At 41.1% G+C, this 288,358-nt stretch overlaps 1 pseudogene; it reads left to right on the forward strand.

The window, feature by feature from the left end:
- The first annotated feature begins 10,905 nt into the window (after nucleotides 1-10,905).
- LOC105706755 (nucleolar protein 56-like) lies at nucleotides 10,906-140,661 on the forward strand (annotated as a pseudogene).
- Nucleotides 140,662-288,358: the final 147,697 nt, after the last annotated feature.

Raw genomic sequence — 288,358 nt, forward strand, 5'->3', positions numbered from 1 at the left:
AATCATTTGTGGTAGGGGCTATCATCCTATGCATTATAAACATAGGATGTTTAGCAGCATCTCTGGCCTCTACTCCACTAAATGCCAGTAGCAGCCCCTAAAGTGCAACAAAAGGTTGTGAGATTTTGAAACGTTTCCTGGTGGGTAAAATTCCCCCAGGTGAGAACCTGGATAAATAGTACAGATTCCCAGTCCTATTTTGTGACTTTTTCTTTTTTTTTTTTTTTGAGTGCCCATTTTCTTGAGAGACCAGAGGTCTTTTCTTGAATCTAATGTAAGTGGTTTATCCTCCACTGATTTTACAGCTCTTCTCCCATACCCCAGTAAATCTTTGCTCTCTGTGGATTCAAGCCCTCCATGATTGGATACAGAAACTGCAACTTATTTCTTAACATAGTTCTAGACCTAGAAGATCAAAACTTGCAGTTCCATTCATTTGTAGATGACAGGGTCCAGTCTTTTTTTTAGGGCTGATAAACACTTGCAAAGCCATAAGTTCTGGGATGATTTTATACATAGTTTTCCAGGAACTAGCCCTGCAATATGTATAAATTGTCTCTAGATGGTGACAGAGAATCATGAGCCCATGGTCCAGGCTTGGAGTTGTAAACTGCAAAGTAGCTTTTAAGTTTTTTGGGAATGTCAGTCTGACCTGACTTAAAAATGGTAAATCTAAGACACTATAATGGCTATCTGAAATTTGTAAGAAACCAATGGAGATATGGTGGGCAGAGCTCATCGCTGATGTGTTGTATTCTGTCAGACCTAGCCCAGAATCTGTCATGTAACACATTCATAAATGTTTGTAAGGGGAGCAGACCGAGGGAGGGAGGGAGGAATGGAGGGAAAATTTGAGATAGAGAGATCACACTGTTTCAATCTTAACCACTGTAAATATTTCCCCCTTTCTCTTCCTTTAAAATCAATGGTACAGTTCTAGAAATTGATTTTCTTTCTTTTTTTTTTTTGAGACGGAGTTTCGCTCTTTTTACCCAGGCTGGAGTGCAATGGCGCAATCTCGGCTCACCGCAACCTCCGCCTCCTGGTCAGGCAATTCTCCTGCCTCAGCCTCCTGAGTAGCTGGGATTACAGGCACGCACCACCATGCCCAGCTAATTTTTGTATTTTTACTAGAGACGGAGTTTCACCATGTTGACCAGGATGGTCTCGATCTCTTGACCTCGTGATCCATCTGCCTTGGCCTCCCAAAGTGCTGGGATTACAGGATTTTCTTTCTTTTTCTACTGACATAAGCTTATTTATTTATTTATTTATTTTTTTGCAAAATAATATTAAGATATGTGCCTCCTCCTGAACAGATCAAAAAATAAATGGTTAACCATGTTGCTTACTCACTTTCTTTTGTCCCTGGATTCATGAAGATGCAAACATCCCTTCCACAGAAAATAAGAAACATTTACTGCCTCTCCCGGTACAGTTGACTTTCTGTGCTATGACCAACTCCTTATTTGCTCCCCTCTTTTTCTGTCAGTGAGTAGAGGGAGACTCTTCCTCCTCTAGCTGTTAAAGCTGCATCAAACAGTGGGGTGGGTTTTACTGAATGAGTGTTCAGTATTTTCCTGTAGGAAGCATTTTGATATCCAAAGAGATAGACATCCAAAGTCATGCATCTGAACCTAGAAGAGGGTAAAATAGAAACAGAACACAAGGCTTAACTTATTTCAACACAGTAGCCAAAAGGAAAAAGAGAGAGATGGAAATGGATTTACCTCCTTGAAGGTCTAAGACCTAAGGACTACTTTCTGGTCAATGTCTCAGAAATGAAGTCCAGTTAGCAACCCAGACCTCAAAAACAGTGGGGAGAAAGAGAGAGAGGAGGTGAAAAAGAACAGAGCATCAGGTTCTTTTTCCCTCTAGAGATAATCATCTAGAAAGATAAAGGCTTCATTTGCCACACAAAATAAAGAATGAAATTCAAACAAGTGACAGGCAACAACCTTCTATTTACTTACTAGCAACAATACAGGAAAAAGAACCCCTTAGTTTAAATAGTTTTGTAAATAGATCCATCATCACACACAATTTAACAATTACCAACTGTTCTCCTTCACCTGCTATTTATTCTTCTACTTTACTTTCTGAGGACATTGGCATCAATTTCTTCCCTTTAAAACCTGTGCTTGTCTGACTTACCTATATGATAAGGTTCTCTCTCCTCATCTCATTTCCTCTGTTGTTTGTACTCTGGCTGCAGGGGCTTGCGGTCCTTGTTCTATTTTTAGTCCTTTCCCAAGCCCTACTATTAAAAGTAGCAGGCTTGCCAGAGGCTGAAGAGGTAGTATTAGAACTAGACTACTAATTTCCCCATCGAACTCGAGGCCAAGGTCTGAGCTCTCTGCACAGTGAAGAGTGGAATATATACTTTGAAAAAGCTCTGGAAAATATCAGGCTGCCTAAAAAGGGCAAGTAACTTTGGTTTACATGGAGTATTTTCACTTTCTTTTCCACTATCATGAGCCCATCATGGATAAGCTTAGATTCTCAAACTCTCATCTCAAATACCATCTTGACCCCACTAAGCCTTTGTCCTGGAATAGCCAGGATTGGGAGCTACTGCTAATCAAGAATATGGTTAGAAATATACATTCTTGGGCATCTCTATAAGTATTCCAATCAAGTTGGTCAGGATTTCTGATGTAACTAAATATTATCAAAAACCAATAATGATGACCCATAGTACTTGCAGTTGAATGCCAGCAACAGCTACTAGTCGATAGAACTTAAAGATTGTGGGATGCTTTTGACTTACTTCTTATTCATGGAGGAAGCAAAATATAGCAGAAGAATAAAAGGATTTAAGACTGGAGTTGTTGGCTGTTCTCCTAAGCTGCAAAAAGAAAATACAAATAAAAGTAGAAAAGAAATAGGAAAATGCACAAGTTCCAGTCTGAGGCCAATATTTCTGTCCCTTTTCCTTTAATCCTTGAAATCACCACCAGTTAAGCCAAGAAATCTTTCTGCAATCTTATTTCCCCCTTTATATTAGTCTGTGTTGCATTTGTATTACTTTCGGTGAAAGTTGTCCTAGTACTTTTACTATGTGATGTTAAACACTAAGTCCAAGCATCCCATCTCTAACACAGAGGAGCAATCCCTACCTCACATCTTATTTTCATGAGGATTGAATGAGGTAACACACATGAAGTGTCTAATGCAAATCCTCTACCACTAGTGCTCAATGAATGGTAGCGTTCTTCCTCTTTCTTAACTTTCCTTTGATTCTTATTCCTGTAGCCAATCCCTTCCTAAGGCTGTGAACTCTTTTGTAGAGGTGAATGCTTCAGTCTAATCCTTAATATTTCCCATCTGATTTCAGAATTGCAATTCCCAGAAACAGTGACTGGGTGACCATTACAAAATGGTGTTCCCTTTTGCATAGGCACAAAAAAAGTGACCAAAAGTTGGAAGCTATGAAAATTAGGAGAAGAGTAGCCCTCTGGCTAATAAAGTCTTGTGGGGACAGCATGCAGAAGCCTGAGACCTACTGGATTTCATTTTAACTCACTCCAAGGCAGGGCACAGCCATTCATCATGCCCAGGGTGGGTTGCAATCTCCTCTTAGACCCCCCGCTTTTTTTTTTTGAGACAGAGTTTCGCTTTGTCGCCCAGGCTGGAGTGCAGTAGCACCATTTTGGCTCACTGCAACCTCTGCCTCCCAGGTTCAAGCAATTCTCGTGCCTCAGCCTCCTGAGTAGCTGGGATTACAGGTGCCCACCACCAGGCCCGGCTGATTTCTTTGTATTTTAGTAGAGATGGGGTTTCACCATACTGCCCAGGCTGGTCTCAAACTCCTGAGCTTAGGCAATCTGCCCATCTTGGCCTCCCAAAGTGCTAGGATTACAGGCATGAGCCACTGTGCCCAGCCATGCCTTTTCTTATGTTGGATTGGGGAACTAAATAGGAGCTTGTGCCTGCTCTGCACTGTTGGGTGTTTTAATGTGTACTACATTAAGAGCTTCCATCTCTCTCATTCCACCTACTTCTGTGAACTGCATTACAATTTCTACGTTACCAATTCTGCTATTTTCTTCCATTTACTGAGCATCCTTTCCATGTACTCACACTGTCTCTGGGTGCTCTTTCAAAAGGCTTGGCTGTGAGGGTGAAGATGAGTACATTATATCTTAGTCAATTAACTTTCACATCTCAACAAACTGCAATCTGGCTTCTGCCCCCAGTCACCTGTTCCTCTAAATAAATGTGCAATTAAGTTTAGGAATAAATGAACAGAAATAAAAAGATGTAGACCTTTCTCCTTTCACTCAGAAAGAACCATTAAAAATGCTAGAGAAAGAGAACCCATGCTAATCTTTGAATAGTTGTAGCATTTGAAACTAACGACCGCTGCCTCTTTTTTGAAACCCTCTTACTTCACAGCTTCCAGGTCATTACTTTGTCCTGGTTTTCTGAATTCTCCCCCCTTTTTGTTTAATTTTTACGAATCAATATATATAGATAGTTAGATGTATTTGCCCTTTTTGTTTCTTATATATTGGGGCTTCAGACTTTGGTCCTTGTCCTTCATTTCTTCTCATGAGATAATCTCTATTCCTGAGCAATCAGGGCCTGTCTGATCTGCTGATGAGTCCCAGATCTATTATTCCAGCCGAATTCCTGTCCCAAGCTGTAGACACTATTTTATTTCCAACAACTTACAGGGCATTTTTAACTAAATGCATTGAAGGTACCTTAAACTCAACAAGGCACCAAGCATCGATCCTTGGCTATTCTTCGTATGCCCTGAATCCCAAACCCGGAAGTTTAGAAGTCAACTTTGGATATGGGAGGTGTAAGGGATCACCCAATCTTGCTTTCTCAATGACTCAGTTCCTCTCCATATGCATTGCAATTGCCTTATTTCAGGCCATTAGCATCTGCCACCCTTAAAGACTCAAAAGAGGAAGTGTCTCATCCAGGCAGACTTCCCCGACTGCCCTGGCTGAGCTAGGTTGGATGAAGCACACCTCCAAGTGTATCCATAATAAGCCACCACTCCCCCATGGTCTGTCATAAAAGTGAGACAGTACAATCGAGGCCATGACCCCCAACCCAACCAATGCTGCTGCATCAGCTGTTTAGAGCAGGGAGGATGTCATTGTCATCTTTGTTTCTAATACTAAGAACAGGGCCAGCACGTACGTGCTTGATAATATGTTACATTGAAACGTCATCGCTCAAAACGAAAACAATCCAGGCTGTTGAAACAGGCACTTCGAACCACCCCCTAAGTCATCCCCAACTATGGAAACTTACTACTACTCCTGCACCCCGTTAAAGGACAACTTCCATGATCGAGTAGGTTCCACACTTGCCTGTCAACTATGTCCAGAGGTTTTCTTTGTTTTTATTCCTTCCCTCATTGCCCGGTTTTTCCTCATTTTTATTCCATCTCTCATTCTCCAACACACAGTGGCTTCTTTTTCTCCTTCCCTTTTAAACTAAACTGTACATTATAGTTGTTGTTGAAATAGGTCTAAATGTCTTGAGACTTACCCTGACCTATTTAGCCATACAATTTCCCACCTCAGCAGATATTCTCAACGTTGGTGCTCATTGGCCAAGTCCTGCCCCGGGAGATACTGAGTTAATGGGTCTGGATGCACACATTGAAATTCCTTTTAAAGTCCTCTGGCTCCAGGTGAATATAAGAGTCAGCCACTTGAGAACCAACCATCATCCAGCCTCTCTGTGATCACTGTGTAGTCCCCGGACCAGCAACATTAGCATCTCCTGAAAGCACATTAGATGCAAAGTCTCAGGTGACCTACTGCATCCTGCATTGAAGCCAGACCCCCAGGTGAGTGTGTGCTGTTGTAGAGTCACACAGAACCTTGACACTAACAGGGTGCACTTTGAGAGTCCTCCGCCCTCAGTAACCTTCAGTTTCCCTGTCTACATGATGGTGAAAATAATAGTACCGTCTCACATGGATGTGGGGATCATGATCATCCACTGAAATGCCACATTAAGCATTTGTTAAGTAGTAGTGCTGTTACCATTCTCTCTTGTCACCCTTATCCCTCCACCTGATATGAAAAGGGTGGAGCAGAGCAAGTACACTCTTTACTCCTAGGATGCTGGCTATGGGATTTCATGAAACAAAGCTCATAGGAGGCTTACAGATGCTGCATTCACACCCTAATTAAACATTTCCCATTAAAAGCACACAAAGAGGTTGCAGCTCCCTTGACTTTCTGCATCACCCAAAACACCCACCATGATCTGCCCTCCGGACACCCTGTCTACCCAGTTACACAGTCAGCATCCTGCTGAGAGTGCTGTGTGAGGCTGCACCCTGTTACGCAGGGAATTTGTTTCCAAGAGCTGCATAGTGACTTGGCCCCCATCACACATGAGACTGGCGTTTCCACAAGACAGCAAAGCACAATTTCAAGAGGCAGATCATTTAAAACCAATTATTGGAACTCAACTGGCTTTTACAAGGAATTAATTTAAGGAATCCAAGGTGCCAGAGGCAGAATAGTAGGAGAGATGGGGTGGGGAGAGGTGTGGTTTTTATTTTTAAAGCAGTCTGGGATCTATTTAGAGAGGTTGCAAGCATAAGGATTGCGTCCAGAGAGTAACCTAATACTTTATATTGCTCTCTTTCTGCAGAGTCCTATCGTCCCCTGTGATTGGATGGAGTGTCTCACATTTTACATTGTTCCTGAGAGGAGAGGGGTCCTTTGGAAAAGTCTGAAAAACTAACATTGAACTAGGACATAACAGTAGCCTTGGGACACCAGAGCCTGCTTGTGCCTGCTTTGCAGTACTGGATGTTTTTATGTGCACTACATTAAGAGCTTCCATCTCTCTGGACAAAGGGGAGAAGCGCTTCCATGGTGGGTGGCCCCAATTAAACCCTGTGCCTAGTGAGTTTCCGCCCAGGCTGACTGGAAGTGAGCCAGGGCTGATTAGAGAGCAGGTACCTCAAATGGCCCAGTACGGCTATAATGAAATGGCCCTGGAAAATTGCTAAATGACACAGAGGAAAATCATTACAATTGAAATGCCTCCCTCCTCCTTATCCTCTCTAAAAAAAAAAGAAACACTTCAGAATTGCCTAAATATTGCTTTGCTCAGTGAGTTAACTGTACAGTAAATGAAAGATCTCTCACAAACACACAGCTTTGAGCACACTGCTTTAATTATGAAATGTTTATTTTGTTTAAAAGCACATAAAGACAAAAGCAGAATAAAGAGAAAACAAAAGCAACTTTCGCCGACTCTTCCCATAAAAAACAAATAAATTGTCATATACACTATAGAACCGACCAATAGGCTTAATATGGAAGGTTTTCAGATATTTTTTTCACTTAAAATTGTAATAAATATTTACTTTTTATGACAAAATCAATATAAGCTTTTCTTGAACCTTGAAAAACACAGAAAAACATAATGAGATAATAAGAATGGCTCAGGTGCTTGGCTCATGCCTGTAATCCTACCACTGCGGGAGACCAAGGCAGGAGAATCCCCTGAACCCAGGAGTTTGAGACCAGCCTGGGCAACATAGTGAGACCCCATCTCTAAAAGAAAAAAAAGGGAACTTAGCATCCATTCATCAATCCCTCAAAAATAACCAGAGTGAACATGATGTGGTATATTGTCCTTCTGTAAGCACTATTTTACATTGTTGGAAATGCATTGTATACACTTTTGTGTTCTACCTTGTCTAGTACTATATACGGAGTATGTTGCAGATATTAAGATTCCATGAACCATTATCATTAATGGCCGGGACATAATCCATTAAAGGAGTGTAACGTAATGCACTTAGCAAAAATGTGGATGTCCCTTTGTCATGGGGCTACTAAGCTATGATAAATAACAGCAGTAGCAACATCTGCACCATATACTGAGTAAGGGAAAAAGGGAAATGCAGACTCATGTTCCATAGGGTACCTCCTTCAATCTTCCACCAACACCATGAGGGAGTTATTACTCATCCCCTTTAACAGATAAGTAAACTGAGGCTCATTGATAGGTGAGATCACTGGCTGAGGTGACAGAGCTAGGAGGCAGGGCCAGGATGATGACCTACATCTGTCAGATTACTCCTTCATCTTTATTCCTCATCCATCCATAGACACCAAGCAGTGTAGTCAAAAGAGCATGGTTTTGGAGTCCAAGTATTATTTGACTTATACTTTGCAATGTTAGGTGCCCAATAAATACCTGTTGCCTACGTGCTTTTTCTTCTAATTAAAATTTTATGCATGTTATCACTCACAGACCTGGTGATTGCACCTGCTAAATGTTAGATTTGGAAGGCCATATCTTATCACAAGTACTACAGTTTAGAATTCAGCTTTCCATATGAAGGGTACCTTAGGTTTCATTGATAATGTAGAACCCAGAAAATAGAAGAAAGACAAGGCATGACTCTATCTCAGAAAGTTCCATTGCAGGAGACAGAAACCCTAGTTTGGTTTAGAAATGAAGAGTAATGGTAACGATGATTAAGCATACTCTCATTAATTGATTGCTTCCCTGGAATGGGGCCAAACACTTTTAGCATTTAAGGAAAATAAGCATCAAATAGTTCTCTAATGAAAATGAAAGCAAGACTGTCTAATGTGCAAATAAGTTAGTAATTACCAGCTGACATAATTCGGATAAGAGGCAGTGGTAGAATTTGAAACGGGGTCTGAATCTGTTGTATTCTAGAAACACCTTCTAGGTTCATCTCCTTATTCTTTATTGGGTAGCCTGAGGCATTGGACCAGTGGGTATGAACATATCACACAGGTGGAAACCAACTTGAAGTGAGTATCAGATATCCCATTTCTTACAAGTCAACTGGCTGGCCACCCACCATGTTTCTTGAGTCTCTGTACTCCCTGGAGACTCCCCTTCCTCTCCCTTTCCCTTATTTTATGTACAAAACAATTTAGCCTCCACCCCATTCAGTTCCAGACCTATCTGAGCATATCGAATAACTCATTAATGTGCTCCGAAGAAATAAAAGATTGTTTATTCCTTGCTTCATTCCTCAGTAGAACAGAATAATGACAGAGGGCGTCTCAGCACCCCCCATTCTGCTTGCCCAGTTCCCCCAAGTGAACAGCAGCTGAGAAAAGATGAATTACTTCATGGCTATGAAGGGCATCATTTCCCTCAGAAGGCAGAAATGTTAATCATCAGCTTCAGCTTAACACAAAAAATTGCTGCTGTTGTCAATTTCTAAAATGTGAAAGCTGGAATGCATTCTCTGCACCATGGAGCTGGAGTGAAACCAAGCCCAGTCTTCTCATCACAGGTTCAGATTGACCCAGTGGGTCTATTTATAAATATAACCAATGAAAGGTCAATTCTATAGGTCATAATTGGAGGAGCACTCAATTTGGCATCAGCCTGAGCTCAGATTTCTTTGTGGGAAGCCTTCCAAACCATCCCTAACTTCTCTAGTATGGATTTATATCCCTTCCATATGCTCTTTGAACATCCATAAAGCTATTTGAACTCTGTCACAGGACATAGAAAATTAAATCAAAAATTAAAATAAAGCAGAATGGCTTCTCTATTGGACTTTGAGACTCTGAGATCCAGGGGCTATGTACACACTGTCTGTAACAGTGGTTCTTTATTGGAGACATTCTCCAACCAGGGAACATATGGCAATGTCTGGAGACATTACTGATTATCACAGCTAGGCTGGGGGTTGTTACTGGGATATCGTGTGCAGAGGTCAAGGACACTGCTTAACTTTCTGCACTTCTCAGGACAGAACCCCCAAAAGAAAAAGTTATTTGGTCCAAAGTATCAATAATGCCAAGATTGAGAAACCTTAATATTTAAGTTTACTAATTTAGCAAGTATTTATTAAGTACTATCTATGTGTCACACTTTCTTCTAAGGGATGGAAATACCTTGTGCCTGTTTCCTCCTGCCCCAAGACATTTGAGCATGTTCAACTCTTGCTCTGTTGTCCAGGCTGAAATGCAGTGGTGTGATACCAGTTCACTGCAACCTCCACCTCCTGAGTTCAAGCAATTCTTGTGCCTCAGCCTCCCAAAGTGCTGGGATTACAGGCATGCATCCTATCACCCAGCTAATCTTTGTGTTTTTGGTAGAGACAGGGTTTCACCATGTTGGCCATGCTGGTCTCGAACTCCTGAGTGCTCGGCCTGCCTCGGCCTCCCAAAGTGCTGGGATTACAGGCATGAACCACCATGCCCACCCATGTTTTCTTACTGTAATTTTAATTTTTGTGATAATTAAAGTAAATGCCTGGTAACCACTAAAAGATCTAGCCTCCTACATGAACTCTGCATATACGGTATTAATTTATATAATCTTCACAATCGCTCTACAGTGTTACTCTCTGCTTTCCCCTTCACTCTTCCTTTTTAAACAAATGATAGAGAGTAAGCTCAGAATGGTTGGGTAACTTTCCCAAGGCAACGTAACATTTGATTTATGTTTCCTGATTCATAACCATTACACACAATTGCCAGCCAGCCTAAAAGCAACTGGGGGGCCGGGCGCGGTGGCTCACGCCTGTAATCCCAGCACTCTGGGAGGCCGAGGTGGGCGGATCACGAGGTCAAGAGATCGAGACCATCCTGGTCAACATGGTGAAACCCCGTCTCTACTAATACAAAAAATTAGCTGGGCATGGTGGCGCATGCCTGTAATCCCAGCTACCCAGGAGGCTGAGGCAGGAGAATTGCCTGAACCCAGGAGGCGGAGGTTGCAGTGAGCCGAGATCACTCCATTGCACTCCAGCCTGGGTAACAAGAGCGAAACTCTGTCTCAAAAAAAAAAAAAAAAAAAAAAGCAACTGGGAATCATAGTATCTAAGTCAGAGGGCTGTTAAAAAGATCATTTATGCTATCTTGTTTGGTGTATTAATGACCCAACAATGTAGTAGATTTAGAGATGCTCGACTGTCACTTCAGGTGAGTGAGAAGGAAGTTTAAAAAGCAGCCATGATTGCAGGGAATCTGGAAGCCAAATTATTCTGCAGGGATCATTAAACTTTCTTTTTTAAAAAATGTATGTATTATACTTTAACTTCTGGGGCACATGTACAGAATGTACAGGTTACGTAGGTATACATGTGTCACGGTGGCTTGCTGAATCCATCAGTTCAACATCTATATTAGGTATTTCTCCATGAAAATTTTCTTGAAGACCCTCTGCAAGAGAGTGAGCATGTGTACATTGAACAGAGGCAAACCTGATGAATGGAAGAAAACAGAGCGAGAATCCTGGTAGGTGATGTTGATGAGACCCTGCACCAAGTGACAAAAGAATTTCTTAGAGTCTCTATCCACCTCTTTTCAGTAAATGTTCCTATATCTTCACACAAGTAAAGAATGTTCTGTGCCTCTCATATTACCAGGATTAAACATGGAAGGATCTTAGGGGAAATGTCTACAAGAAGAAGTGGGGAAGGAGCTGGAAAGACTGGGAAACTCATCAGATCATAATGTGGGTGGTCATGACCCCAAGTGAAAGAGAGGGAAAAAATGGGTACACTGAGCCATAGACTTAGACTCAACTCACACTTACCGACTTCTAACTCAACTTAGAAGTAGAGTTCTTACAGTCCGTGCAGTAGAAGGAAGGTTCTAGAAGCCACAGAAGAGGGCTAAAGCCACAGCCAGCCATTAGAGGAGTCCCGTGTCTCCTAGAAATGGGTCTGCCTGGCTGGGTGCAGTAGCTCATTCCTGTAATCCCAGCACTTTGGAAGGCAGAGGCGGGCAGCTCACTCAAGGTCAGGAGTTTGAGACCAGCGTGGCCAATGTGGTGAAAGCCAGTCTTTACTGAAAATACAAAAAATTAGCTAACCGTGGTGACAGCCACCTGTAATACCAGGTACTCAAGTGGCTGGGGCAGGAGAATCGCTTTAACGCAGGAGGCAGAGGTTGCAGTGAACCGAGATTGGGACATGGTACTCCAGCCTAGGCAACAGAGCAAGACTCGATTTCAAAAGAAGAAAGAAAAGAAAGAAAGGAAGGAAGGAAGGAAGGAAGGAAGGAAAAGAAAGAAAGAAAGAAAAAAGGAAAGAAGGAAGGGAAGGAGGGAGGGAGGGAAGGAAGGAAGGAAAGAAAGAGAGAGAAAAAGAAAGAGAAAGAAGGGAGGGAGGGAAGGAAGGAAAGAAAGAAGAGAGAAAGAAAGAAAGAAAAGGAAAGAAGGAATGGAGGGAAGGAGGGAGAGAGGGAGGGAGGATGGGAAGGAAGAGGTTTGCCTTAGTAACTCTGCTACACATACTCACTTTGTAGGGACCACCCACTAGAAGTGAGGCCTGGGCCCTTGGTCAATTACCCACCATGTAGTTGAATGTTTATGAGGCACATCTTCATGGCCACCACACCAGGCACTTCTAAATGTTGCATAAAACAAGCACAAATCCTCTGCCTTCAATTCAACTAGACATGCATGTACTCAAACACATGCCCTTTGGGCAAACAGCACATCAGCTGCCTGCTCTCTGAGTTGCACTTGAGCCCCACTTTGGAATTAGCTTGAAACCAGTGAGCTCATCAGCTTTCAGGACATGTTATAAACACCCCTCTCTGTACAGTTGATCTTCCATTCCACACCACCTCCCCCTGCCAAAATGTCCTATTATTTTGTTTTGTTTGATATTAAAATCTGGATCTCAGTGTTGATTGTCTGGCCCTCCTGTTTCTTTCTGCAGCCACTCGTCCTGAGATAATAAGCTATAAACACTGTAATCATGTGTAAACAATACCTCTGTGAGGTGAGTCCCAAGCAAACAAGGCAGTCCCATAGTCTCCCCTTGTCCTGATGGTCCTGCCTGTCCTCCTTACAGCAGCACAGATGATGGGAGGAGCCAGCCTGAGCTGCTGGACCCTGGCCAGCCAGCTGGGAGTCCTCTGGCGGGACCTGAAATAGCGATCGAGCAGGCAGCTGGAGGTGAGGGACTTTCAGGATCCTACCTGAGTGCTTCATAGGTGGCCGCAGGGCACTTGACTCAGATCCAAGAGAGGCACCTGGCTCCACGCTGGTCCCGTGCCAGTTTCGGAGGGTAAACCTTGCCCTGAATGATGGTGTCTGGACTCAGTTCATGTTTTATTGTTCTGTGTCTCTTCAAAATTAATTCCTTAGCGAAAGATGTTTGAAACCTAAGCCTCCTCATTCTCCCTCTCCATTTTATTTTCAGTTGCAAGCACTTGTCCCTGTTGAAAATCAGGAGAGTTACTGTTAAGCAAATTGCTGCTGGAAATTGGATTTCTGAGCAATGCCAGGCACAGCTATTGAAATACTGAAGCTTCTCGTAGGTCTAGAAACTACTAAGGAAAGGGCAAACCTGTCCATTTCCTGAAGCTGTGCCTAGTGTAGTGAGGAGGAAGGGATGATTTCTCAAAAATGTTGGAACACAGAGATGTAGGAACCGACTTTCAAAAATGCGTATGGACCAGTACAGTCGTTCTCAAAGTGTGCCTCCCAGCCAGCAGCATCAGCATTACCAGGAAACTTGTTAAACATGCAGAGTTTTGATAAATCGATTCCACACCTACTGAATCAGGAACTCTAGGGGTAGGACACAGCTCTCCATTTTAACAAGTTCAGCAGGGGTTTCTGATCGCCACTAAACTTTGAGAATTCCTGCTCTAGAGACAGAGGTGGTGCTTCTTTTTCTTCACAAATAAGTAAAACACAAAAGTTCACTTAGTTATATAATAATCCTGTTATGCTGCTATAGTTGGGATGTTTGTCCCCCAAACCTCACGTTGAAAATTGATACCCAATGTTGGAGATAGGGCCTATTGGGAGGTGTGTTGTCATGGGGGCGGATCCCTTGTGACTGTCCTCCTTATGGTAATGAGTGAGTTCTAACTCTCTTAGTTCCTGCAAGAGCTGATTATTAAAAAGACTATTCCCTCGCTCATCTTTGTCTCCTCTCTCTTTATAAGATCTCTGCACATTCCAGTCCCCCTTCCCCTTCCACTGTGAGTGGAAGTAGCCTGAAGCCCTCACCAGAAGCAGATGCTGGTGCTACACTGCTTGTACAGCCTGCAGAATCTGAGCCAAATGAACTTCTCTTCTTTATAAAGCAGCAGCCTCCAACCTTTTTGGCACCAGGGACCAATTTCATGAAAGACAATTTTTCTGCACACCAGGGGCGGGTTGAGGGTTTTGGGATGATTCAAGTGCATTACATTTATTGCGCACTTTATTTCTATTACTATTACATTGTAACGTATGATGAAATAATTACACAATTCGCCATAATGTAGACTCACTGGGAGCCCTGAGCTCCTTTTCTTGCAACTAGACGGTCCCATCTGGGGATGATAGGAGACAGTGACAGATCATCAGGCATTAGATTATCATAAGGAGCATGCAACCTAGATCCTTTGCATACACAGTTCACAATATGGTTTGCACTCCTATCAGAATCTAATGCTGCTGCTGATCTGACAGGAGGCGGAGCTCAGGTGGTAACAGGAGCAATGAGGAACGATTGTAAATACAGCTGAAGCTTCACTCACCCACTGCTCACCTCCTACTGTGTGGCCCAGTTCCTAACAGGCCACAGGTACTGATCCATGGCCCGGGGGTTAGGGGCCCTGTTATAAAGTACCCAGCCTTGGTACTTTATCAGAGTATCTTCATAGCAACAGGAAAAGGCTTCTTTATAGCAGCACAAACAGACTAAGACACATGCCTCATCACAATGTATTTGTCCAAATACTTACTGAACTACTACTTTGTACTAGGCTCTATGTTAGGCACGGGGATGTAATTGTAAATAAAAACAGAAGTGGTTCTTGTTCTCATGAGTTTATCTTTTAGTCAAGAGAACTGATATTAAATAAATACACAAATAAGTCCCTAAGCACTAATTATTTAAAGTGATTGGAATGAAATAAAATTTCTTTTTTTTTTCCTTTTTTTTTTTTTTTTTTGAGACAGAGTCTCACTCTGTCAACCAGGCTGGAATGCAGTGGCATGATCTCGCCTCACTGAAACCTCCATCTCCTAGGCTCAAGCAATTTTTTCATGCCTCAGCCTCCCAAGTAGCTGGGATTACAGGTGTGTGCCATCTTGTCCAGCTAATTTTTGTATTTCTAGTACAGATGGGGTTTCACCACGTTGGCCAGGCTGCTCTTGAACTCCCGACCTCAAGCGATCTGCCTGCCTTAGCCTTCCAAAGTGCCAAAATTACAGGCGTGAGCCACCATGACAAGCCTAAAATAAAGTTTCTTAAATAACAATACCAAAAGACCTGATCTAGTATGGGAGGTTAAGGAAAGCTTAAGTGAGGAAATTATACTTCAGTTGACATAGAGAGGAAGCATAGAAATTACAATCCTAAAATCTGGAATGAAGGTGGGTTTTTCAAGCAAAGAGAACAGCACATGCTAAGACCCTGCATCTGGGTGAAAACGTCTCACTCAACTGACAAGATCAAGATGGCCAAAGTACAGGAATCAAAGGGCACAGAATTATGAGACAGGATGTGTAAAAGATACCTGGAGTTGGCTAGGCACGGTGGCTCACGCCTGTAATCCCAGCACTTTGGGAGGCTGAGGCAGGCAGATCATAAGTTCAAAAGATTGAGACCACCCTGGCCAACATGGTGAAAACTCGTCTCTACTAAAAATACAAAAATTAGCTGGGCATAGTGGTACATGCCTGTAGTCCCAGCTACTCAGCTACTTGGGAGGCTGAGGCAGGAGAGAATCACTTGAACCAGGGAGTGGGAGATTGCAGTGAGCCGAGATGGTGCCACTGCACTCCAGCCTGGCAACAGAGCAAAACTCTGTCTCAAAAAAAAAAAAAAAAGATATTTGGAGTCATGTTAAAAACGCTGATCTTTATTATAAGATCCACAGGCAACCACTGGAGAGTTTGAAGATGGAAAAGAGGTAATGGCAACAAATGGCCTTTGGAAGAATCTCCTTCTGGCTGATGCATGGAGAATGGAGTGCAAGAGGACTCTTAGGCGGGCACTGCAGTTGTTCAAGCCAGAGACGAGATAGGGGAGACCAGTGTAGGTGAGGGGAGATTCAAGACATGGAAGGAATTATGAGATCTTGGGAAGAGTCTATCACCGGTCCCGGGTGAGAGTGCCAAAGGTGTCAAGGATGGGTCTTGTTTCTGGCTTGCACGTCTGAAGGAATGGGGAAACTATTCAATGAGGTAACATCTCTGAAAAGCATCGGGTTTGGGACAGGGTGGGTGATGAGACACACAGTTTTAGCGGCCCTTGAGATTTAAAGATGTAAGCCTAGAATAGGACCTCAGAGAAAAGGTTTGGACTGAAGATATTAAATGCGGCGTGACTCACACAGCTAAGTCTCAGAGTTGAAACTTACAGACGAGTCTAGAGTGAGAAGACAACAGGTCTCAAGATCAGCCTGGAGGGACTCCAGTACCTGGACTCATGTGTAGCAAGAGCTCAGTAAAGTTTTTTTATAACCACATGAAGAAGAAGGAAGAGAAGGAGGGAAAGGGATGAAAAAATAAGAGCGAAGCAGACTGTATTGGATTCAAGGTCTGGTCCTGCCATCTGAACAAGTTTCTTATTCTCCAAGCCTCACTTCCACCATCTGTAAAACGGAGGGAAGGTGGTTCATATCCTATGCATGTATCATGTGGATTAAATAATGTAATATTTGTCACATAGCAAATGCTCAGTGACATTATCAATTATTACTCTGTGCATAGGACGGGGCAGGCTCTTAATGTTATTTATGAGAGTGGTGAATGAATAAATCATTGGTTGAATAAATGATATCTATCTCCCTTCTCATAGAATTATTTGTTTTGAAATCCCATTTGTATTAATAGTAACGGAGGGAGGATGCTTGAGTTACGCATTTCACACAGCAACCTGGGACATTCATTTTAAGCCTCTATCTCATTGGAGAAATGGGAAACATTGAGGTGTGATTTTTTAAAAGACAGATGGGACAATCTATGTTGTGTTGCTTTTCTCTAGGGAAGCAAAAGCAGCCCTGTATTATCGTGTGTTATGTATCGCAGGATGGATTTTGCAATTGCTCCACTCATCTTTGTCACCCTGCCTACACTTACCGGTTTTAAAAGTCCATACTACTTTGAAAGACCTCATTCTCAGAGCTATCAACTCCTATGCACTTTTACAATGCAATTAAAAAGGCAAAAAAAGAATCAGAAGTTGTAAGAGACACCAACATGACTGGACAAACAATGAGTGTTTCTAGGAGGCTGGAAGTAACCTCGAACTCATACATCCTGGTTTATGTGAAACCAGCAAAAGTAAGATGGACCTCTCATTGCAGATTCTTGGGTACATCAGCCTAACCACTTTTCTCTTTATACTAACATTTTAATTAGCATCAGACATATGCTTGGATTAAAAAAGAAAGAGTAATGAGAGTGACCTGAGAGCTATTGTCACTGTATTTTACTGAGTGCCTATCCATTTAATGGTTGAAATGTAACAATCTTAAAATCCAGGGTTTTTACTAGAAACCAAACAAAAAATGATTGATGGCGCTATTGCATCTTTGGATAGAAATAAATATTTTCTTAGGACTGATTCAAGGAATTTCACTTTCTCTTTCCTTGACCCTCTGAGAGCATGGGAGTGGCATGCCATAAATGTCATATTTTAAACAATGATTTGAAGGTTAACACCATGTTGTCCTTAGTCAACAGTCATGAGTTGGTTCTACGTTGGAGGAAGTCACGAAACCAAGGATATTGTCTGGAATCTCATAAATTACAAAAGGATAATACTAACAAATAATGCAATCTGACAGTATTTATAACAACTCCAAAATCTCAGTATAGAGATATGATGCACCATCATCCTGAAACATGCTTTTTTTGACATGTTAACCACTGTGAAAAAGAATGTGTTGTGCGTTTAATAGCATCTTAGAAACACGATGATAATGAGAACAATAACTAGAATTTATTGGTGCTTACATTGTGCTGGGAACCATGCTACACATTTTTTATGCATTAACCATCTAATTCTTTCAGTAATCCTACAAGGAAGATACTGTTGTTCTCCTCATTTTATGGAGAAAGACTGAGGTACAAAAAAGATCAGATAATCCAAGGCCACTTATCTAAGGCCAATAGACTAGTGAATGACGAAGCTGAGATTAATAAAAAGGCTTATATGACTCCAGACTAATCTCTTTTAACATGAACTGGGAGGCAGTTTTATAAGTCTCTTCCTCTAGCCAACAAATAATAACTCTTCCTCCTTGTTAAAAAAAATAGTCATGGAAGATCATATAGTTAGATATATACATATTTTGTGAATTTGAAAGAGAACAGTAATAGCATTGAATCTATACACTGCTTTGGGCAGTATGGCCCTTTTCATGATACTGATTCTTCCTATCCATGAGTATGGAATATTATTCCATCTGTTTGTGTCCTCTCTGATTCCTTGAGCAGTGGTTTATAGTTCTTTTTGAAGAGGTCCTTCACTTCCCTTGTTAGCTGTATTCCTAGGTATTTGTTGCAATTGTTAATGGGAGTTCATTCATGATTTGGCTGTCTGTTTGTCTGTTGTTGGTGTATAGGAATGCCTGTGATTTCTGCACATTGATTTAGTATCCTAATACTTTGCTGAAGTTGCTTATCAGCTTAAGAAGCTTTTAATAACTACATGGAAATAGAACAACTTGCTCCTGAATGCCTAAAAAAAAAGAAGCTTTTAGTGTTAGGTATCACTATCGTTGTTAAGAAATAAGAAAAGCAATGTGAATTTTCAAAAAAGAAAAAAAAAACTAGAATGACAGAAGTTTTGGAAACTGAGTCTAATGGCTTTATGTGCTAACCTCAGTTTTGTTTGTTTTGCCAAATCTACATACTACCTGAACTACTTATATTTATTTAACTTATTTATATTTATGATTCACTTTATAAACTTTAAAATTATTTGATCTAACATGACTATATGAACAGTCTAAAGCATCAAGCTATTACAGTTTTTAAAAATTCTATGTGCCCCCAAGAACCTTCTGGAGTACCAGAAATGGAATATATTCCCCACATTGGAGACTCCAGTCAGAATCACCATAGGGAATGCAGGGGAAAAGACAAAATAAAGCAAACAATGGCTAGGAGACGTGGTGGCTCCAGACCTCTCATCTCCAACATCTTTTATCAACTTCCCAAGGAATCCCCATAGGGCAAGACTCGGTTGCCTGGGAAACTCCCGTCTGTATAACCTGACCACATGTCATCTTGTGACAGATGGAAGAGCCTGTTAGCCACACTGGGGACCTGTCATAGACGTCACCCTAGGTCTGCGCATTTCATGTACAATGAGCTCTGAATTTAAAATTAAACAGTTACTCATCAGGAAGGAAAGACATCACAAAATAAAACATGAAATGTTCTAAATTCAACAGTGGATTTAAGAGCATATAACACTGTGCTCTCATGTATACAGGCAAAAAAATGCATTGGAACCCAAATGTTTAGTTTAAAAAAAATGGAAACATCTAGTCAGTTCTACTCCCGTGTCTTCTCTGTGGTCCAATTAATCAAATCAGAACGAAGTCAAAACTGGTAGCCACTTGCCAAGCATGCAAAAAATGTCTGATTCTGATTATTAAATAAACAACTCCTAAAAAAGGAAGTGTTTTGAAGAAAGACAAGCATTTTCTTCCCTCTGAATTGCAGTGTATTGAACTCCTCCCACGAGCTGGTGGTAGAAAAAGACTAAACTAACGAGAAGTTCAGAATTTATCAAATCATGCTTCATTCCAAACATAAGATATCAAAATGTTGAAATTGCCTCTTAAAAATTTAGTAGTGTTATTGCTTTGTCTTCCATTTTAAAGAAAATATATATGACACACTTTTGGATGGTAAAGGGTTTGGTTATATATTTCTTCACACAGTTTTATAAGATTAGTTTTCTCTTAAATGTTGAAGCTTCGATGGCCAATACTAATGAATTCAATTTTAATTTCACACATTCTTTTTTATGATTTTTTAATATCGTCATTTAGAAGGCTAGTTTTCACAACCCCAAGTGTCAAGGTAAAAATCCACTGATTTATACAGCAAGGCCAGAGTTTCAACCCTGACTGCTACATACAGCCTACAGAGGTAGTATACCACTCACTCTACCTTTATGATATTGATATTCATCATAAAGAAAGTGATAACACTTCACATGGTTGTTGAGGATATAAATGAAAAATGAAGTGGATACTCTTTGTGGTTAGACAGACAAGAATGTACATCAAATTATCAACCACATTCTCCTTTAGGATATTGGGGATTTGTGAAGGTATGTCTTGAGGAGGGGACTGAGTACACAGGGTGATGAAGGACTCCTATTTTGTATTTCACATACTTTCAAACTCTTTGAATGAACTGTTGAAAGGAACATACCTCATGTATAGATATGAAAGATTAACAAGACATTTAAGAATAAAAATGGCAAAAAGACAAAAAGAAGGGGTTCATAGTTCTTGATTTGTTTGCTGAACTAAGTGAAACTAAGTGGATTTTCATGCCTGTGTTCCTTCTTTCCCCAGAACCATGGGTGCTCTTTCAGAGCTGTCTTGATTCTAAGGTCAGCTGTGCAGGGGAGTCATAGAAAGGGCAGCACCCCAAATATCCTGGTCCACTCCAAGTCCAAACTATCTCATTAAACAGCCTGAAATCCTTGAAGCATTAGGGGTGTGCAGGGGCGCGAGCGAGCATGAAGACAAAGAAAATGAAGATGTAAAGCCCAGGCAAACTTCTGTAGTCACTCTCTTTATCATAACTATAGTCCTAACACTATTACTATCAATCATTAACAGTTATTGTAATTTTGCTGTGGTCTCGGGATTATGCTTAGTATTTTTTAATGAATGTTTCATGCAATGTTTGCACAATATTTGAAGAAGACATTATTATCATCCCCATTTTGCACACACAAAAACTCATGCTGGAGAGTTCTGGTAACTGAGCTGTACTCACAGGGTTAGCAAGTTATGAAGCTGCAAACCAAATTCCAGCAACCTGGAATGCTACGTGGGATTGGGCAGCAGAAGCTTCACAGTACTAAAGCAGAGAGGTTGGCAAATTGGTTCTTTCTGAATACAGCTGAATTTCTTTTGGGCTCGGCTTATAGACTCAACATTATTAGTGTTATAAGGGATGGTACAGGTCTTTGAGTTCAACCTCTCTGTCAATAAGAGAATAATCTTTTCCACATATCTATGATAGATGATCTTCTATCTCTGCTTAAACAGCTCTAGTAAAAGAAAATTTAAGATGTATGTGAACAAATCTTAGCACTGTTGAATAACTTCATTCATTAAAACCTCTTCATTACATTAAGCAGAAACTGGTGGCCCCATGAAATTGCACCAAAGACCTTGGTTCTTGTATCTGGAGTGCCACATAGGTACCTGTTGCCTCTTCCATAGGATAATGTGATAATGTGTGAAAGATATGAATGCAATGCTTGTGTCCACAATAAATTTGGAGGCTTTCTCTAAAAGAGAAAGTAGAGTCTGGGCTTAGGCAATTTACAGTCCTGAACTCAAGCCTCAGTTTGGCCCTTTGCTAGCCATTAATCTTGGAGCAAGTTCCTTAAATTTTGAGTCTTTATCTCTTTGAATCTACAAATTGAGGAATATAGTATCCATGCTGTAGGACTTTGAGAAGAAATATAAAGTTCCCAGAGCAGGATAGTGCCAGACACAGAATAAGTATCTAGGGCATGTTGGTTTTCTCTTCTTTCACTGTTTTGTTTATCTTTCTCTGATTTCTCTCTGCTGTTTTTATGAACTTTTTGAAATGTGAGACTCTCACATAGACACAGTCCTCCAGATGTACCCTAATGCAAAGGAAGGTAAAGGAAAGTTGGACTGTAGCTCTCATGACATAAACGCTGATTTTCTATTTAAATGTCTTCGTGATTCCAAAGATTCATATATAGCCTAAAAATAGGTGAAAAAAAAATCAAACCCCTTTTCCCTGCTTCCTAACCAAATCTGATGTCTCCCATATTAAACTTACTGATTTTCCTACTAGCCCCAAAAGTCTATCTTTTCTCCCTATTCAATTCTGTTTTCTAGCTCTTAGTCCATTGCTCCTACCTGTTGATACTGTGTTTTGGTTCTGTCATCTATACTATTAGCAATCTCTCCCCCACTTGGCTGTGGCTGAAAATGTGATAAGTATACTTTCAACCCAAGGAACTGATTTTAAAAAGGACAAACAGGACAGGGCCCGGGAGTGCTCCCATGTCACACTGCTGCAGACCTCCCACCAAGCTGACAAGAAGTCATTAATCAACCCTGGCTGGATGGAGCTCCTTTATCATTGATGATTGTGTCCAGCGGTCCTACCATGTAGTTCCCATGTCATAATTCTATACGTGGCTATCAGGGAGACTTTATAAAATGCTTCTCTGAAAACAAGACACATTCAGCCCCTATACCACCAGCCTTCTAATAAAACCATCAACATAGGATGTGGAGTTATTTTGGCACAAAATTACAGACTGCATTAGTCTCAATACTCTTTTACATATGCTCATCAATATTATCATTGATGCTGGGCTCTTTAGAAAATACTACTTTTTCTTAAAAACATGAAGTTACTTCTTTGTTTTCCAGAAGTGAATAACATGGATATCCTCTAGCTTAGAGCATTCGATTATATATTCGATTCTATAGAATAGAATCATTCCTATTCTCTAATAAAATTCAAAAGTTACAGAAAATTACTCTAATGGATCTCCAGAACTTTGAATTGTTTTTACAATCCCTGAAGAAAGATGTCTGCTTTTATGCATGTGATCATTATCTTCTTCCTTCATAGGATAACAGTTTCCACTTTTCAACAATATGTCTGATCTTCTCCTAGCTGGTAGAAAATAGAGCCAAGCAGCTTCAATTCAGATCAGAGGAGGAAGAAAAATGAACATCGCACAAGGTGAACTTTATTATTCTTTCAAACAAGACTTAGCTCTTATTCACACATCTTCCTTATGTCATTTCCAGTTTATTTGTTATATTTTAAATTACAAAAATAGTTTGGAAAACTTTTAAAAATCTCATTTTAACAAGTTTCTTGAATGCAGTCACCTCAGCACAAAACTAAAAGATACTAGTTTTTGTTCATATGTATTCATATTTTACCTATTTGCAGTTATATTTTTATTTTTAAACTAGAATCAAAATATACCTTCATTTTTGCTGTTATAGATTCTTATGATAAGATTTAAGCCTACTTTGACATAGCAGTTGCCTGAGCTATAATGTAGACCCTAAAACATTGAAAGTCTAATAACTACATAACTTTTTAATTTAATTTTTATGTAAATATTTTTAAATTCTATCTATATTAGTAAAGAATTGCCTTGTGTGGTTTCTCATGCAATGATATTGAATATTCTCCCAAATCCTTAAATAACTGACCCCTTCTCACCAATATTTTATGTATTTATTTATGTATTTATTTATTATAGCACCAGTGTCTCACTATCTTGTCCAGGATGGTCTCAAACTCCTGGGCTCAAGTGATCCTCCAGTGTTGGCCTCCCAAAGTTCTGGGATTATAGGCATGAGCCACCATTCCTGGCCTTGAATTATTTTCTTAACATTAATTCACCTGAGAGAAAGAATTGGATCAAAATAAACAAGTATTTTATTCTTTTTTTCTTTTCACTAAAGACTTGCCATCCCTGCATTTTTATTCTTATTAATATCTATTGACATACTTGCAATAAGATATTGCTTAAACTGTTAATTTTCTAAGCACTCTGTTTTAATGGAGACTTTATTTTTTCATATTTGTTCTACCCAGTACTATATTTGTGGCTTTTAGGTATTTAGAGAGTATACAAATTTGTTACATTAATTTTCTCAATGATAAATTGAAAAGAAAATTATTTTATTTAGTTTTATCCATCTCCTTATGAAATAATACAATTAGATTTTGAGATGTGACAACCTTACATCATTTTTTTCCTAAAATATGTAACTGGTATTTGCATCAGAGAGTTGGTTGTAATGCAAACATTATTATAGCTATGAGTAAACCAACAATGACCACTTCAAGTCTTGTAAAATCACACATGTAAAATATGAGATTACTTTCCAAAATTCACCAGATTCATCTGTCATAGAAAAAAACTATTGAAAACTCATTTGAGCCAAACAAGCAGGTGCTATGGAGAAGCAAAGATGAATAAGACATGGCTGTTATATTCAGAGACATATCATTGGTGAGGGATAATAACGGAAATCTTGAAAAAATAAAACAAAATGAAAAGGCCACACAGAAATAGAGGCAGAATGCGGAAAATGTCCTAAATTGAATGAAATGTGTGTTTTGGCATTTAGAGATTGGAGAAACGAATTTGGGGTTTATAGCTCCCTGTTTGGGGCAGGAATGGGTGGTGGAGTTTATGGTGATGAAGATTTATCAAAGCCGAGGGAGGATCCAAGATGGCTGAATAGGAACAGCTCTAGAGTGCAGTTCCTAGCAAGAACAATGCAGAGGGTGAGTGCCCACCACATTTCCAAACAAATTTTCACTGCTCACAGACCAGGAGATTCTCGGCCAAAAAGCACCACAAGTTTTCAGCACAGTGGTTTCAGCCAGTGCCGGATTGGCACACAGAAACTCACATAAATCCGGGCGGACGATTCAGCTGGCACCTGGAACACCTGGGAGACAGAGCTGCCCATTCAACTGAAAGGGAGGGGGCAGAGACAGGGAACCAGGCAATCTGGCTTGGTGGGTACCACCCCACAAAACAAGCAATCTGAAATGCTCTGGATTGAAGTTTCGCAGCAAGTGCAGCTGGACCCAGGAGGGTCCAGCTCAGTGGGGGGAAGGGCGACCACCATTACCGAGGCAGTCCGCCACTATCAAGGCAGTTCATGCAGCAGCTGGGCAGAGCCTGAGGCAGCTCAGCAACGCCTCTGCTGGCAGACTGTGACTAGACTACTCTGTGCAGGGCAGGGCATCTATGAAAAAAGGCAGCAGCACAACAGGAACTTATAAATAAAGCTGACCTTCCTAGGATAGAGCACCTGGGAAAAGAGACAGTTATGAGTTCCACTGCAGCAGACTTAAAAGTACCTGCCTAGCATCTCTGCATGGAACAATGGAGCTCCCAGCACAGCACTTGAGCTCCTATAAGGGACAGACTGTCTCCTCAAGCAGCTCCCCAAACCCTGTATACCCAAAGAGACACCTCATAAAGGAGAGCTCAGGCTGACATCTGGCAGGTACCCTTCTGGGACGAAGATAACAGAAGAAGAAACCAGCAGCAACCCTTACTGTTCTGCAGCCCCCGCGGGTGATCCCAGGCAAGCAGGGTCTGGAGTGGACCTCCAGCAGTCCTGCAGCAGAGGGGCCTGACTGTTGAAAGGAAAACTAAGAAACAGAAAGAAATAACTTCACCATCAACAAAAAGGACGTCCACTCAGAGACCCCAGCTGAAAGTCACCAACTACAAAGACCACAGGTAGATAAAGCCATTAAGATGGGAAGAAACCAGTGCAAAAAGGATGAAAACACCAAAAACCAGAATGCCTCTCCTCCTCCAAGGGATCACAACTCCTCGCCAGCTACAGATCGAAGATGGATGGAGAATGAATCTGATGAATTGACAGAAACAGGCTTCAGAAGGTGGGTAACGACAAACTACTCAGAGCTAAAAGAACATGTGCTAAACCAATGCAAAGAAACTAAGAACCTAGAAAAAAGGTTAGATGAGATGCTAACTAGAATAAACAGCTTAGGGAAGAATAGAAACAACTTGATGGAGCTAAAAAACACAGCACAAGAACTTTACAAAGCATACACAAGTTTCAATAGCCGAATCAACCAAGCAGAAGAAAGGATATCAGAGATCGAAGATCAACTCAATGGAATAAAATGAGAAGGCAAGAATAGAGAAAAAAGAATGAAAAGAAATGAACAAAGCCTCCAAGAAATATGGGATTATGTGAAAAGACCTAATCTACGTTTGAAAGGTGTACCTGAATGTGACGGAGAGAATGAATTCAAGCTGGAAAACACTATTCAGGATATTATTGAGGAGAACTTTCCCAACCTAGCAAGCCAGGCCACCATTCAAGTCCAGGAAATACATAGAACACCACAAAGATATTCCTCAAGAAAAGCAACCCCAAGGCACATAATCGTCAGATTCACCAGGGTTGAAATGAAAGAAAAAATGCTAAGAGCAGCCAGAGAGAAAGGTCGGGTTACCCACAAAGGGAAGAACATCAGACTCACAGTGGATCTCTCTGCAGAAACCCTACAAGCCAGAAGAGAGTGGGGGTCAATCTTCAACATCCTTAAAGACAAGAACTTTCAACCTAGAATTTCATATCCAGCCAAACTAAGCTTCATAAGCAAAGGAGAAAGAAAATCCTTTATGGACAAGCAATTGCTGAGTGATCTCATCACCACCAGGCCTGCCTTATGAGAGCTCCTGAAAGAAGCACCAAACAAGGAGAGGAACAGCCAGCAGCAGCCACTCCAAAAATGTAATAAATGGTAAAGACTATCGACACAATGAAAAAAATGCATCACCTAATTGCATTTTTTTCAACCAAAAAAAGTCCAGATCCAGATGGGTTCACAGCTGAATTCTACCAGACATACAAAGAGGAGCTGGAACCACTCCTTCTGAAACTATATCAAACAATACAAAAGGAGGAAATCCTTCCCAAATCATTTTATGAGACCAACATCATCCTGATACCAAAACTCGGCAGAGACAAAAGAAGAAAACTTCACGCCAATATCCATGATGAACATAGATGCAAAAATCTTCAATAAAATACGGGCAAACCAATTGCAACAGCACATCAAAAAGCTTATCCATCACAATCAAGTAGGCTTCATTCTGGGGATGCAAGGCTGGTTCAACATACACAAATCTATAAACGTAATCCACCACATAAAAAGAACCAAAGACAAAAACCACATGATTATCTCAATAGATGCAGAGAAGGCCTTTGACAAAATTCAGCAGCCCTTTATGCTAAAAACTCTCAATAAACTAGGTATTGAAGAAACATATCTCAAAACAATAAAAGCTATTTACAATAAACCTACAGCCAATATCATACTGAATGGGTAAAAACTGGAAGCATTCCCTATGTTATCCGGCACTAGACAAGGATGCCCTGTCTCACCACTCCCATTCAGTATAGTAATGGAAGTTCTAGCCAGAGTAATTAGGTAAGAAAAAAAAAAAAGGTATTCAACTGAGAAAAGAGGAAGTCAAATTGTCTCTATTTGCAGATGACATGATTGTATATTTAGAAGACCCTAACATCTCAGCCCAAAATTTCCTTAAACTGATAAGCAGCTTCAGCAAAGTATCAGAATACAAAATCAATGTGCAGAAATCACAAGCATTTCTAAACACCAATAACAGACTAACAGCCAAATCATGAGCAAAATCCCATTTACAATTGCTACAAAGAAAATGAAATTCCTAGGAATAAAACTAAGAAAGGATGAAAAGGACCTCTTCAAGGAGAACTATAAACCACTGCTCAGCGAAATAAGAGAGGACACAAACAGACGGAGAAACATTCCATGTTCATGGTTAGGAAGAATCAATATCATGAAAATGGCCATACTGCCCAAAGTAATTTATAGATTCAACACTATCCCCATCAAGCTACTAATAACCTTCTTAACAGAATTGGAAAAAACCACCTTAAATTTCAAATGGAACCAAAAGAGAGGCTGCATAGCCAAGACAATCCTAAGCAAAAAGAACAAAGCCGGAGGCATCATGTTACCTGATTTCAAACTGTACTGCAAGGCTACAGTAATCAAAACAGCATGGTACTGGTACCAAAACAGAGATATAGACCAGTGGAACAGAACAGAGGCCCTGGAGGCAACGCCACACATCTACAACCATCTGATCTTTGACAACCCTCACGAAAACAAGCAATGGGGAAAGATTCCCTGTTTAATAAATGGTGTTGGGAAAACTGGCTAGCTGTGTGCAGAAAGCAGAAACTGGACCCCTTCCTGACACCTTATGCTAAAATTAACTCCAGATGGATTAAAGACTTAAACATAAGACTTAACACCATAAAAACCCTAGAAGAAAACCTAGGCAAAACCATTCAGGACATAGGCAAAGGCAAGGACTTCATGACCAAAACACCAAAAGCATTGGCGACAAAAGCCGAAATAGACAAATGGGACCTAATTAAACTCCAGAGCTTCTGTACAGCAAAAGAAACAATCATTAGAGTGAACTGGCAACCAATAGAATGGGGAAAAATTTTTTGCAACTCATCTGACAAAGGGCTAATAACCAGAATCTACAAAGAGCTAAAACAGATTTACAAGAAAAAAACAAACAAACCCATCCAAAAGTGGGCAAAGCATATGAACAGACACTTTTCAAAAGAAGACATATATGAGGCCAACAAACATTTGAAAAAATGCTCATCGTCACTGGTCATTAGAGAAATGCAAATCAAAACCACATTGAGATATCACCTCACACCAGTTAGAATGGTGATCATTAAAAAATCTGCAGACAGCAGATGCTGGAGAGGATGTGGAGAAATAGGAACACTTTGACACTGTTGGCGGGAGTGTAAACTAGTTCAACCATTGTGGAAGACAGTGTGGTGTTTCCTCAAGGACCTAGAAATAAAAATTCCATTTGACCCAGCAATCCCATTACTGGGTATATACCCAAAGGATTACAGACCATTCTATTATAAAGACACATGCACACGTATGTTCATAGCGGCACTGTTTACAATAGCAAAGAGCTGGAACCAACCCAAATGCCCATAGATGATAGACTGGACAAGGAAAATATGGCACATATACACCATGGAATACTATGCAGCCATAAAAAAGGATGAGTTTGTGTCCTTTGTAGGGACATGGATGAATCTGGAAACCATATTCTCAGCAAACTGACACAAGAACAGAAAATCAAACACCACATGTTCTCACTCGTAGGCGGGTGATGAACAATGAGAACACATGGACACAGGGAGGGGAGCATCACACACTGGGGTCTATTGGAGGGGCCCAAGGGAAGGACAGTAGGGGGTTGGGGAGGTTGGGGAGGGATAACATGGGGAGAAATGCCAAATGTAGGTGACGGGGGGATGAAGGCAGCAAACCACATTGCCATGTGTGTACCTATGCAACAATCCTGCATGATCTGCACATGTAACCCAGAACCTAAAGTACAATAAAGGAGGAGGGAACAAAAAAAAAAAAAAAAAAGATTTATCAAAGCCCAAAAAAAGACTTTTTTTTTTCTGTCTCTCAAGTTAGAAAATAGTGCCAAATAGGCTAATTCCTGGGGAATCAGAAATAAACTCTTCTCCCTAGAGAAGGGTCTTCTCTTAGTCTTTGTTTTTTAAAAGTTGCAATTGTGCTGAGAAATGCAACTCTTTGGGAATTGTGCTGTGGAAGAAGGCAGTGTGTTTGGGGTGTGTTTGCTTTTGGGTGGTGCTTTCCCAAGGAGTAGAGTTTGGTCTGGGGTCCAGAAAATCTCTGGAAACTGGGCTTGGCTTCCCATCATCCTGCAAGAGTGGAATGTGCCTTGAACACTGAGTCACCAGCATGGTTTGCCATCTAACACTAGGGACTGCAAAAGACAATTTGTCATTCCAGTATTTATCAGCAAGTCCTACCAAAGACCAAATGTTTGTGTCTTCTTGTTTTTCCTCTGTCACCCAGAAATCCCACTGTAGCTAGTCCTGCGTCTGGAGAACGGAATGTATGCACTGCATTCCTTTCCAGGATAGCTGATCAGGGTGCCTGCCGCCTTACCCTGTGAGAAATGTTGTTTATTGATCTTGAGTAAATCTGCAAGCCAACATTCCAGGACAGCTTGTTAAAATACTGGTCAAGTTAATATGTTATTTGATTAGTCCCTCATGGCTACCAAGGATTCCACAAATTTTATACATAAAAAATATAAATTACATCCTCTTTTTCTCCCACTACTGTTAAACTATTAAGTCATTCAAATTTGCTGATTAATCTTAAAATTTTTACTACAATTTGTTTTAAAAGAAAGCTGGGAGGCATGGCTACAAAGCTTGGCTCTGCCACCATGATCAAGTGGGCTGGATTTAAGTGTGTGGTTTCTCATGCAATGATATTAAATATTCTCCCAAATCCTTAAATAACTGGCCCCTTCTCAGCATTCAAGTGTCAGTTAAACTAGCAACACCTCAGAAAGGGCTTCCCTGACCAATTTAGGTACCTTCTTTTCCCCATTTTCCTATTGCTCTCCATCCCATTATATCCTGATATTGCATTATAACTTAATTTTGTATTTATTTTATTTTCATCATAGAACTTGTCGCTCTCTGATGTTGTCCCATTTATTATTATTATTATTATTATTATTGGTCTCCTTTAACAAGAGGAATATATACTTCTTGAGATTTTTTGTTGTTGTTGTTTGTTTTTCTTTTTGAGACAGTCTTGCTCTATCCCCCAGGCTGGAATGCAGTGGCACAATCTCAGCTCACTGCAACCTCCACCTCCTGGGTTCAAGCAATTCTCATGCCTCAGCTGCCCATGTAGCTGGGATTACCGGCATGCACCACCATGCCCAACTAATTTTTTTTTTTTTTTTGTATTTTCAGTAGAGACAAATTTTCACCATGTTGGCCAGGCTGGTCTCAAACTCCTCACCTCGAGTGATCTACCCGCTTTGGCCTCCTAAAGGGCTGGAATTACAAGCGTGAGCCACCCCGCCTGGCCTATTTATCTTTAATGCCTGGCATATTTTCAGGCATAGGATAAACACTCAATATGTATTTGTTAAAAGCAAAGTTAAATGAATGGGATTTGTCAATGTATTCTTAGGCATGACACCAAAATCACAAGCAACAGCAACAATGAAAAACACAGACAAATTGTACTTCATCAATATTAAAAACATTTGTACACCAAAGGACAATATCAAGAAAGTCAAGAGAAAACCTACAGAATGAAAGAAGATATTTCAAATCACACATCTGTAAGAGTTCAATATCCAAAATGTACAAATAACTACAACTCAGCAGCAAAAGGACAAACAACCCAATTTTTAAAAATGGGCAAAGGATTTGAATAAACATTTCTCCCAGTAAGATATACAAATGGCCAAGAGGCACTTGGAAAGATCCTCATCACCACCCAACATAAGGAAAATACAAATCAAAACTACACTGAGATGCCATTTCATACCCACTAGGATAAACAGAACTACCGAATGGCCTAGCAATTCCACTTCTATACACCCAAGAGAGTTGAAAATAGGGAGTAAAATAGATGCTTCTACACCAACGTCCATCGTAACTTTATTTGCGGTAGCCAAAGGTGAAAACGACTTGTCAACAGATGGATCGATACACAAAATGTATTATATCTGCATAAAGGCATAATATTCAGTCATAAGAAGGAGAGAAGTTTCAATTCATGCTACAACATAAATGAACTTTGAAGACATCATGCTAAATGAAATAAGCCAACTCATAGTACAATAGTGTAAGATCCAACTAATATGAAACATCTACAACAGTCAACTTCATAGAAACAGAAAGTATATTTAGAGGGGCTGGGATCAGGGGAACAATAGAGTTATTGCTCGATGGTTACATCGTTTGTTTGGGGCAATGAAAAAGTTTTGGAAGTAGACAGTGGTGATGATGGTATAATATTGTGAATATAATTAATACCACTGAATTGTACACTTACAGATGGCTAAAACAGCAAATTTTAAGTTACATATAATCTGCCTCAAAAAGTTTTTAAAAATTCAAATAAACAAATGATTTATAATACCAGTCCTTTATCTTTTCCCAGATTAGATTTTTATTACCAATAGTTGAAATAACTGATGTTATATTTAAGCAGCTTTTTTTCCAACTTGGATTGTATTCCTAATATGTTTCGAGGTATATCAATATGATTCTTGTATAACATTTGCGTTGAATGAATGAATACATGACTTAAAAAAAATTTTTTTAAATCAGCCGGACATGGTGGCTCAGGCTTGTAATCCCAGAACTTTGGGAGGCCAAGACAGTGGATCACTTGAGGTCAGGAGTCCAAAACCAGCCTAGCCAATGCAGTAAAATCCCATCTCTACTAAAAATACAAAATCAGCTGGGCGTGGTGATGGATGCCTATAATCCCAGCTACTTGGGAGGCTGAGGCAGAAGAATCACTTGAACCCGGGAGGCGGAGATTGCAGTGTGCTGAGATCACACCACTGCTCTCCAGTATGGGCGACAGAGCAGGACTCTGTCTCAAAAAAAAAAAATTAAAAATCAATCATTACATAAATCTAGCAAAGCATTTATCACTTAGTATCTGCCAGGACCAGGAAATACAAGGAGAGTATAGAAAATTCATTGCTCTAAATGTTTTCTCCCTAGTAAGGAAAATCATATATATATCCCTGAAGAAAATTGTTGTGAAAATGAAAATGCCTCCAGGCTGAGAACGTTTTTTTTTTTTTTTCTGAGACAGAGTCTCACTCTGTTGCCCAGGCTGGAATGCAATGGCATGACTGCGACTCACTGCAACCTCTGCTTCCTGCATTCAAGTGATTCTCCCACCTCTGACTCCCAAGTAGCTGAGACTGCAGTCACGTACCACCACACAGGGCTAATTTTTGGTATTTTTTGGCAGAGATAGGGTTTCACCATATTGGCCAGGCTGGTCTCAAACTCCTGATCTCAAGTGATCTGTCCACCTCGGCCTCCTAAAGTACTAGAATTACAGGCATGAGCCACCACGCCCGGCCCAGGTTGGGAACTTTTGATGCTGTATATGTTCTTGATTGGAAGCAACCTTTAAAATTATGTCTTATGGGAAGCCTCTCAAGCATGGGCTAGGTTAAGCTCCCTGTCAAAGGTTTGTGCCCATCACAGCTTATGCTTTTTCAATAATGCTCCTTCAAATTGGTGTCCCTAGCATAGTATGTGGCACATGGTAGATTCTCAATAAAAACGTATTAAAGCCCAACATGATGGCTCACACCTGTAATCCCAGCATTTCAGGAGGCTGAAGCAGATGGATCGCTTGAGCTCATGAGTTTGAGATCAGCCTGGGCAACATGGTGAGATCTTCTCACTGCTAAAAATACAAAAAATTAGCCAGGTGTGGTGGCACACACCTGTGGTCCCAGCAGCTACTTGGGAGGCTGATGTGGGAGGATTGCTTGAGCCTGGGAGGCAGAGATAGCAGTAAACTGAGGTTGTGCCACCGCACCCCAGCCTGGGTGACAGAGTAAGACTTCTTCTCAACAAACAAACAAACAAACAAAAGTATTAGGGAATGCAAGCCATAAATGTAGCCAGAGGATCCTAACTCTTCTAGGGCATCATGAAAAATTATAGAAATTTAACTTCATCTAGAACATCAAACTCCCTAGCTAAATTGTCAAATTAGAGTGAGCATTTTTTCCCCGTCTTTCATAGATATTCTCAGTCACATAGCTTTTTAAAGCTCAAAACCTTCAAAACAGCATGTATTTCTCTGAGTTACTGCAGGGAAAAAAATGTCCCATACAATTTATTCAAGGTTCCATTAAGAAACCCTATTAAACTATTTTCCTCCAAACATATGTAGTCTTAGAGAGTATGGCTGTGTGTGTTTCTATATCTGTGGAAGGTATACATGTCTTTGAGACATGTATCATTTCTGTCCTGAAATGCTCCAGTTGGATTTTTCATAGAACTGAAGCACATGTTGCAGAGGACGAACGGCAGTTAGAGGGATGGGGGAGGCAGAATCATGCTGAGAGCTACTGGGACTGAAGATTTCAGAAAGCCTGATGGAGTGAGCCTGGCTGACTATAGGGCCTCCTCCTCCTCTTCAGATCCCACAGGGCTCTTTCCCTGCAACTGTAGGCATCTTGATCTCTTTGAGCTTTGAGTCTTTGTTATAAAGGTAGAATTATTTGACCTGAATAATTTGATCATAGTAAGGGTTAAAGGAGGTGATGAGTAAAGTCTCTCACAATTTCGGGTGGTTAATTAAGCCATTCTCACCACACCACCACCACCACCACCACCACCACCACCACCACCACCACCACCATTTTCTTTCTGATAAAGTAAATGAAACCAGGCATGTGATACAATAGAGACTAAACACCCCTGTAAACCAGGCCCCCACACTGTGCCCCACCATGGAGCCTAAGCTCTGTGATCTGCTGGATGCCCGGGTCTGGGGACAGCCACAGAAGAAAGAAATGTGATCCATTTCTGAGGACCCAGGTCCCTGAGTTATGTATATATTCGGTTCACAAACTATCAACAGAATTTCCTGTCATATCCACACGTTTAACAGTATCCCCCTTCTCAAGTGCCCACTGGCACAGTCAGTTTTAAAATTTACTTTGAAAAAAGAACAACAGAGATTTTCTACCAAGCCCCTCTGCGTTTAAATTCTGCCCTAGGGATTTTTGTTTTGTCTGGTTTTAAATTCAGGTGGACTTGCTCAGGGATGTTTTGTGTTGTTAGAAAGAGCCTGACTTCTGTAGCTATCTATGCGTGAATATAAATTTCACCAGTTTATAAGAAGGTTGGACTTTCCAAATGAGAGAGGAATGGCTTGTTCAATACTTGGTACTAGTTCCCAAGGCTTCTGTTCTTTCACTCTCCAGAAAGAATTAGATAGATTTGTTAGAGAATCATTTATTTTTATGAAGGACATGTATAAAGCTTGCACCAAAACAAGCAGTGATAAAAGTGCAGGGTTCTGCCTCTTGCAAGGAAATTTCTCAGATGGCCAGGATGGATTTCAGCCAATTGAGGATAAAACTGTTAAACTAGACCTCTGGCTAGGCATGAGAGAGTCTCCATTTCCCATTTTCTATGGCAGAAAATATAAACTAGTTTCCACTGGCAGTACTGGAGATGATTTTCACAAGTGCATGAACAAAGTAACAATGAAATCTCAGGGACTGAATGAAAAGGGGACTCACTTTCTTATTTGCTGATTACATCAAGGGGAAGTTCTGCCTTGGCTCAGCCCCAGTGTGTCTTTAATTCTTCTCTGTTAAAAAGGGAGATTAGCAAGCATTAAAGAGAGAACAGGCTTCAGGCTAGAGCCTTTGGCAGGAGACAGTATCCAATTAGAAGGTAATCGAAAAAAAAAATACAGTGAAAATAATAAAATGTTTTAAAATTCTTATTGTAGCAAATGATATAAAGATTGCTTTTTATGTATTTCTATTTGGGAAAAAGTGAGCTGGCTTAAGGACAAATATTATGGAAATATTAATACACATGTTCTTTTGGATATCACCTGGAAGATTCTGATACATCAGGGGTTCTGTCTATAACTATAATTTACTTTTTGCCCCTTTACGTCCAGCCTGAAGACAAAGAACAAACATGGGGAATTTTGAATTTCTTGAAAATTCTACAGGGAATAGAATAATAGCCCCTTGGCTATTTCTTTCATGTTTACAGTCATGGTCTGTTTTAACTAGATAATCTCTAAGATCCCTTCAAGCTGTAACTGCTCACTTTTTAGATTAGACTGTTGGGGCTCAAAGAGGTAATAGAATTTGCTCAAATTCATAGGACGAGGAAGTGGCAGACCCAATACAAGAACCCATGGCTCCTGTTTTCCATCTGCCGAGTGAAGCTGTCTAAGAAGGTTGGGGCAATATTCCACTCTTCCCGAATTCCAAATGTGCTTTTATCCTGCCAAAACTAGCCTGTAGGTATTGACCAATTGGGAAAAAAGGGGCCTCAGCTTGCCAACTTCAAGGCCAAGACCATCTGGTGTGTGAGAAAGACATGTGTGCTGATGACCTCAGGGATGAGATGACACCAGCTCCAAAACCCCTGGAGATCCTGCAGTTTCGTTCATCCAAAGAGCCCAATGACGGTCTCTTCCTTCCTATGACATAGGAGACTACCCTGTGTTTATCGTTCCCACAGCCCAGTCCCAGAGTGGGCCTTCTGTGACAGCTTCCCAGCCCCACCCTGTCTAAACATGCAGCCCCTACTGAGCTCTCTCCCATCCCAGCAGAACTTTGCTAAACCCTACTGCTAATAAAAGCCAAACGCCATTTAACAAATGCCAGAGATGTCTGTGTCATTTTGTTTATTAGATTTGGTCTCATTTACAGTTAAAAGTCTACTTATTTTTTAACAAATTTTTTAAATTACAAAATTGGCATAGGAAAATTACTTTCTAGACTCACTTATCCAATAAGTCATCTTCCCATTTCCAGTGGCACGCATGATACTACTAAGTCGTGAATGGTGCATTCATTCAAAGACCAAAACCTACAAAGAATGCATTAGCCCACAGTTTTACTCACAGGGCTTTTCCTTTTTTCATGTTGTAATCAGGACCCCTGGAAATTCTATAAAATCAAGTGCTTTGATATCAATAAAGGAAAAACACCTTTATTTAACACACAAGCAAAACAGATCCACAGATTTATCAAGCGATTTCTGCTAGAATGACACCTGAGCTGGGATCATGAATCTTTTTGAAACTCATGTTAAAGATATTCCCTTAAACACCAGAATTTACTCTCAGCAGTCTTGATAGGCAATCCCAAATGTAACAAACAAATCATACGGATGCAGGACTGGGAAGACCAATTTACAAAAGGACTAGGGCAACTGTGTTCCCCTCTGTCTTGCTCTGTCCTAAAATGTGGCTTTCACCTGCTGTTTCATTCTTCAATGAGAACTCCAAATGAAAATGCCTATACAGAATGAAAAATCATACTGTGCTATCAGCAACAGCTCAAAATCACTTCCTGAGCACACATGGTGCTCAAGCAAAAGGGACTTGACATTCAAGCACAGGACAAGCACAGCAAAGTAATCAAGAGCATTGCTGGGAAGTCAGACTGCCCTCATTCGAGAATTCTGGCTCCATCACTAACTAGTTCCAAGGCTTCAGGCATGTGGCTTTACCTCTTCAAGCCTCCATTCCCTTATCTTCAAAAGGGAGATTATAACGAGTTCTTCCTTTCAGGTTGTGGAAAGATCATATAATAACTTTAGAATGTGCCTGGCACTACGTTTTTATGGTTTTGATATGCATGTGCCAACAGTAATGAAAAATTGCTAGCAGCCTTTGTGCATGGTGAAGATTGCTCACCCCAAGGTGAAAAAACAGGGTCCTAAATTCTCTCTCTTGCCTCCTGCTGTATATAAAATAGAATAAGTAGAATTCTTATTCCAGCTCACCTACTAATTCAAGGTCTTAATATCAGGTAAATTACTTCCTCTCTGTATTTATTGGTACTCTTTTGGTTCTATGTGGCAAAAACCCTACTCACACCATTAGACATAGAATGCAATTTATTAGATCATGCAATTGGGAAGCTCAGGTACCACCTTCAGGCACTTTTGGATATAGAGATTGTAAATGACAACTCTGATGACCTCCTGTTTTCTGATGCATTATCCTCACTCTTAGACTTCTCTAATTCATGGTTTTGTTTCTATTGTGTCTTTTATTATCTATTGCACACAAGTCTCTTTTGCATGTTCCCATATCTCTGATCATGTCTTCCAATTCTGTTTCCCAAAAGTTAATTTTTTTTTCTTTCAGCTCTAGATGAACAAAGTCCTAGAAAAGAATTAGAATGACCCAGCTTGGGGCTTGGAACAAAATGCTGGGCTAATGGACATGACTGGAGAAATGTGGTTATGATTATGTAGGTCTACATTATACACCCAACCATCTCTCAGTAGACCGACATTGAACAGCTTGGAGTACATCCACAGAAGAAAGAGGGGTGTTCAAAAAAATGAGAATAGTTGTACACTCTCAGAGAATCAATTTCCCTATGTTGAAGGGTTTACCCTGAGATATAAGTGGTTCTTGATAAAGCAACATGCTGGAATCTCAAGAAGAAAACAGAACATAATACTTTTCACACTCTTCCATATTTTCTCAATTTTATTGTGCTTTATCACCCAAGAATTTGATATTATTCTCAGTGAAGATTTTGCTAGCTATTTGTTTTGCTTTTGACTTTGAGACCCACTGAAGATCTTCAAAAATGCTTTCAATCTGAAAATTGAACATGATAAGATTGTTGTGAGGAAAGAAAACAATGGCTCTTACTGGTGTGGTTCTTGTATCTGGACCATAGGTTCAAAGGCCCACCTTTAGTCAATATTCACATCCCAAAGGACAGGGAACTGACCTCCAAGGAGTAGTTTGTGGTCTTATTTTCAACCCTAATCCCTCTCCATTCCTTGTCCTCCAGAGTACTTTAAGTGAAGGAAATGCAGAGAAGAGGAAATCATACAGTCAGCTATCTCCAAGAGACAAACTTAAGATGAATTCTGGGATGTAATACTTTTAGTCTATTTGAGCTTAAAAGTCAATTTGCTTATCTGAGCCTCTCCTGCAAAATGGGATAGGGTTAACTTTTGATAAGATTAAATGAAACACTGGGAAGGATACCTTCTGCTTCCAGATAAGATAAATTAACAAGGATTACCCTTGTTAACCCTTGAAACACCTGAAACAAACCAACAAACAAAAAGAGACAAAATATATAGAAAAATGGTTTTCAGAACTCTGTGCATCAAACTGCAAAAGAATGATCCCTGAAAGGTGGGGAAAGATGATGATAGGACTGCAATGGCCCCAGCTTACATCTTTGAAAGGGCTTGGGCAGTCTGTGGTGCAGGGAAGGGGATCTCAAATGAAACCCATCAGACTCTGAGTTGAATAATTGAGCTGAGTAACCAGGGAAACCAAGGTGGCTAGAGTATGCAGGGCAGAATCTTGGAAAGGGAAGAGCTGCCCTTGGAGAAAACTCCAAAGATCATGAGATGGTCCTGCTTGAATATTCAACAGAGTACTACTCAGCACAGGCATCTTAAGAAATGACTCCGAATAAAGGAAAGAATCATCCAAAACATCAAAGGGAAGATAGTCTGGTACTCACACAGGTCCAGAAATAATGTCTTTTACCCCAGCTATAACCCATACTTCTTAGAGAACTGGGTAGAGCCCTCAATAAGCTCTTGCCTCCAGCATAGGGAATAATAAGCCCTAGACTGAGCACTGCTCTAGACATGCCTAGGAAATAAATAATAAACACAAAGACCAAAAAATGATAAAAATTGTTTCCAAACAACTCCACTGCATCACAGAAAAATCTCAAGAACAGTTAGAGGAATACAAAAATACTCATTACATAATAAGGTGAATTCACAATGACTGGTGAATTCACAATGACACATGACCAGGCATGTAATGAAACCAGAAAACATAACCCAAATTGAGAGAAATTAATGCACTGAAAGTGACCCAGAAGAGACATGGATGTTAGAATTAGAAGACAATGACGTAAAAATGGTAGTAACAACTATACTCCAAATGTTCGTAAGTTTTGACAAGATACTTTGACTCAAAAAGACAAAAGATATTTTTTAAAAAAGATTCCCATTCCACATCTAGAAATCAACTCTACAATGTCTAAGATGAAAAATACATTGAATGAGATTATTTCCAGATTAGACACTGTAGAAGAAAAGATTTGTAAACTTGGAACTATGGCAAAAGAAACTACTCAAAATAAAATTCAGACAGAAAAAAAAGTCTGAGTGAACTAAAGGACAACTCGAAGCAGTCAAATATATATGTAACTGGATCCTGGACGGAGAGGATAGGTAGAGGCAGAAATAACGTTTGAAGAAATTGTGGTCAATTGTTTTGTAAAATGTAATTAAGGTTGTTGTATACTTATAGACCCAAGAAACTCAATGTCTCCCTGGTACAAAAGACACAAAGAAAACTATAGAAAGCTACCTCACAATCAAAATCGGCTCAAAAGCATCAAACTCATAATAAACATCTGCTTAAAATCAGCGATAAAGAGAAAATTTTACAAGCAGTCAGAGGGGTAAAAAGACAAGTATGTCCAGGAAAACCAAACTAAGGGTAAAGGAAGATTTCTTATCAGATACAACACAAGTAAAAAAAACAGTGGAGCAATATCTTTTAAAAACTGAAATAAAAATTAAAAACTAGCAACCTAAAAGATACCCAGTAAACTGTTTATCAAAAAGTGACAGTTAAATAAATACATCTTCAGACATACAAAAGCTGAAAATATTAATCACCAGCACAGACAAAACCAGTAAGTGTTAAAGAAAATCCTTCAGGAAGAAAGAAAATGGTATCAGACGAAATGGAAACCACCATAAATCATAGCTTAATGAGCTCATATATAATATTTTTAAATTATTTAAACTGTCCGGGCACAGTGTCTCACGCCCCTAATCCCATTACTTTGGGAGACTGAGGTGCGAGGATCACTTGAGGTCAGGAGTTCAAGTCCAGCCTAGCCAACATGGTGGAAACCCATCTTTACTAAAAATACAAAAATTAGCCAGGCATGGTGGTGGGTGCCTGTAGTCCCAGCTACTCGGGAGGCTGAGGCAGGAGAATCGCTTGAGCCCAGGAGGCAGAGGTTGCAGTGAGCCGAGATTGCACCACTGCACTCCAGCCTGGGCAACAGAGCAAGACTCTGTCTCAAAAAAAAAAAAGATTAATTCAAAACAAGGCAGAAAAAGAGGATAAAAGAAAGATGAAACAAAGAAAAATGACAAGATGAAAAACTTTAAACCTAACAATATCAACAATCATGTAAGTGTAAATGGTCTAAATCTCTCAATTAAACAGCAGAAATTGTCAGACTGAGTCAAAAAACAAGATTAACTATATGCTACCTTCAGGAAAACACATTTAATGTAGATACATAAGATATATATCATGCTAATACTAGTCAAAAGAAGGCTGGAATGGCTACATAAATATCAAAGTAGATGTAGGACATGGAAAATTACCAGGGGAAAAAAGGTCATTACATAATAAAAGGATAAATCCATCAAGAGGACATGATCTTAAATGTTTGTGTACCAAATAACACAGTATCAGAATACATGAAACAAAAACTGATATAACTGTATGGGAAAATGGACAAATCAAAAATTATTGCAGGATATTTCAGTATCACTCTTTCAATAATTTATAGAACAAAAAGAATATCAGACTATGAAAGATTTGACAACACTATTAACAAATTTGTTCTGATTGACATGTATAGACTCTCCACCACCGAACTCAGAACACACATTCCTTTCAAGAGTACACAGAACATTACCAATATAGGCTATATTGTGGGTGATAAAACAAATCTCAGCATATCTAAAAGACTCAGTCATATAAAATATATTCCTTTTCTGCAGTCGAATCAAAATAAAGTAAGTACATTCCTTGCTCACAATGGAATTAAATCAGAAATTAAGTATATTATTTGATCACATTGTAATTGAATTATAAGCAATGACAAAAATATCTGGACAAATCTTGAAATCTTTGAAAACTAATTAACATACTTGTAAATAACCCATTGGTCAACAAAGAAACTGAAACAGAAATTAGAAAGTACTGTGAACTAAATTAATATAAAAATCAACATTTAAAATTCCATGGGATACTGCTAAAGCAGCACTTAGGAAAAAATTTATAGTGCTAAGTACCTATATAATTAACAACAACAATGAAAACTCATATCAATTACTCAGCTTCCACCATAAGAAACTAGAAAAGGGAAGTGCAATTTAAAAAAAGAAAGGTGAATAGCATATAGAATATAACAAAGATCAAAGTGAGAAATAATGAAATAGAAAAAAAAATAGAGAAAATAAATTAAATCAAAAACTGTTTTTTCGAGATCAAGTTAGATTGGTCCTAAGAAACACCATCTTACATACCTACCCACACACACACACACACACACAACCCATAATATCCAGGAAGGAGAGGCATAACGTTTACTATAGAATCCGCAGATCTTAAGAGTATAGTAGGGGAAAAATCTGAATGACTTAATGACTATAAATATGACAACTTTTAATAAAATTGACAGATTTTGAAGATACAACCTATCAAATCTCACTCAAGAAGATATAGTTGGGCACGGTGGCTCATGCCTATAATCCCAGCACTTTGGGAGGCCGAGGTGGGCAGATCACCTGAGGTCAGGAGTTCAAGACCAGCCTGGCCAACATGGTGAAACCTCATCTCTACTAAAAATACAAAAATTAGTCGGGCATGGCAGTGCATGCCTGTAATCCCAGCTGCTCGGGAGGCTGAGGCAAGAGACTCACTTGAGTCTGGGAGATGGAGGTTGCTGTGAGCCGAGATTACGCCACTGCACTCCAGCCTGGGCAACAGAGCAAGATTCTGTCTCAAAAACAAACAAATAAACAAACAACAACAATAAAAAAACAGCAAAAAAGATATACATGACCTGAATAGCCCTGCGTTTGTTAAAGAAACTGAATTCTTAAATTTTTGCAAAAAATAAGGCTCCATCTGCATAATTAATAACTTTCTGGTGAATTCTATAAAACATTTAAGGAATAAGGAATAATAATCCTACACAAATCCTGTCAGTAAACTGAAGAGGAAATACTTTCCAACTGAGGCCAGTGTTACCTTTATATCAAAAAACAGACAAAGATAGTACAAAAAAATAAAATTACAGACCAATATTCTTCATATATGTGGGTTTAATTTGTTAGCATCTTATTTTGAACTATTGTATCTAACAATATATGTAAAGGATAATACGTCAAGTGGAGTTTATCCAAAAAATGCAATCCAAGAATGAAGACGAATCAGTATAATTCACCATACTAAAACTAAAAGAGGAAAACCATAAGATCATCTCAATGGATACAGGAAAAGCATTTTTTAAAAATAAAATATCCATTTTCTGAAAAAAAAACTCTCAAAAAATTAGAAATAGAAGATAACTAGAGATAGAAGGTAACTTTCTCAACTTGATAAAGTGTATATATTAAAAAACTTACAGTTAACACTGGACTTAATGGTGAAAGACCAGATAGCTTTTCCTTAGGATTAGAGACAGAACAAGATTCTGCTTTTCACCATTTGTATTAGCATTTTACTGGAGGTCCTGACCAGCGCAATCAGAGGCAAAATGAAACAAAACAAAACAGAAATAAAAGGCATTTAGTTTAGAAAAAAAAAAGAAGTGGCCGGGCGCGGTGGCTCAAGCCTGTAATCCCAGCACTTTGGGAGGCCGAGGCGGGTGGATCACGAGGTCAAGAGATCGAGACCATCCTGGTCAACATGGTGAAACCCCGTCTCTACTAATACAAAAAATTAGCTGGGCACAGTGGCGCGTGCCTGTAATCCCAGCTACTCAGGAGGCTGAGGCAGGAGAATTGCCTGAACCCAGGAAGCGGAGATTGCGGTGAGCCGAGATCGCGCCATTGCGCTCCAGCCTGGGTAACAAGAGCGAAACTCCGTCTCAAAAAAAAAAAAAAAAAAAAAAAAAAAAAAAAAAAAAAAGAAAAAAAAAAGAAGTACAATGTTTTAATTTACAGATAACATAATTGCCTATGCAAAAATGCCAATAGAATCTACAGAAAAAAAAAAGCCAATAGAGATAATGAGTTTAAAAAGTGTATAAGAAATAAAAGTCATTTCTGGGCATAACAGCTAGATGATCAGTTGCCATTTAGCAGGGCAAACTGGAAACAAGCAAAGTCTCAGCAGAGACCGTTACCATTGAGGCTTTATAGATCACAAGATGTGTCAGTGAAGTGGAAATTAAACCCATCTTCCAGGATGAGAGACAGTAAGTCATACTCAACAACTAAAAACAGAATTTCTAATTTTTCCCCTACCAGAAACTACTTATCTTAGTCTGTAAGTGCTGTTATAACAACATGCCTGAGACTAGGTAATTTATAAAGGACAGAAATTTATTTCTCACAGTTTTACAGGCTGGGAAGTCCAAGATAAGGCATCTGTCAGTGTTTGGTGTCTGGTGAGGGCTGCTCTCCACTTCCAAGATGGCGCCTTGATGGTGTATCCTCTGGAAGAAAGGAAGGCCATGTCCTCACATGCTGAAGGTGGAGGGGCAAGACAGCTGAACGCTGTGTGAATGAAGCCTCTTTTACAAGGTCCTTAATCCCATTCTCTAGCGAGGAGTCCTTATGGCCTAATAACCTCTTAAAGGCCCCACCTTTTAACATTACATTAGCCTCCAAGTTTCAGCACTTCAATTTTTAAATTTTAATTTAATTTTATTTTATTTTGAGATTTAGTCTCACTCTGTCACCCAGATGAAGTGCAGTGGCATGATCTTGGCTCACTGCAACCTCTATCTCCAAGATTCAAGTGATTCTCATGCCTCAGCCTCCCAGGTAGCTGGGATGACATGCGTGTGCCACCATGCCTGGCTAATTTTTGTATTTTTAGGAAAGACAGGGCTTTACCATGTTAGCCAGGCTGGTCTTGAGCTCCTGACCTCAAGTGCTCTGCCTGCCTCGGCTTCCCAAAGTGCTGGGATTACAGGTGATAGCCACCGCTCCCGGCCAGCACCTGAATTTTAGAGGGGACACGATAGCACTAGTCTTCTCTCTCTCTCTATTTTTCATCTCAGTTCATAGTTCCACCCTTTGCTCATGAGCCTAGGCTGGAAACCCAAAAGTCATTCTGATTTCTTTACTTTCCTTACTCTTTCTCCCCACATCCAGTTCATCAACAGCTTTACTCCCAAACCTACTCAAATCTGCCCACTCCACTCCACCTTGAAAGCCACCCTCGTCCTGGCTGGTACCATCTCTTACACTGACTGTTTCAACAGTCTTCCTACTTGTCTTGCTGTTTCCACACGTCCCCCTTATCACCGCCCTCTAGGTACCAGCCAGAGTGATCTTTATAAAACTGAAGTTGGATTCTATCTGAAGTGTAATAGAAAGCCTACCTTACTTAACTCACCCTATACCACCCCCATTGGTTAGCTATGCTTTAGCTATATGGGCCTTCTAAAAGTTCCCTAGGTTATGATAAGCTCTTTCCCACCACAAGGCATTTGCACGTGCCTGGATCGCTCTTCTCTCACTCTGTATGGTAATACCTTCATCCTGTAAGTTTCCTTACAAATCTCCTGTGTGACACCTCTCCTAACTTACCTTTGTAATGCAAGTTCTTGCTTCTTGACTAAACAGGTATAACAAAGCTACCCAAAATTCAGAGGCTCACTCAGAATAGAAATATATTTCTTCCTCATGAGACGGTCCATAAGCAGCCAGGCAGTCTAAAGCGGTAACTAAGCCTTGCCGAAGCTCCATGGGACGGTCCATAAGCAGCCAGGCGGTCTGAAGCAGTAACTAAACCTTGCCCAAGCTCCTGCTGTTTCTTCTGTTTCGATTCTTTACCACTGTCTTTGTTTGGGCAGCTACACCAGAGTACCACAGATCGGGAGGATTATAACAGGTTATTGCTCTCAGTTTTGGGGGCTGCAAGCCTAAGACCAGGGTGCCAGCAAATTCTGTATCTGAAGAGGACCTGCTTTCATGTCTTTTTGCTGTGTCCTCACTAGTCCCATTCACGAGGGTTTGCGCTTCATGACCTAATCACTTTCTAAAGGCCCCACATTCAAACACCATCAAATTGGTGATTAGTTTCCAACATACTGACTGAGGGAGGACAGAAACGTTCCTTCTACAGCACCTAGCCACACGGTGTTAACCCCATTCACAAGGTTGAAGCTGGCTTCCCCATGCATGGCAAGGGGAGAAAAGGAAACAAATTTCCTCTAAAGGACATGGCGTAAAAAATACACACATTATCTCTGCCCATATGCCATTGGCCAGAACTGAGTCACAGGGCCAAACCTGGCTACAAGCACGCCTCTAAGCATAGTCGCTAACCTCAGGGAAGATCACTGCCAAAGGAAAAATGAGCATGTGTTTTGTGGGGTGGTTACCAATATCTGTCTAACTGTCCTACTCTTATTCATTCTCTACCCAGAACTCTCTGTTTATTGGACCAATTAGCAAATGTGTGGCTGCCCACAAGACTTCAAGCTCCAGAAGAAAAGAGAACAAGTCAGTCTGATGCATCTCCACACTAGCACCTGGGACTTCCGTTCCTTTCTGTTTCATTTTTAAATTCTCTTTTAGTTTTATACTACTCCTATACATTCTTTTTAAAACAGCTTTATTGATGTACCATTCACAAAGCATACAATTTGCCTATTTAAATGTACAATTTGATGTTTTAACAAATCTTTTAACAAAGATTTGCAGGATTATACCACTATTTCCACACTCTAATTTTATAATATTTTCTTCCACAGAAGAAACTCCATACCTATTAGCTGTCATCATACATTCCCAAGGTAAAGCCTCCTCTCGAAGATTTTTCTAAATATATGCTGCTACTTGGTGGACTTTATCACTTTGTCCTGGTGCCCAGAATAAACAAATAAAATTCTACCATCTGGCAGGTAGTAATTATCTCATTTTGCATTGCTTCCACCACAGACATCTGCGAAGGGTAGAATTATAGCTCCCACGTTACAGAAGAGAATCCAAGTCTGACTCCCTCCCCACTAGGTAGACGATTTTGAGAACTGTTAACCTACTTGCTCAATACGGATCTGTCAGAGTACTCAGCTTCAGCTAAACAAATAAAATCCATATCCATATCTTTCAGAAAATGGTGTCTTCATAGGACTTTTTTCGGCCTGGGCGCACAACCTGTTACATAAACAGTATTGGTTTTTAAAGTGAATCATTACAGCCTGCTGTCTGATCTGCCTACCAGCCACTTTCAAATCAAGTGTTCCAATTGTGCCATCGTGTTCCCTAGTGACATAAATATCCACACCAACACTCGAAATAACTGGACATCTTCATAGACAAGAATTCTTCTGTTCCTTAAACTGTTTCCCAGCTTGCTCTCATGGTTGGCAAGATGCCTCTGTTGAATCACTTGATATTCTGACTTTTCTTAAGGTAAACTCCACAAACAACCAGAAGGACAGACAATCTTTTCTAACTGTGTAGGTTCTGGGTACATGGAAACTTGAGAACATTCAGGGTGCTGTTTTCTCATAGAAGGCCCTCACAGTTTGCATCTACTTGCTTTATTTTAATATAACCATTTAATGTATCCAAATGAAAATTAAAATTGTCTAAAGTATCTATCTCACAGCTTCCGGTCCTCGCCACAAGCCACAAAGTTGCCAACTGTTGTTGTCTGCACTTTCTCTCTTTCCAACTAGTTCCCTTTTTAAAGGAACAATGGTTTCTTTCCAGACACCTTGCAGGGAAAGATGGCAGAAGCCAGGTAAAGTTGGCAAGGGTAGGAGCTGTCCCTGGAGGCTCAGGCTGAGAGGCAGGATGGTGAGAGAACCTGGGAGGAGGGCTGTGCAGCCTCCCTCCACTCCTGTAGACTTTGATGTTTTGAAGGCATGTGGAAGGCAGCCAGAGAAATTCAGATACACTTACCCAGTAATTGATTATTCAGCTGCATCTCAGAAAGACATAGCTTGGCCCAGGCAGACAGCTATTGTTTCCTTTTGCTGCCTTTTGGGGTGTGAGCCAAGGAAATGTGGGGCAGAGATGCAGCCTTAGGGGTACCGGAGGTAAGAAGTCATCCAGCCCAGGAAACCTATTGTTCAAATATTTGCCAACTTCTTCTGTACTTCTAGTCTGAGATGGGCAGTGGTGAGAAATAGAGCCTGATAAAAAGAAAAAGAGCCATTGATGAATGCGTGGAAAGAAGGGAAAATGAATGCAGACTCTACAGACAAACAGAATTATTGTAGGTTTAATGATTTTTCAATTCTTCGTGGGGTGAGTCATATGAATACACCATAGTTCAGTGTGTACACAAGCATTTTAAGATAATGAATATTAATCTGACCGACCATGCATTTGTTCCTCTGCATGTTGACTTTTACTTAATTTTTATATACACCACTGGAAGAGCTTATGAAATATTATGCCTCTGTTCCTCTCAATGCAATTTTCTTGTTATTTTTTGACAGATGAACAAATGTCCATGATAATTTCTGAGGAATTACTTGTGTTGTTTTTCATAAGCATAATGGGCTAGCACTCAGGCTAGGAAAGAAAACTTAGCGACCTGTTAGGACAGTGCTTTTAACTTGGTGCATACGTGCATTGGGGGAAGGGTAGAATAAGAAGGTATACGTCAGACTTTCGCAGGGGAAATTCATGCGTACACTTTAAAAAGATTTTGAAAGTATCCTACTACTTAGATTTAATGTGATTTAAACAGTTTGATATATTCGGAAATTTCAAGGGAGTGAGCCAACTTCTCTTCAAAGTACAGACAGGTAAACTGATGTCCAGAGTGATTTGCACGAGGCCACTCAGCTAGTAAAAGTGGCAGACGTGAGACCTGAAATTGTTACTCGGATTCTAACGTCAGCCCCCTTTCCTGATATTCATATATTTGGTGGCTGCGAGGACATAGTTTGTTGTCTGTTCTAATTATCTGTCTGCTGAAGAGAAGAAAGTGAGGATCTTGTGAATGGCAGTTGGTAAGTTCTAGATGTAGTGTTTAATAAATGTTTCTGCAGATCATTGTGCTAAGCATTTTATATACATGATCTTATTTAAAACTCGTAAATATGCTACAAGTTGAGTACTATAATTACCTCTAGTTTCCAGTGAGAAAGTGGTACTGGGCGAGGTTCAGTATCTTGCACAAAGTCACACAGTTAACCTGTGGTTGATTCAGGATTGGAGCACACACGTTCTGACTATAGAACCCATACTCCTAAATGCTGGAACTTATAAATACCTAGGATCACAACTGTGTTTGTTCTCAAACAAGGCAGGTTCTGGGTTTAGAAGAGTTAAAAGAGAATTTGACCAGTGTTCCTTTTCAGGGTTCTAACGGTATTGTGGGCTGCCTCAGCATAGAGTAAGCTGAACATCACAGAGGAGAATCAAGTCAGTGTTGAATGTCTGCTGAGGACCATGCCTCTGATCCAGGGTGAGGCTATTGACCTGAGTGAATCTAAGGTCTTTTCCAATACTGGGAGTCTATGACTCTCATGACTTGTGTTCTGTGCCTTGCTTCTTCTTTAGATCTGCTAATTTTGATTTTCCCACTGGTCTCTCTCAGATGGTGGCACCTGTTGGCATTACAAAAGCATATATGGTCTTGACCATACTGTTAAACTGCCTTCATGTAAGAATATATGGGAATTCTAGAAAGAATAATTTCTGAGAGCTGAGTGTTTTTTTTTTTTTTTCTCATCCCAGTGAATCAGGCAATAAACAACACCCAAAGAGCAAGCCTCTTACATGAGTCCCAGCTGATACAGTGGTGTGACCTGGGCTTATTGCAGGGTATCAAGATCCTACAAAAGTGACGAATCTTTGCTTGAAAGCCGCTGACCACACAGACACCTAGCAGGATTCTGGGAGCTCAGAATATCTGAGCAGGAAAGGATCTGACCATCAACTGAAAGACATTTTCATTTTGACACATGAGGAAACCAGAGAGAGCAAGTAAGTTGCTCTATGTCACACAGCAAGTTGGTGGTAAAGTCGGCAAAAATTTGGGACAGCCCTGAGATCTTTTTGAGAAATTCTTCCATCCATTTTTTCATCCATCCAATAAACATCTGTCTGACCCAGAGGCTGTGCTTAATTCCCAAAGTGATGACAAGTAACCAGACAAAAATGAAACACATTAAGTGGCAGAACATGTGAAGGGAGAGGATCCACAAGTGTGGAATCATCTTCTAATAAGCATCATCAGTGCAATCATTTACAACTGGAAAGGACAGGCTGCTGGAAGACACAGGGCTGTCCTGGCAAGGCAAGCACAGCCCAGATCCCTGCCTTTCTCTGTCTCTTCTCATTTCTGTACTGCTTTGACAGTTTTGAGCTGACTGTGGTCATGCCCTGGAAAGAGAGAACATTCATGGCAGCCCCAAAGAAGGACAATTAGGTATCACATTAGCTTCTCTCTTGACTTTATCATCGACTCTCTCTCTCTCTTTGTTGAAATATTTTAGCAAATAACGCCAGATAGATTTCTGGAATACATGAGACTTGGAGATTTTTAAATAAAGGGCATTCCACAGAGAACAAGCTTAAATACTGACTCATCAGAGGAAGCGCATTCTCAAGGTGATGCCAATGAGTTCTGGAAGTTGAATCTGAGCTCTGCAATTTTAATCTGGGTGGACGTGGCTATGAAGCACTTCCCCAAGTTTCTCCCCAGATCTCCAGCGTCTAGCTTAGATAAGGACAGAAAATAACCATTAGTCAGCCTCACTTCTCCTAGTTTTCCTTTCCCTTGCTATGCTTTTTTTCTTTCTCCTTTTCTGTGTCCTACTTCGCTACCAATGTGACTGGGGAACTTTCACCCAGCTTTGATAAGAGCTAACCCTGACCATCCTTCTGTTTAGAAATAACCAACTCAGGCTGGGCATGGTAGATCACACCTGTAATCCCAGCACTTTGGGAGGCTGAGGTGGGTGGATCATGAGGTTAGGAGTTCGAGACCAGCCTGGCCAACATGGTGAAACCGCGAGTCTACTAAAAATACGAAAAATTAGATGGGCATGGTGGTGCACGCCTGTAGTCCCAACTACGCTGGAGGCTGAGACAGGAGAATCCCTTGAACCCAGGAGGCAGAGGTTGTGGTGAGCAGAGATCATGCCATTGCACTCCAGCCTGGGCAACAGAGCAAGACTCTATCTCAAAAAAATATAATAATAATAGTAGAAATAACCAATTCAAGTGCTGGAAGATGAGGCCGTGGAATCATCTTTGTATCTAGAGATAAGCATTCAATTATTTCAGTATTTGCATGCCCGCCACCCTCCTTCTTTCATTAGTTTAGATAAGCCAGTGTTGTCCAAATGATTGTCTCTCTGCCTCTCCACAGTGTGAACATTTATTTCCTTCATCTCCCAGATTTTCCAGCCATGTATTTGCATCCGATACGTGTCTCAGTGTTCTCCAGCGTTGATCCTGTTTTATTTCTCCATTTGTACAGTCTTTAAGTAGTCCCTAATGGTGTGTGTTGTGTGATTTCATATCACGAGAATGGTGTGGCTGTGGCAGCGAGGCATTAGGTTGTATCATAAATCAACCACAGTTTGGGGATACGATGACAGGTGTGATTTATAGGCTATTTCAGCTCTGATTTCCATAGAGTTATTCTCTGATTCACAACGATTCCTTGGAGGAACAAAAAGTAAAAGAAAAGTGCAGTGTGGGTGGTAGGTTCCCTCCCTAGATATTCACAAGAGTCATCATATCCATATAGGAAAGCAGATATTTATGCTTTCTAATGGATGAACATTATCCATGGCAACTGGGAAACTGTCAGAGCTGGAAGAAGTGACTCAACTAAATATTATTTTCCCTTGACCTTGGTAAAACAAGACTAATTTTACATAGTGGACAAGAGAATTAGACAGTGGCCAATAATTTATGGTATAGTAAATCCCCGGAATGAAACTAAACTATCAATATATAAGTTAAATGACAAATGTTGATAATCAACTTTTGTTTACATTAAGTAGAAGCATGAAATTTGATCGATTTTACCAAAAGGTAATTCTTTTCACACACACAGAACTTTTGAAACCTGTCTGCCCCAGCTAGGGAAGATCACATAATATTATCGTCCAAACTGGGATCGTTTTGAGAGTGAAAAGGAATGTTTTGAATTATTCCAGGTAACAGGGAATTCCAGGAAAACTGGATCAAACTGTGACCCTCATCACATTAATGATTTTTATTATATCACCTATGCCTTACCACTAGATCCTTAACAGCAGGGATCAAGATGACATGGTTACCTTTTTCGAGAGCTTGTTTTATTCTCTGCTAGGAATTAATAATACATTTGTATTGAATGAATCACACATTGATGTTTGGATTAACCTCACCAAGGTGTCTGGTATAAGAAGTATCCAATAACTTACATGAATAAGTATAATTTAGATATAAAAATGAGTATAGTTTATTATAGTTTCGATGGTCAACATTTTTTTCTGGCAGCTGCTCAATATTGGTGGTTTTCAGGATGCCTTAAAGTTTATCATTGTTTTTTCATTGAATCTTTTTTAGTGCTTTACATATGTAATTTTACCCAGAACCCTAATATACAAAACTAAGCATGTATACATTGGCAGAAATCTTTCCAGTATTTGCAGTACTCCTAAAGCACAACTTCAGATCCAAATGCTTCATTTGGGGCAAAATTCCAATACTACAACTCTCAATAAACCTTGACTAAAGTGTTAACATATGAACTAAACATAATTTGGAGGAAATAAAAATCCCAATACTTTCAGCAAGTTCAGAAGTGCATTAAGGAAGAAATAAGAAAGACTTGGCATTCACTGTGTTTTTGGTTTTCTTTAAAGTTCAACACTTAGGATAATGCAAGTTGAGCCCTTGGTGATCCCTTAAGCTGAACTTTAGAGATAGAACATCATTTATTTTTAGACTCTTGTAGACCCAAAAATCATTCAGTAGAAAAGAGATTTTCTGAGTGAGCTGTATGGCATTTTTTTTTAAAACCTCCTCTTCTCTCTGACCTGCTGAGTCCTTGCTTCGACTCTCTAGGCCTGTGTGGATAGCTGTTGTTCATTGTAATATTTGCTGAAATATAAGTAGATTCTTCCATGTCATTGTGATCCCAGAAGATTCCACAGAATGTTCCTATTAAGGATTATGAGAGTTGGAGCAAATATTTGAATTCATTGACTGTTTTTAGGAGAGGCTTCTTTCCCATGTTCCACAAAGCCAGAGCTGTTGGTGGTGAGTTTGTGCCAAGGTCTCAGCAGGGTCATACCCAAAAGTATCAGGCTCAATGCTCTGGAAGCAGTTGGCCAATGACAGGGCCACACTGGTGCTTCTCTTCCATCCCATATACTGTTTTTTTTTTTTTTTGGTCTCACTGGACCTTAGAGCATCACTGTCTTAGCTATCTGTTGCTGCATAACCAATTACCACAAACTTAGTGACTCAAACAACATGTATTAATTATCTCACAGTTTGCTTCATTGTTTATTTATTTTTGAGGCAGAGTCTCTCTACATCGCCCAGTCTAGAGTACAATGGAGTGATCTCGGCTCACTGCAACCTCTGCCTCCCACCTCAGCCTCCCAAGTAGCTGGGACTCCAGGCACCCACTACCATGCCCAGCTGATTTTTTTATTTTTAGTAGAGACAAGGTTTCACCATGTTGACCAGGCTGGTCTGGAACTTCTGACCTCAAGTGATCTGCCTACCTCAGCCTCTCAAAGTGCTGGGATTACAGGCATGAGCCCCCGTGCCCGGCCTATAATCTCATAGTTTCTGTGGATCAGGAATCTAGCACAGGTTGACTGGGCCCTTGAGTATGAGATCTCTCACAAGGCTGCAATCAAGGTGCCACGGCTGGGTTCTCATCTGAATTTGACTGGGAAAGCACTGGTGTCCAAGTCATATGGCTGTTTTCCAGAATTCAGTCCCTGGAGGATTGTTGGACTGAGAGTCTTAGTTCTTAGCTGGCTGGTGACCAGAGATGGCTATCAGTTCCTTGTCAGGTGACCTCTCCATTAAGACAACTCACAACATGGCAGCTTGCTTCATCAGAACATGAAAACAACAAGAGTCCAAGAAAGAGAGAGATTTCAAGACAGAAGTCACAATCTTTTTTTATTATTATTCATTTTTTTAAAAATTATACTTTAAGTTCGGGAACATGTGTGGAACGTGCAGGTTTGTTCATAAGTATACATGTGCCATGATGGTTTGCTGCACCCATCAACCCGTCATCTACATAGGTACTTCTCCTAATGCTATCCCTCCCCTGGTCCCCCAACCCCCAGCAGGCCCTGGTGTATGATGTTCCCCTCCCTGTGCCCACATGTTAGCATTGTTCATCTTCCACTTATGAATGAGAACATGTGGTGTTTGGTTTTCTGTTCCTGTGTTAGTTTGCTGAGAAGGATGGTTTCCAGCTTCATCCATGTCCTTGCAAAGGACATAAACTCACTCTTTTTTATGGCTGCATAGTATTCCATGGTGTCTATTTTATAATGTGATCTTGGAAGTGTCATCTCATCACCTTTACCATATTCTTTTGGCTGGAAGGAGATCCCTGGTCCTGTCCACACTTTCAATGGGAGAGGATTGCAAAAGAGTGTGAGTATGACAAGGTAGGGCCATGGGGGTCTCCTGTGAGTCCACCTGCCATAATCACTGTAGGCTGTTGGAGACTCATGTGAAGTGGAGGAAGAACTAGAGGTCAACACTGGTCCAAACCAGGCATTCAAGTCCAGCATTTCTGAACTGCTGTCCAACCTCCTGATGCACCACCCTCTTCCTAAGCCTTTTCCAGCTTCTGCAAGCATATCATGTCTACCGAGTCTGAGGGCCATCGTGTCTGTTCTTCTCACTACCTAGAAAGTTCTTCTCTCAGCTCCACCTACAAATATCTTCCTCTGTTTATACGTTACCTCTTCTTCTCAGAGACCACCTGAATACCAATTGAACACTTACTTATTAAGCCCCTACTATGTGTTAGGCACTATCTGAGACCCTGAAACAAATAAGAGAAAATTTCCAAAATATGGAATCTCAAGGCATTCTCTATTTAGTAGAAGAGAGAAATAAATAACTAACACTCAGTTCACCCTGTAACAATTTACTATGGGAGAGGCAAGGGCAGGATGCAGAAGCAGTAAACTACAAAGTCTTAGTGGGTTGGGAGAAACACACTAATTTATCCATAAGTTGAAATCAAACTCCTCAGCCTAGCACCAAAACCCTTCACAACTGGTATCCCTTCAGCCCCCATGCTTTTCACTATATGATCCCATCCCAAAGACAAAAGAAGTTAAGTGGGGAGTCTGTGCTGTGTTTGTCCATGTGTTGTTGCGTCTGCTAAAAACATTTCTATTTGCCTGTTGAACTCTTCCCCATCCTTACAAGGATCCAATCAAACCTCTTATATAGAGACTTGTCCAAATCCCTAGAAATGTAAGTGGCTACACACACTTTGCTTCCACAACCCTACATGCAAAACATGAATAGCGTGTGCAACACGTATTGCAATTGTGAATGTGACTCTCTTACTAAATGGTGAGCTCCTTGGTGGAAGAATATGTCTTCCTCACTGCCGCAACAGTACAAGACTGTCACTCAGGAGATTCTCAGTAACACTGAAGAATGAATAGGAAAAAACAGCCTAACACTCTTAGGCTATTCCTCACTCACCTTGATCTTTTTTTTTTTTTTCAGCTTGTGTAAACACCCACTGAACTTCTGGCTGCCTGACTCTCTGCAGGAATGTTTTCAATATGGGGCCATCCTATAGTTGGTGAGAAGTTCCAACTTGCCCACCCAGAAATTAGAAACCTGAACAACCCCTGACTCTAGTAGGGTCTTTGAACCCAGTCTGAATTGGATACATCTGTCTTCAAAAGAACTTTAGATCCAACATGAAAGTCATGGAGGAAAACATCGTCTTCATGTTTAGAAGGTGGGGTTCCAAAGCGTGAATGTTTCTATATGGTCAGGATTGCTTTCTTATTTCTAGGACCCCCAGGTCAATTTATGCTTTCTTGCTTCATGCTTTCCTGTTCTTAAAAGAATCGCCTTACTGCCAAGGTTCTCTGTGATCTTTAAAGCACAAACTCACACTAAGATAATGTCTTATGTGCAAACTCCAGTGTATTTTAATGTAGTGAAGACGTGTCTCTAAATAAACTTTAACATGTTTTAGGAGGTCTCACTCCACACTTACTTCTGTCATTTTAACCTAGCCCCTAATATTGATGGTGATAATAAAAACAGTGATGACAATAGCTTCCATTTTGAGCATTTATCATGTGCCAAGAACTATACGTGGTGCCTTCTGTACAGTCATGTTTGGCTTTTTTTTTTTTTTTCCCTTTTTACTTTCTAAAGTCAACTGAGGTTGAGATTGCTAACACATTTTTGCAAATGAGAAAATTTAGTCTCAAAGTATCTAGGGGCAGACAGAGAGATGTACATTTCAGGGAAACCAGTAAGAAGCCTCAGTTCCCAGCTGACTGTTGGCTGGAGGCCACTCTCAGTTTTCCTACCTCGTCCTGTCTCCTGACCTTCAATCTGTGGGAATAAAGCCTCTTGTTCCCCAACAAGAAATAAAATAAGTGTACCCAAGCCTGCAGAATCAAGAACTAATAATCACACAAAAATACAAGGACCAATAATTGCACCTTTCTTGAGGACAGGTTTCAATAAAAAAGAGTTGGGGGAAGAATGGAAGATGAGCGGGAAGGTGAATCAACAACCCTAAATGACTAGAGAGTAATGAAGGGATCATCTCTCTTACTAGAAAATTACCCAAATGATTAAGGCTAGTTGGACTGAAAATGAGACTAGATCAATAATTGTGACAAATTCCCCTATAGTTTATCCTATTTATCCTTCCTTTTTTCATTCAGCAAATAGGGTTGTATCTGTTCTTCATATAGGATTAAATAAATGCCTAATGTAAACAAATACCCTTCAACATCTGATAATCTTCAAGAAATAATGTTTCAACAAGTTACCAGTGGCTGAATTTTGTTTCTGAATTTGTGGCTAAAAAATTCTTGTGTTATTCAATAAAGAAGAATGAGCACATGTAAATAATTATTTCGCAATTTTGCAGAGCCTCAGGTTAGACTCCTATGGGCCTCTAACCCTCATGCCCTTTCTCTCTGTGTAACAGAGTCCACGTGGAGCCCACCCCAGGATCTAGGATCACTCCAGAGCCATTGTGAGGGGATTTAAGGAGCCTTCAGTTCAATACTTCATAATCTGACTCTACTCAAAGACCCTGCTTAGAAAATGAGATTTCAGCCTTACCCTGTGACCCTGCAACCAGTGCCCAGGACTATTCCAATAAAGGTCAGACATCCTTGAGGGTTGCTACTGTGCCCTGTTTTTCCTGCTCCTGCTCCTGCAGTGGGTCCTCCCACCTGTTGCTGAGGCTCTCTGCTTCCCAGTGCCTGCTTGTGTTCCTTGGCACTTCTTCCTCTTGAAAACTTGGTGATGTGAAATTTATCATAACATCCCCTGCCTTCATTGACAAGGGAATGGGGAAATACCCTGGCCTTAAAACTGCTTTATGCTTTCCTTAAACAAAAATTAGATGTTCCTCTTGAAGTAGAGGGGAAAAAAACCCTCCAATTAATAAGAGATTTGGAATAAGACTTCTAATATTTATTCTAATATTGAAATCCTAAATGGTCAATGAATCGTTGCCAGTGCTGATCAGAAAGTCATAGAACAGATATTACTTGTGTGGCAGAAGAGACCAGGATTTTCTAGAAGTCACAAACTAGTTAATTCCCATAAACCTTTGGACTAGGCAGACTGTCTTCATCAAGAAGAAACGGAACACAACCAGAATATACAGACTTTCATTCTCAACACAGCAGTTTTAATCCGTAAGATTTAGGTCATCTGAAATAGGATGTCCGAGAGAGAGAGAGAGAGAAAGGGAAATAGAGGAATGGACTGGGTGAACAGACAAGATAAGTGATGATGTTGAGGACGATGACGATGATGATGACGACTGTTTTTGAGACAGAGTCTCCTCTGTCACTCAGGCTGAATGTAGTGGTGGAATCCTTGTTCACTGCAACCTCCACCTGCAAGGTTCAAGCGATTCTCCTGCCTCAGTCTCCCAAGTAGCTCAGATTTCAGGCACATGCCACCATATCCAGCTAATTTCTTTATTTTTAGTAGAGATGGAGTTTCACCATTATGGTCAGGCTGGTCTTGAACTCCTGATGTTACGTGAACCACCCACTTTGGCCTCCCAAAGTGCTGGGATTACAGGCACAAGCCACCATGGACAGCCTAATTTTGTTTTAATGAACAGATATTTTCTTTTTCCATTACTACCAGTACTCAAAAATCATCATAAAAAGGGATCTTCCAGTACAGAACAGCTACATCTCAGAAAAAGAGATTTCGGCCTGAGGAGGTGTATCAATTACTCCATGTGCAGCCACCAGCCAACAGAGCAATCATGAATCTGGGGAAAGAGATGTTTTACTCAAGGGGCAGGTCCACTCCTCATTGGAATGTGGACAGAATCAGAGCCCTGGTCTTCAGCAGCCCTCTAACCCTTCTGGACTATAGATCCCTCCAGAAGCCAAAGGCTTAGTTTGTTTTCCCTGCCAGAAGTCCAAAACAATAGAAATTAACAAAGCAGAAGTGAGACCACTCCGTTGAATTCAGCCACCTAACTTCTGCGAGCCATGGGTGGAGAAGGAAGTTGGATTTCATGCCCCCAAATCCTCATTTGGAGTAAAGAAAGATATAGACATGCTGGGAAGGAAGGTGGAGGAGGTACTGATGGTGAATCATGTCTTGTCTAAACAGTAAAGGCAGCAGCCAAGGCAGAAAATCTGAGACCAGGTCTTGGAGAGGTAAAGGTGATGCAGGAAGTCATCCAGGAAGGAGCACGGTGGAGTGTGGAAGGTGTCTTGCATTACATTAATAGAAGCCAAAACGGAAACACAGGGAATATGCACAGATTGTGAGATATGAACTCCACCTAAAAGTAAAAGATTGCCTTCCTTCAGGTTAAGAAGTTGGCCTGTTGGGAGGCCGAGGCGGGTGGATCACGAGGTCAAGAGATCGAGACCATCCTGGTCAACATGGTGAAACCTCGTCTCTACTAAAAATACAAAAAATTAGCTGGGCATGGTGGCGCATGCCTGTAGTCCCAGCTACTTGGGAGGCTGAGGTAGGAGAATTGCCTGAACCCAGGAGGCAGAGGTTGCGGTGAGCCAAGATCGCGCCATTGCATTCCAGCCTGGGTAACAAGAGTGAAACTCCATCTCAAAAAAAAAAAAAAAGAAGAAGAAGAAGTTGGCCTGTTCATAAAACACCCACCAGGCTGACATGTGACTCTTCCTTCTGAAGGAGCTCACAGAGAAGCTGGGGGAAAAGCAAGCTTCTATTTGTGCAACTTTGCTCAAAATATGTCACTCATTCTCAGCTAGCCTCTATTCTGGTACCTCCTATGTAGAGACACAGGCACTCAAAATAATGTTTGTGTTCCTCTTTTGACTGACCTATGGCAAGAACACAATTTCAAATGTAGGTGCTATTCTTTTGCAAAATGTAGCTTTACCCTCTGACATAGGCATTTTTACCTCCATTTCACAGATGTAAAAAACTGAGGTGCAGAGATAGTAAGTCACTTGCCCAAGGTTTCATAATCAGAAGCAGACCAAGGGTTTAGTACCAGAAATCCCAGCTACACTTTGGAAATATAGTTCCAAAGACTATGTTTTTTTTTTCCATTATAGATTTTAAGGTTATATATAAAACAGGCTTTGAAGGCAGAAATAGTATCTCCCTCTGGAGCAATAGGCAGGCATGCTTGCTGTCCCACAGCAAAGATTCAAGTCCCCCCAGCCTGGGATTCCTTGTCTATGACTCACCCTACAGCTATGTGTTGTCCTGTTGGAGAAAGGTGAGGACAGCTGACACAAATGTGAAGTGCATGCTACTTGCTGCACTGGGGTTAATAAAGCCCTTTGTCACTGACCCAGCAGTCTCACATCTTCCACCAACATCCATGAAAGCTTGGGAGGCTCACTTGTTAGCTGGCAAGTAGGATAAAATCTCAGACCCCACCAGAGGAACCTTCCTGGATAAACAGGAAATGGGCAGAAAGATCCAAATGAATATCTTCCAATTTGTCTTCTGGCCCTAGAACAAAGTCTACATGCCTTCCTGTGGCACACCAGAGAGCTCCCAGGCACCTTGTACATCCTCGGGCAATAAAACCTAGGAAATGTCTTAGACAGGTAGCAAGTCATTCTCACCAGGTCCTGGTCCTGAATCAACACCACCATTCCTGGGCCACCATTTATCTATACAATGAGGGTGCTATGCTAGAGTAATAACATCTGACTTAAGAACGACAGATACTTCTGAGAGCCTTATGCATTATTTCATTGCATATCAACAGTAACTTGACAAATAAGGAATCAGTGCTCTCAGAAAGGGAACTAGCTCATCCAGGTCACAGAGCTGGGGCCCACATCTGTCCAAACCTATGCTCATCACTACCACCCCTGGGAGAATCCATCTTCCTCCTGCCACCCAGGAATTCATCACTATCCTTGGAATGTATTTCCTTTCAATTCTTTTAAGCATTTTTTTTTTTTTTTAGATAGAGAACTTTGTGCTAGTGAGAAAAGGTAATTGCCACTCAGGGTGAAAATTAAAAAAAAAAAAACCCAACACCCTTGTTTGGTTAATGAGGAACACTTGTTCAAGCAAAGAAACACTCTGGGGCAAATGAAACTTTATTTTTTCCCCTAATCATCTGAAGTCCATGTTGGGGTAATTCAAACCTCCCCACAGAGAGAGTGCAGTCTCCATAACCCCATTCTTTTTTTTCTTTTTTGCAATTGCTGGAGCTATGAAGACCTGGGAGTGACCCAGGTCCCTCATTCTTTTGGAACGAAGGAAGACAAGATGCCCGTACATTTAGGAAGTGAGAATGCCTTTTGCTCAGCCAAGAGATATAACCAATTCCTCAGTTTGTGCTAGTCAGGATGGAGGCCAGACTGCAAATATCAGCCTGTCTATGCTTATGTAGCTGCTAGGACAGTAGAACTGTCAATTTCCAAGGTGTCTTGCCCTCTGACAAAGTCCCACTTTGGGGAAGAATCCCTAGGGAGCCCTTCTGGGAGAGCGGATAGATTGTGATCAGTTGAGAGGCATGTTATAACTGATGAGTTATTGTATTTGTTTCCTAGGGCTGCCCTAACAACTACAACAAACTGGGTGGCTTTAAACACAGAAATATATTCCCTTACAGTTCCAGAGGCTAAAAGTGTAAAGTCTAAGGTGCTGGCAGAACCATCTTCTCTCTGCTAGCATCTCCTAGCAAGGAACAGCAAAGGAACTCTTTGGCTCACGCAACCTCTGCAAACAAAAGGAAATCTCTGGTGTTCCTTGACTTGCAGCTGTATAATATCAGTCTCTGCCTCCATCATCACAACGCAGTCTTCCCCCTGTGCCCCTGTCTTCACATGGCAATCTCCTCTCCATGTGTGCCTATCAGATAGACACACAGATAGGTTTCTTATCTTTATATCAGGATATAAGTCATATTGGACCCACCCTATAACCAGTATGACCCCATCTTAACTTACATCTCAATTATATCTGAAAAAGCCCCATTTCCAAATAAGCTCACATTCGCGAGTGACAGGGGTTAGGGCTTGAGTACTATTCAAACCACAGTGGTTATTACTAACAAAGTGTCCAAGTTTACTTCTTTCATGTAGTTGTCTTTCATCAAATGATTAAAAAAAATTAAGAGGCTGGGCATGGTGGCTCATGCCTGTAACTCCAGTACTTTGGGAGACTGAGGTGGGCAGATCACTTGAGGTCTGAGGTCAGGAGTTCAAGACCAGTCTGACCAACATGGTGAAACCTTGTTTCTACTAAAAAAAAAAATATGAAAATTAGCCAGGCATGATGGTGGGCACCTGTAATTCCAGCTACTTGGGAGGGTGAGGAAGGAGAATCACGTGAACCTGGGAGGTGGAGGTTGCAGTAATCCAAGATTGTGCCACTGCACTCCAGTCTGAATGACAAAGCAAGACTCTGACTCAAAAAGAAAAAAAATCAGAATAATGTCATCTTCATGCATTTGTGCTCTCTATTTTGCCCTCTACACTTCAGGCACACCATGCCCTTCTGGTCTTAGGGCTTTTGCACTTGCTTTTCCTTCAGCCTGGGACATACTTCCCAGGCTTTTTGCATAGCTGACCCCTTATTCTTCAGGGTCATTGTTTAAATACTGTCTCCTATGGGAGGCCTTCCCCAAAACTGCTTTATTCTCTACCTGGGTCACCTACTCATCTCCTTGGTAATACCCAATATTCATCTATTACAGTTCGTTTATTTGTCTAAGGATCATCACCTCCCATCTCACTGGCATGTAAAATGTACATGGGCAGGAGTTTTAGTCTGTTTTTCTTACTCTTAAATGAACCAACACAGCACCAGGAACACAGCAGAAGGTCAGTAAATACCCATTACATATGTGGATAAAGGAGATATTTTTTATGAACCAAAAAAATTGGTATGTGTGTATAGCAAGCACTCTACAATGACCTTTACCATCAACAGGTCCTGGTGCAGGCGTGACATTTCTTTTACTGTATGGTTGTATTTTGACCTGGTTAAGAATGTGGGCTTTGGGCCAAGTGCAGTGGCTCACCTGGCTCACTTCAGCCTCATGAAGTGCTGGGATTACAGATCCCAACCCTTTGGGAGGTCAAGACAGGCAGAACACTTGAGGTCAGACCAGCCTGGCAAACATGGTGAAATCCCGTCTCTATCAAAAACTACAAAAATTAACCAGGCATGGTGGTACGTCGCTGTAACCCCAGCTACTTGGGAGGCTGAGGCAGGAGAATTGCTTGAAACTGGGAGGCAGAGGTTGCAGTGAGCCAACATTGCACCACTGGACTCCAGCCTGGGTGATAGACTGAGACCCTGTCTCTCTCTCTCTCTCTCTCTCTCTCTGTCTCTCTCTCTCTCTCTCTCTCACACACACACACACACACACACACACACACACACACACACACACAGTGGGCTGGTCTTCTGCACAGTTCCTGTGTGACACTCAGCATGTTGCTTGGCTTCTCTGAGACTCTGTATCATAAGAATGTGTGATTCTTCCTTTATGTATTAGCAAATATTTGTTGAAGTCTTGCTGAGCACCATGATAAAATAAGGCATATAAAGTGCTTAGCAAAGGTTTTGGCTTGTGAGAGGTGTTAGAAAAGTGAGATTGTCTTTAATTGAATACCTAATATGTGAAAATGGAGCAAATTCAATGGAAAACCTAATATGCAAAACCAGAGCACTGGAAGGGACCACACGTCCTGTCTCCTTTCTCGCTCAGGGAGTCTCCCACTGCTTCATTGTGAACAATAACACTTGTACTCAGCAGCAGAAAGAAGGGCAGTAAGAGGTGCAAGTGGGAAAATAACCTGAGAGAGATCACCCGACTGAAGCACCATTTGTCACCATTCTGTTGAGGAGTTGTAGGGGTGGGAAGACTGGCACTGTGAAATCCAGAGGTACCAATTCTGTCAGCCAGAAGTGAGTGCTGGGAAGGTAGAAAAGGGAGTCAGAAAAGCACGGGCTCCACAGTCAACTCCTTGGGTTAAAAAATAAGTTTCTGCTGTTTACATGTAGAGGATGAAACAACCAACCATATTCCAAGAGGTTTCATTGGAGGATAACAGTGAATACCCAGGAGGTGCCACATCCTTCACTAAAACATCACACCACATGGTTTCTCATAATCCTGACTCAATTCTTTGAGGCAGTCTTTAACATTCCCATTTTATAGACGTAGAAAATGTATCTTGGGAGATCAGCTCAATTTCTCAAGGACACCCAGGTCCTAAGTGAAGCAAGGGTTGTGACATGGTTTGGATTTATATCCCGACCCAAATCTCAGGTCAAATTGGAAGAGGGACCTGGTGGGAGGTGACTGAATCATAGGGATGGACTTCCCCCTTGCTGCTCTCATAACAGTGAGTTCTCACAGGACCTGATAGTTTAAAAGTATGTGGCACTTCCTCCTAGTGTGCTCTCTCTCTCTCCTGCCAACATGTGAAGAAGGTGCTCGCTTCCCCTTCACCTTCTGCCATGATTGTAAGTTTCCTGAGGCCTCCCAGTCAGGCTTCCTGTGGAACTGTGAGTCAATTAAACCTCTATTGTTCATAAATTACCCTGCCACAGGTAGCTGGTTATAGCAGTGTGAGAACTAATCTTGGGTGTGACCTCTGCATTCATTCTGCTCCCAACCCTCCATATTCCTCTCATTTCTAAGATTTGTGGTTGTGAAGTTTTTGAACCACGGGCAGGTCAAAGTTCTCAGTGGGTTGTTCAGTGCATAAATATCTATGTGACCATTTTTATCACTTTGTAAAGGGAACTGAGTTATTCGAGTATACTGACACAAGGCTTTTCTGAAATTGTCACTAGCCTCTTACATGACTCCGTAACATCAAAACCATATTAAGGAAATAGTTTATCAAGATGAAAAAGGGAAACTTTGAAGCAAAAATACTATGCCAGGTTTGTTCACCTCAGCACTATCAAAATTTGGGGCTAATTCTTTCCTGTAGGGTTGCCCTGTACATGGTAGCATGTTTAGCAGCACCAATGGCCTCTACTCGCATACTAATAGTACCTCATCACCCAGTTTGTATCAATGAAAAATGTCTGCAGATATTGCCACGATTCCCTTGAAGGAGGTGGTAAAAATCACCCAGCTGTGACATAGTAAGCTAAACAAACATAAATTCAAAGTCTTTGTCTGCAACTTTTGTAGCCTGGGACAGGTTGCACAGTCTTCATGAGACCATTTCCTCAGGTATAGGATGAAGATAGCAATTTCTATCTTGTAAGACAATGGTGAGAATTAACGAGATGAAGTATATGAAGCTTATCATTTGCGGGCTTTCAGTAGATGCTCCACAGTGGAACTTATTTTTGCAACACCTTTGATTAGCTTTCATAATGCCCACATTTGAGGACTGTGTTTTCTTTATCTCTGTTCAGAGCAAGTTACTGTCTTTAAAATTGCTGCTGCCCGTTCCATGCAAATTGGTCTTCAATATTTATAAATAACCTATATCAGGTATGTTTTGCCCATTATCTCCTTTTAATCTTTACAGCAGTCCTACCAATAAGGTGGCACTGTCATCATTTTAAAAATGAGAAAGCAGATTTAGAGACATTAAGTAAGGTACCAAAGATCACACAGGTAGAAAGTAGGGTTCAAACTCCGACTCGACATCCCAAGATATTTTCTAGACTCTTATCTTACTTCTGCATGTATCTAACAGGTACTTTCTGAGAACAGATTCTCTTTCATTGGTTTATGAGGAAAACTAATCAATTGCTCTAAGAGTTATGAATACATTTTATAAAGGGGTAAAGACAAAGGGCTATGACAGCACAGAGGAGGAATATTTATCCCATCTGGAAGATTCTAAAAAGCTTGCTAGGAATGGGGGTGCAGTGGCTCATGCCTGTTATCCCAGCACTTTGGGAGGCTAAGGTGGGTGGATCACTTAAGGTCAGGAGTTCGAGACCAGCCTGGCCAACATGGTGAAACCCCGTCTCTACTAAAAATACAAAAATTAGCCAGGCATGGTGGCACACACCTGTAACCCCAGCTACTTGGGAGGCTGAGGCGGGAGAATCACTTGAACTTGGGAGGCGGAGGTTGCAGTGAGCCGAGATCATGCACCACTGCACTCCAGCCTGGGTGACAGAGTGAGACCCTGTGAAAACAAGAAAGCAAGAAAGAAAGGGAGAGAGGGAGAGAAGGAAAACAAAAGAGAAGAAGGAGGGAGAGAGAGAGGGAGGGAAGGAGAGGGGGAGGAAGGAAGGAAGGAGAGGGAGGAAGGAAGGGAAGGAAGGGAAGAAGGAAGGAGAGGAAGGAAGGAAGGAAGGGAGAGGAAGGAGAGGAAGGAAGGAAGGAAGGAGAGGAAGGGAAGGAAGGAGAGGAAGGGAAGGAAGGAGAGGAAGGGGAGGAAGGAGAGGAAGGGAAGGAAGGAGAGGAAGGGAAGGAAGGAGAGGAAGGAAGGGAAGGAAGGAAGGAAAAAGAAAGAAAAGAAAAGAGGAAGAAAGGAGAATCATAAAGAACAGCATGGAGGTAGCCAAGAATATCCAGAAGACAAGATGGTCCAGACAGACGTAACACAGACACAAAGTCATGTCACTGAGAAAGAACATACTAGGAGTGGTTCAAAATGGACAAAGCTATGAGGGTAAGGAGAGGCAGAATGAGAGCTGAGAGGGAAGTCAGCTGGGAACAGCCAGCCAAGGGGTGTGCCTGTCACACTGCTCAGATCTCATCCCTTGGGTAAAGGGGCTTGAATGTTGCAACTCTCTCCTATGACCTACTTTGCACATCTACCCCTAGAATTACTCTCCAGTGCTTTATTGGGAAGGTTGCAGCTGTGGAGTTGACACTCCATGCTTCGGCAAGTGGAAATGCTCTCAAGGTATCACTGATCCACGTGTCAGCACATCCTTTGGCCAAGGACCTAACTAAGGGAAATTAACAAGTGAGCAGCATTTTATAGAAGACTCATGACAAGCCACATGCCACCAGCTTCTTTCCAAAAGCCTGTATGAAAACAGACACCCAGCAAAGCCAACACAGAGAGGCCAGGGCTCCTGACAGGCTGAGTAGGGACAGAAAATGGGCATACAGTCTGAGAGGCAGGGGCAATGCTGCTAGGATGACTCAAAGCCTGGATTTATGAGGCCAGATCTCTGCTGATCTTGGCAGGCCCTCAGAGGCTACCGCTTCCCGAGGAGGACGGCTCCTCCACGGTACCTCCCACACGTTACAGTTTCTCTTCATGACCAGCAGGCAGGCAGGCTGCCCTTTCCCTCACATTTTAAATGTTTCAAGTAAGAAATGTTCATTACATTTCTGAGAAACCAAAATGATCCAGTCTGGGCCATTCTATTATAAAATGTGTATGTAGAATGGTCAGTGAAGACATGTGGAGTTTTTCCTCAGACCCCTAGCGCTTTGTTCATAGCGGGTGTTTGGCTAACAGTGGGAGACAGGAAGTGAAAATGCATTCCCTATGGTAGCATAAAAAACGTTGTGTCCATCCCTATTGCTCACAGCCACAATCATCATGGATAAAAATATCAGGTATCCAAAATAGCTGTAGATTCATTATTCCCCATGTATATTCTGTTGCCTTCTTTCTTATTTTGAAAAGATTAGGGAAAGTTGGGGAAAAGATTGTCCTAGGGAAAGAGATAATAATACACCTGGAAGTTAGGCCCAGACAACAGACCCACACAGACACAAACAAACACAGATACATACAGACACACAAAAACACAGAGACACATGCAGAAACACACATAGGCACACACAAACACACATAGACACACACATGCACACAAACATAGACACAAAAACACACAGAGACACTCACAAAAACACACAGGCACACACAGACACACAAAAACAGACACATGCAGAAACACACACAGGCACACACAAACACACATAGACACACACATTAACACACACAGACACACAAAAACACAAGACGTGCACACACACACACACACAAAAACAGAGACACATGCACAAACACATACAGGCACACACAAACACACAGACACGCACATACACACACACAGACACACAAAAACAGAGACACTCACAAAAACACACATAGGCACATACAGACACACACATCCATATACACACACACAGATGCACACAAAGACGCACACAGACATACAGATGCACACACACACACGTTACATATTACTCAAGTATAAGGTTTTTAAGTTGCCACAAAGATAACAAATTATTTGTTCTATAACATTGCCCTTGAAACACTCCCTTAACAAAAAAGAGAAGCAGGGGTAGGAATAGTTTTGTCATGCAAGCCTGGGGTGGTATCAGGGAGGCGGAGGGCTTGGAACTGACATGTCATTGACTGTTAGGGACAAAGGTGCTGTGATAACAGGGGGGCCAGAAGGTTCTACTAGAACCCTCTCTTCTCTTCCAAGAAATGAATTTGAGTATTAGGAAAGCTGAATAAACTCAGATCCTTGAAGAAGGGGTAGAGAAGCTGCTAATTTACACACCATTTCTCTGCCTTCTCCCTAGTTAGGCCAAGCTAAGCATATCAATAAATGATAACTTGTTATCCTTTGAGAAATATTTGAGCTATTCTCTGCCTCCTGATCCATAACCATACTGGCAGACAAGAAGTAGCTGTGAAATTTAGTAATTTTTATACTGATCTAACTTAATTAAGGAATTAATACTTGAATAGCATATGTTAATAATCAAGTATTTATATTAAGCAGCAACATTGGCTGGGCGCAGTGACTCGCACCTGTAATCCCAGCACTTTGGGAGGCCAAGGAGGCCAAATCACAAGGTCAAGAGATCTAGACTATCCTGGCCAACATGGTGAGATCCCACCTCTACTAAAAATACAAAAATTAGCTGTGCATGGTGGTGCGTGCCTGTAGTCCCAGCTACTCAGGTGGCTGAGGCAGGAGAATTGCTTAAACTCAGGAGGCAGAGGTTGTAGTGAGCCAAGATTGTGCCACTGCACAATAACCTGGCGACAGAACAAGACTCAGTCTCAAGAAAAAAAAAAAAGATGCAACATCAGCCTTCCCCCCTCAAGTTCTAAGGACAAAGTCTTTGACCTACACTGTGCACTTAAGCCCACAAAAAATGGAAATTCAACAGCATTTCCCTAAGGTCACCTTTCTTTCTTTTTTTTTCAAATTTTACTTGAAGTTCTGGGATACATATGCAGAACATGCAGGTTTGTTACGGAGGTAAACACCTGCCATGGTGGTTTGATGCACCTATTAATCTGTCATCTAGGTTTTTTTTTTTTTTTTTTAAAGACGGCATCTCACCATGTTGGTAAGGCTGGTCTTGAACTCCCGACCTCAGGTGATCCACCCGCCTTGGCCTCCAAAGTGCTTAGATTACAGGCGTGAGCCACCATGCCCGGCATGTCATCTAGGTTTTAAGCCCCGCATGCATTAGCTATTTGCCCGATGCTCTCCCTCCCCACCTCCCTGACAGGCCCCAGTGTGTGTTGCTCCCCTCCCTACGTCCATGTATTCTCACTGTTTGACTACCACTTACAAGTCAGAACATGCGACGTTTGGTTTTCAGTACCTTTCTAAGCTTAGTTCTCTCCTGGGATCCTGACTGACCAAGCTTCAGAAGAAAAGATGGATCACTGGAGTTTCCGCTGTGTGTTCCCAGTCTCTATCAACACCACACACAATAAAGTGGGTGTAAGCCAGTCTATTAAAAAAAAAAAGTCTAGAAGTTTCTCCAAGGAAAAAAAGATAGTCAAGAAATCATTCCTTCATTGTTAAGTAGGACACTCTTTAAGGCGAGGTTATGTTTGGATGACTCTAGGGGCTCTAACATATACCCAGTTCTCTTATTTGAAAACACACAGGAAGTTTTGCATTTAATTTCAGGGGGTCATAGATCCCTGGAAGGCCATCCATGGACACTCCTCTACAAACAAAGTTTCCTAGGCACATTAACTGTGCATAGAAATTGCTCTCTAAACTAAGTAGAACTCCTACCTCTAAACAACTTCTAAATAGTTTGGTTTCTTATAATTTTGACAAAATTATTTAGAAGGCTTGTGCAATGATGTCAACAAGATCACCTCTGGGATTTTCATTCCTCATTAAAGTGTCAAAATGACTATGTCTATAGGAGAAGTTTCAGGGGAACTGAAAGGCTGCCCTGGATTTTCCCTGGGTAAACTTGTCCAAGACATTTTCCCTTCTCAAGCGGCAGTTTCTTCATCTGTGAAATGAAAGGATTATGCTATATAATCTCTAAAGCTCCTTCAAGCACATGAGATAACTAACACTTACATCCCCAACCCTTCAGGAATTTTGATAGGCCTTCTCTGGAAAGAATTCAATAGCTAAATGTTGATGTTTATGGGAACAGAAGAACAAGATTTTCTGCAGACAAAGCAAGGATGAACAAAGGCTATGTTTCGACCAAGAACTAAAAATAAACCAGTGGCCTAATTTTGCCTCTGCCTCTGCTTTGAGAATTAAAAGATATTTTTGAGTATAAAGAAATCCCTCAAAATTATCAACAGTGGCCAAAAATGAACCATAAGAAACTGCAAAGATCTCTTGCAAAATACCAGAAGAGAAGGCAGGAATAGGTCTCGATTTTCCTTCTGGTTCCTCTGCTGATTTCATCACGCCTTCTACTGACTATTTCTTTCCTTGTATCATGAAGACTGGCCAAAATGGAATGGGAAAGGAAGAGGCAAAGGTGAATCATCATTTGTTGGTGATTATTACAGACCAGGAGTTGTGCATATGTCATTTCATTTCTCACAGGAACTCATTATGAATAATGAGGACACTGAGACTTGGTGATGATAAAAACCATGCAAAGAAAAATCCAAAAAAAAAAAGAGCATCACACACACATATGTTTGTTGTGGCACTGTTCACAATAGCAATCAACCCAAATGCCCATCAGTGATAGACTGGATAAAGAAAACGTGGGTTACTGTAGCCTTGTAGTATAGTTTGAAGTCGGGTAGCATGATGCCGCCAGCTTTGTTCTTTTTGCTTAGGACTGTCTTGGCTATGCAGTCTCTCTTTTGGTTCCATATGAAGTTTAAAGTGGTTATTTCCAGTTCTGTGAAGAAGGTCATCCATAGCTTGATGGGGATAGCACTGAATCTATAAATTATTTTGGGCAGTATGGCCATTTTCACAATATTCATTCTTCCTAACCATGAGCATAGAATGTTTTTCCATCTGTCTGTGTCCTCTCTTATTTCGTTGAGCAGTGGTTTGTAATTCTCCTTGAAGAGGTCCTTTATATACCTTGTTAATTGTATTCCTAGGTATTTTATTCTCTTTGTAGCAATTATGAATGGGAGTTCTCTCTTGATTTGGATCTCTGTTTGTCTGTTATTGGTATATAGGAATGCTTGTGATTTCTGCACACTGATTTTGTATCCTGACACTGCTGAAGTTGCTTATCAGTTTAAGGAGATTTTGGGCTGAGATGATAGGGTCTTCTAAATATACAATCATGTCGTCTGCAAATAGAGATAATTTGACTTCCTCCTTTCCTAATTGAATACCCTTCATTTATTTTTCTTGCCTGATTGTTCTGGCTAGAACTTCTAATACTATATTGAATAAGAGTGGTGAGACAGGGCATCCTTGTCTAGTGCCTGATTTCAAAGGTAATGCTTCCAGCTTTTGCCCGTTCAATATGATATTGGCTGTGGATTTGTCATAAATAGCTTTTATTAATTTGTGATATGTTCTGTCAATACCTAGTTTATTGAGAGTTTTTAGCATGAAGGGCTGTTGAATTTTGTTGAAGGCCTTCTCTGCATCTGTTGAGATGATCATGTGATTTTTGTCTTTGGTTCTGTTTATGTGATGGATTATGTCTATGGACTTGCATATGTTGAACCAGCCTTGCATCCCTGGGATGAAGCCTACTTGATCGTGATGAATAAGCTTTTTCATGTGCTGTTGCAGTCCGTTTGCCAGTATTTTATTGAAGATTTTTGCGTTGATGTTCATCATGGATATTGGCCTGAAGTTTTATTTTTTAGTTGAGTCTCTGCCAGGTTTTGGTATCAGGATGATGTTGGTCTCATAAAATGAGTTAGGGAGAATTCTCTTTTTTTATTATTTGGAATAGTTTCAGAAGGAAGGGAACCAGCTCCTCTTAGTACGTCTGGTAGAATTTGGCGGTAAACCCATCTGGATCTGGACTTTTTTTGGTTGGTAGGCTATTTATTGCTGCCTCAACTTCATCCCTTGTTATTGGTCTATTCAGGGTTTCAACTTCTTCCTGGTTTAGTATTGGGAGAGTGCAAGTGTCCAGGAATTTATCCTTTTCTTCCTCATTTACTGGTTTGTGTGCAAAGAGTTGTTTGTAGTAATCTCTGATAGTAGTTTGTATTTCTGTGGAATTGGTGGTCATATCCTCTTTATCATTTTTTTATTGCATATATTTGATTCTTATTTTTTATCAGTCTGGCTAGTGGTCTATTTTGTTGATCTTTTCAAAAAACCGGTTCCTGGATTTATTGATTTTTTGAAAGTTTTTTTGTGTCTCTATCTTCTTCAGTTCTGCTCTGATCTTAGTTTATTTCTTGTCTTCTGCTAGCTTTTGAGTTACCCAAAGGATTATAAATCATTATATTAAAAAGACACCTGCACACATATGTTCATTGGAGCACTGTGTACAATAGCAAAGACCTGGAACCAATCCAAATGTCCATCAATGATAAACTGGACAAAGAAAATGTGGCACATATACACCATGGAATACTACACAGCCATAAAAAACGATGAGTTCGTGTCCTTTGTAGGGACATGGATGAATCCAGAAACCATCATTCTCAGCAAACTGACACAAGAACGGAAAGCCAAACACCTCATGTTCTCACTCATAGGCTGGTGTTGAACAATGAGAACACATAGACTCAGGGAGAGGAGCATCACACACCTGGGGTCAGTTGAGGGGGGCTAGGGGAGGGACAGCGGTGGGGTGGGAATGGTGGGGAGGGATAACGTGGGGAGAAATGCTGGATATAGATGAAGGGGAATGGAGGCAGCACACCACCCGGTTATGTATACACCTATGCAACAACCCTGCAAGATCTGCACATGTACCCCAGAATAAAGTACAATTAAAAAGAAAGAAAGAAAAGAAAATGTGGCACATATACACCATGGAATACTATGCAGCCATAAAAAAGGATGAGTTCATGTCCTTTGCAGGAACATGGATGAAGCTGGAAACCATCATTCTCAGCAAACTGACACAAGAACGGAAAACCAAATACCACATGTTCTCACTCATAAGTGGGTGTTGAACAACGAGAACACATGGACACAGGGAGGGGAACATCACACCTGGGCCTGTAGCGGGTAGGGGGCTAGGGAAGGGATAGCAGGGTGTGGGGGGATTGGGGAGGGATAACATTAGGAGAAATACCTAATGTAGATGATGGGCTGATAGATGAAGCAAGCTATCATGGCATGTGTATACCTATGTAACAAAGCTGCATATTCTGCACATGTACCCCAGAACTTAAAGTATCGTAAATAAATTTAAAAAATAAAAAATAGTAATAAACAAAATATCTTGTACTCTATAAAAACATACATCTAACATGTACCCTAAAAGTTAAAAACAGAAAAAATTAAAATTCATACAAGTCTTGCTAATTATTATTAATAGTCTACTCTTGCTCTTTTTTTTCTCTAAGAAAAATAAAATCAGGATAATAACCATTTAAAAAAAAAAAAGAGCATCACAACAGAGATGTCTGTCAGCCTAGGGCTGTCTATTCCCAAACCCCAAGTGATTTTCAATAAGTCAGGCTGCCTCCATGAAGTTCTGATACACACCCTCCACAAAGATATTTCTGCATTTGGAAGCTAAAAGGACCTGACGTTTGTCACATGACTTAGGTTTGTAAGCACATTACCACTGCAAGGGCCACAGATGATGACTACAAAGACTACAATGAGGGATGATACTGAAAGACACATTTTGGCAGGGATGAATAGTATTATTCAGTAACAAAGCACCATATTGAAAATGAGAATGCTGGGCTACACTTTTTCACTAACCAGCTAAGAATCTTGAACAACCACTTCTTATATCTAGGCTTCTATTCCTTCATCGTTAAAATGCAGATGGATAATATCTTTAGACACCTTCCTCACTGGGCCTTGGTAATAAACCAAACAGTATATGTTAAGATGTCTTTAAGAGAACAAGGTGATGCTTTATGAATGCAATGTTTGAGACATTTTAATGTATATTCTGAAGTTTCCTTCCAGCCATCGGTTCAGGTAACTAAAGCCCAAGCCAACTAACCAGACAATTACTTAACCTGTAATTCACTTTTGACTGTGTTTACATTCCTATGCCTACTAAAGGATAAATAGGAAATAAAAATAAAAGAAGATTCCAGATACCATTTCATTAGAAGAGCCTATGTTCCCTGATTAATTAGAGCTCCAAACAATTGTTTCTAGTTTTACCGAGGAGGCTGAAAAGGTCTCTGTTTATCTCAAAGTGGGAACTTCCTTTAGTCTAGCCCATATCTCTCTTCAATGCCTTATTTCCAAACATCAGACTGTAGTAAGAATTTAAGGTTAGGAGCTCTCTGTCACATAGCTAACAAGTGGTGTTATTATTCAAACTGAGATCTGTGGGATTTAGAAGATGATGCTCTTTTCACAAATGCTGCCCTGCCTTATGTAGCAACAGAGACTAAACATGAGAAATAAAGCTTGAAATTCCACTTGTCTGATTAATTAATACACAGTGTCTATCTGGAGATTTATGTTTGTTTTTCTACTAAATAAATGGTTACAACATTTCCCCAGTCAAGAATACATTGGACTAACTAATACCAGCTTTCTTTCAAAGTCTACTGTATAGATAAAAACTCTATCCCCAGGGACCAATCCCTCACAAAGGCCATGGAAAGACCCTCCCAAGAGTCTTTCATCAGGAGACCCCTGAGAGCAACCACACATTGACACACTGTTGGTCATTGACAACTTAGCAAAGATTAGCACCAGTTAGTTGTCAAGCAGAAAATAATATAGAGTTGTCAAGAGAAAATAGTATGATCAGAATGGAAGGAAAAAAGGTAAAGAGACAGAGAAGAGGGAGGGAGAAAGGATAAAGGAAGGCCGAAATAAGAAGGGAAGAAAAAAACTGTTGAGAGCCTATTATTTGGATAGGAAAGTATTTAAGGACCTGAAAAATCTATATATATACACACATATATATAACAAATGAGAGCCCATTATGTTCCAAGCACTTGTTAAGTAACATACAATTGCTTCATTTAACAGCATACAGTGTTGTTGTGTTCTACATTCACTATTTTTTCAAATGTTTAGATCAATTTTATGAGATACAGTTACATATAACAAAAATAAGAGGCTGGGTGTGGCAGCTCACGTCTGTAATCCCAGCACTTATCACTTGGGGCCAGGAGTTTGAGACCAGCCTAGGCAATACAGTGAGACCTTGGAAGCTACAGAAAATTAGCTGGGTGGCATGGTGTGCACCCATGGTCCCAGCTATTCAAGAGGCTGAAGTGGGAGGATCTCTTGAGCCTGGGGGATGGAGACGGTAGTGAGCCATGATTATGCCACTGAACTCCAGAACTCCAGCCTGGGCAACAGAGGGAGACACCATCTCAACAATAACAACAAAAAAAAGAGTTATTCATGTAGGTAAGCATCACTGTAATCATGATACAGAACACTTCTGTCACTCTAAAATCTTCCCTCATTCCCCTTTACCGTCACCTCTTAACCCCCAGCTTTAGGCAATCAAGTAATTTGATTTCACTGTCTATAAACTTGTCTTTTTCTGTACAATTCACGTAAATGAAATTGTACAATATGTAGATATTTTCATCAGGTTTCTTCCACTTAGCAAATGTTTCTGAGCTCTGTTCACATTGCAACATTTCTCATTATTTCATTCCTGTTTTCTTCTCTGAATAGTATTCCAATGTAAAAACTTATCCATTCTTCTGTTGATGAATTGCTTCCACTTTGGGGCAATTACAAATGAAGCTACTATGAACATTAAGGTACAAGTCTTTGTGTGAACATTTGCTTTTATTTTTTTTGGGTAAAGAACTAGTAGTAGAACTGCTGGGTTGTATAAGTGCATGTTTAACTTTTCAAGAAACTGTTAAACAGTGTTCAAAACTGGTTGTGGCATTTTATATTCCCTTCAGCAATGTATGAGTATTCCAGTGGCTTCACGTCCTCGCCAACACTTGTTGTTGTCAGTCTTTTTAATATCACGCATTCAGCAGGTGGGTTGTCATGTCTCATTTTGGTTTTAGTTTGCATTTTTCTGATGACTAATAATGTTAAGCATGTTGTCATATGCTTATTAACCACTCATATATCTTCTTTTCTGAAGTGTTAGTTCATAAATTTTGCCCATTTTTAAAATTAGGTTATTCATCTTCTTCTTATTGAGTTGTAAGAGTTTCTAAGTATTCTGGTCTTCAGTTCTTTGACAGATACACACATTACAACACTTTCTTTCAAGTCTGTGGCTTAATGCATTTTACTATCTAAATGGTACCTTTTAAAAATCAAATATTTTATATTCTGATAAAGTTCAATTAATCTTTTAAAAGATTTTATGGTTTGTGATTGTTATCCCATATGTAATAAGTCTTAACTTACACACAGGTCACAGAGATTTTCTATGTTCTGTCTTCTAGCTTGAGGTTTTACCTTTAAGTTTACAATTCTAATTAATTTTTGTATATGCCATGAGGTCAAGCTCAAAGTTTATTTTTAATTTCATTTTGATATATAACAAATGGTATACTTTTCATTATTTTTTGAAAAGAATATCCTTTCTCCACTGAATTACCCTAGTTCCTTTAACTGTGTAGGTCTATTTCTGGATTCAGCATTCTATTTAATTAATCTATATATGTCTATGCTTATGTTAATATCACATTGTCTTGATCACTATAGATTTTTAGTAGTTCTTGAAATAATTTAATGCATGTCATCCAACTTTGTTCCTTTCAAAATTGGTTTGACTATTATGGGTATTTTATATTTCTGTACCATAAAATTATAAAGTTGACGTCAATTTCTCCAAAAAAAATATTGCTTGGAATCAAAACCAAAATGAGATACCACCTCATGCCACTCAGAATGGTGATTATTAAGAAGTCAAGAAACAACAGATGCTGGTGAGGTTGCAGAAAACTAGGAATACATTTATACTGCTGGTGAGAATATAAGCTAAGTCAACCATTGTAGAAGACAGTGTGGTGATTCCTCAAAGACCCAGAAATACAATTAGGCCCAGCAATACCATTATAGGATATATACCCCCAAAAATATAAATCATTCTTCTATAAAGAAATATGCACCCATATGTTCACTGCAGCACTATTCATGACAGCAAAGACCTGGAATCAACCCAAATGCCCATCAGTGATGGACTGGGTAAAGAAAATGTGGTACCTATACTCCATGGAGTACTATGCAACCATGTAAAGGAACGAGATCATGTCATTTGAAGGGACATGGATGGAGGTCAAAGCCATTATCCTCAGCAAACTAATGCAGGAGCAAAAAACCAAACACCGCATGTTCTCACTTATAAGTGGGAGCTGAACAATGAGAACACATGGACACAGGGAGGGAAACAACAAACACTGGGGGCTGCAGTGTGGTGGGAAGTGGGGAGCTGGAGAGCATCAGGAAAAATAGCTTAAGTATGCTGGGCTTAATACTGAGGTGATGTGTTGATAGGTGCAGCAAGCCACCATGGCCCATGTTTGCCTATATAACAAACCTACAGCACATCCTGCATACGTATCCTCGAACTTAAAAAATTCCTGCTGGGACTTTGATTGCAATTGCATTAAATCTAGAGATCAATTTAAGGAGATGCAAATTGGGGAGATTCTCAATATTGAAATTTTGAATTAGTGAACACAGTATATCTCTCCATTTATTTTATTCAAATATATTTTTAAGAATCTGGATTATATTCTGACTTACAGTTAGGTCTGAAAGATATCTAAGTGGTAACCAAACCCAAATCATTTATTTTATATGTAATAAACCATGTATTTTTTTTCAAATGGGTGCCTATTCTTTCTTTTCCACACAACTAGCCAAAATGTTTTTGATTATTAGTCTAGTATTCTCTTTCTTGCTTGCTCATCAAAGGTTAATTTGAGTTAAATAATAAAGTGCTCAAAGGAAAGAGATAAAATTTTTTTTAAATGTTGAGTATGCTTAGGGTAGAGGAGGGTTCTTTCCTATAGCACATGCATCCATGTGTGTGCAAACACACACACAGTGCACACACAGAACACACCAAGGCTCTGCTCAGATAAAGATGCTAAAACACAGGAGGAAAGTGACTGGAAAAAGAAGCAGGAGAACTAAATATAATTGTGGACTGCATATCTGAGTTCTCTTCAGTGTCTTCCAATCAATGTGAGTAATACCTATGGGTGATAAACTGTGATTCCTGAAGGTGGTACTGCCACAAGACTGAACCATTTGGGTTTCTGGATTTGCTAAGATCCCATACAGATAAAGGAAGCACATACCCAGGAAAGGTCTAGTTTTACTTCGTAGTAAAGCAGACCATGGCAGAGTCAGATCTGAATCTGAGGTTGGCCTCATTCTGAGCAGAGAGTACTATGTAGATATCCCCAGGTGAATGGAGCTCTGGCCCTGCCCTTTGCAAGCCCTCTGTGTGGAGCTGTGCCTACACAGCACATACCATGTGATCCTGAAGCAACAGGTAGCAGTATTTTCATGACCAGTTTCTCTACAGACAAGGCTGAGAGGCATTAGTATGGCTGTCCTCCTATTTATTAAAATACTTCCATATGTGATGAAAGCCAAATATCTTAATCAACAGCCACTTCTTCCAAGGTCTTTCCCACATCCTATAGGATGTGTCTCTATCTGCCCTAGATGTACCAAACAACATTACCACGTGATCCAGCAACCAAGGGTTAAAGGCTGGCACAGCTGGCCCCCATTCCCAAGCCCAGGGGTGTGGCTTTACCCATGCTGACTGGTACCCATGCCAGACTAATTGTTATATATGTTAAATATCACTACTTTCTACAGAAATGTTTAAGAAGACATTTAATTTCACAATAGCCATTTCCTAATATTTCCAGCTTATGCACTCCTTTCTATTCTCATAGTCCCTATCCCTGACCTAGAAGCTTATATAATTGAGCATCTCATAGCTACAAAAAACATAACAGCCACTAGCATTGATTAAGCACTTACTATTCTGACTCTTTATGGTCACAATTTCATTTAATCCCCAAATAAACCTACAGAGCAAGCACTTGGGTCCTCATTTAACAAAGGAGGAGCCTGAGGCTCAGAGTGGTTGAATAACTTTCTCCACGCCAACATCTGGGCTCCTTTCAGTTTGAATCTTTCTACCATGCCTCATCACGTTTTCCATTTTGTGTAATGAAAGATATTAAAAAATAAAAGTTCCAATTAAAATGTGAGGATCATCCTCAAAGATTCCAATTCTTATTAAAATGCTAATCATTTTTCATTTTGTCATTTTTAATGTATTTACCCACTCATACTTTTATGTAAAAATATAAAAGTACCCAACACGATTCTGGCAGCAGCCTGACTGCTTCTCACTACAGCGGGGACTGTCATCTCATGCGCTGGGAATGTGAAGTCACCTCCTTTACTCACTGCACTAATAAAATCATTCACTTTTGCACTCCAAATCTTACACTTGTATTTATTTATATTCTCAGCCATCATTTTTGTTTCATGCTTTTACACTCCCTTGTTATAAAATAATACATAGATTTAATAGAGACAGGCTTTGTGGTGGTAAGAGGGCTGGATTTAGTGGTTTCTAGGGGGGAATTATTTGGGATAACTAATTGAAACCAAAGCACATTACCATTCCTTGCCTGCAACAATAAACACTGAGTCTTCAAAGGCTGACCAAGTTTCCAATGATTCCCAACAATAGCAGTTGTCATTTTCAAATGATGGTCCTTTTGAAACGCCAAGTGGAGTGAAGAAAAAGTGCGTGCTATTGCTGATTAGACAGGAATATGACTTGCAGCAGCCTATGGTACTCTCTTGTCTGCAAATTTTCTGCCCTGATTAATTACAAAGAGTGCCAGAGTGTGTTGACGTTAGTTAAAAGCATTTGCTCTTTCCAGCCTGTCGTTATACTCGAATTAAGGATTTCTGTGTCAAGGTGAGGTCAGGAGAGTTCAGATCTGTTTTCCACTGATAAATCTTGCTGTCCCATAAGGATTAAAGGAACTCAAGGCTTTCATATGTAAAACTAATACATGATCGCCTATGTATTTATGTCCCCGTGATCAAAGAGCTCTTGGCCAAGTGGGAATGCCTCAAAGAGATAAGTAATTTGTTCACTACAAACTTTACAATTCTCTATCCCTCTACAAAGTACTGAAAATAAATTCTCTGATCAGAGTTAATTAGCATCCTTGTTGCTTTGGGTTGGAGCTGACTAGTTCTCTTAAAGGCACATGAACGTGAAAATTACACGGCTTCTCTGAGCCAGCTTCTTAAATTCTGTCAGTTAGGTGGTGCATCCACCCACCAATTAACTTGAACCCATTTACTTTAATCAGATTAATTGAATAAAATTTATTGAGCTCTTTCTCTATATTCATGAACCCTTCCATGCTTTTATTTGTTGACTCTACTCTGTGCCAAGTGCCTTTTTGAGGGCCTACTGCCTCATATTTACAGTACAGCATGGGGTGTCAGAGAGAGGAATTAGCACAAGCAGTCAGAGGCCAAGAGAGATGGAAATGACCTATCTTAGGTGATGTTCAAGACTGGCTTGGAGGAGTGAGTAGGATTTTATTAGGTTTATGTGAAAAATAAGGATATTTCAAGAAACAAGAACAATAAGGCCATGTGAAGTAATAACTGTGGACTCACACTGCTAGCCTTTCCTTGTTAATAAGTTCTCCATCAATTTTAAATGAACTGAGGAATGAAAAAAATCAAGGCTATTTTCTCTTTAATTCTTTTAAAGGACAGGGGTCGAGACCAACATTGAGCAAGAAGTCTTGGTATCAAGTCCCAACTGTTCCTGCTAAATCCAAGTTACATGCCATTTGGCTTCTCCATGAGTCTGTTTCCTAACTTTGCAAATGGAAGTAATGTCTCTTCTACAGCTTTTCAAAAGCTGGTCATTGTAATTAAAAAAATAAACCCAAATCAAGTCATTAATGATTTAATCTATAAATGACCTAACGGAGGTCCACAAAGAGCTTACCTAGAACTTTGTGTCACGTTGCTAGTGCACGTTCCCATTGTGGGAGCTTATTTGGGTGCTGACTCCTTACATGCACCTCTCTTCAGGTATTGCTAGAGTCATCAAATTCAGGCTTTGTCAATAATTTTTCTTTTCAGTTTTTAAAATAGTCATCAAAGTTATGTGTTAACCGAATCATATACATGCACATTTATGTTTGCTACTGCGTTATAGCAAAGCTATAGGATAATTTGGGCATGACAACCATTTCTACGTGACCTTGTCAGCACTGGCGAGACATTGTGCAAACTAATGAGTGTATTGTCATCATCTAATTTGCTTTAACTATCTAACATATATTGCTCGACAAGGAATCCTTTGTACAACCTCTTAGAGTGTGCAAAATCCTTTCACTTGCATTATTTCATTTCATATTTACAACAGGCTGTAAGTAAAGCATATCAGAGGGCAGTGGTTGTCTCTAAGTTACAGAAATATATATATATATATATATATATATAGTCTCAGAAAGGTCAGGAAAGCTGCTGGAGACTTTGTAAGTAAAATATGGTGACACCTACTTCAAAGAGTACTATTTCCACTATAGCACACTGCCTTCTCTGATCAGTAACTGCATAAAAGAGATCACTGACACACAAACCCTAACCACAGAAGTCCAGCTTACCAGCAACCCTTACAATCAGGGTTTTTGATGCTGTTCCTACTAACTCAAAATGGTGGAGAAAACAAGAGCTTAGACTAGTGGTTCTCAACCAAGGTTGATTTGGGACCTGTGGGGACATTTTTCAATATCTGGGGACATCTGGAGAGTAAGGTGCTATTGGCATCTAGTGGGCAGAGGCCAGGAATACTGCTGAACATCCCACAATCATAGGACAGTCCCTGCAACAAAGAATGATCAGACCCACAATGTTAACAATGCTGAGGGTGAGAAAGTCTAGCTTAGAATAACTGCCCTTAGGATGATAGCAGAAAGGAAGGAATATAGATTGCTTTTCCCATTGGGACAAGATAATTTAACACTATCCAGGATGAGCTACTTCCAGCCTTATAGAATGCTCTGCCTAGCAGGTCTATGTGGCAGGGTGAGAAAGGATCGCCTAATATTTTGCTAAGAGATAGTCCTCATTTTATGTAGGGAATAAATGGAAACATAAATGCCAACAAATAGAAATGGAGATTCAGTTTATAGCTAACTTTTGAATTCAAGATGCACTTATTCTTAATATTTTTGAATATCATATGCTAAATTACCCACTATGTGTAGGCTTCATGATATACTAAGGGAATATTTAGATTGTTCCTCTGGTCTCGTGAAGAATACAGAAAAACAAACATAACTCAATTAATGACAAGAAACATCAAAGGGGAAAATCTGAAATGACTACACAAGATTTTTTAACTCTAAGATCAAAGCATATTCTCAGAATTATTTTTTATTATTATGTCCTATGAAAAGAAAAGGAATAGACTCTCCATGTTTGAATAGTTTCTTTTTAACAAGAGTAAAGGAGTAATCAAAATGTTTAAAATATTAGCACATTATTAATTCAATATTATAATTATTATATAAGCAGTTTAGAATCCCTGAAACTCAAAGGTAGGCTAAATATAAGCTTAAGATGATTTGAAATACACATCCTTTTTCCAAAGTGCAACTGCCAAACAAATGGGAGCTGGGATGAGTGTTTCATTTTCACCACGAAACTGTAAATCCATCATCTGTGAGAGAACTATAAATTATGCATTCTGGGGAAATTCCTCTCACTTGGCCTGCTGGGGAAATCCAAGAAAAGCGGCAAGAGAAATGACTTACTACCTCTCAACACTGGCCTGAAACTTGTACAGATACTTCACTGCTGGAGAGGAGAACTGGCAGAATGCGAGCGATTCAGCAGCAAAGTTGAAAATGAACTTCTAGGAGTGATGAAGAGGAGACAGAGGTAGAAAACAGATTCCAGTATTTTCATTGTTTTCCCTAATCCAAGATACCTCTGGACAACCTGATTTGCATTCCTTGAAATACACTGATTTGACACATCAGGATATTATACCCCATAGCGTAGAAAGGAATCAGGTGTTACCAATGTCTTCCATATCAGGTTCTTGGCAAAAGGATATCTTTGCATGTTGACTGTCAAATGTTTAAGATACAAAGGACAAGAAAAAAATTAATCAATAAACTCTTAGATGATTAGCCAAGGTCTTTTCATATGTTGTCCAGACAGTAAATACAATGTTAAAGAAATGGGGAAATAAGGATAATTTTTTTTTTTTTGAGACAGTCTCATCTGTCACCTTGGCTGGAGTGCAGTGGCCGGATCTCAGCCCACTGCAACCATTGCCTCCAGGTCAAACAATTATTGTGCCTCAGTCTCCCAAGTAGCTGGGATTACAGGCACACCACCACGCCCAGCTAATTTTTAAATTTTTAGTAGAGATAGGGTTTTGCCATGTTGGCCAGCCTGCTCTTGAACTCCTGACCTCAAATGATTCGCCTGCCTCCACCTCCCAAAGTGCTGGGATTATAGTCGCCACCGCACCCAGCCGAGAATGAGTATTTGCTAATATGCCAAAAATAGTCCTTCCTGTAGTTTAACTGAAGTTTGGGTCAAAAGAGCCACTGGTTATCTTCGACCAGAAATGGGATTACAGAAAGTATTGTAAGTTATTTTCCTGCAACATAAAAGTATCAATACCTATTCCACAAGATAGCCAAATTAGTTAAACTAGACACTCTGTGTAAAGGGGTTAGAACATAGGACTGTTCTATAAATGTTTCAAAATAAATGTGTCTTATTCTGTTCAGGCTTGTATAACAAAATACTATAAACTGAGTAACGTATAAACACAGAAATTAATTTCCCACAGCTCTGGAGGCTGGGAAGTCCAAGATCAAGGCACCAGCAGATTTAGTATCTAGTTAGGGCCTGTTTCCTGATTCATGGACAGTGCCTTCTTGCTGTGTCCTCACGTGGTAGAAGGGAATGGGGCAGCCCTCTGGAGCCTCTTTCATGAGGGCACTAATCCCATTCATGAGGGCTCCACCCTTGACCTAATTACCTTCCCAAAGGACCTACCACCTAAGACCATCGCCTTGGGGGTTAGGACTTCAACCCATGAATTTTGAGGGAATACAAACAGAAACATCCAGACCATATCAGAAATGCGAGTAGGAGAAGAGATGGATAGGTCTGCTCCATGTAGCTCCAGAGCAGAGATACAGGACTGAGGTGAGAGTATGAAAAGAAGGGGAAGTTTGGTTCACACGGGGGAATATAGTTAAGAGACTAGGCTCAAAAATGTAACCTTGTGTGACCTTGGATATGTACATTGATTTCAGTGAGCTTCTATTTCCTTCTCTGCAAAGTGAAAATCCTATTAGTGCCTTTCTCAGTATTTAAATAATTTACACAAAGCAAAATGCTTAGAGAATTGGTCTGACAGATGTTTTTAAAACCCACTCTATAAACTTTAGTTATTATTCTATTATTACTATTATCATTACTAGCAAGGACTAGGCCACACTACTCTCATTCAGAATGTTTTGGGACACAATGAGTTCTCATTATCTATCATATTTAACCAGAGCTGGGAAAATCACCATTTAAGAAAGCCATGCCTTGATTAGAAGGTTGCTGAAACCCCAAGCATCTCATAATTTTCATCATGACTGGAAGCCAAATTCGTACCTGGTGAAATATGCAGGACTTTCAGAAAGGCCCCCTACTTAAAATTCTCAGCAGAGCCAAGTCATAAACTTGCACTTATTTCTCTGATCCATTTCTTGGCAGGCAGACCCTTTAGCATCCTGTAGCAGCAACTCACCAAACCTCAGCAATATCTTAGAGCATTTCCCATCCCAGTGCCTCCTAATAAAATGCAAGACAAATTGGTAGCCGGGGGAGAGAAGTGTCTTGTGTTACATTTTGTGTTCTTTTAACTATTCCATATGTGATTTACAGCTCAACAGAGGGATAGGGATATAATTCAGGGATGAGGGAGCTGGGTGAGTAAAATGTTGAGACTGAAAGGAGAAGGATCACATAGCAGCCGCACACATGAAGACACTTGGCTAGTTAGTTTCCAGGAAGCAGAAGATAAGACAACTAAGGTGATGCAACAGAGGACAGCATTTGAATGTGTGACCGAATGTCCATAAACAGACTTGGGAAAAACTGAACAAATGCATGACCAGTTTTGCCTGTTAGTTGTAAAATCATGATGAAGGTTATCTCTGGACCCCACACAAAGCTTAGCTTGTTCATCTATGAACTTAATTCTGATGTAGAAAAAACAACTCAATAGAAATTTTTGTGGGTCTTTCATATGCACATCCTCTCAGATGTAAAATTTATACACTTCCTTTCAAAACTGGAATCTCCCGGATCTGAAACTTCAGGAAAAAGGGAGTGATTTTAATGCCTTTAATTAACATTTTGTCAAAGATTTTGTTTATTAATCATTATTCTGAAGGTGCTCATGTATCTTTTTTGCTTTCTCCATAAAGATTTAACTATTTTTATCAGAAGATCCAAGAACATAACTATATCTTAGCTGAGAAGATGATCTATTTTTAAATTAAGCTGCAAATTGTTTGTACACATACAAGGAAGGAAAAACATGCTTTCGTTAGTACATCTGATTTTACCTAATTATACTGAGGCATGTTGCATCTCAGATTTAAACAGCAGAGCCCCAACAATTTAATGTAAAATTCTACTTGTATGATTAAATATCTGCTTGATTGGACACACATAGAACATAATGTAATGATGAAAGATCAGGGCCTACCTTTATGTGACACAGGAAAAATAAATGAAAAGGATCTCGGGGCTGGGTATAATAGATACCTAGGTCCATCTACCAGATGAGATCATTGTCAATTCATTCCTGGATGTATAGGTCCCACCTCTGAGTTCCACAAAGAACATTTTAGTGGTGGCCAAACTCCATTTATTGACAGATCACTTTGTGTAGATGGGAATCAGAAAAGTGAATTTAAATCTCCAAATGTGATCCACAACCACACACTATCATATCTAACAGAAATTACATCTGCTCTGAGAATAATGTGCCCAGTTAAACTGTATTAATAAAGTTGAAATTGCTTCTTCACTTTATTCCACCATGATTTGATTTCAATAAAATATAAAATTAAACATTACTAAAATGACTTGGGTTGATAAAGTCATTATCAGGGATGGAATCATAGGATGAAAAGCTTACTCCCTCTGGAATTGCTGAAGTCCTGAACCTTCACTGCTAAGACTTCATCTACACTGTTATTTCTTCATTGAGCAAATAATTTTCAAATACTATATTCTAGTTACCAAACCTCTTCAAACTGCAACATGCATTTTTCATTAGACAAAAATGTATGGCCAGGCATGGTGGCTCATACCTGTAATCCCAACACTTTGAGATGCCAAAATGAAAGTACTGCTTGAGGCCAGGAGTTCCAAGCCAGCCTGGCAACATTTCAAAATGCCATCTCTACAAAAAAATACAAAAATTAGCTGGTTGTGGTGATGCTCACCTGTAGTCCCAGCTACTCAGGAGACTGGAAGGATTGCTTGAGCCTGGGAAGTCAAGGCTGCAGTGAGCCATGATGATGCCAATGCAATCTAGTCTGGGTGACAGAGCAAGACCCTATATTAAGAAAAAAAGAAAAAATAAGATAAAATCCAGGTTCAAGGAATAGTGAAGAAAGAAATAAAAATAACTAAGATAGAAACAGACAAAGTAGTCCTTTCACTCAAGAAGGAAAAGCAGGTGTGCTCAGTGGGGGTTAGTCTTGGCATTCTGGTTGGATCCCGCACCTGATGAAGATGACCATAGGTGTTACTTCCCACCCCAACTCAGCCCTATCCAAAGTGGAGCAGAATGATGAATAGCTCATCCAGAAGTGGGACTCTGAGTAGAGGAGTGAAGTGGCTGACTGGCCCAAGTAGCCATGAGGTAAAAGGGACAGAGCAGTTAGAATGCTTTAGAATAGTTTGTCTACTATCGGGAAAAGATGACCAGCACTAAAATCCATGTTATGTGACCCATTTCCATTAAAGAGTGGGGTTGGGTCAAAGGAGGACAGTGCAGGAGCCGTTCTTTCACCAGTCCCAACATAGCTTCTATAACAGAGGATAGGATCTGAACTTGAAATAAGGCCAGGCACTGTGCCTTAGGCCTGTAATTCCAGCACTTTGAGAGGCTGAAGCAGGTAGATCACATGAGGCCAGGAGTTCAGGACAAGCCTGACCAACATGAAGAAACCATGTCTCTACTAAAAATACAAAATTAAATTAACTGGGTGTGGCGGTAGGCACCTGTAATCCCAGCTACTCGGGAGGCTGAGACATGAGAATCGTTTGAATCTGGGAGGTGGAGGTAGCACTGAACGAAGACTGCACCACGGCACTCCAGCCTGGACAACAGGTGGGACCCTGTCTCAAAAAAAAAAACACAACAACAAAAACAAATGAACTTGAAATAAATGACTATTTTATATCTTCTTTAGATCCTATATATGCACATAACCAGGTAATATAAGGTTGTTTAATAGTGGAAGAAAGAAGTAATGAAGTCCCTTCTCAAAGGAATAACCCAAGACCTATTTGTTCATTCATTCAATGAATCATGATTAGTTATGAAATGCACAAGAAATACCAGGTGCTTTGACTCTTACCCTTCCTGATCATTCTTAAGCATTAAGAGTCTTTAGTATGAGGAGGCTGGGGAAAGGAAAGAATCAAAGCCCAACTCTGAGCCTTCATCCCTTCCCCAGAATGGGAAGAAACCAGTAGGGTAGAGTATTGGATGAGACTACACAACCTCACCCCAGTGAAATGTGGAATGAGAGAAGTCAGGAATTGGAAACGAAGATGCAGCACTTTTTCTGCCTCATTTAGTCATCCTCACACTACACATGACCACCGGGAATGTCAAATGACAGTTTCCCTAAATATTTTTCATGTGACAATTGGCCTTGGAAGAATAAACAAAGTGGTAAAAATAAAATAATTTCTTTAAAACTACTGCTTGCTTTTATTTATGAGCTTTACTTGTCTTCTTTGTCTAGTCATCACATGGCCTTCAAATTTGTTAGAGTAATAACTTATGATTGAAAATGCTTATAATTTACAAAAGGCTTTCACAGAGATCATGCTCCCAATCCTCAGAACAACTCTGGAAGTTAGGTGTTACCATTATTTTAACATGATCAATCTGGAAACCTGAAGTTGAGAGAGGTAAGGAGATTTGTCCAAGGAAATGCAGTGCTATGCATATGTCACGCTTTTAAGCTGTGTGGCCTTCTTATTCCCACGTTGCTTTGTTAAGTGGATATTAAATTTTATGGAATCACATTATCAGCATCCGTCTTAATAGGCTTAGTCCTCCTGTGTTGCACTCACACAGCCTGACCTTCTGAAAAAAAGGGAAATATTAGAGGGAGTTTTCAAAAGAACCATACATAGTAGTAGGTAGGAGCTAAGCATGGGTGCCCAGTAGATCTAAAATCAAGTTATGATCGTGACTCTTGATGGTAGATAGACACGTTATTTTACATCTCTCATCCTTAGGATCTTTGCCCTGTAAAATGGAGCAAAAACAGTGCCTGCCACATGGCATTGTCATGAAGATAAATATTCTAAGCACACAAACAATTGCATATGCTATTTATAAGACCTCCCAGGCAGGCACTGTACTGACAACACGGCAGCACCTGGCAGTGGTAGCAAAACCATCAGCAGTAGCATTAGTAGTAGTCGTACTAGTGATAACCGCAGCAGCAGTAATAGTGGTAGCATTAAGTAGTAATAATAACAGTAGTCACCATTTTGTAGCAGCAATAGTAATAGTAGTAGTAGTAAAGTAATAATGGGCATCATCGTCATAGTCCTTTTCACAGTATTTATTAGTATTGGTAGCAATAGTAGTAGCAGTAATGGAAGGTATCTATGGCTAAGAGTTGATGATCTCTCAATTAAGAAGTGACAGAGAAACAAAGAAGATGAATTCCATTAAGAAACCTTTGCAGGCCAGGTGTGGTGGCTCATGCCTCAAATCCCAACACTTTGGGAGGCTGAGGCACGCACATCATTTGAGACCAGGAGTTTGAGACCAGCCTGGCCAACATGGCAAAACCCCGCCTCTAGTAAATATACAAAAATTAGCCAGGCGTGGTGCCATGCACCTGTAATTCTAGCTACTCAGGAGGCTGAGGCTGGAGAATCACTTGAACCCCAGAGGCAGAGGTTGCAGTGAGCGGAGATTTTGCCACTGCACCCCAGCGTCTGGGTAACAGAGTGAGACTCTGTTTCAACAACAACAAAAAAGAGAAACATTTGCAAAGGCCAAACAGAGGTAACAGTTTCTCTAGCTTTGATGGGTATGTTAGAACAGATTTCAGTGGTAGAAAAACATGTATTTTATTTCAATAATCAGAAGATACTAATGAACAAAGGAAGTCCCATACAATCACTGGCTTCAATTCCATGGCAGTTGGAAACAGTGGCCGTGAGAGACAATGGTACATTGCACGTCAGCTCCAGACACCTAGACATCTTCTCTGTATTGCTGATGGAAGTAGCAATCATACAATAACAACCAAGGTAGGTAAAAATCATTGCTTCAAACTCCATTTTTTCTTTTAGTTTTCTCTTGACTAATTTCTGAAAGCCGGTGGGGCCAAATAAACTTCTTTGTAGAGAAGCAAATAAAAAATGAATTTCAATTTTCTGAGTGCCTACCTAACATCTTACCTCATGCTGGGTTTGGTACCCTCATTTGATCATTGCTTATGACTGCGGAAGGAATAAGGGAACCAGGGCCCAAAGAAGTCAAGAAAGGCAGACACCATGAGAAACTGGAAACAAGCCTGTCTAACTTCATATCTTAGTGTCTTTCTCACTCATCTACGCTGCTTTCTGAAACTAAACTTTGGAAAGCCATTTGCCACTAAAAATAAGGACATGTCTGTTAAGTCACATTGTCTTAGTCAGCTTGGACTGCTATAATACCACAGACCAGGTGGCCTATAAGTGACAGAAACTTATTTTGCACAGTTCTGGAGGCGGGAAACCCAAGATTAGAGTGCCAGCATTGGACAGGCTCCAGTGAAGGCCCTTTCCTGGGCCCCAGACCACTGACTTCTTGCTGTCTTCAAATGATAGGTGAAAGCTAATCTCATTCACAATAGTTCTGCCCTCGTGACCTAGCTATCTCCCAAAAGGCTCCACCTCCTATTACTATCACATTGGTGATTAGATTGCAACAGGTGAATTTTGGGGGGCATGTAAATATTCAGACCAGCATACACACGTAACTTCAAACGTAAATTATGATCAGCATTGTAGCTATGAGTGCCCAGTCATATATTCTCACCACTAAAGTGCTCAGTGGGTTCTAACTCAAGATTTTTTTTTTTTGAGACGGAGTCTGGCTCTGTCCCCCAGGCTGGAGTGCAGTGGCACGATCCAGCTCACTGCAACATCTGTCTTCCTGGGTTCAAGCGATTCTCCTGCCTCAACCTCTTGAGAAGCTGAGATTACAGGTGTAGGTCACCATGCCTGGCTAATTTTTGTATTTTTAGTAGAGATGGTGTTTCACCATGTTGGCCAGACTGGTCTTGAGCTCTTGATCTCCACTGATCTGCCTGCGTCAGCCTCCCAATGTGCTGGGATTACAGGCATGGGCCTCCGTGCCTGGCCTACCACAGGGCTTTCTTCAGCTGCTGAAGCCCAATTTACCTGCCCACCCCTAAGTGCAGGAGGCCAGAAGTACAAGGAAACAAATCCCACTGGGAACATCCAACAGCCAATGACTGGCAAGAGTTAGTGAATAAATACCCTGACTTCCTCATTCTCAGGAGAGATACGTGGAAGTTTGTTCTACATTGGCTCTCAGAGTTCCCTAGCAAGACTAACATCCAGTGGTCACAGGAGTTACTGCCTTGAAAACGTGTCTGTGATTAGCTGCCTTCCTTTTTCTATGTCACCTGCCCACACCTCTGCTGGTATTTGTTTCCTCTCCCTAGTAAACTCCTTCTACTTAAATTCTTGCTCAGTGTCTGCTTCCAGGGGAGCCCAAACTAAGACAAGCATCAGAGCAGCTTTGCTATATGTGCAAACTGTGTTCATCAATTCCATCCTACAACTGCAGGATTCCACCCATTTTTTTAAATCCCTTCTGTATTTTTTAAATTCCAGAATCATGCCCAAGAAGTTGCTGCTTCAAGTTAAATATAACGCATCATTGTCACAATTGCATTATTTTGAGAGAACACTGTAGACTGTATTTGGGTTTTTGCAGCTTCTAAAATTTCTATCAATTTTTCCATTGTTGCAAGTACGGGATTAATTATTACCAGCTTTCTAAAGAAAAAGGAAAAAATATGATCCAAAACATTTCACATGTAGTACAAATCTGAGTTAAGGGGGAAAAAAAAGATCTCAGCCTTCCAGCTACGTGTCAGAGTGAAAACCAGCCACAACAGCAAGACAGAGGGGAAGACGAATGTTGCTGGTGGTGGAGAGGACATTTACTCAAGTTTTTGGGTGGGTGGGGGAGGTGTATTCATAGCCCTTCAGGAGCAGGTAGGGTCTTTATGGACAATGGTCTTTCAGGAGAATGTTCTTAACAAAACTAAGAAAGAAAAGAATGGAAAAAGAACACATACTGTGTTTTTACTTAATAGGGATTAAAGAATCTTCCAGGTACTTTATGTATTTTATTATAAAAATTACTGTTTTACATAAGGCTTCTATGAGGACCATTATCACCATTTATATGAGAGATCACCATCTTTCCGGCTGGAATAGCCTGAGAGAATATAATGCAGTTAAGACATTTTGCAAGTGACAAAGCTGGAGTTCAAAACCCAAGTGTAACACACTCTAAAGCCCATTAATATCAACGGTAAACTACAGCCCCAGCAAAACTGCATGGAAATTACATCATATCACAGTTTGTGAAGAACTTTCTTTAAGGCTGAGAAAGAGAAAGAGAGCTCTTGACAGCCAGGGACTGGGCTGGCTCTATTAGCCAAGCCTTGGTATTGGTAAGAAGCGCCCAGGATGCATAGCTAGGTTGTGATACTTTCCTATAAAATGATTTCACAGAACACAAACATTAAGATAGACCATGATGAAAAAATGATCATGAAAGAGCAAGACAAAGGTAAGACCAGTCACACTCATGTCTGAGAAAGATAAAAGCAAGTATATCCTCCACTAATAATAACAATAAATTAATTTCAAACACCAAACAGCATGGCTAATACAGTAATGACTAATGGCACTGCTTTACCAATTATATCTTGAGATTTGCTTTGTGCTACTTGCCTTCTAGATAGGAATTAATCAAACAGCCAATCATAGAATTACCTTTCCATCCTGACAGAATCCAATCCAGGGTAAAGACCACTTCCTTGAACCCTTCGCGAAATCACCTAACACAAGCCTGTCATAAAAATTTTCAAGCAACTTCTTACTAAAGAAATCCAGTTTTGTATGATGTGCATTCACCTTCATCAGAGCAACTCAGTGAACCCAACTTTGTCAATACAGGTGTATTTCCAGCAGTCTTTGGCTGAAGGACATTGAGAGTATATTGTCTAATTCAGCCAACATTTTCTGAGTCAAACAAAGTGAATTATGTATCTTTAGTTCCCCTGCAGAAACTGACATAAATCCTACATCTGCAATAGGTGAATAATGACATATATTCTTTTTTTTTTTTTTTAGATGGAGTCTTGCTCTGTTGCCCAGACTGTAGCACAATGGTGTGGTCTCAGCTCACTGCAATCTCTTCCTCCTGGGTTCAAGCAATTCTCCTGCCTCAGCCTCCCATGTAGCTGGAACTACAGGAGTACACCACCAAATGGGGTTTCACTATGTTGGCCAGGCTGGTTTCAAACTCTTGACCTCATGATCTGCCCGTCTCAGCCTCCCAAAGTGCTGGAATTGCAGGCATGAGCCACCACGCCTGCCAGTGACATACCTTCTAAACTCAAAAGCAATTTTTAAATGTAGAAATAAAATATTACATGTAATAACATCTATGTTCAAAACTCTCCTTGCTGAGTTCAACAAAATGACAATAAACACTGTTTCTAAATGTTTCCACAATACAGAAGAGAATGGGAGACGGGTCCAAAGAAAAAAATATGAAAATAAAGAAAAGAGAGGATAGAACAGTAATTTTTAATTATTATTATACCTTAATTCTGGGGTACATGTGCAGAACATGCAGGTTTGTTACAGAGGTATACATGTGCTATGGTGGTTTGCTGCATCCAACCCCCGTCATCAACATTAGGTATTACTCCCAATGTTATCCCTCCCCAATCCCCCCACCCCCTGCTATCCCTCTCCTAGCCCCCTCACCCCAACGGGCCCCAGTATGTGATGTTCCCCTCCCTGTGTCCACGTGTTCTCATTGTTCAACACCCACTTATAAGTGAGAACGTGTGGTGTTTGGTTTTCTGTTCTTGTGTCAGTTTGCTGAGAATGATGATTTCCAGCTTCATCCACGTCCCTGCAAAGGACATGAACTCACCCTTTTTTATGGCTGCATAGTATTCTGTGGTGTATATGTGCCACATTTTCTTTATTTAGTCTACTGTTGATGGGCATTTGGGTTGGTTCCAAGTCTTTGCTATTGTAAACGGTGCTGCAATAAACATACGTGTACATGTGTCTTTATAACAGAATGATTTATAATCCTTTGGATATATACCCAGTAAAGTGATTTCTGGGTCAAATGGCATTTCTATTTCTAGATCCTTGAGGAACCGCCACACTGTCTTCCACAATGGTTGAACTAATTTACCCTCCCACAGCAGTGTAAAAGTGTTCCTATTTCTCCACATCCTCTCCAGCATCTGTTAGCTTCTGATTTTTTAATAATCACCATTCTAACTGGTGTGAGATGGTATCTCAATGTGGTTTTTGATTTGCATTTCTCTAATGACCAGTGATGATGAGCTTTTCTTCATGTTTGTTGGCTGCATAAATGTCTTCTTTTGAGAAGTGGCTGTTCATATCCTTCACCCACTTTTTGATCATGGTTTTTTTTTTTCTTGTAAATTTGTTTAAGTTCTTTGTAGATTCTGGTTGTGAGCCCTTTGTCAGATGGGTAGATGGCAATTTTTTTTCCCATTCTGTTGGTTGCTGGTTCACCATAATGCTTGTTTCTTTTGCTGTGCAGAAGCTTTTTAGTTTAATTAGATCCCATTTATCTATTTTGGCTTTTGTTGCCATTGCTTTTGGTGTTTTAGTCATGAAGTCCTTGCCTATGCCTATGTCCTGAATGGTATTGCCTAGGTTTTCTTCTAGGGTTTTTAAGGTGTTAGGTCTTATTTTTAAATCTTTAATCCATCTGGAGTTAATTTTTGTTTCAGGTATAAGAAAGGGATCCAGTTTGAGCTTTCTGCATATGGCTAACCAGTTTTCCCAACGCCATTTATTAAATAGGAAATCCTTTCTCTATTGCTTGTTTTTGTCAGGTTTGTCAAAGATCAGATGGTTGCAGATATGTGGCATTACTTCTGAGGCCTCTGTTCTGTTCCATTGGTCTATATCTTTGTTTGGTACTAGTACCATGCTGTTTTGACTACTGTAGCCTTGTAGTATAGTTTGAAGTCAGGTAGTGTGATTCCTCCAGCTTTGTTCTTTTTGCTTAGGATTGTCTTGGCTATGCGGCCTCTCTTTTGGTTCCATATGAGGTTTAAGGTGGTTTTTTCCAATTCTGTGAAGAAAGTCAGTGGTAACTTGATGGGGATAGCATTGAATCTATAAATTACTTTGGGCAGTATGGCCATTTTCACGATATTGATTCTTCCTAACCATGAGCATGGAATGTATTTCCATCTGTTTGTGTCCTCTCTTATTTCCTTGAGCAGTTGTTTATAGTTCTCCTTGAAGATGTCCTTCACATCCCTTGCTAGTTGTATTCCTAGGTATTTTTTTTTTTTGTAGCAATTATGAATGGGAGTTTACTCACGATTTGGCTCTCTTTAAGCTGTTATTGGTGTATAGGAATGCTTGTGATTTTTGCACATTGATTTTGTATCCTGAGACTTTGCTGAAGTTGCTTATCAGCTTAAGGAGATTTGGGGCTGAGACGATGGGGTCTTCTAAATATACCATCATGTCATCTGCAAATAGAGACAATTTGACTTCATTTCCTAATTGAATAGTAATTGTTGAGGAATCATGGTTTCCCCTGACAGTAAGGCTTGAGACAACAACTTTAGGCAGTTGAAATCCTAGGGAGCAGGAGTGAGCACCGAGGAAGAGTGGAGGAAAGAAGAAAGCCCATGTTAAGAGTGTCATGAAAGTTATCAAGGTCACCACTAAGGACACCTGAAACTTAATCCCACCCAGATCTTTTGAGAATGGTGTAGAATAAATCGCCCACCCAAGGATTGGCCAAGAGAAATATCAATCCATTTACTCCCATCCCCTCTTTGGCTCTGTCTGTCTGTGGTGACATTAATTCTTATGAATTCGGAAGCTTCTTGCACTTAATCAGCAGCACCTGTTGCATCTGCAATGAGAAACTGTGAGACAAAAAAATAAAATGCAAGTCGCATTACACATGCTAAAGGTGAGTTGCTGTCAGTGTGAATTGAGTCCAAACCTACACAAACTGTCCACAGCCAACATCAGTGATAAGGCTGAATGGGTGTGAGTCTAGGGACCAGGGACATCTGCTGTGCAGGGTAAAAGAAGCTAGAGCCCAGATATGTGAATGGGGCCCTTAGAGAAGACAAAAGCTGTTAGCCTAACAGAACACTCTGGAGACTTGGGACCTGTAAATGCCAGGTATCATTAAGAGCTGGAGTAATAAATAGGTTGAAAATGGAGGGAAAGGTGATGGAAAGAGACATTAATGTGAATTCTATGTACAGAAATCATCCTCCCCTACAGAAAACCTTATTTTTCTTCATTTTATAGCAACTAGCACTCTCCAGTGTGATGGCTGCTCACTGACTGATCACCTCACCCTGATACCCAGAATTTTAAATTTATATTAAATTTCAATCCTTAGATAGTTGAGAAAAGTGTTCAATATTCTCAAATATTAGAGAAGATAAATAAAATTTAAAAATAACCCTGGGGGAAACAGATAATGCAGAGAACAAAAGAGAATTTTAAAAGCAAATCCTTATGTTTCTGTGAGAATCGAAAACTTAAGTATGAATAAAACATGCACAAAATTTGTTTAAGTTCTGAATAGATGCTAGATATTAGATCTTTGTCAGATGCATAGTTTGTGAAAATGTTCTTCCATTCTGTATGTTGCCCATCTAATCTATTGGTAGTTTCTTTTGCTGGGCACATGCTTTTTCATTTGATTTGATTCCATTTGTCAATTTTTGGTTTTGTTGTAATTGCTTTTGCCATCTTTGTCATGAAATTTTTGTATGTAACAAACCTGCACTTATATTTCTGAACTTAAAAGTTACAAGATAAAAGTAGGTTTTAAAATGCACAAAAAAGGAACAGAGAACAAGAAAATGCTTTGGGAAATTAAAAAAATATGCCTGTCCATCCCCAGAACAGTCTGCAGTAAGGTTAAGGAAGTCTTTAAGAAAACAAACTGCAAAGACAAAAAGGCAGAGAGTAGGGAGATATATCTACTTCCTGACACATGCAACAGTATCAACGCAGAAGTTACAATATCTGACTGAGAGCATCTTTGAAAAGGTGATGAAGAGAGTATCTGTTTCTAAATTTCACCAAGATGCTCTTTGGCATAGGTGTTTTAAAATTCATTATGAAGGATCATTGGTGGATTTTCCTACCTGAAAACATGTTGAAATTAATCAATATAACTATAGGTGAATTAGGCATCAAAACTGATAAGTCTCAAAATCTCATATTTTTAGAAAATAAAAATTGAAATGAGACTTTTGTACTTATCAAATAAGCTTTTAAAAGTTGAAACGGTCAGTTTGGGCAAAAGAAGACTGGAAAAGACACTGTCATTCTCTTTTCCGAAGGGTGCAAATTAGTAGAAATTATCCGGAAGAAAAACATTTTATAACATGCATAAAATCCTTCAAAAAAACTCATGTCCCTTGCTTTCCTCAAATCTATCTATCCTAAGAAAGTTAAACTTATATCTATTTGTAACAAAAATATTTACACAGACAAAGAAAAGGGAAAAAACTCAGACAGAGACAAATGTAGAAAAATGTTTATTATTGTGGTGTAAACATGGGAAAGAATCTAGACATCTCGCAAGTAGAGCAGTAGTTTAAACATTATAGTTCATCAGGTAGGCCATCCAAGAGGATGTTTTCAGAGACGATTTAATGAAATGGGAAACGGCTATTGATAAAAAGTTGGATGAAAAATTCAGAATTCAAACCAGCATATGCAATAGGATACTGATTAAAACTGTATAGTACACATGGACAGACAGAGGGTGTGTTGTGGGAAAGAGAGAGAAACTGCTGTGGTGGGGGAGAGCGAGAAATTCTGGGGGTTAGGAGAACACTTGACTCCCAACTGTTAGCAGTGAGTGTTTCGGATTGGTTGGACTATGTTTAATTTTTATTCTCTCTTTAAATCATTTGATTTTCCCCACCACACATCATTTCTAAAGTAAGAATAAATAGATGTTTTATAATTTTATATTTAACTATTTAATTCCTATAAATTTTATTTGGGAGATTTGAGATTTTAGTAAATGACCAACTAATGAAATCCATAGACACAACCCATGAATCTGTTTGGTCATGTTCATCCAGGCAGAATAGAGAAGAAAGAGAGAGAAATAAAGGACGTGGTGGTGGCCATTTCTGAATGTGTATGTTCTGGGGGAGGCGAGGGAAAGAGGAAGGTGGGGAAACTGAGAGTTCTCTGCTTCCATTGCAAGCCTGATGGAAAGAAAGGTATCAAGAGGGTAACAACTCAATGAGGTTATTGCTATGAGCTGCCTTGGCTTCCTCCCCCAGACACGTGACGCTAAATGGAACTGCAGTGGGAGTCTGCAAGTTCTAATTGCTCTCCTCCTGGTAGAAACCCTCAGAGCTGGCTCAAACACATCAAGAAGGACAATTTCCTGGAAATAGAACAGTCAGGTCTCAATTTCATGCAATTTATTCTTTTTAATAAGGCAGTTAAATCACATTTTATATCTGGCATTAAATTAATGGATTGCATATTTTTATAGACTTTTCATAGAACCATTTTCACAAGGATCACATATGTATAGAGGTTAAAGTCATAGACTTAGGAGTCAGTTCCAGTTCCTAGCTGTGTTACCTCGGGCAAGTTATTTCACCTCTCACACCTGTTTCCTCATCTGCAAAATGAAGGCAATAAATGAACCTGCTTCTCTGGCTTTCTTACGAAGATTACATGAGTTAAAATGCATCAGGTACTTAGAACAGGGTCTAAAGAAAAGAATATGCTACATTTTGAAATGTCTGGTCTACTAAATAAGTTGGAAACATTTCTTGGTCAGACCATATCTGACTATATCATGTTCGCATCAGGAGACATGATTTCTTCTCTGTTGTCTGTGGTCACTATCATAAAACAAACAGAAGATTTCTTTGTTCCTTAAAATATGAATAAAAAGAAAAAACAAGTAATGGTCAATATCTCTTTTGACTACCCCAAGACCCAAGAAAAGGAAGACAACACGATGTTCATAGTAGCTCGCCTAATACAGTACACGAGGCTGCTCCAAACAGGAAGCAGAGGGATGGAGAAAGCTTGGAGAAATAGTTACTGTCTTTGGGAGAGACAAGGTGCCCCAAACTTGGAAGGGGACAAATATTGGGAGGGAAGTGAGTTATAGAAAAAGAGCCTGCTTCTTGGAAGCATCTACAGTCATTGATAGGATTTCCAATAGTATTGATGCAGTGTGGAAGAAATACATCATCCCCGGTCTTCAGGGCTGAGGTTCAGGCCACAGAGGTGAAGAGGTGGGTAGAGAAACCTGTAAAGATGCCTAATCATAACAAGGTGTTGCAGAAGGAGATAGCCATTTGTGGAGCATCTCCTTTGTCCTGGGTGCTCTCCCAACTTACAAAGTGAGATCATCCTTTCCATTTCAAAGATGAGCAAACTAAGGGGTAACTTCCCCAGGGTCATGAAGACCTGGATTCAAATTGCAAGGATTCAAATTCTTGATTTTCTATCTCTCCTGCCTCAGCGCCTCTCCTGGCCACCCATTATCAGTAAATGTTGAAGCTGGAGGATAGTAAGTCAGTCGAGATGAGGCAAGTTTTGACTTGCCTACTTGGTCATTTACAAACCTCCTGTGATTTAGCCAAACTCTCTACTTGGTCCTCCTAGAGGAGTGTACAGAGGAATATACCACAGATTTCAGAATTTGCATGCTATTAGGGATCAAAGAAAGGAAAGCAATGGGGAGAAAAGTCTGGATAAAATCCTAATACATCAGCCCTCATCTCTGTAGAGGTTCTGTTGATTGCTGCAAAGAGTACAGGCTTTGGCATCACAGAGTATGCAGTCGAATCCCAGCTGGGATTATGAACTGCATAATACACGGTCAGTGAATCTCTCCATCTAAGCTTTATTCACTTTCTCTATAGTGTAACTACTATCATTTCCATTTCACATAATATCCTGTGAGGGCTCAATAGGACAACAGTGTGAGAGGCTCAGCTTGGTGCTTAAGTAATATTACGGCCCTCCAGCTCTTCTCCAAATGTATAGCCATCCAGGTTTTCTTCTTCCCACCATCACCAGGAACCTGATCTTGAAGGGTCTACTCTATGTCCCCGAGAACTAGACTGTGCTCAACATCCACACAGACACATCTAAACCAGGTGCGCTCTTTAAAACTTCCAGAAATCCTCAATGAAACCGCTGGTGATAATTTAAAATTACACAAATGGAAGAACGACAGGACACGAAGACAAAGAACGTTAGTTTTTCTAATCGCTGAAAAAGAAAACAAAATGAAGAAAAACAGTCCCCATGAAATTCGTACAGTAAAAAATATAAACCATGTTGACTTTAACTGGGTTCACATAGTAAGTTCAGACTGTACTTGGGGCATATATACCTTGTAATTGTTCAATAGCTTCAGCCTGGACAGACACTGCTCATCAGTTTCTGCTGGCTGCTCTCAGCTGCGGCTTTGGTGAGTGAGAAAAGACAAATTCCCAGAGTTGAAAAGTGAAAAGCAACACTGTGTAATCATGGGAATTAAGGGGAAAGAGACAGTCTTGGGTTGAGTTATTGTATCTTCCTGGGGAAGCTATGAGCTGCTAGGAGAGTCTGGGCCAAGATGCTCACAGGGGAGCTTCATGGCCTGCTGCCGTAGAAGGAACAGAGGCAATGGATAGACCAGTGGTTCTCAGCCAGGGTCAATTTTGTTCCCCGGGAACATTTGACAATGTCTGGAGACGGTATTGATTGTCACGGGAGTGGGGGAGAGGTACTGCCGGCATCTAACGGGCAAGGCCAAGGATGTTGCTAAATACACGATAATGCGCAGTCAGCCCCCACCCCTGCAAACCCCTCCAAGAAAGAATTTATCTAGCCCCAAATTTCAATAGTGCTGGACTTGAGCAACCGTGAGCAAAACATACAAATGCAATCTCATTATGTGGGCAACAGACAAGCTTTGACGCTCAGACTCAGCATTTAAAACCAAAGCTTGTTTCTTATCGTGGTACTTCCCTCCTCAAAGCAATCTATGACTTGGTAGCCTCTAGTCTATGTTTCTTTCGTTTCTGTCCCTGGTAGTGAAAACATATCATTTGTCAAGCCCTTAAGAAGCCAGATACTTTTCTAGGTGCTTTACGACATTGTCTAATAACTTTAATTTAATTCTCATAACTCTATGCAGGATTGATGAAGATCATACCCATTTTATAAGCCAGGAAACTGAGGCTCAGAGGGATGATGTAAATTGTCTATGAAGTGGGAAAATCAGGATTTAAATGCAGCCCTGTCTGATTCCAAAGTATCAACTCCTAACTCCTCAGCTCTTCTTGCAAAGCTTAACCTCACAACTTAGCCAAACCCAACAGGTCACTGAACATCCCTGACCTTTGTCCGCCTATGAAATGGAGATAATCACAGCTTCATGAGGATGTCTTTTATAAAAGGAAAGAAGCCAGCATGGTACCCGGCAATATCATCATCCAGGTTCCCTGAAGGCTCAAGCAGACAATTTCCAGATGATCATATCCAGGAATGTCCTTCTTCTAATTCAAAGATTTCAGATTCTAGCCAAACCTTAGCAAATCTTCAGCACTTGACTCAAACCTTTTTTCCTCCCACGGTTACCTGATACTTTGCTTGCCCTCTATAGTACAGAGGAACTCTTTCTATAAAATCAGAGTATCAGCCAGGCATGGTGGCTCACGCCTGTAATCCTAGCACTTTGAGAGGCTAAGGCAGGCAGAACACCTGAGGTCAGGAGTTTGAGACCAGCCTGGCCAACATGGTGAAACCCCGTCTTTACTAAAAATACAAAAATTAGCTGGGTGTGGTGGCGTGCGCCTGTAATCTCAGCTACTTGGGAGGCTGAGTCAGGAGAATTGGCTGAACATGGGAGGCGGAGGCGGACGCAGAGGTTGCAATGAGCTGAGATCATGCCAGATTGCACTCCAGCCTGGGTGAAAGGAGACTCTGTCTCAAAAAAAAAAAAAAAAAAAAAAAAAAAAGTACTTTCTTTTTTTGTACTGAGCTCCAGATAATATTTCTTTTCAGGTCAAACTGTAGAATTTAACTTGAAGGCATTCCATCGTAAGTTTCCCGAAATAAGAATTTCATCATGTCTATTTTTATTGTCATGCAGAACAGATTATAATTGTAAGTGCTTAATAAATGCATATGGATGATTTTACTCAGGTAAGCAGCAGAGGTAATACAGCTTGATTGCTTACTAAGTGATTTTGGACACCTGATCTCATTTGGTCTTCATGATAACCTATAAGGGGTCAAAAGAGCATCACCTGTCCCTCCCATGCCTCTCTTCCCACCCCTATGTGTTATTCTGAGGATACTTCAATGGCTTTGTATTCCCTTCACCTACTGTATGGATGGGAAATAACCTTTTTAGGACTCATTTTCTACTTCTGATAAATACCGAAGTTGAACTCAATCAATGGTTTCCAACTGTTGGTTTTTATTTAAAGGGTCCCCTTCTCAAAGTCTTATACAGCACCTTCAAATAATAAGCAGAAAGAAGCAGAGCTGCCCTGGTGGAAGAGGGGCAGGGTATAGGAGGTGCTAAGAAGATGCGTTTGGAACCTGCTCGTGATCCGCTGTGGCGCTTTCCAGTATCACTGCTGCTCTGTCTGCTAGGTCACCATACTCCTGTTGGGCACTGCTCATCTGTAAGCAGTACAGCACAGCAAAACCCAACAGAAAGACTCTTCTCAGCAGAGTTCTCCATCGACCTCATGCCTGAAAGCAATCAAGGCTCCAAATGTAGTGTCCAACCTCCATCGATGTAACAGTCACTATGCACCATCCAAGGTCCATTCTCTCCCAGGGGTATCCTTGATGGGAGGCACAAGCCCACCTTGCCTATTCTCATCGTTCCTCTGCTTCACTCCACCATTCTCTTGCCCCACTTCTACCCCCCTCTGCTTCTTAAAGAATCCTTGCATTCTTTCTTGCATTTAGCCATCCCCCTGTCCGCCAACCCTTGGATAACCTCCCTTTCTTAGAAAAGCCAACTCTAAAGCATTTATAAGCACAGGCATTCAAAAAAAAGTCAAATTTCCCCGTTAACTTTTCCAGATATGATGGTAAGGTTTATGAGTAAGAACAGAAACATCATTCCCTTCTCACCTTCTCTGAGTGAGGGAAGGCAGGGGGGAATACTCTTATCTTTTCATTCCATCGTTGTTGTAGTGATTAACCACAAAAAGTCCAATTTTCTTGCAAGATTCATTTTTTATCTTCCTGGTTTCTCCACCATTCTTCCAGACTCTGCATTTCCAAAGCCAGCCACCAGGAAAGTGACAAAAAACACATAACACACACAAAGGCAACTGCATCCCATCCATTCTCCCCAAAGTGCATGATTGGGTCACGTGTGGGGAGATTAATGTGATTCTGAGCTTGGAAATGTGCTGCTTTATGATTATTAACGAGGGTAGCTTGGAAGTGAGAGAACTTTGCAAACACAGCGGTTTAAAAAATGTATTTTCTACCTTGTTTATGAGACATAAACATATATAATTCAGTTCAAGGGTTGAGATTTTCTGTTATTGTGTGCCAGGGATTATTAATTATCACAATTGTGAATAATTTCCCAGTACAAATTATCCTCATCTTATCATCCAAATGTACTTTCCTTCCACATCACTCATGTCATGCTGAAATCTAAGGCCATAAAGTTTAAGCCATGAAATAAGTCTTCCTTCAAATGGCAGCATATGGTGTGTGTTGGTCGGGGTTTTTTAAAGCACAATGAAATTTACCACTGTCAAAGACAGGCCTCCCAGCTCTTTCTCAGTTGGTGACTCTAGTGTCTGAAGCTGATAGAAAATTATGCACTTAATAAAATTTGAGATTGCAAGGGAGAGATAAAGCCAAAGCAAGCAGTAGTCCAGCAGAGGAGAACCCATTTTCAACAGCCGGTGCCTTCACGTCTATCACACTGATTGAAGCCATCCAGAGGTAAAAACATAAGCTTGGAGCTATGCAAGACTTAAAGACGAGAGCGAAGGGATCCAACTCAAAATATAAAATGAATCTCCACAAATGTGTACTGGGCTGCTCTAAATATGTTGAAAACCTGGCATGTTGGAATATTTGTGTGAAAGGACTATGAACTCTGATTAGTGAATCTCTGCAAAGGCATAAGTGCATTTTTCTTTATTATATAAGGTGCTTTTTATTAACACCCATGAAGAACGAACAGATACATCAGAACATAAAATCAAAATACGAGTTTTTGTGCTTTTGAGAAAACCAGATTTCAGAAAATCTCAATTTTCAAAAACCAAAAAATATTCCTCTTCAGCAAAGCCAACACATAAAAAAATAGGTCCAAGTCCCATGACACAATGCAACTTTAGAAAACAGTAAGAAAATGAAGCAACACAAAAGCAAATAAAAATCATTTCAATTCCTAAAAAGGGGGAGTTAAAAGAATGCCATGCATTTATCTGTAATAAGGATTCTATTTAGATGTAATCTGTCAAATATTTTGAGGTACATGTCTGTCGTTTTTGCAAAGGAAAGTATGGAATGTTCTTTTTATTCTTCTAAGATGGAACATGCTTTTATGATCCATCTAACTTGTTTTTCTGTTCTTTATCCACAAACAGGCTTTGGTTGCTAGGGTGCATTGTCAAACTCCACCAGAGGCATGACCACAAGCTCTAGTATACAACCACCATATCTGTGGTCAGAGAGATGGAATAACTTGCTTGTGGTCACGCAGCAGGTGATTAGAATAGACAGCACTGGTCTAGAAGTTAAGAGGACTTGGGATCCAGTCTGCAGTTGATAGGCTCAAGCTCTACACCTTAAAATATAATCTCATTTTCTATATTCATACATTTTTCACCTTCAGAAACAAACTTCTCATATCACTTTCTGTTCTTTTATGTGCCTTTGAATCCATGGAATCCTGTGGCCAGTTTTCCCGTGAACTCAGGCCACTCCTGTAGTATATTTACATCTGGAACCTCTTTCTTCCCATCAACCACCAAGCCCCTTGTGTCTTTAAAGAGCCTTGCTAAATCTCTTCTCCTCCATTAAGCCCTCTGTAACGAGGTGTGAGCCAGGGCTCTGCCGTCCCATTGCAAAGATTAGCACATGGGGTGCTGAACCAACGAATACAAATGGAGAATCAGTTCATCTGGGACCTGACTGGATATGCTAGAGAGGATTCCAGCTGCTTAACATCTGCTCAATTGTGTCTTATTCTGCATATGTCCTCATTGTCATTGCCTCAGTCTTTGGGATTCATGTGGAACTCCCTAGACAGCAATTGGCAGCTGATGTGGGAGGTGGTACAAGGAGGAGAGCCTTCCATGATAAATCTCTCTACTCTATCTCAACTGGAAATGTGGGACAGCCAAGCAGATGGCCATCAACATGGTGGGCTTTGGGGTATATCAGTAAGCTTTCCCGATCCAAGATTAGACTCTCAGCAATTACCTAAGTCTTCCATCATTCGCCCTACTCCTTATGGGCCTCTGAGAGATGTGCACATTTAAATGGTATTTTGTTATCTACTGAGGATCAGACAGTCTGGGAGAAAGAGTTCTAGACTAAGAACACCTGGGTTTCAATCCCAGCGGTAACATGTGCTACACACGGACATTCTGTGAAAGCACCTACTCTCCAACTATCATTTTTTTCCTCTCTAAAATGAAATAAAAAATACTTGCCTTGTCAAATCTCACAGAGTTGAAGTAGAAATTATTACATAAAATCACGTACCGAAAAGCAATTTATAAAGTTTTTATGGAGGTAAAATACACATGCAGAGAGTGTGCCTTTAACAAGTGCACAGCTTGGTGAAATTCCCAGTGCTGAATTTATACATGTAACCAGCAATCAGACCAAAAAGCAAAACATGAGCCCAAAGCGCCCTATGTCCCCTTCCGATCCCTTTCTCCAGCAAAGGCAACCACTATCCTGATGTGACTACCAAAAACCAGTTGCACCCTCTTTCTTTAAAGGAAAGAGATCATGCAATGTGCTTTGTGTCTCCCTCTTTCACCCCCATTTCTCAATATTCAACAAAATTGTTTTGAGTAGTTTTAATCAGTTCTCATGGTTGTATAATGTTCTATTATATGAATATACTACAGTTTTAAAATCCATTCTACTGATAATGGGAATGTTAAACAGGGCTGCCAAATAATTTACATACTTTAAAGAAACATACAAAAGTAAGATATTATTATTACTATAAGGCCTAACAGACATGGAGGCTTTGAGAGAAAAATATTGAGCAATGAAATTTTAGTGGGAAAAAAAAGGATTGAGGATGAGATGTGTTTTGTGTTAAGGAAAAATATAAAATACAAGGTACGTCACAAATGTGAGATGTTGCCAAATGTTTTAAAATTCAGCCACTTATGTCAGCCAGTATCTGAGTTCCTATAATATGCCAAATGCTATGCATTATTTTATATAATTCTAATAAAAATCCTATGAGGTAGACAGTGTAGATATTCTTATCCTCTTTTTATAGAATAAAACTGGAGCCCAGAGAAATGGGCATCAACCCTCTAATGACGGTGCCAGAGCTGGACTGGAGCAAATTCATTCATTACCCTATTCATTCATTCATTCGACAAGTTTTCATTGAGCTTCAGAATAGGCTGAATACTGCGAGAGAAGTTGGAGATAAACTATGCAAGGAGACACAAGCTTTCATGTCAATCACTATGTAGTTGAAGTGACTACCATTTATCAGTAATCACCCAGATGAACGGAAAACTAGAACAATACTAGGTGCCTAAGAAGTAGAGGAACAGGGTATTCCTGGAGCGCAGTGTATGGATTTGACAGGGAGGGGAGGAGAGGCTCCTGCAGAATTGATGGTTGAGCTAAGAGCTGAAGGATGCAAGGCATTGACCAGGTGAAGAGAGAAGAAGAGGATTTAGGTGAAAGGAGAAGCACACAGAGAAAGCCCTGTCTGTAAAAGGAGCAAGGCAGGTACAAGAGGTTAAAAAGAGAAGATGGAGAGGTGATGCCTCAGAAGTCAGGGTAAGGAGATGTGCTTTTATAAGAATAGTAGAAAGTTATTTGCCGTTCTCCAGATAGCCCAGGATCATTCCCAAAATGCCATAAAGTTCAACAAGGAAACATGATCCAACATGTATTTATTGTAGATCAGCTATGTGAAGGGCATTTAAATCCACACAACTACATTTTCAAATATAAAATTCTGTGAATATGCTTAATGGATCTCAGTTACATGGGTAAACTAGAGGAACCATTGCTCACCTGGCAAAACTATCACTTTGCAAACGGAGTGGAGAGCTGGGTTCTCTGTCGGACATCTGCAAAGGTCTTCTGGAGAGGGGACGCTGGTTTACTTGTCCATATGTACATTGACTGAGGCAGATTTTTTTTTTTTCTTTTTAGGGAGGCACTGAACAATGAAGGTGAAGAGGACATTTCTCACCCAACAGCTTTGAAAGAGGTCTGCCCACGGTGGCCCTCGTGACTGCTCTCCTGCGACCACCTGCATATCACTTTGGAGACCATGATGTGAGGTTTGGGTTTTTCAACACGATTTGAGGTTTCGCTGGCTGCCAAAAGACATTAAATTTGAGAGACATCGCCTTGCACGGAGGTCCCCAGAGAAAAAAGGCAGTGCTTGGATTATACCTAGTTCATTGCCATGATGTGAAGTTTCTTCTCATTTGATAATAATGATATTTTTAAAGTCATTGCTAAGTATTATAAGAGCCCTTCTCCAAGAGCATGAAAAAACCCTTATGTTTCCTATCAAAAGGAGAACAAAAATAAGGCTCTACAATTTCTCACATTAGAGCTGGTGTCATATACTTCTCTTTTGCAGTGTTTGGCAACCTTGGTGCATTTGCCTTTTTATTAGTTACATTCTCAAGCCCAGCAAAGATTTGGCTTCTCAATATGTTTTGAATTAGATTCATGAAAGCTATAAAAAATAACTGGCCAGAATTAAGCCAATAAAACCCTAAAAGACTGAAGAACTGCTGTTGTTGTGAGGGTCAAGTACTCTTTTTATTTTTTGCCCTGTTTGAGAATTCTGGTACCTGGATTAAATATTTATTTTCATAGGATCTCAGGAATGGAGAAAATATTAGAGGTCTATCTGGTCCAATATTCCATCAGATGCTCTAATCCCTCTTACACTGCTCCAGTTGAGTGTTTTTGTATTCTCCCTGTTGATCAGACACCTCCAGTTTTTTGTGGCCCATTTTGGATATCAACTCCTTGGCTCACTGTATGATCATCGAGGCATATTTTTCTGATTTTCTCAATGACTCTCATATGCCTTTCTAAAAAACAGAGATAACTATGGCATCAGCATTTTTTTCCTCTCTAGTAGCCCTGTTTTGAAAGAAGAAAGGTACAATTAATTAAACATGGCTGACTCTGTGCTGATGGTTAGTGATCACTGCTTCCTTTTCCAGGTTTCTTTTAAATAATTTACTTACAAATATCTAAATATTAAGAGAGGCATTTGAATTTAAATTGCTATTTAAACAGAAGGTAAAAATCTTCAAGTGCCGTAGCATGGAAAGTAACATTTGAAGAATACTTGAAGACAGGGAGGAAGCAACGTTAAGGACCTCCTCAGATTTTCCTGGACAGAACAGTTAGAAAGTAAAAGATGATATTCATTTTTAAAATTTGCATATTGAAACTTTAAAAGTAGTTATATATCTAGTGGGAGAAACATTTTATAAAAGGGCTTTCAAGTCCAGTGTAAGTTACTTTATGTAATAAAAAAAAAAATCCAACCAACCAAAATATTATTCAGTCTTTATAAAAAAATCAGACAGAAATATGACAACAAATTTGTCTCAGCATTTTGTTAAAGATATTTTAAAGCTGCTTCTGTGTTATGCCCTTGAGTCGAGACAGAAAGTGTACACCTCTGAAAGCAATAAAAATCATTAATTTTTATTACTTCTAAAATAAGGCAAGGGTGAGAGAGAAAGACAGACAGGTACACAGATAAAATGCTAGACAGGCAGATATGAAAGTTTTCAACTGAAGAAGGATTCAAGTATATTTACCAGAAAATTTTTTCTCAACCCTTTGTTCTGTTGAAAATAGATTTTAAATGTTGAAGACTCATTTTTCTAACCTGATAAAGATAGATAAATCTCACCAAAATAGAACATTATCCAGAGGTTCCTTCTGATTTCTTGATGTTTTAGAGTAATAGCAGTTAGTAATTTGCAGAACGACATTAGGATAATGTGAAGATATTTGAGGGACAAACGACCCTACATTAGTAATGCCATGTGAATGAAGAACAGCAGGCAATGAAAAGCTACTTGCTGAAGGCTGTTGTGCTGCGTTGAGATGACATCGCTCATTTCCACCTTCAATCCTGCAGCCCAGGAAACCTCATCAAAAGGATGAAGCCTGCTGGGCACGGTGGCTCACACCTGTAATCCCAGCACTTTAGAAGGCTGAGGCGGGTGGATCATGAGGTCAGGAGATCAAGACCATTCTGGCCAACATGGTGAAACCCTATCTCTACTAAAATAAAAAAAATTAGCCAGGCATGGTGGCAGGTGCCTGTAGTCCCAGCTACTTGGGAAGCTGAGGCAGGAAAATTGCTTGAACCCGGGAGGTGGAGGTTACAGTGAGCCGAGATCATGCCACTGCACTCCAGCCTGGTGACAGACTGAGACTCCAACTCAAAAAATAGAAAAAACAAAAAAAAAGATGAAACCCTTTCTAGTTTGTGACCCAAGTATGATTCACTAAGGAGACAGTCACACGTATGTTCTATGCAGACAGCTGGTGTTCTGAGGTCATGTGCATGAGAAAATCGACACTACTTGAGGGTCTACTACATGCTGAGCATGGTATAGACTTCGTCTTATTTAACCTGAAAAACAACATTCTTTCTTCTGTTTTATATGGAAAAGTTGATTAATCTTCCTTGGCCTCAGTTTCCTCAAAGACCCATACATGATGATTGGAGGAGCCAGGATTGAAATTTAGCTTTACCTAGCCTAGAAATATGTTCAAGTTAATATTTGATAAGCCTTTGTCATGACACAGAGAAGTACAGTTTCTGGAAGTGAATCTGAGTTCTGTCCTCAGGACTCTGCCCAAAGCCAACTTCGTGAGGTCCTATAATTAGAAGGGCTGACAGAGGGTCTCTACTCTCACTTTCACTCAGATAGCCATTTCCTCTACCTCTGCCTGGACACACCCAGTAATGGGCACCCATCATCCACCCATAGCAAAAATCCATTCCTTATGAGAATCTGGAATCCACTCTCCTCTAACCAACTCCCACTGGACCTGTTCTGTCTTCTGGGGTCACACCCTGCACATCTGCTCTCTCGCCCAAGTGTCAGCAATGAGCTGCCTGGACCCAAAGTACTTGTGTCCCACCCTCTGGGGGTGCTCCAACTATCACATCTCAATTCCTTTCAGAGTTCCACACCATTGTGGTATGAAAACCACATCCCATGTGAAAACGCCATCACAGCCATTTTACAGATGCCAGACTTATTCCTTATTGCAGCCTACCTGTCAGATTCTGTGATACCTCTGAACAACAGAAACGGGAGGTTTTAATTTGTCAATAGCATCCTGGAACCTTAGAATGAAATATTACTAATGGAAATCAATGATTCTTTATCTTTGCTTCCTCAAATTCCCCTCTGATCTTTTCTATCCCTTGCAGACTCTTTCCCCAATTCTTCTCTCATAGACCCTTACTTACTATCTCTAGACACTGAACTTCATCTTCTAGAAGAGAAAGATGGAACAAGTGCTATCAATTCACATAGAAAAGACATAAAATCAGCCCAGGTGCCCTTCACCAGTGGACTGAATAAAGAAAATGTAGTATGTATGCATACACCATGGAATACTATGCAGCCATGAAAAGGAACAAAATCAGGTCCTTTGCATCAACATGGATGCAGCTCGAAGTCATTGTCTAAACTAATTAACACAGAAACAGAAAGCCAAATACTACATGTTCTCACTTATAAGTGGGAGTTAAACATTGGGTACACGTGGACATAAAGATGGGAACAACAGCCACCAGGGAATAAAAGAAAGGGGAGAGAGAGAAGAAGGGATGGAGGAAGACAGGGATGGAGGGAGGGAGAGGGAGAGGAAGGAAGGGAAGGCCTGAAAAATGAATTACTGAGTACTGTGTTCACTACCTGGGTGACAAAATCATTTGTACTCCAGACGTCAGCGACATGCCATACATCCATGGAACAAACCTGCACATGTACCCCTCCAAACTGAAAATAAAAGTTGAAAATTTTTTTTGATATGAGATAAGAAGCCCCACCAACCACCCCCAGGGAGATGCCACCTGCTCATTTAGAGAGTCATATCTTATATCCCACTGACTTTTTACAAGTGGGGTTTCCCCCTTTGTCAGAATCTGCCAACTTCTTGAACTTTTTTATGGCATTATATTCTCATAGTTTGCCTCCAATCACTTACTACAAAGAAGGTACTTGCATGTCCTTATTATATATGCATGTATTTATACCATAGTCAAGAAGAATTTTATAATCTTATAGTGACAAATATGGTTCATAAAAATAAAAAGGAAACTGAGAAAGCCCTGCGCTAGTGAGAAAAGCTGTGAATATTAATTTTAATACCAAGCCTAACACATTTACCATACACACTCTTTCAAATACCCAAATTAATGTTTTCAACACTCTTGAAAGTTGGAGAATGTCTTGTTTTAGAACAGAAATCAGTACTTTCCACCTCAGTACTGGAGGAGAAGACAATCTGACATGGATACAACTGAAATAAGGAAAGAAATGAGTAGGAAATAATTATAGAAGAGAATTGTACATTTGAGAGAGAAAAGTTTTGGCAAAGCTGGTCCAGAAACTGCAAAATACATGCAGGTCTTTAAACCTCAATCATTTGGCTAATAAATATGTGCTGAGCCCTGGTATGTGTGTGTGTGTGAGAGAGAGAGAGAGAGAGAGATGAGGGGAACCATGTTAAATCTTAGGAATGCAGAAATAAAGGACATGTGAAGCCCTCCAGGGACTCACAGCCCAATAGGTCACATGAGTAAGTGTTGACAATGACAGGACAGCAGGGATGAGTGCCAGGGTTGAGGTTAACTCAGGAGATATTGGGGTAATAAATATGGCACACAGTACAGGCGAGGTGGTGGTAGAAGAGAGAAATACAGAAAAATCTTCATAAGAAGGAGTTGGCCAGGCATGGTGACTCATGCCTGTAACGTACTCTGTGGGGCCAAGGTGGGTGGATTGCTTGAGCTCAGAAGTTTGAGACCAGCCTGGGTAACTGGGCAACATGGCAAAACCCCATCTCTACTAAAAATACAAAAACAACAAGGAGGAGGAGGACTTGCTCAGAGAGGCAAGAGAATCAGGAAGAGAACTTCCTTTTAGGGTAGTTTTTGCAAAGCATAGTCTACATAGAAAAATTGCAGGTAGATCAGTGGTCTTTTAAAATTTTAACAGACTTATTTTTTAAGCTCTTTCAGATTCACAGCAAAATGGAACAGGAAGTAGAGATTTCCCATATACCCTTCCACACACACAAAACCTTCCTCACTATCAACATCCCCTACCACAGTGAGACATCAGTTACAATCGATGAATCTGCATTGACACATCATCATCACCCAAAGCCCACAGTTCACATTAGGTTTCCCTCTGGCGTTGCACAGTCTGTTTGGACAAATGTGTAATAACATGTGTTCACCACTGTAATATCATACAGAATCGTTTTACTGCCCTAAAAGTCCTCTGTGTTCCACCTAGTCGTCCCTTCTCCCTAACTCCTGGCAACCACTGATATTTTTACTCTCTCCACGGTCTTTCCGGAAGAGTTGACATCATCCAGTATGCAGCCTTTCCTGGTTGGTTTATTTCACTCACTATACGTATTTAAGGTTGTCCCTTATATTTTCATGGCTCAATAGCTGATTTCCTTTTAGTGCTGAATATTATTCCATTGTCTGGATGTACCAAAGTTTATTTAACCTTTCAACTACTGAAGGACCTCTTGGTTGCTTCCAAGTTTTGCCGATTACGAATACAGCTGTTAGAAACGTTGGCTTCGTGGATGTAAACTTTCAATTCAATTATGTAAACACCAAGGAGCTCGATACTTGGAATGCATGGTAAGGCAATGTTTAGTTTTGTTAGAGTCTGCCAAACTGTTTTCCACAGTGGCCATACCATTTTCCTTTCTACCAGGGCCAGTGGCCCACTACTCATTTATTTATCCTTATTCCAAGAATAGTTACTGAGCATGGGGAATACTAGAGTGAACAAAAGAGTGGCCCTGCTTCCCTGGAGCTTGCAGTCTCATGGAGAGCTTGCTAGACATGATGGAGGAGGAAGGGACAAAGCAGGTTTCACCACTGGAGAACGCCATGCCATTCTTCATGAAGGCAGCAAGCGTTCACATTCTTTCTCCCCAGAGTCGTCTTTTGATATGAAGGATATCACATTCTTTTCTTTATTTTTTTGTTTTTTTTTACTTCTGGTGCTGTGACTCGGATACGAACTCTTTCATTTTTTTTTTTTGAGATAGAGTATTGCTTTTCTCATCCAAGCTAGAGTGCACTGGTATGATGTCGGCTCACTGCAACCTCCGCCTCCCGGTTCAAGCGATTCTCCTGCCTCAGCCTCCTGAGTAGCTGAGATTACAGGTGCCCGCCACCATGCCTGGCTAATTCTTTTGTAGTTTTAGTAGAGATGGGTTTTCACCATGTTGGTCACGCTGGTCTCAAACTCCTGACTTCAGGTGACCCACCCACCGCAGCTCCCAAAGTGCTGGGATTACAGGCGTGAGCCACCACTCCCGGCTGATCACAGTCATTTCAAACTGAAATGAACTTACGGACACCTGCTCAAACATTTTCAACCACTGAAATCCTCCTTCAGATGAAATCTTAGATTAAAAATATCTCAATGTGTAAATCAAATACGGGTGGGTATACTGGCTTCCTATGGCGACAAATTACTGACAACAACACAAATGTATTATTTGGAGGTGAGAAGTCCTAAAATCAAGGTGTCGGCAGGGCTGTGTTCCTTCTGGAGTCTCTAGAGAAAAAAATCAGTTTTCTGGTGTTTCCCAGCTTCTGGTCGCCACTTGTATTCATGGGTTCATAACCCTTTTTCCCACTTTCAAATCTTTCTCTCACTCTGCTTCCTCAATCATGTCTCCTCTCGCCCTGACTCTCTCCCTCCCTATTATAAGGAGCGATTACATCAAATGCACTTGGATAACCCAGGCTTATCTCCCCATCTCTTAGCCACATTTGCAAAGTCTTCTTTGCCAGGTGAAGTCTCATATTCAGCAGGTGCCAGGGGTTAGATGTGGATATCTGTTCACGGTCTGATCATGGTAAAGTTGATCTGGGCAGGGTGCAACTCAAGGGTAAAAAGACCCTGTATTTAGAAACCTAATGTTGCACAGACCACAACTTTAAACAATTCATCTGAGCCCTTCCTCAGATCACAGATGAAGAAAAGAAGGCTCAGAAGCAGGAAGTGATTTTACACCCATGATAACTTTATGGAAGATCCAGGCCCAGAATCAACTCCCAATCCAACGCCTTTTCTCCTAATCCCATACTTTAAAAGGTCTTTCCATGAATAAAACCAAGTGTAAGAAAAAAAAAAAGCATTATTTGGACACGATACAAATCATGGTCAAAACCGTTAAGTAGTTTTGCAAAATGAAGACACAGATGAGGTTTTCTTGGGCCCTGGAAAGCTGACATTCTGTTATGACTTGGAAAATATCTCAGTGAAGACAATCCCTGTTGCTCAACAGCTAACCACTCATGATAACGCAGAAGTCTAGGCTGTCCTAATCAGAACTCAAGACCCCTGGCAATGTCCTCAGAGACCAGAAGGCTTGTACCTGGTCCAGCCGCGTGGTAGAGATTGGCCCCAGACCACTTGTCCTCACATTCTTGGCCTAGTGAGTAACCCATCTGCTCCTATTACACCCCCCTCTTTATTTCATGTCATTTACCACTTTTTTCCTGAGTCTCATATACGAGCCACAAGTTAAAGACTTTGCAAAAGACTAGACTCTCTGACATTTGGGGGATCTGGTGTTTATTAAGTTGAGAGATTTAAACTGATTGTGATTTGTTCCTAATTTAGGGTAGTGACAGACAAATCTGAGAGGGAGAGAGAGAGAGGAAGGGAGTGTGAGAGGGAGAGAGAGGTTGCATTTGTATGATATCCAAGATCCAGGCACATTTGGGGGGAATAAACAGTTTAAAAATCCAGGCAGCCACAAGTTGGAGGGAAAGAAAAATAAATGCGCCTTTGAAATCAATTATACAAACTACATGGGGGCCACAGAGCAAAGCACAAGGGTCCCCTGTAGTGATGCCTCCTCATCTGTGGATGCACTTCTGGAGACACCTGACACACTAAAGTGGCTTCCAAGAAAAAATTAACAGGTCATTTCACTTTGCTCACCTCTGGAAAGACATGGAGTCAGGCTTGGAGACAGACAGACAGATAAACACACCCCTACCCATTGCCTTTGCCGGCCATGCTCGTAAGAATCATCTGGCCTTCTCAATGCAACTGAAATCATATTTGCTGAACACCTACTATGTGCCAGGCACTGCTAAGTACTTTAAAAGGATCGTTTAATCTTCACAACATGTGAATTGGCTACTCTGCTATAGTTGTTACATTTATTTTACAGATTGAAGCACTTATAACTCAGAAATACTAATTACCTAAGGCCCTTGCAGGTGGAATAGCCAGGACTTTTAAATACATGTCTGACCTCAGATCTAGGTTCATTCTAGCACATCATAATATTAACTCAGACTTAGGACCCTCCCCCGACTAAATGCTGGTAAAAGACATAAATTCCACCCACCAGGAGAACAGTCTGGCTTAGAAAGTAAACGATTTCATTCACTTATTCATCTTTTGGTTCAGCTCATACTCAAGGAAAACAACAAAAAATCCAAAGGCACCACACATCAGGAAGTTCCCTGTCTTCATGGAGCTTACAGCTATCGCAGGGAGGGGGAGCCCAGACCGTCAACGAATGAACAAATCAATAGGGGCACATGCTGATAAATGTTAGAAAGGACACCACCGGGCTGCCACGGCAGAGAATAGCAGCTGATGCTGTCCCCCAAGGGAGCACTCCTCTTACAAGGTAGTGGGCTTCTCATGTTTGGAAGTATTTAATCAAAGGGTAGATGACTGGCAGATCATCCTGCCACTATGGGAAGAAGCCACTACAGTTTGCGGGAAGCAGCCACTCATCAACCTCATTCCTTACAAGGTTCATTCTCACTGCAGGCAGGATGCAACATTCCTTGAACATAGAAGAGAGATTCTGAAAGAAAGGATTTGGGTGACTGATTAGTATTGCTGAAAACTGGGCCAGTGCCAGGAAAGTATCAAACCATACATTATGGTTATTGTTGAAGGAGAAATAATAAAAGAGAAAGCATTTAAATATTTTGTAGTGCAGAGGCTGGAGAAGGGGACACTAAAGTCATCCCAAGTAAGGGCGAGGAAGGCAGAAAGCTCCGGGTTCAGGCCGAGTTCAGGCTCCACTGAGATTGTTATCATGCACTCGTCACTCAGCTCTGCAGAGCCCGACCCACAGGAGAACCACGGTGTCCGATTATTCTGCTCACACGTTGGGTTCCAGCGCCCCTTCAGAGCAGACAGGGGAGGAGAAACGTCCAGGCTGGGCTGGAAACCGTATAGGCACTTAAGGAGCACTTCATCTTAAGAGGGGGACTGTTTTGCTTTTGTCAAACTGGTTAATTTGTCCCAAATGTTAAAAACCTCCCATGCTTTTGAAAGATCAGTTGTCTACAGAGTGTGTTCAAGCAGCCAGACCAGGGGAGAGCTAAACCAAACACCTCCTCAGTCTCAAACCCTGTCTATGGGTCCAACCAGCAAGTTCACACTGAGAAGAAACGAATGATTTTCACTGCAGCCTGAAGAAAAGCTGAGACGTGAGTGGTGTCCGCACAGGTGGGTCATGAAAGCCGCCGGAGAGAGTTTCATGAGCACATTGTAGGAGATGCTTCAGGAGCTGATACCCAGTCTCAGTATATTTTCATTTTCTTCCAGAGTCTGATTTACTTTAATTCATTTACATCTCTGTAGTGATGTTCTATAGAACATTGGGTGTCAACAGTTAACTGGTTCTAGGGTAAAATATGCCTGTTTCAGCTCAATTTCACTGCCCACATCTTAGTAACGCCCTCAGTTCACTTCTGACCTGAAGTTAAGAACTGTCACGTTTTGAATGATGCTTTCTGCAAAAAAGAGGAGTGTGTTTTTGAAAGCTTTAAAGTCTGACAAAGCTTCAAGATTTATTAAACCACACACATATGCAGACACACACACACACACACAGCATAGAGCAAAGAACTCTGCTACACTTTTGAGGTGTGTTTTCTCATGTAATCCTAACGACAACTCAGTAGGACAGGAACTTAGAATATCATCCCTCTCCATTTTACAGCTAAGAAAACCGAGGCTTTGGGGGTTAAACATGGTTCCCAAGTTCACATTGACAGTCAATGGTAGAGCCAAGAACTAAACCAATTCATCTTCCTCGAGAGCAGCAGTTCTCAACCAGGACCAATTCTTCCACCAGGGAACATTTGGCAATGCCTAGACACATTTTTGGTTGTCACAACTAGGAAGCAGATGTTCCCGGCATCTAGTGGGTGGAGGCCAGGACTGCTGCTAAGCAAGCTGCCATACCCAGAACAGCGCCTACCGTAACACAGAACTATCAGGTTCTAAATATCAATAGAACTGAAGCTGAGAAATCATGATTTACTACCTATGATGTTAACCATCATCACTCCTCCTAGCTTTTCCGTTTTCATCTCAATTTTTTTTTTTTTTCTTAGCACAAAAACCTATAGGATATATTTCAATTCCAGGGTACTATGTGTGTTTGTGTAAAGTCACATCAAAACCTTGCTGTCACCTGATGAGAAAAATGTGACATTACAGTATTATGATATTCTTTATTTTATCAGACAGGGTCTTACTCTCTGGCCCAGTCTGTAGGGCAGTGTCATGATTATGGCTCACTGCAGCCTCCACATTCTGAGTTACAGCAATCAATCCTCCCACCTCAGCCTCCCAAGTAGCTAGGACTACAGGCGTACACTATCATGCCTAGCTATTTTTTTTTATTTTGTGTAGAGACGGGTCTGCCAAGCTAACTTTTTTATTTTATGTAGAGACGGGTCTCACTTTGCTGTCCAGGCTGCTCTCAAACTCAAGTGATCCTTCCATCCCAGCCCCCATGCCTGGCTTCATCACATTCTAACAAGAACTTCTTTCTCCTATATATTTAGAACTGTGAGATGCCTGATTTCTCGGGGATAGCAGGTTCCTCTCTGTATTTTCTCTTATGGTCCTAACAGCAATCATGTGAAGTGAGAAGCTACCCATTTTACAGCTGAGGCTTTGATTTGCTGAAGATTAACCAGCTAGAACATCCCAGAACTGACATTAGACAAGCCCTCTGATTCCAAGCCCTACATACTTCCTTACAGCAGAAGTTCTCACGCTTCAGTAAGAATGTGCATCAACCACGGAGCCTGTTTTTTAAAGCTCTGGTCCCACCCTCAGAGTTGTTTCAGGAGATCTTGATTCTAGGAACTGACATTTTTGACGAGCTCCTCATGGAGTTTCAATGTAGTTGTCTCATGAACCACATGTTGAGGAATGACACAGTAAATAATGCTGGATACGAAATATACTTAAAAGCAAAAAAATACATACTATAAAAAAGTATTTAACAGTCAAAATGATCAATGAGAGATAAATGCATGCATGCCTACATACATAGAAAGGCTCTCTTTTTTGGGGGAGTCTCTAAAGAGTGCCAAAAAAAGTGGTGGCTTGAGCAGGAAAGAAATGCAGTTCCAACCCCAGCTTTGTCACCTTAATCTTTGTGATCTCTCTTGAGCATCCTCTGTGGCCTCTCAAGCTTCTATCCTTTCATCATTTGCTGTTCACTAATCAAGTCGCACCAAAATTGTCTGCTTTTTAGAATAGTGTCAGCATTCGATATTTATGTATGGAATGTACTTGATACGGTACGAAGAACCACTAGACCTTACTCAAAAAACACTGTCGTTGCTGTTTTCGGTTCATGTTTAAATCAAGTCCTTTCCAAACAGCTCATGAAACAGCAGTCCTAAGTGCAGCCAGGCTTCCCCTCTGGCAGAGTGAAGTGCCCCCATAATCCTGCAGTCCCATGAGATGGAACGTCCCCCCTCACGCATTCCCCCTGAGCACTGAACCAGAATAAGCAGCATCGCAAAAGCATCCGAAATATTTTTAAATTTATAAACACGCCTAAAGCAAGAGCCTGTCTTCCGGGGTTTTGGTGAGAACACCGGCAGCCTCCTTTGTCTTTGTTTCATTTTATCTAATTGGGCAACATATCCACGAATGAAGGGAAAGAGAGATGTCAAAAAGTGGGCAGATGATCGCAGTAAGAGTTCGCGTTTGTAATTAGGTGATGGTTTCTGTATGTAAGTCCTACTTGAGTCAAATGCATTCAGCCCCATCGGAGGGTGAGAGTTGCTGTCACAGACTCTGTACCGGTCAGGCAGGCACGGTGTGGAATGCAGGGATGCGCTAGGCCTGGTTCCTGCTGCAGGGCCACTCAGGTTAGTGAGACAGGAATCACACGTATCCCAGCATGTGTTCCCTGAGTCCTGGCTCTGGGCCAGGCATGCGTGGAATCTGTGGTACATAGTGGTGATGATGCAGATGTGGTCCTGAGATGCAAAAGCCTGGTGCAGTGTCAAAATCCCTTGGGGAAATGAGGACGTCCTATGGGATACCCAGTGTGTACTCCTTAAGACTGTCGAGGTCATAAAAAACAAGGAAAGACTGAGAAACTGTCACAAATCGAAGGAGACTAGAAAGGCATGATGACTCAACGCAGTATGGCATCCTGGATTGGACCCTGGAACGGAAAGGCAACATTAACAGGAAAGCTAGTTACGACTGAACTTTCGTTAACAGTACTGCACCAACACCAGTGTCTTCATTTTGACAAACGTACCACTGTGTTTCAGGTTGCAGGCACTAATAGGTACCTTCAATGTTAGCTATCTGGGGGAATCATGCAGAGTATAAGGACACCCTCTAGTATCTTTGCAACTCTTCTGTAAATCTAAAACCATTCCAAATAAAAAGTGTATTTTTAAAGTGGCCAAGGGATAGAAACAGACATTTCTCAAAAGATGACATACAAACAGCCAACAAAGGTATGAAAAGCATTCAACATCACTAACCATCAGAGAAATGCACATTAAAACCATCTCACTTCAATCAAAATGGCTAATATTAAAAAGACAAAAAACAACAGATGTTGGTGAGGAAGCAGAGGAGGAATTATCGAAAATAGGAAAGTAGGGGAAATGGCTGGTTTGGAGAATACATCTCGAATTGATTACTGGGCAAGGGGAGGAGTAAAATTTGTGACCTGGTTTGCTTCTGCAAGCTGCAACTATTCCTTCAAGAAATATTTATCAAGTGCCTCTTTTAGAAACTGGGAGACACAGCCCTTGCTCTTTCGGAGCATAAATTCATGTACGGAATCAGACACTATGCAAATAAATGAATATCTACTATCACAGTGGGCTGTTTCTAGAAAGAAAAGGAACAAATGTTGAGTTGCAGCAGAACAAGGAGATTGGTAGTCACGCAGAGAGATTTGCTGTCACAATATACTTTTTCCTTTTGATTCAGGTCATCAAACTTTGCAAAATATAGGAGAAAGAAAATCCAATTATTTTGAAGATGCTCTGTGACTTAACTAGGTAGGGTTTGGAAGATGAGCGGATCATTTTCTGATGAGCAAGAACCATGGAGAGTAGCCTGGATGGCCAACTAGACTCAGAAAGACCCAGATTAGAGTCTCAGCAACTGTGCTGTGTGACCCTGTACAAGTCACTAAACCTCTCTGAGCCATAAGGGTTTTTTCTATAGAAAAGATATCTTAATACTTCTTTGAAAGTTTGTGCTGGAGACTGGAATAATGTCAATGAAGTGTTAGCACAGGTCTTCATGTAGGTCACCACACAAATGTTCAAAAAAGGTAGAAATTTTTTTTTCCTGGTTAATGCATCTGGAAATTCAGATAGCACTGTCTACTCTCTCTCTCTCTCTCTCCTGACAATTTAGGTTGAATTTTGTGGATGGAGATGATTCACGTTAATAGTGCCATCCTAAAGAAGCTATTTCTTCTTGCTATCTCATCCCATAAAAAGCCCTGGTTCCTGTCTTTGCTGTCATCTGATTGTTCCATTCTTTCTTCGATCCTACAAGCAAGACTACAAGTTTCTACCAAATTCCTTTTTGCTAATTACTCAGAGAAGTGGCCTGCATCTAAAAATCTTTAACAGATTCAGTTAATATTGTTAACATTATGAGTAGCATTTGTATCCCTAATGGCTATTAACATTATTGTATATTCTTATTATAGTTAGTTATAGAATTAGTAGTGGTAACATCTTTCTTAGTGCTGTAAAAGTCTTAACTGGGCCCTAGGTTTGGTTTTGATAGAGAATGGGATTGGGCTGGGCATGGTGGCTCACACCTACAATCCCAGCACTTTGGGAGGCCGAGGTTGGTGAATCATTTGAGGTCAGGAGTTCAAGGTCAGCCTGGCTAACACAGCAAAATCCCGTCTCTACTAAAAATACAAACATTAGCCAGGCAAGGTGGTACACACCTATAGTCCCAGCTACTCGGGAGAGTGAGGCATAAGAATCACTTGAATCCAGAAGCAGGAGGATGCAGTGAGTCGAGATCATGCCACTGCGCTCCAGGCTGGGTGACAGAGCAAGACTGTCTCAGAAAGAGAACGGGATTGTACATGTATTAATAGATACTAGATTTTCACACAAATCATTGATAGTTGAGATAATACCATCTGCTTTGTATGAAACGCCTAAGACACTTCACCAAGATCTTGCCCTAGAGAAGGACAGAAGCTTAAACCATTTTCTTGAATGCACAACAGATGCTGAGGAAATTCTTGGCTTTGGATGCCCATCTTAGAAGGATATAAAGGGGAACTCAAACCCCAGAGATGCGAGGGTGCTAAGACTGGAAGGGCCTTGGAGAGAAATTAAATATCCTGTTTTCCGAAACAGGAGTTGCCACAGTCTCTACTCCATGCCAATATTTGATTACACTTCATCCTAGTGCTGTGCAAATTTTCTTGGAAGTTGTTATATTGTAGTAGAATAAACACAAACATGCATGGATTTTTGCGGGCTCTTGTTTATCCTTAAGAAATTTCCTTCTTAAAAACAGCTGGCTTGGGCCCCATCTCCTGCTGTTCAGAGTGGACTCCAGCACATTTTACAGATGGGAGCACTGACGCCCAGATAGTGGAGATGTTTTATTCACATAGTGAGCAAGTGTCAGGGACGACCCTGGAATCAGGTCTCCCTCCTACTTTCTCAACACAGAGAAGGTGGAAAGAAAATAAAAAGTTACACTTAAGGAAAAGAAACGGCTGGTGGCACCTGCCCTTGCATCTTCAGAAAACAGCAGTAGTACTCCAGAGGAGTGTGAGGAGGCAAGTGAAAAACCCAAAAAGAAGACAGAAAAAGCAAAAGCCCCAGGAGGTTCCTCAGGAGAGCGGAATGGAAGACCCATCTACCTCTTTCTCCAAACCCAAGAAGAAAGAAATCTTTTTTACAAGAAGGAGTTGATGAGTAGTGATCCTGAAGAGACCACTGGCAGCCCCAGTCTTCCCAAGAGGAAGAAATCATCACCCAAGGAGGAAACGCTTAATGACCCCTAAGAGGCAGGCAACAGAAGTGTCTCCAAGAAAAAGAGGAAATTCTCCAAAGAGGAGCTGGTCAGCAGTGGACCTGAAGAGGCTGCTAGCAGCAAGAGTAGCTCCAAGAAGAAGAAACAGTTCTATAAAGAAGCCCAGGAAGATGAGAATGCAAACAGACATTCTCTGGGAGGTGGGGCGTACCATAGCCCAATGTGGCATTTCCCAACCCGTGTCCTGATCCCCAATAAAAACAAACTCACCAAAAAAAAAAAAAAAGTTATGGTGGTTTTGGTTTTCTTTTGTTTTAAATAAAGTGTTATTTTTCCCCCATGGATATTTTCTTGTTTTTTTGTTTGCTTGTTTTTTGTTTTTGAGACAGAGTCTCACTCCGTCATCCAGGCTGGAGTACACTGGTGCAGCCTCAGTTCACTGCAACCTCCATCTCCCAGGTTCAAGTGATTCTCTTGCCTCAGCCTCCTGAGTAGCTGGGATTATGGGCCTACGCCACCATGCCCGGCTAATTTTTTCTTTCTTTCTTTCTTTTTTGTATTTTTAGTAAAGACAGGGTTTCACCATGTTGGTAAGGCTGGGCTCAAACTCCTAACCTCAGGTGATCCGCCTGCCTCTGCCTCCCAAAAAGTGCTGGGATTACAGATGAGAACCACCACACCCAGCTTAGTCTTGGGTTTTGGATCTGCAGTTCCAAGAAGGTAGATTCATTGTGTGAGTTTTGTTGTTCTCCAGAATGTGGCTCTCTCTCCAATCAATCTTCACCCATGAATGAGAAAGGCAGGGATGGGACAGGCCTAGCTTAATGCAAACTGAAACTACCTCCTGTTTATCTAGCCCTGATGGTTTGCTAGGCGTATTTGAAGATTCTGTCACTTGTACTATAAAAATAGTGAAATGAATTTTGGTAGTATTAATCTACATGTTTTTCTTTTAATTATTAAATATTGATAATAACTCCTGCTAGCATACTGATACATTTCCTTTATGCTTGTTTTCTGTTTTCAGAGAGAGAGTTTACCCAGGCTGAAGTGCAGTGGCACAATCACAGCTTACTGCAACCTCTGCCTCCCAGGTTCAAGAAATTCTCCTGCCTCAGTCTCTGAGGTAGCTGGGATTACAGGCATGTGCCACCACACCTGGTTAACTTTTGTATTTTTTAGTAGAAATAGTGTTTTGCCATATTGACCAGGCTAGTCTCAAACTCCTGACCTTGGGTGATCCACATGCCTCGACCTCCCAAAGTGCTGGGACTACAGGCATGAGCCACCGTGCCCTGCCCTTTATACTTTATTAAGTGCATTTGAAATCACTTCCATTGTATGCATACATTTTCTCTTAAATTTTCCATTTAACTGTTCCTAAGAACTTAGTTATGTTATTATAACTTTTCAGATACGTCATTTAGGAGAGCTATATAATTTTTAACCATCAACAAACATTTAACTATCCCCTTCATTTTTGGTAATTTGGAACATTTTCCCATGTTTTGCTAATTAACGATGTATCTATATTAGCATCTTTTTCAGTAACCCTTTAGCTAGCAGATAGATGAGCTGGCATATCAGACCCCCCATTGTGTTTGAGTATGACTATTTTATTCTTGCCAGGCTTTAGGGAATTTCACTGAAGGGAAAAATCTTTGTCAATATTATAAAACATGTGAGGTTACTTATGTTTACTTGTGAAATTGAATTTGGGTCCATGTTCTTCAACCAGTTTTATTTCTTCTTTGGCGGAATACTTTTGTATTCCTTATGCCCTTCCATTTTCTAAGGTCCTTCTTTAATCCCTCTTCTCCTATTAGGGATTTAACATTATTTCCTCCACAGAAAGTAACCCCTTTCCTTTTCCACAGCCTTGAATTCCGTGAAGATCAAAGTCACATGACAATGATTATGTACCGCTATGCCAAAGCACTTGGGCGGGAAAATTGCCTCTCCAGCTAGAGAGGAAGCACCATGCCTTGTCTAAGGGACAGGAAGAGAGATGGACAGGCCCAGTTCCCTCTGTCATCTTGCCATAATGTGGTTAGGAATCACAGCAGGAAACAGTGACAGGAGACCTTGGTCTTTCATCTGAGTACCTGCTCCCCAATCTACAATTCTGCCTCCATTGCCTCAGCTCCTCATTTTCTCTCAACCTCACAGGCCATCATGGCATCTATACCATTTCTTTACAAACTACAGGCAGGACAAAGCCAACCTTTGTACAGTACAGCGAAGGCTTTGTCAGGGCAGGATTAAGTCACTGATAAAAATCTAAGACGTACTTTTTAGATTACCCAACTTTTAAATAATGCCAGATTTCCAACATAAAGGGCAATGGCAATCCCATGGTAAACCGCAGTTAAGAAAATATCACACTTGAAACAAAGCCGGAAGCTTATAAACTGCTAACTCTAACTGCCCAGCATTTCCAAGGACCCTGGGAGTTCTCAGGTACTTAAGAAATCCATGACTGAAGCTTTCTGCCACCGTTTCTTTATGGTATCTCACCAATAAGTAAAGAGTCATCTTACTTCCAAATTATGTTAATGAGAAAAAATGAGGATTAATACGCTAAACTGCTCCTAGAATTAGATGTGGGAAGAGTAATGATTCCAGCCAGTTGTTTTTAATTAATCTCTTGTGCTCTTGGCTTATCTGGTCCCAGAAAATGAAAGCCATGAATTTTACAATACGTGTGCCAGATCATATGTGTAATTCTATGGAAAACCCCTAAGCAATAAAGAAGGAAACTTTAAAATGACTAGTAGTTCCCTGGGTCCTAGGAAAACTTGAACAACATTTTGCAAGCTGAAGAATTCCTCCTAATATAATCCACTTCACTATGAAACATCAGAGTGTACATATATATATATATTTTTTTTTGAGATGGAGTCTTGCTCTGTCACCCAGGCTAGAGTGCAGTGGCACAATTTTGGCTCACAAAACCTCCACCTTCTGGGTTCAGGCGATTCTCCTGCTTCAGCCTCCCGAGTATTTGGGATAACGGACTCCCATCACCAGGCCTGGCTAATTTTTAGATTTTTAGTAAAGACAAGGTTTTATCATTTTGGGCAGACTGGTCTTGAACTCTTGACCTCAGGTGACTGCCCGCCTTGGCCTCCCAAAGTGCTGGGATTACAGGCGTGAACCATCACACCCAGACAGAATGCATCTTCTTGTTACCTGAAATTATCCAAATTTGTAGATGATCAAAGGACATGATATGATGGGCCTCTGTCTCCTTTCAGAAGAAGTGTGTACATTAAGGAGAGTAAAACTCCACGTTTAGGAGCCAGCACTCAAAGACCAGCACATCAGAACTTATACAGAGTGTGTGCGTGTGTGCATGCATGTGTGTGTGTGTGTGTGCATGTGTGTGTGCATTTTGGAAGTGAGGGAAACTGAGGACAGGGGCTTTGACTTACTTGGTTCAACGTTAAACACAGTAGGAGAAACAATCACTATTCTACCATCTATTTCAATATTATCACAAAATTTACTCTTATGTCGTCTATGCCAGTCATTCTTTGTTTTTGCTTTTTAAGACGCAGATATATGTTTTGCCTTTATGTACAGAAAGTAGATTAGAGCAGATATGTGTGGTGTGTATGTATGCATGCACGTATGTGTGTGTATGTAGAACTTAATATTCATTAAACACTAATGCCCCCAAATCACACACTATAAACATCTCTTCATCAGAGCCTTATGCATTAGATGTAATCCTCATTTGTAAAGTGGAAATCATGATGTCAGCAATTAAAAATTAAGCAACTTTCCCAAGGAGTGGGAATGCTGGGATGTGAACTCAACTTTTCCAGGATAGCAGGATACATGAGGCCATACCCTGCATCCAAAATTAATAATGATCCTTCTGATGTGTAGACAGTTTTAAGGGTTTTATAATATGCTTTTCCATGTGTTATCTCAAACAGTATTCTCAGCAAAATTATGAACTTATAACCTTTTTTTTTTTTTTTAAGAGAGGAAGAGATTGAGGCTCAGAAAAGTGACATTTTGGTCAGGGAGGTAACTAGGAGTAACACAGAAGCAAACTTAGCAAAAAAGTAATCTGCAAGTATAAAAATCTAATCAAGTCATACTCTGCTAACACCTGTGGTTCTTAGAATAACATTTCAACTTCTAGCCAAGTGCAATGACAAGTGTCTGTAATTCTAACTATGTGGGAGGAGGCAGGAGGACAGCTTGAGCCCAGGAGTTTGAGACTAGCCAGGCAACACAGCAAGACATCATCTTAAAAGCAAACAAAACAACAACTCACATTCTTAATGTGGCAGCCGAAGCCTTGGATAACCCAGACTTCACACACTCTGTTCCATCTTCTCAGTCTCAAGACTCCATTCCAGCTCCCGGAAAACTCTTTAGCTTCTCTATATCACAACGATAGCTCTAAGCATTGGTCTTCCTACTTGCACTCTTTCTCTCTGAAACAATCCAGTTCCCACCACACCTCTTCCTATTTCCATTTGAATGGCATCCATACCCCTTGGTTCTCTCAATGTATATGTCACTCCCTTTTCTGAAATACACAACTGTGGGCTAGATGCCCCTCCTCTCTGCCACCCCCACTTAGCCCTTGCTGCTCCCCATCCCAGCACTTTGTGTGCTGTATTATGATGAACTTATCCTCTTTCAATACAAATTTGTATTCTTCAGGAAGCCAGGAGCTATGCTATCCTTCTAGCCACAGAGGGCTGGTGCACAAGGAACATGCCCCATCAATTTGACTACCCTTGGAGTTGCTATCTCTTTCTCAGGAAGATGGAAAGAAGGCCTGAAAAAGTTAAGCAGGACTTTGCGGGTGAGGTAAGGCTAGACTCTGATCCTAAGTGGTGGACTGAATTGGCACAGGAGAGGGGAGAGTAAAAGGCACTCTCAATTTGGGAAACAGCATCAGATCCTATTGGGCATGACACTTTCATGGAACAAGGAAGAACTTGGACAGGTTGAAGAGGAAGATGCACATTAGTGAGGAAGGACAGCAATAGCAAGACCTAGCATTTATTGAGCACTTACTGTGTGCCAGTCACTATTCCTAGAACTGTGCATGTATTAACATCCCATAGCAATTCAATGGGAAGTAAACATCTCAATGTCAAACAGCTACATAGAGGCAGAGCTAGGATTCAAACTCAGTTCTTCCATGTGTTAAAACCCACGATCTTTCCGGCTGGCATGGTGACTCATGCCTGTAATCTCAGCACTTTGGGAGACTGAGGTAGGCAGATCACCTAAGGTCAGGAGTTTGAAACCAGCCTGGCCAGTGGGAGGAAACCTCATTTCTACTAAAAATACAAAAAAATTAGCTGGGCATGGTGGCACATGCCTGCAATCCCAGCTGCTTGGGAGGCTGAGGCAGGAGAATTGCTTGAACCCAGGAGATAGAGGATGCAGTGAGCTGAGATCATACCACTGCACTCCAACCTGGGTGACAGAGTGAGATTCTCTCTCAAAAAACAAACAAACAAACAAAGGAAAAACCATGTTTCTTCCAAGTAAATTCCCATATAATAAACACATTGGGTCTCTCAAGCAGGTAAAGTAGAGCAGGATATTTAAAATCCCACTCCTGAGAAATCAAAGACATGCCATCAACACAAGTACAATGCTATGGAAGAATTCTGAGCAGGAATCAGAAAGCAGGATGAAATCAATGCTTTTGGGATACTTCTCTGGTACCACGATGAAGGAAAGAAATAGGTAGGAATAGAATGTCAAGCTGGGGAAAAAATAACAAGCTACTGAGGTGGTTCATGAGGGAAAATATAAGAAAAGAAATGGTTAAAGAGGCATTTGGAAGGAAAAAAACACAGCAAAGCAGTCGAGTAATACAGATTGCTTTCCTGAATACTTTCCCTATGGCCACTTGCCATGGTGTAAATACTCTCAGCATGACTGATTTCAAGTAAGCAACATGGCATTTCTGAACTCAGAGCTACAAAAAGAATAAAATGAATTCCTGAAAACCAGTAGGACCTGGTGCCAGGACAATAGTGTACCTGAGACACAGAGTGCCCAAGTTGAAAGTTAAAACGTCCTGGGGCCTGGACATGCCCTGCTCAACCCTGATACACAGCGATCTTTATCAGGGCCACAGGAAGTGATGGAGGGAGTTAGATGGAGGATGAATAATCTATGAGGCAGCTTCCACTTAATCGTGTGATTCTTGTGACTGAGCACTGTGCTTGGCAGTGCAGACACAGTTAAAACCTTATTTAATCTTCAAACCACTCTGGGAAGTAGGTACGTACTTTTCACAGATGAGAAAATAGAGGCTTGGAGAGGTTAGTTTGTGTGCTCAAGATCCCATAGCAAGTAGGTAAATGAAGAAGAGATTAAACATAGGTGTACCTAACACCAAAATGCTACACTCTACCTCCTCTCAATGACTGTTCCTATCAAATGGGAGACAAGGGCTGTGAGAGCAAAGTGGGAGGAGAAAAATCAAAGATTACCTCCCCCAATATAAACCAAACCCACACATACTGTATATGATGAAAATTCATAATGCATGCCAAACAGCAATGCTAGAGACCCAATCTCCACCTCCACGCCAGATTTATGTGATTTTCTTACAAACTTTTTCCTAGATCCCTGAAGAAAATGATAAAGCAATGTGAAAATGAATTATATTTTACAACAAATTAACAGCATTCTTCTGTATTGCTGTTACACTGGATAAATATCTAAGACAGAAATACAACTCCTGCCCAAGTTTTCCACCTCTCAATCCTGCATGACTTATCCCTTAATATTGCCTACACTGAATTCTCCTGGACATAACAGCCTGAGGGGAGAATAAGGTTTCATGTTCAATATAGATCGCACCATCATTCTCAACCAGCACACAAGCCATGATAAGATGACATTTAGAGTGATGATTAATTTGCAGAACCATCAAAAGACAGTGCCTTGTTCATGCCACTGCTTCTTTTAACAATGATGAAGAAAGCTATTTTCTGGTGAAGAATAATAGTTTCAGATTAATGTAGGCTAGGATTTGAGATGTCTAATTTGGAAAGAGAGGAAAAAAACACCAAACCTACTATTGAAAAAATATATATTAATAGAAAGCCAAGAGTAGGGGCAAACAGTTCAAAATCACGGGAACTATCACAATTCAAACTGAGTCTTCCCTGGGTGGTATGGTAGCCAGACGCCAAGATACCCTCAAACCTCCCCAACTCCTGGATTCATGCCTTGCTGTAGTTCCCTCCAACTGTGAATAGGGCTGATCTGTGTGACTGATAGGATATTGCGGAAGTGACAGTATACACCTTCCATGGTGAGGTCATAAGCAGTGTCATAGCCTCTCTCCTGTCTTCTATTGGGTCACTCCTTCTGGGGAAACTCAACTACCAGTCCATGAAGAGACTCAAACAACCCAATGGAAAGGTACCCACAGGGCAGGGATACACAACCTCTGGCTAACAGCCAGCACCAGCTTGCCAGCCGAGAGTGAACCAATTTGGAAGCAGATCATCCAACTTCAGCCACACCTTCAGAGGACTGCAGCCCTGGCTGAGGTCTTGAATGCAATCTTGTGAGAGATTCTAAGCTGCTTCCAAAGTCCTGACTCAAAAAATGTGTGAGATAATAAATGTCTGTTGTTTTTCACCTGCTAAGTTCGGGGGTGATTTGTTACATCGCAACCTAACTGATACAGATGGTGACTTACATTGGGCTCCCTTTAAACAGACCCAGAGTGGGATTTGAGCACATATCATTTGAGGGAGTCCATTTTTGGAAAGCTCTCTATGAGAAGGAGTAAAGCAGGAAAGAAAGGGGAAGGAGCTGAACGCAGATGCAGTCCCAGACAAATTCTAGACTTGCCTTGGTCGTTGGGAGGCTCTGAGGCATAAACTGCCCTGCAGAGTCATCCCCTAAGGAGATCAGGCTTTGGTATTTCTGCATCCATCAGCTTCGGCTGTGGGCTTTCCCCTTAGAGCATAATTTCCTGGATGAGGCAGCTCTTACAAGTGGAAGGAAATTCTCCAGAGAAGGGAGCAGTGAGAGCCATGAGTGGCGAACTATCACCAAGCTATGGGAAGGGTCCATGTACTTGACAAAGAGGCTTGTGCAGGACCTATGGCACTCCTGCCCATGGGAAACCTCCAGTGTCATCTCCACCCTATTGGGCTTGCTTTTCTGCTTCCCAGCAGGCTGGCACTACAGGATTTCCCCTTCCAGGTTCTAGCTTCCTCTGTTCTAGCAGGTTCTTCCTTCCTCTTGGAAGTGGAGATGGATTAGGATTCCTGTGAGTTTAGGAGGGGTGCGTATGCCTTTATATCCCAGGAAGAAAATAAAAGAATAGGAAAAATGTGGCACATATACACCATGGAATATTACGCAGCCATTAAAAATGAGGAGTTCGCGTCCTTTGTAGGGACATGGATGAACCTGGAAACCATCATTCTCAGCAAACTGACACAAGAACACAAAACCAAACACCACATGATCTCACTCATAGGAGGGTGTTGAACAAGGAGAACACATGGACACAGGGAGGGGAGCACTATACACGGGGGTCTGTTGGGGGGGAGTGGGGGGGACAGCGGGGGGTGGGGAGTTGGGGAGAGATAGCATGGGGAGAAATGCCAGATATGGGTGAGGGGGGAGGAAGGCAGCAAATCACACTGCCATGAATGCACCTATGCAACAACTTTGCATGTTTTTCACATGTACCCCAAAACCTAAAATGCAATTAAAAAAAAAAAAAAGAATAGAAACAAAACAGCAATGTTAATCAGCACAAAGACTTCAAGCAGTGGAACACTGGTAAGTCCAAGGCAATCCAGAAGCACGACAAGTTGAGAAACATCTGCCCTAAGGATGCTTTCCCAATTGAACTTAGACACACACGCCATTTTTTATTTTATCTTTTTTTTTCTTTTGAGACAGAGTCTCACTTCATCACTGAGGCTGGAGTGCAGTGGTGTCTTGGCTCACTGCAACCTCTGCCTCCCGAGTTCAAGCAATTCTCGTGCTTCAGCCTCCCAAGTAGCTGGGACTAATGCACGCACCACCACACCTGGCTATTTTTTTTTGTATTTTTAGTAGGGTCGTGGTTTCACTGTGTTGGCCAGGCTGGTCTTGAACTTCTGACCTCAGGTGATCCTGACACTACACGTCTCATAGAGTACATCTTTGCCTAACTGTTAAGTCCAGCTAAGCTCAACACATCCATCTCTAATTTCTGCTTTGTTCACCTTTTCTTATTTACTACTTTTGTCTCTTCCCAGACCCTGAAGTGGGGAAGGGGTACATGCTGTAGCCCAGGAGGAAGACAAAAGAAAAGAGCAAAGGCCGAACTACCCTGTCACACTTTATTTATGGGTCACCGGCTCACACATTTGTACATTATGTGAATTGCTGTCTCCAATTCAACCATAAGCTTCTTTCAGCCTAGGGAGGTGGGTGCCTTGTTTCTTTTCTGTCTTTGCCTCCAGAATATCTATATCAGCTGTACCAAGTTTCACATTTGTATGTACAACATCTGTATTTTCTGATGCCATGTCTACTGTAGTAGGCTCCCTGTAACTACTGGTTACATGATTCATAATCTCCCCAATCTGATATTTCCCCCCATTGTATCATGATATGTAAGATTCTTAACATTCTCCATCCACAGCTTCAGGCACAGAGCAGATATTGTTGAGCGAATGGACAACATATCAACAGCTTTCTTTTACGATGCGGCATTTTAGGAAGGCAGCATGACTCTGCCCCACTGGTCTCACCAGGCATGGTCCCACCTCAGGTCTTGTACACTTGAGGTCCCTTCTACCAGATAAGCCATTCCCCTGAAGAGCAGCACTCTGCTCACCTACTTCAAGGTTTCATGTCACCCTAGCAATGAGATCATGTCTCACGTTACAATGTTTGCCCCTTCCCTGTCTGCTCCGGTTTTATTCCTTAACACTTGAAAACATCAAAGCTATCAAGTAACTATCTATCTTCAACTGTATATCTTGTGTGTTGCCCTTCCTTACTAAGTTCCACAAACATGGGATTTTTCTCCTTTTTATTCACTGTTATATTGTTATATCCCTGGTACCTAAAATAGGGTGGCACAGAGTGTACACTCACTAAATATTTCTTGAATTGATAAAGGAGTGAATGGTACAAATTTGCACTCAAATCTAGGTTCAGCTATTTATTGGCAGTCTGAGGCCCATTTCTGAGGACTTTTCTAGTATGTGATGTGGCATGTCATCTGATTTTTAGGAGCCTCAATTAACTCAAATGTTAATCGGCTGCCTTTCTGTTTCCTTTACTTGTCACTTTTCAGAAACAACATCTCATCTTTTCCTGAGAGAGGCAGAGCATCTCTGTTCAAAAGACAGTTTTTTGCCAAGGAGCCTGGAAAGACAGCCTTGCTGAGTCGTTCTGTGGGAACCAAGTTGAATTTGAAATGCCCCTGGTTGCCTCAGCTGTCCCAAGAATGTCGGCTTAAGCACTAATGAATTATTTCCATCTTTATCATACACTGGGGTCACCAGGGAGAATATTGTTCTTGGACAAGAACGCATGCATCCTCGGGAAACTCGCACTTTGGGTCACCTCACCAGTAGGTCAGACTGTCTGTGTCTCTCTGGGGCAGACAGAATGAGAGCTTGAATTACAGTGTTTGGAAGTCCTTTCTTTTGTGAACTGAATTTAGACTTCTCTTTACTTCCAAAAGGGAAAGCAGACATCTCAAGGTATCAGTGAAAGAACTCAGGTACAGAAAATATTACAGGATTCAACAACTACCAGGATTTAAATTGAAAAGTCTGCATATATGAGTGTGTGTGTGTGTGTGTGTGTGTGTGTGTGTAGAGGAAGTAGCAAAAAGAATGGGGAAACAGACTGTACAACTCCTTGGATAAGACTTGAATCGCTAATTGAAAAGGTATTTTGCCTTTCCCTACAGAGGAAGAGAACAGAACTTACCATTATCTGCTATCTGCCATGACACACTGTGACATCCCATCCCTGTGAAAACAGTGTGATCAAATTGTAATTTTACAGATTTTTAAGAATGCAATAAAATAAAAATGGTTTCTATTTGCTGAACGTCCTTTTGTGTTAAAAGCTGGTCTTTCACTTTATTCCCTTTTCATCTCAACAATGTTGTGGCATGGGAAATATTTATATTCTTTTATTAAAGATGAAGTCATCAGGGCTGAAAGAGCTCAAGTGATATCTACAGAAATGTCAAGAGACTCAAATTGGAGTCTGCCTAACTCCAAAGACTGCCTTAGTTTCTATTTGCTTGTATTAGCTGGGGGATAACAGGAAGGCTTAGCTGTTCTTTTCTACTTGGTCATTCACCTCTTTTATATCCATTCTCCTTCATTCCCTGCCTGCCTCTGTATTCCAGAAAGCTACATTTCCCTTATTTCACTGCTTTCTGGCTTCTGGATGGACTTGACAATGGGAGGCATGGGCAGAAGATTAAAACAGTAAAGTGAGAAGCCAAGGTATTCTCCTCTCTCTCTGCTTCCTACAGAAGCTCCTTCACAGCTCCAGCTGCTTCCCTGGCTTCCAAACTATGGTGACAACACCTATTCCTATTATTTCTCCCCACTTAGGGATGGTAGAGCTGCTCTTCAGCACTGGGTTACCTCATCTCCTTTTTAGGTTCTCAGCTCTCCCATCACCCATGTGGCCATTTCCCTGTATTGCACTGTCTCTGTTTGAAAGACCCAGATTGGTGTGTATTTTCCCAGCTATGCTCTGGCTGATACATGTATCTTCTTTCAGAAAACAAACATTATTCAGAGCATTTACAACCAACATTAAAACTACAGTTGGAATCAAAGCCTGAAGAAGAGAGAGGGTAGCTATCGGTATGATTTAAATTATGTGCATTTGGTATTATACTGAGAAGCACTGTGCAAAACCACAGGCTTTGTCATCAGAGCTAAAGCCTGTCACTGCTACTTACTAGCTCTGTGACTTAAGGAAAATTATTTCAGCCTTTCTGAGTCTCACTTTTATTAACATAAAAAATATGTGCTGCAGTGTTGTTTCACACATCAGAAATTGCGCACGTAAAATCAAAACACAATTCCTGACACGTAGAAGACAATCAATGAATGTTACCCATTGTTACTGCATTCCAATTAGCTTCAGGAATCTGAAGGGTTTCTAAAGGCTGAAAGCAAACATTTTTCAATAATGGCAAGAGAAATACAATGCTTTAATTTCAGGAGAAAATAAGGAGAATGGCATTTAAAATAAGGAGCTAAGAATGAAATATCATTACCCAAAATAATGTTAAAACTGAAAGACTGGAATAGGAGGGGGGAAAAGGAGATAAATATGCTTTTGTTTAAGATTTGTTTTTTTCAATCACTAAGCCAGGAAATACTTATTTAGCTTCTCCTAAGTCCAGAGCTAGGTGAGAGACACGAGAATTAAGTGGTCTCACACCGGGAATGGAGATCTGGAATGGCAATCAGGAAACCTGGGTGCTGGTCCCAGTTCACTTCTCCTCTCTGAGCCTCAGTTTCCCCATCTGGTAATTACTAGGTCAGGGTCAAGTACTTCAGGATTACTTATACAATTTTTTCTTTTTTATTTAAGTTTAGGAGACAACGTGCAGGTTTGTTACATAGGTAAAGTTGTGTTGTGGGGGTTTGTTGTACAGATTATTTCATCACCCAGGTATTAAGCCTAGTACCCACGAGTCATTTTTCCTGATTCTCTCCGTCCTCCCACCCTCCACCCTCCCATAGGCCCCAGTGTGTGTTGTTTCCCCTCTGTGTATCCATATGTTCTTACCATTTAGTTCCCACACTTTTTTTTTTTTTTTTTTTTTTTTTTTTTAGACAATCTTGCTCTGTGGCCCAGGCTGGAGTGCAGTGGTGCAATCTCAACTTGCTACAGTCTCCGCCTCCGGGTTCAAATGGTTCTCCCACCTCAGCCTCCTAAGTAGCTGGGACTACAGATGTGAGCCATCATACCCGGATAATTATCGTATTTTTAGTAGAGATGAGGTTTTGCCATGTTGGTCAGGCTGGTCTCGAACTCATGAGCTCAGGTGTTCTATGCACCTCTGCCTCCCAAAATGCTGGGATTTCAAGTGTGAGCCACAGTGCCCAGCCCCACTTATACAACTTTTAAAGCACACATTTACCCAGGCCGTACTGTCAGAATCTGATTCAGTACATTCCCTGGAGGGAACCCAGTAATTTATTCCCAAAGGCTGAAGATTCGGACATGCACTCCTGCATAGCCTCCTTGCCAATGACATCGAAGCAGGAGGATCAATTGAGCCTGGGGGGTGGTGCTTGCAGTGAGCCAAGATCACGCCACTGCACTCCAGCCTGAGAGCAAGACCCTGTCTCAAAAACAAAATAAGAAAGAACAAGAGGTAGGCAGAGTCAGCAGGAAAACAAACTACTCATGGATTTGCACCTAGCAGAGTGTCATATATTCATAAAGAAAACTATTATCCTTTTTTTATTATTCAAAAGACTTTTCACTTATTCAAACTGCCCTTTCAAATAATGCAAATAATTGAGATTCACAGTGTCTTAAAAAGTCCTAATGTACAACAGAACCGGCTGAGAAGTTTGACTAATCACAGATTTAAAATCCAGTTCCTTTTCTCTATAACCTTGACTAAGCAAGCTTTACTTTCTCCAAGCTCTAATTTCATCAGTAAAAACCATATAATATGATAGACTGTTTAAAGAAAATGTGGCACATATACACCATGGAATACTATGAAGCCACAAAAAAGAATGAGTTCATGTCCTTTGCAGGGACATGGCTGAAGCTGGAAGCCATCGTTCTCAGCAGATTAACACAGTAACAGAAAACCAAACATCCCATGTTCTTATTCATAAGCGAGAGTTGAATCATCAGAACACACAGACACAGGGAGGGAACATCACACACTGGGGTCTGTTGGGAGAGAGAGCATTAGGACAAATACCTAATGCATGCGGGACTTAAAACCTAGATGTTGGGTTGATAGGTGCAGCAAACCACCATGGCACATGTATACCTATGCAACAGATCTGCACATTCTGCACACGTATACCAGAACTTAAAATTTTAAAAGAAGAGGCAAAAAAAAATTGTCAGACAATTTTTTCCTTTAGGAACTGCTTCCTAAAGGGCATAGAAGATGTCTTATTTTAGCTTGAGGTTTATCCAAACTGAGTCAGTCAATGGTTTGTCAAGTCAATGTGCTCTGTGTGGAGGCAGAGAATTTGTAAGAAAAAAAAGGGGGTGCAACAATGGTACCCAAGTCATAGATTTGAGGGTTAACTAGAACAACACATCACGTACTTGTGAATGTTTCCAACAGAAGAGAGCTAATACCATGGCCATTATCACCACTATTGTTTCTATCATTTTCTATTAATTCCCTCCTGGATGTCTCTCTCTCTTTGAACTCAATATGCCTATGCCTCTCACCACCATGGTAAACTGCCAGAATTAAGCAGAAATAAAGGAATCTGGGGTCTTGAAGGGAAACTAGGATAAATGGAGATAGAAATAGAGGGGATCAGGAAGGGTGGTGCGGAAATTAGCAAGATTTAGAGCAGGGGCTCTTAACCTCCACGCTGTCAGTATCATGCGCTGGACAGTTCTCTGCTGCGGGAGCGTTCCAGTGCATTGTGGGACATTTACCATCCTCCCCGCCTCCACTCACTAGATGCCAGTCAAACTCCCCAGTTGTAAGAAACAAAAATGAATCTGGGCATTGCCAAATTTCTCCTGGTGGGGCGTAAAAACCACTCCAGTGAAGGACTTTTAATTTAAAGTAATGAAAATGGAGAGTCCTCAGGAGGAGGAGGTACAAAATGAAGACCAGAGGATTTAAAAGGCAAGTCCATTTTAATAAGTGGGAAAAACAAAGAGGGCAGGCGTTTTTGTTTTTTCGGGTTTTTTTTTTTTTTGGCAGGGGCTAAGGAGGTTGTTTGTTCGTTCGCCTATTTCAAAACAGACCAGTCTAACATAAAATATTCCTGGATTTCCAAGGTGCTCGGGAGATGCAAGATGAAGAAATGAGCTAGTGAGTTTCCTTGACAGTAACACAGTTTTCCCCAGATGGAAAGAGTGTCTAAGTCCAGATGACTAACGAAGAGTAGAGATCTTGGCTAATCACCAGAGGGCTTTTTTCTCCCGTGAGTGGCCCTGGTTGCTGTGGAGATTTCAGAGTTTCCATCCAGCCTACGCCTGACCTCTCATCTCCCCGCGGTGCTCAGACAGCCCAGGGAAATCCTGGGGGGATCTGCCAAGGGCTGTGGCTGGGGAAGCAGATCTGCCTCCTTATCTGCGAGCAGGTCAACTTCCCCCCATTCTTTCCAAAAGGAAAACGAACCAGGCAGCCGAGCTCATCAGAGCTGCCTGACAAAGCCCAGCTGGTGAAGAGGTGAGGCAGAAACGGTCCAGCAGCCAGAGCGTCAGCCACTCCTGACTCAGCTGCGTGGCCTCACAGGCCAGGGCCAGGGAGGGGCAGGGAACAGCTGCTGGTTTTCCTACAAGGCAACCTGCCTTTCCCCTGCCACCCAAGCCGTCATTCCCCCTTCCTTCCTCTCCCATCACTCTGAAGTGCCCTCTGGCTTCCCAATTTCACTTTGCTTTGGCCTGCAAAGTCAGATGGGCCCCACGGAGAAGGTTTCCTTAAGTTGAATATTAATTCAAACACTCCAGGTGAGCACTTTAAGCAGCAGGTACAGAGAAGTATTGTACTTCACTCCTAGAAGGTTCTTTGTCACCCCGACTTTATCATTGATCCTTCTGCTCTTAATCCGAGGCTTTCCTCCATGCCATTTCCTGTGTGAAAGATGTTGCCTATTTACATTTTAAACCACCCTTGAAGACAGATAACAGAATGCAGATAGCAGAGTGTACATTTGCTTATTATTTTAAATCCCCAACGACACATAACTTAATATCAAGCATTGTGTAGGTGCTTCGTGAGAGTGTATATGAATTGATAAATTGATCAAAAGTATTTGGCAACCACCAACTCCACTTCTTAGTTTTGTCTTGAGTCTGAGCATTCACTCACTCACTAGCCCAGTCTCATTTGATCAGTCAGTCTCTCATTTAACCACTCTGCAGTTATTTCCAGGACACTTCCCGTGTGTCAGGCACCACATGAGGTGCTGGAGCCTCAATGGTGGAAGAAGACATTGTCCCCAAACTCATGGATTTATGCCCAGCCAAGGGGTACACATTCATAAAGAAACCTTTTTTTTTTTTTTTTTTTTGGTATTTCAAATACTTTTCACTAATTCAAACTGTCCTTGCAAGTCATGCAAATAACAGATTCACAGTATCTTAAAAAGCCCTAGAGTGTGGAAGAAGGAGACAGCAAAATCCGTGTCAGAGGGATATGGCATGGGAAAGACTTGGCCTGCCATTCCTAGCCTTGAAGATGGTGGAAGGGGCCACAAGCCAATAAATGTGGGAGGCCTTTAGAAGCCAGAAAAGGCAAAGATATAGATTCTCCCGTAGAGAGAGGAGAATCTGTACCTTATATAGAAAAATAAGTTTATGTTAAATCACACTCAATGTAGCCTACGTTTCTCCTTGTTCCATGTGGGATCTTTAGCTTCCCCCCAACCCCTTGCCTTCCTTTGATCTCTAATTGCTACTCCCATTTTCTACCCCATAAACCCTACTATATTCACTATGTATCCTGAAATATGCTTGTAATTTTAAATTATGGACTTTATGTAAATGTATGTGCATGAGTGTTAAATTTACATTGAAGATTTTATGTTCAAAATCATATCCTGTTTCTTTTTATTTTTTCTTTTTATTTATTTTTTTGAGATGGAGTCTCGCTCCATTGCCCAGGCTGGCGTGCAGTAGCACAATCTCAGCTCATTCCAACCTCCACTGTCTAGGCTCAAGCAATTTTCCTTGCCTTAGCCTCCCAAGTAGCTGGGATTACAGGCACCCAACACCACACCTAACTTTTTATTTTTTATTTTTTAGTAGAGATGGGGTTTCACCATGTTGGCCAGGCTGGTCTTGAACGCCTGACCTCAGGTCATCCACCTGCCTCGGCCTCCAAAAGTGCTGAGATTATAGGTGTGAGCCACCATGCCTAGCCTCCTAATTAGAATTTTTATACAATCTGTGCAGCCTGCTGTATCTTAAGTGTTTAATGAGTTAATAGAGGATGCTACATAGTATTTGTATCTAATTCTGATTGCTGCTGTAACAAATTGCCACAAACTTAGTGGCTTGCATAATACAAATGAATCATCTTCCAGCTCTGCAGGTCAGAAGTCTGAAATGCATCTCACTGGGCTAAAGTCAACACATTGGCAAAGCTGCATTCCTTCCTAGGAGGAAATCTTTTGTTCTGTAAACTCTGTGGTTCTAGGGTAGAATCTATTTCTTTGCCTTTTCTGGCTTCTAAAGGCCTCCCACATTTATTGGCTTGTGGCCCCTTCCTCCATCTTCGAAGCTAGGAATGGCAGGCCAAGTCTTTTTCACGCCGCATCACTCTGACACCGATTTTGCTGTCTCCCTCTTCCACACTTAAGGACACTGGTTACATTGGCCTGCAAGAATAATCCAGAATAATCTATTTTAAAATCAACTTATTAGCAACCTTACTTCCATCTGTGACCTAAATCATCCCCCTTTTTCCATGTAACATAACACATTCATAGGCTCCAAGAATTATAATATGGACGTTGTGTGTGTGTGTGTGTGTGTGTGTGTGTGTGTGTTGGTGAGAAGAGACAAAGAATTATTCTGCCTATCACAGTATTCTATATCATGTGTCCATGGTGTGTCTAATGAGTTAAGAGAGAATAACACATTACACTTGTATCCCTTACCTATCGTTGCTATGACAAATTGTCGCAAATTTAGTGGCTTATACAAGCGTATTATCTTCCACGTCTGGAGATCGGAACAAAAAAAATATACACATATGTTTTTTTGAGGTGGAGTTTTGTTACGTTGCCCAGGCTGGTCTCAAAATCCTGAGCCCAAGTGATCCTCCTGCCTTAGACTAGTTTTCTATCTCCAGAGAAGTGAAAGACCCCAATTCCTTGCTAAAACAAACAGTGTCTTACTGTTCATTCTAGCAGATCTATGAGGGAATTTCTCTGGGATATGTATACCTGGAGATAGGATAATTGAGTCTTACATAGGATTTATAGTTATGATACTGTATGATTTCAAAAAAATAAATACTCACTTTGACTCATAAGCAGGCAGGCAGTATTTCTACAGAAAATACATGAAGACATTAGGCTAGGCACATTGGCTCATGCTTATAATCCCAACACTTTGGGAGGCTGAGCCTGGCAGGTCATTTGAGGTCAGGAGTTCAAGACCAGCCTGGTCAACATGGTAAAACTCCGTCTCTACTAAAATTACAAAAATTAGCCAGGTGTTGTGGCATGCACTTGTAATTTCAGCTACTCTGGAGGCCGAGGCAGGAGAATCGCTTGAACCTGGGAGTCGGAGGTTGCAGTGAGCTGAGCTCTGCCACTGCACTCCAGCCTGGGTAACAGAATAAAGACTCCAGTTCAAAAAAGTAAAAATAAAAAAATAATCCCATGACAACATTGCAGCTGTTCACAAATTTTTTGGTCTTTTTCCACTTTCCAGGCATGTGGTGGGATCACCCCTCCCTCCGACCTTTTTCAAAGTTAGGCATGCAACTTGTTTTGGCCGGTGAAATGTGATTGGAAGTGATAATGTGCCCTCCAGACAGAAGTTTTAAGAGCCAGTACACAGCTTTACCACCTGCCATGGAGATCATAGACTCCTATGCTGATATGGAGCCTTCATCAAACGCTGGGTCTCTAAGTGACCGCAATGGACAGAGACCCCCGTCCCTTCACCGATAATCTTGGCAACCAACTGGACATTTAGAATCAGGAAAAAAAGATCAAACTTCCATTATGTGGCATTTGTTACTACACCATAACATAGTCTTTCCTGACCAATATGTCCTTAAAAACAGGAATAATCCAAATGTAAACATTTAGATGTTGAGAAATAAAGCACTTTCTTAATTTCTACGTTTATCCCTTGAATCTTCCTTTATGCCTCAAGGTCATGAGCTGGCTTCCATTTCCTTCCTATGCACCCTGTTTATGAAGATACATGGAAACTGTCTCTTCATTACCTTGCTCACTGGTTGGTGACACCTAGTGGTACCTCCAGCTGACAGCGTGTTTCTTGAGTGCATGGACCACATTTTCTCAAGTCCAGACACAATAGTTGGTATCTGTCTTGTTTATAGTGGTCAAATAGTGTTGACCTAGGAGATTATTTTCCTCATTTTACATATACAAAGGGAGGTTTGGAGAGGACAGAAAATTGGCCAAGGTCACACAGGCAGAAAGAAGAGGTCAGGATGAGAACCCAGGTCCCCATGCAACATAATTCATTCTTGACCAAATCAGTGGAAAGCATTCCATGGTACCATCCAGGACCTAACCCATCACTGCCCTGCCCACCCGACACAGATACAAACACTGAAGTTTAAACACAAGAGGGGCTGCATGGATTCCCCTCCTTGTTTTCAAAGAATGTGCAAATAATGGCTCTGAAATCTATTTCCGAAGAAATTCACATTTGGGCTAATTGCTTCTCAGCATCTCGGTTACACATTTGCTAATGCTTCCTCTGTGCTCATTTGCAAAGGACGCCTCACAAATATGCCTCATCAGATGGGATATCATACAGCATGATGTAAGCTCAGTGTCTCCAGAGATGCAAACAACTCAAACTGGCAAGTGTTCTGGGAAGTAAATAAAGACTGAAGGTACAGGGACATACATGGAGCATCCAGTCCAGAAAAGAGGGCCCATGTTTGGTTTAAAATATAAATATAGAGCTTGAATGAGAGAAAAAGCAAAATTATCCATTTCCTCCTATATTATCACAAATATGGTTAATGTGATCCCTGAAGTACTCAGAGGCTTGGCTGTGAGCAGATGGTGTGGCTTCCCTTATCAGTTCATCAGCTGGGCTAACATGACCCTGTAGAAATATATTTTTCTCCACTGCATCTGTGCAAATAAACACTGGAAATTCTAAGACTGAGCTGCTTGCCTGTAAAGCAATCTAAGTGATTCACAAATGACAGCTTGCCTCCATCTGGACCTAACATATCAATTTGCTAACTCCTCTGATTTTCCCTTTTCTTCTTGCTCTTGACCCTGACAGATTATCACCTTGAATGTAGGTGAATAGTTCCAAGCCAGAGGTCCCATTGTTTCTAGGACTCAAACTTCCAGTTCTTTGAAAGGGAATGATAGTTGTGACTCCAGATAGCTAGAGGTGATTGTGAACAGTGCCATCCTTATGGTACTCTAAACTCTGAGCCCTGGCAACAGGGAGGCTGAAGGATTTGACCACTGTGGAGGTAGGAATGGCCTTGAGGGTGTCAATTGTACATGACGTAAGGAAGCTTGAGCCTTCGCATCAATCTTTGGATGAGATGATCCAGCCGGCTGCTCAAGAGCTTAGAATGTAGACCTGGGTTTGAATCCTGCTGTGCCATGTAGTAGCTCCAAGCCCTTGCCCTTAAGAAGTTTATTTAAACTTTTCTAGCATGTCCAACTGGAAAAGGAGTATAGTGGTTGATTCAGATAGTGTCATTGTGAGACTTGAGTAAAATTATCTATCTAAATGTTTAAATGGTTCCTGTGTGAACTACTGCATTAGCAACAAAGAGATAGATAGTAAGCATAGACATTCCACTCCAGAATAATTAGATATTTCCACAGGAATAATAACCAGCCTGAAATAAGACTTTAAAAATGAAGAAGGTCAACCAGGACACAAAAATCTTTGGAGCCTGGAGGAGCAGGCTCTCCTAGAGGAGAAAAAAGAGTTATCTAGATGGTACAGAAGCATCCTCTTGGGATGTGCCAGCAGTGGTGAGGCTACGAGCATCATAGGCAATGGATCTGCCCAAGAAGAAGATGGCTGGAGAGGAAAGGTCAGCCCATCAGAGCAGAAGGGAGTCAAGAGCACCTCTGCTTGAAGAACCACTTAGCTGCTGCCAGTGAGAAGGAACCAGCCCTCGGGTAGTGGTCAGTGCAGTGGCTTCTGCTATGGGAGAGCAACACCATGTGAGATCAGGGAAGCAAAGTGATTATTCTCTTTCTTCAAATCCTTCAATGCCTTCTCACTACCATGGGAGGAAATCAAAATTCCTGTTCCATTGCAACAGGGCTACTCCTTTCTTGCTCTCCAAAATCAACTCCCCACAAGCTCTAAGTCTCTGCTCTGCCACCGAACACCCCAAACTCTTTCTAAGCTCTCAGCCTTTGCAACATCACTCTCCCTTGATGTTCACCTACCTCTTCTGTGCCTAGTTCACTCCCATGAATCTACACATTTCTTCTGAGAAGCCTTTCGAAGGTATTCATAAGCACCGTCCCTGTTACAGCTGCAGCCCTCAAGAGTCCTACAGGTCTAGGAGTGAATAGCTTTCCACCATGAATGGTCCCGGAGTGCTTGGAGCCCTTTGTTCATTCCCCAACCTCAATTGGCACTGCCTCTTTTAAAGACTCTTCAAAATCTCAAGCTTTACTAGAATCTTGGCTATCTCTTTCCCAAATCATGAAAAAAAAATGTCAAAGACCTCAAGTTTACATACCACACTTGACTCTCTAATCATTCCGTGAAGTTTACTATTGCCTCCTCGGCTACCACAGCATCAGCTTATAAACTGGGGGCAATCAGCATGTTTTAAGACAGCTGAGTGAGAGCTGCTGAGTGGCCAGTCCAAGACAGGCTCAGAAAGCACACCCAGGATGTTCTAGCACATGGTTCTTCCCAAACTGTCTGCACATATGCAGAGCTATCATCACACAATGGGAAGTTCCTCGCAGCTTTAAACAATTTAAGACAAACGTAAGCCCTGAGCTGAAGAAGATGCTGAAATGAGAACAAAAGGGTGTCATCATCCTCCCTCAAGTGATGATCCGAAGGGCTTCAGCACCTCTGTGGTATCCCAGGGGATGTGAGTGCTTCCTACAGGGAATGCAGAGCTGACTGGGAAACTGGAAGAGCTGCCTCTGCTTGATGTGTAAATACAACACGGTTTGCTCTTCCCAGATGTTTTGGGATCCCAATATGACCAGAAGCTGCCTTAGGAAATTTTCACTCTGGAAATTTATTTAAAATTATGTAAAGACCACTCCACTCATGATCTTACCTATCATTTTCTGAACGGTGGAAATGTATGGTTTTCAACACTATGATTCTGGTCTGGCTCCCTAGAAATGTGCTGCCAAACCTCAACATGGCCAACGTTGAAAGACCCAAAGGAGTTTCTGAAAGGTAGAGACTGAAGCTTCTACTCCTAGAGGCCACTAGTGACTTGGAAAGTTGACATCCAGCTAGTGTCTCAGATCAAACTCCCCAGCTCATGCACCACCCCACAGTGGGGTCTGGACTTGGCTCAAAGTGGGCCAAAGGGTCTCATTTGCTTTGTACCTATGAATTTAAGTGGGAGTTTGTCATTATTGGCAGCTCACTATCCATCCTCCTTCCTTTTGGGCTTGATGGCTCTTGCACAGGGGCAGGCATTGTCTGATGGCAAATCCAGATAACTCCAATCCTAGTTGGGCAACTGAAGCCAGAGAGGAAGACAGCATGCTAACTTCAGCAAATCGAGCAGTCCCTCCCAGGATTTTGAATCTTTAGCAAATCACTGCAGGTCACAAAAGAAATGGGTGAGAATTCATTATTTCAGGTATGACTGAGTGACTTGCTAAATCACTCCAATATCTGAAGTCTAGCTGCCAAATACTACAAATTACAGGGCTTAGTACTGACTTAAGACCATCAAAATAAAAATTTCAATGCCAAGAACCTACTAGGTGCAGGGGACAGTGTTGATACCCCACCTAGACCCTCTGGAGTACGTTTATGCTGCATGTGAATAGCCCTGGCTCCTGTGTGCTTTTACTTACAAAAGCCAGCAACAGGAGCTCTTAACAGATTCAATCTTGGGCAAATGAAGCCGGCTTGCTCACAAGTATGGAAAGCCACAAGTTCCTTGGAAAGTATGTCCCACGTCCCTCCCCTCCTCCTGGCTCTTAACAAATGAAGGCAACGTACAGGAGGAGGAAATCCCCATCTCCCTTGCCCCAAATTCTAAGGCGTAACTTGCCCTCCAAATTTTCCTGATGGGATCAGGCTGAAGTTTCCCCTGTAGGACTTTGCCCAAACTTGACATCTCCCTTGGCATCGTCCCCTGTCCTGCCCTGCCTCCTCTACCTCCTGCTCTTCCCTGAGACTCTCTTCTCGCACCTGCATGCTCATTCCAGGGTCTGTTCCTGGGGTCATCTCAGTTTCATTAACTCCAGTATTTCACTCACTGCTACAGCAGGATTTTCAAATGTGAAAGCGAGAAAGGGCCGACGGGACGGTATGCATGTATAGACAATATCTCATCCTGTCACCCAGACTGGACAGGCTGGAGGGCAGTGCTGTGACCTTGGCTCACTGCAGCCTCAATCTCCTGGGCTCAAACAATCCTCCCACCTCAGTCTCCTCTGTAGCTGGAACTACCAAGCCTGGCTAATTTGTTGTTATTGTTGTTAAGACATAAGGTCTTACTTTGTTGCCCAGGCTGGTCTTGAACTCATGGGCTCAAGCAGTCCTTCCATCGTGGCCTCCCAAAGTGCTGGGATTATAGCCACTGTGTCCAGCCAGGATGGCTAATTTTATGTGTCAATTTGACTGGGCTAGGGGATGACTACATAGCTAGTAAAACATTATTTCTGATGATCTATGCAGGCGTTTCTAGAAAATTAGCCTTTGAATCTGTAGACTGAATAAAAAAGAGCTGCTTTCACTTGCTGAAGTGGCTCAGGTCTGTATACCAGCTGCTGGAGAGACTAAGGTGAGAGGATCACTTAAGCTCAGGAGTTTGGGCAACATAGCAAGACCCATCTCTAAAAAAATTTAAAAATGTAGCCGAGTGTGGTAATGCATGCCTGTAGTTCCAGCTACTCAGGAGGCTGAGGCAGGAGGATCACTTGAGCCCAGGAATTCAAGGCTGTAGTGAGCTATGATTGCATCACTGCACTCCAGCTGAGTGACAGAGCAAGACCATATCTCATAGAAAAAGAAAAGAAAAGAAAAGGAAAAGGAAAAAACAGCTGCCTTTATCAATGAAGTGGGCATCGTCCAATCCTTGAAGGGCCTGAATGGAACAAAAACACAGAGGACAGGTGAATTTGCTCTCTGTGCTTGAGGCTGACACCCATATTTCCTGCGCTCAGACATCGGCACTCCTTGTTCTTGAGCCTTCAGACTTGGACTGAGACTTCTGCCCTTAGCTCTTCTTGTTCTCAAGCCTTCTGAGCTTGGGCTGCAACTACATCACCAGCTTTCCTGAGCCTCCAGCTCATAGATGGCACATCCTGGGACTTTTAAGCCTCCAAAATGGCATGAACTCGACCCTTATAATAAATGTCTTCCTATATAGCTATAGATATTCTATTGGTTCTATTTCTTGGAGAACCCTAACAAATGTAGTAGATATATTTGCATAAGAAACAATTCAAAGAATTACCATTGAAACATAAAGGCCCCAAACAGACTGTGTAGCATCTTAAACACCTTCAAGACCCTGCCCTTAGTGAGCTCACATTCAATGGAAATGATTTCTAAATCTAATATGTGGTCTATTATATACCACATGTCTATATATTGTGTTGTATGTATATATATATATATGTACACACACACACAAACACACGTGTATCACACACATATACGAACACATAGTATATAGACTAATGGTTAAAATTAACCAGGAAAAATTAAATGCTTACATGCTAAAGTTGCAGCCAATCTATTGTTGAAGCACCAGAAAGAGCTCATATCATTCCTCTCTCAAAGGAAAGTTTGCAGGAAAGCAGGCTGGCCCCAATGGCACCATTCTTAAAGGGCCAAGGAATAGCTAAAAAAATCAGGGTATTCCCTCATAAGCATTCCTTAGGGGTGTGACACCAGTGCAAACATCTAAAGGATTTTGTGGCTATTTCTTCTTTTGGACCACTTCTTGAGAATAATGTATTCCACAAGTTTCCTGCAGTGAGACATGGTGGCCAGTGGAAAGACTGTAGGGGCAGATAACTATGGGTTTGTAATTTGCCTCTGCTGTTTACTAGCTCTGTGGTATTAGAGTTCCAATATTAAAATGTCTATCCAACTTCCTTTCTGTAACATGAGGTAGTTACCACGCCCATCACAGTTCCTAGTGAGGACCACACATGTAAGGTGCCTGTTAAGTACCTGTCACACAGTAGGACTCAATGAAATTTATTTTCTCTCTCTTCTATATCTTACTGTCTCTTTTAAAGACTCCGATCTAAGGATTTATGGTGATTGAAACAGAAAGCTGAGAAATGGTCTAATTCAAGACACTGTTTAAACCAGATACTTGGTAAGCTCCTTGAAGGCAGAAGCTAAATCTTTTAAGTATTTGGTACAGTGCCAAGCTTGCTGAGTTGCCCAATAAGCATTTAAATGACAACAGTTGCTTAAAAACTAGATTTTGGTCTCAGTTTCCTTGGAGAGGTTGCCACCTTGTGGACACTGGTTAAAATAGCACACCTCTGACACCCATGTTATTCCTAGAGTTTATTAAATGCTAACAATTTTATCTGCTATCATTTATAGTCCATGGGACTCTGCACAAGTAATGTATTGCCAAGAAGAAGAAAGAGCAATTTAGAAGGAAACAATGCAAGTTATTTGGTTACTGAAAAAGTCAATCCTTTTTTTCCGCCCACTAAGAGACAGGGTCTCACCCTGTTTCACAGGCTGGAGTGCAGTGGCACCATCATAACTCACTATAACCTCCTCATGCAATCCTCCTGCCTAGACCTCCCAAAGAGCTTGGATTACAGGCATGAGCCACCATGCCTGGCACTAGTCAATGCATTTTCTTGGTCCTAATCCTTAGATTACAGGCTTCATCTTGTTCATTTTCTGGCCCTAAGAAATAAGAGTAAACGTTACTATTATTTCAAAGCACATTAACTGCCTACAAGAATTTTACTCTAAGCTAAGCCAAGAGACAAGGCCATATTGAGTTGTTCTCAGTCCACTAGCAACTGGCGTGGTCAGTAGAAAACCCTATAGAAATGTCCCGTCTCTGCCACTCTGGAATGTCAAGCACCATCTAAGCTTCTGAGATCTAAGACATAAAGTCACCTTTTAGGGAAACACATATGCAACATACAACTGATTTTCCAAATGTTGGATATATTGACAAAACAGAGCAGAAAGGAAATTCTACACAGGGGAACTCCTCGGAGAGCATTCAATGATCTATAATAAAATGGAAAGGATACTGATTTAAAGATGAGATGACTCTAGGTATGAATCTCATCTGTGTAATCTGGGATGCATTTCCAGCCTTTCTAAGGCTAAATTTCCTCACCTATAAAATGGGTTGATAGACTTTCCTGCATATGACCACCACACAGCCGCTTCTAGTTATAATTCCCAGGTGTAAACCCCCCACCCTCCTGCCACCTGCCCATCATGAGGTGGAGAGTCTGAAATAGTCCCACCATTCGAGAAAACACCACTGTGCAATTGTGCAAGTGCTTGGTCTGTGATTGCACATCATGGTGTCCCGCATTACTCAGATCATCCTGCCATCTCACCAATCAGCTGTTTTCTCAGGGAGTCCCTGGAAGTCAGGGGTCAAAGCAGCACTTATTAAATAATGCCCACAGTTTCCTGAACAGAGTTTTCAAGTAAAGCCAATAATGTGAGGAAAGCGCTACCCACTTCCATCAATTCATTTCTGCCCCTGCTTCCTGAAAGATCTCAGTGAGTGATTGTGATCAGCTCCCGAACCCTTTCAGCTAATTGGCTGGGAAAAAAGAGGTTCTGGAGTGGAATTCTTGTGACGTGGGCCAGGCTTGGCTTTTGCCCTCTCTAGCAGTTATTTCCTGCATCGGAAGGGGAAGCTGTTAGGAATATTTATGTTGGTGGCAAAAGTGCTAGGTAAAAGTAAATTGGGGTGAGAGTGAGGATCATCAAGAGAGTTATTGTGAGGGACCTGCACCCTCATCCCAGAGCAGAACACACGCCAAGATCCCCTCACTTATGAATCAGTCTGAGTGTCTTTGTTTCTAGAGATGACATAAGATTCTAGCTGACTCATTTCCCACCTGCTTTGCTGAGAAGTTGCCATCCGTTTCTAAGATGAGATCCTCTTGTTGAAATCTGTTTGGATTTTTCTTGGCATTACCCTTGAAAACAATCCTGCACAATAATACTGAATAACTGCCCAGAAATCAAGCATGGCAATTTACTGGTAGAAACTGAATAACTGGTAGAAATCAAGCATGGCAATTTACTGGGGAGGAGAGATCAGAGGTGAAAATGCTCAATGCAGAGTGAAAAAATCTAGGGTGACCCATGGAACTGGGAGCCATAGGCCTGTATCACCCTTGAACAAGGGACTTAATAAGCCTCAGTTTCTTTATCTGTAACATGGGCTTAATATTCCTCATAGCAGAGCCCCGTGGTGAAAAGTAAAATTACTCTCTTCCTTTGGAATTTTATAAAAATGCACATTGAAATCTCCTATGAAAAGTACTTTCCACATACCTGACACTTAGTGGGTACTCAGAAAATGGTATTTTATCTCTGTAATGATCCAGGCTGGCAAATATTGTTTAACATGTTGAGGAAGGCAGCCCAGTAAAACTTTTTAAAGACCACACATCCAGTAAGTGTTTGGGTTTGATGGGGCATAAAATTAAGTTCTAGATAGAAAGCTTATGGCCTTTCCAATGGGGCAGAGATCCTAAAGCTTCTATGGATATCAGAATCTCTTGTGAGGCTGCTTAAAAGGGAACATGCTGACCAGGAATAGTGGCTCCAGCCTGTAATCCCTGCACTATAGGAGGCTGAGGCTGGCGGATAAATTCAGTCCAGGAGATCAAGACCAGCCTGAGCAAAATGGTTGAAACCTCATTTCTACAAAAAATATTTTAAAAAATAGCCAGGCATAGTGGCATGTGCCAATAATTCCTGCAACTGTGGCTGGATTGCTTGAACCAGGAGTGGAGGCTGCATCCAATCTGAGTCTCTTAGTTTTAGGAATGGTGTCTTCCTCCCACTCTATAGGGACAAGTGACCCTGGTTCTGCACAGCTGTCATGTCTGGGGTCCGGGTTACCTAGTGTGGCAAGTGCCCTCAGGTGGCCCTGACATAAAGCACCTGTTGACCCTGGCAAACCCTGAGTCTGATGGTCTTGTTTCTCTGCCTTCCCCAGGCATTGGGACAACAGTACAGCCTGTTTCCCTTCAGCTCCTGAATCCTATGGGATGCAATTACCTTGCAAAGGAGGAAAGAGATCACTTCTGGGAGTAGCTCCCATCACAGACTCCTCTGCCTCCCACACCCCGCAAGGAGCTTCTTATTCATTTGTCTAGCAGTAATCCTTGGTGGAGGACAGTTGTGCCCCCTACCTCCACCCCAGGGGATCTGGCAGTATCTGCAGACATTTTTGGCTGTCATGAGTAGGAGGTGAGTGCTACTGATGGGTGATCTACATATCACGGTGAATAACACTGCTAAACATCTCCCAATGCACTGAGTGAGCCCTCCCCACTGCCCAACAAAGAATTATCTGATGTCAATTATCAACAATGACCAGGCTGAGAAGCCCTGGATGACAGCTTCATCCAACCTTTAGTTCTTCTCCTACAAAGCCAATGTCTCCCAAAGTATTTCCTCAAGAGGCAGGATAAGGAAGCATTCAAGTATTTGTAAAATAAGGCAGAGGAAAGGATAATGGTATGTGTTTACTGATCCCCTATACATAAGCTGTTGCATTTTACATGTGCCATTTGGTTGCTTTTTTGACTTTGTTTTCCTTTTACATCAACCCCTATAAGATGGGGACTTTTATCACCTCTATACTACAGAAGGGGAAATGAATATCCCTCTGGATAAAGCAACCTTTCAAAATCACAGAGCTGGGATTCAAACCCAAGGCCTTCCTAAACCTGAACCTGGTGCCCCTTTCTGAATTCCATAAACCATCTTAGATCAGCCAGGGAGGAAACGGAGCAGTCAAGTCTGATTTTAGGAGGAGGCAGGGTCCTTCTATGCTTCCCTTTTTAGTGTCTTGACTGGGAAATGTAAATAATTTAGAGCACAGGGGCTGGAGGGGTAATTACCTTGTCTGGTTTCAGAGGCCACCCAGATGGGCGTTAAGGACAAGCTGGAGCTCACAACCCCCTCCCCACCACCCATGCCCTATGCTCACCCCACTTCCTCTAACCCACGTGCTTTCAGAGTCCTGCTGTTCGAGGGCTTAGAGCCCCCCTCATTCAGAAGTCCTGCCCTTTCACTAGGGAAAAGGTGAAAGATCAAGATATTTGGCAACCAAGTCTCTCAAGCAAAGAAACAGCATTACAGGCTAGAAAAATGGTACAAAGGCCAACACTTAATCAACATGTGTGTTTTTGATGCTTACTGTATACAAGGCTCTGTGCCAAGAACAGTGTAAACTGGGAAGTTGAGACAGCATAGTCGTACTGCTCCCATTCATCAAAAAATGTTTACCAAGCATAATAGATTATGCTCAGCCCAGTGCTAGGCTCTGAGGCACCAGGTGAAATAAAACAGGATCCCTGACCTCAAAAGGCCTGTGGTCTTATAAAAGAGCTAGTTAAGACATACACTGATAGCAGCATGGAGAATGCATAGTCAATGTCCTATATGTTTGATGGATGGATGGATGAATGAATGAATGAATGAATGAAGTGTTATTAAACAAGAAATGAGTACCACTCAAAAAGTGCAGTTAAAGAGTTGGGGAAAGGTGCCGAAGTGAGTGACTTATGACCTGCAACCAGGAAAAATTTATAGTATGGATTGACCTTTAGGCTTAACAAGATTTACATATGAGAAAATCTATATCCTGGAAGAGGACAATGAGTCAAAAGTTTGGGGGGTAAATGCCTCTTCAAACTAGAGGGAGAAATTTTTCCAGAGGCAGAGCTGTCTGGGAAGATAGAGATGGGACACAGCCAGGATTGTCCAGGTACGAATCACAGGGGAGACTGTATCTGGAGGCCTTCTTATATTTTCTCACTAAGACTCATGAGAACTACAAGGTAGGTTATTTTATGAACCCCATTTAACAGATGAAGAAGCTGGAACTACCCACCTACAATTCCAGCAGGTAAGCGGTAGAGCCCAGGTAGGATCCCGGGGCCCCTTGATTCAGTTTTTGTGGAAGGAGCCTGCAAACTGTGGCACATGGGTGAAATCTGGCGTGTCACCTATTTATGTAAACATAGTTTCATTGGAGCACAGACATACTCGTTCATCTGCACATTGTCTATGGCTGCTTCCACGTGACAAAAGCAGAGTTCAGTAGTTTCAACAGAGACCACATGGTCTGCAAAACCTGAAGCATTTACCATCTGGCCCTTTACAGAAAAATTCTGCAGACTGCTACCCTAGAGCTCACTCTCTCGGCTCGCGTGGCCTAGTGAGCACTGGGCTGGCAGCATCAGACGGAGCTGTCAGCCTAGCGGACGTTCCCAGTCCCTGGGCACTGCCAGCCCTTCCTTCTCTGAAGGGGCAGAGCTGGTGGGGAGGCGGAACTCAAGGGTCTTCCCAGGACGTATTAAGCCCTGTAAGAAAGCACATCCCCTGAGAACTTGAATTCCTGTGGCATCTCTACTATTTATATTAAAAACACCACAAGAACTCATTTTTCATGCTATTTCAGCTGAAAACAGCCATGGCAGGACCACAATCTGGAGATCAAGACAGAGTGGGGAAAGCATGTTTGTGGAGTCAGGGCTCAGCCGGCGTGCCCCAGGTTGCCTGTTCCAGGTGCTCTGGGCCCAGGCCAGGCTTCTTTCTGGGATTGTGGGCTTGAGGAAGAGAGTAAGTCAAGAGGGGAAAAGGTGCCTCGCTGGAAACCTTGCCTCCTCTCATCTAGAAAAGCATGAAAACACAAGCTGGCGTTCACACATCCACCTTGTTCGACCACCTAACATGGTTCATTAATTGAAAGAAAATGAAACCAAATGGAATCCAGATGTTAGCAGATATTCACTTGCGCACAAGTCATAGGCAAATCACCAAATGAAAATGTGCAGTTATTCACAGTAGTTATTTGAAAGTTATGGAGTTACCTTGTTTCTACCTAAACTCATATTTTTGTTTTGTTTTGTTTTGTTTTATGGGACTTAAGCAAAGAAAAGAAGAAAAAAAAGACAGAAATGTATAACTTAGAATTATTTTGTGTTTCACTCCATAAGAATGTCAGCTCCACAACAGACTATGCCTGTTGTTCACGATCGTATCCCTGGTGCCCAGAACACCTCCTGGAACACAGTAAGTATTCAGTGGATTCTTATTTATTTAAAAAACACTTACATTTTTATATAGGCCAGATGACTCACAAGCAACATATGTTACTGTTACATTAAAGAAAGCACAATATTTAAAAGTATGTATCAAGTCAAAAAACAAATGAATGTCTTAGTTAACTAACATTCATTGACTATCTACGATGTGTTTATATTACTGTACTTCTTTGCCTCCACGAGGCTCTGTAAAGTACAATATTCACAGGAAATATTCAATTAATGTCTCACAAACATTCCTGACCACACAAACTATACAAACGCCACCACAATTACCATGTACCTTGAGGATGATATATAAAAACAATAGAATATCTACTAATCTGTAAGAAATTAATTATTCCAATGAGCCTATCATACAATCCCCAACAGTCTGGAATGTATTTCCCAGGGAGATAATAAACCTGAATTGCAACCGTGGTGCAGAAGAGAACCCAAAGTTGTTCTGAATAAGTTTTCATGGGCCATGATGACACTGCCAACTTCTGTGAATAAACAAATCAGCACTTGTGAAAGTTCCCTACACAACGCCTGGCACCCAATATGCCCCATTTTGCTAATCTCCACCAAGCCCCAAGCCCTGAAGATCAAAGTCAAAAAGCACAAAATGAACTGAGAGAGTTGGAAAGGTAACTACATAGCGTCTAGAAAGTTACATAAGTTAATATGGGCTTCCTACTAAGCATGTGACGTGGAGGCAGACTTTTAACTCATTTTTATTTTCCTTTTTCCGAACTTGTTAATGAAACCTTTATTTGAAAGACCACGCCTGAAAGTCAAGTAGGAAAAGACACCAGCGGATAGACAAGATTGCAAAATAATGGCTGGCCTGGCTAGACCGCACAAGACTGGCTCTCTGGTAAAACCAGACTGCAGCTTGGATGTAATAATAAATCCCACAACACTGAGTATTAACCTGCTCCCTGTGAGCCTTCACTGTTCAAGATGCTCGTGACAGCTTCATGGTTATCCACCTCTCATCTGCCAGCTGGGAAGTTGCATGAATGACGCGTAAGGGGGAGTGAAAGGCAGCTGGGAAAATGAAAAACACCTTCAGAAAGTGAAATAAACTTTCTTAAGAAGATACCACCCTCCACTAGCCATGTACCAAACTGGAAAAAGAAAGCAAAATATTAGGTCTACGCCACACAGAGAAACAAGGCAATCCTTTTATCTCAGGGAGGGGAGAAAAAGCCACGCGAAAATGGCAGCCAGATGTCCCCAGTGCCACTCTCTTTAAGAAAGATTAGCAAATGATGGACAATCAGACATTATCTATTCATTCTGCAAATAAATATTAATGACCTGCTCTGTGGCAGGCCTAGGTGCTAGGGGGAAAAAAAGACCAAATAGTGGCTACTCTTAACAACAGGTATGATTAGCTCCTTAAAAACATGCTCAAATTTGCTAATGGCCTCCTATGAGCAAAGCTCATAGTGCATTACAGATGTCATCTGTCTACTCAATATGTGTCTAGAGCACTGTTGTAGGCACTAGCTTACAAGGAACAGACAAAAGTCCTGCTGTTCTGCATCTCATTTCAAGTTCAATTTACCACCATGTAGCAGGTATCATTATTCCCATTTCAGAGAGAGGAAAAGTGTGGTTAGCCATAACCCAACCAGGTCACACACTAGTAAACGCCAGAGCCAGGACCTGGGCCCAGCTCACCTTTAGGCCCTTGACCTTTCCCCTGATCCAAGGGTCAGCTGCAAACACAAATGTCTGCAAGGGCTAGGCTAGCAAAAATTAAAACGGGCCAGGTTTATCCCATCACAGCCACTTAGGTTCTGCTTTGTTTTCATATTAAACACACTGAATATTAACTCACAGTTCTATTTTCCACTTCAGCCCCAAAACAATAATAATGTGTTTTCTCATTTTTCTTGAAAAAATTGTCCTTTCATGCTAACTTTTTGTTCCCTGAGACAGAGCCACAGGTAATAGGAAATGCTTCACTTTCTTTTCTTTTCTCTTTTTCTTTCTTTTTTTTGAGACTAGTCTCACTCTGTCACCCAGGGTGGAGTGCAGTGGTGTGATCTTCGCTCACTGCAACCCCCACCTCCTGTGCTCAAGTGATTCTCCTGCCTCAGCCTCCTGAGTAGCTAGGATTACAGGCGTGCACCACCACACCTGGATAGTTTTTGTTTTTAGTAGAGATGAGGTTTCACCATGTTGGCCAGGCTGGTCCTGGCCTCAACCCATCTGCCTGCCTCAGACTCCCCAAGTGCTGGGAATATAGGCGTGAGCCACTGTGCCTAGGCTTTACTTTCTTTTTAACACTGTTGTAAGAAATAATTAGGATGAGAATGGTGACAAATGGGAAACTGACTCTCCTCCACCCCGACATTGAGGAGGCAATGGTAGTTGCTTCTTGGCCTCAGCTGACAGTCACCATGCTAAAGCAGGCCAAGCGTTGCCTCTGATTTTTCAAGTGAGGCCAGAAATTTCGAATGCTATGTCAGATCTCCCAGTACTTAAACATTGCTAATCAATTACAGCTTTTGAAAAACTATGCATGCCAATATTTTACTGGTTAAACAATATGTATTTTGGTGTTAAATCTGGCATTGATCTTCAGTTTTGCATTATTCTTAGTATTCTTTTTAGCAAATATCATGCATATTGCACAATATTTTTATTTATTTAGAATACCTATCAATGATCTTCTTCTGTATTTATAGATATGCCATGAGACAACTTACATAGAAAAGAAAAATGTATATTTATCAAAGTGCACTATATTCCAAGTACCAAATATAAGATGGTGAATAACTTCAGTTATTCTCACTGTCTCATATTTGGTACTTGAAATTTTGGTACTTTGAAAATTGAAAGAAGGGAGACGTTGCCTGATTCCTGAATAGCTGTCAGGGAGAAGAGGAGATGCTACCTTGGTTTAATGGATGGGCCTGATTTGGACATACAGAAAAGTATCAGAGAAGTAGGCCAAGAAGAGATGAAGCATGAGAAAAACATTGGAGATGAATGTGAGAATGTTTAGTTGCTCATTAATGTTTAAGGAAGAGTAAATATAAAAACATTGGAAGATCACTTGAGGCCAGGAGTTTGAGACCAGCCTGAACAACATAGGAAGACCTTGTTTCTACAATTACCTGAGTGTGAGGCATGCACCTGTAGTCCCAGTTACTTAAAAGGATTGCTTGAGCCCAGGGGTTGGAGGCTGCAGTGAGCTATGATCGCACCCCTGCACTCTAGCCTACGCAACAGAGCAAGACTCCATTTGTTTAAACAACAACAAAAACAACAACAAACAACCAAACCTGAAAATAATAACATGGATAGAGTAAAAGAGATGACAAAGGAGTTGTAGAAGGTGAGGACAGAAGGTTATACTGTGGAAATTAAGTGTATAAAATGGGGAGGATATCTGGTCTACTTCATGACATCAGGTTAGAGTTCAGACTGAACTCTCGACGGAGGAGTTGTGCTATACATCTTTTGACATCTCCTGCATCTAAAACAGTGCTTAACATGTAGAAGGCTTCCAATAAAAATTTAAAGATGGAATGAGGTCACATACACAAAGGCATTTTGACCCACACAAAGTATGCACGACATCATGCGATTATTAATATTGATGAGGAGAGAGTTTTCAAAGGAAATTTCTATAGGACTCCTGAGAGATGAATAATAAATTGAGGGTCTCTGGCAATCGTTAACACTGTTGTCAAAGTTCAACAGGCATTTCCTTCTCGAAAACAATGAAGGGAAACCTAGTCTACTGGTTCCTGCTACAGCTGGGGATATTATGCCCACAGAGGAAGAGGAATAGAGATGCGGCCCTTTTTCAATTTCAGAATTGAGACACCTCTATCCCTCCCCACCAGTCTCCCCTAATTTAAAAAATAACAGTAGCCTTTAATATAAACAAGCAGGAAGTTTTACATTCACCAAATGCTACAGTTCACTTTTCATCACATGATGGCTCAAGTTTTGGAATCAGACAGACCTGGGTTCAAGTCCCAGCTCAGCCACTTATTAGCTCTGCCACTTTAGACAACTTACTGTAAGAAGATGAGGCAGCAAAAGCAGCACCTATCTCATACAGCTTATGAGGATGACAGAAGTGACGGACAGGAAACCTAATCACCCCCACGTAAACACCAGATCGGAAATAAAACGATCTCATTTCAAGGAGACATCAAAAGCCAAGGAGCTGATTTCTGTTGAGTTGAAAATTTCACAAAGATTTCATCTAGGTTGTAAACTGGCGCTTGATATTAATCTATTTTTTGACTCCTCCTAAGTGCAGTGTTGCCTTCACACGTAGATGTTTCTCTCTGCAGGGTAATCCACATCCGCAGATTGCCCACAGCTGTCCCAACCACATGAAAGACCCAGACACTCCCCAATGACCCACTGGCACACGGTAATCATTCATCAAATGCTAGAAGCTCAGCACCAGACACAACGAAAGGTTAGCCCTCAGTTTTTATTGCGTTGGTATTAGCTTTCCCTCTCTGCAGCCATTTGATTGGTACAAAGCTTTACACTGTTAACAAATGTTTGAGAGTCCTGGCCTTTTCTTCCTATTGACTTTTATATACTCACATCATTAATCTTTAATTTTTATTGGAAACTTCATCCAGCACTCAAAATGAAATGCTGCCTTCTGCCATGTGCCTCAAGAGTCCTGAAGAATTGCACACCACTACAGAGAGACTAGCTATAGTACAGTGTGTCGGGAGGAGAATTGCCATTATTCATTCTATTCAAAATATTGAAACTGTTATTTTTGTGACATCACAAATGCACTTGATACCAGCCACGTATTTTTTAGCATACAATGAACATTTCATAAAGAGCAGTGGTTATTAGCTATTGTTACTTCCATAACTGATATTCTTGAGAAAAAAACTGATATATAACAAAGATAGGAAGTAACTTGTGAAGTAAATAACATTCTTTGTCCATGATAACTGTTACAGAAATAGCAGAGCAATGGAAGAAATAGCAGTGTCACTATACAATCCAAGCTTCAGAGTGCTGAATAAGAGTATAATGCAATTTGCCACTTTGCTTACTGACGTCACATATGAATGGAAAAGACAAAGTGGCATACTTTGAGAAAAAGAAACTGTTTCCAGAATTCTTTCAAATAATTTCCTAGATCAGCATTGTCAAATGCAACATTCTGTGATGATGGAAAAGTTGCATATCAGCAAAAAGCTGACATGCATCTGTGTTATTAAAAACTCAATATGATTTGATGAATTTTAGCTAAGAATTAAATATTATATGATGTGGATATGCCAGACATTAGTCACTCTCCTACTTTTTCTTATAGTTATTTTTCATTTTTTTATTGTAAATATTTTCAGAATGTCAATCAGAGTCTACTTGTGAAATCCAATGATATATATTGAAACTTTGAAAAGTTAGTTATGCTATTAGGAATCTCAGTCTCTTAGAGTTTTGAATATCTCTTAAGACTAACTAATCTGAAAGAAAAGTAAATCAACATTGTGTTAATCCATTAGTAGATATAATTATATGGATGTCACTGAGATAGAATTATTCAATACACAAATCCAGTGCTGCTAAGAAACAAATAAAAAGGAAGTCTACAAGGATTTTACCCCAAGTTGCAATAAATTGACTTCCTGGCTATCAAATTCCTACATTGGTTTATAAAACTTTATGTTCAATACTTCCTGTTTAATTCATGAAGCGTATTCTGGCCAATATGGGTGAAACCACAGAGAAAGAAAAGCAAACAAGTATACTTAGCATAACTCATGGTCATTGCTCTTATGAAAGAGATTATGAGTTATTTTATTTTATCTCTACAAATCTGATGCATTTCCAAGCATTCTGATGTGGTACAAGAATCTTAAAGATTCAATTTCTGATTCTGATAAAGTTACAGTATGGCTGGGAGGCAAGACATGCACAAAGATACTAACATAGGTTTACATAAGTTGTCCCAAAGTAAATGCTTTAAAAGAAAAGGTAAAACCTCCATGACTCGGATGTCAAGATAATGCTATCAGGGAGTGGATGTAAATTTGTCTTTGAGGAATGGGTAAGCCTCATAAAATCATAAAGAAGAAAGCAAAATAAAAACTCCTGGTCTGTCTGCAAGATTATTAGAGGACTAATCTATGTAGAGGAGATACATTTATTGGAGGCAAGTGAGGTAAGGTAAAAGAAGGCAAAGACACTGGCTATTGTCTGAATCTTCAGCGCTTTATTCTATACCCAATAGAGATGTCCTTTAACAATTTCATGACTTACAAAAATTCTTGCTTTCAGCTATTGCTCTGAGCATGATGTGATCAGGAGAAAGAATGTTGGGGACAGGAAGATCACTTTAGGGAGCTACCTTGCACATCTGGAATAAGAGGAGAATAAAATATGAACTCAATGATGTAAGTGGAAATAAAAATTCTTTGGGAGGGATACTGAAGAAGCATCATTAACAGATCTTTGAGGTCATATGAATATTGTCAAAGAGGCAATGCGTCATAAAAAAAAATTTAAGCTCAGTTGTTGGGAGAACTTCTGATGTGACCACTGAGAAAAAGAGAAGTAAAAGAAAAGTATTAATTTAGGAATGGCAGAGAGCAGATGATGTATGAGTCTGGTTTGAGACATGTTGGGTTGAATCTATTGATCTATTACTAGATGGAGGGACTTGGTGGGTGGCTGAAAATATTTGGCTGAAGCTCAGGAAAGAGATTGGACACTGGAAGTCACCCATTGGACAGCAGAAGCTTAAACATTAGTTGAGCTCACCAAGGGAGAAGTGGGATGGAAAGAAGATTGCAGTCCTGGGACCAAGACTTAAGGAATGTCCACACATAAAGACAGGAGACAAAGAAGTTGACGTTCAAGAGAAAGAAACAACCAGAAAAGTAGGAGGGGAATTGATGTCTTAGAAAAGTGTGAGATCCTGAGATAGTTATCTTTGGGGGCCACTCAGAGTTCTGACATTTTGGCCACAGGACCTTTTGGCAAGTGAAAATCTATGAGAAAACTGAGAACAGCAGAACTGCTCCAGTAGAAGATAGGTTGGAGACCTGAAGAACTGATGTTTCATTAGGGCATGGTGGCTCACACCTGTAATTGCAGCTCTCTGGGAGGCCAACACAGGAGGATCATTTGAGTCCAGGAGTTCAAGACCAGCCCGCATAACACAGCAAAACCCACTATCTGCAAAAAGTACAAAAATTAGCCGGGTGTGGTAGGACATGTCAGTTGTCCCAGCTACTCCAGAGACTGAAATAGAGGGACTGATTGAGCTCTGGGAGGTTGAGGCTGCAGTGAGCCATGACTGGGCTGACAGAGCAAGACCCTGTCTCAAAAACAGATAAAAACAGTCATCTCAGCCCTCCCATCCCCAACCTCGCCCCCACCCCAAGCATTCACTGCTACTAAGGGAGTGCTCACTGACAAAGACTCTCTATAAAAGAGCTTGAAATTCATCATTGCCCTTTCATTCTTTTTATTTTAAAGATGAGGAAACTAGAACACTTCGAGGAAAAGAGTTTATGAGTGACAGAATCATGAGTTTCATCTCCTGATTTCTGATCTGTTAGCCTTTAATGACCAACAATGCTTTTTACAGTGCCCAGAAACCTGAGAGAGAAGAGAGGTTCAGGAAGGAAGGATGAGGATCTGTGTAGAGAGAATACAGTGGGGATGAGGGAGTCCCAGGGGTGCTCCCAGCCTAACACGCAGACAGGCAGCTGCTTGATCCTCCATCCCTACTCCAGGAATATACCTAACAATCACTTTTTGCAGGTCACAGGAGAAAATTTATTCTCTGTATACCACTTTATGCTTTATTTTATTTTAGTTTTTTAGAGGAGTCTCACTGCTGCCCAGGCTGGAGTGCAGTGTCTCAATCTTGGCTCACTGCAACCTCCGCCTCCTGGCTTCAAGCAATTTTCCTGCCTCACCTTCCTGAGTAGCTGGGATTGCAGGCACCTGCCACTACACCCAATGAATCTTTGTATTTTAGTAGAGACGGAGTTTCACCATGTTGGCCAGGCTGGTCACAAACTCCCGGCCTCAAATGATAGGACCACCTCAGCCTCTCAAAATGCTGGGATTACAGGCATAAGCCACCGTGCCCAGCCCACTTTATACTTTTCAAAGTACTGTCACATCCAATATCTTACTTTATCATCACGATAACCGTAGAGTAGGGGACAAGTTGGACAGGTAATACTACAGTATTCACCATGTACACAATGACTCAGAGACATTAACTAACTTGCCTAACAGGACTTGACCATCTCACTCCAGCACAAGGATTAGAACTCCAGTGGCTTCCCACGAATAAAACAAGGCAGCTATTTGGGTTAATGAATCAACAAAAATGCCAGAAGGTTTTGTGTCTTGCCTAAATGAATAACTAAGGATTTCTGTTTCCAGGTAACATGGAAGAAACACACTCCACTCTGCCTTTCTCACTGAATAGAGCAATAAACATGGACACCACACACGCAGCAACTATTTGAGGACTCTGAGAAGGAAATGGTGGCACAGAGATTGGGGGAGAAGACCAGAATTTGAAAAGCTGCTGAACCACGGGTGGGTTTTTCACTCTTCAGTACTCTAGTATACCTTGGCCTGAACTTAAACACCAGAACTGGTAGAAGGCAACAGTGCAGAGAAAGATGTGAAAACTGCAGGAGAATCCATGAGGACCTGAGAAGGGAACTACTACCTCCAAAAGAAACTGGAAATCCCCATTTTGTTTTCTCTTTCTTTTCTCTATTTTTTAGTTGACACATAAAAAGCTGTACATTTCAATGTATACATCTTAATGAGTTTGGGGAATGTATACACCGGTGAAACCATCACCACCATCAAGGCCATCAACATATATCACCTCCCCAAATTTTCTACTCTCTCTTTGTAATTATTACTGAGATTGTCTTTTTCTTTTCGTAAAAATAAATTAATTTTGTGAGGGCGGTAGAAGAGCTCCAATAACAGGCACTCACAGGAGCCAAAACTCTGGGGGAGAGAATTTTCTCACTCTGTTTTCTGGAGTTGTGATCCCAAGACGGTGAGGGAAAATCTTCATTTTTCTCTCTGTCTTCCCACCACTGGCCACCAACCTACCACAGTGGGATAATCAATTTCTAGTTTTGTAATCAGAAGACCAAAAAGAGGAACTTCCAGGAAACAGCAAATATTAAAGACGTGAAATAAAGTAGAACTCAACAAACGCATAAATGTGTTCATGAACATTTGGGCTCATTCTCTTACAGTGCATGCACAGATCTGATCCTACTCAGCCTACCAGATGCATTGATCAATGAACTAACCACCTTCCAGAATACAGACTGGCCACCAGGTGGAGCACATGCAGGGCAGAGCCAAATGGCACTGAAAAGACTTTGAAAAGTGGACAAATGATGGAATGATAACCCATGGAATGTCAGGTAGAACTCGAGGTCTGGCCTCGGACAGCCCAAGTGACTGCTAAAAGAAAAATATCAACATTCTTCACAGGATTTTACAAAGACCCAGAGTCTATTATCACTGCATTTAAAATGTTCAGGATACAATCTAAAATTACTCCAGCATATGAAAAATCAGGAAAGTCTAAATTTAAATGGTAAGAGGTAATCAATGGACATCAACACAGATATAATACAAATGACAAAATTATCTGACAAAGTCTTTAAAGTCTAGTATAAAAATACAGTTTCTTCAGCAAGCAACTGTAAGTGCTTTTGAAACCAAAGGAAAGATGGAAAGTCTCAGCAAAGAAATAGAAGCTACACAGAAGAATCAGATAGAAATCTTATAACTGAAAAGCACAAGTGAGAGTCTGAAAAAACCCTCAATGTATGGGCTTAATAGAATGAAGATGACAGAAGAAAGAGTCAGAGAACTTGAAGATAGAGCAATAGAACTTACCCAATCTGAACAGAAAGAAAAAGAAAGATTGAAAAAACATAATAGAACCTCATGGATCTATGTGATAATAAATGTTTTAACATTCATGTGACTAAAATCCCAGAAAGAAGAGAAAGAATACAGTACTGAAAAAATATTTAGGATTATAAGTTGAAAACTCCCCAAATTTGGTGAAAGACACAAATCTACAGATTCAAGAAGTTGAGTAATTCCCAAACAGGATAAACCAAAATAAATCCACACCGAGACCCATCTTACTCAGTTAAACACTAGGGAAAAAGAATAAAGTCATTATCTATAGAGACACAGAAAGTGAAATTACTGCAGATTTCTCACTAGAAACTGATAGTTAGAGGAGGCAGCTCAATGCCTAGGCAGATAGGGGAATGTCCCTGATGAAACCCCACCTCCAAGACAAAGATAGTTTAAAGCCTGAAAGCCAAGCTACAGGTTAAATCCTCAGACCAGACTGAGAACTTGTCTTCCGATTTGAGGTCCCTTCCTCTGGTTGATCCCCACCCTTTACCTCTTTTACATTTACCTACCCCTTTCCTAATTGGTTTTCTACACTATTGTGCCAACCTTTGAGTGGTGTCTTCATTTTAATATGTTTTGCATACAAACCAATCAGCATGCATTCCCCATTCTGAGTCCATAAAAAGCCCCTGACCCAGCATTTTGGCAGGCCAAGGTAGACGGATCACTTGAGGTTAGGAGTTCAAGACCAGCCTGGCCAACATGGCAAAACCTCATCTTTACTAAAAATACAAAAATATTAGCTGGGCGTGGTAGTGCACACCTGTAGTCTCAGCTGCACCAAAGGCTGAGGCAGGAGAATTGCTTAAACCCAGGAGACAGAGGTTGCAGTGAGCTGAGATTGCACCACTGCACTCCAGCCTGGATGACAGAGCAAGACTGTCTCAAAAAAAAAAAAAAAAAAAAAAAAAGCCTCTGACCCAGACACACAGAGAGAAAGAAGCCACCTGACTGCAGGGGTAGAGAATAACCCCACTATCCCAACCTCCTCTCTCTGCTGAGAGCTGTTTCATCACTCAGTAAAATCCTCCACTCTCATCATCCTTCAGTCATCAACGTGATCTAATTCTTCTTGGTCTCTGGACAAGATTTTGACCCACTGAGCACAGGTACTCTGAAAGGGTGTAGCACTGGCCCTGTGCCCTTGCCAGTGGAGGGCAGCCACCCTATATAACAGGGCAAGGGGCCGACTGAGCTGCTAACAAATCACTGTCCATCACGCTGTGAAGAAGGGAACTAAAAGAGCTAATTAGCACACTAACACCCCCTCTGCTTTGGGTACCACCATGTTCCCCTCAAGGAAGCACATCTAGTCTGGCCATGGGCCCCCAAGGAGGTTGCTTCTGTGTTGGCACCCAAAGCAGCTGGCTGAATCCTGTACTCACTCACTCACGTGCTCACTCATGTGCTCCCTCCCACAAGGGGCTGAGCGTGGTGGGCCAAGTCAATGGGATGCCCCTGCTACGAGTCCAGCAAAGGGGCAGAGAAAAATCCTCCTTCAAAATTATGGGCCCAGAGGGGAGTTGCATACTATTTTTAAAGTGTTGAAATGAAACAACTGTCAACATAAACTCTACATCCAGAAAAAGTATCCTTCAGAAATAAAGTTGAAATAAGGACATGCTCAGATGAAGAAAAACTTAAGGGAAATCAGTTACAACAGATCTGCCCTAATCAAATTGCTAAACCAAGCTCCTCAAAAGGAAGGAAAATGATATCAGATAAAAATTCAAAACATAAGTAATAAAGAAAGAGCAAATGAAAGAGTAACATAATAGATCATTCTTCACTTGCGTAAAAAGATGGAAAGCAAAAATTAAATGCTGTTTAGAGGGGATTTAAATATATGTAAATGTACTAGATGAAAAATTGTTAGGAATAATAAGTTCCTCTTCAAAAGGTTTAATTGTGTAACATTCTTTGTTACAAAAAGCCCAACCTCCTTGTTCAAAAGCCCAACCTCCTTGTAGTTTCTTGTTTCCAGCCTGTAAACCACCCTCCCGCTCTAGTTTTGTACCCTGACATACCCAGACAAAATCAAACATGCCTTGTACTATAACCGACAAACCACTCCCACCCCCTCCTTCTCTTACAAATCACATGCTTACCATATTCAGAAAAGTTTAAGTCTTATCCAACTGAGATCAGCTTAGATTGTGCAGTCCAACCCTGCCCAATAGGGACAGGAATTGCATTAGGGATAAAAACCCCTTCTCTCCTTTGTTCGGCATACTCTTGTGACTGAGACTGACGCAGGCAGCACCCCTCTGCAGATGTAAATTGCCTTGCTGAGAAAACTCTTGCCTGAGTGCTAATTCTTTTTTGCAGCACCAAGCATTGTTTCCAACAATCACAACCTAAAGGGAAGTAAAGAGATGCTTATAGTGGTGTTTACATTCCACTGGAAATGGTAAGATGTTGAATTTCAGTAGACAGTAAAAAGTGAAATATGTAATTATAACCCCTGAAGCTACTACTTAAAAAATACGGTTAAAAAACAGTAGATAATTTTTTAAATGGTTAAATAACCCAAAAGTAAGCAGGAGAGAAGGAAATAGAGGATGGAAACAAGATGGTCATGGCCTCTACTTTCATGACAACAGTTTAAAAAGCAGATCAGTATTTACATTTTAGGATGAAACTCCTGAAGGAAAATATAAAGCAGAGCAAGCACTGTTCTAATTGCCTGGTGGAGTCTTCCTGCCTGCTGCACAAATAAATACAACCGCATTGCAGTAAAGAGTTTAACTGACACAAGGACAGCCATGACATGTGGAAGATGGAGTTATTAATCAAATAAATCTCATCCAAGGCTGATAGCTTAGGGGTTTTTCAAAGCAGTTTGTAGGAAGTGGTAGGGGTGGTCAGGTAACAGGTGCTTGCTACTGATCAGCTGGGGTAGAAATAAAATCATAGCGGGTCAAAGCTGTCTCCCTCAGTGGAGTTGCTTCTTACTGGGGCCACAGGAGGAGTGAGGGAAGGGTAGTTGGGTCCACTTAGAGCCATGGGTATCAGACATGGAAAAAACACCTGAAAAGATATCTTAAAAGGCCAATTATGAGTTTTACAATAGTGATATTATCGGTAAGACCTCCTGAATTATGGCTGGCAATTGTTTATATCTACACCTTAGCAGAATTCAGGTTCCTGTCTTCCATCTAGCCTAGTGGCATTTCATTAGGTTTACAAATGTGGTTGCGTTTGAGGGAAAGTCTATTGTCATTTAAACCATAACCTAAATGTCTTCCAAAGTTAGCTTCATCTAAGCCCAGGAATAATTAGGGCAGCTTGAAAGATAAAGACAAGAGGTGTGTGAGTTAGAACAGATCTCTTTAACGGTCATAATTTTCTCACTGATACAATTTTTGCAAAGGCAGTTTCACTGTGACATAGACTAACACTGCTGAACCACCGTGATGAGGAATGCCTTGATGAGGAGATGAGCTTTCAGGTGAGATCAAGAGCAGGTCCAGGGAAGGACATCCCAAGAAGCCGGAAGAGCGTGAGCAAAATCCCTAAGACAGGAAGCAGCTTGGAAGAACTGAAAGATCATTGCAGCTGGAGTAGTGAGCAAGGAGCATGCTAGGAAGGCAAAAGAGCAGAGGAAAAAGACTACATAAGCCCTTGCAGGCCATAATTACAAGTCTGGAATTTGTTCTAAGTGCAGTGAGAAGCTGCTGAAATTTTGCATTTGAAAAGGGTTACCCAGGAGGAACCCACCTACCTCCACCCAAAGTGGGAGATTCCTAGGTAGAACATGTAAGTTGCTCCCCCAGGGTTTGTCTGAAAATTACACAGCAGAACAAACAAGGAGGTCCCAGGCAACAGTCAGCTTTCTCATTTCTTTGACAACTGAATGGTTGGCTTCCCTGGGCAGAAGTGTGTATAAATCTGGATTATATCTAACAGTCAGATGCCTTATCTAAAAGACGACAGCCAAAGCTTGATCTTTGGCCTAAGGGGAGAATTAAAAGGTGTTTATGTTTCAGAAATAATCAGAGTCAGACATCTCAAAATTAAAATTCTTTGTCAGCCTGTCAATATTTATGAATGTGTAAAATTTCCAACAGCCCCATTCCACAATTTCCATGCATTGAAGGTTGAGATATGTTTGACCTTGAAGATAGCATCTCTTAGCCAGCACATTTCTTACTTTACAGAGCAAAGTTTATCTGAAACTCTGACCCACCTTCTAGTTGAGTTACCTATGTTCATCTTTCTTCTTCATATCAACCAGATATCAAGAAGATTTTCTCACAACCAACCTGGCAGGATTGAAAAAAGTAAGCAACAGCTTCCCCCCTCAAAAATCAGGCATTAGTAAACCACAAATACTGTATACTACAGCCACACTAGTTTGAAATGAAGGTAAGATTTGACTTCAGAACAAAAGGTTTTTATTCGTAGCTTTGACATTAACTTATTATGTGAAGTTGGTCGAGTATTTTATTTACCTCTGGAGGCTTCTATTTTATTATCTGCAACATAAAGAGATATTTTAAATAATTGTGGGAAATGCTAACACGACAAACAAGATGGATTAGAAGTTTACCATAAGCCAGTTTCTTTTGTAGAAGCCCACTATGTTCTATGTGACTTGATGTTCACGCCCACCGTATGTTGTGGCGTGGCAGAGATGCCAGCTTTCCTGTTCTCCCCGAGATGTATGGTAAAATGTGGCCCAGAACCCCTTTCCATGAAGGACTTGTTGTCTCAGTTGCTGGTAGTGCAGTCAGCAGAAGGCATCTGGCTGTCAGTCTCTCCACTGCCAAGAGCAGCTTTACCCAAGGTCATGCCCCTTCCCAGGAAGCCTGTATCTAATAATAAAGGGCTGGCCTTCTTAGCTCCAGAGCAACTTGTAAGGTCCTGTTGAGGCTGTTCTGGGCCCTGCATCATAGGCTTTCTACCTCTGCCATCCCATGCATCACTATTGATGCAATAAATGTCACTGCCGGCTGAAAATTAAAAAGACATTGTATATACGTACATATATATGTACATGCATGTATGCATGTTCTTGCATATGTAAGAGTCAGGTTCCCTAGAAGCACGATCTAATATAGGGATTTAACAGGCATGTGATTAACTGAGGGAGCACCCTTTGAAACAAACCTGCAAGAAAGATGAAGCAAGACAGGGAATTACAACGTGTTCAACAACAATATGGTCTCTGGTAAGGTCTAGCCTTGGCCTAACTCATGAGTGTGAAATCACCATTGCAAAACGCAGCTGAGACAGTGAAGGAGCTCTGAACTAACCAACTCTATCTTTATTCTAACCTCCAAGCTGTCATTGTTTACTCCTGGGTGTAGGCTAAACTAACTTTCGGAGGAACTTAGTTTATAGTTTGCTTGTTTTTTGAGATGGAGTCTCACTCTGTCATCTAGGCTGGAGTGCTGTGGCACGATCTTGGCTCACTGCAATCTCTGCCTCCTGGGCTCAAGAGATTCTCCTGCCTCAGCCTCCCGAGTAGCTGGGACTACATGCACCCGCTACCATGCCCCACTAATTTTTGTATTTTTAGTAGAGACAGGGTTTCACCATGTTGGCCAGGCTGGTCTCAAACTCTTGACCTTAAGTGATCGGCCCACATTGGCATTCCAGTGCTAGGATTACAGGTGTGAGCCACCGCACTCAAATTATAGTTTAAAACAAAGATGATAACAGCCCTTTTCCAAAACACACTTCCTTCTTGGCTGGGGACTAGACTGCATATGTAGTCTAGTCTGGGGCCTAGTCTAACAAATTAGCCACAAGATTAGAAATTATGATTTAGGAGTCGTGAAGCTTCATGCTACAGGATTCTGACCCTCCCCAAACTGCTCCTAAGATCAGTGCTTGAGATATTCTACAGACCCCATACTTGACAGATGAGCTGCCACCACCGTGATGGATAAACTGGCTCATCTGATCTTGTGACCCCACCCAGGAACTGACTCAGGGTAATAAGACAGCTTGCACTCTCCAGCTCTGACCTGAGGAATCTGCGCCCTGGCTCACTGGCTTCCCTCCACCCACCAAGTTGTTCTTAAAAATTCTAATTCCTGAATGCTCCGGGAGACTGATTTAAATACTAATAAAACTCCTGTTTCCCATACAGCCAGGTCTGTGTGAATTCATTTCTCTATTGTAATTCCCCTGTCTTCATAAATCAGCTCTGTCGAAGCAGCGGGCAAGGTGAACGTATTGGGCGGTTACACGAGAAGAATAAATGGACCAGGAGCATAGTGCATAAATGGAATCTCAGAGCAGTCTCCACTTTCAGACAAGAGTGCCAGCCTTTTTTTACCCCATTATCAGGCACCCAGAAGCCCACAGGGTGGAGAGAATAACTTCTCCTGAAGTGATAATGCTACTCTCAGATGATGAAAATTCTTCTGAGAAGGAAGCAAGCCCTGAGCTCTTAGCAGCTGACTACATTCCATGGGGAAGAGGTACATTGACTCCACACAGAGCACTGACATATACGTTGTATATATATGAGCAAGAGCGTATTGCATGTACATGACCAGGGATACATGGAGGACACACATGGAAGACAGATAGTCAAGAGTTGAAAGAAGTAGAGGAATATTGATTTTATTTCCTTCATTAGCTTGAAAGGTTACTATGAGAACAAAATAAGATAATAGTTTAGGGAATACTAGAAGGTCATGCCTCATGGCTTCCCAAATCAATCACAAGCTTTCCTGACTCCATTTTCCTAATCCCTCTGCCTTGGACTGCCCTCCCCACCCGCTATCACCAATTTTACCTGGCTGTCAGCTGCCTCCTCATTAGAAAGTTCCCAGGTCTACCTCCTCCTCCGACCACCCCACCTATTTCACTTAGTCATAATGTGAGACACCATTAATAAGCACCCAAGAACAATACCCTGTGTGTATTTCCCATCTTAGAAATCCATAGTTGGTTCTCAGGAGGCTGAAGGTGCAGTGAGTCAAGACTGCACCACTGCATTCCAGCCTGGGCAACAGAGTGAGACGCTGTCTCAAAAAACTCCCCATTTAATATTTACATGGCCTTTGGCAAAGTCAAGACTCCTCTACACCTGCTTTCCACTTCTGTGAACGTGACTGATGCCACCAGCCTCAAAAGTTTTATTACATGTGAGGACATTTAGGAATTATGATTATGTGTTATTTGACGGTTATTTTCTCTGCATGAAGAAGGCTATTTCCATTATCTCCAGGTTAAATAGATCTGTAACATCCTTGAAACCTCAGGATTCCATCAAAAAAGGAACGATTCGGCCAGATACAGTGGCTCATGCCTGTAATCCCAGCACTTTGGGAGGCCAAGGCGGGCAGATCACAAGGTCAGGAGTTCAAGACTAGCCTGGCCAACGTGGTGAAACCCCGTCTCTACTAAAAAAAAAAATACAAAAATTAACTAGGCATGATGACATGTGTCTGTAATCCTAGCTATTCAGGAGGCTGAGGCAGGAGAATTGCTTGAACTGGGACCTGGGAGGCAGAGGTTGCAGTGAGCCAAGATCACACCACTGTACTTCATCCCGGGCTACAGAGTGAGACTCTGTCTCAAGAAAAAAAAAAAAAAAAAAAAGAGGAATGGTTTTACCTGGATTTAAAAGAAGCAAAAAGAATGCATAATTCTTGCACTGAGAGAATCTAACAGAGAAGAAAGGAAAAACATAAATGGGAGGAAAAAATAAATCCCAAGCTATGAGCCAAATGCCCTGGTAGACCCTGATATCACCAAAAAGTGCTCAATTATATTTAGCCTCTATTTGGGTATACTGACTTCTGGCACAATATCCTCTAATCATAGAAGTGTATCCTGCCCTCCCACCTTTACACCTCCAGAATTCTGCACTATCCAGCAACTTTTTTCAGGTGGCTCCTCAACCCAGACGGGGATTCTCAGACTTCTAGATAATGCCATGCTAGAAATGGCTCTAATTGCAACAGCCATGAAAGCCTTTGCTTGTGGCATGGGGCCATCTTGAAATCCTTTAAATCCTCCTTTCACCAGGTTGCTCCATGGCTTTCTGATGCCAGCTGGCATCCAGCACAAAGCAGTGGCACCATTTTTGTTTTCAGAACAACACTGCAAACACAATTCCATGTTAGCCACTTATGTAGTGGGGAAATGAAGTTCATAGCCTATTCTGGTTACTTATTACCGCATGATAAGCTATTCCATGTGGTTGAGTTGACTTAGCTGAACAGTTCTTTTGCTGGTCTTTCTGGGAGTCTTTCATGTCATTGCCGCCAGATGGCAGCAGGGGCTGGTGTCATCCAGAAGCTGTACTGGGATGGTGGCTGTGGTCTTCTTTGAACATTGCTTGTCCATGTGACCACTCCAATAGGGTAACCAGGCTTCTTATCTGGTGGTTCAGGGATCACAAAGTGAATATGGCAAGAGGGAAAAAGTGGAAACTGCCATATCATCATAATGCCTGTCCTCAGAACCCTCAGCATGGTTTCCTCCACATTTTATGGATTAAAGTAGCCACAGGTCTGCAGGTCCAGCTTCAAGGCAGGAGAAGATAAGCTCTGCCTCTTGGTGGAAAGTACAACATCTCCGTACAGGGAGGGGCAGATCAGGTAGGGCCATCTTTAGAGACCAGCTCACATACAGCCCAAAGCTTCTATGTACATATGAGAGCTTTTTAAAGCTATGTTTATGTGTAATTTGATGATTTTCTCTTCACAAAGGAGCACATTCAAGGAGACCAAATGTCCAGTTCTCATAAAGGTCCCAATTTGTGTCACTGTCATCCTTTTTCAATAGGATTACCAGAGAAACATTGGCTCCTATCAAGCTTTGTACACTCCATGAAAGCAGGAATGTTGTTCCATGCACAGAGATTTTCCTAGAGCCTAAGCACAATAATCTAGAGGTGACAGGATAAACATAGGTTGATGAACGTGGTGGACTGAATGGTGTCCCCCGCCCCTGAAGATACATTCATTTCCTGACCCCTGGAACTAGTGAATATATGACCTTATGAGAAAAAGGTCTTTTCAGAAAGGATCTCTCAATCAGATTGGCCTGGATTTAGGGTGGTGTCTAAATTCAATCACAGGCGCTGTTACAAGAAAAAGGCAGAGAAAGATTTATGACACAAAGGAAGAAAGGTGATGTGAAGACAGAGACAGATTGGAGTGGTGAGTCTACAAGCCAGGGAACATGGAGGATAGCCTGCAGTCACCAGAAGCCAGGAGAAAGGCATGGGACAGATTCTCCCTTGGAGTTTGCAGATGAACAAACCCTGACAACACCTTGATTTTGGACCTCTGGCTCCCAGAACTGTTAGCTTTAAGCCACTGAGTTTGTGGTAGTTTGTTTTGGCTGCCTTAAGAAATCAGTATAGAGATTGAATGAATTCACAGATAAATCTGAATGTCTGGGAATGAGTGAGAAAAACCTAAGTTGGGAAAGGAACAGTAGGGAGGAGTTTTTTGAAAAGAAGTTTTGGCATCTATCCGAACAACTCAAGTCAAATAGAATCTCTGCTCCCAGGTTGGGCCCTGAGCCTGGGACTAACAAGGAGATGATGATGGTTTTACAGCAAAGGTGAGCACTGAGCTGCCTTCAACTATCAGGGTTATAAGGAGCCCAGGATGAGGTTTTGATGAGTATGTGTGAGAGAGAGATGGGTATAAAATGGAAAAGCTGACTGGGCTTCTGTGCTTCAGGTCTGGAAGACACTCAGGTTGGGCTGTCACATGGAATATGGTGGGGGAATCCATACCCAGGCAGAGAACTCCAAAAAACTCCAATCTAGAGGTGGGAATCACTTGACTCTTCAGAAGGAGCTCATAAATGGAATGTAATTTTGCCTAAATTTGAGGAACAATATCCACATGGAGGGGAAGATAATACAGGATAAGGAAAGAAGAAGAAGAGTTAAGACATAATGCCTGCATCCCGGTTTGTAAAACAATGAAAACAAGACAAGAGCCCTGGAAAGCATCTGGGACCTGCATCACTGCCCTTTGCCCGGTACTCTGCACCACTTCTTTCCCATGACCTCATCAGCCAAGGTGAGGGGTGAAAAATGAGCTGGAAAGGACAAGATCAGTGAGCTAACACTCGTGCACAACCTCAAACACTCGCTTAAGAGATAAATGCAGACACGTGGGCATACAAACACACCCTACCACAGTGCGGCTGAAGGACCAAATTTATGGAGACAGGTTCATGAGCATTGCAGTTTTGATCTGAAATTCTCAGTACTATCTGAAGTTCATAGCGTTTCTGATAAGAACATCTGCTGTTCTGCAGAGTGTCTCTTGTTATGGCTTTCCAGTCCTAAAAAAAGGTCCTGGAATTCTCCAATTCCAGTTACCTTTCCCAAATGCAACACTAAAAGGGATAAAGTAATGAAAAATGATTATGTATTTCTAAATGTTCAGGGATAAGGCGGCCCAAAGTTGATAAGATGTCCACAGATTTTCTCTCTGAAAATGGCATTTCTAGATGTAGTGCCTTTGCAATTGCCCTGTTTGAAACAGCAAGCTAATCATACTTCGCCCAGATTCAATTTTCTCTCTGTGTTCATTAACTACCTAATCTTATGTCTATTTGTTTATGGACTATCTCCCTACAAAATATAAACTCCACAAAGGCAAGCACCTTATCTATCTTTTTCACTGTCATATCCCCTGAAATAGTACCTGGTACGTAGTAGGTATCCATTAAATATCTGTTTAATGAAGAAGTTAACATTAATTTAATTCTAATTAACTAGATGACACTGTAATACAGTCATCCCTTGGTATCCTATAGGGATTGGTTCCATGATGCCCTCCCCAGCTACCAAAATCAGTAGACACTCAAGTCCCTCATATAAAATGGCATCGTGGAGAGAGATCCAAGATGGCTGATCACTAGCAGCTTGGGATTGTAGCTCTCAGTGAAAGTGCAGAGAACGAGAGGATGCCACACTTTCAGATGAATTTTTGTTGCTCACGGACCAGGGGATTCCCAGCGGAGGAGCCCCACAGGTCACCAGCGCGACTCTTGTGCCTGGCGCGGCGGTTTTGCTGGCGCCTCGGTGCGGCAGTTCTTGGTGCAAAGTGAGCGGGACTGGGCCCTCTTTTGGCCGATGTTGTTTGGAGCTCCAGGAAGACAGAGTCGCCTATTCAGCTGATTGAAGGACGGACTCAAGAGGGGAGATAGACCGGAGATTCCCGGGCAGAAAAGCACCATCAATCTTAATGCCGCTGTTATGGCCGGCGCAGTGGATTGCTCAGATTTTGGCGCTGGGAATCAACAAATTGGACGTCCACTCAGAGACCTAATTTGAAAGTCAGTAATCACAAAGATGACAGGTGGATAAATTTACAATGATGGGAAGAAACCAGCGTAAAAAGGCTGAGAATACCCAAAATCAGAATGCCTCTCCCTCTACAGGGGATCACAGTTCCTCATCAGCAATGGAACAAGGCCTGATGGAGAATGAGTGCGTTCCATTAACAGAAGTAGGCTTCAGAAGGTGGATGATAAGAAACTTCTGTGAATTAAAAGAACTTGTTCTAACCCACTGCAAAGAAACTAAGAATTTTGAAAAAAGGTTTGACGAAATCCTAATGAGAATAGACAATTTAGAGAGGAATGTAAGTGAATTAATGGAGCTGAAAAACACAACACGAGAACTTCGTGAAGTATGCACAAGTTTTAACAGTCAAATTGATCAAGCAGAAGAAAGGATATCAGAGGTCGAAGATCAACTTAATGAAATAAAACGAGAAGTCAAGATTAGAGAAAAAAGGATAAAAATGAATGAGCAAAGTCTCCAAGAAATATGAGACTATGTGAAAAGACCTAATCTATGTTTGATAGGTGTACCTGAATGTGATGAAGAGAATGCATCCAAGTTGGAAAATACTCTTCAGGATATTATTCAGGAAAACTTTCCCAACCTAGTAAGGCAGGACAATATTCAACTCCAGGTAATACAGAGAACACCACAAAGATATTCCTCAAGAAGACCAACCTCAAGGCACATAATCGTCAGATTCATTAGGGTTGAAATGAAGGAGAAAATACTAAGAGCAGCCAGAGAGAAAGGTCAGGTTACCCACAAAGGGAAGCCTATCAGACTTACGGCAGATCTCTCAGCAGAAACCCTACAAGCCAGAAAAGAGTGGGGGCCAATATTCAACATCCTTAAAGAAAAGAACTTGCAACCCAGAATTTCATATCCAGCCAAACTAAGCTTCACAAGTGAAGGAAAAATAAAATCTTTTGCGAACAAGCAAGTACTTAGAGATTTCACCATCACCAGGCCTGCTTTACAAGAACTTCTGAAAGAAGCACTACACATATAAAGGAACAACCAGTATCAGTCTTTCCAAAAATATATCAAAAAGTAAACAGTATTAACATAATGAAGAACTTACATCAACTAATGGGCAAAACAGCCAGCTAGCATCAAAAGGCAGTATTAAACTCATATATATTATTAACTGAATAAAAAGCCAAAACCCATTGCTATGCTGTATCCAGACCCATCTCACATGCAACGATACACAAAGACTCAAAACAAAGGGACAGAGGAAGATTTACCAACCAAATGGAGAGCAAAAATAAATAAATAAATAAATAGATAGATAAATAAATAAATAGCATGAGTTGCAATTCTCACCTCTGATAAAATAGACTTTAAAGCAACGAAGATCAAAAGAGGCAAAGAAGGACATTACATAATGGTAAAAGGATCAATGCAACAAGAAGAGCTAACAATCCTAAATATACAAGACTGATCAATGAGATAGAAAATTAACAAGGACATCCAGGACTTGAAGTCAGACCTGGAACAAGTAAACTTAATAAACATTTATAGAACTCTCCACTTCAAATACACAAAACACACATTCTTATCAGTACCATATCACACCCATTCCAAAAGTGACTACATAATTGGAAGTAAATCACTCCTCAATAATTGCATAGCATTTCATAGGTTTAAATGAAATATTGGTTGGCTGCTTGTTTGTTATTTTCTTCCCTTATTCCTTCCTGTCTCCATTGTTAAGCACAATTATTGGCATAAAAGAGGTTTTCAGTTCCCATTTTTAGACTGCATTCTAGCCTGGGCAATAAAGCAATACTCCCATTCTCTCTCCCTCTTTCTCTTCCTTTTTCTTCTTCTTCTTCATTCTTTTTCTTTCTCTTTTTCTTCCTTTTTTTAAAAAAAAATAAAAATAAAATGGCATAGTATTTGCATATAACCTATGCTCATTCTCCAATATTATTTATTTATTTCAGACAGCCTCACTCTATCACGCAGGCTGGAGTATAGTGGCCTGATCTCAGCTCATTGCAACCTCCACCTCCTGGGCTCAAGTGATTCTCCGGGCTCAAGTGATTCTCCTGCCTCAGCATCCCAAGTAGCAGGGATTACAGGCACCTGCCAATGCGCCTGGCTAATTTTTTCATTTGCAGTAAAGACAGGGTTTTACCACGTTGGCCAGGCTGGTCTTGAACTCCTGGCCTCAAGTGATTCATCTGCCTCGGCCTCCCAGAGGGCTGGGATTACAGGAATAAGCCACCACACCCAGCTCATCAATAGACTTTAAATCATCTCTAGATTACTTATAATACCTAACACAATGTAAATGGTATGTAAATAGTTGTTGCACTATATTATTTTATTTGTATTATTTTTATTGTTGTATTGTTATTTTTTATTGGGTTTGTCCCCAAGTATTTTTGATCAATGTTGGCTGAATCCACGGATGCAGAACCCATTGATACAGAGGGCAGACTATTTGATTTGTGAAATTGTACTACGTAAAGGTGAGAATTTACCCTCAACAAAATTGTAATGTACATAAATAATGACAGTGCTCAGGGATATTACAAGGTCACACAGAGTTATAAACAAAGGACCATTGAGAGAGCACAGAAAAAAAAATCATGAAGGCTTTATGAATTTGAGCACTACCCATTAACAGAGACGAGACTTAGACAAAAAAACTCCAGCACACAGTGGGCTTGCAGTGGCATGGGTCCTGTTTGAAACTCCCATCACCTGATAATCAGACTTCCTGACACCATGACCTTGGATTAGTAACTTGTATTTTGTGGAACTCAGCTTCTTTGTCTGCAAATTAAACACCTCTGTCTAGATGATCACAAAGTTTCCTTTCCATGACAACACTGGGTGGGGAGAACTGTAAAAAATGGAACAGGGTTTGGGTATCAATCCCTTCCTAAGTCTGAGGCACAAGCAACAAAATGACATGAAATCAGTAAGAGTTATATGACCCATAACCAAGCCGTCTGCTCTCAAGATCTACCTATGAGGATGTTCTTCATAGAGTTAATTATAATAAATAGAAAATGGAAAAGCAAACTGGAAAAGATTTAGAGTTTTTTATTTTGAACTAATTCCAGACTTAAAGAAAAATTACAAAAACTTGAGTTTCCTGTATCTCTTACCCAGCTTATCCTAATATTTTAATAGTCTCTTTCTCCTTGGTGCTCTGAAATTTCACTTGGTTGTGACTAGTTGTGGGTTTTTCTTTCACCTGCTTTGTACCTGATATCTTAACTCGGAACTGGAAAACTGTCTTCTATTATGTCTTTGATTATTTTCCCATTCCCATTCTCTTTCTTTTCTCTTGGAGGGACTCCTAGGAGTTGGAGATTGGGCCCAAGTATGTATATTAACACTCTATCTTTGAACTGTTTTCTCACGCTTTCTCTACACCTTTGGCTTTCCATTCTGAGAGATCATTTAATGTATCTCTTCTAAATGTTAAAGAACATTTCTTTCATTGTGGAAATAATAGTTTTAATTTAGAGCCAGAGCCCTCAATCTTGGCAATATTGACATTTTAGGACAGATGTTTTTGGGGCTGCCCTGTGCATCATAGGAAGTTGAGCAGGATCCCTGGCCTCTGCCCACTAGATGCCAGTCACACCCCCAACCCCACTGGTCACAACCAAAAGTGTCTTCTCGACGTTGTTAAATGTCCACTGGGGAACACAACTACCTCCAGCTGAGAACCATTCATTAAAAGAACTCTTTATTTCTGAGTTCTTCTCTTTCATATCACCTTGTCCTTTAAAAAAAAAAATGGCCAGAATCACCAACACAATTAGGCTTTGTTAAAATCCTCTTTCTTTCCTTGCTTAAGATCTGTCTCCCAGAGTCAATGTTCTATTTGTTCATCTTGGTCCTCCTTTAGAACTGATTTCCCTCACACGTTTGGTGGTCTGGATTGTCTATATATATTCATAAATGCAGGTTTTAACAATTAACACAGGTCACTGAGGTGAGCTTCTGTTTTCTTTGAGTGGGTCTCCATGCCCCACAACAGACTTCTCCCTTGAATAAGGGGACAGACCAGGAACTGAGTTTCTAGTTGGGGCCTATGAACAAGCAGGCCTTACTTTAGGGTGGACCAGTCCAGAGCAAGTGAGCAGACTGACTGCTCCCCTCCCCAAATGCCAGATTATAGTGTGCTTCTCCATGGGGCTCATGGTACCCTATACCATATCACACCCACACACACAAAAAAAGTCATAGAGAAGTCTCCCCATATTCACCCTGATTTCTGCATCTCCTCCAACCCTCACCCTTTGTAATCTTCTGAACGAAAGCCAGATATGTTCTGAGACTCTGGGAAACACAATTCTTACATTTAATCTTGTCATTACTGCCTTGCCCTAGGTGTGTTCCAGGCCCCTTCCTCCACATGTCCTTCAACAGGTGATTAAACAAAACGTTTTACATTTATACCAAGGAATACTACACAGCAATAAAAAACAGCAAATATTGATGTGCTGAACAACTTGGATGGACCTCAAGGGAAATGTGTCACCTGAAAAAAGCTGATGGCAAAAGCTTACACACTGGATGATTCCAACAACATCACGTTCTTTAAATGACAAAATTACAGGTAGAAAACGGACTAGTGGTTGCCAGGAGTTAGAGATGGGGGTAGCACAAGAGACATCCTCATGATGATGAAATAGTAATAGTCCTGTGTCTCGACTGTGGTGGTGGTAATTACAGAAATATACACATGTACATGTAGTAAAACTGTACATGCTTACACACACATACATGAGTACATGTAAATCTGGTAAAACTGAGGGCTTAAGTTCTGTGATTGTACCAATGTCAATTTCTTGCCTTTGATATTGTACTAGAGTGATACAAGATGTGACCACGAAGAATGCTGGGTGAAAGGTGACTCCCTTCATGGAAACTGTATGGAATCTCCCTGTACATTTTTAATTTTTTTGGTAATTTCCTATGACTCAGTAATTATTTCAAAATAAAAATGTTTAAAAAGTGAGGTCACCGTGACTCCATCTTCATTTTCACCTCCAGATATTCATGACCTCCACTGGCCCACTGAAAGTTCCCTCTCACATTCTTAGACAAGTAAGCGTTCATTTCTTCTAGAGTGTTTCAATGGGATTTTTGGGGGTACAGAAAGCAAATTCTTACATTCATGTGTGTACACTCAGCAGTCCTGAACAGGAGACAATGAATACTTTTTTTTTTTTTTTTGAGATGGAATCCCACTCTGTCACTCAGGCTGGAGTACACTCTTGGCTCACTGCAACCTCTGCCTCCCTGGTTCAAGGAATTCTCCTACCTCAGCCTCCCAAGTAGCTGGGATTACAGGCACCCACCACCATGCCTGGCTAATTTTTGTCTATTTAGTAGAGACGAAATTTCACCATGTTGGTCAGGCTGGTCTCAAACTCCTGACCTGAAGTGATCCGCCTGCCTTGACCTCCAAAGTGCAGGATTACAGGCATGAGCCACCACACCCAGCCCATACATTTCTCTTGACTTAACAGAAACATGAGGTCTTAAATCACAGTTTCAATTAAAAGCCCAACTTACAAAGAACAAGATTTTTTTTAAGTAATCTACATTTAGGGATATATTATTCAAATATTATCTATTCTCTTATGAATTCTAAACTCTATCCTTGAAATAAAGTAAGAAGCATTACACATGTATAGCATTCTTGTATGTCAGTCCCACCTCAATAAAGTGGTTAAAAATATTAATTAATACCACCATTGAGTGAACATACACACACATACAAAGAGGGTATCATATCAGAAGCCTACATAGAATCATGCTGACTACGCATATTGCAAAAGTTTCCCATATTACTATGCGTATCAGCAAAGGTTGGACCTGTATCTGTGAGGCCAGCAATGGCTAGTGGAGGATTTCTAACAGCCCTTTGCTGATAATTTTCTGAAGGAGCATTTATATTGGAATAGCCACTGCATCTTTTAAAGATATTTTCCCATAGGTTATTCAGTATCTCCTCTAAGGTATTACTTCATAAATTTCCTTTAGAGCAGTGGTCCACAATTCATGGTCCCTAGGCCAGCAGCATCAGTATCACCAGGGAATGTGCCAGAAATGCACATTCCCAGGCCACAATGATTCAGACACTCTATGGATAGGACCTAGAAATCTGTTTTAATAGGTCCTGTAGAAGACTACGAGACAAGCTAGAGTTTGAAAACTTCTATCTTAAGACATGGTCATGGGTTCTCTATTTTGGAAGTGGCTACAATAGAAAAGCATTTTTAAATAACCTAAAATACAAGAAAAGGATGTGGTAGCTCATGCTTATAATCCTAGCACTTTAGGAGGCTAACAAGGGTGGATCATTTGAGCTCAGGAGTTCGAGACCACCCTGGGCAACATGACAAAACCACATCTCTAGGAAAAAAAACACAGAAATTAGCCAGACATGGTGGCATGCATCTGTAGTCCCAGCTACTCAGCAGGCTGAGGTGGGAGGATTGCTTGGGCCCAAGAAATGGAGGTTGCAGTGACCTGAGATCTCACCACGACACTCCAGCCTGGGTGACAGAGCAAGACCCTGTCTCCATTAAAAATAAGAAGAAAAAAATATGTAGTGATGAGGGAAAATCCCTGATAAAATTATTTTTATTCTATTTTTCTGCTACTGGGAGCTCTGTATATTTTAAATTCTTTTTTGGGTCGGGGAGGTAGGATGTTCAGAGCCAAATTGGAAGCTCACTCACAGTAAATATATTAACCCAGAGAGTTAGCATATGGATTTCCTCCTCCTTTTCTTGCCTCAATTTCTTTTTATTTTATTGGATTTTGTTCCTTTGGGAAAAATATAAAGTTATAAATACAGTCGATAAATTTAAAAACTGCTTAACAATGTTAATGTGTTCTTGTACGCTGCCACATGTTGTGTTCTGAGTATGAAATACAGACCATGAGGACCATGCAGATGTTACCAGATATTAATTTGTTTTGAAAATAGATTATAGAGCATGAAAATCCAGATGCTGCCTAGAGAAAATACTTTCAAGTGTAATTCCCAGGGATAGTCTTACAAAACAGAATTGTTACTGCCTTTTTATTTAAGCGTAAGAGGAAGGATTTGGGCTTAGATTTATTATATTATTATATTAACCACCACTATTGTTCTTTTGGCTTCTTGCCTTTGGGTGATGTTTTCTTGTTGAGAATTATTTTCTGTTTCCATCATCTTGAAACAATGCGTGTTTCAATTGTCTTTTTATTTTTTCCCTGAGCCAAAAGACCAATAAAATTTCCATTTGAAAAGATTCTTCTAAAATATTATACATAACTAACAAAACACTAGAACTGCTGATAAGTTTAACAATTCCCATGAATATGTTAGATCTGCGGGTTTTTTTCTGTGATACATTCTAATGTATCATTTAAAACAATATGGTTAATAAATACTTATTTAAAAATTAAATGAAGCACAACCATCGTGAATAATCAAGAAATGTTTCTTGAGCAACCTTTCAGTTGTTTTCTTTTCTAAGTCTGAACTTTGGAGGACAGAAAAAGTGTATATCACATCTTCTGAAGACTGATTAGCATAGACCAATTATGTTTCCAATGGAACCTACTGCTGCAGATTCCTTCAAATCTGCCTAACTCATTCCTGGAGGCCTGATCTAGTCATGCTCTAGGGCCTCATCCCAACCAGGCCTTCGACAACTGCTGGGTCCTGTTCTGAAACAGGCAACCACATTGAACCTTCAAGCTGCCATCCACCTGCTTCCAAGCATGATCGCCTCTTAGAATCCACTGCTGCTCCATCCCCCGATAAGACAGAGCCCCTGGGCATCAATACTAGAACACTCCAGACTTCTTACCCTTGGAGCCCACCCTGTGTATTAGTTTCTGAGGGCTGCCATAACAAATCACCACAAATACAGTAGCTTAAAATAACATAAATTTGTTATAGTTCTAGAGTTCTGACAACAGACTCACTGGACAAAAATCAAGGTACTGGCAGGGCTGCATGTCTTTTCAGACTCCCTAAGGGAGAATCTGTTTCCTTACCTACTCTAGTTTTACAGACTGCCCACATTCCTTAGCTCTTGACCTCCTGGTATCTACGAGGCTAGCAATAGCTAGTGGAGAATTTCTAACATCACATCACCAACACATTGACTCTTCTCCTGCTTCCACTTTTTTTTTTTGAGATGGAATCTTACTCTGTCACCAGGCTGGAGTGCAGTGGTGTGATCTTGGCTCACTGCAACCTCCGCTTCCCAGGTTCAAGCGATTCTTCTGCCTCAGCCTCCCGAGTAGCTGGGACTACAGGCGTGTACCACCACGCCCAGCTAATTTTTGTATTTTTAGTAGAGACAGGGTTTCACCATATTGGCCAGGCTGGTCTCGAACTCCTGACCTCATGATCCACCCGCCTAAGCCTCCCTAAGTGCTGGGATTACAGATGTGAGCCACTGCACCCAGCCGCTTCCACTTTTAAAGACTCGTGATTATACCGGCCCACCTGGATAATTTGTTTCTATTGGGTGTTACTGACTATCAACCTTAATTCCATCTTCAGCCTTAATTTCTCTTTGCCATGTAACATATTGATGGATTCTGGGGAGTAAGACATGAGCATCTTTGGGAGGGAGACATTGTTCTGTCTACTGTAACCTGTCAGTTAGTGGGTAAATGAGTAACTAGCAGACTAGTGGACTGATAAGGTTTGGATACTTGTCTGCTCCAAATTTCATGTTGAAATGTGATTCCCAGTGTTGGAGCTGGGGCCTGATGGGAGGTGACTGGACCATGGGGACAGATCCCTCATGAATGGTTTAGCACCACCCCCTTGGTAATGAGTGTGTTCTTGGTCAGTTAGTGCACCCGAAATCTGGCTGTTTTAAAGTCTGAGACCTTTCCCCATTTGCTCTCTTGCTCGTGCTCTCGCCATGTGACACACTGGTTCCCTGCTGCCTTTGATCATGATTGTAAGCTTCCTGAGGCCTCACCAGAAGCAGATGCTGGTTCCATGCTTCTTGGGCAGCCTGCAGAATTGCGAGCCAATTAAACCTCTTTTCTTGACAAATCACTCAAGAAAAGAGTGACTAGCTCTAAGGGATGAACCCTCAGTTCCTCTGAAACAGCCTGTTTATGGGACAGCCATGTCTAGGCAGAGTCAAAGTCCAGCACTACCTCTTACTCCTTCAACCCTCTAAGCTTCATCTGTCTTGTCTCTGGCATGAGGATAATAACAAATTCTATTTCACTGGGCAACTATAAACCTTATCTGAGAAAACATACCAGTGTCTAGAACTGGTATGTTTATTAAAAGTGTCAAAGGAATAAAAATATAAATCTTCCTCCATCCCTTTATTTTGAGCCTATGTGTGTCTTTGCACATGAGATGGGTCTCCTGAATACAGCAAATAGAGAGCAAAAAAAAGTGGGAGTTGCAATCCTAGTCACTGATAAAACAAACTTTAAACCAACAAAGATCAAAAGAGACAAAGAAGGGCATACATAATGGTAAAGGGATCAATGCAACAAGAAGAGGTAATGATCCTAAATATATATGCACCCAATATAGGAGCACCCAGATATATAAAGCAAGTTCTTTTTTTTTTTTTTTTTGGGGGCGGAGTTTCGCTCTTGTTACCCAGGCTGGAGTGCAATGGCACAATCTCGGCTCACCACAACCTCCACCTCCTGGGTTCAGGCAATTCTCCTGCCTCAGCCTCCTGAGTAGCTGGGATTACAGGCACGCGCCACCATGCCCAGCTAATTTTTTGTATTTTTAGTAGAGACGGGGTTTCACCATGTTGACCAGGATGGTCTCGATCTCTTGACCTCATGATCCACCCGCCTTGGCCTCCCAAAGTGCTGGGATTACAGGCTTGAGCCACCGCGCCTGGCCAAAGCAAGTTCTTAATGACCTACAAAGAGACTTAGACTCCCACACAATAATACTGGGAGACTTAAACTCTCCACTGTCAATATTAGCCAGATCAATGAAACAGAAAATTAACAAGGATATCCAGGACTTGAACTCAGATCTGGACCAAGCGGACCTAATAGACAGCTACAGAACTCTCCACCCCAAATCCACAGAATATACATTCTTCTCAGGCCCACATCACACTTACTCTAAAATTGACCACATAATTGGAAGTAATTCACTCCTCAACAAATGCAAAAGAATGAAAATCATAACAACCAGTCTCTCAGACCGCAGTGCAATCAAATTAGAACTGAGGATTAAGAAACTCACTCAAAACTACAAAACTACATGGAAACTGAACAACCTGCTCCTGAATGACTACTAGATAAATAATGAAATGAAGGCAGAAATAAAGATGTTCTTCAAAATCAATGAGAACAAAGATACAACGTACCAGAATCTCTGGGACACATTTAAAGCAATGTCTAGAGGGAAATTTATAGCACTAAAGGCCCATTTCAGAAGTGAGGAAAGATCTAAAAGTAATGCCCTAACATCACAATTAAAAGAACTAGAGGAGCAAGATCAAACAAATTAAACTGCTAACAGAATACAAGGAATAATTAAGATCAGAGCAGAATTGAAGGAGATGGAGACACAAAAAAACCTTCAAAACATCAATGTGATGGTTTTTTGAAAAAAAAAATCAACAAATAGACAGACCACTAGCCAGACTAATAAAAAAGAAAAGAGAGAAGAATGGAGTAGATGCAATAAAAAATGATAAAGGGGAGATCATCACCGATGCCACAGAAATACAAAATACCATCAGATATTACTACAAACACCTCTATGCATATAAACCAGTAAATCTAGAAGAAATGGATAAATTCCTGGACACTTACACACTGCCAAGACTAAACCAGGAAGAAACTGAACCCCTGAATAGAAAATAACAAAGTCTGAAACTGAGGCAGCAATTAATAGCATACCAACCAAAAAAAAGTCCAAGACCAGATGGGCTCACAGCCAAATTCAAACAGATGTACGAAGAGGAGCTGGTACCATTCCTTCTGAAACCATTCCAAAACAATAGAAAAAGAGAGAATCCTCTCTAACTTATTTTATGAGGCCAACATCATCCTGATACCAAAACCTGGCAGAGACACAACTAAAAATGAAAATTTCAGGCCAATATCCATGATGAACATTGATGTGAAAATCTTCAATAAAATACTGGCACCTCCAACAGCACATCAGAAAGCTTATCCATCACGATCAGGTTGGCTTCATCCTAGGGATGCAAGGCTGGTTCAACATACACAAATCTATAAACGTAATCCACCACATAAACAGAACCAAAGACAAAAACCACATGATTATCCCAACAGATGTAGAGAAAGCCTTTAACAAAATTCAACAGCCCTTTATGCTAAAAACTCTCAATAAACTAGGTATCGATGGAACGTATCTCGAAATAATAAAAGCTATTTATGACAATCCCCCAGCCAACATCACACTGAATGGGCAAAAACTGGAAGCATTCCCTTTGAAATCTGGCACTAGAAAAGGATACCCTCTCTCTCCACTCCTATTCAATATAGTATTGGAAGTTCTGGCCAGAGCAATCAGTCAAGAAAAAGAAATAAAGGATATTCAATTAGGAAAAGAGGAAGTCAAATTGTCTTTATGTGCAGAAAACATGACTGTATATTTAGAAGACCCCATTGCCTCAGCCCAAAATCTCCTTAAACTGATAAGCAAATTCAGCAAAGTCTCAGGATACAAAATCAATGTGTAAAAATCACAAGCATTCCTATACACCAATAACACACAGAGAGCCAAATCATGAGCAAACTCCTATTCACAATTGCTACAAAGAGAATAAAATGCCTAGGAATACAACTAACAAAGGATGTGAAGGATCTCTTCAAGGAGAACTACAAACCACTGCTCAAGGAAATGAGAGAGGACACAAACAGATGGAAAAACATTCCATGCTCATGGTTAGGAAGAATCAATATCATGAAAATAGCCATACTGCCCAAAGTAATGTATACAGTCAATGATATCCCCATGAAGCTACCATTGGCCTTCATCACAGAACTGGAAAAAACCACCTTAAACTTCATATAGAGCCAAAAGAGAGCCCGCATAGGCATGTCAATTCTAAGCAAAAAGAATGAAGCTGGAGGCACCATGCTACCTGACTTCAAACTATACTAAAAGGGTACAGTAATCAAAACAGCATAGTACTGGTACCAAAACAGAGATATAGACCAATGGAACAGAACAGAGGCCTCAGAAATAATGCCACACATCTACAACCATCTGATCTTTGACAAACCTGAGAAAAACAAGCAATGGGGAAAGGATTCCCTGTTTAATAAATGGTGTTGGGAAAACTGGCTAGCCATGTGCAGAAAGCTGAAACTGGGCCCCTTCCTTACACCTTATACAAAAATTAACTCCAGATGGATTTAAGATTTAAACATCAGACCTAACACTATAAAAACCCTAGAAGAAAATCCAGGCAATACCATTCAGGACACAGGCATGGGCAAGGACTTCATGACTAAAACACCGAAAGCAATGGCAACAAAAGCCAAATAGACAAATGGGATCTAATTAAACTAAAGAGCTTCTGCACAGTAAAATAAACTATTATTAGAGTGAACTGGCAACCAATAGACTGGGAAAAGAAATTTGCAACCTATCCATCTGACAAAGGGCTAATATGCAGAATTTACAAAGAACTTAAATTTACAAGAAAAAGGCAAACAACTTCATCAAAAAGTGGGTGAAGGATATGAACAGACACTTTTCAAAGGAAGATATTTATGCACCCAACAAACATGAAAAAAACCTCATCATCACTGGTCATTAGAGAAATGCAAACCAAAACCACACTGAGATACCATCTCAGTCCACTTAGAATGGCAATCTTTAAAAAATCTGGATATAACAGATGCTGGAGAGGATGTGGAGAAAAAGGAACACTTTTACACTGTTGGTGGGAGTGTAAACTAGTTCAACCATTGTGGAAGACAGTGTGGTGAGTCCTCAAGGATCTAAAAATAGAAATACCATCTGACCCAGCAATCCCATTACTGGATATATACCCAAAGGATTATAAATCATTCTGCTATAAGGACACATGCACACATATGTTCATTGCAGCACTGTTTACGATAGCAAAGAATTGGAACCAGTCCAAATGCCCATCAACGACAGACTGGATAAAGAAAATGTGGCACATAGACATCATGGAATACTATGCAGCCATAAAAGAAGGATGAGTTCATGTCCTTTGCAGAGACATGGATGAAGCTGGAAGCCATCACTCAGCAAACTGACACAAGAACAGAAAACCAAACACTGCATGTTCTAACTCATAAGCGGGTATTGAACAAAGAGAACACCTGGACACAGGGAGGGGAACATCACACACCAGGGCCTGTTGGTGGGTGGGAGAGCTAGGGAATGGATAGCAGGTGGGGGGATTGGGAAGGGATAACATTAGGATAAATACCTAATGTAGATGATGGTGGTGGGGGGGCGGATGCAGCAAACCACCATGGCATGTGTATACCTATGTAACAATCCTACGTGATCTGCACATGTACCCCAGAACTTAAAGTATAATTAAAAAAAAAAAAACCGGCCAGGCGCAGTGGCTCACGCCTGTAATCCCAGCACTTTGGGAGGCCGAGGCGGGTGGATCACGAGGTCAAGAGATCGAGACCATCCTGGTCAACATGGTGAAACCCCGTCTCTACTAAAAATACAAAAAATTAGCTGGGCACGGTGGCACGTGCCTGTAATCCCAGCTACTCAGGAGGCTGAGGCAGGAGAATTGCCTGAACCCAGGAGGCGGAGGTTGTGGTGAGCCGAGATCGTGCCATTGCACTCCAGCCTGGGTAACAAGAGCAAAACTCCGTCTCAAAAAAAACACCAGAAAAAAAGAATAAAAATATAAAAAACAAAAATATGAACCTATGTGCCAAGTTACTAAAGAACTTGGTCTAGAGACAGCATTCTACAGCTGAAAGTATCTTAACAGTCATCAAATGGAAAATAAGGAGCTGAGGTTCAGAGAGGGTGTCTGAACCATCAATATGTTACATGGCAAAGAGAAATTAAGGCTGCAGATGGAATTAATGTTGCTAACAGTAGCACTTAATACAAAGAGATTATCCAGGTGTACCAATATAAACACAAGAGTCTTTAAAAGTGGAAGTCAGTCCATTTATCTTGCTACAAAGCAATACTTGAGGCTAGGTAATTATATATATATATATATGCATATAAAGGGATTTATTTGGCTCATGGTTATATAGACGGTACAAGACAGCACCAGCATCTGCTTCTGGTAGAGCCTCAAGCTACTTCCACTCATGATGGAAGGCAAGGGGAGGCAGCATCACATAATGAGAGAGAAAGGAAGAGGAAGAGGAAGGTGCCAGGCTCATTTTGATAACTGTTTAACACAGGAACTAAAAGAACAAGAACTCACTCATTTTGAAGGCAGCATAACACAACGTCATTTATGAGGGATCTTCCTTCATCACCCAAACACCTCCCATTAGGCTCCACCTTCAACACTGTAGGTCACATTTCAACAGAGATTTGGATGAGGCAAACATCCCCAAATACAGCACAGGTGAAACAGTGTCATTCGGCATATGGCAGAAATAAGATTCGACATCAATGCTGGATGAGAAGCCATGAGACTCTCTCCTTAATACCACCAACTCGGCGATTTATCAGGACGGGGATGCCAACCAACAGTGTCCAGTGTCTAGCAGATGACAGGTGTGCGTCAAAACCCAGAGCACCACCTTCAGGCCACGTCTGTTTTTGACATATGGGAGCCATCCTCCTTATGCTGACTTACAACTATTTTTTTAAAATAGTATTTCAGCAAAGTTTCAGTGATATGAGAAATATATTTACCATGGATACAAGGCAGGATACAAAACTGTACATTCATGTGAGCAACAATTACATAGAAATAAACATTTCTGTTTGACTTGACATAAATGTAAACAATGTTAACAGTGCTTGTCTTTGTCATATGAGTGCCTTTTATTCTTTTATATTTTCTAGATTTTCTAAGTGAGCACAACTTCTATACTTCTAAAGTAAACATGATTTTTTTTAAAATGACAATAATGAGAAAGATGGCATTTTTGGTCAATTATTTTTTCTTTATGACCCCAGATTTCTAGAATCTGGGTATTTGAAACTAGCATTTCCTCTGTAGTCTCAAAAATATTATTCCTGGCTATTTCTTTTCCTATTGCTAGGGGGTCACTGCCTTACCCACAAACTCTAGCATTAACTACTTCAACAAGCATGTGTATGAACCACTTAAAACCGAAATGTCACCATCAGTGAAAACAATAAATCAAGATATGTAACTATGTACACATCCCATGGCAACATCATCAGCATTGTGTAACTCATGCTTGCCAGCTTCATATACTACATTCATTATTTAGGCAATCTCCTTTAACAACATCATTTCATATTCAATAAAGACATATGTTGAGAGGCTGCAACTCTAAGTAGGAACACAAGTCATGTCTCTCCTAACCCATTTTTCCCCTCATTGCAATTAGTTTAACCTCTTTCTGAACATGTTCTTAATATAGGCTTTTACCATGAGCCATTTTTCATGTGTCCTAGTTTTTCATCACTGAATTCTTGAGTAAGACCACAGACATTAAAATGATAACATATCATGTTTAAATTATGGTTAAGTTCAAGGGGGAAATAACATGCTCCGTCTAGAGTTAGAATGAAGGAAAATGATTGCAAATCATGACTATCATTTTCATAATATTTGGACTTGTTTCTGACTGTCACACATGGACTAATGGAGTTAAATTTTGAAAGTCGGTCTTGAGCATTCACAGGCCATTGTGCACACACTTGGGGAAGGGGGAGGGCACATTTTCTCGGAGCCGAGGCCTTAACAATTCACTGAGATGGCAAATCATGTTCCTGTTATGAAAAGATCTCAAAGCCCCTGAATAAAATGGGAAGAAACAGTTTTACTTAAAAGCATCTATGAATTACAAATCTATCTGATAATAATAAAATTCATCCCTACCTGATTTCCACAGAGATAATCCCAATAAATTAGTCTTAGGGGATGGTTGGGGTTTATTATTAACATGAGAACACTTGTAGGAGTTTCATGATTGATTCACCTGACCTTCTACATTATGTTTCTGAGATTCCAAAATTTCCCAGTACCACCCCTGTCAACCCAGCTTGTTTTCCTGAATTCTACATCCACTGACTCTCTCAACTGTATGCCACTGATCACTACCTCTTTCTGTAGCTCCAGTGCCTGAAACATGAGCTGTCAGGACTTAGAATTTGCTGATGTTACCAGTGCAGTCATGATTTCTAAAGTCTCTTGTCTCCATTTTGATAATAATGATTATCATTTTAACAGATAACACTCATTGAACGCTTTCTGTGTACGAGGTGTTTTTACTTGAATTATCTTGTTTAACTCCCATAACAACCTTATGAGGTAGGTTTCAGTCATTAAACTCTCTGAGCCTCAGTATTCTCATCTGTAAAACGGGCATATGCAAAATTACAAAAGTCACACAGCAGGTAAATACTAGGTCTAGGAATCACACCTAGGAATTCTTAACCCCAGAGTGCATTCTCCTTAATACGGCACTGTTTGCCTAATCTTGCCATCAAAATTCCCAATGTCAAACTCATCCATTCACTCCATTCTTCAAGTTTATTGAAGAAGAACTTGTCTTCTTCAATAGTCCATCCTATTCCAGAGAGAGAGAGAGAGAGAGAGAGAGAGAGAGAGAGAGAGAGAGAGAGAGAGAGAGAGAGAGAGAGAGAGTAATGTAATGTATGGGAATTATTTTAAAATTATTTTAGAATTACTGAAGATTTACAAAAGTAGTACAGAGAGTTTCCATAGACCATAGATCCTTCTTCCAACTTCCCTAAGAACTATGCATTTTTTAAAATATCGCCTTCATTCTTCAGGTCATCATTGTTTAACTGAAATCAGTGAAACCACAGCATAACAAAGATACAACCACAAAAATCAACTAATGTTTGAATAGTGCCTTGCATGGATGACATGACCATTCTCTCAGTGGAGGAGGCTCTCAGCTGGCCATTTCACACTTTATCTGTTATTATTAATGAGTCCCTGTGTGCATAGCATAGACATTGACTTTGCACACCTGCACTTGTTTACATAATGGATCAGGGACTCTTAACTTTGTTGGGTCCTTGACCAATTTAAAGAAGTATCCTTCTTCCTAGAAAATGCAGAGAAAAATAATCCTACGTATTTCAGGTAGTTTGCAGACCCCAGGGTATCTCTAAGTTCAGCCTCATCTGTTTTATTTTTTTAAAGCTAACAGTTATAGTCTGACCTGCTAATCTCACTATCTTTTCCCTCAATCTTCATAGAGCTCCTCCATATCACTAACTCTGGGGAGGCTGCCAGGGAATAGCAGAATCACCCCTTCTAAGACATGCCTTCAACCACTGAACTGTTGTTGGTTTGGGGCTGCGGAAATGGCCGTTTGCCAAAGAATACATGTAACCGCCACCAGGACAATCTCAGCAGGCAGTAAGGGTAGCGAGTCTCCTTCTCGCACTGTGTCGAATCCATGACTTCAGGGATTTCCTGACAACAGGGCAGCCCAGTTGGCTCCTCAGCCACAGACTTGCCGAAGGTCAATCCACTTATCCACACAGGCCCCAGTGACTACTTGCAAATTAACATTTATGAGACTAACGTTCTGTCCAAGCTAAACATTCTAAATTAAATATTGCTGTCTTCTTTCCTGATGAACTGCAAGTCTGTACTTCTCAGGCCAATATTCAACGAGACGATCAGGTGGTGATTAGTGAAAGTGCAACACCTAAAAACAGTCTTAAAAGAGAATCAAGGGACAGTTGGATTCTGAGTGCTACCAGACCAAGACAGTGAGCTCTTTTTCAAAGAACAAAAAAACCAAAATGTTTACTGCATTTTCAAATACCAATGGGTTAAAAAATATATAACAGGCAATTTCTAATAATACCCACATTTTGAAAACAATATTAGTCTATCCTCAGCATGATAGGGGAGAACCCAGGTTTTAAAATTAAAAAAAATAAATCTGAGTGCGGATGTGCCACTTACTCAGCTATGTGACTTTGTTTAGCTAAATTGGGAAATAATACATACAAAAAAGGATGACCATTAGGATAAAATATGGCAATGTGCATAAAGTTCTTTTCACCAAGGACTAACTCAATAAATCTTAGTTCTCTCTCCATTAAAATTATTTCCAGAACTCCCAGGTACCCACAGCAAAAAGAAGGTAGATGTTTCTACAACTGGAGAGACCTGAATCGTATCAAAAAGTAAAGGACCACTTTGGGAGGCCGAGGAAGGCAGATCCCTTGAGGTCAGGAGTTCAAAACCAGCCTGGCCAAGATGGTGAAATGCTGTCTCTACTAAAAATACAAAAATTAGCCAGGTGTGGTGACTGCATGCCTATAATCCAAGCTAATCCAGAGGCTAAGGCACAAGAATCACTTGAGCCCGGGAGGTGAAAGTTGCAGTGAGCCTAGATCATGCCATTGCACTCCACCCAGGTGAGGGAACGAGACCCTATCTCAAAAAAAAAAAGTAAGGGACTTAAGTAATTAAGGGTACAGAACTCTTTTATGTCTGCCAGGGAATCGTAAGCCAAGAATGAATATTTAAAGCTGATTGGGACCAATCTGGGGCAAGACAGAGTAAGTCTCCTCCACCCTCCACCCTATCTCTCTCACTGAACGCAAATATAAACCCTAGACAGAATGCATGGAGCAGTTGTCTGAGGGCTCAAAAAAAAAATTAAAAAATGATAGCAGGTAGATTGGGAAAGGCAGAATTTGAGAACCACCAAACTGGTGTTAAGTTTTCCATTTTTTCCTCTTCGGTATCACTTAGCTTAGACTCATATTCAGCCCAAAACCCAAAAGTATACACTGGTGTGGCCAGAAAGGGCTTCAAGAGAAGACCTGACTTAGATCAAAGACAGTGAAGGAAGTGTCAATTTAAAAAAAAAAAATCAGTTTAGCCCCCAGGCAATGCTGCCTCATTGCAGAAGAGGCTAGGCAGGTGTTAAAACTAGAGGAAGTGAATCCTTCTCTCTGGCCTGAGAGCATGGTAGCAACAGCCGAAGGCAAACAGTCACCACAATTTTCCTTTCTGTCTTCAGCAGACACTAAACATAATAACTTTAAAGAAAGTAATGCCCAGATATATCATAATACAACTTGAAAACTAAAGACAAAGAAAAACTCTTGAACGCAGCTGGAGGAAAAAGACACATCGCATAAAGGGGAACAATTCCAATCACTATGGACTTCTCCACAGAAACCACGGATACCAGACAGGACAACAGCATGTTTAAATTTCTGCAAAAGAATCATCAGCCTTGAATTCTTTTTTTCATAAAAATGACCTTCAGAAATTAAGGTGAAATAAGGGGGAGGGGAGGAGACTAGGAACCTCAAGAATGAAGGAGGATCACAAGAAATGATAACTACTGGGGTAAACATCATTTCTTCTCATTATTTTGCCAAATACATATGATGATTTAAAGCAATAATTGTAAGACTGACTCATGGGGTTTTCAATGTATATAGATATAATACATATGGTAATTATAACATAAAGAGGGAAAGGTAAGATACCTATAGTGTAGTTACATTTCTACAGTCTACTTGAAGTTGAAAATATTAATTCTGAGTGGAAAGTGAAAAGTATGTATATTACAATCCCTAGAGGAATGACTACTTAAAAAGAACTATATGGGCCAGGTAAGGTGGTTCACACCTGTAATCCTAGTACTTTGGGAGGCTGAGGTGGGAGGATCACTTGAGGCAAGGAGTTCAAGACCAGCCAGGGCAACACAGTAAGACACCCCCACCCATACCTACAAAATTAAAAAAAAAAAAAAAAAAAAAAAAAAGCCAGGGCTTTGGAAGCTGAAATGACTTCCTTAAGATAAAAATAGCATAAGACTGAGAACTCCAGGAAGCCTGCATAACAGGCCAGGGAAAATAGGACTGGAGCTTAAGCGAGTAAAAAGCCACTCCCTTAGGCTGGGGGTGGTACTTCAGGCCTATAATGCCAGCACTTTGGAAGGCCAAGCCAGGAGATAAGATTGAGGCCAGGAGTTTAAGACCAGCCCGAGAAACATAGTAAGAACCCATTTCAAAAAAAAAAAGAAAAAATTAGTTGGGCATGATGGCATGTGCCTGTAATCTCAGCTACTCAGGAGGCTGGGGTAGGACGATTACTTGAGCCCAGGAATTCATGGCTGTACTTAGTTGTGATCATGCTGCTGTACTCCAGCTTGGACAACAGATTAAGACTTTGTCTAAAATAATAATAGTAAATTGTGAGTGGAATTCCTTATTATAAATTATGCTGTTCAGCATTTAGGAGAAAAATGAGTTAAATCTAAGGATTTGGAAATGCCTTCCCTAACTAGTACACACAGGCAGCTGGCCAGAGACTCAGTCCCATTAGATAAATATCATTACATCCTAAAAATATATTTATGTCAAAGTGACTGGTATACACTCTGGGCTTGAAGATTTATGGGATTATAAAAATTGTTGCTAGTCATGAAGAATATGAAAAGGTAAAATAGTTTTCTTCCAGTCCTGTAACTAGGCATATTGAAATGTTCTAACTTCTCGACATACATCCCATCTCTCAACAGCATATAAGGGTGTCTGTAACTGCAACATCTGTCAAGTACTTATTTTCAGTGATCAATGATCACATTAGAAAAAAGAGTTCAGCCTCGTCTTATCTTTGAAAGGGGAGGAAAAAAAAGCCTAATACCAAACATCTACTCTGGAGCCAAGAAGGCATGTATTTTTCTTAGTCCCTAAATCACATACTGATGATTAAATATAAAAGAAAAGAAAACAAAAAAAAACCCTCAAGCAGCTCTTTGGAATACTCCAGGCTTCCATTCTTTATTAATCTTAGAGATATTCAGCTCACTCTTGATAAATTAGCAGAGTATCACTTATTTTAACATTGGTTTATATTTTCCCTTGAATTTTTCATGTGTTTCTTCCTTTATTCTGGACACATGAGTTATTCCACGTTGGTTCCATCTCTGATGCTGTCCAATCGATAATTACTGACATCAGAAAGAAAGAGTATAGTGATGTCAGAGAGGAAAGCTGACCAGTTTCCCAGCATAGGATGTCTTCTGGGAAGGTCAAACTCAAGTCCACATTTTAGCATTAGCATTATTAGTAAGTTGACCATGATCTCTGGGACTGACTCAATTTAATCAAATTCCTAAAAAGTTGATTTAAATTAAAATGTCAAGCTTTTGGTTTTAGGCTTTTGTTGTTGTTTCTAATCTACTCTAGAGTAATAAATTAGTAACCGAAACAATGGCGTCTTGCCACTCAAGTCACACCTACACAAACAGCAGGGAATCTATGAAAAAATAAAACAGTAATCAGATTGTTAGATTAGAATGTAATGCCCTAAAAGGGAGAGGTGGGGTAGAAGTGATGATCTAGAATAGGAAAGACAAACACATGGCACGTGTTCCACCATTACCCCGAATCTCCCCTTGAATCATAATCATCCCCACTTGTCAAGGGCAGGGCCAGGGGGAGATAATTGAGTCACAGGCGCAGCTTCCCCCATACTGTTCTCAGGGAAACGAGTAAGTCTCTCAAGATCCGATGGTTTTATAAAACGTTCCCCTGCACGAGTTCTCTTGCCTGCCCTCATGTAAGAGGTGTCTTACTTCCCCTTTGCCTTCCACCATGATTGTGAGCCCTCCCCAACCATGTGGAACTGTGAGTCCATTGAACCTCTTTCTTTTGTAAATTACCCAGTCTCAGCTATGTCTTTATGAACAGCATTAGAACAGTCTAATACACCCCTCTTGCACCCATGTCTGACAGTGTTTATCACTGCAGATGTTTGATGTAGAACTCTTATGCAGCCTCAGCATCCATTCCACACAGTGCTCCAAGCAGCCCCCACCCAATCAGTGTTATTATATAAGATGAAATCTTATATGCTGTATCTGGCCTGGAGGGATGATTCATCTGAGCCATGGATTTTCTTTTTCTGCCATAAAACAAAACCCTTCACTAGTTATCAGAATTTCTATTTGTAGCAGATTTAGTAGCTCTCTTGCACTCACTTCGCCAGACAATTATTGCCCGATTCTTCTCCTTTTGTTCTGGTGGACCTTATCTTAGAGATACAGTTAGAGATACAGAGCAAAGTTGAACTTTGGGGCAAAGACTCTAGAGGAGATGGTACCTGAGCAACTGTATTTGTGGAAATCTCCATGGAGATGTTTGTTTGTTTGTTTTGACAGGGAGTCTCACTCTATCACCCAGGCTGGAGCGCAGTGGTGTGATCCCAGCTCACAGCAACCTCCACCTCCCAGGTTCAAATGATTCTCGTTCCTCGGCCTCCTAAGTAGCTGACATTACAGGCATTCACCATCACGTCTGGCTAATTTTTATATTTTTAGTAGAGATGGGGTTCCACCATGTTGGCCAGGATGGTCTCAAATTCCTGACCTCAAGTGATCCACCCACCTCAGCCTTCCAAACTGCTGGGATTATAGGCATGAGCCACTGCACCTGGGCAACATTTTTTAAAGTACTGAAGTTGTGAACTGCTGGCCATCCAGGGAAAGAAACAACCTGGCCCATATGATTCAACTGTTTTGTCTCTACCACTACAAATAACGCCGAGCTATCACAGTCTTTCTTGATAAGTTGAGGACAGATCCAACACCTCTCAAGATGATGCCCTAGAAGGCACCTCCCAAGCAATTAAGCGTAGTATGTTGGGAATCTTTAGAGTTGTTCAATTATCTCTTCCTCCAAGCACAGGATGACATTGAATTGACATTTGCCCAGCCCCCTTATGGTAAGTGTGACTAGGTGACTTAATTTGGCCACAGTGTTGGAGTTGAAGGTATATGCAAAGCTTTAGGAGACAGTATATGATTCACCATATTCTCTTTCCTTCTGCCACAGTGAGCTGCATCATTCTTCATGGTAGATGAATGAATGCTCTGGGCTCAGAGTAATGTGAGATAGAACTCCCAACCTACCCATGATAGGCATGTGGAGTGAGCAAGAAATAAACCTTTGTTCTCTGGTTCCATCAAGATGTAGGGGTTGTTTGTTCCCGCAGCACAACCTGGTCTATTCTAACTGATACTTCATGTAAGGGAAAGTCTTTTTGCAATCCTTGTAAAGTATTTCTGGAAGTTCTCAAGAGAAGAAACAGAACTGCTTTTAGTCTTAATCAAGGTCCATTCACTTCTGCAAATTATAAACATAAAAGCAGATAAAAATAAACTATACTGGCACTGTGAGAATATTTTAAGATGAGGTATCTGAAAAGCACCAAAGAGCAAACCATTCATTGGGTTTCATGCAATCATGTGCTGATCCCCGACTTTTGACTTCCCCAGGATGACCAGACGGGGACCCAAACCAACCTGTTGGAACAAGACATACTGAACCACAGCAAGTGTATTGGGCCCAGGACTACCCCTGAAAAAGCAAGACTGGAGCAGGATTAGTTAAACGTTACCAACCATCACTTTCCAGGCAAACATTTAATTTATTGCTTATATGTCTCTTCCATCATAGGAAAAATTCAAATAACTGATTGAAAGAGGATTTGGTGACAGAAAAGACAGTATTTTCTTTCCTGTCTACTTTTCATAATATATGGTATTTTTAGAGTATGAAATGTTTTTCAACAATTACAAAATTTAAGAGGTGCCATTCGAGAACTATAAACTACAAATCCAATTTCTAAAAGTTCATACAATGTCAAATAATACAGTTGCTTATATAATAGAAAACATATGTTTTCTTGGGTAAAGTAAGCTGCTGATATTTTTAATAATGCCATAGATGATTAATTGCCAATCAGATATACCCAAAGTACTTTTTTACTGCCTGGTTTTTTTTCAAGGATGTATTTGGTAAAAAGAGTTGAAAATAACATGTCAACTCACATAAAAATATTGTCCTTTCACAGTAACATTTTCTTCAAAATTACATGTTTGGCTATGGTTTTATAAAATTATAAAGTCCTAAAAATATATTTCATAACTGTATGTGGCATTTAAAACACTGACTTTCACTGGACATTCCAAAGGAGACCTTCAATTATAGGCCAGAGATTATGAACAGTGCTTCTCCCCTTCAAGTAAGATATTTAGTATTGTTATGACTGGTATAGTCAACTCATTTATTTTATCAGAAAACATTTGTAAGCACTTATCACCTGCCAGGCTCACTTCTGATGGGGAAGTAAATATGGCAGACAACCACCACTGACTCATAGAGCCTATGGTCCACTTCGGATAACAAACTGAAACATACATCAATATGTGTGTATGTATACGTTATATATTAGTGCTTGCATTAATGTATACACATATTGGTGTATATTAATGTGTGTATACATGTATATTAGTGCTTCTATATGTAGCACTAACTTTTTTATTATACTGTGCATAAGTTCCATAGACAGGATAGAGAATGATGGTCAGAGATAAACTAAGATGAAAGGATCAACAAAGGCAATTTTGAGAAAGATCCATTTAGGAAAAATCCTTAATAAAGTGAGGAAGCGTATTCCAGATAAAGAGAAGAGTAAGTGAAAAGGCCCTGAGGTAGGAAGAAACTTGGAAGATTTAATAAACAGATTTTGGAAATCACAAGATCTAAGATACAGCAGGGGGAGAAGACAGCAGACATAGGATGAAGAAATTACATCATTAGAGACAAGGAGTTCAAAGACAGGGAAGCCAAAGTACTGGATGGCTCATGTAAGTCAATCATCTCATATCCCTTGGTTATTAATTTTGAATCTTACTATTAATAAGCTCAGTTTCACTCAACATACTGATTCAGCCCATTCAAGTTTTTAACATGTAGTATCTGTATGGTTATTTGTAATTCTAAGTATTTTCCAAATGCCACTAAAATTTTTTAGATGAGTAATGTGCTGTTTGAATTTCTGTCTGTCACCATCCATGTAAGACGTGACTTGTCCCTCCTTGCATTCTGCCATGATTGGGTGGCTTCCCCAGATGTGTGGAACTATGAGTCCATTCAACCTCTTTGTTTCATAAATCGTCCAGTCTCAGGTATGTCTTTATCAGCAGCATGAAAACAGACTAATACAGCTGCCCTACAGAAATTTATTTTCTTATCATTCTGGAGGCTACAAGTCAGAGATCAAGATGTCACTAGAACCAATTTAAAATGATCAAACATGTGGTTTCTGGTGGGGGGTTATTATTGACTTCTAAGTTTAATGTACTGTGGACAAGAAATGTGATATGTTTAGTACCAATTCGTTGACATGTGTTGTGAGTTACTCTGTCACCTGGTATGTGATTTTTGCAAATTTTCAAAGTGTACCTTTTTTAAAAAGTGAGTATTTTCTAACTTCTGAAACAGAGTCCCAAATGTACCCATTAGATCAATTGTATTGTTCATGTATTTTGTACCCTCACTGATATTTGATTAATCTATTGGTATCTACAGGAGACATGTTTCAATTTCCTACTTTTTTTGGAGACGGATTCTCTCTCTGTTGCCCAGGCTAAAGTGCAATGGCATAATGTCAGCTCACTGCAACCTCCGCCTCCCAGGTTCAAGTGATTCTCCTGCCTCAGCTCCTGAGAAGCTGGGACTACAGATGCGCACAACCATGCAGGGCTGATTTTTGGTATTTTTAGTAAAGATAGGGTTTCACCATGTTAGCCAGAATGGTCTTGTCTCCTGTCCTTGTGATGCACCTGTCTCGGCCTCCCAAAGTGCTGGGATTACAGGCATGAGCCACCACGCCCAACCCATTTCCTACTATACTTTTAAATTTGACCATTTCTCCTTGCAATTGTCCATTTTTGCTTTACATATTTTTGTGATTATCTTTTTATGTGTGTATTCAGGGTCTTTTCCAGTATCTTTCAGGTTATTTCCTTCTGTAAGGATTCTGTAAGTCCTGAGAATGTATTTTACAGTATTCTATTCTAACATTAATATGACTATCAGTTTTACCTAATGTATAAATTCCATCTTTTAACTTTCAGTTTTTATGTATTATGCATTAAACTATCTCTTGTAAACACTTTTTTCCCAGTTTGAGAATCAATGCTTTTTAATATGTAAATTAAATCAACTTATTTGATTTACGATTACTGACGTATGTTAATTCTTCCATCTTTATTTTTGGACTAGTTTTATTTATTGAATTCCAGTGACATGATAGTGAAAATTCAGATGAAAACACACAAGCGTGGTACAAACTTTTTACTTTGTTCATCCTAGGAAGCTTTTCCCCTTATCCAGAACTAAAAATAGGGCTAAAGTCCTTGTTGGTTCTGTGACTAACAAGCAGTTTTTCCACCTCCTCTTTAATTTGAAGCAGCATTTCCGGGTTTTGTGCAAGGGTCTCAGTTCCGAGTTCCCGCCTTGCTGGCATAGAGTTCATCATCAGTGCTCATGGCAGTGTTGGGGAGGAGGCACAACACGCCGTAACAGGTGCCCTTCGAATTCCATCTGTCAGAATGTTAGAAGTGGAGGTTCTGTGTTGTCTTTTATGCCCCTCTCTGAATCTAAATCAAGACCAAGTTTCAACGTTACCCTTCTTATTTTTTCCCTTGTCTGTTACTCTCAAACATTAAGTAAATGCTTCCTCATTCCAGGCATTTGGTATATACTTCTCTTAGCATTCAATATGATCATTGGGTACATACATCCTGGGATAGGGGAATGATATGATGCTGTACCTAGCACAAAAACTCTAAGGTAGTCTAAGGAAGTTACTAATCACAGCTTTTTTTCTTTTTTCTGAGGCATAGTCTACTCTTGTTGCCCAGGCTGGAGTGCAATGGCATGATCTTGGCTCACTGCAACCTCTGCCTCCTAGGTTCAAGCAATTCTCCTGCCTCAGCCTCCTGAGTAGCTGGGACTACAGGCACCCACCACCACATCTGGCTAATACTTTTACTTTTAGTAGAGACAGGGTTTCACCATGTTGGCCAGGCTGGTCTCCAACTCCTGACTTCAGGTGATCCACCCGTTTTGGCTTCCCAAAGTGCTGGGATTACAGGCGTGAGCCAGTGCGCCCAGGCACTAATCACATTTTTAAAATAAAGAAGCAAAGTCATAGAAAGCTAAGTAACCTACCCAAGATCACAAAGCTAGGAAGTGATAAAGTCAGGATTTGAACACAGGTGTCCTCACCCCAGAGCCCACACTCCTAAACCACTACTTATCTTAAAAATTTAGCCAGGTATGGTGGCACACATCTGTAGTCCTATCTACTCTGGAGGCTGAGGCAGGAGAATCACTTGAACCTGGGAACCCAGGAGGTGGAGGTTGCAAAACCACCACTACTTACTGACTTTGGAATCAAAGAGAAGTGGTTTGAATTTCAGCTCTGCCACTGAATTCTCTGTGACCCTCTGAGAATTTTGCTCTAAGCATACCTGTTTGCTGCTCTAACAAAAGCCAAGGACTAAGTTATACTGGTCAGCATGCCAGGGGAAGGGGGTGCATGGAGCCAAACTCAGCAAGGACTGTGTTCTCCTGGAGCCTATAGTGCAATGGTGTGCTGAACCTGAATGGATGGAATGAGGTCATGATTTCCTCAAGGGCACATTACAAACCAAGAAGAGTGCCCTGAAAGAGAGGAACATCGTTATCCAGGAGCTCGTAACATAGAAACCTGCTCAAGAACTGGAACGGCAATTCTAAGTCCTGCTGGGACAGACACCAGGAGGAGGAACTGGCATTAACTAGGCTAGGCTGGTCAAAGGATGCAAAGAAATTATTCTACACCCAGAGAAGAACATGTTCCAATGTTCTGTTGAGAAAAAGGGCAGGACAAAAAAGTCAAGGAACACAAAATTAAGGTTAAAGTTGGTGCTAGATGATGCTGAAGAGGCAGACCGGGAGAGAAAAGGCAAGACCTCTCTAAAGATTTCCACCAAAAAGATTTTACCGGGATTAACTCATCCATAACCTGTGAATAATTTCTTCCCTGTAAAGCTGTACTGAGGATTCTATGAAAAAGCTATGTAATATGTCTGGGTCGTGGTCAGCATTTAGACATTAGTGTTGCAGTTTTATCAACTGTATTTATTTTAAGAAATGTCTAGTCAACAGTCTCATCCACTGGGGTTTTAGTCCTCCTTTAAATTGATGTCCACATAAAATGTAGAACAATATAGCTCATTATGTAGCACACATTTTTCAGCCTTTAAGTTGCATGGAAATTGCTAGATCAAATGATGTTGTCCTGCATAAAAACCACAACTGCGAAATCAAATCCTGCAAAAGTGGCCAAACCAGAGGATCTGCCAGATGCCACCACTACTAGTTACAAGCCACAGTGATTTGGGACAAGATCTTGAAAAAAGAGTAAGTCCTTCTTTCAGAGAGTACCATTAAAACTCTCATTTTATAGAGAGAACACAAGGCAACGGCATTTAACATTATTCTTCCCAAACTTTATTTGGTACAACCGAGTGCCTTTTGCCCATGAGGTGAGGAACTACTATGTTTTATTGTGTGATTTCTCATCTTTAGCTATGCATATTCCCTGACTTCTTGCAAACAGAATGTAAATAAGTCCCCCTTTCTCTTCTTTACCAAGTATAAAATTGAGAACTTTCAAGCTCACCACTCCAACAAGACTTACTGGTTAAGAAGGAGAGCTAGAATGTGCAGCTCTGACTTTCCCTAAGTTGCACTTTTCTCGCAGCATCTCTGGTGCCACTGCCTCATCAGCCTTGGGTAGTGTTGGAGCAGGAGAAATTACTTGTATCTTTTCATACTTTAGCCTAAGTGTGGATGAAAGAGTCTTTTCTTTATAAACCTAGCATAACAAAGTCAATGCTAGAATGGTCACATTCAGCTTTGCTAAATGGAATATCAGCACCAAAATAAAGAGGACCATGAATGTAGATAATCTGATTTACCAAGAATGACCTGTGCACTTCCAGCTTGTGGCTCCATGTGGCTGAAGACAATTGCTAATTTTTCATCTTTCTCTAACTCTCAACATGTAAGAGTTCATTCCTAGCTATACTAAATCTTATACTCCCTAGTGGAAACACTGAGTCCAATGGAGAGACATTCATCTTTATTGTTCACCTAAAACCCATCTCTTCCTTGGTTGACTAACAAGAATGAAATTCATGTGAAACTCACCCCCTCTGCCTCCATAGGCTAAGGCTATACTTTGATGGGCCCCAACAGTTTACTGTCTCTCAAAACAGATCTGGAAACACAAGCTCCATGCATATAACAGCAGAAGGCTCATTTCCTTACAAATATTTCATTTTCCAAATTCCAGCTTTCTCGATGCATAGTAAGGAATAAAAAATTTTCTAATCTTTCTCAATACTCAAAGATTTGTGCACCAGAAGATGGCATTTATATGCCTAACACCCATAAATCTTCTTCCATGTTACAGTCTTTAAAATGCAGATGGTGCTTTAATAGCCACCATCATATTTACATTGTATTTTGTAATTTCATAATCACTGTAAAGCTGTTTCACATCTCAATTCCCTAGGCTCCAAACAACTTTATTTCACTGAGTTGGTGTAAGAATAACTCTAATACAAGGAAGAATGTGCTGTGTCCCATGTCCTTTAATGAACTATGAACTCTAGGAGGACCCAGGCTCTGTTTGTATCATCATCTATGTATCAGTGAGTTTGCACCTGCTGGTTACTCTGCCTTTGCTGATGGCAAACACTTTGCAACTCTGCTTTCCAGCATCTCAACTTTCTTCAGCATTTGGAGAATTCTACCTGTATTCTACTACAGATACTGAACATATCAGAATCTTGATTTCCCAGGCTCGCTTGCAGCCAGCGTCTGAACAGAGGAACCAGGCTCTGTCATTCACACACACCCACAATGGACTTTAAAACAGGACCCAGAGGGCCCAGGTGCAATGGCTCACACCTGTAATCCCAGCCCTCTGGGAAGCCAAAGCAGAAAGATCACTTGAGGCCAAAAGTTCAAGACTAGCCTGGGCAACATAGTGAGACTCCGTCTCTATAAATAATTTAAAAGTTAGCCAGTTGTGGTGGCATGAACCTGTGGTCCCAGCTACTTGGGAGGCTGAAGTGGGAGGATCACTTTATCCTGGGAGGTTGAGGCTGCAGTGAGCCACAATGATGCCACTGAACTCCAGTCTGGGCAACAGTGTAAGATCCTGTCACAAAAAAAAGGAACAACAGGAAAAAGACATGCCAGGAATCAGGACTATCTCTGGTAGCAATTGAGATTGCAGCAGACTAGCTCTCAGGGCACAACTGCAGGGGTGCAAGTCAAAGTATTCAGGGTTTGAGTGTTTCTTCCCACTGCCCCAGACCAGTTCTAGGGTATGATTTTTATCTTTATCTCTGACTGTATAAATCTGCACCTGGTTTTCAGCTCTTTCAACAATACACTTTTTAATAAAACTTCTGTTCTGTTTAAATCAGCCAATATCAGTGCCTAAAGTTTCCAGCTAAGAGTTCTCACCACATTTTCCTTATCTGGAGCACTAGCTCCAAGTTCCCACAAGCTGGTTGATGAGCATAAATGAGAGGCAATCACCTGACTGTTGTTGCTCTAATTCCTGCAGATAAGCAGGGGAAAAAAAAGGATTAGAAAAATAACCAGACTAGTCTCTGGTTTGGGAACTTATGGAAACAACCTAGAATGCTATTCTCCTTTCACTCAGATTATAGATTATCCTCCCAGATTACTACCCATCAATCTGATCACAGTATCATATACAAGATCGAACACATACACAAATATTCTTATTAATGACGGTGGTGAAAATCTTTAAGTTGCTTTCTACTTTTAAGACATTGAAAACCCATAACGAAAGAGGGATTTCGTTTTTTCCAGGTAACTGTTTCAGACCACAGGTTTCCATACACTTTTACTGAAAATTTTCTAGTCATTTCATATTTTAAGAACAGAAACAGACATTTCCAAATGAATCTTCCTAATCTAACCCTTCATGTTGTCATGGACACAGGACCAAGTGAATCGTGCTTAAATGCAGAAGTCCTTGCTCCTGGTGAGGAATAAGTCCTTTCCTGAGGTGGGAATAAGACTCTGTCACCCTCTGGGCTGTTCTCCCTTCCTGCCTTTGTTTCTCCTTAAAGCTTCTATCTGGGGAACCTCTTCTTGTCATGCTAAGGCTGGAAACACAAGATGCCCTCCAAGAAAACTTAGAGACACACCTCATCATATTGTCACCAAGATATGAGGACACAGCACCGAGCAACGATGTGTAAACAGATTCACAACTGGGTCCTTCTTTTAGGCCGTGGTTACTCAGGTCACTGTGCTTTCAAGTGTATATCCTTTACCAGCAGGGTTGGCAACAGACCCTTAAATCCCATAGCTGAGTATAGAAAAAGTCTTCAAACCCTGGCTCTCAATCAGAACAAAAATTGTGCAGACACATCCAGAGAGTGCTGTACTGCTGGGAATGTTCACCTAGGGAAATCTAAAAATAGTGAGCTATTTTACTGTGGATGCCCAAAGGGACCTTAACACTTTGCTATAAGTGAGTTTCAGGCAAAATTAATCTGTTAAAATACCAGTAGAGAAATCCTACCTAGAATGCAGTAGGATAAAGTGGACTTAACTGCTTGTCAATTTCTAGCAATAGGTGACTAGCGCTAAACCCCAATCACTGGCTTACTGGGAAAGAACACAAGATTTATTAGTTATGTGTACCACAGCAACGGAAGTGAAGAGCAGTGCCAGTACCATGGATTTACAGACCCTGTTATCTAGCATCACCATGTCAATTAAGCATTGCCTGACTTCTTTAACTGTGTGTTAAATTCTCCACCCTTGGAGATTCCAAAGCCATTTCCTTCTGCTTCTCTTATGACACTACTTTCTACTCTTTATCATCTATATGTTTCTGCTTCCCCTTTCTAGACCATTAATTCCTCAAGGCAGGTGACTACGTTTTACTTATTATTATATTTTTCTCAGATCCTAGTATATACACCCTTCTATCTAGACTTTTACTTAGCTGCAGAATTCAGCAACCAATATCAAACACTGCTATTGTTTGAATGTTGATGTCTCCCCAAAATCCCTTCATTGGAAACTAATACCCGATGTGATAGTAGTAAGAGACGGGAGTCTTCAGGAAGATTAAGTCATGAGGGCCCCACCCTTCTTAACGGGATCAGTGTCCTCATAAAGGAGGCTCAAAGGAGCTCCTTTGTCCCTTCTGCCATGTGAGAACACAGAAGGTGCAATCTACGTGGAACAGGCCCTTACCATATACCAAGTTTGCTAGTGCCTTGATTTTAAACTTTCCAGCCTTCAGAACTGTGAGTAATAAGTTCCTACTGTTTATGAATTACCCACTCTCAGGTATTTTGTTATAGTAGCCCAAATGGACTAAGACAAATACTTTGTGTTGAAATTAGCTAGGCTCTGGAAGACAGGCATAAACAAAACCCATACCATACCTTCGATTAACTCAGCCTAGCAGACTATTGAATAAATAAAACAAAAAATTATATCCTTGTTCCCTATGGGTAGGATCTATGCTAATAATCATCCTTTAGAGGAGCTTGGTCTTTTATGGCTTCCGAAATAGGTTTCCATACACATTTTATTCTAACATAATTCCAGTGAGGTAGGCAGAACAGGAAGCTGAGATCATGACATTCAGAGGGTAAAAGACTTGCCCACAGCTGCACTGTGATGTGTTTTGACAAATAAATTGAGAAATGTTTCTGAAAGTAACCATGAAGCAAATGAAATGTCTTGCATAGTGCTGTGACCTGAAGTCTGGTCTATGAGAATCAACTTAGCTTCAATCACAGAGCATAAGTCTCAGTGTCTATAGCAGACTACGTAACAGCCCTCACAAAGATATCCACGTTCTGATCCCTGCCAGCTGAAAATACGTGAAGTTTTACGGCAAAGGACAATTAACATGGCAGATGGGTTGCCAGTTGGCTGACCTCAAGATGGAACTGTAGCCTTGGTTTTGCAGGTCATGCAGTATAATCATAAGAGCCCTTAAATGGGGAAGAAGCAGGCAGAAGTGAATGAGAGATGACAGCATGGAAACTCAGCTGGACCTTGCTGACTTTGAAGATGGAGGAAGGGCCCACAGCTAAGGAATACAGGCAGCCTCGAAAAACTGAACAGGCAAATAAATACATTCTCCCCTAGAGCTTCCAGGAGGATGCAGCGCTGCCAACATTTTGGACTTCTGACCCCCAAAACTGTGAAATAATAAATATATTTTGTTTTAAGCCACTAAATTTATGGCAATTTATTATGGCAGCAATCAAAAGATTAGAAATCTAATATAGAGTCTTTGTGAGCAAATCAGTTTCAAAATATCCTTTTTCACCAAGTGCATGTATTAAATAAGAGATTCTACACACAAGGTCTTCCACCAATGTTAGCTCCCTTCTCAACAGAGTAACCATTAATGCTGGCTACCTTCTCACTTCCCTTAGAAATATCACCTGACAAAAACAAGCAAGAAGGAAAGGATTCCCTGTTTTTTTTTTTTTTTTTTTTTTGAGACGGAGTTTCGCTCTTGTTACCCAGGATGGAGTGCAATGGCACGATCTCGGCTCACCGCAACCTCCGCCTCCTGGGTTCAGGCAATTCTCCTGCCTCAGCCTCCTGAGTAGCTGGGATTACAGGCATGCGCCACCATGCCCAGCTAATTTTTTGTATTTTTAGTAGAGATGGGGTTTCACCATGTTGCCCAGGATGGTCTCAATCTCTTGACCTCGTGATCCACCCGCCTCGGCCTCTCAAAGTGCTGGGATTACAGGCTTGAGCCACCGTGCCTGGCCCAGGATTCCCTGTTTAATAATGGTGTTGAGAAAACTGGCTAGCCATGTGCAGAAAGCAGAAACTGGGCCCCTTCCTTACACCTTATACAAAAATTAACTCCAGATGGATTAAAGATTTAAACATAAGACCTAACACCAGAAAAACCCTAGAAGAAAACCTAGGCAATACCATTCAGGACATAGGCATAGGCAAGGACTTCATGACTAAAACACCAAAAGCATTGGCAACAAAAGCCAAAAAGACAAATGGGATCTAAGATACAACCAAATACTCCCACTACATTTTCTGGTGTATATGTGCCACATTTTCTTATCCAGTCTATCATCGATGGTCATTTGAGTTGGTTCCAGGTCTTTGCTATTGTAAACAGTGCCACAGTGAACATATGTGTGCATGTGTCTTTATAATAGAATGATTGATAATCCTTCGGGCATATACCCAGTAATGGGATTGTTGGGTCAAATGGAATCTCTATTTCTAGGTCCTTAAGCAATCGCCACACTGCTTCCACAATGGTTGAACTAATTTATACTCCCACCAACAGTGTAAAAGCATTCCTATTTCTCCACATCCTCTCCAGCATCTGTTATCTTCTGATTTTTTAAAGATCGCCATTCTAACTGTCCCTTTCCAGAGACATGGATGAATCTGGAAACCATCATTCTCAGCAAAACTCACACAAGAACAGAAAACCAAACATGGCATGTTCTCACTCATAAGTGGGTGTTGAACAATGAGAACACATGGACAGGGAGGAGAACATCACATGAGGTCTGTTGGGGGACTATGGGAGGGATAGCAGGGGGTGGGGAGATTGGAGATGGATAACATTGGGAAAAATACCTAATGTAGGTGATGGGGGGATGGAAGCAGCAAACCACCATGGCATGTATATACCTATGTAACAATCCTGCAAGATCTGCACATGTACCCCAGAACTTAAATTAAAACACACACACACACACACACACACACACACACACACACACACACACATATCCTGGGAGTCTTTAAAAAAAAAATCATAGTTTAAGTCATTTCTGGCCCATCTTATTCTCTGACAACATATGGAAACACTAAAAACGATAACAAACTCTTCAAAGACATTAGATCACCACCTTAACTAGACATGACTGCCACCTGGGAAGCATCTAAAAAACACAGATACCAAGGCCCTGCCTCAGATCAGTGACATCAGTCTTTTATGGAAGGAAGTCCCAAGCACAAGTCTTATTTCAAAAACTACTCAGGTAATTCTGATGTGTGGTAAGGATTGGAAACACTCACAGGAAAGCTGCAAAGGAGCCCTTTGACAGCAGAAGTGGGAGTGCCTCAGGCCTGGCTGAAACCAGAGTCCAGTAACCTTTTCTTCTGACCCTACATTGTCACCACCAAGCCCACAACATGACTTCCCAGGTCCTTCTAAATATGCTGGTTTTCTTATTTTATCATTGCAGAAAGCTCTTATCAAAAGAAAGTGGACTCTGAACTCCAACAGATAAGAGATGAAAATGGGATTTGAAAGCCTAAAACCCATCTGATGTGTTCCACATCTCCTCTGAACCTAAGTTCCAGAGTTGGAATTACTGACTCTGTCAACCACAGAGCTGAGCTGAACTTGAGCAACCTAGTGTAGCTTGTCCCAGACCATATGACACAAACCACCACATCCTCAAGACATTCACAGGTATTGTCTGGAAAAACAAGAAGAGAGAGGATTCCATGGTCAAATACAATATCCATGCTCTCCACTCTTAACTAAAGACTCTAAGATGCCCTGCAGTTTTTAAAAATGTTTAATCTAATACTTCCTAAAACTATTTGACTAAGTAACCATTTTTTTTTATTTCAATAGGTTTTTGGGGAACAGGTGGTATTTGGTTATATGAGTAAGTTTTTTAGGAGTGATTTCTGAAATTTTGGTGAACCCATCAACCCACGCAGTTGTACCCAATGTATAGTCTTTTATCCTTCATCCCTCTCCCATCCTTTCCCCAAGCCCCCAAAGTCGATTGTATCATTCTTATCTCTTTGCATCCTTATAGATTAGCTCCCACTTGTGAGTGAAAACATACAACGTTTGATTTTTCATTCCTGAGTTACTTCACTTAGAATAATGGTCTCCAGCCCGGGAATGGTGGCTCACGCCTGTAATCCCACCACTTTGGGAGGCTGAGGCTGGCAGATCACAAGGGCAAAAGATCAAGACCATCCTGGTCAACATGGTGAAACCCCGTCCCTACTAAAAAATACAAAAATTAGCTGGGCATGGTGGCGCGCGCCTGTAGTCCCAGCTACTCAGGAGGCTGAGGCAGGAGAATTGCTTGAACCCGGGAGGTGGAGGTTGCAATGAGCCAAGATCATGCCACTGCACTACAACCTGGTGCCTGGCAACAGAGTGAGACTCTGTCTCAAAAAAACAAAAAGAATAATGGTCTCCAATTCTATCCAGGTTGCTGCGAATGCCATTATTTCACCAAGGGACCATTTTTGCAAGGAGCATCTGTCATCTAGGAGATCCAGTTTGGAAATTCCAATTCCTTCTTGTGAAAGATGAGAAATGAGGGTTTAAAGAGGACATAATTTGTCTACAGGCACTGAACCACAGCCTGCCAATGCCTCATGCATCTTCTTGGTCCACAGAAGTTCCCCAGACCCAGATTGTCTCCAGCATGCTGGCAGCTTTCCTCTCCAATGCCTATGTTTCCAGTCACGGCCAGAACTTCCGTCCCCTGGACACTTGCTCTGGGGAAGGGGAATGAGGGGAGTTGGTGCATAAATGCACTGGTTTTCCCATCCTTCATGGTGGGGCGTACCCCACGTAGATTCTCAGAGGGTCTCCAGTGGGAGTGAGCCCTGGTTGTTCATTGTAGAAAATCTGCTCATGGGTGCCTCTCTGATTGGATTTCCTGCTTTTCCTGCCCCTAACTCTACTTCCCCACCTGTTTTTCCTGGATCTACTTCCTAATAATTAACCACACAGGAGTCCTTGTCTGAAGGCCTGCTTTGGGAGGAAACTCAAACAGACTTACTCACAATGCAAGTTAAGAACAACGACCTAGATTTAAGGCCCTGTTCATACACTAAATAAATGATTTGGTTTTTATAAATGAAATCAGATTCTAGCTTAAGATTCCAAGTTTTCAACAGCCATAGACATTTCTTCCTGAGACAAACAGCTAAATTCTACTGTCAAAATCAAAAGAGTTTAAGCTTTTTCTTCCTTCTAACAGCTAAAGAAAGAAAGAAGGCTGTGTTAGAAACAATACATTTTGCTTTATCTTCAGAAACCAAGAAGGGCTTCTCCACCTGTGTGCCTTTTGGTGAAAGGTCACAGTCAAAAACTGTGTCATGGGTGGCTGCAGTGGCTCACGCCTGTAATCCCAGTACTTTGGGAGGCCAAGGTAGGCGGATGACCTGAGGTAGGGAGTTCGAGACCAGCCTGACCAACATGGAGAAACCCTGTCTCTACTAAAAATACAAAATTAGCTGGGTGTGGTAGCACATGCCTGTAATCCCAGCTACTCAGGAGGCTGAGGCAGGATAATCACTTGAACCCAAGAGGTGGAGGTTGCCATGAGCCGAGATCACACCACTGCACTCCAGCCTGGGCAACAGAGCAAGACTCCGTCTCAAACAAACAAACAACAAAAAACAATGTCATGTTGCTAGAATTTTCTTTCAGACCTAAAAAGGAAACAGAAATACTTAATAAAGTTGAAATCAGGAATTTCTCAACAGGCTGCACATCTGAGGTGGCGTGGGGCTGCTAATTTTTTTTTTTTTTTTTCAAAAACAGTGAATAAATTTGCTCAATAAATTGGCTGTCAATAACAGGGGTATAAAAACCTAACCAGAGATTTTTATGTTTGGCTGAGTCTCTCAAACTGTTTTCCAGATAGTTGAGGCTCAGTAAACCTAAAACGTTTCTCGGCAACTTCCCCTCCTTTAATTTCCAAACTCTGAAATTATTAAAAAAAAAAAAAACTTTCATATGTGTTTTTTTCTTAAAGTATTAGCTGATATCAAGCAGGCAGGTAAGCATTTCCTGGTTACTCTTTTATCAGAAGGACTTTCAAGAATCTATATTTTGGTAGATTTAATGTTCCCTTTATTTGAATTGTACACACTTCTGGCATGTGGAGGTGGAACATTTAAACTTGAAAATCTTATGGAAGATGCCTCTGCTTTCACAGAGGCAGGGAGCCCACTGGGGCTCTAGGCAACCTGGCCTTGTACAGCTGACAAGGAGAGAAATACCTATCAAGGTAGGAAAAATACAGCTCCTTTCTTTTGCCTCCAAGAAGACCGATGATGACCAAGAACAGTTGGTTACAGTCAGAACAGGCATTACCATCAGGTGAGTAAGCTGGTAGGATCCCTCTGCTCAGCTCTAAGTATTTTAAGAACTGACTGGATCCACAGTTATGTGCTTCAAAACACAGCTATATCCAACTACTCTTTGTCAAAAGTTATAGTCACCTGGAAATCCATTCCTCAGAAGCACTGCTCTAGTGCCTGTGAGGGTGTGACCTGTCACTCACTCCTTCTTTGTCGCCTTCTTGATCCTCAGCTTTTGTCAGGCACATTGCCAAAAACTTCCTACTGTCCTGTTGTTTCACCCCAAACCCAGACAAATGACCAAACCATCTGACTCTCTCCATGCTTAGCTCTGAAACCAGATTTGGCTCTGAAAGGTAGGAGAGGCCATATGGAGGTGCTGTTTTCATCTTCCTTGGCCTCCCACTTCCTTGGAGGTATAGCAAGGAGCTAGTGAAAGATACTAGCTCTTTTTTGCACTTCCACCTCTGACACCTTCAGCCAAGCCCCCTCCCCATAGATGTTCCACCAGCTCCATACAACACCCATAACCTTTCAGGTACAAAGCACCCCCTGAAGATTACACAGGAAATATATGTATTAGCAAAGAGATTCTCCATAGAAGCAGAACCAAGAAGACATAGTGAAGTACATAGAGAAAGAGATTTACTACAAGAGATTGGCTCATACGTTTCTGAAGGCTGAGAAGTCCCACAATCTGCTTACTGCAAGCTGGAGGTCCAGGAACACTGCTGATACAGTCCTAGGCCAACCCCAAGGGCCTGAGAACCAGAGGAGCCAATGATGAAAGTTCCAGTTCTAGACCAAAATCCTAAGAACCATGAGCCCTGATGTCTGAAGGCAGAAAAAGATGGATGTCCCAGCTCAATCTGCCTTTCCTTGGCCTTTCTGTCCTATTTGGGTCCTCAATGAACTGGATAATTCCTTCCCCTCCCCCTTTGGTTAAAGGACCCCTTTAACCAAAACTAACTTCTTCAGAAACTGGTCATGGGATCAAAAAGTCCATCACTCATTTCTCTGGATGAATTTAAAACTCTGAAGGCAAATGACTAGGGATATGGAGAACATAGCAAATTGTAATCAGCCCTAAGCCCTCCAGCTACAGTGAACTTGTCAGATTTGCTCTGTCTACCAGCAAGCTTGATGAAATGAGATCTTGGATACAAAATCCATGTTTGGGGAACTAACAAGAAAAAATGGCTGGGGCCCAAGGTACTAAGCAATCTAAATGCTTTTCCTTAGTTATGAGACTAATGGGGAGGAGGCAATCACTATTTATCATGGGTACTATATGCCCAGAAAAGAACATAACCCAAAGGAGACAACAGACGCAGAGGTAGGAAAAGATGGTGATGATGATAATCCAATCAGTAACCATAGCTACCATTCAGTGAGAAGGCACAAAGTCAGGCACAGAGCATACATTAGCTTAGTTGATTTCCATGATCCCTGTGCTAGAGAGCTATTCCCATTTCCTTTTACAGATGAGTCCATTGAGGCTCATAGACAATTCATTTCTTACCTAGTCACACAATTAATAAGTGGTAGGTTTCAGGTTCAAAGCCAGATTCCTCTCCAATGGTTGTAATCATTCCATTTGACTATACTGTCTTCCTAATAATGCATTAGTTATAGCTAGGGAGCACATATGTGGTTTCTCAGGGAAAAAGAATGGAAAATGTGTAGGGGGAACCCCCCACTAGATTTCTCTAAAGGCTTGGCCTAGAACAAACAAAAATGCTGGCAAACTAAACTGATGATTGCTCCTTGGCCTCACACCCCACCATTTACCTAAGCCTATGGCTCCCAACTGGGGACTCAGTCATTGCAACAGGACCCATGTGTCCATATGCACACAGACAAAATATATCATGCATTTATCAATATATTTCTGTAATTATTCATATACCAGTTGATTCTCAAATGTTATTGAATTCACAGGATATTTATCATTGTATATTTCCCAACCTAGGAATATTAGAAGTATAATTAGAATCATGTGGGATGGATGTTTTTGTCATTAAAAAGGGATTTTCAATTCTACAATCCAGAAATTCCATTCCTAGATACTGACTCAACAGAAATACATCAATCCACTCATCAATAATTGACACTGTGCAGGAATGGTCATACCAGCATATTCACAAATTCCCCCAAAGCAGAAATGACCCAAATGCCAACACAAGTGGAATGGGTGAGTACACGATGGTGCAGCCACACAGTGGAACGCTGTGTGATAATAAAAGCAGACAGACTACAACTACACCCAACAACAGATGACTCTCACAAATGGGATACACAGCAAGGGAGCTAGACACATTTAAAAGCACCCTCTGTATAATTCCTTTTATATCATTTTCAAAAACAAGCAAAACTCATCTATGCTGTAAGAAGTGAGGAGAAAGATTACCTCGAGGGGTGGAAGGAGAGTGAGTGAGGGAGCCTTCTGCAGACGATTATAATGTTCAGTTTCTTGATCTGGGTGTTGGTTACATAGGTTTATGCAGTTTGTGAAAATTCCATGAGCTGTGCATGTGATTTGTGTATTTTTTAAAAATTTATGTGATATCTTAATAAACACTCAAAAAAGAGTTGACACGTTATATGATAAAGACAACCTATTGTTCGGTAGGAAAGTCTTCCCAGCCAGTCTGGGTACTTACCCTTTGCCAAATATGAAAATCTTTTTCCTCCCTATTTTTGGTCAGGACATATTCTCAATTTCAAATGACCCACTTTGCCATCTCTGCCCATTAAAACACTTTCCATTTTTTGAAACCCAGCTCAAGGTCCCCACCTCCAAGAAACCTTTCCACTTCTGTAGCCAGAAGTGAATTCTTGCTCCCACAAACCCTAGAGTGCTCTAATAGCATTTCTCTGACCACAACTCTGAGGTCTTTTGAGCTGCACATATAGCCTGGCAAGTGATAGGTCATTTAGAAAGGTTTTCTGTTGTGAGAGTATCTACCTTAATCTCATAATGCAGTAATCTGTGTCTGCTTTACTTCCTGCCCTCAAGAAGCTTAGACTCTTGGGAGAAATAGGTGTTCATGTGTTTGCACTGCTCACCACATCCAACCCATACCCATGCGTATTGCAGATGCTCAGGTAATGTTTTTGAATAAAGATAAATGCCACCTGTGAAAATAATCTGCAGTAAAAGAGATACCTTGAAGATCTCAGCAGTTCTGTTTCATGTCTTCTGTTTTCTTTTTTCAGACAGAATCCCACTCTGTGGCCCAGGTTGGAGTACAGTGGCATGACCACAGTTCACTGCGGCCTTGACCTCCTGGACTCAAGCAATCCTCCTGCCTCAGCCTCCCAAAGTGCTGGGATTACAGGTGTGAGCCACCACATCCCACCCTGTTTCATGTCTTTATAAAATAAAATACAGACAACTTCAATATGAAGCCACCCTTTCTCTCCAGTGGCTGGTATTTTATTGGGTTTATACTAAACTGAAAGCCCCCTTGGGGGTCTAGTTATCTATACAAGCAAAAATTTGAGCTTTTCAATCAAAAAACTGAAGGCAGTTGAGATGTCTGGATCATAGTGATGAAAAGGCTCTGCCCAATTCCAAGTTCCTTGGATCAACCCTGGCAGATGCTTCCACATACCAAGAAAAAGCATCGAACAATCAAATCAGCACAGCAAGATGCAATGAAAAATGACAGAGTGGCATCAACAGACAAGCCTGTTAGCTCACTCCAGCTTTGTCTCCCACAAGAACAACAGCATTTCTAAAGAGTCCCTGATATGCCCTCAATCTATGATTTTGCTCCCCCTTTCCTCTTTTCTTCCGTTTTCAATAAGCTGCACATTGTTCAAGACAAATTCCCTGTGCAATGATTTTTTTTAATCATTAGGGCAAAATGAGCAGCGTTGGAGTGCTAAGATTCCTGAATTAATAATATTGCTGCCATCCATGATTTTAACTTTCTCTTTTCTGTCGGCAGAAGCCAAGACATTAGGAGATATTTTCCAGCATTACAGTCAAACTGTGCATTTTTAGATTTGTGGGCAGGCTGAGTGATCTCTAGCCAGTCTCAGCCCTCAGCTCCACATTCCAATGTCATTCTCTTACCACAGCATCATTTCTGGTCTCCCAAGTCATAGCTTTGGAGAAAATGAAGCACATTTTCAGAATTTAAGAATAACCCAGGCAGCCTAAGGCCAACTAACAAGGCAGTTGGTGAAGTCAGCAGAAGAAGAGCTGATATGAGCAACGTGCATGTGAGCAACACCTTCCATCACGAAGATCTGTATCAATACCTTTTATACCTACACCAAGAATTTCACTGATGGGTGCAGCTTACAGGTTCAAGCAGCCTAAAGGGCCCACATATTTTCCTGTTTTTATTTAAAGTACAAGGAAACATAGCACTTAAAGTATGTATGCCAGGACTAACCTACTTACATTCAGGTCTCAACCTGAATTTCCCTTCTCATGAAAGCTTGACCCAGTCCCAGTTTGGAGCTAGATACTCAACATTCTTCCTCTGTGTCACTTGCTACAGTTTTAATTTACTAATTATGTGCATGATCATATGGAAAAAGTGTCTGCCTTTCCACAGAAATGTAAGTTCCATGCAGGCAACACTTGAATCTGTCTTGTTAATGGCTAATATGGTTTGGCTGTATCCCCACTCAAATCTCACTTTGAATTCCCATGTTGTGGGAGGAACCTGATAGTAGGTAACTCAATCATGAGGGCAGGTCTTTCCCATGCTGTTCTCATGATAGTAAGTCTCACGAGATCTGGTAATTTTAAAAATGAGAGTTTCCCTACGCAAACTCTCTCTTTGCCTGCTACCATCCATGTAAGATGTGGCATGGTCCTCCTGGCCTTCTGCCATGATTGTGAGGCCTCCCCAGCCATGTGGACCTGTAAGTCCATTAAACCATTTTTTCTCCCCAGTTTTGGGTATGTCTTTACCAGCAGTGTGAAAACAGACTAATAAAACAGCCGTGCCCCAGCATGACAGACTTACTAGGTAGTACTTAGAAACACCTGTTGTTGCAGTTAAAACTAGTTAGCAGACTCCATAGATTGTTAGAACCTAACAATCCTGTAATTCCCACCCACCCTGGCTAGAAACCAAGAAAGAAAACTGTTTTTTAGTAGTCCATATAGATGGTGAATCCATAATCAGATTTTATTTCCCTGTCTCCCAGGCTCCAAGGTCCCAAATTGCCTCCTTTTCCTAATTTATGGCACCATCATCCTCTATGTTAATGAGTTTTAAAACATAAGAAACATTCTTGGTTCTGTCTTCTTTGTTAACCCTCCTACTTCTCACTAACGACTCTAGAAACTTTCTTTCAGCTGCCTGCCATCCCCCGCCCCTTATACCACCCCAGGCCAGGACTTGCTACTACTTCCTAGACACATAACTGGCCTCTGACCTTAGCTTTTTTGTTTGTTTGTTTGTTTTTGGAAACAGAGTCTTGCTCTGTCACCCAGGCTGGAGTGGGGTGGCACAAACTCGGCTCACTGCAGTATGTGCCTCCCAGGTTCAAGCAATTCTCCTGCCTCAGCCTCCTGAGCAGCTGGGAGTACAGGGGTGCACCACCACGCCCAGCTAATTTTTGCATTTTTAGTAGAGACAGTGTTTCACCATGTTGGCCAGGCGGGTTTCGAACTCCTGACCTCAGGTGATCCACCTGCCTTGGCCCCCCAGAGTGCTGGGATTACAGGTGTGAGCCACCATGTGGGGCCGACCTTAGCTCTTTAAGTAGGTCTCTTCGTTTCCAGCTAGCAGGTAATTCTTGATATTTTCAGATCACCCCCTACTAGAAAAAGCATTAGTGACTTCCTCAAACCCATGTGAATAAAATGTAAGCGCCATAGCTTGGAATACTCCATGTGTTCCCCAACCTGTCTGTTTCCTTCCCACATGATCCTTCAACATTCCCCCTTATGCAAGAAGCCTTTCTTAATTCTTTTCTACCTGAAGATGCAACCAAATACTCCTGCCACATTTTCTGGAATGTTGTAAATGTTTAGTTTTATAAATTAGAAAGCATCTGCTAAATTGTTCCTAGTAATCCAGAAGGCTCTTCCAGCCATAATCGAGATCACATTGGTCTTTGATTACCAAAAAATGCCTAACACTCTGTCTGGCACATAATAGCTTTTCAAAAACATTTCTTGAATTTAATCGAATTCATTCTTTCATTTATTCTTTCAAACACCCAGTCTGTTTACCAGTGACTGCCCCACCCAAGGGATAAAAATGTAGAATCGTGTGACCTTAAGCACAGGCCTTAACTCTTCTAGACCTTGGTTTCTTCCCCTGCAAAATGAGCTGTGCTGTGAACCAAGTAAGAGAATGCATGTAAATCACTTAGCGTACTGTCTGGTACATAGTATATGCTCAATAAATGTTAACCTAGTATTATTATTATTGCCTCCTAAGGCAGTCTGTTCCATTGTCAGGCAGGTAAAATTACTAAAGCATTCTTCCCAATTCCCAGTAAAAATATAGCCCCCAATGACACCTATTCATTGATCTTAGCTTCCTTGCCTGTGAGCAAGAAGAATGAAGTGACTTCTAAGTAGGCTCAGATAATACTTCTAAAATTCTGACTCTCAGCACCGGGCCTGGAGTGAAAAAAGGAAAACTGAGGTCAACTAGGGACAGAGAGCTGGATTTCATTAATTCCATGGGTTTCTGAAAAGAGCTAAGGTTCTGTAAGTGGGTGTTCATTTTCTACCTTAGGAGTTTCAGTCTGGGAGTCCAATATACTGCTTAAATTTCATTTATTTCCTCTAGCTGTAGGGTTTGGGTAAGCAAGGAAAATTCTGCAAAATGACTTCACCATTGGCAGTCATTTGCCCTTGGCCAAACTGACTTGCTATTATTCTAAGAGTGTCAGAAGTTTCCAAATTAGCTTAGTCCATGTCTGGTGCTGAGTAGGCTCCGGAGGGTGGGTCTCGTCCATGTCCCGGGGCTTGTGCAGGATGGATCCTATTGCCCCTGAAAAGTAGGTGCCTTGTTGTCCTGATGTTCCACCCACAGCTGACTCAGCTCCTAGGAGCTAGGAACTATGATATCAACGTTTGTCTTTTTTTCAGCATCCTGCACCTTCTTCCACTAGACTCTTCTGGCTCAGGTTTTACTAATTTTTAAGTAAATGACCTTTTACTGACAGACTCTTCCCTTTTTGAAGAGACCAGGCTTTTGACTTTCTTCGATGCACTCTCAAACTGTTATGTTATGCTCTCAGGTTGGACAAGCCAAGCTGTGGAGAAGCTTCCACACCCACAGACAGGTACTGGGCCCAATTTTCAGAATTCAGAAATGATTTCCAGAAAAGTCAAGACACCTCTGCAGCTCTGCAGGGGTTACAATGACTTATCTTCATATACATACTAACTTCAGAATAATCCACAATTTTCCTTCAACTGAAGCACTTAAAACAAATTGTGTAGTATTTTTTTAAACTAAGTTCACTAAGCATCTACTATATTGCATTGTATATAGCAGCAACCTCCCAACTGATGCTCTGCCTCTAATTGTCATCTTTAATCTATTCCCCACCAGATCAGAGGAATTTTTTACCATATATAAATCAGAGTATCTTACATCCCTGCTTAGAAGTGTTCAACAGCTTCAATTCTACTCAGAAGGAAATCATGGACTTCAAAGCCCTATATTCCTCTGGCTCCTGGCATTTCTCCACTCACACCATCTTCTCATTTGCTCACCACACACAAGCACACAGAACTTCTTACAGCTCCTCAAATGTGCCAAGTCTTTCCTGGCAAAGGCTCACGGTTTTGCACTAACTCTTCCTTCCACCTGGATTATTCTTCCCTAAGGTCTAAATATCTGGCTCAGTCTCATTCTTTTGCCTCCTTCATAAATTTAACTTCCTCTGAGAACTCTACAGCGGAACCCTCTTCCTGACTATGCAAAGCTGCTCTTTCAATAATTTAGTGTTTTTTCTTCACAGCCAGCCATACTTAGTGCCAGCCTTCTTAGCACTGCCATGATTTATGTAGATGATGACACCAATTCCAAATAAATAAAGAGACTAATGAGAAGAATGTCTTCAAACACAGACTTGCTGCATTGCTTAGTCCAGAAGGAGAAAAATAACACAATATCAACCTTTAGTCCTTAGACTTATCTAAATCGTATATAAAAGTTACCTCCAAAACAGCCCTAGAGAGATTGCTAGGCAGCATGATTAAAAAGAAAATATTCTCCTTCCTTCTTTTGAGCAGTGCCTTGTTCATGTTTTAAGAAGTAAGTCCTACCATGATGATGCTTCTCATTGTCACTGGAAGAGCCAAGTTGGATACAATTACAATAATAGGCTGCTTCTTTAACATGCCAATTTTCTTCTAGGACTGAATTACCAACCCACTTCATACTCCTTTGATGCTGCAAAAGCAATAAAATTAAGGAGAGAAATTTCCTCTTGATCACTGTCCATTTTTATGCTTTTCAAAAGACAGACGCTTGATATAGAAACTTCTCTCATCAGTGAATGAATAATGACTTAAAACCTAGAGAGAAGAATGTCCCAATTTCAAAAGGTCTGGAAATTGAAGAAATTCAAATAGAATTGAAAGTAGCAATCAAGCCAGGCACAGTGGCACATGCCTGTAATCCCATCACTTTGGGAGGCCGAGTCAGGAGTTTGAGACCAACCTGGCCAACATGGTGAAACCTGTCTCTACTAAAAATACAAAAATTAGCCAGATGTGCTGGTGGACACCTGTAATCCCAGCTACTGGGGAGGCTGAGGCAAGAATTGCTTGATACAACAAGAGAGAGGTTGCAGTGAGCTGAGATTGCACCACTGCACTTCGGCTTGGGTGAGCAAGCAAGTATCTTTCTCAAAAAAAAAAGGTTGCCATCAGTAAATGCTAACAGTTACTGAGTGCTTATTCTGTATGAGAGCTGGTTCCAAGCCTTTAAAAGGTGTTATTTCCTTTAAACTCCATTATCAACTGTTTGAAAATGTAGTTACTATCTCTGCATTTTCAAATGAGAAAACTGAGGCATAGAAAGATTTAAATGCACAACATCACCCAGAGAGTAAGCAGTGTGTTAGGATTTGATCCCAGGGATTCTAACTTCAACCACTTTTTGTTCCACTGTGTGCCAGAAAAACTTAAGAGTAAATATGTTATACATAATGGATACACACAATAACCAAGTACTAGGAGTCCCAAAGGGAAAAGGTTTCCATAAGACTGGTTATGCAAGGTCTCTGCTGCCTTCCCAAAATCTTGAGAGACTAACAAGTGTGGTTTTTCTACTCAGTCTCATGTGATTCAATCTGACAAAAGGTTCTGGGGATTGATGCAGCATCTCCCTTCTTTTGCAACTAGGGCAGATCTTTTGTACCTAACCCTTGTCTATCTGAGCAGTTACACTAGAGCCACACCACCCATTTCTTCTCTTTCATCATGCAGTCAATTGTCATCCTAAATCTCTGTTCTAATCACACTGATCCCCCCATGTCTGTTACTATTGGACCACCTGGGTATAAATCCCAGCTTTTCTACTTACTATGTGGGGAAGCTTGAACGTGTTATTTAACCAAGTCTTAGGTTAGGTGCCCTCATCTTAAATGAGACTATAATAAATTTCTCACAGTGTTCTTTTGAGGATCTCATTCATAGTGACTCAAAAAATGGTAGTTATGTTGCAAAATAAAGCACTGAGAATGTCCGACTTTCTCTGTGTATGGTTCTACCAGTATTTCCAGATTGACACCACGAAAATGCCCTTCAAGAATTTTTGCCTCTGAAGTCTGCCTTTTCCCTTTCAGACCAACATTTCTCCAACTGTAGTCCTCGAACCCTCTGGATCAGATCCATGGGCAGTGCTTTGAATATTCAGATTCCTAGGGCTTGTTAATCAGGACCACTGGGAATGGATCTTGACTATCTTCATTATTTTTATCTTTTATTTTTAAATTTAAAGTTCCAGGACACATTCGCAGGATGTGCAGATTTGTTACATTGGCAAATATGTGCCATGGTGTTTGCTGCACCTATCAATCCATCACCGAGGTATCAAACCCCACATACATTACCTTTCATTTTTAAAGCCTCCTCTCCACTCCAGCAACATACACATACACCAATGACCGAGTCTTACTGCCTAGTCTATGATCATGTTGAGATTCCTCCAGCTCTCTTATCTGTCACCCAAATATCATCATTTAAAGTCTGTCTGGAATTCCTCCTCACTCATAAAAACCTTTCCAGATTCCTCCCTCCAAAAATAACATATTCTTGTTTTGAATTATCACAGCACTTATTTATATACATGATGACTCTTCCTAATGTTTTCAAGCTTCTTGAAGTGAGAGTCAGTATGGAACTCATACTAATATCTCCAAAGCTACCTGTTCCAGGGCTTGACCTTGAGTAAGTGCTCAGTGAAAGTGAATTCAATAGACAACATGGTGTCTAACCCAATGTTTTTAGATCATTTTAATAAACCACATGTATTAGAGTAATAACCTGACTCATTCAGGGGAAGAAGAGGAGAGAAGTTCACAGAACAGACCTTAATCTTTTTCCCTCCTCTCCATCTTCTGATTCCTGCTGGCATCACCAACCCAAATTGCCTCGTCATTCCTTAGCCCAAGTCTTGGGAAGGATGCAGTGAGTAGGGGCCCTTCCTTCCTTCTCTTATTACAGTTGAAACTGATGACTAAATTAGGCAATTTCTCTTTTAATTTAAAAGCAGAAAAGGCAATCAATATAGCAAGCACAAACAATGTAAAATCACGTTTCCCTGGTAGAGGTTCCTGTATAGCCCCAATGACTGGAACAATTTCTCAGGCATCTTGGTTGACTTCTGGCTGTGTGAGCTCCTCAGGCTAATTGCTGTGCTCACTGTAGTTTTGCTAAACAAAAACCAATCACTCAATTTGCTCCCTTCTTAAAGCACCCCACCATTTTTTGTGCCCACCCACCCACAGTCTCTTTATAGCCTGTATTTTGCTGAGAGGAACACGCCTTATCCCTAGGCAGTGGCAAGCCAAATGGCACTAACTATGCCCATGTAATTTCAGACCCAAGAGTATGATCACAATTCAATGGGGTGAGTAATAATATTCATTTTCCATTCATTCTCATCTCACTATTCCATGTCACTCACCCTGTAGTTTTTCAAACACGCCAAGCTCTTTCCCATCTTACGCCTGTGTATGAGCAATTTCCTCTATGTGGAATGCCCTTTTCTCCTATTCACATGAATATATGAATCCTTCTCATCTTTTCTTTTAAGCTTCAGTTTAAGTATTCAGTCCTCAAAAGAGGCTCCATGGCTGTATTTCTAAAGTAACCTTTCTCAATTCTTTTTCTCCTTCAGTCCCTTTATTTCCTTGGTAGCACATACGGTAGTCTATAATTCTCCTATTCATTGTTTTTATTGGCTTGCTCTTTGTCTTTATTTCCAGAAATGATGGAAACTGAACAAGGTCAAGAGTCGGGCCCATCTTCTTCATTTCTGACACATAGTAGCAGCTCAACAAACATTTGTTGAATGACGGAAAGAAATAATTACACAATATATAACCACAAGGAAAAGAAGGGAGTCACAATCAGATACATCAAGTCTTTAATTCATGCATTGTACACTTTTACAACCAGGAACTAATCACTTTTGATTTAATTTTGTAACTGTTTAGGATCTCAACATTACCTATATGCTTTGGGTTATCTTGCTGTCGAAAGAAATTGATCCTTCTCCTTCTGCTAGGCTGTGATTTACCATAATATTTATTCTATAGTCCCTTAAGAATAAATCTCATTTCTTTCCATTGAACCCAACTCCTAGAGATTACAACTTGACATCCTTAGGAGACATCAACACAGGGAAGACAACTTGAAGAAGCAGATGTGGCTTTTTTAGAAGAAAAAACAATTTCCACATACTGTTTTAACTTTGCAAGTCTCAAAGAATTCTTTCATGACAATACACTAAGAACTACTTTGTGAAAATAAATAGCCACAGAAGAATATGGATTTAATTGCTTGAATTGCTGCATTAGCTAAAATAAAACAGCTGTGATCACATTCTGGGGTAAAAACCATTGTTCAACAAAGAGTTCTATTAAAGATCGCCCGAGTGATGAGTCTGGTTCTCTAAAGCTCAGGCATGCCACTTCCTGGACCACCAGCACAACAGTGATTTCAATGTGGGGGGACATCTGAGTTAAAGAAATGTTGTCTGTGCCATAGGGCACAGGACTGCTTAATCCATTTTTCTTTTTTCCCCTAAATACAGAGCTCAAGTTACTCAAAATTACTCAGCAAAACAAATTCCTGTCATATTTCTAAAATCCCAGGACACAGGAAAGGTGCTGGGCTGGCAGCTTGGGCTTTCAGAATTCCAATTCACTAGAAGGTGAAACGAGTTCACTAAAAGATGAAATGAGGAGCAGACTTTGTCCAAGTTCTTCCTGAGCAGTCTTAGTGAAGAGACCTTGGTCCCCGAGAATACGAGTCTCCAAGGTGGTGGGATTTTACATTTCTCAGGGTCAGAAACCACCTTGAGATATTGATAAGGCCATAGATCCTTCCACCTAAATTTCTCATATATGTATGAGCACAAAGTTTGAAAGCCAACTTCCAGAACATGTATAAACATCTAAAATTATCTACGGCCCACAAGCTCAAAACTCCCATTCTAAAATACAGAACTAGGGGCTTGAGATGGGAAAAGCCAAGAATTTAAGTGTTTTTTTCACCAACCATTATCATGAATCAATTCCAAATGCCTCTACCACACACCAGTCTCACCCCTAACCCCTCAGCTGAGCATTTGCAAATTTGAACCACAACCAATACATCAAAGAAAGCAGATAAGTAAAAGGGGAAGTTTAAGGGAAGAGGAGCAGAGGAGCTTTTGAGCAGAAGCTCGAGTTTAATACTATTGAGTCCTACATCATCATCATCATAATTATTATTATTATTCAGACAGAGTTTTGCTCTTGTTGCCCAGGCTGGAGTACAATGGCATGATCGTGGCTCACCGCAACCTCCGCCTCACAGATTTAAGTGGTTCTTCTGTCTCAGCCTCCAGAGTAGCTGGGACTACAGGCGCACACCACTACGCCTGGCTGATTTTTGTATTTTTAGTGGAGACAGGGTTTCACCATGTTGGCCAGGCTGACCCCAAACTCCTGACCTTGTGATCCACCTGCCTTGGCCTCCCAAAGTGCTGGGATTACAGGCATGAGCCACCACACCCAGCCGTGACAGCCATCTCATTACCACTAGGGGAAGATCCGTTCAGGAATGGAGCACACACATTTAAGCACGGCTAAGAGATACAGAGCCAGGTACAGAGTCCTACCAACCTGGTGTGTTAGCCCATTTTCACACAGCTATAAAGATTACTCGAGTGGGTAATGTATAAAGGAAAGAGGTTTAATTGACTCACAGTTCCGTATGACTGGGGAGGCCTCAAGAAGCTTAGAATCATGGCAGAAGGCCAGAAGAAGACAAACATCTTCCTCACAAGGCAGCAGGAAAAGGAAGTAAAGAGGAAGAGGGAAGAACCCTTTACAAAGCCGTCCAATCACGTGAAACTCACTCACTATCATGAGGACAGCCTGGGGCAAATCAACCCCATGATTCAATTACCTACACCTAGCCTCTCCCTCGACACGTGGGGATTATAGGGATTACAATTCAAGATGAGATTTTGGGTGGGGATGCAGCCAAACCACATTACCTGGTTTCTGGATTCAGCCAGCCCAGGAGCTAACCCTACCTCCCGAACTTCACAGTTCCACCCAGCGTCCAGATTAATCTCATGCTTAATGAATACTGATTTGTTAATACCTATTTTTATACTTGGGAAACACTGAACATATTTGGGTTCTGAACATCTACAAAATACCTCTTTACAAAATGTCAATTGTTTAAATTCTTTGGTAAAGAAGACTCACATGGTGATAAATTATGGCCTCTGGAACCAGACAATTGAATTTGGATCCTAGCTCTGCCACTCACAATTTCCATCACTTTGAGCAAGTTACTTAGAAATCTTTATGCAGAGGAAGACCAGAATAAAAAAATGTGATTGAAAGATCACTTTCTGTGGATGATGGACTAAAAAGGGTGGAGAGGTCAGAAAAGCATTATTAATGTTCAGGCAACAGCAAGTGAGAGTTTAGACTAAGGGAAGCATCATTTAGGATAAAAACCAGGGAGCAGACTGCAAAAACTGTAAGACTTAGTGGCAAACAGAATGTCGAGTGACGGAGAGAGATGAAATGAGGAAGAGACTTTATCCAAGTTCTTCCTAAGTAATCTTACTGAACAGACTTTAGTTCGTTCACCCCAGAGGGGTCATAGCTCCTAGAAACTAGCTCAAATATTTTTATCTGGAGATGCTAAAACACAGAGAGAAATACAGCCTGCTAGCCAGGTGATAGGGTGCTTTTAAATTCTAGTTTATCTGTTACATTTGACAACACAGCTTTGGGGTTAGATCTGCGGCTTCCTTCTTGAAGGACTTGGGCAGCTTCTCACCTCTGGGCAGCACAGGAAAATCTTTCTGGCAGGTGATGCTTTCATCTCTTTTATTTAAAGTTGTGTTAACCCAGGTTTAGAGGAAAATGTGTTAGAGGAATTCCACTGGTGGTATATTAGGTGGTTTTAGGTGGGTTACAGGTTGGCGGGCTATGCACAGATATTAAGTAACTCTGAATCACATAGAAAGAAAAAGGTATGTGAAGATGCCTGTCTTTCCTTTGCCTTTTGCCATGACTGTAAGTTTCTTGAGGCCTCCTCAGCCACACAGAACTGTGAGTCAATTAAACCTCTTTCCTTTTTACACTACCCGCTCTTGGGTATTCTTTATAGCAGTGTAAAAGTGGACTAATACAGTCAGTTAGTAGGACTCTGTCCCTGGTTCTGTATCTCTCAGCCTTTCAGGCATCTTGATTATTTTGTTAAAAAAAAAAAAAAAAAAAACACCTCATGTAGGAACTAAAACAACTTTTACACCTCTTTCTAGTACTTGCTAATTCCCTCGAAGACTAGGGAGCAGATCTCAGGCTCAAAACCCTGAGGAGGCCACAGTCTCTAGCTAGAGTTTAGTAATATGGTTGTGTCTTTGTTGAATTTATTTTTACACATGCTTTCTATTTATGGCAAATGGAACTTGTTTTTCCAATTATAATAGTTATATGTGTCTTCTGAAAATAACTTACTTTACCCTAACTAAAATGACTCTATTTAAAGGAAACTAAAGAAACGTGGCACACAGCCATGGCAGAAATTGAGAAAAGTGTCTACAAATGATGTCTGTCTTGGGCCACTGCTTCCAAAACATGACTTCTCGATGGTTGAACCTCTGGCACTATGACACACATCGTCTTAGGAGGTGCAGCACTCAGAACAACACTATGATTGTACCACGCAGCTCAAAGCCTACAGTGAGTCAAGGTGCCCTCTCTCTGGATAACGCATGCTTCTGGGCACACTTGTCCTGCCCCAGGAAGAATCTCTCAGCGCTGCTGGGTGTCTGCCCCTAACCTGTACTGAGAACAGCCCCACTACGTATACAGCATTCCAGGAAGCCCTCTGGGAGCCTAGTGCAATCTCAACAATGCCTAAGCAATCCAGGACTTTGTTCCACTCATTGTGAATAAATACGCACAGCCACGACGTTTAGAGGTGCTCAGGCTTTTGCTCTCAGACGCCAGCCCTTTGGCTGCCATGGGACGGATGCATCAGCCCTTCCCGGACGCCCGCCATGCTTCTGCTGAACATTCATTCACATGTGCCGCAGGAAAAATCTTCGGACACGCACATCAGGCCATCTGGCATGGGAGTGTTTAATTTTGAGAGTGATCTTTTGTTTATTGAGAAGCCGACTCTTCAAGGGGGAAAAAAAAATCACTTCTGGCTGACCAAAAGAGTTCCAGTGCTACTAAACTTCTCCCCCTAGTGGACTTTTCACTGAGACTTGCAAATCATTCTGAGCTGGGAGCACAAAGACCATTGTCATCGGGGCTTGTAGCTTTTGAATTTCACAAAAATGGCATTTAAAAACAAAAAAGTAAATTATTAACTATATACAGTTCCCTGCGGTGTGTATGAGTGTGTGTGTGGATACTATATAATACCAACTACGTGACATTCAGGAAAAGGCAAAACTATGGGGACAGTAACAACACCAAAAATCAGTGACTGCCAGGGCTTGAGGGGGAGGGAGGGATGAACAGAGGATTTTTTTTTAAAAGATGATTTTCACAGAAGTCTTAGGTTCACAGCAATATTGATGGGAAAGTATAGAGATATCTGTATACTTATGACATATATATAGCCTCTCCCACATTAGAATGATATATTGGTTACAACTGATGAACCTACAATGGCATACCATTGTCATCTAAAGTCACAGTTTACATCAGGGTTCACTCTTTATGTCCATTCCATGAGTTTGGAGAAATACACAGTGACATGTGTCTATCACTTGTATCATACAAATTTCACTTCCCTGAAAATCTTTTGTGCTCCACCTGTCCATCCTTCCCTCTACTTAATTCCTGGTGATCCCTGATCTTTTTACTCTCTCCATAGTTTTGCCCTTTCCAGAATGTCATATAATTGGAATTATACAGTATCTAACCTTTTCAAATTGGCTTCTTTCACTTACTAATATGCATTTACATTGCCATCAGGTCTTTTCATGGCTTAATAGCTCATTTCTATTCAGTGCTAAACAATATTCCATTGTCTGAATGTATACAGTTTATCCATAAACTATTTAAACTATTCATATTTAACCTACTATGTCCTGTTAAAGGGTATCTTGGTTGCTTCCAAATTTGGGCGATTGTGAGTAAAGCTGCTACAAATATACTTGTGTGCAGATTTTTGTAGAGACATATACTTTCCGAGTGTGGTCTTAGGTCAGTAGCATCAGCATCACCTGGGAGCTTTTAGAAATGCAGACCCTCAGGCCCACCAGATCCGCCCAATTAGAATCTGCATTTTAACAAGGCCTGTGGATGATTTATTCTACAGGTTGAGATGTGCTAATGTAGAATACCTGGTCCCTATCCTCAACTTTATTTCAGCCCATTAGAAGACTTGGTGGGGAAAAAATGTCTTTGGTGGAGTTATACAGGAAGAAAAGCAGCAATGTGCTGCACCTGGAATGCCAGTGAGACAGAACCGCCCATTCCCCTGAAAAAGGGGGCTGAAGCGAGGGAGCTAAGTGATCTGCCTCGGTGGGTCCCATTCCCATGAATACCAGCAAGCTAAGATCCACTGGTTCCAAATTCTCGCAGCCAGCACAGCAGTCTTAGCTCACAATATACATTCTTCTCAGCACCACATCACACTTATTCTAAAATTGACCACATAATTGGAAGGAAAATACTCCTTAGCAAATGCAAAACAATGGAAATCATAACAGTCTTTCAGACCACAGTACAATCAAATTAGAAATCAGGATTAAGAAACTCACTCAAGACCGCACAACTACATGGAAACTGAACAACTTGCTCCTGAATGACTACTGGATAAATAATGAAATGAAGACAGAAATAAAGATGTTCTTTGAAACCAATCAGAATGAATATACTACATACCTGAATTTCTGGGACACATTTAAAGCAGTGTGTAGAGGGAAATTTGTAGCACTAAGTGCCCACGAGAGAAATGAAGAAAGATCTAAAATTGACACCCTAACGTCACAATTAGAAGAACTAGAGGAACAACGTCAAATTCAAAAGCTAGCAGAAGACAAGAAATAACTAAGATCAGAGCAGAACTGAAGGAGATAGAGACACAAAACACCCTTCAAAAAATCAGTGAATCTAGGAGCTGTTTTTTTAAAAAAGATAAACAAAATAGATAGACCACTAGCCAGACTAATAAAAAAAGAAAGAGAGAAGAATCAAATAGATGCAATAAAAAACAATAAAGGGGATATCACCACCGATCCCACAGAAATACGAACTACCATCAGAGAATGCTATAAACACCTCTATGCAAATAAACCAGTAAATCTAGAAGAAATGGATACATTCCTGGACACTTACACCCTCCCAAGACTAAACCAGGAAGAAATTGAATCCCTGAATAGACCAATAACAAGGTATGAAATTGAGGAGCAATTAGTAGCCTACCAACCCAAAAAAGTCAAGGACCAGACAGGTTCACAGCCGAATTCTACCAGAGGTACAAAGAGGAGCTGCTACCATTCCTTCTGAAACTATTCCAAACAATAGAAAAAGAGGGAATCCTCCCGAACTCATTTTATGAGACCAACATCATCCTGATACCAAAACCTGGCAGAGACACAACTAAAAAAGAAAATTTCAGGCCAATATCCCTGATAAGCAGTGATGCAGAAATCCTCAATAAAATACTGGCAAACCTAATCCAACACCACATCAAAAAGTTTATCCATCACAGTCTAGTCGGCTTCATCCCTGGGATGCAAGGGTGGTTCAACATACTCAAATCTGTAAATGTAATCCATCACATAAACAGAACCAAAGACAAAAACCACATGATTATCCCAATAGATGCAGAAAAGGACTTCAACAAAATTCAACAGCTGTTTATACTAAAAACTCTCAATAAACTAGGTATCAGTGAAACATATCTCAAAATAATAAGAGCTATTTATGACAAACCCATAGCCAATATCATACCGAATAGCCAAAAACTAGAGGCATTCCCTTTGAAAACCAGCACAAGACAAGTATGCCCTCTCTGGCCACTGCTATTCAACATAGTATTGGAAGTTCTAGCCAGAGCAATCAGGCAAGAAAAAGAAATAAAGCGTATTCGATTACAAAAAGAGGAAGTCAAATTGTCTCTATGTGCAGATGGCACGATTGTATATTTAGAAGACCCCATTGTCTCAGCCCAAAAATCTCCTTAAGCTGATAAGCAACTTCAGCAAACTCTAAGGATACAAAATCAATGTGCAGAAATCATGAGAATTCCTATATACCAATAACAGAGAGAGAGCCAAATCACGAGTGAACTCCCATTCACAATTGCTACAAAGAGAATAAAATACCTAGGAATACAACTAACGAAGGATGTGAAGGACCTCTTCAAGGAGAACTACAAACCACTGATCAAGGAAATAAGAGAGGACACAAACACATAGAAAAACATTCTATGCTCTTGGTTAGGAAGAATTAATATCATGAAAATGGCCATACTGCCCAAACTAATTTATAGATTCAATGCTATCCCCATCAAGCTACCATTGACTTTTTTCACAGAATTGGAAAAAAACCACCTTAAATTTAATATAGAACCAAAAAAAAGCCCACATAGCCAAGACAATCCTAACCAAAAACAAACAAAAAAAAAGCTGGAGGCATCACACTACCTAACTTCAAACTATACTACAGTAATCAGAAAAGCATGGTACTGGTACCGAAACAGAGATATAGACCAATGGAACAGAACAGAGGCCTCAGAAACAGTGCTACACATCTACAACCATCTGATCTTTGACAAACCTGAAAAAAACAAGCAATGAGGAAAGGATTCCCTGTTTAATAAATGGTGTTGGAAAAACTGGCTAGCCATATTCAGGAAGCTGAAACTGGATCCCTTTCTTACACCTTATACAAAAATTAACTCCAGATGCATTAAAGATTTAAACATCAGACCTAACACTCAAAAACCCTAAAAGAAAACTGAGGCGATACCATTCAGGACATAAGCATGGGCAAGGACTTCATGACTAAAACACCAAAAGCAATGGCAACAAAAGCCAAAATAGACAAATGGGATCTAATTAAACTAAAGAGTTTCTGCACAGCAAAGGAAACTATGGTGGGAATGGGAAAAAAGTTTTGCAATCTACCCATCTGACAAAGGGCTAATATCCAGAATCTACAAAGAACTTAAACAAATTTACAAAAAAAAAAAACCAACCCCATTAAAAAGTGGGCAAAGGATATAAACAGACACTTCTCCAAAGAAGACATTTATGCAGCCAACACACACATGAAAAAAAAGCTCATCATCACTGGTCATTAGAGAAATGCAAATCAAAACCACGTTGAGGTACCATCACACGCCAGTTAAAATGACATTCATTAAAAAATCAGGAGACAACAGATTCTGGAGAGGATGTAGAGAAATAGGAACACTTTTACACTGTTGGTGGGAGTGTAAATTAGTTCAAACATTGTGGAAGACAGTGTGGTGATTCCTCAAGGATCTAGACCTAGAAATACCATTTGACCCAGCAATCCCATTACTGGGTATATACCCAAAGGATTATAAATCATTTTATTATAAAGACACATGTACATGTATGTTTATTGCAGCACTGTTCACAATAGCAAAGACTTGGAACCAACCAAATGCCCATCAATGCTAGATAGGCTGGATAAAGAAAATGTGGCACATATATGCCATAGAATACTATGCAGCCATAAAAAAAGGATGAGTTCATGTCCTTGGCAGGGACATGGATAAAGCTTGGAAACCATCATTCTCAGCAAACTGACACAAGAACAGAAAACCAAACACCACATGTTCTTACTCATAAGTGGGAGTTGAACAATGAGAACACATGGACACAGGGAGGGGAACACCAGGGCCATCAGGGGGTTGGGGGGTAGGGGAGGGATAGCATTAGGAGAAATACCTCATGTAGACGATGGGATGATGGATGCAGCAAACCACCATGACAAGTGTATATCTATGTAACAAACCTGTACGTTCTGCACATGTACCCCAGAACTGAAGGTATAATAATAATAATAATGACAGCAACATTCCCCACATCCTCACAAATACTGAATATTTTCTTTTCAACTTCTCACCTTTGTCAATTTAAGAGGCAAAACAAAGTATGTCATTGCTTGGACAAAAAATAATAAAACTTCTGAAAAAAAAAAAAAAAAGAACTGACATTTGTCCAGCTCCATCCAGTACCAGGCACTCTAGTCGGGCCCCACACCTGTCACCTCCTTGTCTGCAGAATTTCTGTTATATAATTCAGTGTTAGACAGCTGCCATGGTCCTTTAGGTTGCAAGCTGCCGGGAATTTGAACAGTGATTGAGAGGGAATTTCATCTTCCACCAGATGGGCAGGGAAGGGACTGGGTTAATCTCATCTAGTTCCTACCCTTAGGGAACCACCTTATATTCCTAGGTTGTACATTGTAGATGAAGCCCTCTAATCCTGAGATGGAACATGGGTTTCTTCTCCCTTGCCAATCATGAATGTGTGTCAGTGATTCCTGAAGCATTCTATTGAGGTGTCCTAGAGAACATGCAATAAGAGGGAAAACTTATTTTAAAAAAAAATGCAAATTCAATCATATGACTGCTTAAAAATCTTTCAATAATTTCTCAATGCTCTTAGGTCATGGTAGGGATTTGGGTCTTTAGTGCAGAAGTTCCTGAATGGCCCAGACTTCATCAATCTTAATAGCATTATCTATTCTACTCCTTTTTTTTTTTTTTAATTCCAGCCACACTAGCTTTCTTTCTGTTCTCTCTTAAATTCCATGTTCCCTCCTACCACAGGGCCTTTGCACATGGTCTTTCTTTTTCTGTTTTTTTTTTTTTTTTTTTTTTTTTTTTTGAGATGGAGCCTGACTCTGTTGCCCAGGCTGGAGTGCAGTGGCATGATCCTGGCTCATTGCAACCTCCACCTCCTGGCTTTGAGTGATTCTCCTGCCTTAGCCTCCCGAGTAGCTGGGATTATAGGCACACACCACCATACCTGGCTAATTTTTTGTATTTTTAGTAGAAATGGGGTTTCATCAGGTTGGCCAGGCTGGTTTTGAACTCCTGATCTCAAGTGATCCACCGACCTTGGCTTCCCAAAGTGCTGGGATTGAAGGTGTGAGTCACCATGCCTGGCATGCACATGGTCTTTCTCAACCTCCTTATCTGAAAAATTCCTGATCATCTTTTGGACCTTGGTCAAAATATTCCTTTTTCAAGGAAAGTGTCCTCATCTCCCAGGCCAGGCACTGATCCTCTGGTTATGCTTTCTCGGTGCTGCATATGGCTCCTCCAAAATCCTTACACGTTTTCACTGAACTATTATTCCTATGATTATTTAGTGGTTACCACCCTCTCCAGACCCATGCTGTTCATTACAGTAACGCCTGGTCGCATGTGGCTGTTGAACACTTAAATTGTCACTAGTGTAACAACGGAAATCAGTTTAATTTTATTTAATTCTAATAAATATAAAAGTTGATACTTGATTTTCTTTATGGAAATTTTAAAAGCATGAAATGATTGGAGTTTGCAAATCTACTTTTTCAGGTGTAAATTTTATGAAATCTAAAACAGACCAAGTATTTCCGATGGAAATTTAGCATCTGAATTAACATGTGCTTTTCGTAAAATATAAACTACATGAAGACTTAGTATGAAAAGTAATTTTAATTTTTTTAGTATTTTAAATATTAGTATTTTTTATATTTAATTTATACTGAAAAGATAACAAAGGTAACGGAAACAAATACATAAACAAGTTTGTTAGATTAACAGATTTATTGTACCTGTTTTCTTTTACATTCCCATGTGGCTGCTAGGAAATCTCAATCACGTCTGTGGCTCACATTGTATTTCTGCTGGACTGTGCTGCTCTAGATTGTAAGGAGAGTTCTTAAAACCAAAACCAAGCATCAGTTTAAGTGTTCAGAACCTAGCAACGTATCTGGAAAATAATAGATGCTGAATAAACATACTCATAAAAATGAATGAGTAGCCATCTCAGTCAAGGTAGAGAGAGGGTACAGCACATTTTCCCTATATTTTCTTTTTTCTTTCTCTCTCTCTGTCTTTTTTTTTTTTTTTTTTTTTTTTTTTTTTTTTTTTTTTGAGACAGAGTGTCACTCTGTGGCCCAGGCTGGAGAGCAGTAGTGCAATCTCGGCTCACTGTAACCTCTGCCTCCCAGGTTCAAGCAATTCTCCTGCCTCAGCCTTCCACGTAGCTGAAACTACAGGCACACACCACCACACCTGGCTAATATTTTTTGTTTTTGTTTTTGTTAGAGACAGAATTTTACCATGTTAACCAGGCTGGTCTTGAGCTCCTGAACTCAAGTGATCTGCCTGCCTTGGCTTCTCAAAGTGCTGGGATTACAGTTGTGAACCACTGTACCCAGCTTGTCCTATATTTTCTAACTTTATGCTAGTTTTTTTTTTGCCTAGCGTAAGGCCTTGAAAACAATGATAATAACATCTACAACTGTCATTTTCAGTCACCTACTATGTGCAAAGGACTTTTTTTTTTTTTTTTGAGATGAAGTCTAGCTCTGTTGTCAGGCTGGAGTGCAACGGCACGATGTCTGCTCACCGCAACCTCCGCCTCCCAGGTTCAAGCGATTCCCCTGCCTCAGCCTCCCGAGTAGCTAGGACTACAGGCATGTGCCACCATGCCGGGCTAATTTTTTGTATTTTAATAGAGATGGGGTTTCATCATGTTGGCCAGGATGGTCTTGATCTCCTAACCTCATGATCTGTCTGCCTCGGCCTCCCAGAGTGCTGGGATTACAGGTATGAGCCCCCATACCTGGCCAGGACTTTTAACCCGTATAAATGTTGTATAAATTAGGGACAATGTACATGAAGTAATTTACCCAAAGTCACATTATTAGCAGACAGCATCTAGTAAACAATTGCTTGTCAATAATTGAGCGAATAAACAAACAACCCCACAAAGCCCTGTCGGAATTGACAAGCAATTCAAGAATCGTGATAAAATCTTTCAAGACTTCTGTTGCCTTGGATATGAATATGAATCCTTTGATTTTGTCTGAGTTGAGATTGCTTGCCTCAGTTTATAAAAACTCATAAGAGATTTTCAAGTATGAAATTCTGAAATAGAAATAAGAAAAAGTAATCTGTTAACAAGAGAGTAAGTTTCTCAGGTTACAATAAATTAGGTTTAGAAACACCAAACACACATCTGCCCTCAGGAGCTTGAGAGTTCTGGGCCATGGCTTCCTGTTCATCTGTAATTTGCCCAGAGATACTCTAAAAACACCACAAAACCTAATTAATTAGGAATAGGTGAACTTCACTGTGCTGGAGCCATTCAGCACTTTAGGCTAATTATCCGGCCTTACAAGCACAAGGAAGCACACTGTGTATTTGGCTACATGCTTTGCTCTCAACTTTTAAACCTGTATGTATATTTTAATGTCAATTTAATCCATATGGTCGAGATTATTTGCATTCAATTAATCAGAAACCAATTTCTGAAAGAAATAACTTCCTCAGTGTGCTGTGCCAGACGTGAGCTCCTTCTGTACAGATTCCTCTTGAAGGGCTGGCTGGGTGGTATTAATATTTGTATTAGCTAAAGGCAACATCGAGGTCAAATACAGGGACCCGTCAAGCCAAAAAGCCTCAGTTCAAAAATCTGTATTTCACCACTTAGTGTGTGTGTGACTTTGGACTTACTTTCCTGACATGGTTTGGATCTGTGTCCCCATCCAAATCTCATGTTCACCTGTAATCCTCAGCGTTGGAGGTGGGGCCTGGTAGGGGGTCATTGAATCATGAGGGCAGTTTCTCATGGTTTAACAACCGTCTCCTCGGTGCTGTCATCACGATAGTGAGTTCTCATGAGATCTGGTGGTGTACAGTGTGTGGCACCTACCCACCCCCCGCTCTCTTGCTCCCCCTGCAGCCTACAAGATGTGCCTGCTTCCCTTTCACCTTCTGCCATGATTGGAAGTGTCTTGAGGCCTCCCCAGAAGCCAAGCAGATGCCAGCATCATGCTTCCTGTACAGGCTGTGAAACTACGAGCCAATGTAAACTCTTTTCTTTGTAAATTTCTTTGTAAATCTCCTTTCTTTATAAAGTCTCAGGTATTTCTTTACAACAATGCAAGAATAGATGAATACGTTTCCTTATTCATAAAATGGGTAAAGTAATACTAACCCCTGTGGGTTATTGTAAAGATGAACTGAGTCCATTTGAAGGCTTCCCTCTGTGAAGCTTTTATAAGCTAGACATTGTTCTAACCATCAGCTATCAATGTTACTATTAGGCTCCGTTGCAAGCGACAGAAAAATAACACTGAAATGGCTTGTACATGATAGTTTATTTCCCTTACACATAAACACAAGCAATTCAGGGCTGGTATGATGACTCCATGCTCATCAAAAACCCAGATGCTTTACATCTTGTTTTTCTACCAACATCAGCACACAATTCTCACACTCTGATCCAAGGTGACAACCCCAGCTCTAGCCAATTTGCCCACATTCCAGCCAGAAGAAAGGGGAAAGAGAAAGTCGCATTTCCTCCCTTCAATACTGCTTCCTAAGATTGCTTGGGGCCAGAAGTTCAAAAACAATCTGGGCAACATAGTGAAACCTTGTCTCCAAAAAAATAAATAAATACACAATTATCTGGACATGGTGACATGTGCCTATAGTCCCATCTACTCACTACCCAGGAGGCTTGAGACAGGAAGATCCCTTGAGGCCACGAGTTTGAGTCTGCAGTGAGCCACAATCCTATCACTGCACTACAAACTGAATGACAGAGTGAGACCCTGTCTCTAAAAAATTTTTTGAAAAGAATGCTTTCTAGAGGTTATACATGTCCCTTCTGCTTATATCTCATTGAATGGAACTTAATCTCATGGCCATGACAAGTCTTAAAGGAGAACGGAGAACGTAGCTTCTTATTCTATAATTTATTCTATTATTATGACTGTAGAAAAAAGAGAAAGAACACATACCTGTCTCTGTCACAGGTTTGGAGTAAAGGATGAAAAGCTCCACCCTTGGCGACCGAGAAAAGCGGTGTGCAGATCTAGCATGCAAACCAAATGGAGATCTTTGGAAAATACAATGTGGTTTGAGAAAACTGCATCTTTAACTCAGTATGCAACAGTCTCCACATGCTGTTTGTTTATAAATCCCATAAATATATGCTGCATAAGACACTAAATAAATGTTGATTCTAACTATTGTACAAAAACGACCACAAATCTCCTCTTCTTTCCATTCTCACCAGAATTATATCCGCGGAAGCCTTCAGATGATTGTGGATTTAGAAAGAAAAGGAAGATTGCAACTTCTCTTGCCACACTCCAAAGCCACCTTCTAACTCTTTCCCCTTAACTGAGAAAGTGATGATGCTCCAGCAAGCTCAGGGTGCCCCTCCCGAGACTGACCGCAGATACTTGTGTTAGACAAGACACCTTTCCACCCCGTCTGTGTCTTTACAAATAAAAGATGTTGACAGGCCGGGCGCAGTGACTCACGCCTGTAATCCCAGCACTTTGGGAGGCCAAGGCGGGTGGATCACAAGGTCAAGAGATCGAGACCATCCTGGTTAACATGGTGAAACCCCGTCTCTACTAAAAATACAAAAAAAATTAGCTGGGCATAGTGGTGCGTGCTTGTAATCCCAGCTACTCAGGAGGCTGAGGCAGGAGAATTGCCTGAACCCAGGAGGCGGAGGTTGCGGTGAGCCTAGATCATGCCATTGCACTCCAGCCTGGGTAACAAGAGCAAAACTCCGTCTCAAAAAAAAAAGATGTTGACAACACATCTATAGATAATAGGAAACATATTTTTGGCCAGTAAGTGAGCTTTTTTGGTCAGGCTTGAGGACTGTAGGAGATATTTGTTGGAAGCCTTCCCAGCAGCTCACTCCACTTTTTCCTTCTGAACAGAACGGCATTTCCCAGCCTTGCAGTGAGGCTTAGAATTGGCTTATGCCAATCAAAATGTGTGCAATCCTGTGTCCGCAACAATGATTTCAGAGTTGGGCACACGAGGGGATGAGATGTGAAGACGTGGGAGCCTTGGAGAAAGAAGTTTCAGTGGCTGTTGTCGTTCTCTTGGGATCACAGAGATATCTGGTTTGGGTTGGGGTTTCTGGTAAGTAGCATTCTCATTAACACTGAGTCATGAAAGGAAATGCTGGCAATATTTAACAGGAGACAACCTAATCAGGAAGCCATAAGTGAACATGGACGATACCAGGCATACCAAGATGGAAACGCTACTCTACCATTTTACCACCTGTGTTACTTGAAGGAAAGACAAGATGCAGTTTCTTAATCAGGAAACTGAGGAAAACCATATGGATCTCACAGCATTGTGCATATAGTGCCAGACAACATAAATGAAATTGCTCCATGCCAAGCCTGTCTCCCAGGTATAGAAATCAATACGGACAGAGGTAAAGAGAAAAGTAGAAATTATGTTTGATGAGTGGTTGGCTACTATAAAAACAAATTGTGTAAGAAGAGTCCCTCTAAGGTACACCCAAGGAGGCAGAAGGGCAGAGCTAGGATGAGCATCTTGGACCCCAGACTTCGCGTGACAGCACATAAGTGACAGCAATCCCAGACACTCTGAGTAAAATTTACATGCAGTAAAAAGAAGATACATTTTATGGCATAGTGATTCAAGTTGACCAGCGCATTCAGTTGTATGACCATCATCACGCTCAAGATATGGAACAGTTCTACCATTCGCCAAAATTCCCCCATATTGCTTTGAAATTGACTCCTTTCTCCATCCTGATTCCCACCTCAAAAGATCCACAAGCCACTGATCCATTTTATATCCCTATAGTTTAACCTTTTACAGAATGTCATATAAACAGAATCATTCATTTAGTGGGCTTTTGAGTCTGACTTCTTTAACATCATGTAATGCATCTGAGAATCATCTGGGTTGGGGTGTAAACCAGCATTTTGTTTCCATTGCTAGCCATTTAACATTTGATGAAAGCCCATCTTTCTTCGAAATGTTGTAAGCCACATGGGATGACAGACTGGAGGCAAAGGGAAGTGAGTTCCAATGATCATTTTCAAATATATACACCCAAATATACATATATGGAATTGCTGGAGGGAAAGAAGCATGTCGGATTGTGCTATAGAGTGAATCATGTCCCAACAAAAATTCTGTGTTGAAGCCCAGGACCCCAATGTGACTGTATGTGGAGACAGAAAAATTTAGGAGGTCATTAAGGTTAAATGAGGTCAGCTGGATGCAGTGGCTCACACCTGTAATGCCAGCACTTTGGGAGGCCAAGGTGAGCAGATAGCTTGAGCTCAAGGCTTGAGACCAGCCTGGGCAACATAGTGGCTACTATAAAAATAGATTGTATAAAACGTAAACAGCCATAAAAGTTATAGAGCAGTTAGCTCGAGTGCTAGGGTTAAAGGTAATACTTTTCCTTCGGTGCTTTTCCGTATTTTCAAATTTCCCCATGGTGAAAATGCATTGCTTTTTAAAATAAGGAAAAACGAAATACTATTTTTGTTTGTCTGTTTGTTTTGTTTTGTTTTTGAGATGGAGTCTTGCTCAGTCACCCAGTCTGCAGTGCAGTGACTCGATCTCAGCTCACTGTGACCTACACCTCCTGGTTTCAAGTGATTCTCCTGTCTCGGCCTCCCAAGTAGCTGGGATCACAGGCATGTGCCATCACGCTCAGCTAATTTTTGTATTTTTAAGTAATTTCTCCAACTAGATAAGGTGGCAACTTAAAACCTAAAATGTATTTTCTCTATATAAAAGTAGTTTGAATTAATGAGATTTAACAACCACTATGCCTAATAGGTAATATAACAAGGATTAAGAAATCATCAATCGTATCTTAAATAGCAACCATAACTATTTCTTTCTCCTCTCTGTATCTTCCTCCTCCTTCTTTCACTGTTAATATTTACTGATCATTTTCCACGTATAAGCCACGGAGCCAAGAGTAAATTAAATAAATTAACTCATTCAATTTTCAGAACAAACCTATGACATAGATACTACTGATATCTCTATGTAGAAACATACAGAAACAGAAACTTATCGTCATTAAATGGCTTTCCCAAATTCTCATTGCCAGTAAATGCAAAACTCCAACCCTAGTTAATAAAAGCACACATTTTGCACTAGTAAACAACCAAATTAGGCTTTGCTACTCATATGGTTGTCCCTTTAAGGAGATGGTAGGCTCAACGCTCACAAAGTTAAGATGAAATATGTATTTTTAGTTCCATGGATTCCTTGGGCTGTGACCACAGTCTAGAAGACTAAACAAATGTAACACGATGACCCACACTGAAGATATTTATTCAAAAACACAAAGGAACTTTTCACCTATAAACTATCAACACAACTTCAGAGAGAGTCAACAGGACTTTCAGTTGGTCGGGCAAGAACTAATCGTTGAGCATCCCATGTGTACATGACACTGTTAATAAATTCTGGGGATAGAGCAGCAAAACAGGGTGAACATGATCCCTGTCCTTATGCAGTGTGTAGCCTTGTTAGAAATACGAAGGAATTCAAATAAGCAAGACAAATGCTGTGATGGGGAATTACAGGCTTCGTTGTGAAGCTGTCACCTTCTTGACACAATAATGGGTACACTCAGCTACACTGAGCCCCAGTTTAACTAGATCATCTTTTATAAACTGACTATGCTTGGCAAATTTTTTTTTTTTTTTTGTCCACAGGGTAGATTCTTTGCATGTACTCTTCTAGGTCTTGGTAAAACAATTTCTAAATGTGCACAGACTTACAAACTAGAAGAGACCCGGACTCCTGCAAAACACCTCTTAGTAATATGGCAAGAGTTTGAGACTTAGTAAGAGAATGGCGATTACACAGGTGGCTAAAGGGGTGGTGCTTCCAATATTCCTCTTGAAAGAAACATTGCCTGCCACTGCTCCACCCCCGTTCCTTTAATAAAAGACTATGCTTTCCATCCTGGTGCCAGAATTCCAGGAAATCCCTCACACACACCCTAAAGAACCCCAGGATTGCCATTTCTCTACATAGAGAGAACCTTTCAGTGTGACATCTGGCTGGCTTTATGGTCGGATTTCTCATGCACTTCCCTTGGCTGCCATATGCACACTACCCAGCAGAGGGCAGGGTTATACAACACATTCTCCCCATTAGAACTAAACGAGAGGGACGATGGCACAGACCGACCAGCATCAGAGGAGGTTAAAAAGCACAGGACACATTTTTGCCTGTGTGCTAAGAGATGACAGCATGAGCAATATGAAACACTTGGAGATGGGAGTCAATATGCCCGGGCCCTGGTGTCAGTCTGGTATTCCCTTCACCTGCGAATCACAACTTTCCCAAAGGACGGTGAAGGTCTTATGCCATTAGGTTGATGCAGAAGTAATTGCATTTTTTGCCATTACTTTCAATGGCAAAAATCGCAACTACTTTTGCACCAATTTAATAAATGACTCCCCACCCCCACCCCCAGATCTTATTTCTGGTTTAAAATTCGAGAGTAGGAATTTAGAATGTGACATCATTCACACCTAAGGGCCCCACATCTCTCCTTCAAGTCAAGCAAAATCTTCCTCCCCAGGTTGAGAGTCAGAGGTTGTGTTGGTTATTGGAGTAATAATAATAATAATGGGACAATATTCATTGATGTACCAGGCAATGCGCCAAGTGCTTTACATGAATTAATGCATGCAATCCTCCCACTCACCCAATGAAGTCAATACTCTTATTATCCCTATCTTTACGGGAGGACACAAAGACACAAAAAGATGAAGTGTATTGCCCAAGAGCATGCTGATATGAAAATGGTGCCGCTGGGTTTAAACTCCAGAGAATGGGCTTACAGCTGCTCTTACATTGCCTTCAGTGACTGGAAGTGGGAGAGGAGCTGACCAAGGACCACTACAGGCCTTTGTTTGAACTAAGACATGTTCATTCATTCATTCATTCACACACTTTCAAAGACATATCAAGTGTTTACTATGTCCCAGGTACTTCATTAAGCACTGGAACCCGAAAGTTTGTAATGTATCATCCTGCCCAGTCACATGGGTTTCTGCCACAAAGTTCAGAAGTCTGGAAGTAAGAATAGGAAAGGTGGCCAGGCGTGGTGGTTCACTTTGGGAAGCCACGGCAGGTGGATAACAAGGTCAAGAGTTCAAGACCAGCCTGGCCAAGATGGTAAAACCCTGTCTCTATTAAAAAATACAAAAATTAGCCAGATGCAATGGTGGGCACCTGTAATCCCAGTTAGGAGGCTGAGACAGGAGAATTGCTTGAACTTGGGAGGCAGAGATTGCAGTGACCCAAGACCACGCCACTGCACTCTAGCCAAAACAACAGAGCAAGACTCCATCTCAAAAAAAACAAAACAAAACAAATAGGAAAGGCAGATTCACTACTGATACAAAGTTAAGGTTTAGCTGGGTAGGCGCAGTGAAAAGTAGGGTTCAGGGAATGAAAGGTACTAGGGAGACAGTGGTCCAACCATGAGGTCCAACTAAAAACATGAGCACCTCCCTGATCTGCAGCCTGGCCAGCGTGTTAGGAATCTGCCCCACTTCCTAGCTTTTTCCCAGCAAATCACTCCATGTTGCTAACTGAGCTAAATGACCCAGGCTAAGTGCCAGGAATACTAGATTCCATCGTAGCACTGATTATGCAACCTGGGAAAACCATTCACCATCTCTGAGCTTGCTTCTCTCATCTATAAAATGAGGCACCATTCAGTTCAATGAGTAGAAAAATATTTATAGAGGAACACAGTGTGACAGGTGCAGTGCTTCATGCTGAGAACATATAGAGCATATTTCCTTCCTCAAACAGTTCACATCTGAACACATTCTAGATGTTTCTAATCTATAATTACAAAACAGTGCTCCTATCCCTGAGAGAAGATTGTACAGGACACCATAACTACTGTTACTAAGAGCTTATGTTTTGGGATACCTAATTTGGGCCAAGCTCCCCATATAAATTATTTTTATAATCCTTCACTATAACCCTCTGGGGCCGGGCATGGTTGCTTACACCTGTAATCCCAGCACTTTGGGAGGCTGAGGCAGGAGCAGATCACCCGAGGTCAGGAGTTCACGACCAGCCTGGCCAACATGGTGAAACCCCATCTCTATTAAAAATGCAAAAAAAATTAGCCAGGCTTGGTGATGGGCACCTGTAATCCCAGCTAATTGGGAGGCTGAGACAGAAGAATCGCTTGAACCTGGTAGCCAGAGGTTGCTGTGAGCTGAGACCAACCATTGCACTCCAATCTGGGCAACAAGAGCAAAACTCCATCTCAAAAAAAAAAAAAGCACTCTGGAGCAAATATAATTCTTATTAAGTTTTCTGACAGAAAATCTGAGGGTTAAAAAATTTCAGTTACTCACTGCACTAGTTTATTCTCACACTGCTAATAAAGACATAACTGAGACTGGGTACTTTATAAAGAAAAGAGATTTAATTGACTCACAGTTCAGCATAGCTGAGGAGGCCTCGGGAAATCCACAACTATGGTGGAAGAGGAATTGAACACGTCCTTCTCACATGGCGGCAGCAAGGAGAAGTGCAGAGTGAGAAGTGGGGGAAAGCCCCTTATAAAAAACCATCAGTTCTGGTGAGAACTCACTATCACGAGAACAGCATGAAGGTAACTGGCCCCATGATGCAATTGCCTCCCACTGGGTCCCTCTCATGACTCGTGGGGATTATGGGAACCCAGTTCAAGATGAGGTTTGGGTGGAGACATAGCCAAGCCACATCACTCACCAAAAGTTGCACCGATGGTAGGAGGAACCAAGAACAGTGGCTCATGCCTGTGATCCCAGCACTTTGGGAGGCCGAGGGGCAAGGACGGTTTGAACCCAGGAGTTCAAGACCAGCCTGGGCAACATAAAGAGACCCCATCTCTACTAAAAATACAAAAAAATTAGTAGTGCACCTATAGTCGCAGCTACTTGGGAGGCTGAGGTAAGAGAATCACCTGAGCCTGCGACATTACGCTGTGGTGAGCTGTGACTGTGCCACAGCCACTCCAGCCTGGGAGACACAGCCTGTCATTTAAAAAAAAAAAAAAAAAAAAGGCCTGGCACAGTGGCTCATGCCTATAATCCCAGCACTTTGGGAGGTGGAGGTGGGTGGATCACTTGAGGTCAGGAGTTGGAGGCCATCCCTGGGTGACGTGATGAAATCTTAACTCTACTAAAAATACAAAAATTAGCTAGGTGTGGTGGTGGGTGCCTGTAATTCCAGCTACTTGGGAGGCTGAGGCTGGAGAGTCACTTGAACCCAGGACTCAGAAGTTGCAGTGAGTGGAGATTATACCACTGCACTCCAGCCTGGGTGACAGAGCGAGACTTGGTCTCAAAAAAGGATAGTGAGAGATGGTAGAATCAGAACTCAAAACATAGGCCTGGTTGAGACCAGGGACTGTTTCTTCTTAATCACTGCGGAAGCCCAGAACAGAAGACTCAGCTCTCCTAGAAGGTGAAAGGTCAAGTGTGAAATTTCATGTGATACCTCGTTGGATTCTTAAGAATGATTTGGGCTGATCTAATAAATCCCTCTCCTAGACTTAAATTTCTCTACTGACTTTTCAGTTCTTATCCAAGAAAAGTTGGCTTAATATATAGAACTAGAATCGAAGCAAGTTAGATTCCTTCAAATGCCTCCCGTAACTTCTGCTTCACGGTTCTTCAGAAAAGACATGAAATGCTGTGAAATGCTAAGTTGATACATACCAAAGAAAAGTAACATGCTCTTGTCTTTGCCAATTCATAACTGTTAGTTGAGCAACACCGTTTATTTCCAGGGCTAGCCTTGGATACAGCACAACTATGGAAAAGGGCTGTCAGCACTAATTGCTCCATCGCATGCCCGAAAAGTTCTACAGAATCTGAAATGCTGACCAACAGTCCAGACTTGCTGGAAAACACCTGTAAATCACAATCTTTTAATTTCAACGAACATGGTGGAAAGTTTCAGCTTCAATGACTTACTAAATCCCTGAGCCATCTGAAAGTCTTGTGTTCTTTTCTTTCCTAAGCCAAAGAATAAAACAGCTTTGAAAGTTGGGTTTTTTAGAGTGTGGAGCCGAAATGACTGCTATTGTTGTTAATGCTTAAAATGACATTTCAGATATGCCATCTAACGTAAATGAAAATTTTGGAAGGCTGATTGTTTTAAAAATACTTTTAAAGGTATAATTTATATACAGTACCATAAAATTCATTTAAGTGTACAATTCAATGATTTGTTGTGAATTTTCAGAGTTACACAACTATCATCATAATCCAGTTTTAGGACATTGCCATTAGCCCAAGGAGGTCCCTTGTGTGAGTTTGAGGTTATATACCTCATTTCCACCTCCAGTAACTCCCATCTTCTGTTTCTAAAGTTTTGCTTTTGGTAACATTTTGTATAAATACCATCATAGAAAAACGTGTTTGCATCTGGCTTCTTTCACTCAGCATGTTTTTCAGATTCATCTACTTTCTAGCATGTAACAGGACTCTGTTCCTTTTTTATTGCTGAATAATACTCCATTTATGGATGTAGTTCGTTTTGTTTAAGCATTTACAATTCAATGGATTCGTGGCTGTTTCCAGCTTTTGACGATTACAAATAATGCTGCTATGATAATTCATGTCCAAGTCTTCATGTGGACATGTGTTTTCGTTTCTTGTGTAGATACCTTGTAATAGAATTGCTGGATTACATAGTAAATTTATGCCTAATATTTTTTGCTTTGAACTTTTTTTTTTTTTTTTTGAGACAGTGTCTTCCTCTGTTGCCTAGGCTGGAGTGCAGTAGCATGATCATGGCTCACTGCAGCCTCACCTTCCTGGGCTCAAGCAATTCTCCTACTTCAGCCTCCAGAATAACAGAGACTACAGGTGCATGCCACCTTACCCACTTTTTCTTTCTTTCTTTCTTTCTTTCCTTCCTTCCTTCTTTCTGAAAGGGTTTCCCTATGTTTCCCAAGCTGGTTCCAAACCCCTGGGCTCAAGCAACACCCCTGCCTCAGCCTCCCAAAATGTGGGGATTACAGATGTGAGCCATTAAGCCAGGCCTGAATTTTTTTATGTGTAACTTTTTAAGAAACTGCCAAACTGTTTTCCAATGTGGCTGCACTGTTTTACATTCCCATGCTGGTCATTTTTTTTTTTTTTTTTTTTTTTTTGGTAATATTTTGTAGACACAGGGTCCTGCTATGTTGCCCAGGCTGGTCTTAAACTCCTAGGCTCAAGCAAACCTTCTACCTCAGCCTTCCAAAGTGTTGGAATTACAGGAATGAGCCACTGTGCCTGGCCTCTCACACTGGTCACTTTCAATCAGACAAAGGATTTTCTCAAAAAAATAAAAAAATAGACACTATAGTGTGAAAAAATAAGATGCCCTAGAAATCCCCCTGGGACAGAGGTGCTGTAGAAAACATAATGTTAGCAGGAGCATGAGCTTTCTGAGTTGTTTTATGAACTCCAAAATGCTGGGAATTCCAACTATCTTTAATCCAAAAAGCCTTCTGGTTTTAAGCTGCCTCAAACCTTGTTACTGCTCCATGGTTGGGGAGAAGTTGAAAGGGAAATGAATGTTAGGTCTCTTAGTAAAGAATCCAGTAATTATACATTTAGATTATCACCCCACCCTACCCTTTCACATTTCCCAGCTGTGCCCTGGCCAATGTCTCTTTATCATTTACAACAGCTTTCTGACTTACCTTACTGGCTCCACACAACTACCTTGAACTCCACTCTGACTTCTAAACCTCAGTGAAGCATTCTTTCTCTTGGTTTTCATAATACCCTGTGTATGCCTTTTTTGATAAGACTTTCTAGCCTCTCTCAAGGGACTATACTTTGCTTACCTTCATCTCTTCAGTACCAGTATAGACTTTGCCTCATTGTGTATACTCGATCATATTCCACGGACCAATGAATGTGTTGATTAACACAGAATAGGTCCTATTACATGTATCATGGTCTTAATCTCATAACTGAAATATGTTACAAATAAGGATAGCCTTGATTCTCTGTCTAGTTAACTTCTGATTTTCTACAAAAATAACTACAAACAGAACCTAAAATTGGCTGTCAGCTCTACAAAAATGTTACTGGTTTCATCTCTCATCAGCTTTGTGACCTTGACCTTGTTAGTTAATTTTGCTAAGCATCAGTTTCTTCACCTAAAAGCATTGCTGTAAGGATTAAATGACATAATCCATATAAAGCCCTTGGTTATTATTTTATATGTCATGGTTCTAATATTTATTGAATACTTACCAGAATTTTTATGAATATGAGTACAGAGGTTGATGTGTCTTACTCATAAATGTAATATTTTGGCCGTTATGATGGCTCACACCTGTAATCCCAGCACTCTGGGAGCCTCAGGTGGTAGGATTGCTTGAGCCCAGGAGTTCAAGACCAGACTGGGCAACATAGTGAGACTCTGTCTGTACAGAAAATTGAAAGACTAGCTAGGCATGGTTGTACACACCTGGAGTTCCAGCTACACAAAAGAATGAAGCAGGAGAATAGCTTGAGGCCAGGTGTTCAAGGCTGTAGTGAACCAAGATCACACACTGAACACCACCCTGGGTGACAGACTGAGACCCTGTCGCCAAAAAAAAAACCCAATATTCCCTGCTACAGGGAATCCTGAAAAGTAATGATGGATATTGCAGCCCTAGAAATTTTTGGCTTTCATGTACATAACAGTCTCAGGTCATCAAACCAACCTCCAAATTATAGTCATCTATTGAGAGGCTGTGTGAAAGACAAGGTCCTAAAAGTCAAAGATAATGAATGATGAGGACTATATTTATAATGCAAACACACTCCTCCATTTCCTTCATATCCCAGTGGAAACTTTTAATTTCAGAACTCGCATTCAGAGTGGTTCTCACCTAATGGAGTCTGGTTTCAGCACAACACGCATCAGCCGATACTCCTGACTCCACACAGCCAGGCTTGCACACATTTATTATCAAAAGCTGCAGCTTGTCTCCAGCGGTTTTACTGGACGCAGCCCACCTCTGCTTTCGTGTTTCTCAGAAGGAACAAACTCCACTGGAGCACTCTGTGGAATCCTCAGATGGAGATAAGACACCACCACGGTGGAAGCGTGTTCGCCACATGTTACAAACTTTGAAGATGATGGGCTCGTTAGGCTGCAATATCCTTGGTGTTGCTTTGACTAGCATAATTCCACATCCAGGTATGTGAAACTGCCTAACCGCGCTCCATGAGGTGTGCCCCAGGTACCTATATAAACACACACATTCCCATAAAACCATTTTTGGAGGTAAATTTTTATCTGAATTCTCACCTGTCATTTGCTAGTCATGGGCAAGTTCTTTAGCTTTTCTGAATATCAGTTTCTTTATATGGAAATGGGGATAAAATACATTGCTGGGTCATTATGATAATCATATGCAATAAACGTGAAACTGTCCAGCAAAGTGCATGACAAGTCATAGTTGCTCAATAAATAAGTATTACTATTCTACAATGTATATATGAATATGCTTACACACACATAAATATGCCATTATGCTAAACCAACTATTCAGCAATACACTGTAAATAAGTACCCTGTAGCATAAACCTCCCAAACTTAGAGATGGGAAAATGAAGGTAGGTGCTCCTTCAGGCCCCCATCTTCATTTAGTTTGCATAGTTTCTTTTGCGTTGATCCTCCTGTTAGCACTAACTGGTAACCACAGGGCTAGTTTGTTTGTTTTTCTAACAAGTATATTCTGATTACCTGTCACGGATGTTGACGTCACTGAGTCAAAGTAAATGAGCTTGTTGAGAAGAGGAGATGGCCCTGACCCAGTGGTGCCTGGCTGCCTCATGAGAAGATCAGGAAGATCATGAGAAAGATGTTCGAGACGTGGCTGCTGAGCCTTCCTCAGCCCCAGGTGTCTGAGTCAGGGACGTGGCTCCAAGATGCCACGTAGGAGAACATTCAATGAACACTTAGACCCTCAGAAAACTGGCAGCTCCTCAACCCCACCCACGTCCTCCAAAGACCACTAAATTTCAGAACACACTTCTCAGTGAGGAAAGAAAATTGCCCAGAAAGGTTTGGAGTGCTTTTTTCATTTCAAAGCAGATATATTCTCATCAGTGGGAGAGGACAGTCTGGCTTCATGGCTAATAAAAACTCTGTTGTGATTTTTGACACTACATTTTCCTAATTGCTTATAAAGTGTGTTCTACAATGCTGCGTAACTAGCATGGAGATGTGCAGTTATGGGTGTACTCAACAGATGTCAGTTACCCTCCATTTAAGCAACTTAGAAACAACCAAAAATAAATGAGGATCATTGAATGCGGGAGAGAAAGCATAGATATTAAATATTTAATTCTCTGAACATAATGAGGTAGTTGATTTTCTGTTCTTCTTAGTTGCCGTTTTGTCATCTTGCATCAGTGATCCTGAGAACACATTCATTATTCTGGAAGGCTCATTGGATGTTGCTATGGAGACCAGAACTGCTCTGACATATTCCCCCAGGCCCTGTTTGCTGGCTTTTTCGGTAAACACTTAATTATGCATTGCATTCTGCAATCAGTGTGGTTGGAGGAGACTTTGCTTAGCTGATTTCAAGCTAAATATGAGTTGTCCTTATGAGCAGATGCTTTCATAAGTCTATTGAGTGTGATTTTAATAAACGGAGTAAAATCCAGAAACATCCAAGAGGGAAAAAAAAAAAAAAAACGAAGGCCAAGGAATCAGTCTAACTACCTCTGATAGCCTAGCTGTACAGAAGCTTTTCAAAGTCTCATCACCAACCTTAACGCTATACTAAAAACCCTGATGGTTTGGGGAAGGGGAAAGATTCTTCTACACCATATGACCCAAGGAGGCAAAAAAGACAAAGAAAATGTTTTTTAGGATTATTCTATCAAGGAAGAAGGTATTATTAAATTATAAGATCCTTTTTAGGTCCAGGATTCTCAATGCAGGAATGGGCTTCTGGGGTCTGTGACTAAGCTCCACTCCTTCCATGAATATATGAAGAATAGTGTTTGCATGCAGATGTGCATCTCTGTAGAAAGAAGGTCCTTAACTTTCATTAGAAACTGAAAAAGCCAACTGAGTGAGGTGGCTCATGCCTGTAATCCCAGCACTTTGGGAGGCCGAGACGGGTGGTTGAAAGTTCAAGACCAGCCTGACCAACATGGAGAAACCCTGTCTCTCCTAAAAATGCAAAATTAGTTGGGTGTGGTGACACACACCTGCAATCCCAACTACTCGGGAAGCTGAGACAGGAGAATCACTTGAACCTGGGAGGCAAAGATTGTGATGAGCCGAGATCGAACCACTGCATTCCAGCCTGGACAACAAGAGGGAAACTCAGTTTCAAAAAAAAAAGAACAGAAACTGAAAAAGCCATCAGATAAAACAAGATGGAACACTAATCAACTGCATACTAGTGAAAAATATTCTTTCTCTGAGGAAGCATACTAACTCTTTCTCTCAACATACGATTTACCAAAACAAAGACAGGGTTTTGCAGAAGGAAATCCACCCCCAGGGTATTCTTTATCCACCTGCAAATTTTGATAGATGAACTTGGAATTCTTCCTCATCGGAGAGAACAAGGGCTGGGTTAGAAGCCTGAAACAAAGATATAATCTGACCCACACTCAGTATTCTAAGTCACAACAAAAGCTGTGCTGAATGCATCACCCAGTTTTACTCAACTGGTTTAATTCAATGAAGCCACTTATTTGGCAGATTCTCCAATAATTGTATTTGGTTTTCCCTTCAACAGGTACTTACTAAGTACCAGGCACTTCCTTACACACACTCTCGATTTTATGTTCTCCCTGTGATCTCGGCGTAGGTGAAACGAGAACATGGAGGCAAGTATTTAAAGCCAGGCAAAACTCAGAACTGAAGCAAATTTGAGAATGAAGAAGGTATGTGGGGACTGCCAGGAAGGAAGGACTCACAGCTCAACAGCATGACTGTGAACATCCAGGCAGCTACTTTCGATGCGTAACACACCACACCAAAACTTGGGGGATTAAAATTGTCCCCATTTCTTATTATCACTCATGGTTCTGTGAGGTATGAAGGAGACCACTCATCTCTGCTGCACAATGTCTGAGTCTTCTGCTGGCTTGACCCAGCGGCTGAGGTTTGGATAGCTGAAACTACCTGTAGGATGAACGCCCTGGTAGCACAAACAAGCATACCCTTTGGAACTACCTGTAGGGTGAATGCTCTGATAGCAATAACAAGCATACCCTGAGAATGACCCTGTATGGCAGACTCTGTGAGGAACATCTGAGCTCTTCCAGTCACCCCAACACCCTCCCTACCCTCCTGCTGTCACATCCCGTGGAACATGGGCCATACAGAGGATTAAGGTCCTGGGTTTTGGGTTGGTTGAAGGTTGCCAGGTAGGGGTCATTAAAGGGGGGGGTTATTAAGAAGCAATGCTATTACGTGTATAAAGTGCATGCTGTTTGCAAATGCTTGCAGTTTACTGTAACCACCCAGTTCGCCACCGCTGGGCCATGCAGTTATGGTGTCCAGCTCATAGCCACTGGGCTACAGGTTAGGTGGTTCTCCTCTCTAGCCCACCACTACTGGACTCTCTCTCATGGGTAAGCCCCTAATAAAACCCCATGTCTCTTTTGCTGGCTCAATTATTTGGTTTCTTGAACCTGGTGCCTTCCCTATTGAGGTTAATAGGGTTCAGCACAACACTGCCCACCAACTCTCTCAACGCAGCCTCGGGCCTCTCCATGTGCTTCCACGTGTGGTCTCCCCAGGATGATAGTCTCAGGGTTCAAGAGCAAGTTTTCCAAAAAACCAGGGCAGAAGCTGCAAGACTCCTTACGATCTAGCTGTTTCAGTCCCAGAACATCATTCTACTGGTCAAGCAAGGCACCAGAGACAGCTCAGATAGAAGGGGAAGAGAACTGGACTCTACCTCTGAATGGAAGGTGTAGCCGAGAATTTGTAACTCTGTTCGGCAACTCAAAAGGGAGGACAGATATGAGGTGGCAGTGTTAAGTTAGTGTCCTAACTCTTATATGTACACGTTATTTCAATTCGCTCTGCAAACTGTCATCCCATTTCACGAATATGAAAATTGAGAGTCAGAGATTATGAAACTTGTCCAGATGGTGGCAGAGCTGAATTTTTTTTTTTTTTTTTTTTTTTGAGACATAGTCTCGCTCTGTTGCCAGGCTGGAATGCAATGGCGTGATCTTGGCTCACTGCAGCCTCCGCCTCCCTGCTTCAAGCAATTCCCCTACCTCAGCCTCCCGAGTAGCTGGGACTAAAGACATGTGACACTATGCCCAGCTAATTTTTGTATTTTTAGTAGATACAAGGTTTCACCATGTTGGCCAGGATGGTCTCAATCTCTTGACCTCATGATCCACCCACCTTGGCCTCCCAAAGTGCTGGGACTATAGGCATGAGCCACTGCGCCCAGCCCCAGAGCAGGAATTTAACCTAGGACTGTCTGCAAATTCTGTGCCATTCACTACTACCCTTCCAGGTTCTACCACACTCAATTCAAGTTCTACTCATCACAGCCCAAGTCGATGTCTTCCTCCTTCCCCCTATTTGGATCTTACATGCAATATAATATAGTTACATCTTCTTTGGCATACAGGTCCATCTCTCCAAAAAGACTCAGAATCACAAAGTAGGAGAGCTCTGGGTCCTTAGATAGAAAACAGAAGAGTATATACGGCCAGCATCTTTTCTAGAATGACACACATGCTTGGAGCAGAGAGCACTGGGATGAAAGTGAAGTTGCTTCTGGTCCTACCCATGGCATCATCTTTGTGTCTACAAAGCAACTGTGGGGTGGAATGTGTGGCAGAACCAGTGTTGACTGGTGATACTCCCTCCCTCTAGGTCTCGTCTAGAGCTGAACCTTGTCTAATGGAAGGTAATTTGCTCTGTAATCAGAGTCTTTGAAGTACATTTCTGTCATTTGCTTTGAAATTTCTGTCAATTTTTTCATATAGTTCTACTCTAATAGAGCCTAAATCCATTTTCAACTAATTACAGGAAATGATCCTAATGAGTAAAATCAAGTCTCTGCTCCCCTGTGGTCTCTCCAACCGATAAATTTTCCTCTATTCCCCAAGGTTTACTTTTCACTTTTTTTTTTTTTTTGATGTGTGTGTTATAAACTTTTAATTTTTTAAAACTTTGTAATAACACAGCTTAAAACACAAACACATTGTACAGTTGTTCAAAAATATTTTCTTTATATTTTTATTCTATATTCTAAGAGCTTTCTTTCTTTTTTTTTTTTTTACATTTTAAACTTTTTTTGTTAAAAACTAAGACACAAGCATAACACATTAGCCTAGGCCCATATGGGATCAGGATCATCCATATCACTTCTTTCACCTGCACATCTTGTCCTACCGAAAAGTCTGCAGAGGTCATAACATGCACGGAGCTGTCATCTACTATGATACCAACACCTTGGAGCTCGTCATGGCCGGATGCAGTGGTTCACACCTGTAATCCCAGCACTTTGGGAAGGTAGGGTGGGTGGATTGCTTTGAGCTCAGGAGTTCGAGACCAGCTTGGGCAACATGGCAAAACCCTGTCTCTACAGAAAATACAAAAATTAGCCAGGTGTGGTAATATGTGCCTATAGTCCTAGTTACTTGGGGGGCTGAGGTGGAAAGATTGCTTGAGCCCACGAAGTGGAGGTTGCAGTGAGCCAAGATCGCACCACTCCACTCCAGCCTGGGTGACAGAGCCAGACCCCGTCTCAAAAACAAAAGACCAACCAACCAACCAAACACAGAGCTCACTGCTCCCAAATCCCTTCAAACAACTGGGCCATGTTAAAAGTTTCCAGAAGTCAGTCTGCCCTCAGGAAGGAGTAGTATAATCATTCACTGATTATATGTCCAAAAGCCTGGAATTCACTGACTACAAATTGCTGATCATTGTAATTTGATAAAAGGCTCCTTCTGGCTGTTTGAAAATAAAAGACAGTTCTCCACGTTCTTGGAGGCTGCAAAAAGCCTGCCAAAAACGGTGATGGGAAAAAATTATTTGGACAAATGTGAAAATGCCTGTCTCATCCACAATGCTACTTTGCATTCTTTTAGAAACGAGCCAAGGGAAGTTCTGGGTCACACAGTCCTGTGCTTGTGCTAATAACGCAGGGACTGGTGAAGTCCAAAGTGACAGGGAGTCTCTAGTGGTAAAGTCCAGCTGCAAAGAGAAAGAACAGTGCCTTGAATTTGACCTGCTGGCGGGTTAGCAGTATGATCCATCACGTGGCCCAGGAAGTTACAAAAAAAAAAGCATAGAAATGTTCATCTTTCTGTTTCTTAAGCACCCAACCAGTTTGTTCCAAACTAAGTATGTTTGTCATTTGTTCCCATAAGTCTTTAAAATAGTTAATGGTCTGTCTGTGAAACAAATAAGCAAAGTACCTGTCTCCTCTAGATAGAAATGCCTCACTGAGTCTATCTACAACCAACTTCTCACAACTCCAGTCATCTAAGCTGTCCTTCATCCCTGATTTCTGAGGTATTCACTTTTTTTTTTTTTTTTTTTGAGTTGGAGGCTCACTCTGTTGACCAGGTAGAATGCAATTTTGCCTTCTTGTTACTCTGGAGTGATCACAGCTCACCGCAGCTTCAACCTGGGCTCATGTGATCCTCCCACTTCAGCATCCCAAGTAACTCTCATTACAGATGAGCACCACTGTACATGGCTAATTTTAAAAATTTTTTGTAGAGAGATAATCTCCCTATGTTGCCCAGACTGCCCTTAAACTCCTGTCTTCAAGTGATCTGCCCACTTCAACCTCCCAAAGTAATGGGATCAGAGACCTGAGCCACTGCATCTGGGCTTTTACTTCTGATTAATGGTGCCAGTACTCAAGATCAAACCAGTTTTCTTGCCAGTAAAACTCATCTCAATCCTCCGAATCTAAGGACCGGTCTTACGTATCCTGCCAGCATTTTCAGAAAAGATGGGCATTTCTTGACCGTCTCCCTCGACTCCTAACTTACTTCTGTTTTCCACCACTAGCAACCTTTGCGTCCTGCTTCAGGTTGTGGGACAATCTTGTTCAAATCTCTGTTCCTTGTTGAGAGCCCACCGCAGATGCTCTTCATCAATGAAACCTTCCCTGAAACTCCCCCAGACTCCTCACCCGCCACCCACGTGGATCTCAGACTTCAGGGTCTGTAGCCATTTGATGGTAAAATTTGAAGTTGGGGTTAGGAGATGAGAAGAGGGACTCCCAGCCTACTTTTCTGGAACCCTGTGTGCATGGCGAGGAGCACTAGCTTTCTGTGTAGCGGAACCTCATCTTTCAGGTGCAGTAGCTCCCGGTACATCCATCTCCCCATTCCTTCGAGGAAAATGGGAATTGGAGATGGTGTATGTGAAGAGACTTAAGAGTCTCTTAGGATTAGAACACGGGTCAAGGTGTGCAAATTTCCCCATAAGAGGCTCCTAAGTCAGCATCCCTTACCATTCCGGGATTGTTTTCTAGGATGAGTGATGAGAGCATTCCTGCAGATGGAAAGCCCTTCACCCCACCCTACCTCCCATGAGACTTTTTTTTTTTTTGAGATGGAGTTTTGTTCTTGTTGCCCAGACTGGAATGCAACAGCACCATCTTGGCTCACCTCAACCTCTGCCTCTCAGGTTCAAGCAATTCTCCTGCCTCAGCCTCCTGAGTAGCTGGGATTACAGGCATGCACAACCACGTTCGGCTAATTTTTGTATTAGTAGAGACAGGGTTTTTTGTATTAGTAGAGACAGGGTTTCTCCATGTTGGTCAGGCTGGTCTCGAACTCCTGATCTCAGATGATCTGCCCAGCTAGGCCTCCCAAAGTGCTGGAATTACAGGTGTGAGCCACAGCACTCGGCCCCATGAGGCTTTTAACACAACCCCCCAGAACTGAAATCTTCCCCCACCACAACCTCGGGTGCCCAAAAGAAATCTTCAAGTCAGAATTGCCAATCACGTTCCAATTCAACTGATCAGTGGCACCTACAGAAACATGTTGGGGAGGATTCTGAAAGTGAGTCTGACCTTAGTGGTTAGACATTCAGACATTTTAATTTACAAATATCATATGCCAGCAACAATCTCAGGTGCAGAAACTGTACCAGTGAACGAGGAAGACATGGTTTCTGCCCTGCGGAGCTTATATTCTGCTGGTTGGGAAAAGCACTGGGCTCCATTAGTGGTGTTTATGATGGACTCAGGAGGGATTGGTGATAATGGTGTCTGTGCTACATTTCTGCCAATTCAGAACATACTTCTCATAAAGCCCTAACCAGGGAAAAACTCTAGAAAAATCAATACGCAGTTCATGGAAATGTTTTTCAGTAGCCAAACCAATTATGGAGTTTCCCACCCTCTCACTTCTTGCCGTTAGTCTAATTTTTTATCCTCTTGCTAAGAAAAATATTTTAGGATTGAAACTACATGCAAAATTCATTTTGTCATTCCATATTCCTTCTTTAAAACTATCGTGCTTCTGACTTGCAATGTTTAAATAGGTAGGTTCAGCTTGAGGACCTTTTTAAAGTATATTCAAAATATATAATTTGCCTTTATAAAGTGCATTACTTTCGCAGACATGAATTTGCTAGCATTTTAAAAATAAGCTATTCAGTTTAGCACATTTAAGAGCAGAACCCAGAGGATTCTAGACACAGGGCATCTATGAATAAAACCTTGATGATGAGGAAGTAAAAGGTAAATTCAAGAGACGTACATAGGCCAATCTGGAGGCCAGAGGATGGCTCCCGAGGCATGTGCTAGGCTGGAGTGCTGTTATTAGTCTGTTCTCTGCTTGCTATAAAGAAATATCCAAGACTGGGTATTCATCATAAAGAGGCTTAATTGGCTCACGGTTCTGCAGGCTATACAGAAAGCATAGTGGCTTCTGCCTTTAGGGAGGCCTCAGAAAGCTTCCAATCGCGGCAGAAGGCAAGGGGGAGAAAGGAGTCTCACACTGGGGGAGCAGGAGGAAGAGAGAGCAGAGCGAGGTGCCACACACTTCTCAACAACCAGATCTCAGGAGAACTCACTCACTATCAGGACGACACCCCCAAGGGGATGGTGCTACACCATTTGTGAGAAACTGCCCTCATGATCCAGTCACCTCCCTCCAGCCCCACCTCCTCTATCAGTGATTACAAATCAACATGAATTTTGCTGCGGATACAGATTTCAACCGTGTTAGGTGGGGAAGTTGGTTTTGAGTTCCAGGCTCAGACATTTGGGCTTGTATATACATATAAATGGGTTTTCTGTTGAACATAGATATTTTCTAACAGTGCAGTGGGCTGATTTTGAGGTAGTGAGCCCTTTGGCTTTCAGAGGTGATCAAGCAGAAACCATTCACTGTCAGAAATGGTACAAAATCAGATGGGAAGGTAAGATAGTTCAGAGGTTATGATGTATGGCCCATATGTTTGTCTGGGGCTTGGGTGTGTTTTGCTTGGGCCACACAGCTTTCCAAGGAGAGGAGGGGAGGGGAGGGGAGGGGAGGGGAGGGGAGTGGAGGGGAGGTCAACAAAATCTTGATTTCCTTGAAAAAGAGAGGCATGTAAAGATACCAGGCCCATTTCAGTTGAGATCACTGGAAGAGAGGCAGGCACTGCTGAGTCACTATTTATCCCTTTAAATGGGTCAGGTTCTCTAGTTTGCCAGTTCCACTTCATTCATGTCAAGCCCCTGTTGAGCCCCTGAAGGCATCTGCCTATCTGACCCTGGAGGGAGATGCCATTGAGGTGTTTTTCCTATATTTGACAAGGCAGACATATACGTCTTGAGCCCCATTCTGGCCTTCCATTATCCTGCTGAAAAGGGATTGGCAAGGCCTTGATGCAAGGCCTGGGTGGCCGGAATAGACCACCTAGACTCACTGTGTTTCACGAAGACTGGCAGGGAACGGGTCCCAGGTGATTTCATCACCAGAGTCCTTCCGGAACTACAGTGTCTCCTCCAATAGACATTTCCACAGTAACATTCTCCTCTCACACAAAGATGTCACTTCCCATCATCAAGCCTCTTGAATCTTGAATTCTTCCAAAATACCGATGAGATGAGGCTGAATCCAAGAATCTCAGGGCAGAGGGGAAGAGGAGAGAGAGCACTGATATCTCTACCACCACAAAATCAGAGGCTTTCGATACTGTGATTTCCCCCGTGCCACTATATTTCTGCAGGCGCAGAAGGTACCTCATTTGTATAATTATTTGAACTTTGCAGATAATGAATGGAATGCATTTTGAAAATCTAATTTCCTTTCCACTCTGCTCTTCACACTGCCACTGGAGTGATACTTCTTGAACACAGGTGTGATGTATCATACACTCGCTTCTAAACCTCCACGCCCTCTCTCACCTGCAGTTTTATTCACAGCGTGAGATACTATGTGAGTGAGGCATGACAGGCAGTTTGCAGATGAGCTTTTAATGTTTCAGAAGTCATGTATTTAACATGTAATATGTAAAAACTCACTAAGCACATGAAACTCACAGTTCAGTCGAACTCACATGTTCATTTTAAACATGGTATTTCTTTAAAATACCATGTTTAAAAATGTCTTCCTATGTACATTAAACAACATAAAGTAATTTAAAGAAAAAACAATTTCATAATATTATTATTATATATGTAATTAAAACTGATCTTATATAATGAAAAATGGTACTTGAATAACTGAAACTGGGTTTAGAAACACTGGCCCATAGGTGAATCTCCAAATTGCTTGGAATGTCCTGAATGCCCATCATAGCCTCACCCACTACAAGCTGTCCAGTCCCATCTGATGCTGCTCATCACCAGGTACCTTTAAAACGACTCGGCTTTCTGGAGACCTGCATACTTCTTAGTGCCTCAGGGCCTTTGCAGACTATTTCATTATGCCTGAAGTCCCTTCACTCCCCCTTTCCACCTGGTGAGCCCATGCTCAGAGCTGTCAAGTCAACCCAACCTCTATGTCACTTCCCCTGGGAAATCTCTTCGGTTGAAACAGGCAGCATTAACTCCTCACTTTCTGGGGCCATCATTTTTTAGTTCACATTCTATTCAAACCTATAATCAACTGACATTATTTACTTGTGTGTCTGACTTTACAACTAGGCTGAGACCCGATAGGTCAAAAGCTGCCTTACACAGAGGCACTTAATAAAAGCTTAATGAGTGGACCGTTTTTCCAATGAATTTCAAAGTAAAAGCAGTCTTTCATTTTATTCCCTTCCTCCACCTGCACCATGGTTTTAATTTGAAAGAACCCTTCAAAGGAGGCTATGGGAAACAATGTGATATTCACTTAAGAATATGAATGCTGAGGGTGATATTTTAACAAGCCTCCCTCTCTTACAGATAATAACAAGAACTCAGTACCCAAAAGCAGCTTAGTTTATATCTCAAAGCACTATAGAGAGGATCTAGCAGGTGTCCTTATTCCCCAAAGCCCCAGGAAGAGATATCATCATGAGTTATTAAAATTTCTTAAATACTGGCCAGGCACAGCAACTCACGCCTGTAATCCCAACACTTTGGGAGGCCGAGGTGGGCAGATCACCTGAGGTCAGGAGTTCGAGACCAGTCTGGTCAACATGGTGAAACCCTGTCTCTACCGAAAATACAAAAATTAGCTGGGTGTGGTGGTGGCCACCTGTAATCCCACCTACTGGGGAGACTGAGGCAGAAGAATCACTTGAACCTGGGAGGTGGAGTTTGCAGTGAGACAAGATCGCAACACTGCACTCCAGCCTGGGTGACAGAGCGAGACTGTCTCCAAAAAAAAAAAAAAAAAATCTTAAAAACCAATATAGCAAGTGCAGTCACATGGAGATGGGGCAGAGTAAAATGTTCCTCAAATCTGCCCTCCTACCTCCAGTCCTTACCATACAGTGGTGCAGGGCACCCTGGGCTCTTTCCTGAACAAGTGTGGTCATTCACAATTGTCCCACCCACCTCATCTCTGCCACCTCCCTCTGCACCTTCAAAGTCTTCAACGGTGGTCTACCGGGCTGAGACCACAGGTTCCTGGGGTCCTCTCCTCCTCTCCAATATGACTCATGCTACACCCCCACTGCTACTGAGGTCTAGCACCTTCTTACCTGGCACTCTCTCTGCCCACAGCCTTGTTCCCTAGTTCTTTTCAAGGCTTATTGTACAGATCCTGGCTTAAATATGATGTCCTCAGATTCCTTTTCTGGCCATCCTGTAGGGAACAAGCACCTCTTCCTTTCCTCATCGCCACAGTCTGCTTATTTTCTTTATCATTTTTGTAAGTATCTGTGTGGGGTCATTTTTAAGGCATTTGCTTTCTTTTAAAAAATATATGGATAATTTGGTCAAGATTCTGTGTCCTTTGTTCTCTGCTGTATTCCCAGAATCTAATTCAGTATCTGGAACACAGTAAGGACATAAGGTGTATTTGAGGGGAGGGAGGGGGAGAGCGAGAACATACTCATAATTTCCAAGAATCACTGTTTTCTATCACCTGCATCCATTCATTTTATTAGAGCAGAAATGTGTTTCGGAAGTTGAGAATTAACAGAGAACATGTGAGATGAGTTGGGATGAAGGAGGAAGACAAGATGTAGGAAAACCTTTTTATTTCCATGGGGCACTGGTACCAAAGATGTTGAACTACACAGATAAAATAATTTTGCTGATGAACATGGCTGTGTTTCTAAATTGCTTTATCCAAATGCCCATTACGCAACCCCCCACCATCCCTGCCTTACCTGAGGAAGGAATGAAGGGGGTTAAACGGTATCTTCAGGGTGCGCCATTCAATGGTATATGTGTCTTCACTAATCTTATTGTACTGTTTTTAAATGACCAAGAGGAAGAAAGAATTCTTTACCAAAATGTCATAAATATATTCTAAGTGCTGTTAAAGAGCGCTATAAAACTATCACTCCTAGAAAAAATCCTAAACTCTAATACATTTAACAAAAGCTAAATCACTTTGTCTCAATAAAATTGTACTGATTTGGTTCCTCCCAGGCCCAAGTTGGGTATAAAGTTGGTTAGGAGCCCCCTGGAGCTCAAACTGCCCTTCCCAGAGTCAGAGTCTTCTGCATGGCCTCCCTGACTCCTCCTTGCTACCCTCCAGTGCCAGCCCTCTCCTCTTTCCTCCTATGCTCCAGCTACTTATTCCTATGCTATCCCATTTGCTGACTCCTCCTTTTCTTTTGGGGTGTGGGTGGGTGGGGAAAGGAGTCTCGCTCTGTCACCCAGGCTGGAGTCCAGTGGTGCAATCTTGGCTCATTGCATCCTCTGCCTCCTGGGTTCAAGTGATTCTCCTGCCTCAGCCTCATCAATAGCTGGGACTACAGGCATAGCTGGGATAGGCATACAGCCTCCCCAATAGCTGGGACTACTGGGCCACCATACCTGGCTAACTTTTGTATTTTTAGTAGAGACAGGTTTTTGCCATGTTGGACAGGTTGGTCTTGAACTACTGACCTCAAGTGATCCACCCTCCTCGGCCTCCCAAAGTGCTGGGATTGCAGGTATGAACCACTGCACCCAGTCCTCCTTTTCTATTTAATCTTAAATGCTGGCATTTTCCAGGGTTCACTCCTGCATTCCCCCACTTCTCAAAATAAATAATATGGGGAATATAACAACTGCAAATAATATAAGCCAGATACTCTAAGCCATTTTCTCAAGCTTTCTCATTTATCTCACCAAAAGGAATGAAGGGCCACCCCCTACTGGCGCCTCTTTCCACAGAGGAGGAAACCGAGACACAGAGAAATTCAATAACATACCCACCCTGGGTCTTGCAGCTAGTCAGGGACAGAGTCAGCCTCAGAACCTAGGTAACAGAGGACCACAGAGCTCATCTCAGAACCAATACTCTATGCCAGTGACTCCTAGCTGGAGGCAATTTTGCCTTCCAAGGGACAGTTGGAAATAGCTGGGGGCATTTTGATTGTCATGAAGCTGGGGTGTACTACTGGCATGTAGTGTGTAGAGGTCAGGCATGCTTCTAGCATCCTGTAATGCACAGGACAAAGGTATTACCTAGCCCAGAACGTCAAACCCTGCTCTCTTCCACGTTTATAATCCCTTGCTAGGTGAGCTTATCCATGTGCACAGCTTTAAGTTCAATCTATACACTGCAAACACCAGAATTATATTCTTAGCCCTGACTTCTTTTGCCCCTATAACTTTCCTGCATATGGATATACAACTTAGCCTCTTCATTAGATAGCACAAACTTAATATATCCAAAACTGAACCCAAACTTTCCCCCACCACTCAGTCTTCTCAAGGTCCCCTGACTTAGCAAATGATACCACCACCCAACCTACTACAGAAGTTAGAAACCTAGAAGACACCTTGGCAACTCTTCCTCATTCCTCCTCTCCAATTCTATCCAACACCAGTGCTATACATTCTGCCTCCTAAGTATCTCTGGGGCCCACCCATTTCTCTCCACCTTAACCAATACCACCCTCTCTAGTCCATTTTTAATTCAGCAATTTCCAGCTTGGGCAATGGCATTCACCTTCTGGACTCTTTATCATCACTTTACATCAACCAGGGCATCCCACATGTACTTTGATTCCTCAGAAGACACCATTTAAAACTGGCTATGATAACCTAGTTTTCTAAAAAACCCACAATGTTTGAAAGACTATGTATACATTTTACCCAGCTGTAATATCTCTCTCTGAGGGGATTTCCTGGTTCAACCATTGGCAGAGCCCTGACTCCATCCAAGAAAGGATTCTAGCCTAGTTTGTCTGTTGGTGTCTCGACAGGAAACAGATATTACCTTCAAGACAGGACGGTTAGAGAAACTATGTGACAAAGGTGTGGGTGGGCGTGGGGCAGAAGGTAGCGAAAAAACCTGCAGCTTGTAGCAGCCAAGCTCCAAGTGAGAGGGAACAGGGGATAGGGAATTGTTTCCAGAACCAAGGGGGAAAACAGCCCTGTAGAACTGGCTACTTCGCAAGGAATGGTGACTGCAATTAAAAGTCAATGACAGTCTCTGGTGACCTTGCAGGGAGGGAGACAGGAAATAGATAACCTGATGTTTAAAGAGGGGTGACGATGGTGAAGGGGGTGAGGGAGGGGTTGTGGGGTGCTGTTAATTTCTATTTCTTGATTTGGAGTGCTGGTTGCACATGTGTTTACTGTAAAAATTCATTCACTATTACACTTATGCTATCCATTAATTTTAAAAATTAAAATAAGTACTGCTCTCTCTTCACTCCTTCCCCTTTCCCTACCATCTCCTATAAAGGCTTTCTATTGTCTGAACCAGTTGGTGGTTGCCAGAGTCCTACTGATGTATTTGCATGTGACCACATCATCCTACATGGAGGTAGACAGCTGCACGGCACAGGGTGGAGGGTGAACCCAGAGTATTTACAGCCCACCTAGAATATAAAGCGTATGAGACAAATGCCCCACCTACCATCAGGCTGTTTGGAGAAAGTGGCAGAGAACTTGACTTTCTGTCTCCAAGCTGCAGAGTCAGCAATCAGAATGTTTCCCCAGGATTTCTCACTCACTTAGGACATCCTCCTCTAAATCTATACTTTCCAGGTCAAGAAACCAGGAATTTATCAAGAGCATCAGGAAAATCCTGAAGGGAAGTAGCCAGATCCTGAATTCCAGAGCTGGGACTTGACAATACATTCAACATCCCCATCATCCCTAAAACCTGGGGAGGAGTTTGTCTCTAGGTCACTCCTTCTCCTCCCTTCTTCATCCTTCGGGTAAATGTTGAGACATCACAGGAACAGAAAACATGTTTACTAAGTATCAGCCACACTGCTAAGAACTTTGCAAACATTATCTCATACCAACACCAGCTGAGCCATAGAGATCCCCACCCAGGTGGCACTGAAGGAATTAAGAAGCAGACACAAAGACAGAACAGCAAAGTGGGACTATCAGGGAGCTCACAGCCTTCCGAGCTGAGAGCCTCAGGGGGCTGACAGCATTCCAGGCTAAGAGCCTTGAACAGACTCTGACCCATGTATTTATTCTCTCTGAACAGGTAATTATTATTAACAAACAGTTGTTCTGTGTTTTCTCATAGAACAAAAATAAACCAGGCAGGCAGCTGGTGCCTGCTTACCACTGATCAAACACAAACTAGAAAGCATTCTCCACGAGGAAGCCACAGGGGCAGGGTCACATATCCTGTGCTTAAAAGACTAGTTTAACTGGTGTATGATATACACATATTGTTTACTACTTTAGAACACCCTGACCAGTTTTCCGCTTGGGTGGGGGGCTGGCTTGGTTGTCTTTGCCATCACTCTCAGCAAACAACATAGTCCATTATACACTCAGCAATCTCATTTAAGGGTCACAAGCACCATATACAATGTCTCACTTTTTAGATAAAGAGTCTGAGGGCTGGGGCATTTAAGTAACCTCCTGAAGACACATAGTGAATTGACATATAGTGAACTCTATGCAAGATCTGGGCTATGCTTAGCTCCAGGGCCAGGAAGTTAAGCTCTTACAGGCACGCATTAGCCGGGGATATGAGATCCTGGACAATCTGGTGCCACTTTTCCTTTCCCTAGCAGTGGAGGCCACCTTTGGTGCGTTTCACTGTCTCTGGATATGCTCACATCTGCCAGATTACGAGATACAGAAACCACACCTGGATTCTATGGAGATCTTGATCTTGAGACAGCCATTTATGCCTTCTCACATATCTTCAACACATGGAAGTGTAGGTTAGTGATAGCAGCATAGACTTGAGAATGAGGATGACCTCTCAGTCCTGCTACCTACTTGCTATGTGACCTTAGTAATCCTTCTTAACCTCCCCAGCCTCCATTCTCTTGACTCTAAGATAAAAATTGTAATTATATCTACCTTGCACAATTCTTGTGAATGTATGTGTGCACTTTTTCTTAGTCTTAAGAATGTGCTTAACACATTATAATCCCATAATAAGGTAAAAATAAAATAGACCTAAGATATCTATTGAGCACCTCATTACTAAGTACCATGTCCTATTCCAAGGTTGGGTGAAAAAGATAGACATTGTCCTGGATCTTGAGACCCTAGAGTTAAGGCCTTTCCTGATTGTGAGCCAAACATCTTCACAGTTAAACTATTCCAATAGGGAAGATTTTCTCACTTAAGTCCTACCAGCATCACACCATCTGTTTCCTGGGAACAGTAGCACTAGCTCCTCTTTTTCTTTACCTTAATTATTGCATGAATTCTTCTTGCCCTTCTTCTTGATAATTTTCATCTTTGTGTTTATCCCTGTAGGGGATATCCCTGAATGCCTTGCCAGAGATGATATGCAGGATATGAAAAAAAAACAATACATTGTTGCTCTGAGTGTCCTCAAAGGAAGTTATTCTTTCTCCATTGATTAATTGGACCACATAAAAGCCCTGAATCAAAATATGGACAAATACCTGCCATTGTCATGGACTTTATCAGGCTAAAGAGCTATTTTGTAAGCTTTCTCCTATAATAAAATTCTGCAGCCTACAAGAGCACCTGGTTTCAAATGACTGAAATTATTTCAGTTGGATGAATCTAGTATAGGATGCTCCAAAGGGTAACTGATTTATGGTTTAATGACTTTTCAAACACTGCAGGTTCTAAGACAAATTATCTGCAGAGAATTACATAATGTGGTTGAGTACGGAGGAAAGTTATATTGAGTGAGGAGTCTTAGTGCCTGTTCTTGTTGCCTGAAATTATATGATTACTAAGCACTTAAATATCACCAAAGAGATCCTTGAATTTTTGGCACTTGATTGAAGAATGTCTCCAGTATTCATATTTCCCTGCATGTAACTTAAATTAAAGGGTGTTGTTTGCTTTCAGTGCAAAGTCAACATGTTTAGGAATAATGAAATAATGGAACAGCAAGGTGGAGCAGGAGTAGATATAAATCGAAGTCAGGTGACCAAACCTCAATCCCCCAACACTTCCACTTACTGTCCAAGTGTACAGAAGTCACTTTTCTCCTTAGCACCCTGACCTGTAAAATGAGGTAGCTGGACTGGATTCCAAATTACAAACTGGCTGCCACCTGGCAGGATCTGGCTTGCAGACATGTTTTCTTTGGTCCATACAGTATTAAAAACAAAGAACCACATAGCCAAGATTTTTATGTCAAGAGATTTCCAGTCAAATTCCAGATTTTTAGCTTTTCTTGAAAAAAATGGGGAAGTTAAGCCACATACAGCTGCATCCCTGAAGGACACAATAGTTAGAGTTGTGTAGCTGCTCTCCAGAAGGGGCCCTAACAACTTCATTTGCCAAAATTTCTATACTCCCCAGATTGGTCTCTGATGTTGAGGCAGAAGTTATTTTTCATTTGTATTCACATTACTCTGTTATTCTCCTGTAGTAGGAAAACCACTGAATTTTCCAAGTAATGATAGAAAAAAGAACATATGTACATGAGCAGATTGACAAGGAGAATTCAATAACAGTGGCAGAGAGAGCATGTTGTTGTGGAACCGAGGACTATTTCTAAGTCTGTCTTATGTAAAAGGAGCACGTCCTTGTCGAAATAATGCAATCAGCTAGTCTCATTCTTTGATGTTGCCACCAAGAACGTAAGTTTTAGAGTTTACATCTCTCAGATGAGACTATCTCAAGGGTCCCTTCCAGTTTATATATAAAAACCTTGTCTATTAAAAATATATGTTCTAGCATTAGAAAAGCCATTCATTCATCTTTTAGCACCAAGGGGGATGATGGCTTCAGGTGAGTCGATATCTATCTATGAAATCCAAAGGGCTGCACTTCCCACCATAAAAGCCCTTTGGGTTTTAAGTCTGCCATCAGCTCATACACTTGGTGAGAATCAGCATGGTTCCAGCTCTTATCTGATAGAATCCAGAGACAACATCATACAAGAGAGGCAAAGGGAGAAGAAATAATGGGAAATCTAAGCTCTCATCCCAGTTCTTCCACTTTCTAGCTCTGACTTTTAGCAGACCATTTATTCTGAGTCTTAGATTCTTAATCTGTTGGATGGACACGATACCTACTAAATAGAGAAGCTGTCTATTTCCAAATGAAACAATGAATGTAGATGCTCTCTGAAGGTCATAAAACCATGCATTTGTACACAACAACTTTGAAAAGGCATAGCATTATTTTTCCTGAACCTCATCTGTTACTCCACAATTGCCTTTTCAAAAAAATTTAATTGACGAATTAGAATTATATTAAGTTGGTGCAAAACTAATTGCGGTTTTTGCCATTAAAAGTAATGGCAAAACTGTAATAACTTTTGTACCCATTGATACACATTTATGGTATACATGTGTACATATATATATCATGAGATGGCTAAATCAAGCTATTTAACATATGCATTTCCTCACATACTTATCTTTGTGGTGAGATCACTTCAAATCTACTCTCTTAGCAATTTTCAAGTATACATTGTTATTAACAATAGTCATAATACTGCCTTCAACAAAAAGTAATGAAGAAAAGACTAGGGTTTCCAAGCACAGAATTTGTTGTCTCTCTCTCTTCTTTTATTCTCTTTCTTACTCTCCCTCTTTCCTTTATAAGAGTAATTCACATACTAAGCAAATTGATGTCTTTGGAAAAGAGGATCTTACCACATTCAACGAAAAAGTATAACTTGAAAAAATGAAACCCTGCCTATGCTTGGAACACACACAAGTCCACCCATACCCATACCGTCTCCATGACTAAAAACTACCTATGTTCTTAAGCAGGGGCAAAATAGAATTGTAAGGTGGTGGGTGGCATACTGATAAACTGGACATAGAAACACATCTTATATCTGTATATGTAGATCAGCATCTATCATCCACAGAAGGAATTTTTTTTTTTTTTGAGACAGAGTCTTGCTCTGTTGCCCAGGCTGCAGAGCAGTGGTGCAATCTCAGCTCACTGTAGCCTCTGCCTCCTGGGTTCTAGCGATTCTCCTGCCTCAGACTCCCTAATAGCTGGGATTACAGGCATGCACCACCATGCCCGGCTAATTTTTATATTTTTAGTAGAGACGGTGTTTCACCATGTTGGCCAGGCTGGTCTCAAACTCCTGACCTCAAGTGATCATTCCACCTTGGCCTCCCAAAGTGCTAGGATTACAGGTGTGAGCCACCGTGCCTGGCCGACAGAAGGAATTCTTAATCTGGAGTTGGTGGATCCAGTAAGTTCCTAAAGTGAACCGAGTTTGTGAGAGTTTCTGAAATGCCTTGGGAAAAAATGCACCTTTTTGCATTGAAATGTTGATGCACAGATTCAGTCAAATTCTCAAAAGGCCATGACACACACACATACACACACACACACACACACACACACACACACAAAGGTTAAGAATTGCGGAGATATACAGGGTGTCAGTTAGACAAACCGAATGTTTACGTGTTGCTGATGGGGCATAATTACGATAACTGTATTTTCGTAAAATTCGAATGTTGAGATGTAGATTTGAGCATGTAGCTGAACACTATGATGGGATATTGAAATGAGGATTGTTCTAGAATTTCTAAGATATCCAGTCATCTTAGAAATAGGTCATCAGGATGCAATGGGGAGCTGGAAAAATGTGATTTGCCGAGGATCATTACAAACAAGTTAGAACAAGAAGCTGCCCTGAAGGCCATAGCATTACAGGAAAAATCAGGACTAGAATCAGGATCTTAAATAATATATATTATTTAAAAATGTTTGTGGGTACCTAGTAGGTGTACATTTTTATGGGGTACATGAGATGTTTTGATACAGGTACACAATGTAAAATTAGCACATCATGGAGAATGGGGTATCCATCCCCTCAAATATTTATCTTTTGAATTACAATCTAATGACATTCTTTAAGGTATTTTAAAATACACAATTATGACTGACTATAGTCACCCTGTTGTGCTATCAAATAGTAGGTCTTACTCATTCATTTTTTTTTTTTTGGTACCCATTAACAATCCCCAGCCCCCACCAAATCCCACTACTTTCCCAGAATCAGGGTCTTTTAGTAGGCTTTGCCATGGCATTTCCATAACTCCACCCCCTGGGAACATCACCTCCCTTGACAAAACACCTCCCTCCAGCTATGGCCTCCTGCTCTGGCCCTTTTCCTAGGCCAGGATCACTTGTTTCCATATTGATTATATATCCCAGGTTGGGTTTTGTTTGTTTGTTTGAGACAGAATCTCGCTCTGTCACCCAGACTGGAGTGCAGTGGCTCAATCTCAGCTCAATGCAACCTGCACCTCCCAGGTTCAAGAGGTTATTCTGCCTCACTCTCCCAAGTAGGTGGGATTACAGGTGTGCACTACCATGCCTGGCAAATTTTTGTATTTTTAGTAGAGATGGGGTTTTGCCATGTTGGCCAGGCTGGGCTCAAACTCCTGGCCTCAAGTGATCTGCCTGCCTTGGCCTCCCAAAGTGCTGGGATTATGGGTGTGAGTCACTGTGCCTGGCCCTGGATTGTTTTTTTGTTTTGAATTTTGTTTGTGGGTTTTAATTTAATTTTATTAATTAATTAATTTGTTTGTTTATTGCAGCATCTATGATTTTAAAGACTCTTTGATGTCAGGCCTTGATTCAGACCTCCCAATCCAAATTTTGGTCCATCAGTATGTCTGCATCATGTATCAAAACAAATAAAATGTAGAAAAGGAAATGAAAACCTCTCGGACTATAAGTTCTTGTCAGTCAAAAGCATATCCAAGGTTTTCAGCCCCTTATTAGTAAATGAAACTAAAACATTGCTACTCGAAATGTGGATCCAGAACCAGCAGCATTGGCATCACCTGGAAGCCAGCCAGAAATGCAGAGTCACAGTCCTTTCCTCAGGCGCAGATGAGAATCTGCTCTGAACAGGACATGGGGAGATTCCTAAGCACTTTATTGTGAAAAGTTCTACATTCAAGGCTGAACCTGCCTGACGGTTAGAGTGCCCCCACCGGCCAACAGTTCTGATTGCAGCCGTCTTAACTGAATCATAGAAACCAGAAAAGGAATGTTTTTTTAATGCACAAAGGGTGAGCTTGCCATATAGATCATAGGGATGTCCCTTTTTTCCTTTTGTAAAGAGTCTAAAATTGTTCTTCTCCAGTCAATGTAATGGAGCACTATGGAAAAACAAAAAGATTGCTACTCTAAAAGTCCAAAACCTGGCTTTTCATTGCAGCCTGGCTGCTTACCTTCAGATCACTTTATTTCTCTAAGGCTCAGTTTCCTCTGATACAAAACAGAATATTACTTGTCTTAGTTCATTCAAGCTGCTATAGCAAAATACCTTTGACTGGGTAATTGAAAAACAACACAGAAATGTATCACTCACGTTTCTGGACGCTAGGAAGTCCAAGAGTAAGACACAAGTGGATTCAGTGTCTGGTGAGAGCCTGTTCCTTATAGATAACACCTTCTACATGTCTTCACATGGTAGAGGGTGCAAATGAACTTCTCCACTCCCCTGGGCCTCTATTATAAGGGCACTAATTTCATTCATGAAAGCTTCACCCTCATGACCTAATCAGCTCACTAAGGCCCCACCTCTTCATTGGTATCACATTGGGGAGTAGGTTTCAACATAGGAGTTCTAGGGAAATACCAACATTTAGACCATAATGTAACTTTCCTGCTCATGGGGCAGTGTTTCTGTGAATGTCGAATGGAAGAAAGCACAGTGTCATGGTAAAGAATATCACTCTGGAATTAAGCACTCAATCACAAAGTCTACATCTAGCATGTCTCAGCTGAGTAATCTCAGGTAAGTAGCTTGCCCTCTCAGTAATAATAGTACCTCTCCAATAATGTTCTTGTGAAGAGCAAATATTACCACATTTTAAAAAGAAAATGGCACTCTGTAGGCACATAATAAGCAATCAGTAAGTGCTATCACCTCTGTGAAAGGAAGCTGTAAACCGAAGAAATCTACAGATGTGGGAGTTTACTCTCATTGGCAGACGAGCATGACAGGCTATTAGCCTTAGATGAGAATTAATGATGCCACCCATAGCTCAGTAAGGAGTTTCCCAGACCTCTTTCCTAGTTGCCCTAAAATACACACAAAAGTACCTGGACCTTGTTTTCTTTTAGAGTTCAAGGCATAGCCATATGCTCACATAGCAAAGCCAAGGAGTCACAGAGCCTTTGTAAAAACCCATAAACTGGTGTTTAACTGTGAATGTTTGCACTCATTTCATGCTTACAAATGTTAACTGCTAGTATTGCTGTTATTTATGTATAGTTTCATAGAGAACAATCTTATGATAGATTCTTTTTGTTGTTGTTGTTGTTGTTGTTGTTGTTGAGACAGAATCTAGTTCTGTCATCCAGGCTGCAGCGCAGGGGCACGATCTTGGCTCACTGCAACCTCCACCTCCTGGGTTCAAGCAATTCTCCTGTCTCAGCCTCCTAAGTAGCTAGGATTACAGGCATGCACACCACCACATCCAACTAATTTTTGTATTTTTAGTAGAGACAGGGTTTCACCACATTGGCCAGGCTAGTCTCAAACTCCTGACCTCAAGTGATCTGCCCGCCTCAGCCTCCCAAAGTGCTGGGATTACAGGCTTGAGCCACCGTGCCCAGCCTCTTATGACAGATTCTAACAAACACAAGAAGTAGAGGGGCAAAGTGTTAACAGATAGAACTTCTTCAATTTCCATGATTTAACAAAACTCATTTTGTGCAAATTGAAATGGACCAGCGTTCTGTGAAAACTGTTTTCAATGCTTTATATGTAGACTCACATTTGCACACACAGTAACCTCATGGGTTAGATACTAGTAACATGCCCATCTTACACAAAGGGAAACTGAGGCCTGGGGAGATAAGGAGATTTTCCCACAGCCACACAACTGGGAGCAGGTGAAGTGAGGACTCTGGCAGGCAAGATTCCAAAGCGGTTGCTCTTTCTTGTGATGAGGCAGCCTCAGTCTATTGTTTGGTTTCAGCCAAGGTCCAGTTCACTGAATATCTGAGAGAAAAGAGTATGAGAACCAGCAGGGAGATGAGCCTGTTGCATAGCAACCCTGTGCTTGAGCCTGGTGCAGGGAAAGAGGCTCCTTAAGTTTTTAAAGCACTGCCACTAAAAATAGCCCAAGAGATGACAGATAAATGTGAGGTCTCACCCAGGAAGAAAAACTCATCTTGCACAACTGACTATCTTTACTGTGTTGTCCTTGGGGAAAACATAAAATTGTAGGATGCTGGATGTCTGCAACTTTTCTCAGTAGACACATTACTACTTCATGCCACTCATAGGTAAGGGTAGCACCGTTCATATGATCCTCATGAAATATCTACCTCCATATTTTTTCCACTCCATTGCTGGAATTCAATTCAGGTCGAAGCAAACGCTCTCTACTTGATTGCAAAACATGGCCTTCAGCTTCCCTGTATTAATCTCCCAGAAATTAATCACCCTGGTTAGAATCACCTTAGGTGCAAACATTTGTAATGCCTACATTTGTCACTCCAGGAGAGACCATGCCAATTACAGTGGCACCAACTATAAATCTCATGCCTTCCAAAGAATATTAGATATTTAATTAGATCTTGAAATCCCTCTTTACCTCATAGCTTAAGGGTCTCCAGGTTCTCTTCTGAGGCTGGTAATTAAAGGAAGAACTCATCTTTGAGTCCTCTGTACCTCTCTGGGAATCAGGAATGATCCAGAGTAATTACAAAGTCTGAATATCATCTTAGCTTGAGCAAACACAAAAAGCAACAAAAAGAAATGTAAATACAGTCATTTGTCCACAAAGAACTTCCATGCTAGTTGGCCGTTTATTTATTCAAATACTCTACAAATATTTATTAAGGCAGAATAATGGTCCCCCAAGATGTTCATCTCCTAATCCCCAGAGCTTGTACATGTTTAATTACATGGCAAAGGGGAATTCAGGTTGCAGATGGCATCAACAGCACTAATCCACTGGTTGCAAAATATGAGGATTATCCTGGATTATCTAGGTGGGCCCAGTGAAATCATAAGGCTCCCAAAAATGGAGGTGGGAGGCAGAAGAGTCCAAAGGATCCAGGACTATGAAAGAAAGGTGCAGAGATGGAGAAAGGAGGCCACCAGCCAAGGAACCAGGGCAGCCTCTGAAAGACAGAAAGAGCAAGGGAACAGGTCCCCCTGCCTAGAACATCCATAGCCTCCAGCCCTGCCAGCACCTTGATTCCAGCTCAGCGAAGCCCCTTTTGGGCTTCTGACCTCCTGAGCTGTAAGATAAAAAGCTTGCATTGTTTTAAGTCACAAAGTTTGTGGCAATTTGTTGCAACAGCAACAAGAAACGAGTGTCAGCACCTGCTTAGTGCTTAATGAACAGCTTCATGGTCAGTATTGGGAATATGACAGTGAAAAAGACAGCCACTGTCCCTGTCTCCTGCAACTTACACTCTAGCAGCGCAGACAAGACAAGGAAACAAATAATCAGAAGCTGTAACACAGGTAACGAACATAAAGAAAACAGGGATCGAAAGAGACTAACAGAATGTCATTTATTTAGATAGACAGTATGGCAGGCATCTCTGCAAAAGTGACATCTCAGCCTAAAGGAAAAGAAGGGGTTGGGGGAAGAGAATTCTAGATGGAGGGGATTGCATATGCAAAGGCTGAGAGGTGGGAAAGAGCTTGACAGATTGCTGGGGTCTATCCCACAGACCCCAGCTGCGTGATAGATGAATAAATGCACTCACCCACATAATACAGTGAACGAGTGGGCTCTAGAGGGGTCATGAGCCACTCATAGAGAGAGATCACAACTACACAACACTCACTAGTTCCCCCCCCATTTATTCTGTATAGATTTAATAACAGGATTTAAGTCAACACACTTGAAGAGAAACATTAAAGGCCAGGTTCTGATGCCCAAAGCAAACACCATGAGAGGGTAATTTTGCTGGTCGACCTCCTCCCAAGAGGGCTATCCTGCTCAAAGCTTAGTTTTAAGACCACATGAGTAAACAAGTTTAGGATAAACTCTCCCACATACCCTAGTCATTCACTTATCTTATTAACTAAATGTAAAAGGGATTTAGGCTGCCTTCAGCTGAAACTTCTACTGAAACTATGAAAAAACTTTTAGGCTTTCCAAAAGGGTTTGAGACTATATCCATGACTTTCTCTACCATTTTTGTCTTAATATTTTTGCAACCACCTTAAGTGAATTCCCACAGCAACTACCAGGTACAGAAAGAAAACCACCACCATGGTTGGAGCATGGCAGGCCATAAGTGGAAAAGCATCAGATGGCATTAATGAGCAAGGAAAGAGTTGGTCAGTCTGGGCCTCAAAGGCCTGGAGACAAGTATGGATTATCCACTAAGAGTTCTGGGTATGGAGGATTTTTAGTAAATACCGACATGATGCAATTCAAATTTAAGATCTCCGATGCTACTGTGTGAGGGGATGGATTGAAACAGAGAGAAGCAGAAACATCCATAAACAGGTTTTTGCATTGCTCCATATGGAGATGACAATGCCTTAGACTTGGGTGGTAGCAACAGAGATGGTCAGGTTCAAGACATATTTTCAAAACAGAACTTACAGGCTTGCTGACAGGCTGCATGTGAGAAGTAAAGGGTAAGCATAGCACCTCTTTGTGGTTTATGTTGGTTTTTATTGCCACTGCCATGCTTTTCTTAATCAAGAGGAACATAAGAGACAGGATGTTATCTTTATATTGTACACTGGTCAATTCTTACATACATAGTCATTCATTCAACAAGTATTGCTGAGTACTGACTATAAACCAGGTGATGCTTTAGGTACTGGGGATATAGAAATATACTCAATATAAGCTCTCCAATTCCAGTGTTTGTATTCTAGTGAGTTAGACAATAAACAAATAAACGTAAAACGTATAATGAAATTTCAGGTAGTTGTAGGCTCTGAAGAAAAATAAAGCAGGGACTTGTTCCTTTACATAGGATAGAAATTCTAGCTAGTTTATGGAAACCATGAGATCATTATCTAGCCTATTATAAATAAGAACGGCAAACAAGAGCTGTCATGAGCCCCAAAGCAGCTCCTTCCATCTTTTTCCAACAAAAAGTGTTCCATGGAGAATCTTGAATTGGGCCATGGAGCATTACTTCATGTTTAATAAGAGGTGAGGAGGAGAGAGAAGAGTAAGAATAAAGAGGTGGAGATGAGAGGGAGGGAAATGATGAGAAAGCACTGCTGGGTCTCAGTTAGCACTTTTCCAACCTGATTGTTGTGATTGGATCATGGCACAGTCACCCAGTGACACCTCGATGCTCCTTTTCCTTTATTTCTACAAGAAAAAGGAAGAAGCTTGTAGCAATTCCAATAGGCTAACAAATTTACAATCATGCCTGGACTGCATGATTTATATGTAATATTTCATTTCAGAATTTACTTACAAGTAAACATTCCTTTTTATTCAGGTATTGCTAAAATTGGTAAAACCAGGAAAACACTGTTCTCCAAACTAGAGCCTTACCAGCCAAAAACGATAAAAATAATCAGGTAGGTAAATTCTTTTGATGTGTCTGTGTTAAAAATAGAAGCCTAGCAAAATACTGAGCACATTCTAAACACAAAACAATCATAGTATACCTTGGGCTTTTTGATGGCAGTGGCTGACAGAGAATTCGGTTCAGGCCTTGCACATCACAGGTGTACATAATGATGTGATAAAATAGGTTGGCATAATTGAGCAATAAATTTGTGAAATAAGTGCATGATTGTGCATCTACTCTATACAAAATTGTTCTGTTTGTTATAGCAATGACTGGAGCGTAGTCCTTGGAGTAAAACATGCTTGTCTATTTGTAGAGATAGGAAAACGACAATGTAATTAACAAATATTTATGAAGCAACTTTCACTAAGTATAAGACACAATACTAGATGAGGAAAAGACAAGATATACATCCCAATATAACTTTTGCTTCTTGAAGGATTTTCATACTGAAGAGAGAAAGAAAAGCTAGAAGTAGAAAGTGAAAATGATGATGAGGACAAGGAGAAGAAAGAGGAGAAGGAGAATATCTAAAATTTGTAAATATTCACCATTCTTACTTTAGAATTCATCTAAATTGCTACATATTTGTTGTCACATTTAATACATACAACAACCCTATGATAATCATTGGTTTTATCCACATTTTACAGATAAGAAAACTAAGGAACAGAGACGTTAAGTAGCTTGCCCAAAGTCACACAGCCCACAAATGGTGGAGCTGGGATTCAAACCCCTGAAGCCCATGCTGGAAAATCCCATTCTGTGCTGCCTCCCTGCCAATCAAGGAATGAGGGAGCACTTGATCCACAGAGAGAACATCAGGAGTAAGTTTCTTCCTTCTCCTCATATGTCATACTAAATACATGAAAAATAAGCAAATACTCACCTTACAAACAGTGCTACTCTGTGGCTGAAAGAGAAAAAGGTAATTCTTTAGAAGTTATATTTAACATCAATGTCATGATAGTGTAGAGAGATAATAACTTTAATGACATATTTCCAGCCTCCACTGGTAAAACAAGAACCACCTCCAATCCATCAAAAATGCAAATCTTAACTACCAAATTCCAAATAATTTTTGAAAAAAATGGTTTTGAGAAAAGTCTATGATATAAAATGCTTAGTGATAAAAGCAGGACACAAACTGTGTTCGTATTATAGCATACTCCAGTTTTTCATAAGAAAAAAGTTTTTTAAGTATACAAGCTGAAATGTTTTTTTAAGTTGCAGAAAATTATAAATACTGTAGTTACTTTTGTGTGATGATATTTAGGATTACTTTAATTCTCTCCTTTAATTATCCTCAGTTTTATAGAAAAATTTGTAGTATTTCTCTAACTGGAAACCTTTAATCTCAAAATCTACACACCTATGCATATACATATATGCATATATGCTATTGAAAATCAAATAGAAATTATATTAATGTTATTTATAGATTGTAAATTTAAAGGATCCATATGATGTGTTGAATAAGAAATATCAACAATATTTATTTTTATTAAGTCCAATCTATAACTTTATTAATAAGATCAAAGACTATTTTCCTAGTGGAAAGAGTGTGAAATAGGCTTTTTCCCCTGAGATGGATGACCTTTATCTGGAATCAAAGACTCAAACATAATGAGAAAAAGCATAAACACGCCTTAAATATGTCTCATTTCTCTGGAAATCCAGTGTGGAAGCAAAAAGATCCTTGAAAAAAGGGGAAATAAGGGCTATAATTTCTTATCCCTCTAGTTAGAGGTGGATACATGCTATGGGAAAGAGGGTTGGGTTTTGTGGCTATTGCTCCAACTTCCAAACACCTGCAAAAACAGAATCCTCTCTCCTCTGCTTGGAGGAGGGCAGGAACTTGTATCTCCGATCCAACAGGCCTAACAGCCACAACTTGGACAAGTGCATGTGCTATGACTTCTGCCATTTCTAGAAAGTCCACTTTGGGGACTTCTTTCTGATAAGGCTGGTTGTGTGCAGTCCAGACTCTTTCAGGAGTGGTTTAACAAGCAGGGAACGGGAAACCCAATCACGTGGAAGATAAATATGTTGAGGGTTTGGCTTCCCAAGCACATCAGAAATGGCCTCATATGCCATGACTGGAACACTGCAAGCAAAAATGACTTTTTATTCATGTTAAGAGTCATAGGTAGATGCTTTGTGACTACAGGCATTCTATGATAGTGCCCAAGAGTGTCACCTTGTACACACCTGTGTAAACTTCTCTCTAATGAGTGTGACTGAAGCCAGTGAATACAATGGGATACTATGATGAACATGATTTAGATGATGAGATCTTGGACCTCGAGTTGATGTTATAAAGGCATGAGACCCTTGAAAGGGAGTTAATTGTTGGGTGCCAGAAGACAGACTATGAGAGATAGCGTTCTAAGATGTATGCCCCCTCCCCTTGGGTGTGGGACATGGATATCTCACTTGTTATTAGATTATCTCAGGTATATCTGACCTAATCAGGCTTCACAAGAAAGTGAAGCACCAGAGATGTGATCTGCTGGCCTGAAGAAAACTAACAGCTATGTGGTAAGAGGGAGGCGTCCAAGAGCTGAGAATAACGCTGTTGACAGCTCCTGGAAAAATGGGGACCTTCGACCCTAAGGAACTAAATTCCTCCAGCACCTGGAAGGAGCTTGGAAAAGCATGGCAAGCTCCAGATGAAAACTGCAATGTTGCCAACGCCTTGACCGCTGCCTTGTGGGTCTCTGAACAGGGTTCCAACTAAGTCATGCCCAGACTCCTGACCTCCAGAAACTATGAGATAATAACAACTGTCATGGCCAGGAGCAGCGGCTCGTGCCTGTAATCCCAGCACCTCCAGAGGCTGAGGTGAGAGGATCACCTGAAGTCAGGAATTCAAGACCATTCTGGCCAACATGGCAAAACCCCATCTCTTCTGAGAAATACAAAAATTAGCCAGGCATGGTGGTGCATGCCTGTAGTCCCAGCTACTCAGGAGACTGAGGCAGGTGAATCACTGGAACCCAGGAGGCAGAGGTTGCAGTGAGCCAAGATTCCCCTGCTGTACTCCAGCCTGGGCCACAGAGTGAGACTCTGTTTCAAACAAAACAAAACAAAGCAAAACAAAACCAAACCACAAATGTTATTTAAAGCCACTAAGCTTGTAGTCATTTTTTATGCTGCAAAAGAAAATGAATAGACACTCAAACACAACATTGATACCTAGGATTCAAATGCTGTGTTACAATCAAGTCACATCTTTCAGTTTTATATCTCTGGCTCCCATGATATTAAGGATTATCTAGTGACAATAAGTAAATAGGAAATGTTTCTCCCATAGAGTTTTCTCTAGAAGTCCCACCTTTCCAAAGAAAATGATTATCCCTGAGACTCCTTAAAAAATGATAATCATGTTGCCTGTGGTTCAGAACAAAGACACCCCTAAATCCAATCTAATACATGAAATTTATTTTGTTCCCAGCGGGCACTCAGATGTATAGCCCAGATTGTAAATATAACACAAAGTAATTGGTTTTTAAAAAATTAAATTCTACTGATTGATTGATCAATTGAGACAGAGTCTTGCTCTATCACCCAGGCTGGAGTGCAGTGGTGTGAGCTCACTGCAACCTCCATCTCTCAGGTTCGAGTGATTCTCTTGCCTCAGCCTCCTGAATAGCTGGAACCACAGGCATGTGCCACCACACCTGGCTAATTTTTGTTTTTTTGTTTTTTGAGGTTGAGTCTCACTTTTGTTGCCCAGGCTAGAAGGCGATGGTGCTATCTCAGCTCACTGTAACCTCTGCCTCCCAAGTTCAAGCAATTCTCCTCTCTCAGCCTCCCGAGTAGCTCGGACTACAGGTGCCTGCCACCATGTCCAGCTAATTTTTGAATTTTTGTAGAGACAGGGTTTCACCATATTGGTCAGGCTTGTCTCGAACTCATGACCTCAGGTGATCTGCCCACCTCAACCTCCCAAAGTGCTGGAATTACAGGCATGAGACACCGCGCCCAGCCAACGTTTGTATTTTTAATAGAGAGGGGGTTTCACCACGTTGACCAGACTGGTCTCAAACTCCTGACTTCAAGTGATCCACCCTCCTCGGCCTCCCAAAGCACTGGGATTACAGGCATAAGCCACTGTGCCCGTCCTCCCAAATTTAAATTAGCCAGTTTTTACTTTTGATGTTAGAAATAGAATATCTTGGCCAAACTTAAGAGGGCTTCAACCACTTCTGACATAAAGGATCATTGAAAAACCCTGATGAGATTCAGAGCATAATTAACTACTCAGGCATTCTCACAGAATCATAAGGAGGCTAGAACTATACGTTCCACAAGCAGAGGGAACAGGTGGACTCTGGTTAGATGGGCTAACTGGGTAACTTCGTTAGCCAGAGAGGTCAGGCAGATCACCGCTGGCTGCATCCTAGTGGAGCAGAATGAATTACAGCCTCGTGATTCATTGCCTGTCATACACTTAATGAGAATTCTGTGTCTCAAGAAAAATGGGAGGGAGTATTTGTGGAAGTAAAGATGATTTATATTTCCCCCTCCAAGAAAGTTTGAGATGTGGGTAAACAAAAATATTTTACAGTCATCTGTATCCATTCACCTGTGCTGATGTTTGTCATTTGGTCAACGGCAAGGGATGCTATGCCTCAATGTAGAGGACATTAGGGAATGGTGCAGACTGTGGTGAACTAAAAGGGCAGCCTCCAGCCATCTCCAGCTCACTGGGGCCACATTCTAGCATCAACATTTACTCTGCAAAAGAATTAGCTGGGAATCCTAAAATTAAGGTTCTCAGATTTCAAAACCAAAGATGCTATCTACTTCTTCTGGAATAGGGTTCTGTAAACTGCATTTTACTAATTCATTTACATCAGCACTATTCAATAAAAAATGTAAATGTAATATCCCATACAATTGCAGCCCACTTATGTGACTTTAAATTCTCTAGTAGCCACATGTAGAAGAGAAAAATCTTAATATATTTAGTTTCATCTCGTATATTATTTTAACATGCTATTAATTATTTACCATTTCTGTCTTCAAAATCTGGTATGCATTTTATATTTAAAGCATCCCTGAATTCATACTAGCCATATTTCAAGTGCACAATTTTTATTATTGCATGAGGTTTCTTTCTTGTTCAGTTATGTGAAAGTTGTGTTTGCAGTGACTTCCATTGCTTACGTTTAAACAGCGCAAAGCCCAGCAGCGTATTCTCATTTGCTCAAACTTCCCTCTCCAGGTTTAGAACAGGAAATCCAAGTCCCATTCCCAGTTCTGTCTATTAAACTTTGTGAACTTGGACACGTTGCCATTTCATTGTCAAGGTCCTAATTTCCCCATCAGGTGCTGAGTTACTTGTGCTAGTTGTCTAGAGATCATTCTTCGCTTCCCTGGTGCTAACAAATAAATCATTTGCCTTTTTTTCAAGAAAATCATATTTTTTTCCTATTATTATTTTGTGATGCTTCTGAGAGAGAGAGTTGAAGTTGATGCATGGAGGACCCATTTAGGTGTTCAGATAACCACCCAGCTGGTTTCAGTTCTGTGATGCTGTAAGAATGTGAATCAACAACCTGAGAGGTAGTCACATCTGGGTGAGTCTACTCATCAGATGAAATGCTGCTGTCAACTTCAAGCCCACTTATATGCAAGCGAATGACCTAATATGTGCATACCACTTAAATGTCATGTTAATTACAAGTGAGATCATGCTGATGTAACAAATATCCCCCAAAATTCAGTTGCTTAAAACAAAACAAAAATTTATTGTTCACTCATGACAGATATACAACATGAGTCAACACTGCCTTATGGGTTAAACTGTGTCCTCCCTAAATTTGTATATTAAAGTACTAACCCCCACGACCTCAGAATGTGACTCTATTTGGAGATAGGATCATTGCAGATGTAATTAATTAAGATAGAGCCAACTGGCGTAGGGGGTCCCTAATCTGATAAGACTGGTGTCCTTATAAAAGGGGGAAGTGTGAAGACAGATGCACAAGGAAGAACACCATATAAAGATGAAGGCAGAAAATGGGTGACATTTTTATTAGCCAAGGAACGCGCACCAAGGTCCCCAGCAAACCGCCGGAAGCTAGGAGCCAGGCATGAAACAGATTCTTCCTCATAGTCCTCAGAAGGAACCAATCCTGACAACACCTTGATCTTGGACTTCTAGCCTCTAGAACTGTGAGGCTATAAACTCCTGCTGTTTAAGCCACTGAGTCTGTGATGCCTTGTTATGGAAGCTTTGGGAAACTAATACTCTGTGTCCAAGGAGCCTGAGAAGTTCAGGGTTTCCATTGAAACCTTACCATCCTCAACTCCTCAACCCCTGGGCCACAGACCCATACCAGTTCATGGCCTGTTAGGAACTAGACCTCACAACAAGAGGTGAGCAGCAGGTGAGCAAGTAAAGCTTCATCTGTATTTACAGCCACTCCCCATTGCTTGTATTACTGCCTGAGCTCTGCCTCCTGTCAGATAAGTAGCAGCATTAGATTCTCATAGGTGTGTGAACCCTACAGTGAACTGCACATGCAAGGGATCTAAGTTGTGTGCTCCTATGAGAAGCTAATGCCTGATGATCTATCCCTGTCTCCTATCACTCCCAGATGGTCCTGTCTAGTTGAAGAAAACAAGCTCAGGGCTCCCACTGATTCTACATTATGATGAGTTGTATAATTATTTCATTATACAGTACAATGTAATGAGAATAGAAAGTGCATAATATAAGGCACTTGAAGCATTTTTGAAACTATTCCCTTACCCCACAATCTGTGGAAAAGTTGTCTTCCACAAAACTGGTCCCTGGTACCAAAAAGGTTGGGGAGGACCACTGCTATAGCTTCACCATGTGCAACTTGTGATCTTTTAGGCAGTAAGACCCAAGAAAGAGCTGGCCCAGAACACTCCATACTTTGACCCAACGGAGACACAGGCCACTTCTGTTCAAAGGCCATTGGCCACCACTAGTCTAAGGGGTCTTCATTGCAGGACTGAGAAACAGGGAGAATATTTAATGTGCATCCTTGTCTCTGGCACCCTTTCTGACAGAGACCCTCCCCAGAGACTAAAATACTTACTTGAGCAAAAGAATACTTGGCTGGATAGCAACTATATCGTCATTTCACACTCCATCCTCTGCTCTGCAAGTTTCAAGGGAGTTAGAAGAGGTATCAAGAAGTAGGAGGTATTCATGACAGGCTTCATTTTATTTCAGACGACCACTGTAATTGAAATGTCATAATTGTAACTGGCTGTAGAGAGTGCTGTGCTGAAACAGACTCAGGGGTGATAGGGGTTCTGGCATCAGTGATTGATAGGAATTGTGATGAGTGAATGATGAGAAAGAAAGTCTGTGTACCATGGACTTGCCTCTCCAATTCTAGGTGAAGCAGGCAAGGATAATAAGGACGATGCTTATTTCTGGGTCAGCATAGAAGAGAGGTAAGAATGCCTCATCTTAGGTCTCAGTCCCAGATGCCATTATGAAAATCCCTCCCTAGGTATGTATCTCTTTTTATGGTTTTTCAAACTGCTTTTACTTACGTTATTGTTTTTGATGTACAACATTCTCAGACTGAAACTGCCTTTGCAAAAATCATGACAGTGAAAGAAAGCGGACATAGAAACATGATGACTGTGAAAAATATCTGACCTAGCCGACTTAATCTTGCTTCTATCCTCCAAGCTGCCCTTGTTTATTTCTGGGTATAGGTCAAGTTAACTATGGGAGGAATTTATAGTTTAACCTTGAAGCCAGGATGATAATAGCCCTTCCTCAAACTACTCCCTTGTTGCTAGGGGACTGAAACTACCTTTGTAAAACAAACAGATTAGCCACAAGATTATAATTATGACTCAGAAGTCATGTAACCAGAGGTCACCAGATTTATAACCTCCCCTCATTGTTCCCATAGATAATATCACTATTACAAACCCTGAGATTGGTGTTCAATATATTTTTCAGACTGCATTCTAATGGACCAGCTACCTGAAACAGTAACCAATACCAAGAAACTGGCTCATCTGGTCTTGTGGTCCTTACCCAGGAGCTGATTCAGCACAAGAAAACAGATTAAAGCTCCTGTGATTTCACCTCTGATCTACCCAATCAGCATTCCCCATTCCCTAGCCCTCTGCACATTGAACAATCCTTGAAAATTCCTAGCCTCTAAATTTTCAGGGAGGTTGATTTAATAAACCCCCATCTTCCACGTGGCTAGTCCTGCATTAATTAAACTCTTTCTCTGCTGCAATACCTCTATCTCAACGAATTGGTTTTGTCTGTGCAGTGGGCAAGAAGAACCTCTGGGCAATCACAGGAAGGCAGACATTTCATAATAGAAGGGTAAATAGTTTTCATAGGTTAAATGGTTTTTCCAAAGTCATGCAAGGTTAGTGGCTTCCAAAACCAAGATTAGACCCCACATTTATGAGGGCTGTTAGCAGAGACCCTCACCATAATCTCTTGTACAGACACTTGGTTCTCATGGGTGATGGAATGCATGGTCTCAGCTCTGGAAGAATTTCTGAAATGGGAAAAGGAAATGTTTTTCTCAGCAACCCATTAGTGAGATACATTCTTTGAGGATGTAGGAAGTTGTTGGAGTAACTTAAAGAAGGAGCTTATTGCCATTATTTCCCTTGGCCTTTATAAAGGGTTCACCAAGGTATTACTGGTTCTGGAGGATGCCTGGGTTAAAGGGCTTTTGTTCTACTACATCTGATGGTGCAGCTTAAATGCATAAGGAAAGCAAAATGGTGCTGCTTCAGAATTTAAGCAACAAGCCAGAGTGGAAACAAGCAGGAAAGTACCAAGCTTTTATGTGTCCAGGTAACATCACTAGGTGCCATTTCCCTCCTGAAAAAACTGATCTAGAGAAGCTTCCCAAACATGTAACATGAGAAAGGTTATTAACACATTTCTTTTACGATCACTTTTTAATTGCAAAATGATAACATCCCAGCATCTCTGCTTCACTGAGTTTAGGGAAATATTTAGAAAGCGTTTGTGTGCCCTAAGAGAAATGCTGGTACATAATTGCAAATTATTACCACTTCTGCAGGTCATGCTGACAAAATTATCTCTCAGCAGGCTGACAATCAGAAACCTGCTTTTATTCCGGTGGTTTTTCACAGCTGGTAACCTTTTTCTTTTTCTCCTGGATGGAATGGAAATTAGCATTATATGCGTACTCCTCTCACTTTCATGGGCCATTTGTCATATCAAAGCCCATTGGTCTAGGTACCAGCCTCACCAAATTAGGTAAACAGAGTTCTAGGAGGAACTGACAGATGTTAGCAAGACAAGTAATCACAGAACAACAAAGCTTCATTGCCACAGCTGTTATACGAACAGTTTTCAAAAACATGACAACCAGGAGGCAATTTAAGGAGAGAATCTTTGGGGGATGCTTATAATGCTGGTAATGCTTAGACTGCAATGGAGGCTTAAATCCCCAGTTTCTTAATATGACTGAAAAGACCCTGCATAATCTGGCCCTTCCCATGTCTCTATGCCCCAATGCCTCCCCACTACCTACAGCCACCTGATGTCCCTTTGGGTCTTCCAATGCGCTGAGCTCCTTTGCACCTCGGGATTTCATGTGTACTTCCCTCCTTCATTTAACAGAACTTCCTTTAAATTCTTTAATTTAAATTATACACATTCTCAATTAGCGACCTCCCTTTATACTCTTACAGGTTTCAGTATTTTCCCCTTCTAGATACCTATTGAACTTTATTTCACTTTATTTTTATTTATTTATTTATTTAGACTCACAGTCACCCAGACTGGAGTGCAGCGGTGCAATCACAGCTCACTGTAGCCTCAAACTCCTGGGCTCCACTGATCCTTTTGCCTTAGCCTCCTGAGTAGCTGGGAATACAGGAGTCTACCACCACAACAGACTAATCTTTTTTGTATTTTTTGTAAAGAGAAGGGTCACACGATGTTGCTCAGGCTGGCCCCAAACTCCTGGGATCAAGCAATTCTCCCACTTTGGCCACCTAAAATGCTGGGATTACAGGCATGAGCTACCTACCCCTACTAAAATTTAAAGTTATATATTTATTTCTTTGATTATCAGTTTATGTGTTTCTGCCATTAGAACATAAGCCCCAAAGTGGAAGAAATCAGGTCTGCTTGATCATTCTATCTCCAGTGTCCCGCATGTAGTTTGCACTATTTACACTTGTTGAATGAATCTGAATATACACAGTTCTTCATTTTGTGGACGATTCCAGTTATAAATCTCACCACATGTCTCGAGTCCCTTAACATAGGCATCATCACCCCATTTTACAAAAAAGGAAATGGACTGGTGGTGACACCATTTGCCCAAGATCATGTGGATAATACAGAGGTGAATTGCAAATTTAAGTAGAACATGAAAACCTGTGGTTTTCTTTTTTAGCATTTTCTAAATATTTGTTGGGCCTATAATATTGGCACTTTGGAAGGCCGAGGTGGGAGAATCAGTTGAGGACAGGAGCTCAAGAGCAGCCTGGACAACATAGTGAGATCTTGTTTCTACAAAAAAAATTTAGAAGTTAGTGGGGTGTGGTGGTACACATCCATAGTCCCAGCTCCTAGGGAGGCTGAGGTGGGAGAATCACCTGAGCTAGGGCTTTGAGGCTGCAGTGAGTTATGGTCATGCCATTGCACTCCACCCTGGGTGACAGAGTGAGACTCCATCTCTAACTAAATAAATACATATATACATAAACACATACATACTTGTTTGGTATCAGAACCAGTGCTAAATGCATTTCTTGCATTATTTTATTTAATCCTCAAAACAACTCATTGAGATAGGTAGCATAGCTACTGTCTTCCTTTTCCAGATGTGGAACTTACAATTCAGAGAGGTTAAGTGATCTGTCTAGGGTCACACTGCTAGAAAGGGGAAGAACTCCCTGAATCCAAACATCACACTATTCTGAGTTACCCCATTCTCATGTGTCACACTACCATCGGCTGCTGTTGTGATTCCCTAATTTGTTCTTCAGGTTTCTTCAAGGACAGCAGTCAAAAGCCAAGATAGTCACTTTCTGGAAAGCCCTCACTGGGAAGAGAGTTAGGTTCAGGTGTGTCGAGTAGGTAAGACACAATGAGAAGGTGAAACCACAATGCATGAAACCAGAAATGTATTACTTACAGATCCAGAGAGGTTGGAGTTGCCAGCGGGAGGCTACAGGAAGTCTGGAGGCCACAAAGAGCTCAAACAATGGGCAGAGAGCAAGAGCGGGAGGGCCTGGGGGAACAGGCTTTTATTAAGATTCAGGGTAATTATCCCTTAGACTTTCCCAGGGGGCTATGGATTGGCTAGTTTAAGGAAAACACGTTTGGGAAGGGGAAGATTTTCTTACATGAATCTGGTGTTGACCATTGGGTTTTATCACGATCAGCAGCCACGGTATGCCAGGCTTGGGGTCACTGGATGAGAAACAAGGGGGCTATATTGCAAACAGCTA

This window comes from Aotus nancymaae, unplaced genomic scaffold, assembly GCF_030222135.1.
Source record: "Aotus nancymaae isolate 86718 unplaced genomic scaffold, 86718_ANA_hifiasm-v0.15.2.pri h1tg000030l, whole genome shotgun sequence".
Lineage (NCBI taxonomy): Eukaryota > Metazoa > Chordata > Mammalia > Primates > Aotidae > Aotus > Aotus nancymaae.